This window comes from Rousettus aegyptiacus, unplaced genomic scaffold (assembly GCF_014176215.1).
Source record: "Rousettus aegyptiacus isolate mRouAeg1 unplaced genomic scaffold, mRouAeg1.p scaffold_m13_p_5, whole genome shotgun sequence".
NCBI classification, from domain to species: domain Eukaryota; kingdom Metazoa; phylum Chordata; class Mammalia; order Chiroptera; family Pteropodidae; genus Rousettus; species Rousettus aegyptiacus.
The window spans coordinates 19,281,294-19,525,086 of NW_023416308.1; the positions used below are offsets into that span (position 1 = coordinate 19,281,294).

General features: G+C 46.6%; 7 protein-coding genes, 1 long non-coding RNA gene and 1 pseudogene across 15 annotated transcripts; 5 read left to right on the forward strand and 4 right to left on the reverse strand.

The window, feature by feature from the left end:
• Positions 1-57,024: 57,024 nt before the first annotated feature.
• LOC118602909 lies at positions 57,025-71,321 on the reverse strand. 2 transcript variants are annotated; one of them, XR_004950977.1, is made up of 6 exons: positions 71,213-71,321; positions 70,921-71,094; positions 66,295-66,381; positions 63,572-64,794; positions 63,228-63,369; positions 57,025-62,806 (listed from the first exon to the last, which is right to left on the reverse strand). It is a non-coding gene; the product is annotated as an uncharacterized LOC118602909 (long non-coding RNA). The 2 variants fall into 2 exon arrangements; XR_004950976.1 differs by lacking the exon at positions 71,213-71,321 and having other exon boundaries at positions 70,921-71,141.
• Positions 71,322-85,256: 13,935 nt separating this feature from the next.
• CRYBA4 (crystallin beta A4) lies at positions 85,257-92,426 on the reverse strand. Its single transcript, XM_016129607.2, has 5 exons — positions 92,377-92,426; positions 91,554-91,672; positions 89,120-89,261; positions 87,343-87,485; positions 85,257-85,769 (listed from the first exon to the last, which is right to left on the reverse strand). Exons 1-5 carry the CDS (start codon positions 92,413-92,415, stop codon positions 85,622-85,624), a joined length of 591 nt encoding a protein of 196 aa, XP_015985093.1. The 5' UTR covers positions 92,416-92,426; the 3' UTR covers positions 85,257-85,621.
• Positions 92,427-98,073: 5,647 nt separating this feature from the next.
• CRYBB1 (crystallin beta B1) lies at positions 98,074-107,934 on the forward strand. The gene is made up of 5 exons (XM_016129608.2): positions 98,074-98,247; positions 99,965-100,083; positions 103,955-104,087; positions 106,349-106,491; positions 107,692-107,934. The coding sequence occupies exons 1-5, from the start codon at positions 98,074-98,076 to the stop codon at positions 107,873-107,875; spliced, it is 753 nt and encodes a 250-aa protein (XP_015985094.1). The 3' UTR covers positions 107,876-107,934.
• Positions 107,935-113,561: 5,627 nt separating this feature from the next.
• TPST2 (tyrosylprotein sulfotransferase 2) lies at positions 113,562-162,436 on the forward strand. Of its 2 annotated transcripts, XM_016129669.2 has the most exons (6): positions 113,562-113,656; positions 150,101-151,006; positions 154,044-154,242; positions 156,671-156,721; positions 159,634-159,682; positions 161,930-162,436. In XM_016129669.2, the coding sequence occupies exons 2-5, from the start codon at positions 150,165-150,167 to the stop codon at positions 159,673-159,675; spliced, it is 1,134 nt and encodes a 377-aa protein (XP_015985155.2). In that variant the 5' UTR covers positions 113,562-113,656; positions 150,101-150,164; the 3' UTR covers positions 159,676-159,682; positions 161,930-162,436. The 2 variants fall into 2 exon arrangements, with proteins under 2 accessions (XP_015985155.2, XP_036076650.1); XM_036220757.1 differs by lacking the exons at positions 113,562-113,656; positions 156,671-156,721; positions 159,634-159,682; positions 161,930-162,436 and adding an exon at positions 156,480-156,598.
• LOC118603619 lies at positions 153,177-153,295 on the forward strand (annotated as a pseudogene).
• Positions 162,437-169,237: 6,801 nt separating the features above from the next.
• Positions 169,238-184,523, forward strand: TFIP11 (tuftelin interacting protein 11). Its single transcript, XM_036220525.1, has 13 exons — positions 169,238-169,339; positions 171,251-171,468; positions 173,401-173,554; positions 173,871-174,027; positions 175,589-175,716; positions 177,270-177,422; positions 179,004-179,531; positions 179,654-179,760; positions 180,476-180,644; positions 181,125-181,368; positions 181,901-182,043; positions 182,482-182,647; positions 184,087-184,523. Exons 2-13 carry the CDS (start codon positions 171,260-171,262, stop codon positions 184,440-184,442), a joined length of 2,514 nt encoding a protein of 837 aa, XP_036076418.1. The 5' UTR covers positions 169,238-169,339; positions 171,251-171,259; the 3' UTR covers positions 184,443-184,523.
• Positions 182,168-196,314, reverse strand: SRRD (SRR1 domain containing). 2 transcript variants are annotated; one of them, XM_016129671.2, is made up of 7 exons: positions 196,033-196,308; positions 189,183-189,223; positions 187,815-188,074; positions 187,616-187,714; positions 185,914-186,068; positions 185,408-185,453; positions 182,168-185,015 (listed from the first exon to the last, which is right to left on the reverse strand). In XM_016129671.2, exons 1-7 carry the CDS (start codon positions 196,200-196,202, stop codon positions 184,794-184,796), a joined length of 993 nt encoding a protein of 330 aa, XP_015985157.2. In that variant the 5' UTR covers positions 196,203-196,308; the 3' UTR covers positions 182,168-184,793. The 2 variants fall into 2 exon arrangements, with proteins under 2 accessions (XP_015985157.2, XP_036076420.1); XM_036220527.1 differs by lacking the exon at positions 187,616-187,714 and having other exon boundaries at positions 196,033-196,314.
• Positions 196,216-222,715, forward strand: HPS4 (HPS4 biogenesis of lysosomal organelles complex 3 subunit 2). 4 transcript variants are annotated; one of them, XM_016129675.2, is made up of 15 exons: positions 196,249-196,337; positions 197,845-198,373; positions 200,022-200,112; positions 201,642-201,785; positions 205,481-205,588; positions 206,016-206,132; positions 207,748-207,842; positions 209,239-209,311; positions 211,132-211,168; positions 211,936-212,032; positions 212,634-213,534; positions 218,246-218,378; positions 218,886-218,994; positions 219,701-219,711; positions 221,413-221,517. In XM_016129675.2, the coding sequence occupies exons 2-14, from the start codon at positions 198,333-198,335 to the stop codon at positions 219,708-219,710; spliced, it is 1,956 nt and encodes a 651-aa protein (XP_015985161.2). In that variant the 5' UTR covers positions 196,249-196,337; positions 197,845-198,332; the 3' UTR covers position 219,711; positions 221,413-221,517. The 4 variants fall into 4 exon arrangements, with proteins under 4 accessions (XP_015985160.2, XP_015985161.2, XP_015985159.2 ...); XM_016129674.2 differs by lacking the exon at positions 219,701-219,711 and having other exon boundaries at positions 196,216-196,330; positions 221,413-222,715; XM_016129673.2 differs by lacking the exon at positions 219,701-219,711 and having other exon boundaries at positions 221,413-222,715.
• A 7,571-nt stretch (positions 222,716-230,286) lies between these two features.
• On the reverse strand, positions 230,287-242,801 carry ASPHD2 (aspartate beta-hydroxylase domain containing 2). 2 transcript variants are annotated; one of them, XM_016129678.2, is made up of 4 exons: positions 242,619-242,801; positions 237,854-238,962; positions 232,644-232,757; positions 230,287-232,110 (listed from the first exon to the last, which is right to left on the reverse strand). In XM_016129678.2, the coding sequence occupies exons 2-4, from the start codon at positions 238,659-238,661 to the stop codon at positions 232,001-232,003; spliced, it is 1,032 nt and encodes a 343-aa protein (XP_015985164.1). In that variant the 5' UTR covers positions 238,662-238,962; positions 242,619-242,801; the 3' UTR covers positions 230,287-232,000. The 2 variants fall into 2 exon arrangements, with proteins under 2 accessions (XP_015985164.1, XP_036077316.1); XM_036221423.1 differs by lacking the exon at positions 242,619-242,801 and adding an exon at positions 240,247-240,632.
• Between the last annotated feature and the right edge of the window lie 992 nt (positions 242,802-243,793).

Below are 243,793 nucleotides of genomic sequence, written 5' to 3' on the forward strand. Positions count from 1 at the left end.
GTAATTGGTGTTGCCGGACTCCAGCCCAGATTTGTGTAGCTCCAAAGCCCCTTGTCCTAATGAAGATCAAGGGAGGCGTATTGTGGACAGGCATCTTCCTGAGGTCCTGACCCCACCTGGAGAAGGTCCACTCTCCAAGGCATGTCCCAGGGCAATGCCTGAAGATTCTTGGGCCTGGAGGCAAGGAGCCCTTCCTCATCTTGCTTTTCAGGATGGAGCCGTGTGACCTCCATCAACGGGCTTCACCTCTCTGAGCTTCAGCCACCTCATCAGTAACTCGGGGGCGATGACACTTCCCTTTCTTTCATACTTGGGTCCTCAGCCACTTCTGAACTCCCTTGCAGAACCCAGAACAGACAAATGACTACAGTATCCAGAGGCGGTTCAGAGGAGGCTACGTCTAGACTGGAGCCACCGCTGCCCTCCGCCCGACAGTCTAAGGGTTCCTTCTGGTTAGCTCTGAAGCCCTCGCAGCTTTCGGCAGGTCAGAGGGTAACTATGCTTTGTGTTCAGGCTCCAGAGAAAAGTTTACGGGACAGAGACTCAAGAACTGTCTGCCGTGAGTCCTGACACCTGGCATCTGAGGACAGAGGCAGGTGTTGTCTTTGCGTCCAGAGCCCTGCACCATGCAGGGGGTGTGGAAAGCTGGGGACTTTCCTTGGAGAACCTAGAGGCCATTGTCATCCCAGCTTCATTCATTAAGCATATTCCTTGTGCTTTCACCCCATCATTTAATCTCACAGCAACCTCGAGGATAGGTGTGACTATTTCCACTATACGGATGAGTAAACCAAGGCTCTAAGATATTGAATGGCTTGTCCAAACCGCCAAGGAAAGCAACAGCCTTGCCAGGATTGGAATGCAAATTCGTTTGATTCCAGGGTCGCTGGTCTTCCCCACAGCTCCACACCCTCGCCACCTTTACGACCACCAAGTCCTGACGAGCTCCCTCCACAGTCCTTACGGGAGGTCGAGCACCCAACTCCTCAATGCAGCAAAAAGACCACCAACTTCACAATCAGACAGAGCTAGGTTCTTAGTCTTAAACCAACGCCCGAAGCACAAGTGACAAAAGTAAAAATAAAGACATTGGCCTTCCACCAAAATTTAAAACTTTCGTGCTGCAAACAATGCCATGAAGAAAGTGAAAAGATAACCCACAAAATGGGAGATAAGGCATCGTACCCAGAATATATAAAGAACGAGCCAATTTTTTTAATGGCCAAAGGACTTGAATAGATAGTTCTCCAAAGAAGGTATACAAACGTCCAATAAGCACCTGAAAAGATGTTCAACATCATTAGCCATCAAGGAAATGCAAATCAAACCCACAACGAAACACCACTTCACCTGACCTTGGGTAAACGGAATCAAAAAGTCAGAAAGTAAAAAGTGTTGGCTAGAATGTGGAAAAATCAAAACTTTTATACATTGCTGGCCGTAATGTAATGTAAAACACTGTAGCCTCTTTGAAAACAGTCCAGGACTTCCTCAAACTATTAAACATAGAGTTGCCATTTAACCTAGCATTTTCATTCCTAGGTAGAAACGCAAGGGAATTGAAAAAATACACACACACACACACACACACACACCCCTACATACATAAACATATACATACAAAAACTTCACAAATGTTCATAGCACTATTCTTCCTAATAGTCAAAAAGTGGAAACGACCCAAATGTCCATCATCAGATGTATGGATAAACAAAACGTATAGTACATCTATACAATGGAATATTATTCAGCAATAAAAAGGAATAAAGTACTAGCACATGCTAAAACAGGGATGAACCTTGAGAACTCTATGCTAAGTGAAAGAAGTCAGTCACAAACAAAAAGTCACATTATTGTATGATCCCATTCAGAAGAAATATCCAGAGTAAGTATATCTATAAAGACAGAAAGTAGAGGAGTGGTTGCCAGGAGCTAAGGAGGGGGACTTGAAAATGACTGCTAACAGGTAGGGAGATTCTTTCGAGGGTAATTAAAATGTTCTAAAATGAGATTGTGGCGATAGTTGCCCAACTCTGTGGCTATACTAAGAATCACTGAAATGTACTTTAAACGCGTGTGAATTTCATGGTATATGAATTCTATCTCAATAAAGCAGTAAGAAAAAACCCTTCTCTAGCAAACCCCAGAGTTGTGTGACCTTAGAATAAAGACTTTCCAGCTCTAACTCTCGGTTTCCTTCTCTGTGAAATGGGCTAATAAACCACACCGCCCTGCACAAAAATCAAAGAGATAGTGGCTGGGACCCAGCACACAGTAGGTGCTCACCTTACACAATGTTTTTTCCCCAGAGTGGGAGGTGAGGGTTAGCCCAGGCAGGGTACAACTCACCAAGGCCACGCCTGGCTCTGGCGGCAGGACGGACTGGACAGAGGAGGATGCTCATCGCCCATGACATAATTTAGATGGATGGCTGGGGCCATCCGTCAGGCTGGGAGCGGGCGGCCCGAGAAGAGGCCGTGGGGGAGCCTATTACCGTACACGTGTTAACAGCGCATCCTTTGTACCGACAGCCGCGCCGGCCCGGGCAAGGGCCGCTCCCCGCATTGTCTGCGCGATGCCGCCGCGCTGTGATGAATGGGCTGCTCGCGCCTGGTGGCACTGCCGCCACCCGGGTACCATGGGCAGAGAGCGACACCGCGTGGCTATGCTGGGAACTGCGGGCCACCTAACGCTGGGCAGGGCGTGCCCAGAACAGCAGGACTCAAAAGACATTGGCACATAATAGGTCCTCAAAAAATCCAGGTGATAATCGTCATTACGCTTTCTTTTTCAGGTAATGAAAAGACAAGTACAACCATGTTCGAAAAACTGGGAAGGGCTGCCAGATAAAATACAGGACACTGTTAAATTTGAATTTCAAAGAAACAGCAAATACTTTAGTTTAAGTATGTCCCAAACATTTCATGACACATACTTACACTTTTAAAAAATCATTCATTGTTTATGAAATTTATATTTAACTAGGCACCCTGTTTTGTTTTGTTTTGTTTTGTTTTGTTTTGTTTTGTTTTTGTAAATCTGGCAACCCTATAACTGGGTATCTTTGAAAACGGCACCTCACCTCCTTATGCTCCCATAAAATAAGGAAAGCGATAGGTGATTCTTATACCTATATAACAATACCAACAGATTCAAATGAGAGGATTTGTGGAAAGAATTTAAAGAGAATCAAGGTCGCAGCCAGGGGGGATTAAAGTTCTCACGTTCGCACCCTGTTTGCAGAGTTTAGGGAAGGAATGGCCAGTCGTAAAGGAGTCCAAGGGGCACCAAGTTTAATGTGAGCCAGGAAGGCCACTGCCTCCATGCCTGTGCATGTGCTGTGCCCTGCGCCTAGATCACCCGCCCGTCCTTGGCGAAGTCCCGTTCATCCTCCAGGACTCGGCCTGCTGACGGTTCTCTCCAGCTTGCTCTCTCCCCGTTCATAACCTCGCTCAGACGCTTCCTCAGAGTTCTCATTGTCCACTTCATTTCAGACTCCCTCCTCCCGGCCTATCTTTCACCTAAGGGGAAAGGCAGCATCTCGTTCCTCTTTACCTAGGCGAGCACATAGTAGGTGCCCAATTAATATGTGTTGAATGGGTAAAGGTATACACAGTAGCTCAAAACTCAGAAATTATTCTTTTATACCTTGTGGCACGGCAATACCAAAAGGTAAGTGCCTGGCGGGGCGGGGGGAGGGTGAGGTGGGGTCTGCTCTGCTCCCCTGCTATAGGCCCAGCATCCAGTAGGCAGCTAACAAGATTAGTTGATTTAATCTGAACCTCAAACATTACTGAGCATCGTGTGCACGGCCCTGTGCCTAACATTCCGGTTAAACTTTTTTCCAACTATTCACTCTTCAGAACAAGCCAGTGAGGTAAGTGTTAACACTATTCCCAATCTACAGATGAGGAAGACGAAATACAGAAAAGTGAAGCAACCCCTTTTGCCCAAAATGACACAGTTATACATAGAGGAACCAAACCTAAACCAGGGTGCTGGCTCCAGTGCCCACCTTCCGCTGTGGCTCCACTCAGGGCCTTCGGAGTGGGACAGACCTGGCCATGACCATCAGTTCCGACCTCCTCCAGTGAGTGACCTCAGTAAGCCTCTTCTCCTCTCTGAGTTTCCAATTCCTTCTCTTTATAAAGTGGAGAGAATGCGACTTCCCACCACGGAGGGTAGTGGGGAAAAGATGGAAACCATTCGTGAGAAATGTACGCAGCAGGTGCTCAATAATTGATTTCTCCCTGGTAGTCACCAAAGTATGGTAAATGGAGGAGAGAGCAGCCTCTTAGCGCTGCCTCCCCGCCCCATTTCTGGGGCAGAAGAGCCTTTCAAGGTAGGTAATTCCTCCTAGAGACAGAAGAATGGTTGGGGAGATTTCCATTAAGATTTTCCCCGGAAATCGGTGCTTCTCACAGGCTACAGGGCAGGTAAGGGACTAAGATGCCTGAAGCACCTGTAGAGGCTGGGAGACAGGAGACAGGAGTGAGACACGGAATTCTTCAGAGCCCCAGCCAAGCCTCCTCCCCATCTGGCCACGGGACCCCACACCAAAGTCAAAAGGGGCGGGATGGAGTGGGGAGTGCCGTGGGGTCTTCGAAGCACAGTGGAATGACATTCGGTCCGAATCAGAATCCTCTCTGCCCCAGATCCTGCCCCATCCACCAGCCAATATCTGCCAGTTTGCTCTTCCCACCAAAAGTCTCAGTGATTCCCTACTTCATTCATTTATTAAATAAATCTCTTTGGGGTATCTGCTACGTGTGCGCACCGTCTGTTCTTGGCACTAAGAATTCAGTGATGAACAAATATATGTGGTTCTTGCCCCTCATGAAGCTCACAGGTGTGGAATGAGGTGACAGATGATTAGAGCAGAGCGATGGGGAAAGCCAAGGGGACTGCGAGCACTCAGAAGAGGTATCTGACCCACCTGGGGGATCATGGAAGGCCCCCCAGAGGAGGTGATGTTGAAGGCCCATAGGAGGTGATATTTACGGTGAAACTGGAAGAATGAATGGAGTGAGTCATCAGGGGAGAGGGGCGGAATGCTCCAGAGAGAAACAATCATGAGAGGAAGGTCCCAGATGGAAACGGGACATCTGCGGGGGAGGAAGTGAGCATGTGCAAGCTCAGTGAGAGATGAGGCTACCGAGGGGAACGGGGCCAAAGCATGCATGACCTTGAAGGCCACGGTGAGAATTTACTGCTTTTTGCAAGGGTACTAGGGAACCATAGAGGGTCTTACGCAGGTGGAGTGGCAGGGTCAGATTTCCCATAGCACTGAATACAAACCCCTCCGTCCCACTCCTCCCCTAACCAGACCGATGAAAGGGCTGTCACTGTACAGTGGAAGGCATCTTTCTTCACCATGACCGCACCCTCCAGGTGGCCTAAGGACCAGGGCTAGTGGCGGGGTGAGGCTCCTCTCTGTTAGACCACTTGACCTTGGCAGAGGTGTCCCGCATTCCACCATTCTTACTTTCAGGAAGACAGGGCTCCCACTCTACCTCAACTATGTCTCCCGCTCAGACCTTGCTCATCTTCCTCCATCTCAGCAGCACAGGGCGGCCAGGAAGGTGGGCTGGCTCCTGGGCATGCGCAATGGAGGTGGGTTTGGGGACGGAAGGACGAGGGTATGCCCCGGGGCTCCAGGGGATGCCATGAACACAAAATGCAGAGAGCTGGGCAAAGTGGCTGCCCTGCTGCTGGTCACCTCTCCCAGGTCCCTCCCTCAAGCACACCTCAGACTCCTGCCCATCTCTGAGCCTCAGTCTCACCTACACAATGCTGACTCCTAATGCTCAACAAGAATGACGCTCCCACCCCCAACCTCAAGGTCAAGAACCTGGCAGGAACCTCAATAACACAGTTACCTGGAGCACTCACTTAGCTCCTAGCCTATTACATAGAAATGTCCCATCCTTATTTTACCGTAGTCACTTGCCTAAGGCCACATAGCCCATGAGAGGCAATTGATGACACTCCCCCGGTTCTAACAGTTAGCAGAGGCCCAGCATTGTTCACACTCTTAATATAAAGCAATCATCTCCTCGTCAGAGCCATCCTGTGGATTATCCCCATTTTAAAGGAGAGAGGATGGAGGTTCAGAGAGAGAGAGAGAGAGAGAGAGAGAGAGAGTAACTTGCACAGGGTCACACAGCAAGTGAGAAGAAGGGCTAAAACTTGAACCCAGTTCTCTGGGTGTTCTTGGACCGGCTGGAAGAATTTCTATAGAGGGCAAGGCATCTCACCCAGACCGGCCTCCATCGTGAAGCTTGAAAACTCCTTCCTTCACTTTTCCCAGAAGCCAGAAGCAAGTCATTCCTCCACTTTTAAAGGGGAATTTCCCCTCCAGCTCCTCCTCCTTCCCCAGCAGCTTCCTCCCTTCCCTCAGCCTCCTCCTTCCCCCTCTCTCTCCCACTCTCCAGCACAAAGAGTTGCCAAGGTAACCGCATCACCAATGACTTCCCTCTTTGTCTGGGGTTCTGAGAGGAAATTCATAAGCCAAGTCCCTGCTCACTGACCCCTGATGACCCCCACAGGGCAGCACAGCCCTGGACCACTCCTTCAAGGCCCCCTCAGCTCACCCCACCCACATCAGCAAATTATACCGTAGTGGCAATTCCTGGTCACAAACCTGGGTCCCAAGGTGCAAGAGACTGGGAGGTGATGGGGGGGGGATATTCTTTAGGAGATGCATTGCTAGCAACACTTCAGGAAGGGGCACAAGGAAAGAACATGCTCTGTTTTTGGCACTGGGGCAGGCATTGTGAATGGTACAAATAACAATACCTACACTGCCAAGTACCTTGAATGGCACTGAAAATAGCACCTACTAAGTGCTTAGGCCTTTGATAGAAGCCGAAGGGGCACAGAAGACAGCACTTTTCTATGTGTTCTCCTCTGTGCTAAGATGATGGAGAGGTGTTAGGCAATGAGGTAGGTCTGAGAACCCATCATGGGAGAGGCAGACATTTGAGCCTTTGAGCCAAGCACTGACATTTCAATTTGGACATAAACAAATAAGGGTTGGAGAAATCGGACAAGGGGAAAATTGCTACTCTCTGAGCTATAACTGTGTACCAGGCAGGTCCCTTGCTTTATGCAACAGAGTCAGGATTTGAAATCAGACTCATTTGATTCCATGTCCATTCCCTGTACTACAATATCTGATGGTGGTTCAGATGGTGAAGTCTTCGTCAGCCTGCATCTCTGAATGAGGGAGTCAGGAGCAGAGATCCCACCAACCTGAGGTGGACATGAAGCGTGGACAAGAAATCAACTTCTATTGTTTTGTGCCAATAAGATTTGAGCCTACCTAATTAAGATGTAGGAGCTATGTGTTACTGCAGCTTATCTTAACCCATTCTGGCTGTTACGCCAACAGTCCGTACCAAAATCCTGGGTCTGACTCTCATTGGCTAAATTGCGTCATGAGTCCCATCACTGAACCAATAACTGCAGGCGGCGATCCAGAGCGCTCTGGTTGGCTCGGGCCTGGTTCATGTGCCTGCCTCCAGACACGAGGGAGGGGTAGTCAGCCCCACTCAGACTGGTGGATTACTGGATATGGCCATAGACTCCTTAAGAAAAATGAGGTGCTTGTAAATTATATATACACATCTAATCACTATGTTATACACCTGAACCTAATATAAAATAATATTGAATGTCGACTGTAAATGAAAAACAAAAAATAATAAAAAAGAAAGAAAAATGGAGTGCTATTACTAGAAAAGGGAATAGATACTAAAGAGGTAAAAACAACAGATGCCCACTTCAGGGACCTCATGGCGGGACACTGTAGGAGGTTCCTGTGCTGAATGTGAGATGAGTCCCCAGGCTCCTTCCTGGGTGCAGACCTTTCAAGTCTCTGAAATTTGTCTGGAAGAAGATTCTACTGAGTTCTGCTGGCTGGGTGATGTTGCTTCTTTCCTAGGTCTCAGGAAGTCCTTTGATTGCTGAATGGGTATGCCGGCAAGTGGCCAGCTTTCCCCAGAAAGAGCATAGGGGACTAGGCTGGGGTAAGGGAGACCTGGGGGTGAAGGAATGGCCAGCCGCCTCCTAGCTGCCCAGGACGGTAGAGAGGGCTCCACACACTCAGAGCAGAAGTTGGAGGAGAGTGTGGGCAGTGCTCTGCACCTCTCTCCCTAAAGCCCAGCTCTTTTCCCATCGTGTCTCTCCTGAAGAACCTTACATAACACCCTAGCAATTAAAGTCAGCATTTACTGAATACCTACTGCAAACCAGGCACTGTACCAGGTGTTCCATAGACATCGCTGCATTTTTTTCTCCCTGAGAATTTCATGAGCAGATAATTAGAGTGTTACCCCATTATCAAAATCAGCAAGTTTGTACTCAGAAATGCATGGCCTACCAAGGTCATACAATTCGAAACACAGCTCCCAGTCTTTATCCATGCATTCAATACATCTTTTTAAAAATATATATATATATTTAAAAATCTGACAATACAAAAAGGTAAAAAAATAAAAGGAAATCCCCCTTGACTTGCCACACCCATTCCAACTTGTCTCCAGAGAAAGTGTTATTAACTCACTGTTGAATATCCATCTAAATGTCTTTCTATGCTCAGGTTGATGTTTGAGGATTTATTATGTGCTAAGAATGCACAAGGTTATTACAGGTGACTTTTTAGAAAGACGAGTTCTCAAGAATGTACAAATTGCAAAGCCATCTAATTTTTTATAATCTTAACTAGTCAGGGTATATAGACGAGAGACTAACAAGAAGTTAAAAGCCAAGTTAGTCTGGGTCTCTCTCCAACTCCGAACTTCCCCAACAACCCCGCCTCATCCAGAACAAAGCCAAAGGTCCGCCTGCCAGAAGCCCCGCCTGATCCGGCCCTTGGTCAGCTCTCCAACCTCGACCCCACCACTCATCACCACCGTGCGTACTCCCCTCCATCCATACCTCATCGTTTCTTCAACACCCGAGACATACTCTGCCTCAATATGCGTTCGCTGTTTCCTCTGTCTGGAACACTTCTCTCCCAGGTATCTGAAAGACTCAACTACTTTAAGTCTTTTCTTAAAGGTCCCTTTGCCTTAACTGAACTTGACTCATCGCACCCAAAACATTTCACATCTCTTTTATTTTTTTCATTTTACCTCACGGCATCTACTACCCTCCGACATATAATAAGAATTATAATTATCTTATCACCTTCTCTCACTAACTAGACTGTAGCTTAACATGAAATCAGGAAATGTGTGTCTCTTTGTCCATGGCTGAATCCCTAAGGGCCTTTGAACAATGCCTGGCACATAGTGGGCACTTAATAAAATTTGTTGAATGGATGCTTTCATGAAAGGTTACAGTTCAGTTCTTAACACGGCTCAGACATGCCTGAATATTTTTTTAGAACGTTTGAGCCTCTTACTTTGTGGAGCCAGCACTCAGCAGTATGAAATCTAAAATAAAAAAATACTTGAAGAGAGGTGGAGGGTTGAAGGGGGCTTTCCTTCAAAACCATTTTCTGCAGCTCAGCCAAGGGTTGTAAGGTGATGCTCCAATCAGAAGGCCCTCAAATCAGAAATCCTCAGCCCTTCCTCTAGCATCCTTTTGTCCCCTGGATCTATGAGAAGCAAGGGTCCCAGAAGCCAAAAGTAGGAGTCTCGCGGACCCAGCTTGCTGGGGTGGCTCAGTCTCATGCCGCTGCTGCTGCTGTCCCTGCAGGTTCAGATCCCCGGGTATGACTTATGCCTCTGACTGAACTTCATTTTCTACTTGTTGGATTCTGCTCTGGAATTTTTTTCTCCTTGTCCTTTTCCTGGGTCAATGCAATCCTGATATTTGATTTACTGTTAACAGTATTGACTGCATAAGATTGAGCCAAGAAATGGAGAAATTGCTTTTTCTTTCTTTCTATCTCCTGGTTGACAACCCAGTCTTAGCGCTGGGTTGGCCAAGTTCAGCAAATGCACTAAGCAGCCAAGGGAGAGGGGTTTTGTGCCTCCATGGCTGGAAGGTGACCCAGGGGAGGAAATGAGCAAAGGATCATCAATTAAAGTGGGTCCTGCCCCTGCCTCCCATCCAGGTTTTCCCTCCTAAATAAAATAAAAGCTTGGAGAGGAGAGGATGGGAGCATAGGATTCAGAGTCAACCAGCCTTGGATTGAAGCTCTGTGGCTTTAAGAAAGTCACGTAACCTCTCTGAGTCTCAGTTTCCACATTCATAAGTTGGAGGTGTTAATATCCTTCTCACAGGTGAACTCTAAAGTGATCAGGCATGAGAAACACTTTGAATTAAACCTATGTCATGGTGAAAGTATGATTTATTGTACTTATCACCATCATCTCCATCATCATCATAATCATTATTCTATTATTGTATAATCTCTGTTCTGTCCAAATTCAAAAGCCAGCACTCACTCTAGTCCACGAAAAGAATCTAAGAAGCTAGAGTGTTTTGACGATATTTATTTAGTGTGGTAAAATATACATATCATAAAATTCACCATTTTAATCATTTTAATATAGTTAGTTCAGTGTCGAGTCCATTCACATTCTTGTGCAACCAAAACTATCATACGTCTCCAGAAATTTTTGAAAAACGAAACTCTATACCTGTTAGGCACTAACTCCCCATTTCCCACTCCCTCAGCCCCTAGCAACCAACATCCTCCTTTCTGTCTCTATGAATTTGACTCCTCCAGGTACCTCATATGAGTAGGATCATACAGCGTTTGTCCTTTTATGACTGGCTTCTTTCACGTAGCATAATGTCTTCAAGGTTCATCTGTGTTGTAGCATGTGTCAGAATTTCCTTCCTCTTTATAGCTGAATAGTATTCCATCATATGAATATACCACATTTGTTTACCCATTCATCTGTGGATGGATCCTTGGGTTGCTTTCACCTTTTGACTATTGCGAATAATGCTGCTATGAACATGGATATAGCCTAGAGATTTTTAAGTGGTGATAACACTCTCTCTTCTCCAAATGAGGGTGTAGCTGCAACTATTCCTGAGCTCTCAGTAAACATTCAGAGTTCCTCTCCTGGACAACATACGGAGTCAGACCCAGGAAATACCCAAGCGAGAGAAACAGACACTTCCCTGTTCTCATGGAGCTCACAGCCTTATGGGGAACAAATAAATAAACACACAGCCAAGTAGAGACGTTGTTACAAGTGCTATGAAGGGCCAAAAGAGAGGGCTGTGAAAGAAAAGAGGAGAGAGCCTAGCTTTATCTGAACTGCAAGGATTCTCACACGAGGAACCTTCAGGGCAAGGTCATGCCAAGCAAAAGAAGAACAAAGGCCATTCGAACAACGGCAGGGAGCTTCTGCCAATCAACACCAAATGAGCAGGGAGGACATGCTTACAGCGACCTGTCACAGTGTCCCAGGGCCAGCTCGTACCAGCCCACAAGAGCCTACGGTTAAATTTTCAGGAAATTTGTAAGCCAGTTATAAAAAAAATGCAGTCATTATTAAAAATTAAATTATGTAAACTTACAATTAAATGAATTACATTAAAAATTACTCAAAACTCATTACTTCTGATGATTTGACCACATTTTATTGTTACCTATATTTTTGGAAATTATTATATCCTTTAGAGCTAAATGGTAGAAATATACATAATGGTATCTGCACGTCTCCCCAACTCTACTTTCAATGACATCATGTTCGCAGCTTGAACTCAGCTATGATAGTATTTATACCACAGATATTGGCAAGTGCTACAAACCATGGCTTGACTTATTATTGTTTTGTTGATTGTCTAGATTTAAGAAAATGATATAAAAGAGCCTTAATAAAACAAATTAAACGTAAAGGTATGATGTGTTTGTAGCCCTTCTATTGTTAATAGCACGAACAAGTTGAGGAAATATTTTTCCAGTATTTGAAGGCCATTATTCAATTCAGAAGTAAGTTGTTCACACCACTGATGAACAAATAAAGTCCCAACATTCTTCTTTGTTGTTTACTTTTCGTCTTATCAGTAATGTAAATAAAGTATCAACCAAGATTCATATCAGAGCTACACATGTTAAATGTCAAATGTGAACTGGCATGCCACTGAGTTGTATAGCACCTTCCAAATTAAAAATCAAGAACTGTGGCTGCAACGGATTTTTTTTTTCCTATCAGAACATGGGAAAAGCATTTAAGGAAAGGTGATTTGTCAGTTCAAATTAGTGAGCCATTCGGGTGGTTTGCGAGGACACCGGAACACAGTGTCTGAAATTGGGGCTGATCCAGAAAGACCTCAGGATCATCATTCTTAGAATAATAGTTTGATACATACCAAATGATTGATAGAAGAATGGATGGATCGACTGATTCCAGCTCCACGACTAAGTTTATGCATTAAGTTCAGGCAATGTTCTGAGTTTCCAGTTCCTCCTCTAGCAAAGGGGGTAAGATGTCTTCCTCGTCTTCATCCCAGGGAGGTACAGGAATCAGGCATGCCTGAGTGAATTGTGGTTCTTTTGAATGTAAACAATTGACACCCAGTATGAACTTGCTTAGTGGAAAAGGGAGAGATTCACTGGTTCTCAGCATTAGTTTGAATGCTGGGGTAGTTCAAAGGTTTAAAAGAAAAGCTGTTGTTTCTCCCTTTTTCTTCATCTCATGTGGCAGCTTTACTCTCTCCTTCTCTAGACAGACCTTCCACCTTCTCCATGTGGCTGCTACCAGCCCTACAAACCTCAGTGGAAAAGATGTTTTCTCCTACCAGGTCCATAGACCAATCCCATGGAAGGGCTCAGACTAGCCCTACTTGGGTCATGTGCTTGCCTCTTGCACCAATCACTGTCATCAGAGGGACTGGATGCTGTGATTGGTCAGATCTGGGCCATGGGACTATTTCTATGAACAGGGTAAGCAGAATCTGTTTCTAGAAGGAGAATGGGAAAGCTTTCTAGGTAGATAAAATTCAACACTCCACTCTAGGAGGTGAATGTGTGCTGGAAAGGTTAAAGCAACAATCAGGACTGATGAGAATAATTATTCTCAGAATAAAGAGACGAGGCTGTCTATTCTTACACACAGAATTAATTCATTTAAACAAACTATCTTTTCACAGTGCAAAACTTTATCCTGTAGCTTCAGGCTGGAACCCCTGCAAGGTGCTCATGATCTGGGTCCTGCCCACATCTCTGGGCTCAGTTTGGACCTTCTTCTCATCTCTCAGAGTACCCCAGCCCCCCTAGATTTCTCTATTTCATACTGCGTCGCTCTCCTTCCTTCCTTTCTCAAGATCTTTCACATATGTTTTCTCTGCCTAGAATATTCTTCCCTTAACTCCTTAACCCCAATCAATCTTTCTAATCTATTTCCCCCATAAGCACCATAGACAATAGAGACTAATTTGTCTTGCTCATACTACATCCCCATGGCTGAGCACAGCACATGGCTCAAAGCAGATAGTCAACAAAGACTTCTAAAATTAATATATAAATGAGTGTTTATTATCCCAAGGGTAAGGAGTCATGAATTCCCTGCCTTCTCCACACGGGTTCATTTATTCTTTCATTCTTGCCACACTGAACCAAGGGCTGGGAGTTATAACAGAAAAAAGGAAGCGTTCTTGCCCTCGAGGAGATCCTGGTTTTATGGAAGAAGGTGGCAGAGAGAGTCAAACACAGTTGGCACAGAGTGAATATGGCAGGGGCAGGCGTGGCGAGGGAGCCAAGAACACAATTTGGGAAGAAAGAGAACACTTCCTAGAGAAGATGAAGCCCAAGATAAGAGTGATAGATTATTAATAGAAATTAGTTACGTGAAGGAGACACACCTAGGGGGATGGTACTGGGGTGGGGTGGGGGTAATTCCAGGCAGCTGGAGGCTAAATGGAACAAATACTGTGTGTAGCTGAGAAAGACAGAGACAGAGAGAGGGAGAGAGAAAAAAAAATAAAGGGAGAGAGAGACAGTAGGGGAATGTGTATGAGGATTCAGGAGGCTGCCTTGGAAGAGAGAAAGCCACAAGGCAAACCCAGAACAGCTTTTAAAGCCATCGTAAGGAGACTGGACTTGATCCAAATGGGGCCACGAGACCTCACAGAAGTATATTAAGCAGGGGCATGACACAGTCCCATTGTGCATTAGACAGAAATCTTCTTCAGCTGGCCCATCACCTTGGGGGTCATAGGCTAAGAATTAATATCAGTTTAAGGGTTTCAATTTAGACAAATTAATGACTCCAAGAGGGGGACAGCTGGGCTGGTCTGCCAATTCCCCACCTTTTGAAGTCGATGTTTTAATCTCTGACTCTTAGAATCCTCTCACTCTAGGTTCTCAGAAGCAGACTCATAGAAATAGAGACGGACACCCTGCCTCACAGACCCAGGGAAAGGGAGGTATAGCACTCACTCTTGCAGAAGAACATCATCAGGTGGGACTATATAACCACAGTCTGGCAGAGGCCTGGAATCTCAGAAGTATAAGTTCTTCAATAGCACAGGGGGACTCAGGGGGGTTAGGCAGCCCAAGCCCTTAGGAAATGACAGGGATTTCCTTGGGGAAGTGGCCTTGGTTTCCCTAGACCTCCTTCAGTGGGCCGCTCATCTTCCTCCTGTGGGGCCTTCCTAGGGGTTCCCCACCCCATACCCTGGTCATGAAGCTGCTCCCAGCACCCCTCTGCCCTAGGACCCACTTCTTCCTGCCAAGAGCATGAGTATTTTCTTCGCTAGCGGTCCTTAAGGATAAATGCTGTTTTTCTTTCCCCGCCTCCCAGGGTGCCAGAGTTCAACTCAATTTTCTCAGATTAAATAAAATTTCAAAGTGTCAGTCCCTGGCAAACGACAAGTTGGAAGGTGGTTGATTTTCCTAACCCGATCGCCAGTCCAATTACAATTTTTAATCTATATGTAGATAATGGTGAACAAAGCCCCAAAGAAATGTCAAGAGTGAGGAGGTTATTAGCTTAGTTTTAATTACTGTCGATCATTCTGAGCAACTGGAGGGACCCAGCAAATTAGGAGAAGGCAGCATTCCTCCCGAAGAGTTCAGCCAGGCCCCTGGGCTGCTGTTGCAGGAAGCCACCCCCACAGGAGACCTTCCCTGGCCGAGTCAGGGCACGTCCCCCACCCGGCCCCGCCACCACTTCCTGCCGAGAGAGGCCTGCGGACTTGGACTTGGGCAGAATCAGTCCGCACCAGCTGATGCGATGTGACCGCAGACCTCGCTGCTCCGGCGTCGCCCAAGGCCAAGCTCTGCTGCCCGCTCTCCCACCCGCTTTGTGTCTACGACATACCTAGCGGTTATTCTTTTGTCTTGATGATACAAGTAACACATGCTCGTGGTAGGGGGAGATTCGGAAAATTTCAAAAGATGAAGCAAGGAAGGAAGAAAAAAAAAAACCGTCCTGGTCTTATCAAATAAAACGACTATTCATATTTTGGGTTCTTTCCATTCTTTTGAATGCGTGTGTGTATATATATATATGTACATATATACACACATACATACATATATGTACATATATTCACATATGAAATAAAACTATATGTATACATATACAAAAATATACATTTAATATTAAATTAATGTGATATCAATATAGTTTACAATATTTATATCATAACATAATATAATTATAATTAAATAATACTATATAATGTTATGATTATGTACACACACTGACAAATTGGAATTATACTACACGTGGATTCTTATATCCTGCTTTTTTTTATTACTTAACCTCATTTTAGAGCATGACTATTATCTGCAAATACCATTTTAGTTGGTACAGACTATTCTATAGCCTGGATACACCACACATGTCACTAACTCACTTATTTTTGCACACTCAAAGCCAATGCATATTTTAATAGAGATGCGACAACACTTTATGTTTAATATCGCACCTCGGTATTTTCACTTAATGATGAGTGGTTTTCAGCATCATTATAAACTCTGTGGCTATCATTTTTAATAAATCATTCTACCTCTAACAAGTATTTTTGAGGATCTAATCTGTGCCACTCACTGTGCTAAGTTGGAGATCTGAGGATTAGAATCCACTAAGCATTAGAAACTTCTAGAGTTCCTGACTTCATAACCCATAACTTTTATTAAACTGAAAATACATACTAAGCAAATTAGTCATTCTATTATTGAAGATTTGGGTAGATTAGTGTTTCTCATACTTGTCCAGAACAGTCTTTTATATTTTTGTATGTAAACTATTATCTCTATTCTGAAGTATTTCCTTCTTATGTATTCCCCAGAATACAATAATTGGTACTGAGGGTATTAATGTTTTTAAGGTTCTTATTGAGAAATCTGGTTTCTACTTTAGTGGAGTTTTAAGAATGAAACCAATCTGTGATTTTAAGCAAATACCAAAAAAGGGATGTCACACAAAATTGGAACCCCAGGAGCTCTATTTTAATTAATTAGTAACAGTGTAGTTTTTAATACCTCTAAAGTTGTCAGAAGGATATAATGAAAGAATAACAATACATCATATGTGGACAGAGATGTACAATTTTTTAAACTGCTCACAATTTGTGAAAAAATTTTGGAAACTATTAAATGGTATTGTCCAAAGAGTATACAACTAGTCATCGGCAAAGCGATTTTAGGTAGTAGAGACATGAACCTATTTTTAATTTTTCAGTGTTATATGTTTATGTTTTTGTATATTAGAAAAAATACAAGTAGAATGTCAAATCATGAGATTAATTTAAAACGGACCAAGGAAGGAATAAGAGAAATGGGTTAAAATTCAATCTGGAGAAAGATATTAAGCATGGAAGTATACAGGTGGCGTGAACAGCAACCACTAGGTGGTTGAGAGGGCCAGGGGAGATGCTGCGAGCATCAGTATGATCCAGGATGGTGGTGACAAGAGACTATTATCGAGCCTAAGCTGATGAGTACCAGAAAGTCCGTGATCTCAGATAACTTGCTATCTATTAAGTCTCCACATGTAGCAAGGCTCTGATGACCAAACTTGGGACGTTTCTCAGCTTAAGAGATTAAAAATGACATTTCTGGCTGCACATTATGCCCTGCTGGGGATAGTTTTTAAAAGCACCAATGTCTGGGTCCCTCTCTTAGAAATTCTGCATCCATAGCTCTGCGTGGGGCCTGGCATCAGTATTTTTAAGGTTTCCCCAATGGGTTTAACATGTAGCCAAGGTTGACAACTCCTGCTCAAGATCTTTCTGCGTGTAGTCCTGTCCACAAATAGGGGCTGGAGTCCACGTCCCCAGTGATCTCTCCCACCACCATTGGCATTCTAAAACTTCCCCAGCCGTCTGCTCAAAGGATAATGAGGCTAATGGCCAATCAAGTCCTAATGAGGATTGATTCATTTATTAAGCAGCAATTATGTGCCAGGTGCTTCCCACTCCCCAAGCTGAGCTGGAGACTCAAGGGCAAGCAGGATATGGCCTAGGGAAGGCTGGGGATGTGGGGACAGCATAAAGAAGACAGAGCAGCTGCATCTTCAGGAGTCCAAGGTGGACTTGGGGTCCAAGCACCAGAGGAATCTCAGTGACAGATCAAATAGATACACAACACTGAATGAGCCTGGCTAAACTCAAGTCTGGGTCATGTGCATGTGCGGGAATCCCATCAGAGCATGGACAATGAAGTTCTGGGCAGAGAGCATCCTGGAAAATGGGTGGAGCAGAGGCAGCTGTTCCGTCAGGGGGCGGGGGGGAAACTTGACCAGAAGGAGAGGGCACTAAATGAGGAAATCATGCTCAGTTTGGCAAACTATCAGGGTCCATCCAGAGACTCTATGCTTCTGGAAAAGCCCCCTCCTCCCAGTCCCAGGCCCACAAGAGAACTGGTGAGCAAATCAGGGAAATTGTCTTGAGCTTGTCTCAAGGATGAAGGTTAAGGGTTGGAAAGATATTTGATAACCAACTATCCACCCCTCTTCTTCTGCAGGAAGACCCTACGATATACCCCAAAACAATATCCAAATGGACAGTAAAGTCGTTCTTATCAATAACTGTACAACCATCTGATCCCCTGCCCTCTGGTCTCAGTGAAAAGCTAAGCTAAAGGATGCAGCAAGGAGGTGAGATCAGGCACTTTTCTCTCTCGCCAAAATCAGGGCTTATAGCAGATTCATCCTATTCAGGACTTGGCCTCCTGGAGGCACACTGTAAATATTTCTAGGCATGAAGAATGTAAATGGGATGAATAGGGATGACATTCAGTAGGATAGAATGGAAAGGAGTGAAACAGAAGGAATCATGTAAACAAACTAAAAAGGAATGCAGTAGAGTGGAGTGGAATGACATATTACAAAATGGAATAGGGTATAACGAGATAAGATGGGACGGAAAGGATGGAGGAGTGGGACAGGTGGGGTAGGGCGAAATGGAAAGGAATGAGATAGGATGGGCTGGGATGGCGTGGAGTGGAGTGGAGTGGAACAGAACAGAACGGAACAGAATGAAATGGAATGAAGTTAACGGAAATGGAATGGATGAAAATATAATAGAACATAATGGAAAAGAATGGAGTGGGATAAAATGAAAAGAATGGCGTGAGAGAGGATGGGATGGATGAAATGAGAGGAGAGGAGGGAATGGAATGGAATGGAATGGAATGGAATGGAATGGAATGGAATGGAATGGAATGGAGTGGAGTGGAGTGGAGTGGAGTGGAGTGGAGTGGAGTGGAGTGGAGTGGAGTAGAATGGAGTGGAGTGGAGTGGAGTAGGATAGAAGGAAATGAGACGTCATGGAGTGGAATTGGGTAGTACAGATGAGACAGGATAAATGGGGTGGAATGGAAAGGGGTCGAATAGAATAGACCAGAAGAAGATGCCCAGACACTTTGACGGGGCCAATAAGACAGAGGAGAGGGGTTTGGGGCCCTAGACCTGTGTCCACTCATAATAGGACCTTGAGTAAGCACCTTTCAATTGTTGGCCTCAATTTCCCCATCTATAAATTGCGTATTTGGACTAAGTTTTATCTAAGCATTCACCAGCTTGAAGACTCCAAGTCTTTACAGCAACCATGTAGTCATAATTTTTAAAATATTTGCTGTGCGCCCCTTTTATGTCAGGCCCCATGCCAGGTATTCACAGTCTAGTCATGGAGCCAGACCACCCCACCCAGAAAACACACGCAATTATAATGCTGGGTGATAGGTATGTTGGCTTCAAGTGTCAAGTCATTCCAAGGGGTGAATTTGAGATCAATGGAATGGATGCTAGGCTACCACCTCTGCTGACCTGAGGTCCCAGTGGGTGAAAACCCCAAGATGAAATTTACCAATAGCCCATCAAAGCTGGAAGAGACATCTGGTGGGCCTTGGGTTCAGGCACATGACTGGTATTTTGGCTACTTTTTTATAATAACAAGGAAATGCCAAAGCAGACAGGGGCTGGCCACTCTTTATTATCTGATCTCTGAACATAGGACTCCTCAGATAGTTTCCATTTGCTTGCGGTATCTTTATCAGAATGGTTTTTACATCCTCAGCCCCACCACCAGATAGAGACCTACTTGATCCTCCAGTAATCCGAAATGGAGTTCAGTTGAACTCTAGATCACCCACCATGGAGAGAAGCTAGACTACCTACCATGGCATTCAATTCTTGTGGGACCTGGTTCATGTCCGTCTTTCTAACCTCATTTGTTTATTCATTCATTCAATTACTCATTCAATACTGTGTACAAATGCTAACTGTGTACAGATGCTCATTCATGGAGATTCAACCATAAGCAAAACAGCACAACTACTGCCCTTACAAGCTCACAGCTCAGTGGGAGAAACAGACAGAATACTAATAATGCCAAAAGTAACCTAATATAGACAACTGTGTAGTCCTGGAGATAGAAATTAAGACACCTCTGAGCCTCATTCTCACTAGTCTCCACATCAAACGCAGTGTCCCTGTTAGATTGGTCTTCCTTCAGTTTCCTGAATAAGCTATTCTCTCTCTCACCCCAGGACCTTTGGACATGCTATTCCCCCTCTCTGGAGTCTCTCTCCACTCCACTGCCTCCTCTCCTGGATGTTTCTCCTGATCCTACAGGTGCAAGCGTGGAGGTCTCTTCCTTCAAGAGGCTATTCCAAAGGCCTCCCGTGCGATTGAGTACTCCCCTTCTATTCTCCTGTGTACCATGTGTTTAACTTCAAAGCAGCATTTATCACATTGGGTGGTGATTACCTTGTGCTTTTCTGGCTACTGCACTAGGCTGGGAATTTCACTGTGGCATCGGTAGGTTTTATTGAATGAATGAGTCAAATCTTTATCCTCATTTAAGTCCTATGCACTACTTGACAGACTCTAGGGTCCCTCAGCCCTCCATAAAAATAAATGCTTCCCCACTTTTTCCTTACCGTGCTGCCATTTCTCCTTGAAAGGAAAAACCATGAAACTGGAAATACTCAAAGCAGCTTTTCAGTTATATTTGCAGAGCTTCATGGTCCCTCTGATCCAGCTTCCTCATGGGCACTGGAAGCACAGAAGCCATCTGATGAGAGGAAGCGGGGAGGGGTGCAGGAGCCCTGAGTTCTGTCTTCTGCTCTCATCTCCACGATAGGCTGCCATCCTTGCCATCCTGAGCCAGCTTCAGTGGATGTCGCTGTGAGAGGCAGTCTTACCTGCCTCTCACAGCGACAGTAGGTAAGACTGGCTAAAATGAGGTCACTGCAATGTGGAAATTCCAAGTTCCCTTTTCATAGACAGAAAACGGCTCCTCCTAATGTCGATGTCCTAATTCCCAGAACTTTATGTGGCAAAAGGGAATTTGCAAGTTTGATGAAATTCACGGTATTAGGGTTGGAAGATTATCCTAAATTAGTTGAATGAGCCCAACATAACGAGAAGGAGGCAGGGAGGTCAAAGTCAGAGAAAAAGATGTCAGGATGGAAGCAAAGGTCAGAGAAAGAGAGAAGTTTGAAGAGGCTATTTTGCTGGTTTTGGAAATGAAAGAAAGAGACCACAAGCCAAGGAATTCTGGTAGCCTCTGGAAGCCGGAAAAGGCAAGGAAACCAATGCACTCCTAAAGCCTCTGGAAGGAATGCAGCTCTTCCAGCACGGTGATTAGAGCCTTGTAAAACTCATTTGGGGATTCTGACCTCCAGACTATAAGATAAATTTGTGCTGTGTTAAGCCAATAAGTTTGTGGTAATTTGTTACAGCAGCAATATGAAACTAATACACCCACCCACCATTCAAGCCGTGTCTCCTGAATGCTGAGATTCAGGTGGGGTAGGTTTCATGGGGGATCTAGAACCCTCTAGATCCAGAGGCAATGATTGTTCACACTCAGAACTGTTCTGGAAGGATCTCCAGAATCTGCCTAGTTCGACTTCTCTTCTGGTTCTGAGAGGCACTTCATTGATTCTCCCCTTTCTAGATAATCCATTTCATAAGGATGATACCTTCTTTCCCCTTCTCCTTGTCCTTCTCATGGCCCAACTGCTGTCCTCCAGCATTCGCGGGAATGGAAAGAAGCTGGAGAGTGACCATCATCATGAAAGCTCAGCGTGGGTAGGGACCGATGCCAAATGGCAGCACCTGTAGCTGTTTGCAGTGATGCGTCTCCCTCCTTTTCCCAAGATGGCTCTCTAGGCCCAACCCTCAAATGATATGAGCTCGGAGTCATGCGCGCCGTAGTAGGCTGAGTGGTCCTCACTCTTTCCTGCCGCCCTGGCCCAGACACTCCAAACGTGCTATCCTCGTTGGACGAATGAATGGATTTGTAGATAGATTACCTAATTAATTAGTTCTTAGGTTAGATCGGATCACCCTCCGCTACCATCTGTGAGCCATCCTAGACATTCCAGAATTCTATAGCTTTGGCGTCACGCCCTGGACAAAAAACAAAATAACATCCTAGGCCCTGAACCATCAGCCACTTTTCAAAGAAAGTCAAGACTCTGTCACATCTTTTTCTTCCCTCCCAAAATTAAAATGTGCCTCCAGTATAACTTGTTATCAAAAATAGAAGCATTTTATCTATTTTTATTGCAGAACAGAGATTACATGGAGACATTCAATTTGGAGTCAATTTAAATTTCAATTGTCTGTGAAATCTAAATCAATAGGGTATAGTTCAATGACGCTTTAATAAAACAGGACATAACAGAGAAATCATTAGGAATTACGTATGATAAGAGATTGGAGCAAAGCCTCTGTAATGGTGGAAGGGACATTAGAAAATTACCCCCAAGCATTCACAAGTAAACCAACTGCCTCCTTTCCCCCATGAGATGCCTGAGAAAGCTTAATTGTGCTGTGAGCCCTGGGAATCCATCTCTGTCAGCAGAGTGATTGGGGGACAATTTACAGTGAGTGACAAAGGCAGGGGGTTTGTCTCGCCTGCAATGTGCTGATCGCGTATCTCCATCCGGATATCTTCAACATGTGTTATGCCTTCTCCAATTCCAGAACTTACTCTCCTCTCTCCTCACCAGTGACCTCCTCTGTCCTGAGATTTTGCCCTCCAGGAGACCCTTCTGAGGGCCCACCCCAAGATACAATGCTCAGAGGCAGGGAGGAAGAAAGGCGGCTGGATATAGTGGATAAATGATCAGGCTGTAGAGAAAGACAATCCATGAATAAATTCCAGCTCCTCTCCTGTGACTTGGGCAAGTTGCTTCACCTCCCTGAGCTCCCATTTCCTCATCTGAAAAATGGAGATACAAATATCCGCCTCACAAGTGGGTTCTTCATTAATTCAGTAAATATTTGTTAAGGGCGAAGCGAGTGAGGCATTCACCCTGAGTGCAAAATGTAAGCGGGCACCAAAAATCTCAGTACCAAGATAAATAATGTTTCGATGCAATGTTTTTAAAAATCAAATTAATGCCAAAAACCTACAATGCATTATTTGACCTCTGGAGGGGCTGGAGACTGAATAGTTAAAGTCATTTACATAGGTGCTCCATGCTTATACGACCGATGCCCAATAAAAATGCCAGACACAAAGGCTCAAGTGAGCTTTCCTGGTTGGCAACACTCTGTGTTGTCACATGCCGTTGCTGGGAGAAAGAAGAACTGCTCACATGAGAGGACCGTGGTCTCTCCTGGACAGTGCTCTTTGTGCCTTTTCTCTTTGCTGATTTCAACCAGTGTCCTTTTACCATAATACCCCATAACCATGAGTCTAACAACTCTTCTGACTTCTGTGGGTCCTTCCAGGAAAAGATATGCAGGGATTCTATGCAACCCACTCACTGAACTTGAATGTAATTATAGCCACTAAACTATGTGATTAAAAATAGTTAAAATGACAGTTACCTTTATACGCTCAGCAACTAAATGTAGCATATGATAAGTAAAAGTCTTGAATATTGCTAGAAAGAGTTGGTTGGTTATTGGATGCATAGATACACAAATAACCAAAGGAATGAATACATGAAAGCTAGTGGTGAGTGAGTGAAGAGACCACAAGCTCTTTACCTTGGCCACCTGTTTAGAAACATGTCACAACAGGGACATGGGACACTGGGTCTCCCAGAATTAACTGTATCAGGAGCCCTCAGTCATACTGCCCTCTAGACTCCCTATGTTCCTTACTTTGTGTTCGCTTTGAACAATAATCCCCCCCACCTTGGCAAGGCTGCACCTGATCACCATCAGAACCCAAGCGAGATTAAACATCCTCAACAGTTGGTTTCTGGCCAAGATTAGAGGATATTGTAGGCCGAGGGGAGATGGTTGGAGGCAGACAGAGCTCCCCAGGAGAGGACCATGCAGTAGCGGTGAGTGCAAGCTCTGGAGCCACAATGCCCAGAATGGGTCCTGCCTATGCTTTTTCTCATCCGTGTGGACTCAGGCAAGGAGCATTGCTCCTCTAAGCCTCAATCCCCGCCCCCCACTACTCCATGGAGTAATAACAGCACCTTGTTCATGCAGTGATTGTGAGGATGACCAGGTGAGAAAATTAGCATGAAGTCTGTACAGAATGAGAGCTTTTTTTTTTTTTTTTTTTGAGGGGAGGGGTCATCTCTCAGAGTCCAGGGTCCTGGGCTGAGCCCCTGGTACACTCCTTCCCTAAGCCCTTTGTGTCTCTCTAGAGTCGCATATTTGGGGGAGCAGAGGGACAGTGTTAAGCAGCTCCTCAGTGGTATAAAGTCTCTGGATCCAGATGTTTGGGCTCACCTTGGATCTCCATTCTCTCTTCTCATTCCACCAACTCCAACTTCTTGAGCTAGATCCTGCTCGTTCCCAAGTTCACTTCTTAGGTGCCTTATGGGTCCCTGAGCTTGGCAGAGTCGACCTTCAGTAAAATAGAGCCAACGGTATCCCTCAGAGCCATCCGCTTCCCAACCTAACTGACATCCGCCACTTCCTTCATTAGGGGTTCTGATTCCCCTTCAAAGATGAGCAAAGAGCCATGCTATTAGGTCTCCTCTCAGCACCCCAAGACACCACCCATCCCTAAATAGAAAGAATTTCAGAGGGAACGTTCCCCCCAAGAGCCTACATTTTCTTCCTCACTCAGTGTTTCACTTGTTTAGATTTCTGGAATTTTCTGTGCAGAAGAGACCCTGCTTTTAACTTACCCATAACCCAGGTAAAGAAACCCGGGCTGGTGGGCCATTCATAGCAACTAACATTTATTGGGTGCTCGCCCTGTGCCACGAGCTGAGCTAGCTGACTTTGGAGCATCATCTCACTCAATCTTCATACAACCTGTAAGGTGGGGCCACTGCTGATCTCAAGGTCCTAGAGGAAACTGAGGCCAAGGGGGTGGAGCCACGCCCCCCTGTGGAAAAGCCCAGAGTTACACAACTGCAGGCAAAAATGCTGGGGTGAAACTCAGGCCTACCTAGGTCTAAAACAGCTAGTGAGCTCCCTGTCATTGGAGGTATACAAGAATCTGTATAATCACATAGCAGGAAGGTGGTAGAGGTAATTCAGGAAGGGGGTCACTCCAAGACCAAAGCCCCATGAAAAGGCTCCCTCTACAACAGGGCTTCTCATCCTCAACAACACCCACATTTTGGACTGGATGATTTTTTTTGGGGGGGGGGGGGAGCTGTCCTCTGCATAGTAGGATATCAAGCATCATCTTTCATCCCCAGTGCCCGTAGGAAACCCCTAATTGTGGCAACCGAAAATGTCTCCAGACATTGCCAACTATCCCTTAGGAGAATGGGCAGAGGGAGTGGGGGAGACCTCCCTTGTCTGAGAGCACTGCTCTATAAGAATTTTTGGAAAAGTTAATAGACATCCATGACGACCAACACTGACGATGAGGTGCAAAATTTTACACCACTGCAGAGCCTTCTTGGGAGACAGTTGTGCACTGCAGCAGCCCTTATATCACAGCAGAAATGCTGTGTCTCTGCTCCTACCGTCAGCATCCCAGAGGGGCAGGATGGATATCTCTGCACGTTTAGAAAATACAGAGAGAGAGAGAGAGAGAGAGAGAGAGAGAGAGAGAGAGAGAGAGAGAGAGAGAGAGAGAGAGAGACCAAAACCCCTTAAAAACTGGAGAGCTACTAATCCTAGCTTGTAAGTGTATTGTGGGGCAGGGGATGCTGACCATGAGTTCTGAACATCTTCCTTTTTCTTCCCTTCATCCTTATCTTGCAGCTCTCTGCCCAGAGGCTGACTAGTGTAGACTGCAGTAAATGCCTTGCCCCCTGCCTTAAGTTTGGATTCTGCCAATTTCTGGAAAGAAATCAAAGGGACGGGGAGATGGAGGTCAGATTATTTATGCCCCTGCTCCCACTTGCCAGGATCCAGGGTCTCCTAGGGCTGGCTGCCTCCCTTCACTCTTGCCCAAAGACCCCCTCCATTTAACCTTTAACATTCCCTCGTCACCTGTTCTGGTCCAGGAGCGATGATGGTGCCCTCTGTTATGAAACCTGAGTACTGCACTATCCTGTGTGGTTTTCCTACACCCTGCCCGCACCTTTGTCAACAATTCCTTTACTGAACTTTCCTTGAATTATCCTAATTTGTATGTGCGGTGTGTTTTCTGCTGTGGCTGTGACTGATGTCCCATGGGATTGTTTGAACAAAATCATATCCAAAAAGCCAGTACATATAACAGATCACAGCAGAGCTCTCCCATCCATTTAACGGATATTTGCCCAGTGTCCGTCCTCTGCCAGACACCGTGTGCTGGGGTCTAAAGAAACACTGCGGTGAGAGAGGAACGAGACTCTTGCCTACTGGAGTGTAGAGACCTGCAGGCGACAATGACAGGGCCAGTGGCCTGAGCGTCTCTGTTCCCAGTGCTGCTTCCGTAGGGCGCTAACAACCACAGAACGCAATGTAAACACCTGCCATCTGTCTCACCTAGTTTTACAGATAGGGAAACTGAGGCCCAGACAATGAAAGGCGCTTATCCCAATATTTAAGACAGTCCAGCCTTCTGGAAGTTGATTTTACAATTGGAATCCTGCTTCTTCATTTCTAGTAGTGACTAATATTTAGTGAATTGTTACTGTGTGCTGGACCGTTGGCTACATACATTTGTCATTTAATCCCCTAACAACAAACATGAGAGCTGGGAACAATGACTACCCCTTACTTTAAATATAAGGCTTGGAGAGATGAAGTGACTTGCCCAAAGTCACACAGCACACAAGGGCCATCACTTGGACTGGAACCCAGGAAGCATAGTGCTGAATCCCTGAACACCGCTCCCCACCTCTGCCTGCTTTGGAGAAGGGAAAGAGGCCATAAAAAATGTCATCCTCCAGAGAAGTGTCTGGGTGGGTGGTTTTAATCAGCTTGTGACCATCAGGAAACTTCTATGTGGCCTAATTACTTGCCTGAGACAGAACAGGAAGGGGGCTGAGAGAGGGGCACAGGCCTCCTGGATCCTCCAGGTATCAGCTCCGCTGCGGAACATTTTTGGCCAGAATGAAAACAAGGCAGGATCCAGGGTCATCCAGTTCATGTAGAGAGCTCAGAACTAACAGGAAATTCTCTAAAAGTGCCCCCCACCCACCCCAGCTTCAAACACCTCTTTCAACACCTGGCACTTACAATGGTGCCTGAAATTCCAACATTAGAGTCGCTTTGGTACAAAGCATGACACTCACCCACCCCCAAAGGAACACGGAGAATGGGCATAAATTAGCTGAATGCAGTGAAGCATTAGGGAAAGGAAGACAGGACTAACACTTCTGGAGCATACTCTATGTGCTTTTCCTCAGGAGGACTCAGTGAATATTCACTTAATATTACCTAGATCGTATTACTTACTCCTCACAAAAGGACAATAAGGTGGGCATCATGAGCTTCATGTTTACGAATGGGGAAACGGAGACTCGAACAGGATCAGGGACTTGCACAAGGCCACACAGCTGCCGTGTCGCAGAGCCAGGTCGGATCTCTGTCCTCGTGTCTCACCTGTCTCCTTTCCATCACACGTACTAACCCCTAAGCTTGGGGTCCCTACTTAAAGGCTAGGAAGAGAAGCCCAATGAGGTGGAGACAGAAATTGGAGACATTCGAGGGACAGTCCCACCCAGTCTTGGGATCTCCATGACATGAATTAACTGTGTGACTTTCCCCAAGCTAAACCCCAGTTCCTCTTCAAGAACAAAAAGGAGCTGGACTTGATCCCCGCCCCCCGCCCCCATCCTTAGGTTCCTGCCAGCTCTGGTATTCTGCAAACTGCCACTTCACCGGTGGAATTCAAGACTGGCTTATCCAAATCCACCTTGGTCCGTCCCACAGGTTTCAACCTAACTGAACGTTGTTAACAATACATATTTACAAAGAGAGGAAGTTATATGTGTGCAGAAGGGAGAGGCTCCCACCACCCATCTTCACCTGTCCCCTCACCTGTGTCTCAGAGCAGGACACATGGCTTGTGGGTCTTTTTTCTCAAGACGCAGAAGTGAGAAAATGCGCAAGACACAAACAACCCATTTCAGACTATGTTTTGGACCAGCTGTTTCTAGGTTCCATTTCCAGATACTTGTTCCATAGGGGGCATCACCAGGGCTGAGCTGAGCCCCAGTCCCTGTGTGGTGACCCTGCCTCTACCCAAGTAGAGATCTCAGGCCCTTCCCATCCTTATACGCATAGCAAGCTTACCCCAAGACTATTAGAAACCAAGGCTTATCTCTCTAAACAGATCAATTCCTGCTAAGATCCCTTTAATGGTCTAATTATTCTTGGCTCACTGGTCTATGTTACATAAGGAGACTAGTTGGTATTTCTGAAGAATTACAACATTCCTCCAGCCAGGTCTCACTAGTGAGGACGATGGTATTTCTTATTATACACTTTTAACCAAAATACCCTCACAATCCAAACCCAAACATGGTCAGTGTAACTTTGTTGTCTCCTATTCTGATAGACTGTCCTCAAACAGTGGTTGGTGGAAAACTCCCCAGAGGCCAGCTATCTGTGAGAGAATCACAAAAAGATATTTAAAAAAAAAAAAATTAACCCCCGTTATAGTATGAGCCAGTAACATGCAAAAAGGGATAAATCAGTCAAAGAAAGCGGTACAAAGAAAAAAAGAAATTTGGTCTGACCTTTAAACTATAGGTAGACTTTGGTAAGCAGGCGAAAGAAGGGAAGGCATGGCCGGAGAAGAAACAGCAAGAGCAAAGGTGTGGAGGTCGGATAGTGGTGGATGGAGTAAGAGGAAGAGGAGCCAGGCCCAGGGAGAAAGGATATGGACCACCAGTAAAGAAGTTAAGGAAAATAAGTTTTGATAGATGGAGTGGGGCTGGATAGCAAAGCTCTTGAGAGGCAGGCAGGTAGAGTTTGTATTTGTTATAGTAAGTGATAGGGAGCCTTCAAAGATATTTGAGCCAGGAAGCGAGACACGACACAGTAGATCCTCGCTGTTCAGATTTTGTATTTGCAAACTCGCCTGCTCGCTAAAACGTATTTGTTACCCCCAAATCAATATTCACAGTCATTCGTGAACATGTTCAGAGCAGCGAAAATAAAAAGCAAAATGAGTCGGCCATTCTGAATGTGCCCGGCTGAGGCCGAACGAAACGACACTCCGCCTTCTCATTGATGATTCGGCTGCTTTTGTTTGTTTGATTGGTCTTGCTGTTTACGATGCCCCGCAGGGGTAGAGCTGCTGTGCCGTCTCGTGTTCCTAAGAGCGAGAAGGCCGTGAGGAGCCTCATGGAGAAAACATGCGTGTTAGACAAGCCTTATTCAGACATGAGTCATGGCGCTATTGTCCATGAGTTCACGGTTAATGAATTGACAATGTACGTTAACTCAGGTGTCTTGAAACAGAAGCATTCATAAAGCAAGGGTATGTATTGATCGGCTGAGGAAAACATTGTGACCAGAGGCTTTCAGGAACCTAACCCTGTATGTCCCCTAGGAGCAATGGTTCAATATTCACTATAGAACACAACTAGTGAAAATAACGGGAATCAGCTGTACCAGCACTTCGAAGCTCGACAGAGGCCAAAAGATCATCAAGCGGAGCCACGTTTTAAGAGCATATGCTCTACAGCCAGTGCTTGGGTTCAAGTCCTGGCCCTGTCGCTTACTAGCTGTGCAGCGGTAGGCAAATTGCATTGCCTCCCTGTACCGCAGTTGCCCATCCATAAAACAGAGTCAACACCTATATCTTTGTCACAGAGTGGCTAGGAGAATTTAAATGTGTTAATATTTGCAAAGTATTTAGAAGACTACCTGGCAGATAATGAACACTCTTTCCATGTTACATGTATGTTAAATACATAAATTAAGAAAAAAAAGAAAAAAAAGAAAAAAGAAAAAGAGAAGCCATCTCATTTTATAGACAAGGAAGCTGAGTCAGGGAGAGACATGACTTGCCCACATTTGGATTATTGGCAGAGCTGGGCTTTTCCCAATGATGGCATAAGGTGGGGCTAACACCAGGGAATCCATTCAAAGCCTGTTGCAATGACTCAGATGTAGAATGACAGCAGATGACAGTGGCAGCAGCAGGCACAGGAGCAAACCCCCAGTGTGACAAGAGGAACCCACTAGGACCACTGTGGGAGCTGCTCCCCATGGCCCCTCCACCCACAAGCCCTTCACGTGCCACTTTAAGCCAAAACCAGTAGATTCCGGAGTGCTCTCAAGATATACCTCTCCATCGTGCCATTTAAGAATTACTAGTGACCTCCAGGCTGTGCAGTGGAGGAACAAGAAATACGGCCACGCCCGGGCAGAAACCTAATGAGAAACCGAACATGGCCAGACAGAAGCTTAACAAGAAATACTGGCCCAAGAAGAAGAGCGGGCTCGGGAGCCCAAGCAAGCAACCTTCCCTCTCTCCCCCACTATCGATCGGAGAAGTAGATAAACAGGAAGATATATGACAGGAGGGGCCCAGGGCTGATGAAAGGGGAAGGGAAGGCAGCTTAAATCAAGGGGCAAGTGCTGGGAGAGAGGGAAGATAACAGGATTTGTGTTTATGGTTAACAAGGAGAATCGGCGGAACGACCGGGGCCAGGGAGACGGGTGAGCACTCCGGGAGGAGGGAGAGGAGGGACCAGAGGAACAGTGTCCCGCGAGCCCAGTGAATCACTGACGAAAGACGGGCGGTGAGCATGAGACGCGAGCCAGGGACAAGTGCCTGAAGAGTCCGTCTCCCTGCTGGTCCATGTGGTGTGGCCCCGACTGCCTTTCGTCGTCTCCCTTTTGCTTCCTAACGTCACAGAGCACTCTAAGGAACGCCCACGTCTGCTGCCTCCTTCCCCCTTCAGGACAGGATTCAAAGCTCATGGCAAGACAACATGGACAACCCGAGTGCTCACTGGGAACTCCTTCTGTGCCCACGACTGTGCTAAGAGCTTCCAGTGTCTTATTCCAACCAATATCCACTCTAGGACTGAGGCACTGGGACTGTGCCCATTGTACAGATGAGGAAACTTAGACTCAGAAAGGCTAAGGAACTGCCCCCAACACTGTAGAATGGGGTCGGGATTCGAGTCCGGGCAGTCTGGCTCCAGACCCCACTTCCCTGACAATGATTCTGGACTGACTCGTTGCCGTTGGTTTCTCTTAGCATTTATACCTAATGACAGACTGTGTGTTCGCATCGCATCCTCTTGGCCCACCTCGGATTTCCATGTCTCTGTTTCACGCACAGTTCTACACATGCTGGCTTTGTCCCGTCTCAAGGGTAAGCCAGGTTACTGCCCCTCTTTTCTGCCTTGGGTCTTCTCCAAAGGTGCAGAAACAGCTCCGTTTTCCAGCACCTGCAATAGCGCCAGGGGAATGCTCCACCAGGAGATGGGAGCTGGAGGACGAATGCCGCCCCCATCTCGCAGAGAGACAATCCTGAGTCTCTCTTGGTACAGCACCTCAGAGCGTGTCTGGCAGGATCGAGCCCCATTGCCTGCAGCAATAACCAGCTCCGTAACTCCAGCTGTTGGCTCCCCCTCCTTTCTCGTCTCCTGCTCCCTCACTCCTGCTTCCTGCACCTCTTTCCACCAGCAGCACCCAAACCCTCATCTCGGTCTCTGCTTTGGGGGAATCCAGACTGAGACAGAACTCCATCTACTTTAAATACAGGAAAACACAAGAAGCAGGACCAGCTATGCCAAAACTAAGTTTGGGGGTTGTATAAGGAAAGTGGTTTCTCTTATTCTCTCTAATTTTACTCCTCGGCCCAGAAAATTATAACTTGTTTGCTAAATCGGACTGCCCTACCTGGGAACTTCTGACACCATTTGAAAACCGCTTTGTCTGTGGTTGTCTCAAGATACCTCCAGAAGGCTCATTTAGGAGAGGCCAGGGGCGTGAATGGTGTCTGCATACCAGTGAGGCCTCTACCACTCTGAAATGAAGCAAGAATGAGACAAACAGGACCCCAGAGCCCGCTGTGATGGATAGCCTCCCCTCTTTAGAGGTCACTTGATCCTTTTCAAAACACTCCCATGGCTATGACTGCAACATCCCTGGGAGACTGAGAGAGGAAAGGTTGTTCTTCCAGAAATAGGAACTGAAAAGGGTCAAAGTCCTGTTTTGTGTGGTGGCGGAGGATGCTTTTTCCTAGACTATGCTGGCTTGGCCATGTGGGAGCTACAGGCGGGAGACTGGGTAAGTGTGTGTGTGTGTGTGTGTGTGTGTGTGTGTGTGTGTGAGAGAGAGAGAGAGAGAGAGAGAGAGAGAGAGAGAGAGAGAGAGAGAGAGAGAGAATGAAAGCGAGCTCGCCTTCCTTGGCAAACACTGAGACTTATTGAGAACTAATATAGAGGACACATGAACATCTTGTCTGGAGGGGTGGTCATTTTCCTGGGGTCCTCAGCCAAGAAGCATGTCATCCATCCATCCATCCATCCATCCATCCATCCATCCATCCATTCATACAACAGATGTTTACTGAGCACCTATTACATGCCAGACCCTGTGCTAGTTGCTAGGATTGTAACCATGAATGGGACATTCATAGCCCTGCCCCCAAGGAGTTCACCATTTAATAGAGAAACCAGAGAAGAAAATAAACAACCAGATTAATAAATAAAATAGAATATGATGAGTTCTTTCGAAAATCCATTTATTATATGAGCCTTCTTTTATTATTAGATAAAATCTTTTTTTTTAAATCCCCTTCATTATTTCTGTCAGTAAAATTGAGCTCAGGAGCCAGCTTCTTTGTTAGAATGCCAAATAATTAAATTTAGAGCCTGGCCTTAATGATGCCAGTCTTCACAATTATCAGAGGATATCCCAGAAGAAGATGAAGGGGAAAGCTCTCCTCCCTGCAGCGACCAAGGCACTGCATTAGAAAATGAAGTTCAGAGAACCAGGTTTGGTCAGGTGTGGAATTGACAACATTCTTAGAAACACACGATCGCATTTTTCAGTGCAATATTTATAACCATTAAGGCTCATGTGAATATAACCGTTAACAACTTGTCTTGAAAGTACACTGTGAGCGAAGGGGTCTTGAAAAATTCTTAAGACTTTAGAAATGGTTGCCACATCCTATGGAAATAACTTCCAAAGAAAATCATGGCATTCCGATTATCTTACTTAATAGTGGGCTGCCCTGGTACTGATGTTGCATAGAAATCTCTGTGTTCCCGATAGAAGGAGGTGTAAGACCGCACCACCAAACCAGAAGTGAGATGTTGGCACTCTCCTCTTGTCCCTCAAGACTGATGGAGGGGAAGGCCTACGTCTCTGATACATTCTCTATTTCTAACAGAAGGACTAGAAGTCTAGTTCTATAAAGAAATCATTTTAATCTGGCGATTAGGAAAGATCATGTCTGAAGAGGCAGCAAAAATGTTGAAAGGCCAAGACCCAAAGTTAAGAAGTCCAGCCATAAAGGGCAGGAAGGAGAGTGTTCCAAGCAAAGAGATGGCAAGTGCAAAGGCCCTGGGGCAGGAGTGACCTTGGCCTGTTTGAGACGCGCAACAGAATCAGTGGAACTGGAACATAGAGAGGAAGTGGGTGCTCTCCGCTCGAAGGTTTGTAGAGTGTATATTTTAGTCTTCTGGCGCTGGGAGCCAATGAATGGCTTCGAGCAGGGGCGTGAGTTTTCAAAAGTTAGGCTCCGAATGTCCAGCACGGCTGGAAGATCAGGAGGGGAAATTGGTCACTGTTGCTGCTGACTTCTCCTTCTGCAGTTCACTGGACACATGAGTGTGAGGCTTTGGCCCACCGGCGTATTGTAGCTCAGCACAGATGAATTTGCTTTTAAACTTCTCATAAAATTGCCTGCACTCTGTAAGTAATCTGATTCCCCTGATCCAACAGAAGCAGAAAGAAAAGAATTTTCAAAGCCAAAAAAATAAAATTACCTGCTCACACCTGAAAGACTTAAGAGCTTATAGCTAGTCTTCTTCTTGGCCTGAGCCCAAGGGGCATGCTGTCTGCTGTCAGCAGAGTGGGAAACAGGGGAAAAAAAAAAAAAGGTGTTTAGTGTTGGCTTTCCATAAGGGGGTTTCACCGTTCCTTGAAACCGTCAAAGAAATCACCTGTATTTGGCAACTGTGATGCTGTTTGGATAATGCTGACACTCTAGGAGCCTGTATTCCCTCACCCTTCAAAGTTCAGCTTGCCCTTGCCCTCCCAGTTGAATGGATAACACACACACACACACGCACACACACGGACACCAAATGTTGGCAGGAATGGGAAGGATGGGGAGGAACTGGAATGCACACATATTGTGGATGGGAATACAAAATAGTATAGCCACTTTGGAAACTATTTAGCAGTTTCTTAAAATGTCAAACACATACTTATCATAAGACCAATTAATACCACTCCAAGGAATTTACCTAAAAGAAATGAACACATAGATGCTCAAAAAGTCTTATTCAAGAATGTTCATAGCAGCTTGGTTCACGATAGGCAAAACCCAGAAATACTTCAGATGTCCATAAACAGAAGAATGGATAAATAAACTGTGGTATATTCATATTATCCAGCAATGAAAAAGAAATGAGCTATTGACACAGACTACAGCATAGACGACTCTTAAAAGCATTCTGCTGAGTTTGAGAGAAACCAGACCAAAAGGGTTACTTCCCATATGATTCCATTTACAAGTTCTAGACTAGAAAATACTAAACTACAGTGATAGAAATCAGATGAATGCTTACTTCTGGGGCTGAGGGATTACCTGGGAAGGAGCACAGGGGAATTTTCTGGAGTGGTAGACATGTTCTCTCTCTTGATAGAGATGTACGTTACACAAATGCATACCTTTATCAAATTGACCTAACTATATACTTAAGATTGAGCATTTCACTGACTATAAAGTATATGTTTTTCTAACGTAAAAATAAAATTCACTTACTCTAGGCAGTCTTCCTTACCTCCTCCAGACTAGACAGGAGACTTCTTTTTATTTTAAACTGGGAGCTCCCAGAATCAGACCCAGAGTGAATATTTGCAGTTCATGCAGTAGGAGAGAAGGGAAGTAAGACAGGAAGGGAAGGTAGCCACTAAAGGATGTGTTAGCAAGCAGATTACCACCATGGGCAGCAGGACTCAATTCTGTCATCCAAAGGACACAGGGTGTCACTCTTATCCAGACAGGAGGGAGCTGGAGTATTTATACACCAATTCCTATTAATCATCGATTAGGGCATAATTCACCAGCCCTTCTGACCAACCAGAGTATGGGTGGAGAAAGTCCAGTGGAGGGAGAAAGCCCTTCTCGAGAAAGAAATGCAGAAATATGAAAGTCAGGCTGGCATGTACTGAAATGGCATGGCGTTGAGCGGATATAGCCAGACCCCAGCAGCACTTGCCACAGGCCTCATCTCTGCTCCCATAGCTTCCCGTATGAATATTTATCCCATAGTAATAGAAAGAATGATTAAAAACTCAGGTTATGGGAAGAAGCAGACTTAAACTAAAATTCCAGCTCCGTCACTTCCTACGTGACAAGTTAGGCAAATGGTTCTTCTTCCATAAAACTGGGGTCATGCATGGTTGAAGGAAAGCAACGAGATAACCCCAGCTCCATGATTAGCACAGTGCTTGACGCATTATAGGAGCTCCAATAAATACTAACAGCAGGAAGTAGTATTGTTACTAATACTAATAGTCCCCAGCTTTTGATGGTTGGACCTGGGATTCTTCAACTTAATATTTTTTGACTTTACGATGGTGTGAAAGAGATACGCATAATAAATTACATGAGATGGTCGACACTTTAGGGTAAAATAGGTTTTGTGTTAAATGATTTTGTTCAACCGTAAGCTAATATAATTGTTCTGAGCACGTTTAAGGTAGGCTAGGCTAAGCTATGATGCTCAATAGGTTAAATATAAATGCATTTTGACTTTCAATATTTTCAAACTATGATGGGGTTTTTTTAAGTAGAGTCTCTATAAAAAAACTCACGTTATTAATTTTTTTAAATTACAGCCGACATTCAGTATTATTTTATATTAGTTTCGGGTGTACGGCATAGTGGTTAGAGATTTATACAATTTACAAGCTGATTCCCCCATCAGTCTAGTACCCACCCCAGCAACGTACATAGTAGGTTTACTGCAACATAATGCCATGGCAAGTCAAGGAGCGTTTGTACATTCATTCTATTTGTCGAAGGGGACAAAGAAACAGTCCAAATTAACATTTTCCCATTAGAATTTTCCTCCCTTCAATTATTTTTAAAATTTAACTGTCAAAAGAGAATACATCTACATAGTTCAAAATCCAAAAAATATTAAAGGATGAACTGTTAAAATCCTCTCTCCTTTTATACCAGCCACCTGAGGGTCCTTCACACAACTAACCAAGATGATCAGCCTATTTGTGTATTTTTCCAAAGATATTTCATATAACATCCTAACATATTTTGGATTTGCTTCTGTTTTTCTATACTTAAACCTAGTATGTGACGGTGCTTGATTTGGCACAAAGAACATATACGTTTTTTAACTTTTTATTTTGAAATAATTTTAGGTTTACAAAAAAGTTGCAAAGGTAATACGGATGGTTCTGGTATATCTCACACAGCACCAACCCCCAGTGTTAACATCTTACGTGATCATATGGTATGTGGATCAAAACTAAGAACTTGACATTCATGCCATACTATTAACTATACTACAGATTTTATCCAGATTCCACCGGTTTTTCACTAAAGTGGGTTCAACCCAGGATAACATGTTGCATTTAGTCATCATGTCTCCTTGGTCTCATCCAATCTGTGACGGTTTCTACAGTTTCTATCTTTCTTCGTTTTCATGATCTTAGTACTTTTGAAAAATACTATGCGGTTATTTTAAATTTAATGAATCCATGCATTTTGCTGTCCCCAAAGGGCACCGGGACACCCTGATGCTCTGCATTTAGAATTGTTAGTGCAGGGATGTTGCGTCGAGCACTTCATTGCTGTCACTGTTACAGAAGGGCTGGAAAGTCAGATCTCCACCATCGATCGCTGTGTGACCTTGGGCAAGTCACATTCCCTCTCTGGGCTTCAGACTCACTTTCAGTACAACAAAGCAGTGAAATCGTGTCGGCATTTCTAAAATGGTGTGGTCAAAGCCGTGTATACACTCTAAGACCTCTTAGGGATCCCAATATACGTTAACATATTAAAGGCACTGAAGAGTCCTGCAATAAAGATACTTATTTTAATATTGTTTAACATATTTGCTCTCTAACACTTTAAACCTAGAGTCATAAGGTAATATGACCCAGCAATTCAACTGTGTGTGTGGTTATATACTCAAAAGAATTGAAAGCAGGTGTTCAAACAGATACTTGTAAACCAAATTTCATAGCAACATTATTCACAATGGTTAAAAGGTAGAAACATACCAAATAGCCATCAGTGAATGAATGGATAAACAAAATGTATTATGTCCATACAATGGAATATTATTCAACCATAAAAAGGAATGAGATATTGATGCACACTACAATGAACCTTACAACATCATACTGAATAAAAGAAACCAGACACATATTGCTCTGATGTATTCAGCTGGGGGAGCTATTGTTACCTTCCACCTATTAACGTCCATAGAAGACCCCTTGGGACATATGAGCTAGGTGATACATAACGCCAGTGAATGGAGCTTTAATTGGATGGGGGTGTAGGAGCTAGCACACTCCAAGAGGACGCTGGCCATGAAACCTGGGCTGGAAAGAGGAAGGCTGCGAGAAGGTTTGGAGGCAGACTCGCCCTCGGCTCCCCAGCCCTTCTGAGCCAGCCTAGACCCTGGGCATGGAGTTATCCATATACAAATTTATGTGGCAACCTCCTTGGAAGGTAACTTGGCAATATCCATCAAAACTGGAAATGCTTATGCCACTGAACTCATTGGTGCTGTGTCTAGACCTATCCACACCTGAACAGAGAAGTGTTTGTGTAGGTTAATTACTGCTTCGTTGCTTGAGGCTGAGAATGAAAGAAAAAGTCTAAGTGGTTGTATATACCCATGTGTGTACACACACATACTGTACAGTCCATCTCAAGAATGACAGTGTTATACTGGAAACGGTGGTTACTTCTGGATGGAGGAATTGAGTGGTCTTAAGCCAGAACTGGGAGAAATGGGCTTTTCACTGGCTTTCTTGAGTTTTGTACCTACGCAGCATTACTTACCTGATGAATTAAAATAACACTTTCCCAAAGAATGAAACACATTTTGATTTATCCATACAGTGGAATTTTATACTATATGCACTTGTTAGAAAGAAAGAAGGAAAGAAAAAAGGAAGGAAGGCAGGAAGGATGAAAAGGCAGAGGAAGGGAGGGATAGAGGGTAGGAGAAGCTGTTTATATACTAAAATGGAAATATCTAAAAAATACAGTGTTAAGTAAAAAAAAAAAAAGCAAGATGGAAAATGTATATATAGTGTATTATTCTTGAGTAAAAAAGAGGGGCAGAATAAGAATACAGATATATTTGCATATACATGTATAAAAACTCCAGAAGGATAGAAAAAAATAAGAATCATAGTTACTGGTGGGGGAGGGGGGACATAGAAGTTGGAGGGAGACTTTTCACTGTATTCCTTCAAATAGATTCGTATATATTATGCATACATATATTTAATGTATTTCATCATGCATATTTTAACAATGAATATTACCTTTTCAAACTTAAATATAGAAATATGAATGCAGGTGATCTATGTGGACATAATAATTTCCTATACAACTTGCAAGTTTATAGAACAGTGTGTATTGTAAAATTTCCATGCCAAAAACTGTATACGCATATGTGTGCATGTGTGCAAATATTGTGTGTATTGTGTATGTGTGTGTGCATGTGGGAATTGCATACTGCATGTGTATGTGTGTATGCACATACTTGGAAGTATGTACTACCTCTCTGGAAGATTCCAGAAGAAACTTCTGTCAAGTGGACCAGGAGACACACAGGAATTGTCTTCCCTGGGTAACCATTTGAAGGTTTACCATGCATGTGAAACATTTTTTAAAATGTTTTAAAGGCATCTGTGCCAGAGTGGTCACTGTAACAAGGTTTTTCAAGCAAAAATTCAGAAATAACTTAAGTGTTTCTTCCTTGGGATCAGTTTGTATAAATTTCAGCCTGTCTAAATACTGGACTATTCAGATATTAAAACACTTGAAAATGAAACATGCATTTATTTATATTGACCTAAAGAGATGTCCACAATATATCGCTAAGTGAAGAAAAGCTTCAGAACCAAAAAAATATGGTGTTATCCAATATTCATGGGAAAAAAATCTGTCTGCCTAAGTGTACACATGCATGTATGTTGTATTATGTGAACACACACATGGGACATTCAAATTCTGCCTCTCTCACTTTCTAGCTGTGTGATTTTGGACAAGCTACTTCAAATCATTGGGCCTTAGTTTCCTCATTCATAACATGGATACAACTATTCTACCAGCCTTGAATTAACATATTTGATTCTTCTAGTAACTTTGAGCATAATGCCCATCCCATAGCAAGCACCCTGTAGTTAGTAGTTGTCGCTATCACATATATGTTTTCAGTGCATCATAGAGACCACAGGGGCTAGTGATGATCACATCACGCTCTTCAATGGTTACTCTAGAATATGGGATTGGAGTGAGTCAAGAAGAACCATCACTTTCTACTATACTATAGTGTACATTTCTGTATTGTCCGAACCGTTTTTACAACAAGCATCCATTTTATTATAATTAAGAGGCAAGAAACAATAAAAATAAATAAATGAGTTAGGAGTGAGTGGGGAAAGTCCACGTGAGCCACAGTGAGGGAGAAAGGGGCAGCGTGCACATAAAGCAAAAAGACAGGACCCAAGCAGCTCCGTTGAATATCCTGCAGCTAAATCTGTCCACCTTCCTCCCGCTTATGAGACACAGGTGACCAGGCTCAGAAATTACATTCGAGATGTTCAGATTTGTGGTGACACCGCCCAGTCTCTCAGAGCACCAGGAAATTCAGCCCAGTGCCACAGTTTATCAAGAGCCTCAGAATGAGAAAGTCAGGGAAGGGAGGGATGTAAAGTCCGCAGCCCTGGCCGGCCTCTGCGGGCTGACCCAGAACTGGGTTCACTCACCTGTCTCTGGACCTGATCTTCCTGGAAGGATGCTGGGAGAAGCAGTGTTTCTTCAAGTGCCTTTGCAAAGAGCTTCAGTTAACAGTGGGTTTTGAAACATCAGCTATGAGATCCTTCCAGCAGCCCCTAATGAGAAGGTAACATCCTGAATAGAACAGTTTTTAAACCCATCACAGAATCCTAAATCTGAAAGGTTCGAACAGGCTCCTTCCAACAGGGCGCAGGCCTGTTCCAGAGATGAGCCCAGGAACTCTATCTAGATGACTTCGGCAAAGCCACACGGCCTCGTAGCAGCAGACCAGACAGCAATAGCCACAGGGAGACCTCTGGCTCCTTCGTATTATACTCACAGGCTCCCTGGATGGACCGACTATCTAATTTTCCCCTAAGCCTTCTCAAGAAGGACAAGGGTACAGAGGCCTGTTGCAGGCAGAATTTCAGGCTCACTGCAGGGTCTCTGAGTCTCTAACCCAGTAGGAGTAGGAGGTGAGGCAGGAGCTGGGCACTCACACTCCTCCCCAGAGAATTTCATCCCAGCTTCAGAACTCTCCACAAAGCTAACTGAGCATCTCCCGGGGAGTAATTTAGGTAACAGGACTCCAGGGAGCCTGCAGAGCAATTTTCAAGGAGGGCTGAGTCTGGTGGGAGAAGGGACTATTGGCTCTGCTCTCAGGAGGAAAGTCGATGGAGACAAGTCAGCAAGTGGGCTGCTCAAGGAAAGGAATATTTATTGTCCCTTGTCTGCTAAGAAAAGGACACTCCTGATGCCTAGGGATCCAGGCAGAGCCCCACTGGGAGTGGTGATAATGGCTCAATAACAATAAATCAATATGAAAAACTCTCACAACTCAAAAATAAAGACAACTCAATTTTTTAAAATGGACAAAGGATCTGAACAAGTATTTCTCCAAAGAAAGTATGTGAATAATCAAAAAGCACATGAAAAGATGCTCAATGTCATTAGTCAGCAAGAAAATGCCAATCAAAATGACAGTGAGATCCCACTTCATAGCCATATGAATGGCAAGAATCAAAAATATGAACTATAACGAGTGTTGTCAAGAATATAGAGAAATTGGGACCCTCATACGCTTCTGGTGAGATGTAACACAGTGAAGCTGCTGTGGAAAATAGTTTGGCTACAATCTTACAAGTTAAACCTAGAGCTACCATATGACCCAGCAATTCAACTGTGTGTGTGCACGCGCGCGCAGTTATATACCCAAAAGAATTAAAAACAGGTGTTCGGCAGACAGATACTTGTAAACCAAATTTCATAGCAACATTATTCACAATGATTAAAAAGTAGAAACATACCAAATATCCATCAATGAATGCATGGATAAACAAAATGTATTATGTCTATACAATGGAGCATTATTCAACCATTAAAAGGAATGAGATATTGATGCACATTACAACATGGATGAACCTTAAAACGCCATGCCGACTGAAAGAAATCAGAGACACATATTGCATGTAGTGTGTATTTTACCACAAATTTTTTAAAATCTTGATCAATCAATCAATCTTGACATTTCAGTGTCTAGAACCTTCCACTGACTCCTGATCACACCCAGAATAAAATTCAAGAAACTTGCTTTGACCTACAAGGCCCACATGATTTGCTTCCTTCTTGCTACCCCTCCAAACTCTCCTCCCGTCCCCCTCTCTCACTTGGCTCTTGACTGTTCTTAAACCCCAACAAGCAAGGTCCAACTTCAGGGCCTTTGCTGCTCTGGCAGATCAGATCTCCACCCGGCTGGCCCCATCGACTTCATACAGGCTGTGCCAGGCAGATACTAAGGTTGCCCCATGTTATCCCCACATCCCAGTTCTTATGCCCTTGGATAATCTCCTCCCGCTGCATTTGGTTCGTACTTGTGACTTGATTCTGACTAATAGAATACACTGAAAGTGACAGCAGAAGGCCACTTTTATGATCACATTATATCAGACAGACATGCCCATCTTTCTAGGAGATTCTCTTGCTGGCTTTCTAGGAGATTCTTTCTCTTGCCCATCTTTCTAGGAGATTCTCTTGCTGCCACATGTTAAAAAGGCCCATGTGGCAAGGAACTGAAGGTGGCCTCTGGCCAACACTGAGGCACTGAAGGCAGCTTCCATCTGACAGCCGGCAGGAGACTGAGGCCCTTGTCTTATAGCCCACAGGACACTGAATTGAATCCTAACATCAACCATGTGAGCTTAGAAGTAGGTCCTTTCCCAGCCGAGCCTCAGATAAGACCACAGCCCCAGCCAAAACCTTGAATCTCAGCTCTATTATCACTAGGTGTGTGATCCTAAGAAGGTACATGTGTTGAATATCTTCTGCTTTCCCTCCCAATCCACTCTTCATCTTCTATCCTACTCTTCGCCCTGGGAAATGGACAAGAGAATTGACCTCTCCTAACTGCATGAATAGGTTGGTTCCCTTGCCTTCCAGTTTCCTGTGCAGATCAGCCCATGGAGACCAATAACAAAAGATGAAAGAGAGAGAGGAGTGTGGGGCATTTATTCCCTAGATCCCTGCTAGTGTGGACTAGACTTGTAACTAGGATAAGATTTCACAATCTGATTCAGTTACTAATCAGTGGACTTCAAGTTCATCATAAGGAAGATTATCCTGAGTGAGCCTGACTTAATCGGCAATCCTTAAAAGAAGTTAGAGAGATTTAAAGTGCGAGAGGATGTCTTCTGCTGGCCTTAAAGAAGCAAACATTTGTGCCATGAGTTGCCTATGGAAGGAGATACATGTCAAGGACCTGAAGGTGGTCTCTAGGAGCTGAGAGCAGTCCCCAAAGAACAATCAGCAAGAAAACAGGGACTTCTGTCCTACGACCACAAGGAACTACATTCTCCCAACAACTTAAATGAACTTGAAAGAGAATCCTGAGCCTTAGATGAAATCACAGATGAAATCTGTGATTTCAACCTTTTGAGAGCCTGAGCAGAAAAATCTAATTACCCATGCCTGGACTACTGACTTATAGAACTACTGTGAACTAATAGATGGGTACTGTTTAAAGACATGACGTTTGTGACCATTCATTACGCAACAATAGAAAACAAATACGCTGTCCTTACCTCTGTAAATGGTACTTTTGCTAAACTCCTCTCAAGCTAGACTACTTTGAATGTGCCATCTATTTCCTGTGGGACCCTAATGGGTATATCGTTCAACTTCTCTGTGCCTCAGTTTCCTCACCTATAATAGGAGATAATGGTAACAAAGCTACTGTGAGGATGCGATGAGATCGTGCATTGAAAGTGCCGTGTACTTGCTAAGTGTTCACCACGTGGAGGGAGAGATGAATGGGCCGAGCTGACTTGACTCTGACCAGGCCTTCTTTCAACAACACCCAGCAGAATCCCCAGGGTCTCCAGTCTCCTGCCCTGTCATTGCACCACTCAAAATCAAAGCTCTGAATGTGGGTGGTCCAGTCTCTTCCTAACTTCCAGATGCCCAAGTGCCTTTGGGATGAATATGCCACCCTTCATGCTTTAATTGTTTTGACTGAAGATTAGTGGGATCTTAGTGCTCCTGGGGTGTAAAGAGCCATTGTGAATGGTTTATGCATGCTGAATTTAACCCAATTTCCAATACAAGAGCTCGCTCTGCAGAGAAGCCATTAAATAGCCTCAGCACAGCTCTCTTCAATCCCCTGGTGGCTGAAAGCAGAGGAATTGGAGAAATGGGACACTTCTCATCATAACCAAATTTCTCAGGAGGACTTGTACCTGGAAACCACGTTTGTTAAGAAACAAGTCTCAGAGCAGCAGTGGAAAAACAGCTCAGAAAAGGAGGAAATGGACTGCCAGCACCCAACCTCCACAGCTGTCAATTGAAGGCTGTTGTGTAGACTTCTCAACTTGACCAGCTATGGAATGAAAATCAGGAAATTCAAATCTGGGAAAATAAGGAGACATCACCATCTCTAAGATTTAAATCTCTTTCCCCAATATCAATGTTGCTGTCAGTGGGCAGAGGATTATGTCTCCTGTTCAGAGATAATTTTCAGAGACTTTCATTGACTCAGGCTCTGTTTGAGGGGATATTGTAACACAGACACTATCCTCACCCTCAGGAAGAGAACAGCCCAGTAGATTCAGTAAAATCATAGGAAAAGCACGAAATAATCCCTAAAGTTATGACATGCATGTAGAACGATTAAGAGAAAATGTCGATAGATGCTCTCTGAGCAGTGGACTTTGTAAAACCAAGTATTACACAAAAATAAAATAATGTGTATTAGTTACTTTGGTAAACTGGGTTCAATGAGATTAATGGGTGTCTTTATTATAGGATTTTTCAGTGTCTTTAATGCGATGCTGGGCCCTGACAATCTCCAAATCTGACTGATCGTCAGAATCCCCTGGGAAGCATCTCAAAAGAACCGATGCACCACAGGCCTATTAAATTAGAATCCCCAGAAGGGAAGCTCAGGAAACTGCCATGTTAAGGGCCTCTAGGTTGATTTTGGAGATTGGAAGTTGATCTAGAGATTGGAATTTTGAGGCTGTTATGGACTAAATGTTTTCATCCCCCAGAAATTCATATGTTGAAATCTAATCCCCGTTGCAATGGTATTTGTAGGCGAGGACTTTGAGGAGCAATTGGGTCATGAGAGTCGAGGCCTCACTAAGGGAATAGGTGCCTTTATAAGAAGTCTGAGAGCTAGCTCACTCTTTCCTCCATGTGAACTAAGTTAGCAGTCTGCTATCTAGAACTCGCTCTGTTGTTTAAGTAATACCCAGTCTGCGGTACTTTAGTATAGCAGCCCAGCCTGACTAAGTCTCTTTCTCTGTCTCTCTCTGTCTCTGTCTCTGTCTCTCTCTCTCTCTCTTTCTCTCTCTCTCTCCCTGTCTCTCTCTCTGTCTCTCTCTGTCTCTCTCTCTGTCTCTCTCTGTCTCTCTCTGTCTCTGTCTCTGTCTCTCTGTCCCTCTCCCTCTCTCCTCTCTCTCTCTCTCTCTCTCTCTCTCTCTCTCTCTCTCTCTTTCTCTCTCCAATGTAAAGATACACTAAGAAAAGTCTATCTGCGAACCAAGAGTAGGCTCTCACTAGATACCTGATCTGCCAGTGCCTTAATCTTGAACTTCTCAGCCTCCAGAACTGTGAGAAATACCAGTTTGCTGTCTAAGCCACTCAGTCTATGGTATTTTTGCCACAGCAGCCCATGCCGACTAAGACAAGGACTACAGGAATTTCCCAGTCTTCTTGGACTCCTGAATATCTGCTGAAGCACTCTAGATTTGTGGTGATAGCTATATTTATCTCCCTGTTGTCATCCATTCCCCATTAGGAAATCTGAGGCAGGAATCCCAGTCCTATCCAGAGACACATGATAAAGGGAGCGTGGCACACACTAACACAAAAATCACTGACTGTCCCAAAGCAGATTGTGCACCTTGGTCCACTAGGATCTCCCTTTGCAGCACCTCTTGGAGGATCTGGTTTTGCTCTTTTTCTAACATGCAGAAGTTGGGGCTGGAATAGCACTCGAGGAAGCCACCAACAAGACATCTCCAGAGGCTAGAGGTGGGCTATCTAGGTGGTTCCTCTGAGGGGTTCCTGAGGCAATCAGAGAGCAATGAGTGGGCTCTAGAAGGAGACAGTCTTTAAAGGTGTGAGGACATGGCCATGTCTGAACTCTTGGTTCTGTCTCACCTCTGCAAGATTTCCAGGGGCTGACCTCTAATCTGTTGGTTGATTTCTTCCCAGGGTCCACATTAGCCAACTCGCTATCTTCCAACAACCTCATCCTGGTATTCACAGCAAAGCAACACACTCTTTGGAAGAGGCAGCATGAGTTGCTAACTAATCATAGAATTAGTAAAAGTAATTTTCTAAAATCCCCACTTCTTCTCTGGGCAAGTTATTCAACATTTCTGAGCCTTAGGTTTTTCAACTGTAAATAAACAAAATAGAATAAAATCTACCACCCAGGATGGGAAAAATTAAACAGACGATATTCCAAAGCACCTAACACTAAATAGATCTTCAATAAATGTGAATTATTCCTTTGTCCTTGCTCCCTTCTTCCCCCAAAAGGCTTTGTATTAGAGAGCTGAGAGAAATAGGATGGTTCTGCTACCCAGCCTGCAGTGTGACTTTGGACATCTCTTGCACTCTGAATTTGCTGGGATGCCCTTGGTGTAAAGAAAAAGGCTCAGTCAAATTAACTCAAGCAGGGGAGGTAGGAATAGAAAATAATTCTAAAAATGCAGGAGTAACTCAGAGAACTCAAGTTGGAATGCAGCCAGTTCTCAGAAAAAAGGCTGGAAATAGGGGCTAGGACATGCTAGGAAGCCTAAGATGTCCCTTCTCTGCTCTCACCCTTTCTCCTCTCTCAGCATTGTTTTCATTTGTAACTACTTCTCAGTCCATAGAATACATAATGGCAGTGAACATTCCCCTGCATACCCAAGCTGAACCAGTGGAACCACTTCCTTAAAATTTAATTTCAAATTCCCAATGAAGGCTTTCATTGGCCCAGCTTGGGTTGAACCTTACCCCTGATCCAATCAACAGCATCCAGGGGTAAGACCATGAGGCCTGAGTTGATCCATCTTGAATTGGCCCTGACTTTTTATCCAATCAACAGTGTCCTTGGGTGGAGCCGTTGCACAAACATGGCCATTTCTGCTATAATGCTGTGGGTGGAGAGAGTAAGACACAGTCTCCAGAGAAGGGAAGTTGGATATGCCAGACAATAAGTGGCTCACTGAAATGAATGACGTATAATACCTGGCCTCAAAGAGTTCACAGTTTCAAGAGGGAGACAAACCCAGAGACAGATAAACTCCATTCCTACTTGGAAAAGGCTATTTCAGTCATGCGAGTCAGAGAGGACCACACGACCAGCATTTGGTGGCAGAAGTTCCCCGAAGCTATACCAACTTCCACCCCAAAGCCATCTTAGGACCTCACAAGCTAATTAATCACAATTATTATTTATGGCAGTGCCAATCCACCTGCTCGTGTCACAAGACATTAGCTATTGCCAGAAATGATGAGTCCCAGGATGTAGAACATGCTAAAAATATTAATCTACAAGTGAAAATGATTTTAATTGGATTTCGCCCTTGGGGTCGTGTCAGGGGCCTGCTTTCAATCAGACTTGTCCAGTCAGCAAAGCAGACCCCAGCCTTCCAAATTGAAACTGTGATTGGCTGGCAGAGGTTAATAGAAATGTTGGGAAATAAATAGGTTATTGATTGATCATAACAATCAGCTGGCTGCAGGCTTACCTTGCTGACCTCGCCCACCCAATTTTACGGCAAATTCAGTTAGCATCTAATTATAGATCACTTTTACAATACTATGTATTAATGAGAAGATTATACAGTGGGGGATAGGGGAATTCTTACTGGAGAACTTTCCCCGCGGCAGAAAAATGTGGTGAGACCTCATGTCCAACTTGGGGAGAAGATCCTACGAGGAATAAAGTTGCTCTCCCTACAACCCTGCTAAAACCTCCTTCCTTCACTCAGCACATATTTGTGGGGCATGAGCTCCACGCAGGGAACCTGGGGTCATGGCACAATATTAGCTGCAACCCCTCCGCTCAGGAGCTCACTCTATCATGCAGTCGCTCTAAAGCATCTGTGAGCATAGGAACTACTGGGCAGGCAGCTCTTTAACAAGGCAGATTTGGGGGCCCACCCTCTGAGGTTCTGATTCAGAGGGGTTTGCATCTTTCACAAGCCCCCCATCTTGGAAATTTCGAAGGACTTGGGGAACCTCAAGGCCTGATCATGTAGAAAGATCCACACAAGGAAATAAAAATCAGAGGTCTGCAAGCTGGTCCAGGGTCCAGTAGGACACAAGGAAAGTGAGGACAGCTGAAGCTGGAAGTTGTCACGGAGCACGTGTTACTGGCATTGAGCTGGAATTTTCTAGGTGAGCTTGAAGAACAGTGTGCTCCCATAAAAGGTCGCTTTTAGTGGGCACCAATGTTGCACATGGCACTTCCCACCAGGGAGACAATGGGCATCTCTCTTTGCCCTTCAAGGCATTAGCAACGTGGTTGGGACACCAAACGTACAAATAACTTTGGAATGCCTCATCGATTCCAAACGGAGTGCACCTCACAGTGCATAGACCTTCTACTGGCTGTCGTCTTGCTAAACCAACTGCAGCTCTGGCCTGGCCACTTTGAGCGCCTACAATGGGCTCTGAGACTCCGCCTTCCAAGAGCGTTACTCTTGCCCTTCGACCCTCATGTCCCCCCAGCCCCTTGCACCTCAGCCTTGTCTCTGTCCCTCCAGCGCACCAACTCTTTCCCACTTCTGGGCCTTTGCCCTTGCTGTTGCCCATGACTGATACTATCTTCCTCCTGATGCTGCATGGCTGACTCCATCTCCACAGCTCAAATGCCATCTCCTCCCCGCCTGATCTCACGCACCCCCAGGCCACGCTGCCCCATCGCCCTACTTTACTTCTTGCAGAACAACAAGCAGTGGTGGAAACAGCGAGCATGTTTGTTTCCCTGTTTAACACCTGTCTCCCCCACTGGCCGAAGGGGATGTTAAGCACAGACAGGAGGTGGTGGCCCGAGGGGCCTTATCCTGGGCTCATGTGAGGAACAAAGAGGTTTGGCCAGAAAGAGACAAATGAAGGTCGCAAACTGAGACCCAGGACTCGAAACAGATGAAATTGCCCGACTACAGTTTTCCTGTTCTTGATTTATATATCAAGATTCCTGTTCTGCATAAGAAATTGAGAGGCTAGTGAAGAAGCTGCCATGACTGTCTAAGACAGAGTGCTGGGGGCTTGGATGAGGACAGGAGAATAGGAAAAAAAAATAGACGGAATCAAGAGATATTTAGGAGGTAAAATGCTAGAACTCGGGCAAAGTTTGTAACAGAGGATGAGGAAAGAAGAAAGGATGCCTCCCAAATTTCTCTTTTGGGCAATCAGAGATGAGACAATGGGGATCTTCATTGAGATAAGAGATGTTAGTAGAGGACCAGGCTTGCAGGGGGGAAAGATCCTGCATTCAGTTGAGAAAAAAAAGCAAAAATGAACTATATTGGTTGTCTATTACTGCATAAGGAACCACTCCAAGACTCAGTGGCTTAAAATTAAAATCATTTCTTTTGTTCCTGAACCTGCCCTTTGGGCAGGGCTCAGTGTGAACAGTGTGTCTCTGCTCCAGGCAGCATCAGCTGGGGGGGCCCAATCAGAGCTGAAAGATCTGCCTTCAAGATGGTGCACTCACGTGATCCCCCAGTTGGTGTAGGATGTGGGTTGAGGGCTCAGCCAGGACCGCGGTCAGGGGGCCTCAGCTCCTCTCCATGCAGGCCTCTTCACAACAGCTTGGGCTTCCTCACAGCATGGTAGCTGGGTTTTGCCATAGTCATAAACTCACTGAGAGTCCAGGGGAAACAACATAGTTGACCTCTCCTTGGGAGGAGGGCCAAAGTCACATTCTAAGAAGAGTATGTGGAGAGGGAGATGTTGTTGCTGCCATTATAGCAAAATTCAACCAACTGCCATTAACAATATTAACATTTACTGCATACTTACTCTGCAACAGGGACATTGCATGCGTGGGGTCCTTTCGCCTTCACAATAATTGCAAGAAGGTCCTGTTATTACCCCATTTTGCATACGGGGACGCAAAGGCTCAGACAGGTGAGGTGACTGGTCTGAGATCTGAGGATCTGAGTCAAAATTTGAAACTGAATTTTCCTACTTCCAGGTGGCTCAGGGCAGAGCTCAGTCTGATTTCTCTCTATACCTCAGACCCTAGCATAGGGCTGGGCCCCAGGCCCCAGGGTGCTGGTGCTGGGCAAGAGGCTGAAATAAAAGACCATGTGAGCCCAGCAGGGGCTCTACCACTCCCAGCCTGAGAACCTGGGAAAAGTTCCAGGCGGTTGAGGCCTGACCCCAGTGCCAAAAGGTGATGTCTGGTATGAGTTCCCTGGTGGCCCAACGGGCCCTGAGACCAGTGGGAAAATGCCCCCACCAACCCGCGCTTCCAAGGCATTCTGGTCCTGGGGCCGGGTTGGAGGTTCCAGTGCATTCCTTACATTCCAGGGCTTTTCTCCAGGAGGAAGCCTCCTTCCCATAGGAGAGGCCTCTTGTGGGAGGATTGGGAAAGGATTTGTGTTTCAGCTGAACAGGGCTAGGTCTTATATGGGACTCTGTCCCTGCCCCCACCACATAACCCCAAGCCTTGCTAAGTGGCCTTGGCCCTGTTGTGGGCACTTCGCATAGGAGAATCTGTTTATCTGCCATGGGCCTGGCAAGAAATGCTGGCCACCATGACTGCAGCTCTTGGGTGCCCCATTCCGGTGGGTTCAGAAGCTAGCAGGATAGGAGGCCCGAGATCCAGCTGTGCTGCTTGCAATCGGCTTGAAGATTTGGTGCACTTGCTCCCCTGTCTGATCTCCAGGCCACTCTGCCTTCTTCCTGGCACCTGCCCAGGGCCAGGAGAAACCACAGGTGTATGAAAGGGGGCCCATTACCTGCTGATGCTTTGCCGCCGCCCTCATATTGAAGGTTTACAACCTCTCTGAGAGGGGGACTGTGTTGCCCTTATTTTACAGATGAAGAAACTGAGGCTCAGAAAGGTGAGGTCACCAGCCCTCACCAGCCATTGAGGGGTGGATCTGGCTGCTGTCAAGTCAGCTTGGGCACCCCACACATACAAGGCTCAACTCACTCCCTGTTTCATTCATTCAGCATAATCTTCTTGACCCCCCCAACTCTGTGGCAAGCATGGTGCTGGGTGGCTAGGGGACAGGCATAAAACAGGCAGATATCATCCCTACCCTTGTAGAGTTCACAGGGGATACATTAAACGAACAAAATAAATATGAAATTGCAAACTGTGCCCAGTTCTCCAAGGTCAAGTAATATCTTGCAGTGTGAAGGAGTAGTAACAGGAGTGAGAAATCAGCCAAGAGAGAGTGAGCATTGGATCTTACTGAGAAGCATTTGGGGCTGACACATCCCGCGGGCACAGCAGCCATATTGAAGCTGGGTTTCCCAATTCTCCAACTCTGTGCCTTTGGGCAAGTCTCTTCACTTCTCTGAGCTCCAGCATCCTCCTCTTATACAAATGAGGATAGCGAAACCTGCCCCTCAAACTATTGTGAGCACCTCACAAATCAACACTTACGTGCCATTTAATACAGCGCCTGGGCACACAGTAAGCACTCAGAAAATGGCAACGGACATTTTATGTCAACCAGGTTAGCTAAGGCAAGGGATGTGGAGGTGGAGTGAGGAGAAATAGCCTTGCCTACAGGCAGAGCCCATAGCATCAACTGATTCTTGGAATCGTCTGGACCTCAGGGTGAGGACACTGGGGGACATTGCATTGCCAGAATCACCAGTGTCATCAGACTAAAAAATATTCTTTGCCAAAAGAAGGATGGCAAAATGTAAGCCAAAATTATAGTGTGCCCATTTTGCAAGAGAAGAAATTGAAGCTCAGAGAGGGGAGGTTATTAGGCTTGGTGTGTTAAGAGCAGAAGCCCTCAGCAGAAACCAGCAGTGCTTTTCCAGAGATACTGTCCTCAGCTGCATTCTCTCTAGCCTCTTTCCTTCCCCCACCTATTCCAGGTCATACTCAATGCCCTAACACTCTGGGATCCAAAGAGTATCCCCAAAGAGCATCCCCAAATGCCTCCAGAGAGCAACCCAGTTTCCAAGAACAGGAGGCTTGAAGCAGTCTTGGTGTAACACCGCCATCTCCTGGCTATGCCGTAGAACTGCATCTTTGGCTTGGCCACTTTGAGCCTCTACTATGGGTTCTGGAGACCCCGCCTTCCAGGGAGCGTGCAATAAACAAGGAGACGACAATAAACGAGAATCAGACAAATAAGCGAGGTAATTTCAGACGGGCATAAGCTTTGAGCAAGAAATAAACAGGTCTTGTTATACAGCAGAGGTTTTCAAGATGTGGTCCGGAGATCTGGGAACCCAGAGTGACTTTTGTCTTTTTCATCTCATTTCCTCCCGAGTGTACAGTGGAGGTTTCCAAAAGCTGTATGACATGGGATACTGCAGCAGACTGAACACGGAAGCAGATATCAGAATCTAGTAGAATCTGTCTTCTATTAAGCCAAACATTAAAGCGATTTACAAAAAAAAAAAAAAAGTAAAATAATACTTCTCACTAAGTTTATCTTGTTTGGGAAATAGAGCTATTTTTCATAAAGAATGTTATTTGTGTTGGCGTGCAATGATTGTTATCATTATTGTTATTTTCCAATGAATTAATAAACAAGGCTTTTAAAAACATCTCAGTTCTAATTTGTAGTATGGTAGACACTGTCTGTGCCAATTCCACACTCCTGTTACTCCTTCTCCCTGCATGGCGTTCCCTTGGAGAGCTGGGCACCGTTTGTGATTTCATATCTACATGCTCATTGGCTGCCTCCCCTGGACTGTGAGTTCCACCAGGGCAGGAGTGATACATGCCTGCCTCATGCCTGTCCCCTGGGCACCCAGCACCGCACATGGCACAGAGCAGGAGTAAGAACGTGTTGTTGAATGAATGAAACAGGGAGCCAGGAGACTTTATGAGTGGGTGGTGCCCAAGCAGACTTGGGAGCAATAATTTACTATACGGTAAGAGCATAAAAGGGTCCTGAGACCAAAATGTTCCAGAACTGCAGTGATAGAGTAATTACGAATGGGGTGGTCAGGGGAGATGTTTCTGGGGAAACGGAAGTGATGTTCAGCTGAGATCTGCAGGCCACAAAGAAGTCAGCCATGTGAAAAAGCAGAGGGACATATATCCCAAGCAAAGGGAACAGTACAAAGATCCTCAAAAGAATAGGTGTGTTAGAGGAACAGAAAGGCTGGCATCCCAGAATCTATAACAGTGCCTGGGATGCAGGAAGGACTCAGTAGTTTCCGTGTGGGAAGAGAGAGAGAGAAAGGAAAAGAGAGAGAGAGAGAAGGGAAAAGTTGCTGTGAGGAGAGCAGAGGGTTTCTGAAAGTTGCCAGGAGTAGGAGGAAGTCATCCTTTAGTTAGGAATCTTCTAGTCTTTTGAGGGTGGAAGGGCCTTCATAGGTTCCCTCATGGATTTGCTTCTTTTACAGATGAGCCTGGAGCCCAGAGAGAAGAAGCAACTCCTCAAGGTCACCCAGACAGAACAGCATTCGAATCAAAGCCAGAAGCCAAGACTGCAGGCATAGGGACCGTGTCTTTTTGGGCTATAAGAAATCCAGGTAGTGTTGGGACCTGTATGTGTGTAGGTGTATGTGCCAGCTCAGCCCCTGAGTGCTGTCCTGGCCACCATTAGCCTGTTTTTGCTTCCCACTCCAGGTTCCTTTCCTCCCCATCTGTGTCCAGAGCTTCCCCGAGACCACTGACCTTTCTTCCTCATCCTTCTCTCGCCAAACAGGAGACACTTGCCTGCCTCTCCAGGCCTTCAAATTCTGCCAACCCTGGGTGATGCCCAATTCTTCTTATCACAACTTGAGTACCGCTGGGAAGGCCAGCTTCCACCTCTTACATCAGGCTGAAACCTCCTCTAGAGTGTCCACGCAGCCCTGCTCTACCACATGAGCATCTCCTATAAAAACTGATGAATCTTGGAGGAGCCATTCCAAGACACTCTGCTCTGCCACGGCTGTTTTATCTCAATTGACAGATTGTCCCCATCCTTCAAGGCTTCCCTCATGTGTCACTTCTTGCAGGAAACCTTCTCCTGCTGCCTCCCTCTCACCTCGCCTCCCCCTGACCTCTTCTCCAACAGTCCCCCCACCCCCACCCCCCAGCATCCGTCCCACCACCTGGTGCTAACTTAGAATGAGACTTAGGGAAAACACTCGTGAGGCATCAGGCTCCGTCTCAGCTCTATGGGAACACTCACTGGTGACCCCTCAACGGTCCTATCAGGTGAGAGAGCTGTCCCCATCTTACAGAGCAGGGAGAGGCTCAGAAAAGGGCAGTTACCCCCAAAATCTCACAGCAGGGAAGTGGCAATGCTGGGATTCAAACCGAGGTTTGTCAGGAATCTCCAACCTAGGACTGACTCCAAATTCTTAAAAATAGCCCAGCAGACTGGTCCTGCCTGCCTAGAACACTGTTCTAAAAAGATCCTGAAGATGCATTCATGTTCCCAAAGAGAGATAGGTGATCAACTACCAATGTCTACCATGGGTGCTGGATGGAAGAGTGGTAATGTGTGCGTGATATATTCACCTGCCCTTCATCACCACACACTAAATTCTACCCTTTTCTCTGTCACCAGAGAACTCTTTGCCTTCCCAATGAAGTATGAACTCCCTGACAAGAAGCGTTTCTTTGAAGCACTGTCCTACGCACAAAATAGTGGCTATGGTTACACGACAATGTGAATGTACTTCATGCCGCTGAATTGTACACTTAAAATTAAGATGGTAAGCTTTTATGTTATGAATATTTTCCCACAATTAAAAAATAAGAGTACCCAATTGTATTGACTTCTAAGGTCGCATTCTTGAGAAAAGGCTGACAAAGCCCACTCCTGCTCTTTGAAAATGCCACTGCTCCCCCCACGCCCCCCCAAACTATGCCTCCCTTTTGCCAACTAAGAAACAGTCAGTCATCCTTTGGGTGTGAATTGGTTTTTAATATCAAAATGGTATTTACATAGAAGAAGTGACATTCATGGGTGAAAACAAAAAGCCAAGTTTACACTCCATTCCTAGATCCATGTAGAAATCTGATGTTTAATCTACAGAATTTCTGTTCCCACATTCAACATTCCCAGGAGACAGTGACATGGAAAATGTCTTCTCTGGTCTCTTAAAATAAAATAGTGGGTTCCTGGAAACTCTTCCAGGAGGGCCTTTAGGATCCTTTGTTTGGATGGGATCAGTCTCCCACCTTGGGCATCCTCCCAGCTCAATATATCAGCATTTAAAACAGCACAGCCCTCAAGCAGGGTCCATAGTGGCCACTCCCTCCATGCTGCCTATAAAAGAATTAAGATGCTTCTGGGAGCCAATCCCCCAGCTCATGAAATCCTGCTCCAAACAAGCTTGATGCTCAGTGGAATCAAGGCCAGAGTGAACGTCAGCAGGCCTAAGTCAGGTGGTAAACACTGTGCCTACTTGGGCTCAACTTCCTCTGGTATTAAGTCAAGGACATACACACACATGCACAGACACACATAATTCAAGAATCTCGCCACCATCATCCATCTCAAAAGTGGCCTAGTCCCAAGCCTTCTGTCTCCAGGGACAGAAATTTCATTACCCACCAAGACACATTTTTTTCTCTCCCTTGGACCAGGATCAGCTTCTTGGAAGCTTACCCCTACACACTTGCAGGTCTCCTTTGCAGCCACCCAGGACAATTGGGCGCCCTCTCCAGCGAGATTCTCTCAGATTTGCAGCCCGTGACCACATCCCCTCAGATCCTCTCTGGGAGCCGTGTACTACCAGGGGCCTGGGATGACATGCTTTAGAGACTGCTCCTCTTCCAAGACGTCATTGTCACCTCAGCCAAGCACCTGCCTGGCATGAGCATGGCCTTCTTTGCTTTCTAAGAATTGCAGCACTGCCTCCAACTGGGGCAAGTGTTTATAGATCCTGTTTATCTCCGGACAGACCTAAAAATCCTACTAGGTTCAAGAACTTCTAATCAGTTATCTAAAAGTTGACCAGAACTCATTACAAGCACCTTAGAATTCCACCTGGGCTGAAACAGCCAAATTGTCAGCCTGAAACTCAAATCCAACATTTCTTCTCCTCAGATCATATCCATGGCTCCTCGTTGCCCTTCGGACAAAGCTCAAACTCTCTGACAACACAACCTGCATGTCCATTTCCTGTCTGTCTCCTGCTACATTCCCCATGAGCCTTCCAGAACCTCTTCCATCCTCTCTGATCCTCAGAACTTTGTGTCCACCATTCCTGATGCTTGGAACTCATCCCCGCTGTCTGGAACGCATCCTTATACTCTCTACCCAGGCAGGGCTCGGTTGAGATATCTTCCTCTTCAGAAATGCTACCCTGACTGCCCACACCCTACTCTACTCCACACCCACCCAACAAATTAGCATTAAGGCTCTAAAGGCTGGATGTTATTAATCACCACTCAGCCCAATGCCTGGCACTACATCTAACAAAGAACAGGTGTGTATCATCCTTGTCTGTCTCCCAGGTGTTTCCACATTCTCGACCATCCCTATCACGTCACCCATCTCACTGCATTACCCATTGATTTCTCCATCTCCCCCACTGAGCAATATAAGCACCTTAATGGAAGAGCTCGTGTGTGGATCCTAACACCCAGAGCAGTCCTTGGCACACAGTAGGTACTCAGCAGCATCAAATTTTTGTTTGGCTACAGAGGAGCTCCCCGGAATGGGAAATCTTTCCAAGCTTCCTGCTTTGAGTGAAATGGAGCAAGGAGACCACTAGAGGGCAGCAGGCACATGCTTCCCCAGTCTAGACTCTATTCCATCCCCATTGCTGCCAGCTGCCAATGCACCTTCTCCAAGCTCTTCCTGGTGCATTCTCTTCTTGTTCCCTTTGCAATTCAAGCCTCTGGATCACACACTCAGGACTCACTGCCAGAGCTCCACTAGGTTAGCTGAGCTCATGTCGGTCAGAGAGGCTCTCGATCCCAGACCCAATGACCCAAGCAAATTGCCTGCAGAGTTGACCCAACCCTTTGGGCCTTGCATGAGCTGCCCTCTCCCACAGACCATGACTACCAAACCGAGCCAACAAAAACTAGTCTCTCTTCCCATGTCCCCCATCAACCTGGTACCACCTCTTACCCTTACCCAGGAACCCCTGGCTTCCTAGGCTCCCTGTCTCTGTCCCCAAAGGACTCTCTCAGTTCTTCTGAACCTCTTTTCATGCAAACTCTCATCATCTAAGTGCAACTAAATTGCATAGAAATTAAAAAAGGAAGCTGAGCTAATTTACACTAAGGTGTAAATGGGTGGTGGATTTATAAACCTTCTGAATATTCCAATCTAAAGCTTTATGCCCTGGGGTTTCCAAAACTCTTAAGTCCCAAAATCAAGGATTCTAAGCCCTGGCCTGGTGATCAATGACGATTCCATACATAATGTCTGTCTGTACACACCAGAGAGGCATTTTGAGGGCTATAAGAGCTGCATGTACTCATATGGACTATTGCAGTTAAAAGGCTATTGTTTAAAAGAACCAAAACCCAAATGCAGATTGTGAGAGTTTAATAGGATACATCCAGTGGCCAGTACTTTGGAAGGCTATGTTTCTGATCCCATCCCAACAGACACCACTCCTCCATCAAGCCTGAGCCACACTCCAGCCCTGCACCTCCTTTAGAGTACCACAATCTTTACTGACTTCAGATGGCTCTGATCCAGAGCAGTCACCAAGTCCAATGCTACTAGCTATATCTCTCCCTGTGTTAGTCAAATGTCAAACCTGTGTTAGCCCCATCTCAGCCATGCCGACATCCAAGCTGTTAATAGTAATAAAGAGTGTTAGACCTGTTGTTAGTCAGAAGGAAATTCACAAGCCGTTAGTTTCTGCTGAAAGGAACAGACCAGGAGGGCAGAAGTTAGTTGAGGTAAAGGAGAGGTTAATTAAGAGGCGGTCAGAGCCAGGCCAAAAGCCTGGAGCCCCGCAGATGGGCAGGGTTGGCTGTTAGTGGTCAGCCCTTGGGGGCAGCCAGGGCAAGGCAGGGATTAGCTGGGTGACAGCAAGAGTTAGTGCAAGAGAGCCAGAAATTAGCCCAAAGAGACCAAGGAGCCTACTGGAGGTGAGGCATGAAATCACCCCCAGGTGTGGCCCTGGCTTAGCGGCTGGCGGGCTCTGGGGGAGGCAGGCTGGAGCCAGGGTGCGGATAGGAACAGGATAGGGAGCCAGAGATGCGTTCCTGGCTGGCCTGAGGGGCTGCAGGGCACCATGGGACCCTGGGGCTCGTTTATCGTTTCCCCGCTTTCTCCTCCTACAAACCCCAAACTCAGGGTAGGTCTACTTTTTTCCCAGCCTTCTCAAGTTTTCCGGTGTGAACAGTCCTTCTCAATGACTTCTTGCAGGAAAAATGGCCCGCATCTACTTCCGGTGTGGGAAATCCGGATCTCTCAACCTCAGGTATGCGAAGGGTCCTTCTAGCCAACTTCCGTTGTAGGAAAGACCCCTCTCACTGATCTCGGCTTCCTTCTCACTGCTTTGTGATAAGGCCAGAAATTCCCCCTCTCTCTTCCTTCCGGTGCAAGAAATTCCCTCCTTCCCATCCTCCCAATATGGAAAATGCCTTCTCTAACTGACTTTCTGTATTACATGCTCCAATCAGTGATTTCCAGTGTGGCAAGAGCATCCGATGCAGGGAAGTTTCCGCTTACTGGCTTCCAGTGTGGGATACATTCCTTGGCTGACTTCCGGTGCAGGACACGCCCCCGCCTCAACTTCCTGTGACCCAGCCGGCCACCTTCCCATGGGGAAAGTTGTACCCTCACTTCCCTTCTCTCTGATCCTTTGGCTGGGAAAAGCCCAGTGCTCCACACTCTAGACCCACAGGCCTCCACACGCACACCTGAGCGTTCCCTGGTCCCACCTACTCCCAGTGGCAACCAGACTTATGCACAGAAAAGAGACCCTCGTGCTCAGAGGCCAGCCTCCCATAGCCACGTGACCACCTCTTCCTCAGGGCCTCTGGTTCATTCAGTAGGGCTGTCCCCTGTCTCAAACCTGACCCAGTGGACTCTGAACTCACAGCCAATTGGGGCAGCCAAGTGGAGCATCTGTCTGCAAGGCCAGTCCCAGGACATCTGCTTGCCAAAAGGAGGGAGGACCAGCCCCCAGGGGGGCCCAGAGCTCGGCAGGGCTGGGGTTAGTAAGAAGAGAAAACAGGGTTAGTAGGGGCTGGGTTAGTAAGTCAGAGCACAGCACCAGCAGACAGGGGCACCTCAGCAGACACACACAGGAGTCACTAGGATAAAAGGAAGAACACACACAGGTCCATTAGTTTGTTAAGGGGCGGTCGAGGTGCACTTGAGGCACCCCCAGGTTAGACGGATTAGTAATCGAACAAAAGAGTTGCCTATGGAAAAGAAAGCTGAGGAGGAGGAAGAATGTGGGGAAGAGAAAGTTAGGGATTCGAAGCAAGTGTCTGGCCCCAGGCAGAAGGGTCTTTGTGCAGAACACCCAGAGGGACCAGGGTCTAGGCAGGGAACGTGATCAACCTGGTGTTCTGGGCCTCCCGCTCCCACCTTCACCCTTTTTATTTTATTTTATTTTATTTTATTTTATTTTATTTTATTTTATTTTATTTTATTTTATTTTATTTTAAGTATCTGCCACTTGTCAAAACCTTAACATTTAACAGGACTCTTCACTGCATCCTGGGAGGTAATGATCAGTACTCCCATACTACTGCGGAGGAAATGGTTTCAGAGAGGCAAAGTGACTTGTTCAAAGTCACCCAGCAGGAAGTGGCAGAACTGGTGAGTCCTATTTACATGCCCTGCTCTGGAATGTGGGTCTGCACAGAGATCCCAGGCTGTGGGCAGGGCCTTCTGGAGCTCCTCTGCCCCCACGTCCCAGCCCCTTGAAAGGCCCTTGAGCTGCAAGGTTAGTAGGGTCTGGCTGCAGGGAGTTAGTAGGGCATGCTCGGGCCTGGTTAGTGGGTTAGTCAGTTGGCAGAAGGCCAGGCACCTCGTCACACGCTGCAGCGTCCTGGCCGAGCCCTGGGTTAGTAGGTTAATCACACCATGCAACACTGCCCTGGCCCCTGAGCCGCAGCTCCAGAGGCCTCCTGTCCCCACCAGCCAGGGAGCCGGGCCTGACCAGGGCAGGGCGGTCTGCCTCCCGGCCCCTCGGCCCCACCAGAATCAGGCCTGCCCAGAAGCATTTTGCTTCCCAATTTCTTGACTGTGGGCCTCAGAGACCCTCGTGCCAAACACTTTGGTTTCCCTGAAAATAGACCCTGCTCGTCCTGGCTAGAAACCCCCTGCCTGGTTCTGGTCAGCCCATTTCCCAGAAGGCTGGATCTGGTCACACTCACGCACACACACACACACGCACATGTGCATCACAAGCATCTTCCAACGAGCATCTTCCCACAAAAGGTCTGATGCCCCAGAGCCACCGTGTCCAATGGACATATCTCAGACCACCAACAGCCAGGCCTCTGGCTGCTCCAACCACTAGCCTGTCTCCTCCTCATACCAACACAGCATAGAGCTTGCCTGACTCCTGGAACCAAGGTCAGAGTCCCCTGCCCCTCCTGGTCTGCCTTTCCAGCAGATGCTACAAAAGCACCTGTGTGTGCCCTTCTAGCATCTCCTATCATTGAGATAGTTTTCCCACAGAAACCCAGCCTAGCATCTCCCACAGTTCTATATGATGCTCTGTCAAAAAAAAAAAAAAAAAAAAAGGTTCTGTCCAGTGAAGTTTTGGAAGAAGACTTCATCCTCTGTCTGTCTTTGAGTATTCACAATTCCTACCAGCATTTTAAAGGCTCTGATAAGTCCTGCACTACAGAAACCTACCAAATTTGAACTCACTTTTTTTAAAAGAGCAATGATATCTAGAACTCACTTTGGGAATCTCTGTTCTAATGTCCTTCTGGAAGCTCTCAGCTAAGCCACATCTTTCTCATCCTTCAAGACCCTGATTGGATCGGCCTTGATGAGAAACCTGTCCAGGCTACTGCAGCCCACTCTGAAATCTTACTCTCACCCTCCAAGCTCTCAGAACCTCTGCCTCAGTAGACTGGTTCCTGCCCCGTTCTCCAGTTCTCTGTGGGCAGCTGGTTTTCTCTTGCTGGCATGGCTGTGAAATCCTGAAGGTTGGAACTACAACTAGATCTTCACCTGTATCTCCACCAAGCGGCCAACACAGGTAAGGGCCCAAAGTAGACGCTCCATTCTGCTGAGAGGAGTAGAATTTAAATACCCTTGGAAGCATTTGGAGCTGCTGCAGAGGCCATGAAATGCAGCCACTTCCCCAAGCTGCTTAGAAAGGGGTCTTAAGAAAACAGGAGGGGAAGGACTAGTCAGAAATGCCTCTGGATCTGCAAGTGCTGAGTTTACAGTCCAGAGCACTCAAAATAGATAAGCCCTAAATCTAAACTCCCAGGTGGATGGGAGTGTTTAGTGAGTACCTATTAAGAGGCAGGCACTGGACAAGCACATGATTTTGCTGAATCTCCCTGCGCCCCCCAGGGGAGCAGATGGCCTGTTTCAGAGCAGCATTTAGACTCACAGAGGTGAGGTAACCTGCCCAAGGTTGTACAGCAGAGTATGTACCCTCAACCCAAAGCCTAGGCTCTCCCAGGACACCCTTCTCCTGGGGGCTCCTTCTGGCTACCCTAAGTCCAGCTAGTTCTGTGTGTCCCCAAGGCACCCACGGCTGTCCTAGCACTGTACCCCTCACACTCAGTTACTATTTCCCACACTGCTGCTCCTCTCCTCCCTTTGAGGGCGGGGATTGTGAAGAGGAGACGGCTCCAGCTTTCTATGTTTATGGTGACCACCTGCTCTGGACTGAATTATGTTCCTCCTCAAATTCATAGGTTGAAGCTATAACCCTCAGTGTGACTGTATTTGGAGACAGGACCTTTAGGGAGGTAATTAAGGTTAAATGAAGTCATAATGGTGGGGACCTAATCTGATAAGAGTGGTGTCCTTATGAAAAATGAAAAAGATAGTCTCTCTCCCCACCCCCAGACCACACCACTCCCATGTGGGTGCAGAGAAAAAAAGGCCAAATGAAGATTTAGCAAGCCGAGGAGAGAGACTTCAGGAAAAAACAGCCCTGGTACCTCGATCTTGGACTTCCAGCCACCAGAACAGTGAGAAAATACATTTCTTCTGTTTGAGCTGCCCAGTCTGTGGTATTCTGTGATGGCAGCTTGAGCTAACTAATATAGAACCCCCTCCCCACCCTAGGAAAAGGACGTCCAGCTTTCAAACTTGTCTACGGACAGCCATGGTTGCTCTGTGCAAGCACTGGGACCAGGCCCTCTGGAAGGGGCTGGAACGAGTGGGTAATGGGTGCGTTAGTGAACCTGTGTGATGGAGGAAGCTGCACGTGCATGGGGCCAGCCCTTCCTGCCTTTGCCCCGCAAGGACAGAACTGAGGATCGGGTGCAAAAAGGAGTAGGGGTCAGAAATGGGGCTGGGTTTCCACTCAAGACTTGCTGCAAGGCTGGTTGGTTCCAGCTTGTTCCCTTCGGATGGTGGGAACAAGGCCCTGTGTCTGTCTCCTGGCGAAACCTCCAGCCTGGGTCTTCTCCTCTCTCTCTGAAAACCTCTCCTTTCAGCTTTCAGGATAGCACAGCCATTCCAGCTGGCGCTCCCAGAGAGCGACATGGGGGATGGCCAGGGCTCCTCCCAGATGCTGACCACCTTCTCCTGGTGACCACCAGGAAGAGGAGAAGCACAAAAAAGCCCCATCTGGGAAGCACCCCCAAAATGAGAATCACTTGCAATGGTGCAAGACAGACTCCAGCCCACAGCGCCTGCTGAGCTACGTCTACCCTCCCTCCCACCAGCAGCTCCTCCCAGTTCCCATCCTGTCCTGTAGGGTCTTTTGGGACCTGGACTTGGGGAGGATGTGGTCAGTGGGGCCTCCACCCAGGCCAAGCTCTGCCTGATCACCAGCATGGATGTGAGGAGAAACCAAGTCTGCAAAAGGTCAGGAAGTGGCCTCCGGGCTCAAACAGTAAGGCCCAGCAGACGAGGTCCAGGAGGATGCAGAAGGGACGTTGGGCTGCCAGCCGCCCTCACTGCCCTCAAGCTGGCCTCCGGAGCCACGTCCTGTCCTCAGCTGAGCACTGACCAGGAGGGCTCCATCCGCGCCAGGCTCCATCCCAGGAGTTGGGGAGAATAAGGTCTTGGGGAAGTTGTCCAGGTTTCCAGAAAACCACCGAAGGCTGCTCCCTGTGTCACTGTGGCCAGTGTCACCTGGTTTCTGAAGATGGGGCCAGGCCAGGAGTCCTTGAGATGCAGCAGGGCAGAGCCACCTGAGGGAAGCACAGTGAGTTAGGATAAGGACACCGTCTCCATCCCCAGCCCTCTACAACCCCACAACCTAACCCCACAAGTGGGCAAGGACACCTTGGGAGACACCCAGTCTTCTTCTTGTACTCCCAATGCCTAGACTGGGTGGGAGTGAAGGATCTGGACACTATTAACTTTTAGCAGAAGCTGAAGAAGAGAGAGGAAGCGATAGAAGCCATGAATGCCCCTCTTCGGCAGGGCTAGCTCAGAGGATGAAAAAGAAACAACAGGAGCCCAGGTCCAGTCCCACGAGCATCACAGCCAGAGTACAGGCAAGGGTTCAGGTGGGCGGAAAGCACCTCCACGGTCCTTGGGAGGCTTGGATTCCCTTTACATTCCTCTCTGTCCCATCCTCCCCCAATACACACATACCCACATGCATACCTCCCAGGACAGGGAGCTCACTCCCTTGCTGAAATGGTGATAAAGCACCTTCTTACATGAAGATCTTGAGAGGGCAGAACCACATCTCTGGCGTTCAGCTCTGGATCCTTAGGCTGGGAAGAGGGGCTTGTCCATGTTTGGGCTGAATGAAGGAACATGCTGAAATCTCTGCCGTCAACCCACCCCCACCAAGACCATGCAGAACAAGCCTTGCAGCCACCTGGCTCCCAGGCCTTCTTTTCATGAGCAAAAATGTCGGCCAAGTACCATAGGTGGGGAAACAATCTTGCCCCAGGAAACGAAGCTCAATGGAACCTCCCTCCCTGACACCTACCCAGGCTTACCTGGCAACACCCAGCCAACATGTTGGCAGCCTGGGCCCAGCCCCTGGCTCCTTCCCCCATATAGACCCCACAGGCCCATCCTGGAAGACAAAAGAGCCAACCACACTGCAGGAGAAAACGGCACCCAGGCCCCCTCCCCAGGCCCGGATCTAACAGGAACTCTCTGCTAACAAGAAGGCCTGGGAGCCAGGGAGGCTGGGCCCAGGCACACCTCCCTCCACCTCCCTTCCTCCCACCCCAGAATGTCCTTCACCCACCTCCCTGGTACCAGCAATAGCAGAAAAGAGAAACTGAGCAGAGTCAGGAATCAAGAGTCTTGATCCCAGCTCTGCTGTGCTTTGTAGCCCTGGAAATTTTATTCTTCCTCTGGGCCGTGGGACACTTCCAGCCCTGTCACTCACCCCAGGTGCACAGTAGTAACCCATAATTTGGGGCAGTGGGTGGGAAACAGGGGCCTTTGTGCTCAGCCAGTTATTCTTCTGCCCCCACTCAAATGCCCACTAATCCTGACCCGAACCATCTCTCAGGTTTTGCTTTCAGTGACAGCTAAGCTACCTCTATCGACTGGCAGACCTCGGCCAAGAGAGTCAGGGGTCCTCTCAGCATATTTTCAGAGCTTGCTGTCAGCACCTGGGACTTGGGGCTTGGGTCCAGGGCTGGAGATGTACTCAGATCCTTGCACTGAGAAGAATGTTCCATACAGGCACAGTGCTCAGGGCCCCACTCGACTGCTAGGTAAAGGAGCCCTGGCCAAGTTTTATAAATATGATGACAAAGGTGCCAGATCTGAGACAAGAAGGGCCAGCCCAAATCTCTAGGTGTCCCCAGCCTCCTACTTATACCAGCTCTACAAGGACTCAAGATTCAATAATTAAACTCAGCTCCTCAGAAGTTCCTGATGATGGAGTTTATAAAATACTAGTCTTGTTACCAAAAGTGGGGTGTGAAAATTACCCTCCGGGGCCCCATAAAGTGTGGACAAGCTCGCTCTTTGTGCCATGGAGGTAGAAAAGTGAATAAGCTGCATCACCAATTTCCCCTCCCACCTAGGAGTTCTGGAATACTACATTATCCTGCACAGATCGGGAGAGGACAGGCTGGTAGGCTGTGGGCTGGTAAGTTTGAATACTTATCTGCAAGGCTGCTTCCCAGTGTGATCTTGAACATCCAGAAGCACTTGGAAATTCCCTTCGTTGTCCTCTACCCCAGGAGCTTGCTGCACTCTGTAAAGAGACCCTGGGTTGCTCAGAGGAACATTGTTTGACCACAAAGATCCTTCCCCTTGGCCCTGCAGACCTGGAATCCCTGATGTTAATAAAGCAATGGAGGTTTCAAGGAAAATTTTAGTTCCTGGGTCAAGCTAACAGCTGTCTAGGCATGGGCTTTGAGGTCAGACAAATATGGGTGAAACTATGGCCCCAAGCCCATGTACCCAACATAAGACTCAAAGTTAATTATTCTCAAAGCTTAGCCAGTGCCTGGCACACAGTAAGTGTTCCAGAAATTATTTTCACCAGTTAATGATTTAAACTTCAAGTAAATTTTTGAGGAACACTGATGTCCCAGAAATACAGGCCATATTTATCCTACAGCATATATGTCTCCCAGGGCGAGGAGTGTATATACCCAGTTAGGAAGCACAGATCAGATCCGAATCCCCATCTTGGTGATTGGATAAACCAAGTGTAGAATACAGATATAATGAAATCTGCTCAGCAATAAAAAGGGACAAACTATTGATACACACTACAACAGAGACGAATCTCAAAAATATTATTCAGAGTGAAAGAAGCCAGGCACAAAAGACCACATGCTAGATAAGTCCACTTATATGAAATGTCCAGAAAAGGTAAATCATTAGTGACGGAAGTAGATTAGTGGTTGCTTGAGTTTGGGAGTGGGATGGAGATTAACAACAGTACATGGGTGTGAGGGGTCTTATTGGGGCAATGGAAATGTTCTAAACCTGATTTATGGTGATGGCTGCACAATTTGGTAGATTTACTAAAAATCATTGAATTGTGCTCCTGAAATGGGTGAGATATATGATATTTAAATGATGTTCCCATGAAGTTAGACCAAAAAAAAAAAAAAAGGATATAACTTCTGATACATGCAAAAACAAGTATGAACCTCAAAATCATTATGCTGAGCAAAAGAAGCCAAATACAAAAGATTCCATGTTAATGGAACTTTAGAAAAAAGCAAGCTTATCCATAGGTATAGAAAACAGATCAATGGTTTCCTGCAACTTGGCGGGGCGAGGATGGACAGAGGAACATTTTAGGGTGATAAAACGTTTTATATCTTGAATGTAGTGGTGGTTACACAGGTGTATACATCAAAATATGTTGAAATGAATGCTTTAAATGGGTGCATTTTATTGTATATAAATTACGCCTCAATAATTTTTCCAAAACTCATTTAGAGGACAAGAACCAGGAAGGGCCAAGTGAAAGGCCATACAGAGACCTGGTGGTAGGTCCCACAGCCCCAGCATCTCAGCTCCCACTAGCCTACATGAGCCACTCCCTCCCCTCTTCAAGCCAAGGACAGATGCCCCATCAAGGAAGCTTTGATTGAGGGACTGGATCCTAAAGGTCTCTCCCACCTCTGACATTCAGGAAGTCTCAGTCCAAATGGATTTTATGATGGACCTGAGTACACAGCATGATGCTGGTCTCTACCACCCCGAGGGTGCACAGAAGGAGAGGAAGGTTTACCTTGATTACTTCTGTGATGCTGTTAGGGTCGTGACAGCCATGTGAATGTGTCTGGAACCACATGGGTGGACAGGGAGATGCCTCCAGCTGTCATCAAGAGAGAAAGAGAGAGGGGTAGAGGAGTAAATATGTATCATGAACACAGTGGAGAATAGATGCCAGGATGCTGGTCTGAAATCACAGCATGCGCCAAAACTAGTCTCCTTAGATTCAGATCAGAAACAAAACAGGAAGTCAGGAGGTATCTGGGTGGAGCTGGTGCCAAACAAACATCCCAATACACTGGAAAAGACAGGGGATTCCATCTTATTCTGCCACCCTAAGCAAGTGCATCACCCCTCTGGACCCGGCTTATCCACGAAATGGGGACAATTACAGTGTCCACCTCCCAAGGCTGTTGTGAGAATTAATAAGAGGATAAATATTATCTATTTGCTTGCATTCTGTTATTTCTTACATTATTATTAATTACCACCCCAGTCCACACAGCTCATTAAACTATCCATGGGCTATTCATTTCCCCCACTAAACTCTGTGCGCTGTTCCTGGCAACAGCTGCCAGTGAAACATGCTTTCGGTTGCATTTTAAGATCCCTCTGGGTTTTGGGTTGTTTTTTTTTTTTTTTTTCCCTGACTCTGGAATAAAACAGCTGCCCGGAGAGCAGAGACATACGGGAGACATTGACCTAAATTGCTTCGGATGAGTGAGTGCTGAGAAATAAAGGAAGCTCCTGGGAATAACAAGATGTGCAGGGCGCCGTGCAGGAGACATGCTGAGGGAAACAGAGGCTTCTGCAGAGGACCAGAACGCACTGTTTCTGGACAAATCCAAACAATATACACAAAAGAGGAGCTTCAGAATTCAAATCTCCCTCAAAGGAGGGAAAGTCTGAGTTGCAGGGGGAGGGGAAAAAAATAAGAAGAAGGGAAAGAAAGGTAAACTAACATTTCCTGAGGACAGATACTATTAGGGGCACCTTTCCCTACCTGAGGAAACAAGAGTTGGGTTTTACTGTCCCCCATTTTACAGATAAGGGTAAAGTGACTTGCTTCAAGATCACCTAGATAGAAAATGGTGCAATTGAATTCTAAACAGGCCTGTTGGACCACAAAAGCACAGAAGACTATGTTCAAATACCAGGGTGAGGATTAAAGGAGAAAAGACCTGAGGAAGGTATGTGTGAATGGCAAACACTGTGGTCATCAGCAGAACTATTACTGTGAAGAAATCGGACTGTGATTGCTAAACTATCTCAGATGGGTTTATTCCAGTTGCTTCCATGGTTTTGAGGCAACTGATTAAGTTTGCTTTCAGGAGAGAAATGTAGTAGCTACCAACACATGTTTCAGAGTTATACTAGATCCAAGTTCGAATCCTGACTCTGCAACTAACTTGCTGTGTGACCCTGAGCTAGTCATTCCACCTCTCTGAGCCTCAGTTTCTCACCTGTAATGCCCTACTCCCGGCCTTATCGTGGGGTCTCCATGAGGCAGCACCCAGCAACAACCTTGAGAAATGGTTACCGAGTGGTAGCTGGAGTTGGTTACCACGAAGGATCTACTCCACACCCCTGAGCACACAATAGTTCAGCTCCTCTCTCTCTTCCGTGACTCATTCAGCAGCTTCCAGAGCGGCCCACCTGGCACCACAAGGCAAAAGAGGACACCTGCCTCATCTGATCCGATCAGCCTGCAGACAGCTGTCACCCTCAGCGAGCCTTTGCCTCGGCCCCTGAGTATCTCTGGCTATTGTTCCAAAGCTCCAGCTGACAGATGAGCAGGACTGCAGAGACAGGAGGAAGGACCTCCTGGGGACAAAGGACTCGCCTATAAGTTATTCACCAGCCCATTGAACCATCACAATGGACCCAGTGCTCCAGAAACACCCTGCTCAAACAGCCCAAGGATCACCCAGGAGAGGAACCAACAGCCCAACACAAATTACAGCAAATAACTAAGTATCTATACAAGATTCGAGGACCACATAAGTGAACCCGGCCTGTACACAGTGGATGCGCTGTAGCAGCAATGTCTTTATTAAGCACCTACTGGGTGCCAGGCATTTTGCATACATGGTTTATAGCCTCACAATATCCTTGTAAAGCAGAGACTATGATCCCCATTTTATAGATAAGGAGACCGAGGCTCAGAGAAAGGAAGTTACCTCCTTACTGAAGTTGACACAAAGAAAAGTAGTTGGGGGAAGGATTCGTACACAGATAGTGTAACTCCGAGTCCCTTCTCTTTCCACCACACTGCACTGCCCCAGGGAGCGATAAATTCAAAGAGCGTGATACTACCCTGGGCGGAAGCATGGATCAGGTCCAGAGAAAGAACCTTAAAAATGAAGACGTGAAAAAAATAATAATGAAATGGAAACTGGCGACTCCAACTCTAGCGAACTGAGTAAAGCATGTTTGTCTACTCCATGAAACACTAATCCTCTTGCACTGATTTCTTCAAAGGGCATAAAAACATGGAGAAACACATCCGATGTGGCCATTCAAAAGCAGTTTATGTATGGCACAATCTCAATTAGTATTTTCACTAGTATTTTCACGTACCAGAAAAAAAATACATAAAAATGGTAAATATGGTAGTTATTCTTCGTTGATGAAACTATGGAGCTTCTTTCCCCTCCCCCAAATCTTCTACCATTATCATGCATTTTATTAAACGTCTTAAATTCATTTTAAAAATCACCAAAAATTATAAAATTCTCATTTTTAAAGCAGGCATAGGGAAGCTCATGCGTGGTAAGGAGTTGTGTGAAGATTTTAGCTCTCTCCTCCATTAACGAGTGGACAGAAAGGTAAAAAAAAATGCAGTAAGAAGAATGTAGATTTCAAAATGTTTCTCAATGGCGAGAGTCATTAAATAACAAAATAGGTCGGCCTTGAGGGCATAGAGGACGTTACCCATAAAATTCCTTTAACATGAAATTGACCAAACTCGGTATGGGATGATGAGTTCAGTGCCACCCGAAGCTAGGCGCTGGCACAGTGTCTCTGAGAAAACTGTTTTGTCCAGCCTGCCCCACGGGTGAGGGAAGAGGTCGGGGCACTGTTCTCTCATCCAACGGTCTGACCACCTGCAAGAGGAGCGCGGGGTGGGGGGGCCCGGTATGAGTACACATCCCCATCCCAGCCCCACCCAGCCCTGCTGACTCATCCCCCGGCCACGTGGCCCGGACGTCTGCGTATTTGAAGCACCGCCCCTCAAGTCTAAGAACCACTGTCCTCAGGTTTCCCTGTCAGTCAAGTGGAATTACTCATCCCTACCCCACCCCCACCCCAGGCCAAGCGTTCGCGAAGGCCCCAGAAGCTCCTAAATGGGAATGTGTTTCAGAAAGTAAAGCTCTGCGCCTTTGGGCCGCGCTCAGTCCGAGGCTGGCACCGAGCAAAACAAAGCCGCTTCCAGCACGTTGTTTTGCCTTTCTCTCCCCTTCCCTGCCCGCACTACTGCTTCTCTCCCCACTTCCCCCAGCAGCAGGTGGGGGCATTTTCCCCGCCGCGGCACTGCAGTGTGGTAAGCGCGCCAGGAATCCCTGCGCACGGCAGCCACTGGTCTGGAGCCTGGGACGAGGGTGAGGAATCCTGGCTCCCGGGGCGTCCCGCTGCACAGTCTGAAAAACAATTTCTCTAGCCCAGAGACCTCCACTGAGGGAGAGGAGAGATCCGGTCCCCTTCCTTACCCAATCCCAGCTCTAGAGAGTGTATTGCAGAGGAGAGGTGGGAAGGCAGCTAGCTAGTGGTTTCTGGGGTCACCCAAGCCCCGTTTGGGGATGTAACATGGGCTTTAGAGTCCGACAAATCTAGATTTAAAATCACTGGCTGTGTGACCTTGGACGTGTACCTAACCCTCTCTGGATCTCAATTTCCTCATCTCTAAAATGGGGTTCTTACCACCTCGTGGGACTGTTGTGATAAAAAGCGCTGAGTATGTTGTTGGCACAGAGTCAATTCTCCATAAACTGATTATTATTATCATTATAAGTGTCATTATTCTTCTCAGCAAAGGGATTTCCCAGCGCTCTCCGCCCCTTTGGGGCCACACAGAACGCTGGACATCTGGAATTTGAGCACCAGAAGTGGGGCACAGGCAGGCGCTGGGGGTGCGGGGAGACAGGAGAGGAGGCCTGGGTATGAAGGAAGGGAGCTCCCGGACCCCGTTCCGCCTCCCCGCCCCCACCCCCAGTTCTAAGACCCTCTGGGCTCTGTCCAAGGCTTGGCTAGTTAATGTCTAACCTGGAGAGCCGAAAAGGTCCGGGGTCCCCTCAAGTCTGTCCGGTAACGAGGGGAAGGGAGGGTCTTTGTTTCCCCTCAGATCATGACCGCGAGACCCCTATCGGCGCTGGACTCCCAGCGCATCCTCCCCTTTCCCTTCCCCCTGCCCCACCCAAGCCCGAGTCTTGGCTAAATATGACAACTGAAAGCTGGCTCTTCATCCATCAAATGAGGGGCACTTCAGACAGCGTTTGCCATCCCCTGAACCCTGCCTGGGACCCTAGGACCCTGGGACCCTGGGACATACCCTCGACCCCAGTCTCGAGGAATTAAGCTGTTCCCAGAGCGGGGACAAGGATGCTTGGGGAGGGAGGGCTGTGGGGATGGGGCGGTGGCTTACCTCAGGTCCGCGGTCCTGCGGCACGGAGTGCAGAGGGCTCTTTGTGCCCGGGCTCACAGCGCAGAACTGGGGGAGCCCCTGCAAGCACCTCCCATCGCAAACTCCTCCCCGTACTCGTCCGCAGCCTCCCTCCCTCTGGTCCCCCGAGCGCAGCCGGCGTCGTCTTTGTAGCTGCTGCAGCGCCCATGAAATTTTAATGCGGGAGCGGCTGGCGGGCGGAGGCGCCCCCACCCCTGGGCCTCGCCTTGGCCCTCTCCCCTTCTCCCTGCGCCCTCGCCACCCCACATCTTACCACCTCCCCCATCTTGAGGCTTAGAGCCCGGTAGGCTGGGTGTGGCAGGGAGTGGGGAGAGAGCACCGCTGCCCCCACCGCACAAAGGGGCGAGCCCTGCGGCGAGCTCAGCCTCCAGCATCCCGGCCCCGCGGCGCTGCCATGGCAACGCTTGCAGGGCTGGACTCCGCGGCGGAGCGCGGAAGGATGGAGAGGCGCGCGTGCCGCGCACATCAAGAACCCCGGGAGCAGAAGCCTGGACCCTGGCGTACAAGGACCGAAGAGACTGGTCCTGGAGTACCAGCTGCTTAATCCGCACAGCTTCGGTGTATGCCTCTCAATTAACCCTGCTGGATGGGCACGTGCTTATGGTGGATTCAAAAGTTGAACCCATGTCTGAGTCTTCACGCCCATGTTCGTGCCACTAAATCACTTGGCTTAACAACTTTTATAAGTTTGGTCTTTTGTTTTTTTCTAACTGCCTGCTCCTTAGTACGTACTATTTTCTAAAGAAGAGATGCTAGAAAGTGGTCCTACACCAACCAGACCTACTGGATCAAAAACTCTGGGGGAGAGGCCAGAGATCTGTGTTTTAAGAAACCCTCCAGGATATTCTGATGCACATTCAAGCTTGAGGACCACTGCTCTAGACCATTCCAGTAGCTTCTATAACCAGACTGTCAGCTCAGCCTATGCCCCTTAGCAGATGATCTTAGGCAACCTTCGCAGGCTTCCTGACACACAGTTTCCTGGTCCATAAAGTAGAGATATTAGAATCCACGTCTTAGGGTTGCATGAGTTAAATGAGGAAATGCATGGGAGAGGGGTGCTTAGCACACTTCTTGGCATTTAATAAGGGCTCAAAGATATATGTTTATCATTGTAGTACTCTGTCTCCTTTAATTTTCACACTTCTGTGTATATTATTTATCATCTCCACTGCTCAGATAAGGACTTTAAGGCTCAGAGAGGCAATGAGAGCTGCCCACAAACACTCTAAGGGACCCAGGTGGGATTCAAACCCACCATTTCAGGTTCCAGATTAACAAGCTACCTTTTCTACTGCATGACACTGCCCCCTGCCCCACCAGCCTTGATCTTCGGAAAATCCAAACCCAATTCAACAAACCTTTAGTACATTTCCAATGAGCCCAGCCCAAGGCCATTGCAGGAACCCTGAAAGTTCCAGGAGGTCCCAGATCCAGCCTCCACCCTGGCCAAGCTAGTGGTTCTGATAGAAAAGTAAGACCCGTGGGGAACAGTTAGAGAAAGGGCAACAGCATTGCTGAGAGTACACAGCCAAACTGTTGTCCGTACCAGTCATGACTTTCTCCAGGATCACCAAACCATAAATTTAAAAAGGAAATGAGGTTCGAAGTGACATGTTCTAAATGAACACAGGAAATGATTAGAGATCATCCTTTCTTAAGTATTCCCAAGCCACCTGTTTCATAATCTGTTCCCAAATTCTCCTGAGTATCCGCCTACAATTTCCAATATCCATTTGGAAACAAATCAAGGCACTTGCCAGCTCCCAGTTTTCAACACTTCTTCTATTTCCTGGGGCTTCTCAAAGATGAACAATTATGAATCCATGGTCCTGTTGCCATGTATCTTGGTTTTAGGGATCTTCTTTCAAGGAGAGCAGCAGCAGGAAGAGGGGGACAAAAGAGGTGACTTTTGCATGTCCTGTGGGCTTACTGTAAAGAGATCATGTCTAATTCAGGTGGATTCAGGGGGAGCTTTAAACTGAGTAATGCAAGGAGGGGCCAGACCCCATGGCCAGCAGATACCAAAACGAGCACAGTCCTACCTGCTGTCTTCTGTGCCCAGTTCTCTAACATGACACATTTCTTTATCATCAGGTAGCCCAGATTGGCTGCCCTGGGGGATTCAGTTGTTTTTTTTTTTTGCCTTCCTTCCATTCATCCACTGAGTGCCTTTGTGATGAGCAAAACCTTCCCTAGCATCCTTCATTTTCCTTTATCTCCTTTAGGCTCTTGGCACTACCACTGCCTCCTTTGGGACTCATGTCTAGCTTGATGGCTAGAGCTGGCATCCTTCTTGTCTCCTCATCAACAACCCTCATCTTACACTGCAGGGAGATCCAGGACATTGCAGAACACACTCCAATGTGGTCAATGTCATCCTCACCACCATTTGCCAAGAGCTCCAGTCTTCCAGGTGACATTTACGGGGCTGACTTGGGCCCCTAAAACCCATGAGCAGATAAGTCTCAGATGGAGCCACAAAGAGAAGCATCAATGGTCTCGCTTCTGCTTCTCATGAAAATGGCCTGAGCCACTTCTTATGGAGTGTTGGTTGCCATGGCAAAGGAAGGAGGTACCATTACACCGAAGATCCACTTCAGAATAAAGCTTGCCTCTTTACGCTGGACTAGGCGGTCACCTCACCTATTTTCATGAGACATCACTATTTCAAGGATCTGCAAGCTAGATAGTCTTTGGTTCATGATACCACCCTGCAGCCCAAGATTTCTGGGTTTCTCTTTATCCCTAAAGCAGACCCTGGAAAAATGCAGGTGGCCCAAGAGGCCAGAGTTCCAGTTCAATTCTGTCATTAGCCTCTGGGTGCCACTGAGTACTCATGTTTTTGTTCGTTTGTTTTTTGAAGTGAACTTCACATAATATAAAACCACTGTAAAGCGAACAACTCAGCGGCACTTAGCACATTCACAAGGTTGTGTAACCACCACCTCTATCTCATTCCAAAACATTTTCATATCCCAAAATAATACCCCACACCCATTCTCTCCTCCCCTAGCCCCTGGCAACCACAAATCTACTTCCTGTCTCTACGGATTTACTTATTCTGATTATTTAATAAATATGAAATCATACAATATATGACCTTTTGCTTCTGGCTTATTTCACTCAGCATAATGTTTTGGAAGCTTATCCATCCCGTAACATGCATCAGTATTTCATTTCTTTTTATGGATGAATAATATTCCATCATATGGATGTAGCACTATTTGATTATCCAGTCATCCACCGATGGACATTTGGGTTGTTTCACCTTTGGCTACTGTGAATAATGCGGTTGTGAACATACATGTACAAAGATTTGTTTGTGTCTCTCTTTTCCATTTTGGGGGGCATATACCTCTCTGTACCTCATTTATTTTTATACTCCCCGCTGTACTTAGTTAGGGGGTTCTAGCATAGTGGGAGGGGAGGCTTTTTCTCCTTGTTACCTAAACTAGTCACGCAGACACACATCTCCCCAATGCCACCTGTCTGCCTGGCCACACCTGCCATACCACAGCCTCTGGGGAAGGACTCTAGGGAAAGCCAGCTTTCACCTGCCTACCAGCCATGCTATTAACAGAGACTGTGTACATCCACCAGGTGACAAGGGGGCCCCCCCTCTAACACCTGTTCCCTGAGAGAGTTTCATCCAGATGAAATTTCATTTTGACTGATTCAAGCAGCCACCCTTACCTGTGGTGAGTGTGGGGCTCCCTGAATTCAGAAGATGTCTGTAGAGCAGGGGAGAGTGGCATTTGGTGTCATCCAGAAAATATATGCCTTTTAACAATTCTATGTAGCTACAAAATTCCCCCTGCCCACCCCCACAATAACCACCTTCAGATGTAAGGAAGTTGACCCCTAGCCCACTTACTTGGCACCGTTCAGAGTACTTTACCCACATTCCCTCCCTGCTCCCCTGGGGACGTGTCTGTACCATCTTCATCTGACAGATAAGGAAAGTGTGGTTCAGAGAGGGGAAGTGACTTACCCAAGATCAACCAGCTAGAAAAGAGTGAAGCTGAACTTTAAATCCAGCATTATCTAATTTTTTTTTTTTTTTATGCCTACAGCACCTGGTCTTTCTAGGTGGTCTCCCATGCAAGTACTAACCAGGCCCGGCCTGCTTAGCTTCCAAGATCAGATATCAGGCTTGTTCAGGGTGGCATGGCCGTAGACCATGGACTATGGCTCCACTGGGATGTGAACCCAGGACCTTCTGCATGTAAGGCAGACAGCCTAACCGCTACACTATGCAACCACATCCAAAGCATTGTCTAATTTCAGAAGGTGAGCTCAGAAGCTCTAGAAACCTGTCTGCATTCATGCTCATTCCATCCTTCCCCTAGGAAGGATGTGCAGCCCCACAGCAGCTGCACAATGACCCTGCCACCTTGCCAGGGTCACTCTGGTGTCCGTTCAATCACCCTGCCCTGGGCATGCACAGTGACAGTTAATCTCTGCTTCAGTCTTGGAGGGACATCACTGGTTCAAGATCATGTCCATGGATGAGTAAAGTCCAGTGTTCACCAGAGTCTTATCTCTGTCCTGCCCCCAGTGGGTGCCTTAATGTGTGAAGGCCAGCAGTCTTGCTAGATAAGTCACAGACAGGAGTATTAGCCTCAATTATCTGAGTTGCAGACTCTGATACAAAGATTCAAGTGCAGGTAGTTTATTTGGGAAGTAATTTCAGGAAGCAAGTCAGAGTAGGAGCATTAATGTGTATATTGGCCTGCGAGAGTTGCCGTAACAAAATAACACAGATTGGGTCCCTCGAAGAACAGGAATTAATTTTCTCACAGTTTTGGAAGCTGAAAGTCCAAGATCAATGTGCCAGTAGGGTTGGTTTCTCCTGAGGCCTCTGTCCTTGACTTACAGAGGGCCATCTTCTTGCTGTGTCCCCACATGGTCTTCCCTCTGTGCATGAACCCCGGTGTCTCTTCCTCTTCTTATAAGGACACAGATCTTTTGAATTAGGGACCTACCCTATGACCCCACTTAATTTTAACAACTTCCAGAAAGGCCCTATCTCCACATGCAGGCACACTGGGGAGTTTGGGCTCTAGCGTATGAATTTCAGGACACAATTCCATCCCCAACAATGAGCAAGTTGTGTGATCAACTAGGATTCAGTCCTGCTGAGGCCCTCCGGGAGAATGTGTGAGATGCACCTGCATCATCTCACCTGAGGTCAGGTAAGCCGGGGGGACTTACACACCGACTCTTATATGTCATAATTGAAGGATGCTCTCCTTGCACACCAACCCCTCACCACCTCCATAATGCCTTGGGTCTACAGTACAAAGCCACTGGTGTACCTGGGCATGGTGAGTGTCATCTGCTGTAGGGGACAGTGGATCATTCATTCCCTCATTACCCTCCCACTGCCCAATCCCACCCTGAGCTCGAAACATCCAGGGACTCCCCAGTTTGAGAAGCTCCCACCACTACATGCCAATGTGGCATATGATGTTAAGCCACACAGAGAGAGCCCTGCTCACAGCCAAGTTGGGGAGAGAGTAGGAGTCACTATGATCAGTGCCATAATGAAGGAAGGGCTTTTGGGAATATATATTAGTGGAAAAACTAGCCTTTGAAGTCAAGAGACGGCCTACTAAATACCAGACACTGTACCAGGTACTTAGTATCAAAAAGTGTAAGAATAATTCTTTCAATCACTATTTTTTTTAAGCTCTTTTCAGTTTCGAGTGGCAGAAATAAGCCCAAGGCAGAATGGGTTCAGGCACAGCTGTATCCAGGTGTTCGAACATTGCCAGGCACCTGTCTTTCTCCAACTGTCTGCAGGTGAGTGGACAGGAACCCACCAGGGACTGCCAGACCTGCAGCTACCTGACTATCTTGTTTCCTTTCTCTACTTCCCTCTCAACCAGGGCCAACAGCCAAGATGTTTGAATCCCACCTCTGCCCTTTACTTACCACATGACTTCGGGCAAGTAACCACACCCCCCTGGGCCTCTGTGTCCTCTTCTGTAAAAAGCCCTCTCTTGCAGGGCTTTCAGAAGAATAAAGTAATCTGAATGTGGAAAACACGTGGCCCTATCGTAGGCTCAGTAAAATCTGGCTCTTTCTATCCCTACCTCTACCTCTATCTACCTCTGTCTCTATCTCTATCTCTATCTCTATCTCTATCTCTATCTCTATCTCTATCTCTATCTTTATCTCTATCTCTATCTCTATCTCTTTCTATAGGAAGGGTCATTAGAGACTCTCTAAGACCTGGAGTTCTTATTCCTGGGCAGTTATTATAAGGGATCTGCAGAGCATATAAATAACAAATCCTATCCACAGATATGCTTGGTCTTTTTCGCACGTGAGTCCTTGCTATTGGTTTGATTAAATACAGGTCAATGTCAACGTCACACCATATTCATGATTGCTTTCTTTATCATCAGGCCTCTTCTCCGTCCCAGGATGTAAAAGGATAGCCCTAACCTTGCAGAATCTATGATCTATTTTCCTTTGAGAAAAAGTCCAATGGAACTAGCAAGGTGTGGGGCCCGCTGGCGTCCCCTAACCTCTTCATTTGTGGTGCCCAGAGCAAGGCATAGAGAAAAGGAGGCCTCGCCCCAAGTTCCCCAGCGCCCGCTCCTGCGCTCCTTGCTTGCTCTTCGTGTGCCTGCCTCTGCCCGTCCCTCCTTTGTCTCCAGCATGTGTGTGTCGCGTGGGCATGCCTGCGTGCGGGCCATGGCCTGCATCCTGCTGCTTCTTTGTCTCGGCTTTTGTGTCCAGACAACAGCGAAGAGGAGCCGAGTGTGTGTCGCTCTCATCCATCTCGTCTCATTTTCCATCTGCATACAGACTCCCTCCAGACACCGTGCACCTGCTCCCAGGCCCTTCCGGCAGTCGCGGCAGGTGCTGCAGCCAGCCAGCCTCTCACTCGCTGCTGCTGCCTCGGGAGAGAAGGACAAGCTGCCTCCCCCACCCTCCCTGGCCCTCTTTTTTCCTCTCTCTTCCTGTACTGGCAGATGCCGGCAGAGCCAGAGAGGGGGCTGGAGGGAACTGAGGTGGGGAAGAGGAACCCAGCAGAAGACTTGACAAAGACCCCAGCATACAACCAGTTGAAGTCATCCCCCGACCCCGCTTCTCCCTCACCCCCGGATCCAATGCACCCTCAGCCCCATCGGTGTATTTGCTTGAATATTTCACTAATGTCACTTGAACTGATGTGTAACACTAATGTCACACATTTCACTTGAATATCCTCACCCCACCAACGGCCACCATAATTTTTGCCTCCATCAGCCCCTATTGGGACCACAAGCTTCCACTCCATCCCCCTCTAATCTATTCCCCTCACCCAAGGAGAAGATTCTCAAAATGCAAAACCGACCTTGTCATTCCCCTGCCCACAACCCTTCAGTGATGTCCCCCTGGTCTCAGAATGAAAAGCAAGCTCTTACCTTCACACGCAAGGCCCCGCCCTGGCTGCCCCTACTGGCAGCTCCACGTTCGCCCCTCACCAAGTTCCTGCTCCAGCTGCAGGCCGCCCAGCCCTGCCCGAGCCTCGTCATCTCTGGGAAACCTTCTCTGGCCTCCAGGTAAAAATCAAGTCCATTAAATTAAACACACTCCTTGATCGACCCATGCCCTCTCCTTCAGGGCTGACTTCAGTATGAGATTATATATTTATTTGCTTGTCTGTTGTACACACACACACACACACTCACTCTCTCTCTCTCTCTCTCTCTCTCTCTCTCTCTCTCTCTCTCTCCATCACCCACCTGTGAGATCCCTCAAAGGAGAAATCTGCCCTATTTTCCTACCTCAGGGTTCGATACACAGGAAGCCCTCAATGTCTGTTTGTCAAAAGAACCTTGAACCTTAAAATGCTGCAGCTCTGGAAGGCCCCTTAGAAATCATTTTATAGATGGACAGAGATCCAGAGAAGGAAAGTGACTTACCCAAGATCTCTGCTCCAATGTGGCCATGCTGATGGTGTCATCCCAGTGTTCCCAGGGTCCCCAGCTCCTTCTGCCTTCCAAAGGTCCCCCTCTCCTTTAGAAGCCAATCAAACACCTCAAGTACCCACCTTGAAATGCCTGCAGAAATGCCGTCCCTTTCAGGAACATGCCTGGCTCTTGCGAGTTGGTGATTGTGTCTTTGGCTCTTGCTCCGAACACCTGTTCCTGTTGCCTTGGGCACCACTACCTGTTTCCTGCCCCATTCCTGTAGCCTGAGGTCCTCTCCCCAGACACAAATACAGTCCTAACCCCACCCTCAGCACCCACCCCCACCCCACAGCAGAAACAACACAAGCTCTTGGGGAAGACACTAAGGAAGTTTGAGGCAAATAATAACACTTACTGAGCATTTACTGTTTTCCATATTCTGGGTTACATGCTATAAATGCAATGACTACAAAAGCCCAATGGCGCCAGGTATTGATATCATCCCCATTTGACAAATGAAGAAAAATGAGGCTAAAGGGACACGGCTAGAAAGCATCTGAACCAAGATTCGGCCCAACGATCTACACCCAGATCCTGACTTCATGGAGCCCTCTCCCCATCCTGGCCTTATACCTTCCCAGGTTCTCTCACTCTCTGCCTGACCAGCAGCCATGGTAAGGTCCTCTCTGGCTCCCATGGCTCCCGTCTAATCCAGCCTTCCACCCCCGTGCGGCCATGCTGCAGCCATCCTGCAGAGCGGTACATGCTTTATTTATGAGATGCATCTGAGCTCCCATCAAATCAGCCAGGAAAGCTGCAGTGCCTGCAGTCAGGAGGCGGAGGTTTGTGGAGACCAAGAGTCCTCCAGGAGCCAGGAGGAGGCTAGGCTCAGCACACCAGGCTCCAGCCGAGGCACCCAGTGGGCCTGCAGAACACAGAGTAGGCCTAGGAACAAAGTGATTTGTGCTGTGGATCCCCTTTGCATCCTAGGCTGCCCTGAACTAGTAGCTGAGAACTCGGGGGGTGGGGGGAGAGTTGGGAAATAGGGTGGGCGCTGATATTAACTGAGCATCTGCTGAAAGCCACACAAAACCCCGCAAGGCAGTGATGCATGTGCTCACATCACAGGAAACTGAGGCTTGCAGAAAGTTGGCAAACTCTTTCTGAATGTATAACCCTGATTTGTCCTGCCTTCCCCTGCAAAAGTTAGGGTGGTTTATAAAGATACCCTCAGCATAGCCAGAAAACTAAACACAAAATAAAGTAGAAAAATTGCGCCAGAGAAAGGAGTATGGAGTCAGAGATTAAGCTCCTCTTCCAAGTGCCTGCCACACGGTTCTATCCGGTTGCTAATAACATAGTAGAGATTGGTTCTGAGCATCCTGACAGCCAATGCAAAGAGGGAATGCAATTAGTTTAACAAGTTTCCAAGGTTCTACAAGGAGAAAAGAAACTAAATGTATCTGGTATTAATAACAGAGAAGGGATCTCAGGCCCTCTCATCCAATCTCAGATTCCTAATTTCCCAGAAAATAGCACATGGATCTCTGTCCCTATCCACCGCATTCCCTATTCCAGGGCCCCAGGACAGAACGATCTGACAGCACCTTGGAGGATGTGTTTTCCTACATCACCACAAGGTGGCAGTGCATTGCCCCTGAGCAGCTGGAGGTGGGAAGAGACAATAAGCCTGAGAAACCTCCGTGGGTTGATGATGAGCTTTTGGTTAAACATCAACAAAGAAGTCAGTATCATGCTCAGCAGAATAAACCACAGGGGGCTAAAAGGACAAACCCTAGACAGAGAGGAGTGCTGGGTTCAAATTCCAACTCTGTTTTTTGGTCTCTGTGCCAACTTGAGCACATCAACTTGCCTCTCTCAGCCTCAGCCTCAGCCTTCTCATTTGATCAAAGGGGTGAAGAATGCCTGTTGGGGGAGGAGACTGAGACGGGGATGGAGAATGATCATTGTCAGTAACGCCAAGAAGGACCCAGTGGTGAAGGACCCAGTGCTTCTGAGCTACAGGGGAGGAAAAAAAAAAAAAGAAGGCCTACCTTCTCAGAAAGAAAAGCCACCAGGGCCTCTAGTTAGGGACAGGAGGGGAAGTGGTGAGAGCTCTTTGCTTCCTCAGGTGGGTTTAGGGAAGTAAGAGTCAGGGCTTTTTCAAGTATAAATGACAGAAACCCATCCTAAAAGTCTTAAGCCAGAAAAAGCGGGGAGAGGGTTTTAGGTCCATGTGATAAAAAGTGCACAGTTGTCTGCATCATAGGATGGTTAGACTCATCTCTCTGTTTCTGGCCCCCGCTTTCCCCTACCCTGGTTTTGTCTCCAGGTTGCCTTGGATGGCTAGTTACAAGTTTACATCCTATCACTTCATAAGCCCAACACATACAGAGCTTCTCTTGCCAGACGGTTCCAATCAAAGTCCCAGAGCTAACTCTCATTGGTTCAGAGAGAGTCATATGCCCATCTCTGGTCCAATCATGGCGACTGTTATTGGCCAGACCTGGGTCATGTCCTTGCCTCGAAAATCAGGGAGCATCAACCCCATTGAATGTGCTGACTCAGAGAGGAGGGGGGAATGGTTCTTTAAACTGAAACTGGGACTCCCCCCGCCCCCCCTGCAGAAGCTGCTGAAGATCCCTGGAGGGTAAAAACCGCAGACTTCCACCTCTGGGAGGAAACTGTCATGACCCCCCTGGCCTGCACCCCTGACATTTCGTTTCAAGAGAAGATTTAGGAACACCTGGCAAGGAGAGGAAGGGCCTCCCCACCTGGCAGATATTTCCCCTTCATTAATCTTGTAAGTAAGGCAAATGTAAACAGTGGCCCAGGAAGTAGGGATGGGTGGGCATTCACCACCCACAGCTCAGGCGTGGGCAAGAGTTGCCCTCGAACCCCTGGGCCTGATGGAGGCCTCGCTTGCTCATTTCCTTGTTAGGGAGCAGCGAGGTGGTGGGCACTGACCTGCTCCTGGGCAGCTACAGGCTCAGACATAATGGATGGATGAGTGCCTGGCCCTGGGCCCAACACGAGTAGACACTCAATAGATGCTGCTTCTTTTCCCTTTACACGAAGGGCCGTGGTGATGAGCTGCGTTACCATAATCATCATTGCTTTCATCCTTGTTAGTAATAATAGGTGTTCTGTGCAGTGACTTCTGACTCCCTTTCAATTTAGGTGATTTCTTTCCTTTTCATTTGACTGTGTCCACCAAAGTCATTGTCACAGCTTCTGCGCTCCTGGGGGGAGTGACTCAGTGAGGCAGTAGTGAAAGGAGCATGTGGACAAGAGAAAGAACTGGACAGACCAGGCAGAGGGGAACAGAGAGGGAATAAGAGAAGAAAACCCTTCTATGATGTTGTATCTTATTCTTCACAGCGCCTTTTCAGGTATTCATTTCCTTCACCCTCACGATGGCCCGCCTCTTTAAAAAGTGAGGAAACTGAGGCTCAGAGAGGCAAAGTGCACCCCCCCCCACCCCAGAGCTCACCCTGTTGGAAAACTCAGGAGCCAGGATTCAGACCCAGGTGTGTGCAATTCCAAATGTGTTGTCATTCTCTGTGCCGTGCCGCCCCCTCTGGGTGCGAGCAGCTGGGGGACGAGGCTGGAAGGAGCAGCAACGTGGATCATGTTTGCCGTGTGGTCTTAGACCAGTCCCTTTCCCTCTATGGGCCAAGAAGACACTGGTTTGGGATTGGCCTCCCTGGACCCTGGGGTCAGTTCAGTTGTCTGAGTGTAGCGTTCTGGATGATGGGTGTTCTGCGCTTACCACTCATTTCTGAACAAATGCCATCAATAATTCAAGTACCCTTTCCTTTGTAACCTAGAAAAATTGGTCTCCTGGCAAGATAGAAAAAATAATTTCATGCTCACTTTCCTTCCCTCCTACAATCATCCCTGACAAATTGCCTCTTTATTGCCTATCACTCTGACCATCATCTCACATCTGGGATCCCATTTTTTATGGTTGCCAGGCTCAGTCTTGGCTCCAGCTGGGGCTGGTTTTTAAAAGGGTCACTATCAAATTCCAATGATACTCCCTTATTCATTCATTCATTCATTCATTCATTCAGCAAATATTGCCTGTTTTGTCTCCAGGGATCCAAGGCTTTCCTTTGAGAGATGAAAAGCTCCCGGTTGTTCATACTAAAATGTGAGGAGCTACTTTCTTAGCTCTTTTAAAGGAGGAGGTGAACCTAGCAACTTACTCTTTATAAATACCATTTTTTGCCCATTATCTCTTTAATGTCCCCAGAAAACCTTATACAACCCCTAGTGAGTTCAATGCTCTTAAGGGCAGGTGGCCTCAGACAAATTGCTTGACCTCTCTGAGCTTCAGGTCCCTGATGGATTTTAAAAGGATAATAATAATGTCAAGGAGAGATACATTATATCTCTCATGAAAGGGACCAACATGATATGTATCACCAATATTACCATCATCATTGTTATTATGAGAAAGACATGCCTAAGGTAAGGGGATTGGGGTGGCAATGGAAGGCTATCAAAACACCCAGTAAGCTACATTGTTTTAGCAAACACAGTAAAACACCTTGGCATGTTTAAGGAAGAGTCACTACAGGGCAGAGAGGCCATGAGGGAGGCAAATGACGGCCGGCCTCATAGGACTAGGACAAATATTGTTTTGTTTCTTGGCGAGAGACGGGAAGCATGGGAGGGTTTTTGAGCAGTAGAGTGACAAGGTCCACTTTACATTTTTTTGACAGGACCACTAGAGAACACATTGCACCTGTTCAAAGAGGGAAGCGGAGAGAGGAGATGGCATGGGCCAGTGTGGCAGCAACGGGGATGGCGACAGCAGTTGGATTCTGGTACAGTTTTGAAGGTACGGCCAGCAGGATTGGCCAGCGAATTGGAATGTGGGATGCGAGAGAAAGAGGAGAGTTATGGGTTGTTCTTCACGTTTGGCCAGAATAGCTGGAAAAGTATACTTTCAGTTTTGAGTGAATTCTGTTTGAGATGTGCATTTGTTGAGTAGGAAGTTTGTTGTCCAGAAACGGAGTTCAGAGGATAGGTCTGAGTGGAGATAAAGCACCAAGGAGAATCAGCCTTACCCCTCTCCTATCATCTGTCCCAGGCCCATTCTTATCTCTCCCAGCCCCGCAACTCCCACACTTCCCCCGGCACCACCCCATGCAGCTCCTATGGTAGGATACTGCAATCCGCTATAGACTCGTCTGCCTTCCCCACCCAGCTGGGTGAGAGAAAGAGCTTTCTGTATCTTGCTTACCATTTCTGTATCTTGCCTGGTGCACAGTAGGTCCCAGGCAGATGAATGGCATGGTATAATGAGTGGTTAAAAGTTACTAAAGTGCAAAATGTTCCCAAATACTTCCCTCCATCCCCTGAGCCAGATAATGTTATCTTTTCCAGCATGCCCTTCCGAACCCCACCCCTTCCTGTCTCTATGAGACTTATTTATGGCAGAGGAAGATAGTCTGGAACAAAAGCTGGATGGCTTATGATTAAGACAATCTATATGATAAAGAACCAGAAGAGAGTAAGGAGCGCAGTGGGTGGGGGTTGGGGGGAGAGGTGGAAGGGAGAGAAAATGAGTATGATCTTGCCATTCGGGCTGCAACTGAAATGGAAATGTATTTCTTTGTTTTAAAGACTTTCTTTGGAGGGTGGAGGATGTTAAATGAGAGACCCCAGGGTAGTGTGCGTGAGGGAGAAATGGGAAAAGAAAAAAATAAATAGAAGTTTTGCTAGGGGAGAGAACTGGGTCCCTCCGTGCATGGCTTTAAAAAAAAAAAAAAAAGCTAGAAACAATTTATCAGGAAGACAGGAATCATAAATATATGTGCATCAAATAACAGAGCATCAAATTCTTGAAGAAAAAAAATGGGAAGCAAAAATGGACAAAACTAAAGGGAGAAACAGATAAATCTAAATCATAGTAAGAGATATTAACAGACCTCTCTCAGTAATTAATTTTTAAAAAATCAGACAAGACATAGAAATATCTAACAAAACTATCAACCTCCTTGATCTAATCAACATTTACAGAACACTATACCCAACAACTGCATAATTTAAACAATATTTGAATTTATCAAAAATAGACCATATGCTGGACCATAAAAAAGTCTCCATTCATTCCAGAATATCGAAATCTTGAGTGTGTTCTCTGACCACAGTAGAGTGATATAACAAATCAAAAATACCTTTAAACAACCCATGGGTCAAAAAAAAAAAAAATCGCAAGGGAAACTAGAAAATATTAAACTGAATGATAATGAAAACACATCAAATTATAATATGTGAGAAGCAACTGATGCAGTATTCATAGGGAAATTTATAGTACTAAATGACTATACTGGGGTGGAAAAGGGGAGCCTAAAATTAATGACCCAGGAGTCTACCTTTACAAGCTAGAAAAATGAAGAATAAAGTAAACCCGTAGTAAATAGAAAGAAAAAAAAATACTAAAGATAAGAGCAAAAGTCAGTGAAATAAAACACAGACAAATGACAGAGGAACTCAACAAAGCTAAAACGTGGCTCTTTGAAAGAATTAATAAAATTGAAGCGCACAAGCTAACACTAGACCTTTTTTATTACTTTCAGTTTTTCGTGCTGACCGTGCGTGCATGGACTGGTTCATGTGGATGCTGCGTTCCCTTGGAGGCACAGGCGGAGGCAGAGGAGAGCGCGTGTAACAGCCTCCACGGCTCCTCTGTTCCAGACAAGCACATGTTCACCACTCAGCTCGGGTCCCCCTGCTCACTGCTGGATCCTGCGGACACTCTGCACCTGGAAGGTCTGGGCATGAGTGCCCCACTCCCGGAAATGCTTGTAGTCGCCCGAGTGGTGGTCGCACTCCAGCACATACTGAAAACCTCGGTAGCCAGGAAACTGGGAGCAAACCCAGCTGGGGAAGGGAAGAGGCAGACTGTTACCCTAGAGAGGCACCAGCATGGGACAAAAGGACCCATACTGCAAACACATTCCAGCCACTCTGGCCTCCGAAGGTGCCCAGAATGTACCCTGCTATTTCCACCATGATGCCTTGCATTATGCTGTTCCCTCTTCTAGGAACATCGTTCCAGACATTCTTTGCCTAGACAAGTTATATTTATCTTTCATGTCTGACCTCAAAATCATCACTTCATCGGAATAGCCTGAGCTTTTCCCTAGATTGGGCCACAGTCCCTTATAGTACCTTTGGAGCACTCGTGTAATTAGGTAATTAACAGGTTATTTGTAAAATGTCTCCCTCCTCGACCAGCAGTAAGCTTCTCGGTGTAGGAGTGTGTGTACCTGGTTCAGTGCCTAGCACGGTGCCTGGAGCAGAGTAGGTGCTCAATAAACGTTTGATGAATGAATGAATGAGTGGGGAATAAGTGGGGAGTCTTAGTCCTTCCTCTGCCATTCTTTACCCAGAAGCACTTTTAAAAAGGTGGGGGGTGGGCGATTGTTCTTTCACTTCATCGACACCTATGCTGTCCAGAACTGGACAAGAACTGGTATCTCAGCTTCTGAGCTCCCATTTCCCTTTCTGTAAGAGGGAAGTAGACTCAAGAATCACAAGAGGTTCATCTTACTCTGAAGCAACATAATTCTCTGGTGGCATCTGAAAAAATTTAAAAAACAAAATACCTACCTCACCTACTTCCCACTTTTGCCTGCACCTATCGGCAGCCAAAGGAAACTTCAGAAGGTGGCTCATGTCCTTCCTAAATGAGGACCTCATACCTCAACCTTCACCTGCCACTTCCTGGCTGAAAAGAGTGGGAAGGATCAGCCAGTCCTCGTCTTCAAACTGTATTCAGTCACCTACCTGCTGCCTGACTTGGAGAAAGTTACTTAATCCAAGCTGTGTTATAGCCAGCCATCCATTCTCTGCTTTTCTACTGCCAGACCCTGTCACCCCTCCTTCTCTCTGCCAATGTGGGAATATGCTCACTCTAGCAATGGGCCTATATCCAGCCCTAGCCAATCAGAGCACCCTATTCATAAAAACGTGCTGACTGGCTCAGAGTTGAACACATGACCTAAGCTGGACCAATGAGAGCCTTTCCTGGGAGCTTTGGTGGAATCACTAAGAAAGAGACACTCTTTCTCTGGAGCTGGCTGAAACAAGGATGAAGCTGTCATCTTGCCTTCACATGGGAAGAGCTTGCCTAAGAATATAACCACACTGAGACAGGCAGAGCAAGAGATGGAGAAAGACAGATCCCTGCTGAAGCACCTGGAACCAACTGTGCCTGAAGCTAATTACAGTGGCCATTAAATATCCTTTGGGCTTTATATCAGTTTGATCTGGGTGTCCATTGCTTACAATCCCAGAAATTCTGCCCGATACTTCCCTGTGCCTCAGCATCCTCCTCTGTAATGCGGGCATCAGAGCCCAAAAGTCCCCAGCACATTGCTTTCACAGGAGGCGTGTCTATCCCTCCCAACACCTTCTTTTCCCTGTCGGGCAGAGCCTTGGATCCACTTACGCCCCCGATTGGACATGGAAGGAGCCCACTTCATTGCCATCCCAGCCCATGGCCTGGAGGGAAGGATAGTCATCACTCAGCTCTCCTTTCCTGCCCAGGAAGTTCTCTTGCTCAAAGATGGTCAGCCTCGATTCACGATGGTTCTGCAAGCACAGGGAATAGGGTCAGACCATCAGGTGCCCAGTTGGAAACCCAAGAGCCTCTATTGGCCCCCATACCCCTGCCCTTGTCTCCCAAATCCATCTTCCTTGCAAATCTTCTGAAAGGGCAATAAGGCAATAGGCATCAGAAACCCTACAAGAGGTATACCATTTGTGCTTCCAGAAGTTTACAAATAAGCCTTGGTGCTAATACTTAAAAAAGAGAAGGAGAAGAGGTAGGGGAAGGGGTAAGGGAAGTGGGGTGTGGGGGTAGGGGGGAGGAGGAGGAGGAAGAGAAGAATGAGGAGGAGGAAGAGGAGGAGAAGGAGGAGTGAGGAAAAGACGGCTTTATATTTGGAGGACGCAGACTAAGAGAAAGAGGGAGGAAAGAGAGAGAGAAGGAGAGAAAGGGAAGGGGAGGGGAGGGCAGGGAAGGGAAGAGAAGGGTAGGGTGACTCAACTTAAATGTCCAACAAGAGGGATCAGGTGGTAAACTGGAGTATCGCGCTATGATTAAGAGAAGGATGCAGTGATTTAGGTTCAAATCATGCTCTCCACTTACCAGCTGACTTAAACATGTTACACAGCATTTCTGAGCCTGTTTCCATATATATAAAATAAAACTAACCGCATCTGTTTTCAAGATTGTTTGGAGGACTAAATTAAATCAGAAGTAGTAAACTGCATGAAAACAGGATTTGCATCTGTCAGAGTCCACCGTGAGTCCCCATACTGACACAAGGCTTGGGCTATTTATGGAACAAATGAACAAATAAAACTAGTCACAAAATGAAATGCTAGGGAGCTATGGAAATGATACTGTAAATGAGATTTAATCACCTGGGAGGCCGATGGTGATATATTTGCCCAGTGAGAAAAGCTGTTTTCCAAGCCTTTGGTTTATTATGATTTAATTTTATAACAAAATGATATGTCTATAGATATACAGATATAAAGATGGACATGATGTCAAGCGCTACAGGTGTAATTTGTGGATAGCAAACAAGACCAGCACTGTGAAGAGTGGGCTTCTGTCTCGGAGGGGCAGGTATGAGTGGTTTTTATTTTCCTATTCTGCTATATCAAGCTTTTCCCCTAAATTTTAGATGATAAATATGTGTGCCTTATGTGGTTTTAAATCAATAGAAGTTGTTTTTGAAGAAAAAACAGACAACTTCTCGAGCCTCAGTTTTTTCATCTGCAAGATAGGGATAATAATGGTCACCTCCACCCAAACTCCACAAACAGCAGCTAAAATATAAAGTCACGAACAAGAAACAGAATGCTTCCTTCATACCTCACTCTGCCCTCTCTGTCACCCAGCTTCTCCCAGTATCCCTGAGTCATAAAAAGCGGATGCAAAGCACACAGGCATCCTGCTCATATCATAACTAAGCTGCCATGGGCAGAATGTTTGTGGCGGGTTCTGTCTTGATGCTAAACATTCCTTTTCTCGACTACATAGGTACGATGGCCCCATTTCGAGATGAAGAAACTGAGCCTCTGAGAGGTGAGGGACTGCCGTGTCCCACAGCCTGAAGTAATGACTGAGAATTCGAGCTCTGGGACATCCAGTTCCCAAACCTCCAATGGAGAGGCTCAGGCCTCCCTGAGTGGAGGTGGCGCTAGGAACTCACAGCACAGGCCACAGGCCGGAAGGAGGTGAGCCTCTCAGCGGGGTAGGCCGTGTTGCCGCTCCAGGCATCCCAGCATGGGTACTCGCCCCGCTCCAGCACGTACTGCTGCCCTTGGAAGCCGGCATGCTCAAAGCCCACCCACCTGTGGATAGACAGTAGAGAATACAAGAGTTAAGAGACCCCTTACCCTGAGTTCTTAAACCAATGTTTATCATGCAGAGGTGACTTTGCCCCCCTGGGAGGAATTCCACCAAGTCTGGATGCATTTTTATTTGTCCTACTGGGAGGAGGGAGACGGGAGTGTTTACAAATGGCATTTTGTGAATAGAGGCCAGGATATTGCTAAACATCCTCCAATATACAGGACAATCTCCACGAAGACAAAGAATTATCCAGCTCCAAATGTCAATCGCGCGGAGGTGGAAAAACCCAGTTTAGACCTAGCAGCCCACTGATTTTCTGTGTGTTCCACAGGTAGCGGAACTGTTTGTGCAGCTGCCTGACAACTTTACATGTGTCCCTCTAAGCCAACAGTCCCCATCCTTTTTGGCATCAGGGACCCACCCGATGATCTGAGGTGGAGCTGAGGTGGTGATGCTAGCGCTGGGGAGCGGCTGCAAATACAGATGAAGCTTCGCTTGCTCCCTGCCGCTCACCTCCTGCTGTGCGGCCTGATTCCTAACAGGCCACTGACCGGTATGAGTCCACTCCCCAGGGGTTTAGGACCCATACTCTAGACCACACAAGCAAGATTCAACCCCAGGCTGACCTAAGCCTTGATGGCATCTGTCGCAATTCTCTAGGAAAATGAGGAGACAGGCAGTTTTGTGAGGAGCTGCCACAAGGCCATGTCTCATATACCGCCTTCTCTTAAAGGAGGCTTCCATGAGGCAACTGCTCATCCATCTCTCTGGTTCCCACGAAATATGGGACTTTGCACCTCATCACCCTGGAGGGTACAGCGCAAGCTATCGCTGAAGCACGGGGTGGCTCCCCAACAGCAGGGGGCCACCGCTCCTGCTGTCATCTGGCCCCTATGGGACACAAGATGCTGACACCGTGCTGACCTTGCACTCGCCGTCTATGTTAGCACAAGCCCTCACTTAACACTGTTGATAAAATCTTGAAACTGTGGTGAAACTACATATAATGAAAACAATTTTTACCATAGGATAATTAACATAAACAAGAGTTAAGTTCCTACGGCATCTCATCAACCTTGTAATGAAGGGACATTGAATGAAACAATGTTATTCGAAGACATGCACTGTCTGAATCTACCTGAGCTTGTTGACCCCTTACCGACCCAATCTATTGACCTGCTGTATATATCCGTGGACAGGTCACTGTCCCCACGTGAGCCCCAGTTCCTCACCTGTATGAAGCTAAAAGAGTGTTTACCCTGGTGTGAGATGCATAAATATCACCCAAGATGACCTTGGTGGCACCCACAGGCATATAGCATGAGGTGACTCTAAATCATCAGGAGAGAACATGGTTCTCCTTTTGATCTACTTTGCAATCTTCTAGAAACTTCTGTCCAATATTGCAGCCGCCGGCCACATGTTGCTAATGAAATTTAAGTTAAATTAAATGTAAAATTCAGTTCTTTAGTCACACTAGCTACATTTCAAGCCCTCAATGGTCATATGTGGTCACTGGTTTCAAAACGGACAGTGTAGATGTAGAATATTTTCCATCATTGCAGAAAGTTCTACTGAATGGTGCTGATCTAGAATGGGATCCCCAACCCCTGAGCTGTGGACCAGTATCAGTCCGTGGCCTGTTAGGACCCGGGCTGCACAGCATGAGGTGAACAGCGGGCCAGTGAGCACGCCTTCATCTGTATTTGCAGCCGCTCCCCAGCATTAGCATCACCACCTCAGCTCCACCTCAGATCATCAGGCATTAGATTCTCATAGGAGCACCGGTCCCTAGTGTCAAAAAGGTTGGAGGCCGCTGATCTAGAAAGTTTCACTATGGTATTGGTGTGTCCTTAACACCTCTCTACATTTTGTTACTCTGTCTTCTAAAAAACTAAAATACCTCATGCTCAGAGCTTCAATCTAGCAACAATGTTCGACTAGAGATTAATAGCATGATTTTTGACTATATTTTTATAGGTACCTTCTACTATTGACAAGTGATTTTGGCTTTCGATTTATGCCTAAGAGGGATATTTCAGACCCAGTACTAGATTCTAAACGTCTGTTCCTGCAGGATCTGCATGAATGACGCCCCCTACGTTTGGTCAGGGCATGACCTGCATAATAACCTCACACAGCTGCCCTACACACTCCCCGGCACTTCAGACCCATGGGAAGTGAGAGCCTGGGAAGATAGGGCCTCAAACATTTAAAAGTCTCTCAGCACCCCTCTCTAGATCCCCTCCTGTCTTCCCCACCCCCATTGAGATTCCACCCGCCGGACTCACGCTCCACTCAGCACTTTCAAAGATCGCACAGTCTCAAAGCCAAGATCCAGCACGCTGGGGCACTCAGCAGTGAACTCATGGCGCCGGCCCTGGAAGCCCTCCTCGTCCCACACCACAATCTATGACAGGAAGAAAAGGTGGAGACCTTCGTCAGAACCCTGTGGGATGTGAGGGATTAGGGGCTCAGCCCTGGACGCACGGTTAGGGGGCGGGGCAGGTCAAGCAGGGATGTCAAACTCGGATGCCTCCAGGGGCTGGGCAGGGTGAGGGCTGTGAGCAACTGGAGAGTCCCGGGCCGGTGTAAATGAGTACCTCTGCTCAGCGCCACCTATTGTTGTCATGTGGGAATGCTGGCCAACTTTCTGATTTCTTAAGACTGTCACTAAATCTGGAATTTTCTGTGGACCCGCCAGTTTTCAAAAGCTGATGATAAATTTAAGGGTTTAAACACACACACACACACACACACACACACACACACACACACACACACACACACACACACATGCTGCAGAGGAGGTCAAAGAAATCATGCCCAAAGACTGTGCAATCACCAGTTCACCGTCTCTGCCAGAGAGTGTGATGATTGAATTTGGGGACCAGAAGATCCAAGTTCAAATCGAGACCCCTGTGTGTGAACTTGGACAAACCTCTTCCCCTCTATGCGCTTCGATTGCATCCTCTATAAAATGGGCCCTCACAACCCCCTAGGGGTGAGGTGGGGATTCAGTAGAGGTGGGGTTTGGGAGGGGGCGGGGTCCCCTAGAGCTGGGTTTGACCCGTACACCCTCACTTCCGAGACAACCCCCATGCCTCTTCCTACCTTCCAGTGTCCCGCTGACTTGGTGCATTGCAAGGCCATGTTGCCCCCTTCCTACACAAGAGAAGAACATGATAACCTTAGCCCTGACTCTGCTCTCCCCCTTGACACTAAAGTCTGGTTTAGGCAGGGTCAGGATCCAGACAGGGTCCAGATGTGCCTGGGCTAGGGGCAAAGTGCAGCTGTAGCCTCTCCATTTCCTACCCTTTCCATCCGTGACCAATGCCATCTCTTTTGCTTCTTTCCTGTCACCATCTCAAAACTCACCTATTCCGGGTCTCATTGCCTCTGAGTCCCACTCTCTGCTGGTTTATCGGCTCACTATGGAAACTTGCCAGTGGGTGGATGTACCACCCTGGCAAGTGCCTAGGTGCTCAGCTTGAGAGAGAATCCCCAAAACAACACCTGACCCAAAGAGGTAATTCTAATGGTAGAAACTGAGGCAAAAGGACCTCAGGAATAATTTTGATTTTAAATGAGGGCAGCGAGTACCGTTCTTGGTATCCGGAGCCCGGCCTGGGTTAGGATGAAGATGACATTCAGGATGACACAGTGATGTCCCGATGATTGGGGGCCTGGGCTCCCTGCCTCCCGGGATGCTCACTCAGGGGTCAGATCCCACCCCTTCTCCCAGCTTGAGACTTACCACGACGGACCCAGAGAACATGCCAGACCTGGGTCCAGCCGAGGTTAGGCTCTTATAGGCATGGAGGGGAGCGGGCCTCTGGGAGACAAAGCCCCGACTCAGCAAGTGAGCAGCAGGAACAAAAGGCAGCCCCAGCTGAAGCCCCAATGGAGAGGTGTCAGCACCATTGGCTTCAGCTGAGAGGGAAAGGGGCACATGACCTCCCTCAGGGATCAGCCACGAAGGTGAGATGAGGAAAGTCTGCCATGATCAGCTCCATGGGACCCCTGACTGTAGCAGGAGAATGAGCACTGGACAAGGAGTCAAAAAAAAAAAAAAACCTGGTCCTTCTCTGCACTGTGATCTGAAGAAAGTCATTTCTCCTCAGTTTCTGCCTGTAAAATGGGACAAGAATAAACTCCATCCCCGGGATGTGATGATATTACATTACATGCCTGACAGTCAACAAATGTCTATGCTTTTCTCCTTTCTACACCCCCGCTTCTTCCAGCAGAGGAAATCAAGGTAGGCTTCCTGCTGGAGGTGGCATTTAAACTAGACTCTGAAGGGTGAGGAGGATTTGTACAAAGTGAGATGGAAGGAAAAGCTTTTACTAAGCAAAAGTGTGGAGATGAGAACTTGGGACACGTGTATGAGGAAGAGTGAGTAGCCCTACTGGGCTGGATCTCAGGGACCCCAAAGAGGAGCAGAGGGAGCCAGGCAGGAAAGGAGGGCTGGGCCAGGGCCTCCGGGTCCCACAAAGCCCACAGAGGATTCCAGATGGCTCTGTGGGGAGAATAAAGGAACTGGTGGGCGTGAATATGCTTCACAAATTGTAGCCAAGGTTTATAGAATTTGCTTTGTGCAGCCTCTTCCCACGCTCCCACCCTCTGATTTGACCTAAAATGGGGCTCTCATTGCACAGGAAAGAGCATGGCAGGAGACCAGATCTCTCTGGGTGAAATCCAGTCCTGTCTCTGAACAGCTGGGTGACCCAGAGGTTGTCTGATCTCAGCTCATGGCCTGTAAAGTGCCAATATTTATCCCACTGGGAGGGTCGAATGCAGCCCTATCAAATACGTGACTTTGATGAAGGGTCGCCCTGAAGATGAAGAGCTAAGAATGTAGCCTGGATTTACATCCCACTCCTGCTGGCTGGGTAACCTGGAGCATGTTACTTCACCTTTCTGAGCCTCAGTTTTCTCATGTGTAAAATGGGTACAACAAGGTAAATTGGATTTAGCCTAAGAGATAGGGGTATAGTGAGGGGAAATGTAAATTACATGTGAACGGCACCTGGCACTGCTCCTGGAACCTAAAAAAAACATGCACCTCCATCATCACCATTGTCATCATTGCAAATAAAAATGATTAGTATTCATATAAAAGCAGGAGTACATAGTTTTAGGTGCTTGGGTTCGGGAGTTAAAAAGATGTGACTTCCCAATTCCATTTTACAGATGAGGAAACAGGTTGAGAAAGGGTCAAGGGAGCTGCCTCAACTTTCTCGTCTGCAAACAGGATTAATCCCAGAGGTTCCTGTCATAGAGAGGAGTACAGGAGCCTAGTCAATAAAATGCTCAGAGTGGAGCCGCCCAGCATAGGGGGCCATCCCTTACCTCTGCCCCCACCTTTTGGCTGATTGCCACAAGGGACACAGAACTGTCCAAGACAGCCTGGCCTTGAAGCCAGGCCTGTGGGTGGCCCCCCACCACCCACCAAACACCAACCACTGTGTCTTGGTCCTGGTTCCCAAGGCTGCCCCATCCTGTGGTTCCCGCCCCCGTCCCAGGCCTTGGCCCAGAATGAAAGCTAAGGAGGAGATGGGAAGCGAGGGGGGTGCTAGGTGGGGCTGGAGGGGCAGGAGGCAGAGGTGGCCCCAGGCCACGGTGATCTCCAGGCAGAGCTGGGTTCCTTGGGATGTCGGGCTCCCTGGACCCCTGCGGAAGAGGCAGGAACCTGTGCAGAACCCCACCCCTACCCCCAAAGACTTCCTGGGGCTAGAGAGTCACACTGCAGGCTAACCTGGCTCTGCAGTTCCCCTGGGTCCTTCCAGCCTTGGGTCTACCGTGAGTTCACACTGTGTGACCTTGTTTAAGTCCCTTGTCTTACCTGGGCCTCGGTTTCTACATTTATGAAACGAGGGAACTAGGCAATATGACTTCTGGCATCTGTTGCCTTATTCTGAGTCTTTATTGCTCTATAGCATCTGTCTCTCTGGCTCTCCCTCTCTCTTGCCTTTGCTGTCCGGTCCCCTTCCTGACCCTTGTATTTCTGTCTCCTTCATCTCTTTCGCTGCCACTCTCCGCTTCTCCAAATCAGTGTCCCCATTTCTCTCTCTCCATCTCAGTTTCTCTATCTCCCCCTGTATCCCACCTTCCATTACAATCCACTGCTATGACCCTCAATTTAGTCCCTCAAAACTGATTAAGGGCCCAGGAGTGAACAAGTTGTGGTGACATTCGGGGCCTCCCAGAAGAAGCACTGAGAAGGGTAGATATATTCCTAGCCACCAGTTCCATCCTTGAGGTCAGATGCAGACAGACCAAGAAGAAATAGGGAGAGAATCTAGGCCCAACCTGGTCAGAGGAATAGAACCAAAGCCTTAAATATTCAACCCACTGAGCACAGGGAGCTCCCCCATCCCTATTCCTATATCTAGAAATAGGGAGTCAAGCCAGGGCCAAGGTAGGACCTTACTGGGCCCTAGCTTTGCTCATCTGTGAAGTGGATATAATGAAAGTACAAAAAACGTTGGGTTATCCTGGGGCTTGGCGGAGATGAGTAACCCATCTGGTGCTGTGCTTAGCACCCAGGAAGCACGCAGTAAGTAGGACTATGTATATTGTACCCACATCTGCCTTTACAAAGCATTTCCCATCTCCTGTGGTCCTCATCGCCATCTTTCCTGTGCAGCATCCAACAGGACACTTGTGCCTGCTCGTAACTGCAGTGGCAGAGGTCCTGAAGAATAGATACCTGCCAAAAGCCACCGAGCACGAAGTCTCCTAAGTCCAGGTCTCCCACCTCCTTGGGGCTCCCCTTTTTTTCTTCCCCAGAATTGGCAGCCAGCGGGGACCCCATGGGCCTACCCTGGCTAGGGTTTTAGAGAGAGGCATCATAGGAACCAGGTGAAGTCCCTGCTGATCAGGGTTTCTGCTGTGCATGCCAGGCTCACAATGGAAAATGCTGCTCTCTGCAGTAACCCAAGAGAGGTTGGGGCCTCAGGCCCCCAACCCCATGCCTGGGGCTTGCTGAGCCAGCTCCCTCTTTGTGACACAGAGCATAGGGCTTGGTGTCTGCCAGACTATAAAATGGGGGGTCGGCCCCTAATCACCCACAGCACTCACCCACCCGCCTGCTTATTCTCCAGCAGGAAGTAGCAGGTCCCCAGGTAAGAGACACCCCTCCATGCTGCTGAGAGCCAAAGGGGAGGGGAAAGGAGAGGGGAGCCAGAGAAAGGAGGAGGCAGAGAGAGTAGTTACAGAAGAGAGAGAGACAGGGCAATTAAAGATGGAGGAGTCAACGAGAGAAGGAAGAGAGAGAAGAAAAGAATAATAAAAAACAGATAGAAAGGATAAGCAGTGATATAAAGAGAGCAAGAGACTGGAGAAGGGGGTGGGAAGAAGAGAGAGGGAGGGGAGGGGAGAGAGAGAGAGAGAGAGAGAGAGACAGAGAGAGAGAGAGAGAGAGGGAGAGAGACAGAGAGAGACAGAGAATGAACAAACATCTCTCTAGGAAGGAATGAGTCCAACTACCAGCCTACAGCCTAGCCCAGGGGAGTGTTGATTCTCAGAATGACATAGGAGGGTAAGCAAGAGCTTGGAAGCCACAGATGTGGCCCAGATGTCTGGCCAATTGTGGGCCGTGCACCCCAGAGTGACAAAAGTCTTTCTCAAGGGAGGTAAGAGAGGGTGGAGATCTGCAATCCTCTTGACCATAGGGTCTATCTGTGTTGTCAGGGGCTTCTCAAATCTCTGGAAATTGTATCTAAAATTAACAGGGATATTTTTGTTCCTGGGGACAAGGACAGAGCATTCTCCAAACACTCAAAGGCGTCCGTGATCCCAAAGGAACAAGGAACCACTAAAACTGACCGAGCCCTCTCCACCCAACGCCTACACAGCCACAGACCTCATTTTAGAACCCCCAGAATGAGGGAACTGGACCATATGATTTCTGGCATCTGTTCTATTGTCTTTATTGTTCTATTGCAGCCTGCACTAAAGATGTCCTCTAGGCTCCTTCTTTCTGCCCCAGTCCCAGACTCGAATCTGCACCCACGCACTCATTCCCAGAGAATGCTGGAGGCAGCAGTTGGACTGGGAAATGAGACAGAAACTTGCATTCGTTCATTCATTCATTCTCTGAACAGATGTTAGATGAGGATCTAGTATGTGCCAGGGGCTAAGCCAAGTGCTGGGGATGGAGGGGTTAACGAATCAGAATAAGTAAACCATAGAACATTTCACAACCCAGTTGCCAGATCCATTTGCTTGAGCCGAAGTTGGAGTTGTACCATTTGGCAGCTGTGTGGGCTTGGGTAGGGTGCTTCCCCTCTCTGGGCCTCAGATCGTTCAGAAGTAATAAGACAGCATCTACCACTGCATGGGGTTAGAATGAAGAACAGATGAGTTTATTACTGCAAGGAACAGAGTCTGGCCTACCTGCAGCACCTCCTGAATGTGACTTCTTGTTCTTAACCTGGTGAGGCAGATTGAAGCTGCACAAGCAAAAAAGTGTAATAAGTGGTGTGGGAAACTACAGGGTGCAAAGGAAGGGCATGGCGGGGGAATAGGGGTTGAAGGGAGGGCATGGCTGGTGGCGGACCGGCCTGGTTAAAGGCCTGAAGGGAGGCAGGTCAGGGATGAGTGGTCTCCAGATGGGAACTTCTTGGCTGGGGAGGGAGGTCAGGCTAGACAACTTCCAGGCTTATGTTTCAGAAGGAGAAAAAGGGGAAATGAGCTGAAAGGAGCCTGAAAGCACAGGATGCAGGGGTGTGAGAGTGGGGAGGCAGCTCATAGGTGCCATCCACGAATTAACCTAGGCCAAAGGTTTCTTTGCAGGCGGGAACCATGTCTCAGGCTGCGAAGGCCTCAACCACAGCTGCGGTGAACCCAGGGCAGGACAGCAAAGGGAAGGGGGCCCCGCCCCCAGGCCCCGCCCCCGGCCCTGGCCCCGCCCTCGCCCCCGCATCAGTGCCCATGCCCACTGCCAAAGTGGGGGACCTGCCTCCTGGGAGCTACAGGGTAAGGACCTGGGGGTGCGCTAGCTGGGCTTAGCCTCTGTGCTTCCTCCTCCCTCTCCCCTCTCCTTGCTAGTGTCTGACCTGTACAAGCACATGTTTAGAGTTTGTGACGCAAGAAACAGAAGAAGAAAATAAAGGCTGGTGTGGTAGCAGGAACCACCTGTCCCAGGTGATTCTCTAGGGGAGCAGGATGGCCTCAGACCCTCCTGAAACTTGTCTCAAGCAGTGGGTTAGACTGCAAGGGTTCCTGGACAGCAAAAGCATCCAGTCCCTTGGGGTTGGGTTGGGTTTGGTTTCAACCTCAGGTGCACGGAACTGGGTCATTTCACCACCATTGGTTCGTGACACTCTCTCATGTGGTATAGGCATGGCCGGCTTTTATTATGTAATCACTCATTAAATTGTTAATTTTTATTCAATTTTTAATATGTACCTACGAACCCATATTAAATACTAGGACTTGGTAAAAATCCTCTTACTTTGTAATGTCTCCCATGAACCCATCACCCTCCTCCCTACCCAAGGCAACTGTCGTCCTCACCCCTGTCCATCCTCTGCTTGCTTGCTTTTTAATGCGTCTTTATGTATTATTCCTTTAAAAGTATATATTTATAATTTACGTATCTTTAACTTATCAAAATATGCAGTATATAATCATTCTTGGTTTTTCTCTTTTCCTTTCACTCACTCTGAGATCCCAGATAGTTACCCATATTGTCGTTCATTGCTGCGGGTCATTCGTTTTGGCCATTATATAATATTTCAGAGTGTGACTGTCAATCCTGAGGACCAATTACGTGGTTGCTAGCTTTGCTCTGGGGAACAGCGTGACCAGGATGTTCTTATTCATGTCTCCTGGGGGCACACATGCAGGATTCTCTTGGGCAGACAAGTGTAGACGTGCTAAGTCAAGGGTATGTGAACCTGCTCTTACGACTGGAGAAACTGAGGCTCAGAGAAAAACTACATTCGCCTCGGTTCACGTGAATGGCAAGGTTTTTCTACCTTTGCTTATTATCCATTTGTTGTGAGGCTTAGGGAGTGGATGGGATTGGCCAATGCTCACACAGGGGCCCCTTCGTTTAGGCCCCTCTGTTCTTGGCAGGTAGACTGACAAGTGTTTCCTGAGCATCGGCTCTGTGGCAGGTGGTGGGGCTAGAATAAGAGATAGAGAAATGGATCAATCCCACACCCTGCCTTGCAGGAGCCCTTGGTCTTTGGAGGGGTTGTGTAAAGGGGGAGAGGGGTGCTCAGAGAGAGACCCAGAAGCAAAGCAGTGTGACTATGTAGTGTGTTACTTGTACCATTGATGGTGTGAGCACAGTAGGAAGCACTTAATCAAGCCCACCTGGGTAAAGGGCATCAGGGAAGGCTTCCTGGAGGAGGTGATATCTGAGCCTAGAAAAGGACAGAGAACATGAGCTCCTCGACGGGGATGTGTTGTATAGAGAGCATTTCAGACAGAAAGAACAGCACAGATAAATACCTGGTACAAAGATCCATCAGTTTCTAATAATGGTGCAGGTATTAAGTTCAGAAATGAAGAGAAAGAATGACAGGGTCATTTCACAGACGCTGGCTCATGGCGCGCTCTCATGTGATCTGTGCACAGCCTGCTTTTATTTATATAGGAACTTAATGCCCTTTTTGACCCGGAGCCTCTCCAGTTTGGAGGCACTCCACCTTCCTCACTCTGCATGGGGGCTTCTCTCCTCCAGTTGGTGGTCTTCGAGCAGGAGAACTTCCAGGGCCGTCGGGTAGAATTCTCTGGGGAGTGCTTGAACCTGGGAGACCGTGGCTTTGACCGAGTACGCAGCCTCATCGTTACCTCTGGACCGTGAGTGTCGTGTGTCAGGGGCAAGGGAGGAACACTCCTGCAGACAGAATAAAATAATAACAAAATGGCAGTAGCTGCCATTTACCCGACACCTGCTTTGTGCCTGTTACCGTGCTAACAAAGACACGTGTATTATTTTCAGTCCTCATTTCAAACATAAGAAGGACAAAAGGGAACTATGATTCTCCTTCTTACTTTACAAATGAGGAAACTGAGGCTCAGCGAGGTGATTTCATTAGCGTGAGGTCACACTGACAGTAAGTCATCATTCTGGACTTCAGAGAAATGCTGCTTCTACTGTAAGAGCCCTGCCCATCACTGACAGTAGGAGGAGACCAAAGAGCCAAGTGTCCACTAGCTGTCCCCTCTCTGGGGCATCGAGCAGCCCTAAGAGTAATAATAAGCATCTGTGGTGCACCCACTAGGTGCCCAGCACCAACTGAGGGCTTTACCTAGATGTGTGGGGGAGGGGGTATTCTTTTGCCCACTTGACTGATGGAGAAACTGAAGCTTGGAGCAAGTAAGGCCCTGGCCAAAGCTTCCTCGTGTGGAAAGTATCAGAGTCTGGTTCAACTCAAATAGATCAATTTCATTCACAACGCTTTTATCACCTGCTTCACAGCCTGCTCCTGGCTCTGGGATTCTTTGGGCCTAGTGACCCCTGTTTAAAGCAGGAACAATTGTCCTTTGGACAATTGTCTCAGCTCCAGCCCGTATGAACTGAGGTCAGGGAACACAACAAGACCTACATGGCCCTTTTGCCTCTTGTCTTCTCAGCGCGAATATCCCCAAGGGGCATGCTCAGATTCCATGTCCAGCATCCTTAGACTTTTTGCAGTACAAAGAGCAGAGATGAGCTTTGAGCTCAGACAGACCTGGGTTCAAGTCCCAGCTCTCCCGGACCTTGCTCAGTCTCCAAGCCTCAGTTTTCTCATCTCCGATGTAGGGAGAATAGGTCCCCACCCACTACCCTCCATTGAATTATTCTGAGCCCTGAAGGAGATAATACATCATTGGCCTGGCACTTTGTGGGTGCCCAAACATGGCAAGTGACCATGGTGATTATTATCCCTCCCCATTGCCCTGTGAGTTTAGCTGAGTCACCTTGGTGAAGTGTCTAGGCCAGGGGGTATGAGTGTGGAGGGGGTGAGGGGAGTGGGAGAGGGAGGGGGCATATCTGCTTCCTAGAGCCCCCTCCCCCACCCCTGTGTGATCAACATAGCCTCAGCCCACTCCTCCACCCTCACCACCTTCACCTTCCGCCACACAGACCCAAAGCCCAGCTGGGAGCAGAAGCTGCCGGATGTGGCCAGTTTGGGTTTTTAGGCTTTTTTTCAGTGCCAGTGACTCAAACTCAAAGTATTTCTCCTGAAACAAAAATGCAGCTGGTCTTTGGTGTATGCCCTGGAGCTGCACCCAATGGAAAGAGACAAGAGCCTATGGTCCAGAGCCCTTGGTCTGTATCAGGGCCAGCAGGGATGTAGGGAAAATGGTGATGGAAAAAACGGTGGAGAGGATGAGGTGGGCAGGGGGAGGGGAAGAGAGGCATGACCTCAGCACAGGGATATACCTGCCTGAAACCTAGGAGACTTCAACCGGCCACCTGCTACCTGCCACCTGCCACCACTGGGTGACCTTAGAGAGGTGACTTAACACCCTTGAGCCTCAGTTTCCATATCTGTAAATTAAGTTTCCTGCCCTACCTCTCCTTATTCATAAAGCTCAGATGAGCCATAGGAGATGAGAAAGGCACTGAAATAAATATTCAAAATTTCTCACTCCTGTAACAGGTCCTTACTGGGCATCATGAAGGAGACAGGAATTTGAGGGGAAGGCGGGCACGATGGCAAGACCACATCAGTGTTCGTCTTTCCATAAGTTCAGACCTCCAGCAGCTTCCCCCGCGCCCTTCAATTATAAAATACGTTGTTTATTGTGCTTTCACTGTGCTGGGCTTGTTCCATGCATTCCTTTTTTATATCCTCATAACATCCTGACAAGGTAGGTATGGCCTCTTATTGAGGTTCGACAAGCTTAAGTTACTTGCCCAAATCACACAGAAAATAAATGACGAGCTGGGTTTAGAGCTGAGGTTTGTCTGTTTCCAGAGTCTGTGCTCTTAACTCCTACATGGCACCATCTTCCAAGAATCCTTTTCCTATTCATCCATCCACCCATCTGTAGATCCATTCATCCATCTATCCATCTATCTATCCATCTATCTATCCACTTATCTCCATCCATTCATTCGTCCACCTGCTTACCCTTCCCTCCATCCATTTTCCATCATGTATGTATGCATGCATCCATCCATCAATCCATTCATCCACAGATCCAGCCATCTACCTATCTATTCATCTACCCATCCATTCAACCATCAATTTGTCCATCCATCCATTCACCCATTCATTCTTCCATTCATTCTTCCATCCTTTTCTCATTTAATCCAGACCAGGCAGGGCTGAGGCCAATTCAGCTCTGTTCTGGGAAAGTAAGTCTGCATCTTTAATTGTCATTCCAGTGTGGACAAGACCTGAGGCTCCTGGGACACATTCCATTTCGGTCCATGGTGGTAGCTGTCCCACCCCCTACCCATCTCCCCTATCTCCTTCTTGGTAGAGGAAGGTCCCAGCAGCACCCAGGGAGATGCTAGTAATTTCAGTGTCTCCCTTTGTTCCAGAGAGCTCCTGAACACATAGAGCAAAGGTCAAGGGATCCCTTAGTCTCAGCCTTCTCATCTACAAAGTGGGGGATCATCCAGAATCCCACGCTCATCACCCATCCTCAATCAGGCTGCAATGAGAAAGCCAGGAAAAGCTCCCATTCAACTTCAAGTTTGTAATTCGTCTTTGAGAGGACTGAACACGATTGCATTTAATTCTCTTAAGTAGCTGAGAGGTATTATCTCCATCCATTCATTCATCCACCTGTTTACTCTCCCCTCCATCCATTTTCCATCATGTAAGTATGCATGCATCCGTTCATCAATCCATTCATCCACAGATCCAGCCATCTACCCATCTACCCATCTACCCACCTAACTATCCACCTACCCATCTATTCATCTACTCATCCATTCAACCATCAATTTGTCCATCCATCCATTTACTCATTCACTTATCTATCAATCCATTATTATCATTTCCCTCCTTCAGCCCACATTTCAATTGCTGAGTATCTCCTATATGCTAGCCAGTCCTTACCAAATGTATGATTTAATAATCTGTGTCAAATTTTTCCCTTAGCCTTGTATCTCTAGGACTATTTTTATTTAACATATTTCATTTAAAATGACCATGTTAACAGAAATAAATATATTTTAAAAGAACATTTATATCACTTTTACAAATGGAAAGCTAGTATCACTTGCTATAAGTAAAAGATATCCATAAAAAATTCATACAATGAACACAGAGCAGTGCTATCATGCTCAAGGCTCTGTGCTGGTGGCCTGTTCTTCTTACGAAAAGAGAGATCAGTAAGTCTAAAAGACACATAGAGACTTTCTCCTAGCTGTAATCAAGTTTAAAAGAGAACATCTTCTTATGTTATTTTACCCTAAGCCCTCCTAGTACTTAAATCATATGTAAATCCTACATCTGGGAAAAAATTTTTGCTCACGTAATTACACACATGATCTCATTTAATCCTTCATCAATTCTAATAGGTATATTCTATGAGGAAACCAAAGCTCAGAGAGGTGAAGCCACTTGCCTGTGGTCACAGCCAGTAAGTGGCATCAGCTGGAAAAACTCATTGGCCTTGGGGCCGCCTTCCAAGCGGAGACGGTGGGCTTCTGCTGACAATTTCTCTCCTTTCTACTTTTGTGCCTCCTGGACCTTTCCACCCTCCACCTCCCTCTCATCTCCAGCTGGGTCGCCTTTGAGCAGTCCAACTTCCGGGGGGAGATGTTCGTCCTGGAGAAGGGTGAATACCCACGCTGGGACACCTGGTCCAGCAGCTACCGCAGTGACCGGCTCATGTCCTTCCGGCCCATCAGGATGGTGAGTGGCTCCTGGACAGGGCCTGGGGGATGAGCAGGGAGGGTAGGGGCAAGTCTGAGGTCTGACCGCAATTAAGGAAATGGGGGTCGGCAGGGAGGCATGGCAACCTCTGAGTTGTCCAAAGGCAGTGGGCTCTTTTGCTCATTGATTCCTAAAGTGTCTCTGACATTCAAACAGTGTGCCCAGCCTCTGTTACGAGCCCTGGGCTCCTATCAAGAGTGGGCGCAAACCAACATTCCAGTTTTGGGAGCTAGAAATTTTAGCGTCCTCCTTGATTCTCTTTGGGGAATGTTTTTAATTCTTGTTGCACATTGGAACCTCTTGAGGAGCTTTGAAGACCCCAGAGCCCATCCAAAATATCCAACATGCAGGCCGAAGTTTGTGCAGTGGCTGAAAGACAGGTGCTGTGGAAAGGCACCTTGAATTTCTCGATGATAAGACAATATACTGAATTAGCCCCTTTATAATATTCAACTAAGTGAATATTATAACTCCACCAAGATAGGTGGAGTTATCCTCAAGCAATTCACAGTTTCTCCAGAAGTGTGTTGATTATGACTCACGAACCAACCACATCTTTACTCACCAGTGTGTGTCTCATGATAAACGATTTTTGCTTCCTGAATGAGAATTTTCCGGAAGAATTTTCATGGGTGTCCATTTGAGGCTATCAGGGACCAACAGGCAACTGTTTGGGCACCACCAGACATATCTTAATGAATTATCCATTACAATTATTTTCCTCAGAATTTGAGGCTGAATTGTCAGCCATTATAATGGGAGCTTTGTAAGAGTTCATAGGTGTGTCTCTTAATCATTGAGCAGTCCTTAAATGGCAATCTATGTCAAGGGAGCCTGTTTGGAAGAGCCATCGGCCGGGGCATTTTCGGTAGCTTTTAGAACTTTGCTGTTCAATACGGTCAGCAATAGTGATATGTGGCTGTTGAATACTTGAACTTTGGCTAGTCTGATTGGCTATATGCTATAAGTGTAACATACACACCAGGTTTTGAATACATAGGAAAAAAAAAAGCAAAAGAAGAATGTAAACTATCATTATATTAGTTACATATTGAAATTATAATATTTCGAATGTATTTGTTTAAATCAAATATATATTATTAGAAAAAAAAAAATCAATGCCTGGCCCTCTCCCCAGACCAATGAGATCTGAATCTCTGGAGCTTGGGAGCAGGTACTGATATCTTTTCTATGCCCCTCGGTAGACTCTGTGCAGCCAGTGCACAGGGCCACTGGTCTGGTCTAATCCATCCTATATCCCTGCCACCATCCTAGTGCGGACTATTTTATCTCATCCCTGCCCAGCTCCCATTCCCTCCCCTCTAGGTTCCTTGACTCCTTCCCAGTCTTCTATCCCGGAAAGTTAGAGGGATCTGTAACCTGACAATCTTCCATGTAGTCATGCTTTCCACCACTGTGGGTTGATCCGTTTCTGCCAGGCTCTGTTATTGGCTCTGGCTGCACAGCTCTGCACGGGACAGGCAAGGTCCCTGACCTCGTGCGAGGCAGCTATTGAAATCTAATCATGGAAATCAATCTATTATGGCAAACCGCTGTGGTATGTGCTGCACGGGCACCGTGCAGTGCGCTCAGAAAGTAGACGAGAGGAGCTGGGGCTCTGATGCTGGGGGATGGGAGCGGTCAGGGGGGTGGTCAGAGAAGACAGCACCTGAAGGATGAGGACTGAGTCAGCCCTGTGAAGAGCGGTGGAGAAGCCTCCCAGAGAATGGTGAGTGCAAAACTCCTGAAGTTGGGATAGCCTGGGTGTGAGCAAGAAACTCAAAAGTGGCCAGTGTGGCTGCAGCAGAGGATGTGAAGAGGACGGGAGTACCAAACGAAATGGGAGGAACGAAATGCTTCTCCGAAAGGGTCTGCCCCTCACTGGCTGTGTGACATTGATCCAGAACCTACCTCTCTGAGCCTCTGCATCCCTGACCATAATAGTAAAAATAACAAATAGAAATTTTTTGGGGGGGGGGCACTTAATGTATGCCAGGCATCATGCTAAGTGCTCTAAATGAATTAACTCATTTCATCCTCATGATGACTCCATGAAATAGAGGCTGAAAGCCTCTTTTCACAGATGAGGAGGGCTCTTCCAGGCTGGACAGCAATAATCCCAGCAGAGTCCCACCATGGTCTGAGCATTTTCATCTCTCTCTCTTCACAGGAGGCCCCTAAGTTACTTCTCTTTGCCTCATTCTTACTCCCCATGCCTCACGCAGTCTCTCCTTCCCCAGGATTCTCAGGAGCACAAGATCTGCCTGTTTGAAGGAGCCAACTTCAAGGGCAATACGATGGAGATTCAGGAGGATGACGTGCCCAGTCTCTGGGTCTATGGCTTCTGTGACCGTGTGGGCAGTGTGAGGGTCTCCAGTGGAACGTAAGCATGCTCCTGCCAGGCCCTCAGCCCCTGCTTCAAGCACAGACAGACTCAGAGGCTGCCCCCTTACAGGATATATCGTCAAATGCCTAAGAAGGCCACGCCCCCTCCCAAATTCCCCTACTGCTACTGGCTAGGATACCACCAACTCTTACTTTGACAAATAACATGTCAGTGTAAACACATCTGGCAATTTGTTCAAAAAAGCTGAAAGATGGAGAGAATAGGGGCTTCTAAGCCCATACTAAGATTGGAGGAATAATTAAGTAAAGGGGACAGAGCTGATGCAGATAAATAAGTCTAGTGGTGCCTAGGGAAAGAGCATATTCAGGGAAATCCATAGCCTCTGGGGAATGAGCAGAATGACCTCTAAGAGACAAGACTGTGTAAAGAAAGGGGCTTGACCCTGTCGCTGATGTGTTGTGGCGCCTGTGGAGCCTCATGTCCCTCTCTGTGTCTCAGTGTTGCCATCTGTATAATGGACACACCAGACTCTTTAATCTAACAGGTCCCTTTCTGCTCTAAACTCTAAAGATGTGAAATGTTCATAACAGTCTTGTGACCCCAAGTCTGTGAGAATATGGAGAAGGGCTAGATGCCCAAAGGGTATCACTTTTTCCATTCCCCTCCCCCAAACAGCTGTGATAGACACCCTGGTCTCCTCTAGGCAAATGTTAAGTCTTCTACCTCTCCGCCACAGACTCTTTCTGAGCTCCTGTGACACAGTCAGGGCCTTTTTCTTGCCCATATCCTCTTTCCTGACACTCGTATCCCTGCATTCAAACCATTAGAAATGTACTAAGCAGTGCCTGGGAGCCAGGCACTGTGTTAGGCACACTAAGCAGGTGGAGATGAATAAGGCTCGGTTCCTGTCTTCAGGGGGCTTAGTCAGCCAGGCAAGGAGACCCAAATATATCCGTGAGATGATACCCAACAATACTAAGAGGTGGTTCACATAGGAGTTCAAAGGCAGAAGGACAGTTTTTGGGATCTGTTTGTATCTGCTTGAGTGGAGGGCAGGTCAGAGGCTTCTCTGAGGAGGCTGGAACTTACATCAGACTTTGAAAGGTGATCACCCCCACTTTCTAGAAGACACATTGGCTGCAGAGAGACATGGAAAACTGACTGGTCTAGGCAGGGGTCTGGGTGCCAGGCTGTAAGACTGGCCATCTCCATGCTGTCCTTCTTGCTTCCCTCCAGCTGGGTCGGCTATCAGTATCCTGGCTACCGCGGGTACCAGTACCTCCTGGAGCCTGGTGACTTCCGGCACTGGAACGAGTGGGGGGCCTTCCAGCCGCAGATGCAGGCCGTGCGCCGCCTGCGTGATAGGCAGTGGCACCGTGAGGGCTGCTTCCCAGTCCTGGCCGCTGAACCCCCCAAATGAGTCCACACTCCCCTTTTTCTCCCTCCTCCTACCCCTTCCTCAGGCTCTATTTTCCTGTCTTTCTCATGCAAATAAAAGTTCCTAAAGTCAAAATGTCTCCTGGGTCTGTGAACAGATGTGTGCCTTGAGGTCCCCCATCATCGCTATCATGTGACTTCCTCAGTCCCTGCAAAGTTATTTGCATATGTTTTCTTAGTATATCTTCTGAAATACCGTAGAAGGCTGGTATTATAATCATTCCCCTTTAATAAGTGAGGATATCGAGGCTCAGAGAGGAAAACTTGCCTAAAGTCACACGGCTAGCAATTTGTGTTTGAGAACTGAACCCAGACAGTCTGGCTCCAGATCTATACTCCTAAACAAATTTGCATTTTCAAACTCCACTGTTCCACGCACCACTCTCATGATTTTTGCCCTCTGTGCTTACCACCAGCTTTGTTATTTACTTAATATTTTTGTTTGAACAGACTTGCTATTTGGTGCTTAAATGGATTTATTTATAAATAAGACTTCATAACACTATGGGAAGTAGACGATCAGCATCATATGCCATAGACAGAAAGCAATCTAATAAATAAATACCATTAAAGAAGGCCAAGTATAGAGATCTCAGCAGACACCATTGCCTGTGAAAGGCTCTAAGCCTGCAACCTGCACACTCTTTGACGAAATGGGTAATTAGTGAGTGTCAGAGGTATGAAAGACATGCTTGCACCAAATGGAAATATTTCTCCTTGATTTTAATCAAAGAAGCTGACAAGAGCATTATTTTCTTGTATCCAATTCAGTGTTATATAATCCTGAGTCCAACTTCCACTTAGAATCATCTCTCCTACTACAAACGGTGTATTTCCTGCTTTTTGGAAATCTCGACCAGGCAATATTGACTCTCATATCACCAGTGAGCATTGATTGATGTTATTAACCTTTCATCTATGCAGGAAGCCTGGTGGAGGTGTTGCCATGGTTATCTTCCTGGAGGAGGGGATATTTGAAGGAGGCCTTGAAGGATGGAGCTGGAGCTTGCTTAGTGGAGAAGGGAGAGAAGGAGGTCAGTCCAGGCAGAGCAAGCTCCCTACTAATGATAAAAAGATACCTTTTCCTCAAGACATTTCACTGCCATCTGCCAGAATTTATTGGTATGAGTCTGTAATGTCTACGATGAGAATGTGGCACCCTTGTGCTGTGCTCAACTTGCACAACTGCACTTGGCAGATCTGGAGCACTGTGGGCAAAGGCACAGAGGTTGAGAGAGCTTGTGGTGGGCTCAAGTGAAGCTTATTGAGGTGGGAGGAGTACGTTGGTGGCTGTGTGGGCAGAAGTAGGGGGTGGGAAGGAGATGCTGAGTGTGACAGAGGTGAAGTTGGAAAGGTGGGGCCTCATGACACTTACTCTGTGGTTTTGCTGAGCTTCAAACTTGAGGCACCACCTGATACAGAAGGGTTTACCCTCTGGAGCACGCACCCTCTCTCTTCCTCCTGTCCGCAGCTCTTTCAACATCCACCCTCCAATTTGCCCAGCATTTTCTGGTAGAAGATTGGCCTAAAAGATGAGATTCCTGGGCAGGAATCAGGAGACCCTGGTGTTAGCCCCACTGTACTGTTAGAAGCTGCAGTGTTGGGCAAATCACTTCTTTCCCTGGGATGCATTCTTCCCATCTGTGAGATGGCAGCTCTATCTCTAAGCTTCCAAGAATCTCAGATTCTAAACTCAAGCCACATAGATTCCCATCCTCAGTATCTAAGGTCTATGAGTGCAGCTCTAATATTCTCCTGCAGTGGAGTCAAGCCTTGCAATCATATGAGCCGCACAAACCCAACTTGCGTATCTCCTATGTGCCAAGATCTCACTGATGGCAAGAGGCACCATAATTTTATGATCCAAGTGTGAGTTCAATGAAACAATGAAAGGAAAACATAATAGAAATTCATCGATCGAGTTAGTCCTAAAACTTCTTTTCGTAGTCTAGATCTTCTGGATGGCTTTCACTTCAAAGGTGTCAATGTCCTTATTTTCTCACAGGCGTTATATGAAAAATAATGCACATATTAGCATCACTGAAACATGATTCATACACTTGGCAACACAAACAAAAACTGGAAGAAAATCACAAAAGTAATTATATTTAATGTGTTGCTTCATCAATACATTTATTTAAATTTTGCTAATGAATTTATTAATAACCAAATGTACTAAAAACAGAACAGATTAAAATTACAAACCAAAACAAAAAACAAAGATAAAAAGAAACAAGTAAAAGAAAATAAACACGAACGGGGCAGAAGTAAATGTGGCATAAGAGTTATAAACCTGTTGTTCCTTTTGTGGGTCCTGGTTTCAACATGCCTCACCAAATGTTAGCCTCTCACCACGTGGAACAGAATTTCAGAGCTTAAAGATAAGTTGCATTTTTTGCCTCAAAATCGAAACTTTGAGTTTTGACTTCATCAGCTGAAGAATGGTAGGTACAATGCTGGAGGTGACTCGTGGAGCTGGAGTTGGCAGAGTAGCCATGTTGCTCACAGCCTTCTCGGGGGGCTCCTCACTGCTGGTTTAGACTCTGCATGAGTTTTGCCCTAAACGAGGTCTTCAGAATGCAATACCTGGACAAGCTGGGACATCACTATGTTTTACTGCTAGATCCCAGCTCCTGAATCTTTGAGTCGCAGGCTTTTGGGAAGACAAAGCACCTTGGTTGTGGAAGATCATCTCCATCCATAGCAACAGGAGTCAACTCACAATCTTTTGGACATTGAGGCATGGACACAAAGTCAGCAGTGTGTGTACAAGGGGTGGGTGAGGGTAGGAGGACCACCCAGAGGTGTGATCATTTTGTGGCAGCACCACAGCAACTGAGTTTTGGGAAAAGGGTGTGGTGCCAGCGTGCCCTAAGGAGGGTCTAGAGAGGTGAGTGGCTCTTTAGAGCCATGTTGCCATGACAGCCAGTCACCTGGAACAGATACTAAAGATCAGAAAGCTCTGCAAAGCTTGGGTTCCCAGACAGGCATGGTAACCTCACCCTTCCAGCAGGGGAAGGGAACCTGCCCCTCTACCTTGGTTTCCTGCCCATTGCGGGGCCACCTGCTTCCACCACTGTACTGAGTTTGCATCTACTAGTTATTGCCCTAGGTCAAATCAAATTACTTGATGGAGCCTCCGTTTCCTCATCTGTAAAATGAAAGTAATAATTAAACCTGGGCAGGTTGTGGGGAGGGATAAATGATCAGCTTGAATATGATACTTACGAGGTGCTCAGAGCACAGCAAGCAGCGGCAGCAGCACCAGCAGCAGCAGCATCTTTTCGAATGTCAGAGCTGGAAAGAGTTTTAGAATCAAAATGTTTTATGCCACATTTATTCTTTCTGCTTCGGAAAAATATTGACTAAGGGCCTCCCAAGTGCCACATTTGTCTAGATCCTGGGGATACAGTTTGGGAGAGAAGACAGAGGAGGCCCTGCCTGGTCATTCATAGACTGGAGGAGGAGATAGGAATGAGCTATTTCATCTGTCTTCAAAGTCACACCAAATTCCCAGGCTTCATGGTCCATTGTCCATCCCATTAGGATGCTCTGGGAGGTGATGAGGCTACCTCAAAGAGGTAACAGCCAGCTTGAGACCTGAAGGTGTTTGCTGAGTTAAAAGACTGAGAGGAGAAGGCCCAACCCAGAAACTAGAAGATCATTCTAGTTCTCTTCTTTAGCCCTGCAAAAGATCTGCCAATTCTGTCTTGCAAACATCTCTGAAACTCAACACTTCATCCATGCCCCTGGTTCCACCCTAGGTTGGCCACCCTCCCCTGGAGTATTTCAGCAGCCTCATATTGGTCTCCTTGCCTATACTCCTTCATGCAGCAGCCAAACGGACCCCTACAGGAAGCAAAGCTAACCATGTCCTCCCTCTGCTGAATATCTTCCATGTCTCTCCATCACTGCAAGATGAAGTCCCGACTTCTTCCCATAGCCCACAAAGCCCTGCAGCATCCAGCCCCTGCAGACCCCTCTGGCCTTCTCTCACCTGTCCCTACACATCCTGTCCACCTTGCACTTCATGCAGACCTCACCACAAAGGATCTACCTGGGTGCTGCACCTTTGCACCTGTGGGTCCTTGTGACTGGTCATACTCTTGTATGTACCCTCACCTATGCTCAGGTCTCAGTATAAAGACACGGTATAAATACCTTGGCCCTCTTCCTTCCTGGGCCAGGTTAATCTCCCCTGTTCCCAACTCCTCAATGCTTGTTGGAGAGTCCAGCTTCCCTCACTTGGACACAGGGCCCTAGTTCTCCCTTTACTTGCTGACTCCCGGCACCCAGCACGGGGAGCTCAGGAAATGCTGTACCTAGAATGTTATTAAACACATGCCTTCTTCAGACCTCTTCCCTTGATCTTCATTTCTCCATCCACAAAGGGACATTATAAAAACACTCATCAGGGTTGCTATGCAGTTTGTCATAAAAAACCTCTAATATGTATACGGTAAACACTGTTCTATTGCTTCCAGACCAGTAACAGCAGCTCCATGAAGGCAGAGGATTTAACTTTGTCAGTTCCAGCACTTTCTGTATGGCATGCACTATTTATTGGATATATAAATGAATTAATGAGTGAGCTATGAAGGAACAAATGGCTGGCCATAGACAAATTACTTAATATCCGTGTGCCTTGGTTTCCTTATCTGTATGATGGGGATGATAACAGACCTATCATAAGGCTATTAAAGATTTAAATGTGTAAATATAAAGTGTTTAAAGCAATGCCTGGAACTTAGCAGGTAATTTTATATATAGACACAAAATGTTTGCTGTTATGGTTGTAACTGTTAAAGAAATTTATTTTAAACAAGTAATATACACATATGGGAAAAATTAAAATATTCAAACAGAACAAATAACAAAGGTTCACAGTGAAAAGTAAGCCCATATCCCTTCCTCTCCTTCCTTCAAGTATTCAGTGCATATGCAATAGCATAGATATGTCTATTATATACCCATTTTATAGAATAAGAAACAGGCACAGAGAGCTTAAATATCTTAGACTGAGCCGAGATCTACCAGCCCGAAATTTATTTTATTCATGTGTGTCTGGGTTTCTGAACCACAGCACAATTGACAATTGTGGCTGGATGGGTCTTTGTTGGTGGTGGTGGTGGGGGAGGGGGGGTGTTGGTGGGGCGTTGTCCTGTTCATAGTAGGATGTTTAGCAGCTTCCTAGGTGCCAGTAGTACAACCTCCGCCCCACAATGTGACAACCGAAAATGTCTTTAGACATTGTCAAATGTACCTGGGATGGGGGCCCTCCTTTGAGAACCACTGACATATATGAATGTGAATAGTCTCTCCTTCTTTTTTTCGTTTTACACACTATTTCATAAATGCACCCTGCTCAGGGTCTAGTTTTCTTCCCTTGCACCACTTCTTAGCGATCGTGCTCATAGACTCACTGCTTATAGACAGAAGAGACTCACTTAAACAAGCTAGCTGTCCCGGGAGTTAAGAGTGAGGAGCTGCTGGTACTGGGAGTAAGCCAGCGAACAGAGTACGGTTTCCGGGGCAGGGGGTCAGCTCCCAGGGCCAACGCTTCACACAGCGCGGCTGGAACTAGGGCCAGCGGGGGCGGGGAGCGACCGTGGGCGTGGCCGTATCTGGGGCCTGCCCCGCGTGACGTCACGGCGCCGCGGCCACGCCCTCCGCGCAGGTACCTCCTCCTCCCCCGGCCGGGGCGGCTGGCGAGCCCGGAGTCGCTCGTTGGTCGCGCGGGGCGGCCTCTCCGCGCCTCCGCAAGGTAGGTATCTCCAGGGCGGCGCGGGGGGCCTGAGCTGCAGCCACCAGCAGGGGGCCGCCTGCGGGTCGGCCTCGGGCCCCGGAGCCCTCGGCCCTCGCGGCTTCCTCCCGGGCCCGGCGCAGCTGCCGGGGCTCCGGGGCTGAGAGCTGGGAGGGAGGCGGTGCGGGCAGTTCGAGGATCTGCACCCGCCCGGCGCTCCAATTGCTTTCCGCGGGGTGCGGCAGAGACCCATTCCCAATACCGCGCTTCCCGCTTCGGACCCTGCGACCCGGCGGCGCGCAGTGTCTGTGTTGCGGGAAGCAGGGGGTTGGGAGAGCGCTGCGTGTCACCATCGTTCGAGTCCCCGACCCCTCCCCGGCTCGCGGACACCCCCCCACCCACCCAGGCGGGTGCCGGGACGCACGAGGGGCGCGTGGAAGTTAACTTGCTGCCGCGGCGGAGTTGCGAGGCGTATCAGAAGTGAAGGCAGTGGGAGGCGAAAATCGCTGGTTGGGGATGGGGGCGCCGAGAGCATGGGGAAGACCTCATGAACTTGGGGGTTACCCAGGAGGAGGGGGGCGAAGTTTGGCCAGAGGATCCCACTGCCAGTCAATCTCCCCCTCTGTGTGAGCTGGACGGAACGCGCCTCATAAAGGTGGGTCTAGGAGTGGCAATGAGGGAAAGGGGCATGGTCACCACCGAGGCTGCTTGGCGAGTCTTTATTATGTGGGGCAGAAATCGAAGTCTGACTTTTCCATCCAGAAGCGCTTCTACTCAAAAGGAGGGGTGAGAACCATCCGATTCAGTGCAGTCCTAAGAAGGCACTGTGCCTATCACCTTGCCTCTTCCTTTTTTGTAGATGGAGAAACTGAGGCTCGGAGAGGTCAAGTGCCCATGCCCTAGATCCCACAGCAGGCATGTGGTAGGTCTGAATCTCACCTTCAGACCTCCTGACTTCAGGTGTATAGGGATATTGGGGTAGGGGCTGGCCAACTCCTACCCACCTTCAGGAGCTTCCTGGGGTTAGCACACTCTCCTGGAAGTCTCTACCACTTCCCAGGCATTGTTGGGTGCTTCCTGTTTTGAACCCCAGGGAGGCAGCTGGCTCTTAACCTCACTTACCAACCTCCTTGCAGATCTGTCTTCCACACTGGACTGTGGACATCTCTTGCATTCCCATCTCATATCCTTTCATTACAGCCGGGTTAGCCTAATGGTCAGGCGAAGCTTCTGAATTTGAACAGATATAGGTGTGACTCACTCTGCTTTAGTAGTGATGTGTAGGCGAGTCATTCTTCCTCACCCAGCCTCAGTTTCCATGACTGTAATTAATATTGGGTTTGTTGCATCATTTATGAACCATTTTACCCCATCAGACCCCACTCGTACTATTGTTTACTTCATATGTATGTTTATATGACCTCATTTTTTAAAACTTCATGTAATTTGTTTTATAGCAGCGTTATTGAGATAGAATTCATATACTATATAATTCATGTATTTAAAGTACTCAATTCACTGGTTTTTGGGACAGTCACAGGGTTGTACAATCATCTAATTCTAGAACATTTTCATCTAATTCAAGAACATTTTCACTCAAAAAGAAACCCTAGGCCTATATCAGCAGTCACTCCTCAATCCTTCCTTCCCCATCTCCTGGCAACCACTAATCTACTTTCTGTTTCTATGGATTTGCCTATGCTGGACATTTTAGGTAAACGGAATCATACACTGCGTGGCCTTTTGTGACTGGTGTTTTTCAGTTAGAATAATGTTACCAAAGTTCATCCACGTGGTAGCATCAGTACTGCCCTCCCCTTTTTTAAAAGTATTTCATTACTTTTTATAGCCGAATAATATTCCATTGTATAGCTGAACCACATTTTATTTATCATTTATCAATTGATAGATACTTGGGTTATTTCCACTTTGAGGTTATTATGAATAATGCTGCTACGAACATTCATGTACAAGTCTTCGTAGGGACATAACGTTTTCAATTCTCTAGGCGTGGAATTGCTGGGTCAGATGCTAATGCTATGTTTAACCTTTTGAGGAATTGCCTAAGCAGCTGCGCCATTTTACATTCCCACCAGCAGCATATAAAGATTCTGATAAGCTTATATAAATTCAGTTTTTTCTTAAGCAGTTATAATCTTTGAAATCACTGGCTGTGATGTGCTAGTTATAAATTATTTTCTAATGTGCATTAAATTAAGCACCTCGTTAGCAAAATAAGGAGTGTCCTGCAGGTCACCAGCGATATCTCTAGGACAATCAGCTAGATAAACAGATCAAGCCTTTCAGAGCTTAGCCTGAGGTATGTGTGCACTTTGTTCCTCCTGTAATGGTGACAAATACTTGCTGAGGGAATTCTACCAGGCCCTGTGTGGGACAAGGAACCCAGAGGCTCACAGCACTCACCCCAGCACCTGGCACACAGCCTGGTAGTGCCTGTTAAGAACCTAGGGGCAGGCGAAGGAAAGGTGGAAACTGCTCAGACCTTCATACCCCAGGCCAGCAGGGGCTCCTCTTGACATCTGAGGATCCAAAGTGGCTAGAGAGACCCTTGGGTTTCCTGGACTGCAGCTGAAAGGGAAGGCCTGTCCATCGGCCCCAAAAGGAAGTCTGGTCCTGCCCATGCTCCACACTGGCCCTCCATGTTCATTCTGCAGGTGAACTCCCCTGGTGGCCACACGAGTATCCTAAGTGAACTACTTGAGACCAGGCATTCTGGTGGCTGTATCCAGCCTCCTGCTTTTATTCATTTGTGCATACTCACTTTTCCTTGCCCTTTAGAAACCCTGAATTCCTGGCAGCCTGGGGAAATGGAAACAGGGCTGAAGAGGTTAGGCAAGGAACTGCCTCTCTCTGGGCCTCAGTGTGCCCTGCTGGGGAATAGGCTTGGGCCAACCCAGAATAATAGCACCTTATGATTGGTAAGGCTGCCCTACCAAGTTATAAATGTGATTTTCTGTATCTATTTGTAGCAAAACTGGCAGGTCACATGTGGCCGGTATTGGTGATATGAAAGCCTGAGTGTGATGTGAAATCAGCCATGCCATGTGGAAACTTGTCTGGGTAGCTGCAAATGCTGGCCTCCCCCACTTTTTCCTACTGACTTCAAGTCCTCTTGCTTTCTGCAGACACATCTGTCCTGTCTGGGGCCTCCCCAGAGAAGGTTCTGTGATGCCTGCCCCTTCCCATGCCCCTTTTTGGGTCTCTTCCACCCCAGGCTGTGGCCTGAGGAGGATTTGTGGGAATGATTCATTCAGAGCATCCCTAGAGCTAGGCCAAGCCCCAGAAGTCACAGAGAAGAACCTTGAAGGGCAGCGCCCATGTGCCCTGTGGAATGTCTGGGGCTTTGCCTGGGGAGGAGCTTCATGTTATCCTGCATGCTCCCAGGGTGGGCACCAAGGGGAGGGCAGCTGGCCCTTCGCCAAGTGAATTCTTGCATCAACCAGACCTTTGACCCAGGCTGCTGTGGCCAAAAAGCGGGCAGGTGGCCAGAAAGTGGGCTCGGCAGTAGCATGCTCAAGGACTTAGGTCTGTGTTACATTCCCACTGCTCTACTTAGGGGCTGTGTCTGGAGCCATTGGCTGCCTTTCCTGTGCATCAGTTTTCTCATCTGCAGGATAGCGGAGCAAGTAGAACCTACTTTCTGATGTTGTTGGCAGTGCCTACCCTGCCACTAGGCAAATGTGGGCCCGCAGGTCACACAGGCTCTTTGGACTCTTGAGCATGTCCCTTTGTGAACCATCTGTCAAAGGGCAATCATTATAAATGCATCTCATTTAATTCTCCTAACAGCCCTATGAGATGAACAAACAGGCACAGAGAGTAAGTAATTTGCACAGGGTCACCCAGCCAGGAAGTAGGAGAGACAGAATTTGAATCCAGAATCCACAGTCTTCATTACCATCCTACCCCCTGTCAATATTCTATCTCAATGCTCAGCACATAGAAAACACTCAGAAAATGTCAGCTCTTATTACACTATTATATAATTATTATATATTATATTGTTATATATTAATAACAGACATCCATCCCTGTACCTTCCCCTTTGTCTTCACTCCTTCTGGGTGGACAGAACGAGCAGCCTCTTGGCTTGTGAAGTCTGGATTCCCGCCTCCCAGTTCCCCGCTACTCCCACATACTTCTCATATTCTCATGAGCAGTCCGGCGGGGGGAGGGGGGGGCAAGAGCTTAGATGTGACTGAGTCCCAGCTCTGCCTCCAAATCACTGTGTGACACTGGGCAAGGTGCTTCCCCTCTTTGAGTCTCAGTTTCTCTACCTGTGATACGGGCATTTTGCCCTGTAATAGAAGCTGCCAGTCCGTGGCTTGGACACGCAGGATGGTTTTTAACTTCTGTGGTGTTTTATTTTAAATCAAGCCAACAGTCAAATATTTTTAGAGAATAAATCCAATTTCTCACTTCTCTTGGAAACTCAGGAGCTTGGGCCAAACTGGAGTGGCCTGAAGCTGCGCCTTAGATAGCTTGAGCTCTCCTGGTCAGCACATTCTCCACCACTCCTCATCATCACATGTATGCGCTGCCTGGCCTCAAGGGCCCTCTGGCCCCGTGTAGTCTTCAGGGCTCTGACGATACCACAGACTTGCCTGGGTGTCACTTGAACAACCACTTCCATTGCTTTAAGAACATATTTTTTATTTAACCACTGGTTTCAGTGCTCTCCAAGAATCCTGCCAGCTCTGTGTTCCTAAGATATCAAAGGCTGTCTGAGGCCTCCTGATGCCTTTTCTGCTGCTTTAAACCCTCAGTGCTGTTAATACAACAGAAGCTTGTCCCCATTCTACACTCCCCAGATGAGGAGCTTCTGTCTCTGGGCCCCAGGGTCCCTCCTTACCTGGTCCAGGCCCCCGACTGACCCTCAGTGAGATATTTGGGGCCGGCTGCGGTCCCTCTACTATGAGTACTAGCGAGTGTGTGCACGTGTCCCGGCACATCTGCACCGCCTGCACAGGTGTGGGACCCCATCGCACATCCTTCCTCTGTCCTCACAAGGCACCAGGGAGGCATTTATTTGTTACTGACTGCTCCAGTTCTCAGAAACTGAGCCTCGAGACAGTCGAGTCACTTTCCCAAGGTCACACAGGCCTGATGGGACAGCACCAGGATCCAAACCCAGGTCTTCCCAACTCCAGAGGCTGCCCATAGGAGTCATCCATCCATCCTGTCACTGCGTGGACATCTACTCAGTAACACCCTCCATTAGTGTCTATAGTCATTGCATGTCCCTGGCACCTGGCACTCTGCCTGCCTGGGCCACACTGGACATTCGGTACCTACTTGATGAATCGGGACATGTGGTAGATTCTCAGCTAGATGCTGGGGATCAGGATTTAACAGGCTTCCGGGTCCAGTTTTCCTGGAGTTTACCTTCTGGTGAAGGTATCAGATGAGAAATAGAGTGAACCACATCTCTGGTAGGAAGTACTGAGCTAGGAAGTTGGGTACAGAACCTCTCAAATTTTAATGCTTACACAAATCCCCTGGGGACCTTGTTAAAGTGCAGATTCTGATTCAGCAGGTTTGCGGCAGGGCCTGTGACATTTCTAACCAGTTCCCACAGGACCCTAGTGCTGCTTGTCTAAAGGCCACACTTGGAGCACTGAGGGCACAGATCATAGGTCAGCAAACTACATGGGCCAAGTTTGGCCCACTGCTTATTTTTATAAATAAAGTTTTATTGGAACACAGCTATGCTCATTTATTTACATTGTGTCTTTGGCTGTACTATCTACAACTGCAGAATTGTGTAGTTTCAACAGAGACCGTATGATCCACAAACTAAAATGTTTATTGGGACCTCTACAGAATGTCAGGCCACCCCTGATATAATCAATTCTTGGGTCCCGTCAAGTGATAATATTTTGTGGTTCGGTGAATGTAAGGTGATAATAAAAATGATATTTGAGTGCCCCCTAGATACTCAGCTCAACTCTCATAGCTAACACTACTGTCTTCATTTTATAGGTGAGAAAACCGAGGTTCACAGGGGCTGAGTCACTGACTCGAGAGTCTGTGGGCTGGAGCGTAGGTGAGGCCATGGGACCCAGGTCATCTCATTTTCGTTTTACAGGAGCTTCTATATGGAATTTTTTTTACAGAGCATAGAGAGGGTTTTGTTTTGATTTCGACCTGTACAAGGGCATCTGGGTGCCTCGTTTCTTCGTTTGTCTGTTCTCCCATTCAGTTGACATATCTGCAGCCAGTGCTGGGAGTTGGGCACCTTGCTGAGTCCTAAGAGGATGTGGGGAGTGCGTAGCCCCGTGTGTTCAAGAGACGGGTGGTTGGATGGTGGGATTCAGAACCCACCACAAGGTGCAAAGTGCTTTGGTAGACACTGGTGCAGGGATGGGAGGCAGTCAGGGAAAGCTTCCTGGAGGAGGGGGTGCAGATTGTGTCAGTAGAAGTTAGCTAAGTAGAGGAGGGCAGGAAAGGTTTTCTAAGGGGAGGAAACCACAGGTGCAAAGTTTGGCGACAGGCGATGCTGTGGCCTCGTATGTTTGGTAGAGTTCACGACATAGAGACTTTAGTGTGTTTGTGTGCATCCATTGGGGGTGGGAGGTGAGGGGTTAACACTGGAAGTCAGTGGGAGTCAAGTCACAACAGAGCCTCAAGTGGCATGCCAGAGAACCTGGATTTCACCCTGAAGAATGAAAGAGTTTTCCTCTCCAAGCCTCCCTCCACTCTGATGACTTCCAGGAGAAAGGCTCCACTTGGTGCTAACTTAATGCCTTTCTCCAGACTCTTGTCCTTAACAAAGACAGACCCCTGCTGGGGTCCCCATGAGCCCCTTGCCAGCTAGAAGCTCTAAGAATTGCTTCCTTTGCATTTATTTTTGTAGGTACTTTTTAATTAGGGCGTGTTTTTAATTCAAGCCAGTGGGTTACAACTTCCTTTAAAAATACATTTTAACAATATTGAATCCATCTAACAAAAATTTTAAGTAAGCGAAAGTAAAGGCAGTTCTGGATATAGCCAACATAGGGAAGGTGGGAATCTGGGGAGTCAGTGACAGGAGGTAGAGGACTTAAAAGGGACCATGCCAGGCCAGCAGTGACCTTGTTCTTAAAGTTATGCTCCTTCTTTGAAGCATCAGGAGTCTCCACTGAGAGGCGGAGCATCACTCTGTGGGTGCTGGATGCTGCTGCAGAGCTGAGGTTCCTGTTCCAGGCTGCTCCTGCCCTGTGCATCTCTCTTGGTCTCTATTTTTGTCTTTCCCAGTCTCCTTTCCATCCTTGTCTCCCTGTTTATGACTCTTTCTCTGCCTCTGCCTCCCCCATCTCTGTTTCTCATTGTTTCTGTCTTTCCCCATCACTGTCTCTCTGTCTACCTCTGCCTGGCTGGCTTGCTTCAGCTCTGTCTATCTGTCTGTCTTCCTCCCCCACCTCCTGCACTACTTCCCCTTCCTCCCCACCACCCCCACCCCACTCCTACCCCCCGTCATGTACAGGCCAGCAAGCACAGATCTTCCTGTCTCTTATTAGAAACTGCCCCACTTCCTTTGGCTATGACATCCTGCCTCAGAACCATCGAAACCCTCACAGAGCCTGGGGACTAGGCTGAGCACCCCGGAGACATGGGAGATGGTGGTATGCCACTTCCCTGTGAAGAGGTGGAAGCCCAGGGAAGTCGGGAGCCTGAGGAGGCCATACTGCACAGCTGGGGTTCTGAATCCCACCATCCGACCACCCACCAGCCCCTTGCCCTGCCCTGTTGGCCCCAGGGCCATGGGAGAGGTAGGGGAAGAGGGAACCTGGGTTGGTAGCAAGAGGGCAGGATGCTACTTGATGTTCGATTTGATTTCTGGCTCTCAGCAAGGCTCTGTCACTTGGGGTTGGGGGTGTTGGTTACCATGCCTTTGGGGGACCTGCAAGCAGTGATAGTCGCCCTCCCCCCACTCCCCGCCCCCTATACCTGCCTCTTCCACACTGTGTTAGCCACCTTTCTGGAGCACACCTCAGGCCAGCATTACGTAGCTGTTGACTAAGAGTTTTGGGGAGAATAGCAGATTAGAAATTGAGTCCAGCCTCTTCCTTTCACAGATGGGGTTAACTGAGGCCTAGAGAGTTAAGATGACTTGCCCAGGGTCATGCAAGCAGTTTTGGAGTACAGAACTGAGTGTGAGAAGCAGTGTAGGGAAAGTGTGTAGCTGGCAGTTGTGGGTGCTCTGATGGGCCCCCTGTGGGTGTCATGCGAAAACCCCCTCCTAAGAGGTGAGAGACTCATGTTTGAGGCTAGCTTGTCCTTACCTATGTGCTGGGGGCCTCTGGACAAACTCTTCTTCCTTTGAGGTCCCTCGGGCCTCTCTGTACCTTCCTGGTGATGATATGTACAGTCCTGAGGATTGCAGAGGGGTTGAGTCTGCGGTAACTGTGGCTGCCCCAGCCTTGGGAACCTCAGTCCTCTGGTTATATGTTGCCTTGGTCTGTGCTGGATCACAAGGATACTGTTATATCACAGGGCAAATTAGCTGGAAAAACCCAGAAGGAGGCGATGTGGCTCCCAGCCTCAAAGGACTAGGGGGAGCTCCATATCAGGGCACTTGAGCCCGGAGATCTGGCCCCTGCCCTCCTCTCCTGCCTCCCCTCCTCTTCCGAGAAAGCATGTAGGAGTGTAGCACCTTTGAACAAGCAAAGTCCCCTGGGTGGCTTTTTCAGCACAGCTTGCTACTGCCAGTGCCCAGAGTTCCTCATTCAGCAGGTCTGGAAGGGACCTGAGCATTTGCATTTCTAACAAGTTCTCAGGTGCTGCGGATGCTGCCGGTCTGGGAACCCACTTTGAAAACTGCTGTAGTAGAGACAGAGCACACTCTAAAACCAGACAGCGCGGGTTCAAGACTGTGCTCTGCCACATACTTACTGTGACCTCTCTTCCTCGGCTTCCTCATCTATAAAATGGGGTAATAACAGCACTGTTTTCACAGATTGGTTGTGAGGATTGAATGTGCTGATATACGTAAGGTGCAGTAAAGTGCGTAGAACGGTGCCTGAGCGTGGAGTAAGCAGTGCACGTGTGTTTGCTGCCGTTGCTATTGTTGTTATTTTTATTACCGTCATTATTCCCCCCCAGCCCAAGACCGTTCTCTGTATACTGGATCCTTTTCCATTCCCCTCATTTCACACCTCTGGGCCTCTCTGCTCCAGCTCCTCCCTCCTCCTGGGATGTTTCCCCTGACCTCTGCACCTGTTAAAATGCTGGCCATCCTCTTAGACTCAGCTCAGATTCCTGCCTCCCACTCCCCCACCCTGTCCCGGCTGGAATCCACAGCCCCTTCCTCAGACCTCTCTGATCACATGACTTATTTATTCCCCTAATCTAGCTCACATTTCATTCTGCCAATTATCCAGTTACTTATTGAGATACTTGGCTGTCAGTCTCCTGTGCTGACCCACAAGCTCCTTCATGGGGCTTTTCTGGCACTAGGAAAGTCCCCTGGGGACGTTAACCCCAAAGTACAGCGTTGATGTGTTGCGAGAAGGCCAGGCCCCAGAGTAGCGGTCTGGCGAAGCCCATCTGGAATGTGGGATGCAGTGGGGGACGGGGACGGAGCATCCAAAAGCCCCAGGTTCAAATCTTGGTTTTACCATTTAGTGCTGTGTGGCCTTTGGTAATTTTCTTAATTATTTGTGCCCTTTGCATCTTCATTTTCAAATGGTGCTATCATCACTTAACATCAGTGGGTTCTCATGAGGATTCAGTGGAGTCTCATTTATGCAGCAAATATCGAGCACCTTCTGTATGCCAGACTTCATGCTAGGCACCAGGATCCAGCTGTGAGCACGACAGACCATCTCTGTCCTTGGAGAGCTACCGTTTTAGGGGACAAGGTGGATATGAAGGGAGATGTTTGAAGGTTCTCCAGGGAAAAAGTCAATAGGATATACATAGATACCTATCAGAGGAGATCTCTTATACGAATTGGCTCACTCAATTATGGAGCCTGAGAAGCCCTCATGACCTGCCACATGCAAGCCGGAGACCCAGGAAAGCTGGTGGTGTAATTTGGTCTGAGTCGGAAGGCCCAAGGACCAGGAGCGCCAGTGTTCAAGGGCTCAAGCAAATAACTGAGCAGACCTGCCCTTCCTCCACCTTTGGGCTTCTTCAGGCCCTCAGTGAATTAGGTAGTGCCCACCCACATTGGTAAGGGTATTTACTCAGTCTGCCAATTTCAATGTTAATCTTTTCCAGAAATGCCATCACAGACACACCCAGCTCTCTGGGTGTCCCTTAGCCCAGTCAGGTTGACAGTTAGCCATCACAGAAGCACATAAATGATAGTGTCATTGTTCTGGGAGGATGTGCTAGGAAGGGGATGGGCCATGTGAAGTGCTGTGTGCAGTCTTGCAAATAAGAGGCCCTCAGCGTTCATAGCTACGATTATTACCATTATTGTTATCATTACTGTGGTTATTAGGCGAAAAGGGAAGGGAGGTGTTGTAGGAAGAAAGAATAGTATCAGTCATAGTACAGGGACAGGAAGGCATTTGGTATCAAAGTCATAATAATCAGAGCCAGTGCTCTGATGTCGTAGTGTGGGGTAAATCCTTGAACTTCTCTGAGTCTCAGTTTCCTCATCTGTAAAATGGATCAACAACATAATCTAGTCAGGTTCATCTTGACTAAGGGCCTCTTAGGTACAAACCATACCACTTTCCAGGGAGGTGCTTTTAATATCCCCATTTTCAGATGAGAATAGTGGAGCACAGAGGAATTGGACCCCTTGTCTGGGGAAGCAGAGGAGTGGGATTAGAACCTAGCCCTCCATCTGAGGGGGAGAGGGCGTGACTGAGGGCTCCGATAGATGAGCGATGGGAGGGGAGGGGTGTGGCCAAGGCCAGGCAGGGAGGGCTTGAGTTTTGCCTTGAACTCGAGGTTGTGGAGCATGTCCTCCTGCTGGAGTCCCTGGGTGGTCCTGGGTGTACAGGGTGGGAGGTTCACAGCACATCGTCTCGTCATATGGTCCAGAAAAACCGGTATAGCCTGAAGTCCCAAAAGAGTGGGCGGGAAAGGATGGCTCCCCTCTGGCTGCCTTCTGATAGTGTCAGCTGGTGAGTGGCAAGTTCCTGGTGGGGCTGAGGTTGTGGTGGGAAGAGATGGGCACAGCCTGACCCCTCGTTGGGAGCTGACATTCTGGAGGGTGAGGACACCCAGGTATGTGCTTCTTCATTGAAAGGAAGAGATTGCCCACTGTCACCTTTTCCCAACTCTGCTCTCTGGGACCTTCTCCTCTTAGGACCAGAGACAGAGAGAGCCCACATAAAGCTGGTAATGAGGACTCCAGGGACTTGTGTCTGTCTCCAGCCATTCATTCCTCAAATACCTGACTACCTATGGCTTGCCGGTTTCAGAGCAAACAAACACATCTTTACCTTTTCGTGTGTGATGTCATAGAAACCGCAGAATGACCCAGAAGGCAGACATTGAGAGGAGCCCTGATGTGGGGGAAAGATGTGGCCTGCTGAGTCAGACACACTTAGGTTGGAATGTCAGTGAGCTTGTACACAAGCTGTGAGACCTTGGGCCAGTTACGTCCCTTCTCTAGGCCTCAGTTTCCTCACCTGTAAAATGGGGATCATAGTAGTGATCATCTCTTGGGTTGCTATGATGGTTATCGATAAGATTATGTGGTGCCTGATGCAGAGACGTGCTCAGTAATTCACAGCAACAAGAATTGTGTTCACTCATTTTACAGATAAGGAAACTGGGGCTCAGAATTCAGAGACTCTCCGCACAGCATTTTGGCCCTTGACCTTGTTCCTGGCATTGTCTAGGCAAATCTGCAGATGTAAACACTTCGTAACAAGGCTCCAGGCCAAACCATTTTTCTTTGGAAAAGTCTCGTGGAAGGATTAGGCCCGTGGAAGACAGCGAACCTTAAGGAGATAACCCTTCTTCCTCATGAGTTTCTCCCTTCGATTTTTTTAAGTGTTCTTGTTCTGAGCACCTCTTGAAGCCTTTGAAATTCCTCCTCTTCTGTCTGTTTCAGGAGCGAGGGAGCAAGAGGAGGGTCTCCCAGTCCTGGGCTGCAGCTTTTCCAAGAGGGAGGTAGAGGGGCAAGCCAGGGCCTTGGGAAACTAGATTCCTAGCTATGTGCCACCTTCAGAACCAGGCCTGTCAACTGTGCCCTTACAAGGCCCACGTGTATTCCACCCCCATCCCTCCCTCATGCCGGGTCAACAGGATGCCTCCTGGTTGAACCACAAAAGAAGGTTGGGACTGTCTTATCTGGGAACACTATATCCGGCAAGTACTTATTACTTGCTTGCTTTGTTCTTGGTTAAGCCTTTCTACCTGTTGGCCCACAGCCATTTCAAAACCTCCACAACAAAGAAGTGGAAGGTAATGCAATCAAAAAGAAGAAGCCATAAACTACAATTTGGGGGAACGGGAAGGGGAAGTTAGCCAAGAACATTCTTAGAAAAAAGTATTGGAACAACCCTCTGGCCTTTGTGTAAAGGCGTTCTGCCGCTCGGCTTCCCAAGTAGGAAACTCAAACTCACACCCTTGGAACAGAAGTGAGAATGGTTAGCTGGCTCCAGCCATTACCCTGAGCCTTCAAGTAAGACTTTGAAAATGAATTTTGCTTAGTTTTGTCAGAACCTTCTTCTTCTTCTTCTTCTTCTTTTTTTTTTTGATCATGCTGGGGCCTGAAAAAAAGAGCCAATTTTGTGTATCAATTGGCTGTGAGTGGTAGAATCCTATTTACCTAAGGTGGCAAATGAAGGAATTTATTGGTTCAGGTAAATGGAAAAAGGCTTATTGCCTTCAGGTACTGCTGTATCCAGGTGCTCCCGTGTCAGAGCACTGTCTCTCTTGCTCTGTCCCTTAGATGGGCTTTCTTCCATGTTGGCTTCATTCGCAGGCATTCCTTTCCCAATAACACATCGAAGCGTACATCCTGTTAACTTAGCGATCCTGGCTCTAAGAGGGCCATTTCTTTGTTAAAAGGTGGTGAGTGTTAAGGAAAAAGAAAAATCATGCAGCGTAAGGTGGTCTGGAATGATGTGTTGGTGGGTCAGGTTACGGAATGAAATGGGTGATGGGGAGAGAGACGCAAGTAAGGGCAGGAAGGCCTGGTGCTGTCTGGGGAGAGGGCGGCCAGGCAGCAGAGACAGCGGCGGTGAAGGCTCTGAAGTGGGACCGAGTTCACGTATGAGGAACAGCAAGGGAGCTTGTTGCTGGAAGAGAGCGAGGTGGGCGTTGTGAAGGATGAGGCAGGAAAGGTAAGGGGCGGGGTGCAACTGTAAGGCCTGCGGGCGGTGTGGGGACTGGCTTTTCCCGAGTGAAGTGGGAGCCGTGTCAGGATGCAGGGCAGAGGAGGGCCGCGACCTGATTTCTTTTTTCGGAGGATCACTGGCCGCTCATTGAAAATGGGCTGAGGAGACAAGGGCAGAATCGGGGAGGTCAGTCAGGAGTGATGCAGGCAAGAGACCAGGGAGTCTTGGACCAGGCAGTGAGAAGTGGATGCACGAAACACACACACGCCCCACACGTGTGAGGGGTGTGCAGTGGGCAGGTTCCGGCTCTGGCGTTTTGTTTTTAATTGCATTCAAATTCATATAACGAAATTTATCGTCTTAACAATTTTTAAGTGTACAGTTCAGTGCGTTACATTCACATTGCTGTGCTACCATCACCACCATCGGTCACCTATTAAATAGCTCTCCGTGCTCCCCTCCCCGCAGCTCCTGGCAACCACCCCTCTATTGTCCCCATGATTTTGAGCACTCTAGGGACCTCATATAAGTGCAAGCATACAGTCTTTGTCCTTTCGTGACCGGCTTATTGCACTCGAGTTTCCTGCATGTTGTAACATGTGTCAGAATTTCCTTCCTTTTTAAGGCTGAGTAACATTTCATTGCATGTATATACCACATTTTGCTTATCCATTTATCCATTGATGGACATGGGTTGCTCCCATGTTTTAGCTATCGTAATGTTGCTCTAAACTTGAATGTATAAATATCACTTTGAGACCCCGCTTTTTGTTCTTTCGGGTATATATACCTAGAAGTGGAATTGCTGGGTTCTATGATGATTCTACTTTTAATTTTTTAATGAGGTACCAAACTTTTTCATAGCAGCTGCACCATTTTCTGTTCCCACCAAAAGCGTACGAGGGTTCCAGTTTCTCCACATCCTCGCCAACACTTGTTTTCCGTTTTATCATAGTGGTCATCCTAATGAGCATGGTGGTATTTTAATTTTCATTTCCCTGGTGATTAGCGCTGTCGAGTATCTTTTCAGGTGCTTATTGGCCTCATGTGTCTTCTTTAGAGGAATGTCTATTCAAGTCCTTTGCCCATTTTTTAAATTGGGTTGTTTTTGTTGAGTTTTAGGATTTTCCTGTTTATTCTGGATAGTTATCCCTTATCAAATGTATGATTTGCAAATATTTTCTCCCATTCTATGTTTCCTTTTTCCTCTGTGGGTAGTATCTTTTGATGCACAAAATGTTTTAATTTTCATGAAGTCCATTTTGTCTGCTTTTTCTTTGGTCACTTGTGCCTTTGGTGTCATATCCAGGAAGTCATTGCATGGCTCTCTTTCGAAGACACTGTTGACAGGATATGCTATTGGGTTGGCTTGGGATGGGAGAGTGAGAGAGAGAGAGGAGTCAGGCTTTGGGCTGCCTTCGAGGCTCTCAGCCTAATCAGAATGTACTGCCACCGACTGCTGGAGCCATGAGTTAGGAAAAACCAGGAGATCTACGTTGGGTGCCTTAAGTTTGAGGTACCAGCTCAATGCCCAAGTGTAGGTGACAAGGAGACAGCTGACACCTGAGTCTGGTGTTGAGAGATGACAGTCCAGGAGTCATCAGACTACAAGAGAAGGGGAGAGTCTGGCGGGAAGGGAAGGTAGGTGGTGGCAGAGACAAGTAGCAAAGTATGCAGCTCCTGCTCTCTGTGCCAGAACGGCCAGGTTTGGCCCAGCTTAAGGAAAAACTCTGAAAATCATCACACACCAAGGGGTGGTAGGGAGAAAGAGAGGAAGACAAACAGACATCACTTCCTTGGCCTCTGACCAAAAGCTACCTTGGCTTGGTCACTCATTTACTGAGTGTGGGTTTTGGGTATGTGTGCCAGGAACTGGGGTGTGGGTGGCGTGATTGGAGGCCACGGCTCAATTCACCTTTATGTTCCCTGCACTTGGCACGAGGCCTGGCCCTGGAAGAGTGCCTGCCAGTGAGTGTTGAACGATGGAATGGGGTCTTGTGTGCTCCTCTGTAGCAGACAGGAAAGGTATGAGGATGGGAGGACACCTGGCCAGCAACGCCATCCCTGCCTCGGCATTTGACAAAGCGTGGTTCTTTAAGACTATTTTTGTTGAAGTCTGTCATACTTAGCGAAAGGTGCGCACATCCTAAGTAGGCAGCTCAGCAGATTTTCAAAAGATGAACGTGTCTGTATGATCGGTACCCAGATCAAGAAATAGCATATACCTAGCACCACCCAAGATGCCTCGTGCCCCCTCCAGTCATGCTGCCCCTGAAGGGAACCACCATCCTGAAGTCTCCTGTGGGATATTAATTTTTCCCGTCTTTGTACTTTATATATACACATAAACTACAAAGTATTTTACATACATAAAAACATATATATGTTCTCTTTTGTATTTGCTTTTTCTGCTCAGCGTAATTATTTGTGAACTTCATCCATATTATTGTGTGAAGTTCTGGCCTGTTCTCTCTCCTTACTGTTTAGTTTATATGTATTTATTTGTATTACTTATCCATCCTCTTGTTAATGAGCATTTGTGTTTCTGGTTGGGGGCTACCACTATAGCGCCGCTGGGAACCTTTCCGTCTGTGCCCCTTGGTGAACAGTTAGATGCTTTACTGATGGATGTGTACTGAGCGGTGGAACGGCTAGATCGTAGGAAAGGAAAGGTTCATGTTGAGCTTCCATCTCTGTTATGCAAAGAATTTTCCCAAGAGTTCATGCCAGCTTACTCTCCCACCAGAGGAGCATGAAAGTTCTGGTTGTCACATCCTTGCCAATACTTGGTATTATCTTCTTTTTTTAGTCTTTCGGATGTAACAGCGGTTCCATGTTGTGCTTTTAATTTGCATTTATTTCCTTAATGTGTAATGAAATTGAACACCCATTCGTATTCTTACTGACTCTTTAGATAATCTCTTCCATGAAGTATCTCTTCATACTTGCCCAGTTTTTTCTCAAGTTGCCTGTCCTGTTCCTATTGATTTCATAGAGCTCTTTATATATTCTGGACACAAATGTCTTCTTTGATATATATCATAAACACCTTCCATGTGTTTAACTTCTTTTAATCAATCATAAGAGGAACCAGGATTTTGTTGATTCGAACGCAGGGCCAGTCCTTTACATGCCTGAGCCTCATTTTCCCTCCCTAATCCCAGAGAGTATTTAGCCCAGAGCTTGGTGTATAAACACAGACATGACTATTATTAGCACCTTTGCTGGGGCTTTACAGCCGAAGTCATTCCTGTTTCTCAGGTCAGTTCTATAAGTATCTATTAAGCAGCAGTGAACAAACTCCAGTTGCTACCTTTGGAGGGGTTGCATCGCAGGTGGGCTCAGAGTGCTGTGGGAGCCCAAGGGAAGCACTAACCATGCTAGGGCGTCATGGAAGCCTTCTTGGAGGAGGCAAGCTTCACAGTAGAGTATCCTAGGATAAGCTTCTCTTGTTCAGATGCGGGCTTGGGTGCTTTCTGCCAGGCACTGGTTCCCAGCCTGGAATGATTGTGCCCCCCAGAGACACTTAGCAATGCCTGGAGAAATTTTTGGTTGTCACAAATTGGGGAGGGCATGCTACTGGTATCTAGTGGATAGAGGCTAGGGATGCAGCTCAACATCCTTCAGTACAAAAGATAGGGCCCCCACCCCAGGGGTTGTCTGGCCCAACTGCCTCGAAATGGATATAGATACAATACTATGTGATGTTAAGGACTGAGCAGAGGGACTGGCAATGTTATCCCATCCAGAGGCTGTCAGAGGAGGCTTCCCAGAAGGAGGGACCTGGAACTCAGTCTTGAAGAAATGAGTGGGAGTTGCCAGGAATTGGGGACGTTGAGCAAGGGCACACAGATAACATCGGTGAAACTTAGAGATGGGAAACTCCGTGCGTGTGGGGAGGTTTCACCCTCTGTCTAGGACAAGCCTAGAAAGGAGGTATGGGAGGGTCATGATGACCAGACAGTTAAGGACTTAATCAACCTGTGTGTCCATTCTGGGAGCCACATACCACATGTGGCTGTGGAGCCCTTGAAATGTGGCTAATGTGCCTGAGGAACTGAATTTTTTATTTTAATATATTTTAAGTGTAGATTTTAAAACAAATACTCGATTTCATTCTTGGAAAGCTTCTAAATATGTGTGAAACTGTTCGGGGCTGTGATTGTGCCTTTTCAACTGTAAGTTTTATAAACTCTCAATACAGATCAGACGTGTCCACTGAAAATTTATGATCCAAATTGAGATGTGCTAAAAGTAGAAGATACACCCTGTATTTTAAAGGTTTAGTACTAAAGAGAAAAAAAGAAAGTAAAATGTTACATTAATTTTAATTTTTATATTGAATTTTATTTTGTTTAGTTTAATTTTCATATTGATTAATGATAACATTTTGGATATATTGGGTGAAATAAAATCTTATTGCATTTCTTTTAAAATTTTTCAATTATAGGTGACAAGCAATATTATATTAGTTTCAGTACAACATAGTGATTAGACATTCATATAACTTACAGAGTGATCCCTCTGATTAGTACCTATATGACACCATACATAGTTATCACAATATTATTGACGGTATTCGCTATGCTGTACTTTACGTTCCTTGACTGTTTTTAAAACTAGCAGTTTGTACTTCTTAATCCTTTTTTCTTTTTCACCCATCCCCCCAACCCCCTTTTATCTGGCAACCATCATTTTGTTCTCTGCACCTATGAGTTTGCTTCCGTTTTGTTCATTCAGTTATTTTGTTTCTAAGATTCCACATATAAGTGAAATCTTAGGGTATTTGTCTTTCTGTGTCTTATTCCACCATGTTGTCGTAAAAGGTTAAGATTTCATTTTTTATGGTTGATATTTCATTGTATGTACATGCCACATGTTTATCCATTTGTCTGTCAGTGGACAGTTCAGTTGCTTCCATATCTTGGCCATTGTAAATAATACTACAGTGCCTATATCTTTTCAAATTAGTGTTTTGGATTTCTTCAGATATATGCCCAAAAGTGAACTTGCTGGGTCATGGGGTAGTTCTATTTTTAATTTTTTGAGGAACCTTCATACTGTTTTCCACAGTGGCCGCTCCAGTTTTACTTTTGCACCAGCAGTGCGTGAGGGCTCCCTTTTCTCCACGTCCTCCCCAACATTTGTTTGTTGACTTATTGATGATAGCCATTCTGACAAGGGTGAGGTGATAACTCATTGCGGTTTCATTTCACCTTTTTACTTCTTAATGTGGCTACTGGAAAACTGAATTCCACATGATCGCATTGGATGTCTATGAGATGTCCCTGTTACAAACAATAGGTAGGAGCTGGAATGTCATGCTGAGGCTGAGGGCTCCCGGAAGGGTTTAAGCCGGGGTAGTGTGTTCAGGTGATGGTGGTAGTTATACCCTGTGGCCACAGTGGTGTGAGCAGATTCCAAAAGATGGGAAAGTCTGGCCTTAGGGAGATTGCATAGCCTAGGAGACCTGAGCTGTGATCGCAGAGAGAAGCCCTGATGCCCAGATAAGAAGTGCCCGCTGTCCCTGGGCAGGCGACTAGGCTGGACCCAGAGAGAGGAGGAGCCTTTAGGGAAAGGTGGACAAATCCGAGACTGGCCAGCCCTTCAAAAGGCTTCCCAGCTAAGAGCCAGCAGGAGAGACCTTGGCCACTGCAGGTCTGCCTGACCCTGGTAGTCACCACTCCAGACACCTGCTAGCCTCATCCTGGCCCTCACTCGCAACCTGGCTGCTGCCTGCACCCCACCCAGGTTTGATACCCTACCTCTTGCTGCCGGGCCCTGCTTGCCACTGCTTATCAGCTTTGTGATCTTAGGCAAGTAGCTTTTCCGCTCTGGAGTCTGCTGGCTTTGCGTGACCTTACCCACATCACACCTAGAGCTCGGGAGAGATAAAAGATGCCTGCGGATGACAGGTTTTCCTGGGCTGGGTCTCTTGGGGGTGACAATATGGAGTCCTGAGTTACTCTCCAGTTTGCAGGATGGCTTCCCATCTCTGAACTCTGTGTGGTGTTCCTATTTCACTGCTGAGAAAGTTGAGACTCAGAGAGATGAGGTGGCTTGCCCACGGTAACACAGTTCAACAGAGGCAGAATGCAGATGAGGAATGCTGAACTTGTAGGTCCAAGGCCGCTGCTCCCATGGCCATATCTCAGTGCGCGTGCAATCAAGGGCAGAACATTGCATCTCTCTGAGCCTCAATTTCTTCATCTGTCAAGCGGGGAGACAGCAAAGCTGACCACAGCTGGTCGTATGAGGGTGTAGTAAGTTGAGTATAGCAGCACAGCTCCAGCCCAAAGCAGGCTCTAGATGGCAGCTACTGAGTCTTCCAGCAGCTCACTGTAGTGATTAGTCTGAGCCTGTTTTTCAGGAGAGGAGACAGGCCGCGAAGTGTAGCTGGTGAGAGCAAAGCTGGGGTCTCCAACCAGCCCTTTCCCCCTACTTCATGGCCCCCACCCTCACTTCACCCTGGAGCCCTGGCATTACCTGCTGTGCTTTATAAGGGTAGGTTTGCCCTGTGCCCCCTCTTGGTCCTCCGTCCTGGATGACTGACCATGAAAGGACATAGGGCAGCCTCTGGGGCAGTGCTCACAGATGCCCAGCCCACAGAGTCCGCTCCCTCCCTCGGGAACTCTCCTTCCTTTGCTGGACTGTAACTTTTCTGCCTTCCTACTCTTAGCCACTTTCTGACAGCCAAAGTCGTTAGGCAGGAAGCTGGCATGGAACATGCCCAGGACGTGGCCAGATTCTAAAAACCAGAGCTGAGAGAGGCCTTAGAAGTTGTCGACTCAGGCCCTGGTTGTCTAGATACCTCATTTGACCTCAGTCTCTACCTCTGGAAATTGGGAGGAATTGTCAGCTCGGCATAAACAGGAATGTCTGACAGTACAAAGTAGAACTTGCAGACTGCTGGCAGGAGGGTCTTTTGGAGGCACTTTGGCAGTTTCTGCTAAAACAGAAAGGATGCACGGCTCCTGAGTTAGCCAACCCCCTTTAGGTACCTACCTGGAACTGCACTTCTCAAAGTTTAATGTGCAGGGGAATGCCTGAGGTCTAGTCAAAATGCAGACTCTGGTTCAGTACCTCTGGGATGCAGGCTTCCAGGAGACCCTGCTAATGCACCTGTCACGTGTGTTTCTTTATGATGGGGCCCATGCATCAACGATGAAAACAGCTTAAATGGCCATCAGGAAGGCCTTGGCCAAAGGCATGATGGGCCATTTCTGCCGGGGATGCTCTGGATCAATTAAAGGAGGGAGAGAGGTCCATTGGGGTCTTGCAAATTGATGTGTCTTCTCTTCCCTGAGGATGGAGCACCTCCTGAGTGCTGGGGCTTCTGACTTTATCATTAACCGATGTGACCCCATGCTGGAACAGGGTCTGGCACACAGTAGGTACTCAGGCAGTGTTTACTGAATGATGAAACAAATATGCCGGTATGGAAAGGGCTCCACGATCTAGTTTGGAGGGAACCAAGCAAGATTCAGAAGGATGCGTGTCATCTGGAGCCCTTGGCATTACTGACATTTGGGCCAAATGATTCTTTGCAGTAGAAGCCGACCTGGCCTTTGTAGGCTGTTGTTGAGCAGATGACCCCTAGTTATGACAACCAAAACTCTCCAGACATTGCCAGTGTTTCCATGAGGGGAAAAATGGGCCTCAGTCAAGAACCACTGGTGTGATATGCTAGCATGTGGATGGAAAGCGGGAGGGTTGGGTGTTGGGGAAGGCAGGAGAGAGACCCTGTGTGATTTCCATTGAGATAGGTATTTGGCTGTAACCTCAGAAAGCCGGTGTGGGTGGCTCCTCCCCAAACTGATCGACAGTCGTTACCTCTTAGAAAAGATGGACGAGGACAAAATTGGAGATTTTCCTCCAAAGAGACTTAAGTCTCCTCTATTTTTTAATTTTTATTATTATTATTTTTTATGCTTACAGCACCTGGGCTAGTCTTCCTAGGTGGTCTCCTATCCAAGTATTAACCAGGCCCGACCCTGCTTAGCTTCTGAGATCAGACATCGAGCTTGTTCAGGGTGGTGTGGCATGGCCCGTAGACCATGGACCATGGCTCCACTGGGGTTTGAACCCAGGACCTTCCATGTGTAAAGCAGACATGCTAACCGCTACACTATGAAACCATGTCCTCTATTTTAAATATGGAGATTGTGCTTGCGACTTGAGTAAGTAACTTTTAAAAACAGGAATAGAACAAAGACCCACTTCTAGAGCTGTGAGGATTTAATGGGAGTATACACCTGAAGTGCTCGGCACGGTGCCTGGCACATAGTGGGAGCACAGCCTAAAGAATCATTGTTTTATTGTGTTGCATCCCTCTGGCAGCCCCTAAGCCTAGGGAAGCTGTTAAGATCCTCTTTGCACCTGGACCAACTGGAACTCAGAGAAGGGGAAGGACTTTCTCAAGGTCACACAGCAAGGTAGGAGGAAACCAGTTTTCATAGCTCTGAAGTAGGGGCCATATCACCTCTGCCACGCCGTGGCCTCTGCCATGCATCTGGGCCTCCTGGTCATCACACCTGTGGACTGAGCCTGTGTGGGCTACATCAAGTCCCCCAGCTTGTGGATTGCTTGACGTCCACCAGCCCAGCCGGCACCCAGGAAGTGGTCAAGGCTGGCAGTGGCAGGGGTGTAGCCTGCAGAAGCTGTGCTGTGTTTTGGCCCAGCAGCTCTGGGAAGACTGACAAAGATGTGGAGCTCGGGATGGAGGCCCTGGGCAGTGACAATCCCTGTAGGTAGGCACTGACTACCAGCCCCGGACAGCTTCAGAATGCATCTTTCCTGCTCCAACGCCTGCCGTGGCTGCCTAGTACTGAAGTCTAAATTTTCTTTCTGTGCTTGCTGGATTAGCATTCAATGTCCTACAAAAGAGTCTCCATTGATATACCTAGATTCCAAATGCTAATGATGATGATGATGATGATGATAATAATAATAATATTAGAATACCTACTGTTTGCTAGGCATTGTACTAAGTGCTTTACATGCATTATCTTACTTAATTCTTACAAAAGCCATATGACACTGCTATAGGTCTGATTCTTATTTTACAAATAGCCATAGCCCAGCCAAGATCTGCAACCTGACTCCAGAGCCAGACTTTTAGCCAGGAGGCCAGTCTACCTAATCTTACTGGGAGAATGAACTAGCATGTTGCCAGTAGAGAAGAGCCCAGGTCTGAGTGTCTGGAGAGCCGAGCCAGGCCTGGTTGCTCCATGACCTTTCTGTGTGACCTTGGCCAGACTCTCTTCTCTGGGCTTGCACCAGGCTTTCTCCAAGGCTGGCTCTGTATTCCAGGACTCAAGGTCTCAAAATTATGTAAGAAACCTATAAATCACCTTGATTTTATTTTTCTATTTCATTATTTTGCATCACACCATTGGTATATGTTCAATATAAAATAGAGAATTCAGGGTGGGGGAGGGAATAAATGAAGCTCCAGTTAGCCTTTTAGGGCGTATCTTTCTGGAGTATTTTTCCTACATAAATATTTACCAGAAGGGGATCAGGTAACCCTATTTCACCTAACATGTCTCTCAGTAGTGAATATTTTTTACAGTCTTATCCAGGTCTGTTATGGTTGTACTACGGATATTAAATGAGAACATCTAATTAGAGATGATGGTAAATAAATACCTGGCATTTACTGAAATCCACCCCCTGCCGAGTCCTGCCCTGAGCACTTGACTTGGCAGCCATCCCAGCAACCTTCTGAGGCAGGCAGTTCAGCCCCATTTTACAGATGAGGAAACAGGCCGGTCCCAGGACTCATGGCTTGTCATTGGCAGAGTTGAATGTGGACGCATGCCCAGCCCCTCCTGAGCCCTCCGCCCATGGGTTTACCCATTGGCCACCCTGCCATGTGCCTTACCTTGCATGTTCTCATGAGGCCCTGTGTCTTGGAGGCGGATTAGCGAGCTGGGTGCTGACCAATGAAGGAAGACCAATTAGGAGAAACCACCATAGTCTGTGGTAGCTGGGTGTGCAGCCTTGGACAAAGAAAGGGTGAGTGTTCCTGCTGGAAACAGCCCCTTCTCCTGGGCAGGAGAGGCACCTGCCTGCTAGAGTTTGCCAGAGCCTGTGCGGGATGAAATCTAGACTCTTAGCCAGACGGTTTCGCTAGCCTTCCAGAGTGTGGGTGGCTGAATCTTCTCCTTTTGGATCCTGGGGGACCTTGGATACAGTGCCTTTTATTCCTTAAGAGTTTCCAGGGTGCCAGGCGCCAGGCTACCCACTGTGGTTACCCTGAACTGTTGAGCCCTCTCAATAGCCTATAAAGTAGATCCCCTCTTCAGGGGGGGACGCTGAGGCTCAGAGAGGATAAGAGCCTTGTCCAAGGTCGTCTTCGCAGCTAATGTCTCAGAGTTGGGAGTGTTGGGGCATCCTGGGTCACATATGTTGGAGACTTAGCATGCGTCCAGGGCCTCTCTAAATATTTCGGATGTATTATTACCTTCGCAGCCTGAGTAGGTGGGTGCTATAATCGTCCTCATTTTACGGAAGAGGAAACTGAAACCTTTTGTATTTTTATAAATGTTAACCACAAACTCCTCTTTTAGGTGAAATCCTACACAGGGTGCCAAGTCAGGTGTCAAATCAAAGAAAGTTCTAGATATTGAAGTTGAGTGTGGGGCAGGGGAGGGAGGTAGAGAGTTCAGCCTCTCTCCGGAAGTCAGTGGTGTGGAAACTGAGGCCCGAGAGGAAAGAGACGTGTTCTGCTTGCACTGTGCTTTGGTAGCAACAAGGATTGGAACCCACTTTCCCCTTTTCCTGGGCTGGCCGGCCCCTCCCTCCCCTCAAAGGCCGCAGACTTGGCGACTAAACTTTATGTGGAAGAGATGTGTGGTTTGGATGAAGATAGGACTGGGGTATGCCCACTGGTTTTCAGGACAGCCAGGGGGAAGCCTGGAGGTTCCCAGAGGTGAGCTTTTGTGCCCCCTGGGGAGCTATTCACGTGTATCGTGCTCCTTTAAGCCCATAGGGACCCATAGCGAAGTCTTTGAGTGGAAGAGCCTGTCACATAACAAGACAGATGAAGCCAGCTCCACTTTAGACCCTGCGTTTTAGAGTTAGACCTCAATATGAACCCTGGCCTGGCTCCTGCCAGTTTCTCTGAGCCTCTGATTCCTCATCTGTAAAATGGGACATCATGTACCTTCCTCTCAGGGCAACTGAGAGCATTAGATGGTGCCATGCTCACAAGGTTTTTAGCTTTGTGCCAGCTGAGAGCGAGTGAGCATTCGCCTATATCGTTAAGTGACAATTCCCCAAGGGGACTGTTAACAGCCCGTGAGAAGGGCTCCCCATATGTTCCATTTAACAGATGAGGAAACCAAGGCCCAGAGAGGCTGAGTGTCTAGACCAGAGCTGCCCAGACAGGGAGCAGCAGAGATGATTCATGCCCCCTGACTCCTGTCCCCTGCCTTTCCCCCAGCCTTGGTGCCTGCTTCGGTGGCTATGCCTTGACTGAGGAAAAGGAATGAAGTGACTGGGAGGTAAATACAGCTAGAGCTCAATAAATGCCCACTTCAAAGCAGAAGTTGCAGTTCCGGGGGTTCCCGAGCTCCCTGGATCCTGGGTATTGGTGTGAACAGAACCATGTATTGATTTGTAGTTTGTAGAAACCCGGATTTGGCCTAGAGGGGCCCTAGGCAGCAGGGCCAAGATTAGGGTTCCTGAGGTGCAAAATTTAAGGGAGCACCAAAAAGCTCAGTAATCAATATAAATAACATAATACAAATTTAAAAATAATCAAAACCAATGTATGAACTTTGAAAACATGCTAAATGAAAAAAGCTAGTCCATTTATATGAAATAATCAGAAGAGCCAAATCCATAGAGACAAAGTAGATTAGTGGTTGTCAGGGGTGGGGAGGGGTGGGAATGAGGAGATTGGGGGTGATGGCTAAAGGTCTTGGTTTCTCATTGGGGGTGATGAAAACATTTTAAACATGATTATGATGGTGCATATACTAAAAACTGTTGAAATGTACACTTTAGGCGAATTGTGTGATGTGTGAATTATATCTCAATAAAGCTATTACCAAAAAGAAATCTAAATCAATGCAAAAATATCCATGATGAACAATATAGCAAAATTTTAAATAAGGACAGGACCAGTATTACTGATTTTTCCTTCTGCCTCAGGCCCAATGCAGCTTGGCACAGCACCGTTATTTATCCCATCTATTTAAAAATTTATTTTTTCATTCATTGTAGTTTTTTGGCATTCATTTAAAAATACTGTCTTAAAACATCGTTGATCCCGATTACTGAGTTTTTTGGGTATCCCCTAAAATTCTGCACTCAAGGACAGAGCCTTACTTCTTCACTCTGGTCCCCCAGGCAAACCCCTTGCTCTCCATGGGGCGGCTAAGCTCTGCCTGCCACTCCTTTCCTTCCTTCTCACAGCAGCATCTCCCCATTTGACAGATGAGGCCAGCGAGACCCACCCGAGAAAGGCTGTGAGTTGTTCACCGGGCATGAAGATCAGGTGGGAGTCTCTCTCCATGTCACCTTCTCCTCCAGCCCGAACATTCGGCTCCTTTGCCTTTCTCCCTTCTCCCCTGCCATCCCCTCTCCTTTGAGGTGGCTCCCTGGATCCTCCAGCAGCTCTCACTGAGCCCCCAGCTGCTCTCATCTTCTAAGTTGTCCTACACCAGAAAGAGCCTGTGTCCCCTCCCAGGCCCCAACCCATTCACAATGTCCCACTGCCCCCAGGATAACCCCAGGCTCCTGACTTAGCTTTCAGAGCCCGGCACAGCCTGCCACCTGTGGACCTTCCTTCCTTGTCCTATTGCCCACTGTTGCTGACTTCTAACTAGCAGATTTGGATCAGACACATATTTCTCGAATCTCTGCAATGCGTCAGCCACAGCCACGGCCCTTTCTCAGTTAAGCCTCCATCTCACTTAATCCTCTCAGTACCCTTACTAGGAAGAATTGTTGGCCCCATTTGACAGATGGAGAAACTGAGGCCCACAGAGAGGAGAGGACACTGCTAGGGGTCTGGAGCACAGGCGGGTGCACACCCAAGCTGGCTGACTGCACCAAACATTTTCTCGTCCACTGCTGGTGACCGAGATGCAGCGCCTTGTTCTGCTTCCTTTGTGGCCATGTGTACAGTACCTGGGGCCAAGGTCACTCCGCTCCAGTCCCTAATGTCCTCCACCCACTCTGACTTGAGTTCATGTCCAGGGTCATGTCCTGGCATGTTATGTCAATGTGAATGGACATCTTGATTCTTTCATAATGGTTCTATTATCTCTTGCTTTTATTTTCTTAAATAAAATCAGAACACACATATCATGCTCCAGAATATGCCATCAAACTTTCCCTGGTATAAACCCCTGGCACTCTTGTCTTCGATGATGGAGAGAGAGAATGGGCAGGCATGGGGGCCCAGGCCCCTCCTGAGGCGGGAGTACAGCTCCTTGGGTCCCTGGAGCCATAGTCTGTGGATAGCCCTCCAGAGCCCAGGAATTAGAACAGGAAAAAATGACATCCGATTTAATGGCCCAATTTAATACTTCTTATAGGGGTCAATGTAGGTGACAGATTGCAGCAGCTGGGCTCCGGTCACCAAGAGAAACCACATATATCTTTATATCATATTTCAGCTGCTACAGATTTCTCATCACTACATGCAAATTGCAGTCATTATGATGCTCGCCCCTCATCTTGTTATTTATTGCTCTAATAAAGGAACATATGGGTTACTATATCACAGCATTTTTTATCAGTGTCGTTAGCCAGATTTTACTATAATTGGTATCCTTTTAATCTTCCACATTTTATACCACTTAAAAACGCTCTTCTGGGAAGGGGCCCACAGGTTTCACCAGATGGCCGAAGGGTTCCCCAGCATAAGAAGGGAAGAACCAATTAGGCTTGGGGTCGAGTCCTGACGCCTCCCTCCACTGCTGTGAGTGTGGGCAGCCGCCTCCCCTGTCTGTTTCCTATTGCGGCCTGGTCCGAGGGCAGCTTTCTGCCTCATGATTGTTTAGGGAGGTCAGCAATGGTGCTGGATGCTTTCTGCAGTGATATTCATCTGGCCATTAGGTGTGGCGCTGAGCTGCTCTATCATGCCCTACAGGTAGGTGGGTGCTCCCACAGCCACCTGCACATCCGCCATCCCAGCATCCATCCCTCCTCTCTGTGGCTTGTCCGCCTCTCCTGTGTCTGTTGCCGTGACACTCCATACAGGCAGGCCTGAGTCACCTAAGGAATAACAGTATGTAATTGTAGCTAGTGTCACCCTGTGCCAGCCTCACAACAACTAGCCAGGTAGGTGCTGTTTTGCATTTTTATTCCGGAGATGAGGCGAATGAGGCTGAGAGAGAAGTCCCTGGCTCAAGGTCACACACAGCTGGAGAGTGGAGGAGGCCCAGATTGCCTCTGAGTTTGTCCAGCTCTTGACCCCAACACTCTATGAGCATTGCATTCCCCATGCCTGGTCTGGGTGGTTGCCCTGGAAATAGTCCTTGAATGCTGAAATCAGTGCCCCAGGCAGTATTTCCCATAGCAGGAGAGGAGGAGACCACACTTATTCATGTAGATCCCTGGGCTTCATCTCATGACTTCCAAACTGGACTATCTGGGGCCAGGATCCTGGAATATGTCTTTTAACAATTTCAGGAGATTCTGATGCCCTGGGAAGTTCAAGAACATCCTAAAGGGAAGAAAGAACATTGATACAGTAACAAAGCTCTGTTCCGAGTGCTGCGTATCAGTTCATCTAGTTAATCCTCACTACTGCTGTTCGCATTCCCATTTCACAGACAAGGAAACTGAGGCACAGAGAAGTAGGTGACACCTCCCTTCTTCCCCCAGGGCTGTATTGCCAGCTATCAGCAGAAGCAGGACTGGAAGATAGATTTGTGGACTCCTACTCCGGTGCTCATTTCCTCATGTTTGGCAGTTTCTTGGCAGAGGAATGGAGACAGAGTCCTGTGTGGGGGGTGGGGTGCTGCAGGTGCAGGAAGCCCCAACTCCCAAAAGGTCACTCTGGGCCTTTCCTGTTTAATTGTTTAACCCAGCAGGAGCCCCAGGTGTTCTCAAGCAGGAAGCCCAAAGCAGGGGCTGTGCCAGGTGCTAGGGGCAAGGCTGGGAGACAGATTCCTGGAGTTAGAGCTGGTTACTGCCCTGAGCAGCTACATAACCTTGGACAAATAGCATCCCCATCTGTGTATTAGGAAGGGTAAGGATTTGGGGGCTTGGTTAAGAGCTTGGGTTCTGGTACCAGACAGACCTAGCTTCTACTTCAGGCTCAGCCAGCTGTGTGACCTCGGGCTAAGCACTTCACCTCTCTGAGCCTCAGCTGTCAAATGGAGCTAATAATAGTGTCTGCCACCTAGGGTTGTTGTTAGAGGCAAAACGTACATTACAGTGCCAGGCCCACACAAGTCTCTTTCTTTAAGTCTTTATTTGATCGTAGACCAGACATGGATGCTGCTTTTTTTAAGAAAAAAAAATCAACTATTGATTTTTTTCCCGAGTTGTATATTTTTCTCTCAACCACCAAAGGCTGGACACGAATCCTTCTACTGGCCCTTCTAAGATGGGGCCCAGAACCCAAATATATGCTGGGCTTCACCACAGCTCACTGTATTTGCATTTCATGGACTTGTCTTTTCATCACACAGGCCAGGGGGTTTGGCAGACTATGGCCTGCAGGACAATAGGTAGTAGCAGCCTTTTCTTGGAACTTGGCCACACGCATTTGTACGTGTGTCGCTTAGGGCTGCTCTCATGCTACAAAGGCAGAGTGGAATAACTGCACCGGAGACCGCTGACCACAAGACAAAGTCACGGGCTTTCTGGCCCTGTATAGAAGTAATGTGCCGATGCACCTCACCAGGCCACTCGTTTCTCAGGTCGTGTGCCCCTCCAGTGTCCATCCCTGTGCTGTGATGACAGTGATCGTAATACTCGGTGCCAACATTTTTGCAGGTCGACTCCGTGCCAGGCCCGATGGAAGTTATGGAGTTCCACATGATTCTTTCCTCCAGGTGTTATTCTCATTTCTCAGATGAGAACACGAAAGCAGAGAGAGCTGTCCCAGACTGACCCGGGACGCACAGACTCTGAGTGGGGGAGCTGGGATGTAACCCTGGGCCTCATTACCTGCCACCCTCAACTTGTGCCTAACAGTGCTGAGCTGGACTTCTGAGCAGGAGGTGGGGCAGGCAGCATGGGGGGCAGGTGCTGCCTTGGTTGGTTTAGGTAAAAAATGCAAAGCAAGTCAGAAGAGAGAGATCCTGGATCTAGGAGCATGGGCTACAGAGAGAGAGGCGGAGAAAGACTCAGATTTTCCTCCTGGCTTCCTACTTACCAGCTGTGTGGCCTTGGGCAGGTGATCTCACCTCTTTGAGCCTCAATAAATGGATAGTTAATTAAGGGAGAGTGAAATAGGGTAATGGCGGGGGCAGGGGGCAGTGTGAAGACAAAATTCAATGACGTGTACAAAATCCTTAGCTCAGTACCTCACATATAATAGTGCTCAATAAATCAGACCTCATTTTTAAGGCAGTGTGCTGGCCTGACTTCTCTTCATCCCTCCTGAACTACTCCATGCACTTTAATGCTCAAGCCACCTCCAGAACAGCGGAATTATTTTTCTCTTGCCCTATGGACTCTGGCAGGCTTTTCTTGGCTGGCTTCCTGCTGGAATGGGTCAGAGGCATCTGTTCCCCAGGGGCCCTTCCAGAGAGAGCCTTGGTCTCCCCAACTCAGCACTGGAGGGTTGGGGCTAGGGTTGGTGAGGTCAGCAGGGGGCCATGGCGACGGAATGTTTGGGAGCTGGTTCTCACTAGAAGGGCTCGCAGGGCTGATGGCTGAGCTCCAGCACATGGGCACTGGGCACCCCTCCAAGGCCACTCTGTAAGTGCAGTGACCTGCCACCTTAGCTGGCAGTGTGTCCTCCAGCACCCCTCCCTTTTCTTGGGAACCTCTTGATCTACTACTGAGCGTGGAGAAATGCTGAGTTAGAAAGTTCAAACGAATTTGAACCCAAATCAATGTGGTCTCAGTGTAAAGGTGACCTCTTTCTATGACCCGCACTGGCACAGTTCTCCATCCCACCATGGGCATTTCCTCCCAAGCATCTATGACAGATGTACTTACTGTGTCATATGCTGATTTCCTTGCTCCATGAGGGCGGGGGCCTGTGTCTGCTATCCCTGGTGTGTCAGAGCATCTCGATCAGTACCGAGCACACAGTAGGCGCTCAGTAAACATTTGCAGAATGAATGAATCTGGGTCTAAAGAGATCTCAAAGACTGATCAGCCCTCCCCCCAACCCCTTGCTTCCAGCGGTCATTCAGAGCAGCCAGCTGGGCAATGGAAGGAACGAGCAAAGCCTCCTCCCATCCCCTCCTGCTGCCCCCATTTCATGAGCCGCCATGCAATGCGCGGGACATCATCTTGGGGCAGAGCCAGGTTTGGAACCTGGCTTTTCTTCTTACTAGTTGTGGACTTCTGATAACTACTTCAACCCTCAGAGCTTCAATCTCCATATTATCAGATGGAGATAAACATCTCCACCTTAAAAGTTTCTACTGAGGATGAAATTAGAAAACGAAAGCCAACATGTAAATAGCACTCACTGTGCGCCAGGTGCTATTCTAACATGCTCTGACTTATTGGCACCTTCCAGTGCTTCTGTGAGGCTAGGTCCTTGTTCACAATGGCCACATTTCAAGGGCGCAGGTGCCACATGTGCGCTTTCTATGAGGCAGTGTTAATCATCCCCATTTTATAGACAAGGAAACTGAGGCTCAGAGAGAGTAAGTGACTTGTTAAGGTCACACAGCCGGTAGCCAATAGAGCTAGGATTTGAGCCCAAGCAGCCTAGCTCCCTACTATCCCTGCCATATAAAATTTTTTTAAAAATACTAGTTTGATGATTACATAGAAAGACAATACAATGATACCACGAAAGTATGTTTTCAGGAGAAAAATGTTATCACCTGCCACCAGAATACCACCCCCGGTGGCATTTTGAGTCTTTTTCCTTCTTGTCTTTTTTCTTTCTTTTTTTTTAACCTGTGGTATGCACTTGCTGGTTGGTTCGGTTGATTTGGTGTTCACTTTTTTGACAAAGTTATGCTTACCTGGCACCCACATGGGTCCATATCATCCATAAATTGGAGAGCCAGGGCCCTCACTCACCCTCTTACCAGAGGATAAAACGAGGTAGGGCATGGAAAGCCCTTGGCCTGGTGTTGAACACACAGTGGTGAATAATAAATGCTGATATTCCTCCTATAAGGAAAGGAGGGCTCTCTCATCCCCACCCCCATGCTTCTCATTTGTCTTCTAAGTCAGCGCCGTCCAACAGAACTATGTACAAATGATGGGACCGTTCTAGGCCAGGAGTCCGCAAACTGTAAATGTCCAGAGAGTAAATATTGCAGGTTTTGTGCAGCACATAGGGTTTGTGTTGATGCTTTTCTTCCCTTTCTCTCCCCCTTCTTCTCCCCTCCCTCTCGTTCTCCTCTCTTTATCTTAAAAAAATATTTAAAAGCCATTCTCATCTGGCAGGCCAGACAAAAACAGGCCAAGGGCCAGTTCGCCCACCGCATTCAGATCTGCACTGTTAGTACAGTAGCTACTGGCCACCATATGACTGGACACTTGAAACGTGGCCAGTGCAAGTGAGGGGGTGAATTTTAAATTTTCGTTAATTTTACTTTAAATTTAAATACCTACGAGTGGCTAGTGCTTCACTTTGGATGCAAAGTCCTAAGTGACTAAAGGCTCTGACAGCCTTGTGCCTTTGGCCTGAAAGGCCGAGCTCTCTGGCATTTCAAGGGCCGCTCAAGGGAAGCTGGGCTCAAGCCATCTTGCCTCTGGAAGAGCTTCAAGTGCCTGGTCCTTAATTGTTCTTATTTATTCCAAGAGGCAAGTCTCCCATCATTGGCCACCCATGTCCCAGGAGTGCCAGGCCTATGTATTCTGTAGTTTGGAGGCGGGGCAGGGGCCTGGTTGCTTTGGTAACACCTGGAAACCCTTTACCATCTGGATTTAGATGTACTAATTGAGCTGGTGTTTCAGGGATCAAAAAAAAAAAAAAAAACTAGGTAGAAGCAAGGAGTCAGGGACTAGGAAAGAAGAGAGGACAGGGAAATGTAGCAACAGCCTATACCTAGCTCATTTTCATTGTGGAACAAATAAAATAATAGCTGAGGTTTTCGAGTACTTGCTATTATCTTGTCAAAACTTTTCAACAGCCCATTTTATAGAATGGGAAAACTGAGGCTCAGAGGAGTGACAGTCTATGTAGTCAGCAGGTCATCCAAGAACTGTGTTCTTAACCAGCCTGCCTCCTGGAATGGGACCAAGAGGGGGCACGCTGAGCCTCAGACTCAAAATGTGATTCCGTGAAGTGAGTTCCCCTCAGCCTCAATTGCCCCATCAGTAAAATGTGCTGGCAGAGACCCAAGGGCTCCACAGTGCCTTCGCTCAGATCTCAGCTCATGCTTCTCTGCCTGAGACCATTTGCGTTCAGACCCCAGCTGTGACATCATGGGCTGAGATGGTCTCCCCCTGTAGTACAGCTTGTCTTCCAGAGTACTCGCTCCCAAAAACACTATTTTTTGCCCTTGGGGAGCCTGACATCCCCCTCTGCCTATCTGAAGGGGCCCAGCCCCTCTACAGCACCTACCCATCTCCTCTGCTCTACAGAGGTCAGTCAGTGGACAGCCTTGGCAAGTGGTCACTAGGGGTGGAGCCCAGAGATGAGAGTGCCCAGTGAAGTTAAGTGCAGCCCAAAGAGCCCCAGAGGCCTGGCTCCTTCTGAGACAGCCCTAGGCACAGCCACCTGCACACGCCGAGTCTCCATTATTGGGCAGCCAAGCAAACCCCCCACCTGTCCCACCTTCCCCGCCCCCCCCCCCCACCACCCCGCTCCATGCAGCATTCTGTCTGTTAGAAATCTGGTGCTAGACAAAGCTGGATCTCAGCAGCATGGGGAGGGCAGGCCTGTGCTCCTCCATGTCTCTTAGGAAGCTGATTCTCCTGGTGATAGAATAAAGAAGGCCGAGTCCCAGAGCGGGCAGGGTCTCTTACCCCAGAGTTCCCAAGCAGATTCAAGGCCAGAATCCAAACCGTCTGCGTCCCATTTTACCAGTGCTAGTGTTTTTGGTGTGCTCTCTCTGCTCACTCAGCACTTCACACACAAGTTCCTGAACCTTATAATAGCTCTCTGAGAAAAGGTTATTATTATCCCTTTTTTATTTTCGGAGGAGAAAATAGAAACTCCGAATGGTGAAGTCCCTTGTCCAGATCACCAGCTGGCAAGTGTCAAAGGCAGTATTTGAACCTGGGCTTTAAGGGCTCCAAGTCCAAGGCTCTTACCCAGCCTTCTCACTGCCAGGATGTCAGGACATCTCCCTTGACAGGGTCCAACAGGGTAGTGGGATGGAGGGCAGGCCCGGGTTCCTGGGCTGGGCTCTCTGGCCCCTCCTAGAATAGCTCTGGGTCCCTGGCTCTGGGTGGCCAGGAAGCTGCCTTCTGCTTTGCGGGTTCTCAGCTGCCAAGTCGCCCTGCTTTTGCTTCTCAAGCCAGCCTTCAGATCTTGCCAGCAGCCAGCTTATGAGGAGAGGTTCTCTAGCTATTTTCCCCCGTTCAGAGAGGCCAAACTCCATCTGTCCCAGAAGACTCATCTTTGCCAGTCACTTCTAGAACCCTCCCAGCAGCCCTTTGAGGTCAGTGGACCCACCTTTCTTTGCAGCTGAGGAAACTGTGGCTTAGCTGGAGGAAGTGACTCTCCCAAAGCCACATGGCCAGGAAATGCCATGGCCCCTCAGCAGTTTCAACCCCAGGCCCGAGACTGTTGTGTTCCCTTGGCTCTGGTGTTTATTTTCCATTTGCTGCTGACTAAGGAGCCCTGGGGAGCCCAGGCCCTTACGGGTGGATTGGTCCAGCTGCAAACCAGGTCCTTTGGTGGTTTTGGCTGCACCACATGTCTGAAGAGGAATACCGTCTTCACACTTCCTTCCCTCCAGGCCCTTCACTCTTCCCTAGGCTGCTGGCTGTTCCCTTTGCCAGGAACACCTTCCTCTCTCCTCCACCTGGCTGTTCCAAACTCCATCTGTCCACTGTTCAGAACTCGGGACGAGGGCTGCCTCCTGTAGGAAGCCTTCCCTCACCTACTCAGTAGAACCCATCACTCCCTCGCAGGTGTGGACTCACGGTGTGCATGGACGTGGGGGCTGAGGCTATATCTTTTAGCTCCATAGTCCAACTCCCAGAAACAGTAGGTGCTCAGTAAATGTTAGAATAAATGAATAGCCAGTAATCATGGTTGAAATCTTTCAAATGCTCCCGACCTTCCAGGTGCATTCTTAAGTTCTTAAGAGGGTCATTTAATATTCATGATTAACTTTTGACATTGACACTCATAAGCCCATTTTACAGATGGGGCTCAGAGAAGTGAAGTCTGTTGCCCAAGCTCACACAGCCACACAGGAAGTGGCAGAGTTGGGATTCAAACCAAGCCTGCCTTACTCTCTGAAGGCCCAGAGACCTCGGGCCCTCACTTTGATTCTGGAAGGAGATGGGAGAGGAAGCAAAGTCTCAGAAACAGAGCAACAGCAAGGCAGAGAAGGCCTGGGGTGATTAGAGGTTGGCTGAGTGTCCGTCCAGTGTCTGAGGCTGCATTTTCTGTACTGGACAGCAGTTGTAAAATCGAAGAACCTTAAGGATAAACTAGGGAGGAGATCTGTCATTTGAGGTGACCAGAGAAAGGGGTAGCTGGGCTGGGTGGGCCCTACTTTTCAAACAAGTTCCTATCTATAGACTTATCACTAAAGTCTAATCATCTTTATTAGCGGTGCCTGGGAGGGTTGAGAACATAGGCTCAGGGTCATAATCATGTCCTGAGTCATCCTTTCCGTTGGTTCCAGTGTCACCCCCATAGTCTCAGTATCCCTGAGGTTTCCTGGGACACCAGCAGGAGCCTCCAGGCTGACCTGCCTACCTCTATGCTCGCCTACAGGACCTTTCCCCAGGGGCTGCCCCTAGAGTAAGTCCGTATCCTTCCCCTGTCCCCTTGCCTTGCAGCTACCTCCTGTCTTCCCGCTCCCTCCCCTCCAGCCCCAGCAGTCTCCTCTCAGGTTCCTGAACACCCCACACTCTCCTCCATCTCGAATCGTTGCGCTCTCTGTGCCCTCTGCCTGGAGCACCCTTCCTACACATCTTCACATGGCCAGCTCCTCCTCATTTAGGTCTTGGCTCGAATGTCACCTCCTCCGAGAGGCCCTCTCTGCTTGGTCCCTCTCATAGCGTTCAGCTCATTTCTTTGCAGGTTGTTACCACAGCCTGCCGTAGCATGTATACCGTTTACATCCTCGACTAGGACATAAGCTCCCTGAGGCCAGAGGCCTGGCTGTCTCATGTCCCCAGCCCTGAGCACAGTGTCTGGCACCTTTTCGTGTTTCATAAGTATTTAATGAATGAAGATGGGATGAATGGGTGGGGATTTGAGAAGAAACCCAGACCAGGATATTCTGCACCTTCTCCTGAAAAACAGCTCCTACAGCTGCAGAGTGTGGTCATTTAGAGCAGACTCCAGAGCTGGCTGGCCGTGATCTGTCTGAATCTCAGACTCTGGCTTGACTACTTTCCAGTTAGGTGCCTGTGAGCAACCTTGCCATACCTCAGTTTCCTCCTCTCTCATAGCACTAACTCTGTACCAGGCCCTGCTCATTCAGCCAAGACATAGTCCATAAATATTTATTGAGCACCTAGCAGGTACCAGGCACTGTGCTAGGAGCTGGGGAGACAGCCGTGAGCAAAACAAGCAAAATCCGTGTCCTTGTGAAATGACGTGCTGCTGGAGTCTGACATTATTATTGTCCACATTTTGATAATCAGTTTAAAAGTAATTACTACTCTGTCCATTGATAAGATGAGGCAACTGAGGCATTGAGAGATGAAGGAACTGAGCAAGATCCCACAGCTAGGAAATGGCGAAAAGAGATTTGAACCTAGGCCGTCTGGCTCCAGCATCCTCTGGGGTGAGAATAGCACCTACCCCGAGGGTGGTTGGAAGATCTCATGTGTTAAGATAGATGAAGTGCCCGGTTTGGTGAGCGAGTGCTCTGCTGTGACTGTCCGCATCCTCACGTTTGCTGTCATTGGGGTCTGTATGGCAAAGGGCTCCCTGACCACGTGTACCCTTCTCTTTCCTCAGATGTGAGTCCGGCGGGCCTCCCATTGACCTGTCGCTGAAGCAGGCCCCCCACCCCAGGCCCACTATGCGCCTGTCGGTGCGGAGGGCGCTGCTGGCAGCCGGCTGTGCCCTGGCCCTGGTACTGGCGGTTCACCTGGGGCAGCAGGTGCTGGAGTGCCGGGCAGTGCTGGAGGGTCCGCGGAGCCCCCGGTGGGCCATGCGACCAGAGCAGGAGGACTTGGTGATGACGGGCATGGACCACGTGGAGTACCGTTATGGCAAGGCCATGCCGCTCATCTTCGTGGGTGGCGTGCCCCGCAGCGGCACCACACTGATGCGTGCCATGCTGGATGCCCACCCCGAGGTGCGCTGTGGGGAGGAGACCCGCATCATCCCCCGCGTGCTGGCTATGCGCCAGGCCTGGTCCAAGTCGGGCCGTGAGAAGCTGCGTCTGGACGAGGCCGGCGTGACAGATGAGGTGCTGGACGCCGCCATGCAGGCCTTCATCCTGGAGGTGATCGCCAAGCACGGAGAGCCTGCCCGTGTGCTCTGCAACAAGGACCCCTTCACCCTCAAGTCCTCGGTCTACCTGTCGCGCCTATTCCCTAACTCCAAGTTCCTGCTGATGGTACGGGACGGCCGGGCCTCTGTGCACTCTATGATCACGCGCAAGGTCACCATTGCAGGCTTCGACCTCAGCAGCTACCGTGACTGCCTCACCAAGTGGAACAAGGCCATCGAGGTGATGTACGCCCAGTGCATGGAGGTGGGCAAGGACAAGTGCCTGCCTGTGTACTACGAGCAGCTGGTGCTGCACCCCAGGCGTTCCCTCAAGCTCATTCTCGACTTCCTTGGCATCGCCTGGAGCGATGCTGTCCTGCACCATGAGGACCTCATTGGCAAGCCTGGTGGCGTCTCCTTATCCAAGTGAGTGGAGCCCCCGATGCTCCACCTAGACCCCTAGTCCTGGAGCCAGAGGCACTAGGTGGGAAGATGGTCTCTGCCTCTCCGAGCTGTGTGGCCTTGGGCAAGTCACTGTGCCTCTCTGAGTCTCAGCTGCCTCTGTTGTAGTGGAGAAGATCTGAGAAGAGGGCTGGTCAGGAACAGGGCCTTGAACCGGATCTCCCAACTCATAATTCTGTGGCGTTGAGCAAATCACTGTACCTCTCTGTGGCTCATCTTCATTATCCAAAAAAAGGGGGGCAGTCGCTTTTCTCTTTTCTGACAAAATCAGCAAACTTTGAATATGCTTCGTAGTAAGGCTGTAGTGGGTAAAGGTTAAGAACATGAATTCTGGAACCAGGCTGTCTGGATTCAAATCCCATCTCTGCGACTTCCTAGCTGTGTGACCTTGAGCAACTGGCTGAACCCCTCAGTGCCTCCATTTCCTTATCTGTAACATGGGGCTATGATCCATCTACCTTATAGATAGATACCTATCAGCATCAAATAGGGTAATACATGTTAGGGGCTACTATCAGTTATTATTGTTATCATTGTTAGTGTTGATATTGCTTTTATTGGAATACTCGTCATCCGCAACCTCACTACCATTTAATGAGTGCCTGCTATGTGGCAAGCACTGAGTTAAGCCCCCAACAAACATCATTCCTTTAATCACCACAGCAACTGGAAGACACAGGAACTTCACTTATCCTATTTTATTGATGAAGAAACTGAATCTGAGAGAGGAGTTACTGGCCCTGGGGCCACACAGCTGGCAAAGCGTGGTGCCGAGACTTAAGCCCAGGTGTGAAGGACTCCAGAGCCTGTCCTCTCTCATGCTCTCCATGTCCAGAACTTCCCCTCCTCCCATTCTCCTTCTGTCCCTTGTTCTCTTCCTTCCTCCTTTGGGAAGAAAGCGCAGGGTCAAAGTGTGCTATCTCTGTGCCAGGTTGGAGCATCCTGGAGATCCTAGAGAAAGAGCAGTCCTTCCCAGGATGCGCCTCCCCATTTTCTTCACGGCTGGACCCTGTCAGGCTCCATTCCCAAAAGCTCCTGAGTGGAGCTGGGGGGTTACAGCAGCTCTTTCTGAGCAGTGAGTGAAGTGCCCATGTGCTGAGTACCCTAGCCGGTTGGTGCTGGAGCTGGGGTTTTGTAAATTCTCATGGCAAAACACCATATTGCCAAAGGAATACATCTTTATTGCAGGGAAGTGGGAAAACACAGTAAACAAGAAAAGAAAACAATCCATAATTCCATGACTCAGATTTTGACATACGGCCTGTTGGACCTTTATCAGGGAACACTGATAAAACATTTTCCTCTGTAACCTTTTTCCACTTTGTATTTGGGACCACTTGCCCATGGCCCCCAACACTTCTCTGTGATGTCATTTTGGATGGCTGCATAATAATCCACTACACAGATCACCATGTTTAATATCCCCTATTTTTAGACACTGTGGTTATTTCTAGTTTTATTGACTCATATCAAGCTTTTCTCACATTCATGTTCTGGGTTGTGTCTGTGTTATTTCTATCCACAAAGCCCCGGAAATAGAAGGGTTGTAGCAAAGGCCAAGTACATATTTAAGATCTTTGACACACCGACTGGAGTTGAGACTTAAATCCAGGTCTGCAGACTTCAAATCCATGCTCTTCCCACCAGTCCACACCCCTTCACCCTCCCCTGCTCTCTCCCCATCCTGTCTGTCTTTTGCTACATCTTTTTGTATCTGTTCTTCTCCAAGTTACCTCTTATTGGGATGGAAGCATCTGGAAATAGACCCTCCAGCCTAGGAATTCCCCACCCTCCATCATGGAAGGCCCGCAAACTGGTAGAATCTCCACGATTCTGATGGCTGAATAAGCCTGTTATAGGGGAATGTAAGGAACTGTGTTTAAGATGATGGCGTTTCATTGTAACAGCAAAAATTTGAAAACAACAGAAGTGTCTGTCTTTAGGAGAATTGAAAAATAAGCAACAGAAGAATACTACACAGCTGGAAAAAGAAGGCAGTGTTGAGTAGAAAAAAATAGTTTCCAATAAATAGAGCATATAGTTTCTGTTTTAGAACTACAGACAAAACCACAGACTTTCTGTGTGTATGTTTGTGGGAGAGGGAGAGAGAAAAAGGTAACACTAAGACATAACAGGCTACGGCCATGCCACCCTGAACATGCCTGATCCCATCTGATCTCAGAAGCTAAGCAGGGTCAACCCTGGTTAGGACTTGGATGGGAGACCAATTAGGAAGACCAGGTGCTGTAGGTATAAAAAATAAAAAATAAGGGATTGTTAGCTAACAAGGTCCTTGCAATCTGTGAGGTCAACCAAGGGTTGCCTCACCTAAAAAAAAAAAAAAGGGGGGCCTTACAATGTACCATATACTCTTCTATTATTAACTCATTCACTTGCCAGAACAGCCCAATGAGGTGGGTGCTGTCATTATTCCCATTAATAGATGAGAAAACTGAGGCTCAGAGAGGTACAGTAACTCTCCCAAGGCCACACAGCTGGTGTTGGTACAGCTGCTGTTTGAACCCAGACAGACTGGCTCCTGAGTCTGCTCTTAGCCACTCTAATTTAAAGCATAGATAAAGGATTTAAAGGATGCGCTCCAGAATGCAAAGACTGGGTCCCTATAGGGAGCTGACAGACAGGGAGTTGTGACCACAGGGACTCTTAGCTTACAAGTAGCGTTTTCTAATTATTGCTCAAGAAAAAATTATTCATCTTAGTCACATAAATAAAAACTTAGTTTTAAAAAGTAAGAGATGATAGGGAAGTAGAATTTAAGCCCAATTGTGTGTCCTGCCTAATACTTTCTTCTGGCTTCCCACCACATGCTCCAATCCCTATTGTACAGAGGTAAGATGAGGCCAAATGACCCGCCCGTAGTCTCCCAGTTGATGGGGGCATAGCTGGCTGAGGGCCAGGTCTCTCCAACCTTTCCTGTTGCCCCAGAGTGACTGAGTAGGGAGTCTGCCTGGGCCCCATCCAACCTGTCCTCTCTCTCTAGGATTGAGCGATCCACAGACCAGGTCATCAAGCCTGTGAACCTGGAAGCACTCTCCAAGTGGACCGGTCACATCCCTGGGGACGTGGTGAGGGACATGGCCCAGATTGCTCCCATGCTGGCTCGGCTCGGCTATGACCCCTATGCAAACCCACCCAACTACGGCAACCCTGACCCCATCGTTGTCAACAACACACACCGGGTGAGTGCATGGGCACATGTGGAGGCATGCCCTTAGGCGATGGCAGGGATGCAAGCTCCTGCTGAGAAAACAGTCTCTAGATTGCTAAGCAGCTGGTTTGTTTCTATCTTATGGACATAGGGGATCCTATGACTGCTTGTATTTCCATTTTTGCTTGGGCCACAAGGAAGCTCAGAGCCAACTGGTAGCCTCTCTCTCCCTAGCATCTAATAGCAGGCCTATTTGCACACTAATTTCATTTAATTTCTCTACTCTTATTTACCATTTCCCCCCTGTTTCCCCAGCTGTTTGATGTTTATAAAGCCTTTCAACTCTATGTTGAGACTGGGTACAAATCAACCATTGGTCCCTTTAATGCTTGCATAAGATTCACTGTTGATTTCTCAGTCACTTATGAGTTATGGGCAATTTAAGTTACTTTTTAAGTTCTCCTTAGTTAGGGTAGTCAAGGGAAATCTTGACAAGATGTTTTGAAATCATAAAAGGCTAATTCATGGTCTTATTTACATGTTACTGTAACAGCTTTGAGTTTACTTTGGGTGCTGTGTTCTCACTTCCCTAGAGACACTAAGTTAATGAAATATTTGAAAAAGGGACCCAGGTCTGAGGAAGGGCCTTTTAGTTCTTACACTATTAAAACCCAGAGTCTTAATTTAAGCCAAGCTCAGCATTTTAATTACGGTGCCGATTATAGAAAGTACACAGTTCCTTTTATTGAACCACAAAGAAAAAGAAAGTTATTCCTTTCTCAAGTCTCCTCTAATCCTTCATTGACTCCAGGAGAAAGACTCCGTTTGGTGCTAACAAGTCGTTTACACCTCTCCGACATGTGCAGGCTGTCTTTTTAACAGAGAATTTACAAACATTGAGCTTTGGGGGCCCTGCCCTTGTGATTGAGCTATAAGCCCATCTGTGAGTCTCATCACTTCCTCTTCCCATGACATCAGTGGACTTTACAAACATCTATTTATGAGAATCTGCAGAGAGCCCGTGTAGATGCCCAGACCACACTGACAGTGTGGATGTTGGCAAACTGGATGTGGTTTATTTTTATCCGTTTATTATTTCTATTATAAATATTGTCATTTATTAATTTTTATTATTTAACTCTAGTTATTCTTTATACTTATGCGTTTTGTCTCCTTTTCTGTATGCACGTTATGTTTCACAATAAAAAATTAATTAACTGGATTAGAAAGAAGAACTCTCCTTGAAATGATCTTGAAATCCATCCTCCCATGTGCCTCTCATGAACAGCAATGGGAGCGGGATGAAAACCACAGCACCACCAGGCGGGGCTCTCCTTACCCCACGTTCTCAGCCAGGGGCTCAGCAGCAGCTCCCTGAAGTTTCTTTACAGAGGCCCCTGGCTTACCCCAGACTGTGGGTCAGAAGCTCCTGGAGCAAGGCCCGATTTTGTGTGTGGTATAAAAAATTCCGAAGAGCACGGATGATTAAAATCAACTCTCTGGAGCTCTGTTGTGTGTTTAAAATGGAAGATGTCTCTAGTTTTCTTCCAAAGAGGTGCCCTCCCTGAGGGTTCCACAAGTCTTGGCAAGTGTCAAAGGCTTGTCACTTGTTTAGTCTTCATAGTGGTATTGCTATTACTACAAAGATAAGTCCCCTCATTGAAAGCTGTGTGTGTGTGTGTGTGTGTGTGTGTGTGTGTGTGTGTGTCTGTCTGTCTGTCTCTGTATTCTGTAGACACTCATTGTTCCTGTAATAAACCCTGGGGTACAGTAAACTCTGAAAGGACCCCAGTGTTAATGAAATTGTTTACACTCTCCACCTGCACCATCCATTATGGCCACTAGCCACTAACTTTGCGATGTGGGCATTGAGCTGTGACCAGTGAAATGTGACTAGTCTGAATTCAGAGGTGCTGCATGTGTGAAATACTGGATTTTGAAGTCGTAGTACACAAAGATGTATGAACAATTTCTCATTAATCATTTTTATATTGATTACATGTTACAGTAATATCTTAGCTATGCCAGGTTAAATAAAAGGTGCTACTAGAATTAATTTTACCTGATTCACTTTTTTTTAAATGTGGCTACTGGAAAATTTTTGAGTTATACAGATGGTTTGCAGGTTAGCCTGGCGAGTTTTCCTTGTCATTGAAGTCTCAGTTCGAAGATCACCTGTTCCAAGACTTTTTTTTTTTTTAATCATACACTCAAAAGAAGCCCTCTGGGCACCCCTGATCACATCCTTTTGTTTTACTTTCTTTGTAGCACTTCCTGTGGTTGATATGTTCTTGCTTACTCGTCTTTATTATTGTGGATCATCTGGACGGACGGACGGACGGACGGATGGATGGATAGATGGGAGGGAGGGAGGGTAAGTGGATGTGGAGGTAATGGACTAAATTTTATTTTTTGATCATTTTCATGATAATCATTGATATTTCTTTTCTGTTTCCTAGGTTTTGAAAGGAGACTATAAAACACCAGCCAATCTGAAAGGATATTTTCAGGTTAGAAACCCCACAGGAATTTCCGAGTTTTGTTTATCTGGTCATACCACTAGCTTGCCGCAAGCCCTCAGACACTTCACTTCTCTAATATGGATGATAGTTTCCCTGTCAGAAAATTGAGTGGAGATGGGAGTTGGGCCAGAGACTCTATAAGTGTCTGATCTAGCTGGGGCCAAGTCTCAGCAGCTCTTCTGCCTGAGCCCCTTCCTTCAACTATCTCCTTGCTCGAGGGCCTTGGTGGGAATTTTCTGTCTTTAGCCCTAAATTCAGTTTTATTTAAAGCAGCAATTCTCAAACATGACCCAGCATAACATTTTCTTCAGTCTACCAAAAAATGAAACACGAGGGCCATGTGATGTAGGTATATGTGCAGATGCAGACGTGATACCCTTTAGCATCCCTGTGCACACACCCATGGCTGTGCTGCTCACGCATCCTGGGTATGTCCCTTATCTCTGGGAGGCGATCCATGGAGCATGTCAAGAAGAACTACCCCTTCATCAGCATTACAGCTGTCCTCCTCTTACTGTTAAAGCACTCCCTTTTAAGCGAAGTGGTAGTGTTAAAATTAGTAGTTTTAATGGGCGTGTGTGTGTTATTTAATTTGGCAAATAAAGGGCAGGCCACCCAGTGCCAATCCCCATTTTAATTCTCAAATTCATGAAGTCCGATTGCCTGGGGAACACAGTTTTTGTGCACATCTCTGTTCTTTGGGGCGAGGTTCACACTCCCTTTGTGAGACCAGAGACCTATCCTTAGCCACTGTGGAAAAATGTCGCCAGAATTAGGAGTAATTTATCATCTCTTTTAACCAAAGAGATGATGTAACAAGAACGACAGAAGTGGAGATGAGAAGAATTATCCACGATTCGAAGCTCTTTTCATTTTTGCATATTGCCTTTTTGCCCACCCAGATGAGCATTTTTGCTTTCATGGCAATTCCAATGTATGAGCTGCTTTGTTTGCTTTCTTAATGTTTTTCCATCTTGTGGTTTCACTATTGCCATTTTGGATAGCCAGCTACGCGGTATTCTCTGGAACACATTATTTTCATGTGCCGCCATTTGACTGTTGCCCTAAGATCATTTTCTGCTTTTGGAAATACCCCAAATGATGTCATGTGCACATCATCACCCTGATTTTGACTTTCCTCTGTGGGGCGAAGGTGGGAGGGCTCCATTGAATCATTTCCTTAAAATACATTTTTAAGAAGTAAGATCAGTGGGTAGAATGGTTCAGATCTTTTTTAAGACTTTTCGAACTACAAGGCTAAAATTGTTTCACAAAAGCTTTGGACCCGTTGACAGTCCCCTGCAGTGTAGGGCGTGTTCAAGACATCCAGCTGGCCTGAGGCAGATTTTTTGCTGTGTAAGAAACAAAATTCAAAGGAATGGCATGTTCTCTGCCATCATGGGCACTCCCACCCTCTGACGAGCTGCCCTGCACGCCAGACCCCAGCTTTCCCCTCCCCCACCCCCTCCACTGTCCTCCACTGTGCTCAGGATATTGCAAAAACTGGAAACCATCTTAGGTTAACAGTTAACAGTTTAGTAAATGATGGCACACACATTCTACAGAAGCCTTTATAGCCATCCAAGATGGTAATTATGAAACCCGAAATATGGAGAAATATTAAGCCAGCAGAACAAAGCAGCTCACACGTTAGAATGACGACTAATGCAAAGCAGGCTCCAAACACCCTTCCCCTTCCAGGTCATTGCTGTTCCCCCTTTGGGGATGCTCTTCCACCCAGATCTTTGCATGTCGGGCCTCGTTTTCATCTTTTAGATTTTGGTTTATGGGGGATTTTCCAACACCAACAACCAATTCTCTGACTCTCTGGACACCAGCTGGGCGTCAAATAAAAGAATTCAGTTCAATTCTGACGCTGACTCCCAGAGATAGCATCAGACTCTGCAGGTTAAGGGCACATTCCCACAAGGCTGCCCGCACTTCAGATGCCAGCTCCAGTGGGGTGCCCACGCTACCCACACTTCTGCCCAGCCATCTGCACATTTGGGGGTTCCCATGACCTCCATGCCCCAGGTTTGATAATTCGCTGGAACAGCTTACAAGACTCAAGTAAACACTTTATTTCCCAGGTCACCAGGTTATTATAAAGGGTACAATTTAGGAACAGCTAAATGGAAGAGATGCATTGGGTGAGGTATGGGGGAAGGGGCGGGGCTCCCGTGCTCTGGGTGCATGAACCTCCCCTTCCCCCACCCCCCGCCTCTCCCCACAGCACTTCGATGTGTTCACCAGCTCGGAAATTCTCCAAACCTGTCACTTAGCAGTTTTTATGGAGGTTTCATGAAGTAAGCATGATGGATTCAATCGTTTGGCCATTGGTTACTCATTCAATCCTCAGCCTCTCTCCCTTCCCCAGAGGCTGAGGGGTGTGGGGTCGAAATTTCCAGCCCTTTAATCATGCCTTGGTTTTTCTGGTAACCAGCTGCCGCCATGCTGAAGCTTTCTAGTGGCACCCTGCCGCCAGTGATCCCATTAGCATACAGAAGCTGCTTGGAGATCCCACATGTTTTAAGAACTGTGTTCCAGGAACCCAGGACATTGCACTGCAGCTTAAATGTCATCCCTAACCACCCTATGTGAAGTAGTCCCAACAGTCACACACGTCAATCAACTGTGTTGCCCGGAGTTGATATTATCTTGCCTATGTGTTTAACAGTCTCTCACTGTATTGGAATGTGAACTGCATGAGAATAGGACTGGATCTGTCATGTTCACATATCCCCAGCACCTGGCACATAGTGGGTGTGCAGTAAATATTCAACGAGCGAGTGCACGAGTGTGCCCGATGCACTGATGCTGAGGGATAAACATCAGAGCAGCGAGACCCTAGCACCCACACTTGGTCATAACCCCTTTCTTTGTATATTGTCTTTTTCCAGGTGAACCAGAACAGCACCTCCTCCCACTTGGGAAGCTCATGATTTCCAGGTAGGCCTGCAGACTTCGCTGGGGGCGCCCGCCACTTCTGAGCCCAGAATCCACTTTTCGAAAAGCTTGTCTTTCCAGAGCCTCCCTGGGGAAGAGTGTCCATCAAGGTGGGCTGACCCAGCCCTCTGGGAGGTTTCCATGGTGATTGGCTGGGGAGCTATTTATAGAATCAAGGCTTAGTCTCCTAGCTCTGGACAGGGGTGGGGGCAGGGGATGAAGGTTTATCTGGTATGAGAGAGGGGGCTCAGAGGACCAGTATGTTGAGGGATTCTAGAACCATTTTTGCATGGAATGCTGTCAGTTCAGTAAACAACATCGGGTTTGGCCCAGAGCAATTAATGTTCTAACAATAGCCACAAGCAGTTCTGGTCTAAGAATAAGCCCCTGTGGCATTGGGCCCAGTGCTCCTCCTGTGTTTCTCATTTAACTCTCAGCATCCCTAGGAAGCAGGTGACCTGATTGTCCCATTTTATGGAAGAGAAAACCAAAGCCCAGCGAAGGGCTTTGACTCGCCCAAGACCACAGAGCCACCCAATGGCAGAATTCCCCCAAAAGTCATCTCCCCCCAGAATTTGCTTTTAAGGAACAATTTTAAGTGTATATTTATCCATCCATATTTTGGCTAAGGGATAGAACAGCTTCTGAACTTGAAGTCAAAGATGTAAGAACTGGCTTTGGGTTTGACTCATCTCAGCCTCCATTTTCCACATCTGGAGAATGGGGCTTCTCCAGTGTCACCAACAAGGGTGGCCTTGAGAGGAAGTGAGCTGGCCCATGTGGGAGTGCTGGGTCCATTTTGTGGTCGCAGGCGCTGGAGTTAAGGGTCCAGTGAGTGAGCTCACTTCCTTATGCCCCCCCCCACCCTTATCAGGCACAAGGAAATTTGGGCTTACAGAGGGGTCAGAACCAACTTACATTGGTATTTTCCCTAGTATTTTAGACAGGAACAGAGCTTCTAGCCGAGACTTTATTTTTAGTCTCCTTATTTTTAAATAATCAGCATGTTTTTTTCATTTTTCTTGAAATCCACTTGGCACCAACCTACAAGGCTGGTGACACTCAGCCCCTGTCATTTTCAGCCTTCCCATCTTGAGTCTTGCTGAGATCCTGAAGTTCTATTTAATTCCGGGGGGGGGGGGGAACCTCACATGGAAACAAGTGTTCTCCATGTTTCTCCTTTACTCTATTCCCCTTGCTCTACCTACAAATCCGTTAGTAGAATCTTGAATATTCTTGCTGACAAAAGCCAGATATACCTCTCGGTTCACTGTTTAAACCCCATTTGAACAAGAAACCATATACAGGGAGCTTTAGCTGATCCCTGGTGATGCAGGACAGGGCTCCACCTGAGTTTGGGGGGAGCTCAAGCCCTGCACTGAGATCCTAAAGGGTTCTTTGCTGAGCGCAAGAAAGAATTCAAACTCCCTCCAAAGTTAGTCAAAAGAAACATTTATTAGAGAAGGGGAAAAGCAAAGACAGAACACCAGGACAAGAACGAAAGCCCTGAGTGTCTGGGGAATCCGGTTCATTTGTCATTCTTAGTTTCTGTGAATTATAGTTTAAAGACTTTGTTTACCCATTTTCCTATAACATGGGCATACAGTGAGAAAAGATAAGAGTATGTAGCAGACAAAAGGTAAGAATATGTAGCATGAAAGGCCTGCTGGGGATTCCCAGCCTTTGATCCATAAGTTCTCCATGATTTTAGCCATAGGGAATGAAGGATTTTATTTTGTGTAGAGCACCACTTAAAGATTCTGTTTTTCTGTTTTCCCTTCAGTGTGGGGAAATGGTTTGTTAGCAATCCCAGCAGAAATCTCCTTTGTTCTGCAGGTTTCCTCGTGATCTGGCTGTAGGGCTGATCAGTCTCTGAAAATAGCTCCATTTAACATTTTAGTTATCTTGCCTCCTCCCTACATTGCTGGTATAGGATTGGCCTTGAACAAATGCTAAGTCTTCCCTCGCCCCCAGATATTCATTGGCATTTATCATGCAATCATTGCCGTTTGCCCTTCATAAATAAGAAAAGTGTATCTTTGAGATCAGGTGTATGCAGGTTGAGACATGAGGAAGAACCCAAGGAATGGGATTTAAATTCTCTCTGGCCATCTGGGATGCATATAGATAACCTCACATCTTATGCGAATGCATGAAGCCCATAAGTTCTGCAATCACACATATAAATATAAAAGATCTATTTCAGAATTGTTCCTCTGGGCCTAACGTTGTTTCCTTCCTGACTTTCAGGTCTCTGCAAGTGGCTTTGTTGCCAAGAAGAGAAGAAACTTTGCATTCGAGTGGAAATCGGACCTCTAATCCAAGCATATTGCTTGCTATTAATTGTCAAAAAAAAGGACTGCTAATGAGGAGTGTATTTGCATATGTTTGCAAGCCTGAATCATTGAAAATTTTTCTTGAAACTCTATCTTCGGACACGCTGGGGTAGCGAACGAAGAGAATGAAGAGTGTGGAAGTAGTCCGGCTTTTGAAACTTAGGTATTTTTTATTTTTCCCCTCAAGAACTTTTTTTAAGAAATGAATTTGCCACCCTCCTTCATTTGCAGGACTGCCTTGGTGGCTTTGTTTGCTGGACAAGGCCCACAACCTGTGCCTCTCCTATTGACCCTCACTTTTGAATTCCAAGAATCTATTTAAAAATTTAATATATGAGGCTTACTTTGATTCTTCCTTGGTTCTACTCAGTTTCACAAAGAAAAAAAATATTATTATTTGAATAAAGTGAACAAGAACTCATTTGTCTGTGCCTTACTTTACAGAGCGAATAGATTTTTGTTTCTCCATATTGAGTTTTGTCAGTTTGATTGATGACGAGAAAAGGCTGGAGAATAAGTCCATTCAAGGCACAGCTGAACTCCTGTGTCAGGGGACCCCAAGGCCACCCTAAGGTTCAGCGATTTGCTAGAATCATTCACAGAATTCAGAAAACCTGTTAGACTCATGGTTATGGTTTATTACCACAAAAGGATACAGATTAAAATCGGCAAAGGAAAAAGACACATCGAGCAGAGTCCCGGAGAGACCAAGTGTGGGCTTCTAGTCGTCCCTTCCTTGTGAAATCTTAGGGATGTGCGTCATTCTGACAACACTGTGCGACAACACGTGTGCAGTACTGCCACCCAGGAAGGTTCACTTGAGCTTTGGCGTCCAGCACTCTTTATCGGGCAGCAGTCACATAGGCGTAGGGCAGCCATGACTCACCCTAGTCTCCAGTTACTTAGTCTTCAGCCCTTCCAGGGGTCAAATGATACAGCACGACTCACCGTCCCCATCATAAGTCATGTTGTTGGCATAGACTAACTGGCCTAGTGTGGCCCAGGATCACTCTTATTAGACAATATTCCAAGGGTTTATTTAAGAGGTGATATTCCAGGAGCTGGTCAAGGGCCCAGTCCTTTCTTTGGTATGTGTGCAGTTTGAATTCTCCAAGCCTACTGATTAACTTTTTACTCCACAGCCCCCAAATGCTGAGAGATTAGCTGGGCTCAGAAGAGTTTCGAATTTTTAAAGATGTTAATAGTGAGGCTTTGGGAAGGAAGTGACTCACAGTGGTTTGGGGTATGGATTTTTGGAATCAGGCCAAAAGTGGCTTGAGCCTGCATTTCTTTATCTGTAGAATGGGGAAGTTAAACTTCCCAGGTTTATTAGGAGGAGCCGGTGGGTACCATGGGCAGGATGTGATGAAACCACAGTGTAAAACAATTTTTGTATCTGCTTGTCTTGAGACTGCAGTGGGATGGGCAGTGGATGGAGTTACAAACACAGGAAGCCCATGGTCAACACTCACTGGGAAGCAGCAGACATCCAGCCTCATTCATTGTCCCACTCATCTATTGCTGCAAAATCAACCACCCCTGAACAGAGGGACCTAAAACAAATTACTGTAAAATCTCTCAGCTCTGGGAGTTAACTAGAGTGAGCAGGGTGGTTCTTACAGTCAGACCGTGACTGGCGCTTCTGTCATCTGAAAGCTACTTCATTGACATGTATGGTGCCTGGGCTGGGATGACTGGAGCATGTAGAGGCCTTTAGGGGGTATCTCTGTCATGTAGCCTCTCCACACAAATAACCTGGGCTTCCTCACAGCATGGCAGTCTCAGGATAGTCTTAAATATATGGCAGCTGGCCTTTCCCTAGAGCAAGTGTTGCAAGAGGCTGGAAGCAGCACAACTTCTAATCAGTTGCACCAATCCCTATCCTTTTTGGCCCCGGGAACTGGTTCCATGAGAATCTAATGCCTGATGATCTGAGGTGGAGCTGAGGCCATGATGTTAGTGCTGGGGAGCGGCTGCAAATACAGGTGAAGCTTCACCAGCCTGCCTGCCGCTTCCTGGTGTGCAGCCCAGTCGGTTCCCAACAGGCTATAGACTGGTACTGGTCTGTGGCCCGGGGGTTGGTGACCCCTGAGTTAAGAGTATGCCTGGGACTGGCCCAGTGTCACTTCCACATAGTCCATCAAAGCAGTCATAGGGCCCTCCTACATCCAAGGGAGTAGAGAAATAGACTCCGTTTGCTGGTGGAATGGCAAGGTCACAATGCAGAAAAGCATGTGGGGTGACAGGCGTTGTGGCCATCTCTGAAAAAGAGAATCAACCATAGTCATCATAAAAAACCAATTTATTGGCCTCACTTGCAGGTCATCACATAATGTATGAATTCATCAAATGTTCCCTCTCATCAAATTGTACCCTCAATTAGGGTACAAAATAAAGACATACCTTTCCTTTATATTGATTTTAGTATATTGAAATAGTGATTCCAGGCCCCCAGAAGGCTAGCCTATCCCAAACCCCAGACTTCTTGGGGGGTTTCCCTAGCTTCCACCTTGGGGCCAAGGGCAGTTTTTCCCACTGATGGAGCTCCTCCAGACATCCCCAAGCCAAAATCTGGGCCTAGAACCAGGAAGACATCTACTGCCCTGCCTCTCTCTGTTAAACAAACACTTCTCAGGATCATTAACAAAGAGAATGCCATTCCTACAGGTGGAAGCTCTAGCTCCACTTACCCGATGTGCTCTTGACCAAGTGGCCCTATTCTGACTTAAGCCCCTTCCACAAGTCTGGATTATTCTGATCTAACCTTGTTTCCACTATAATAGCTGGATTTTTTTTTTAAATGGGTCATTGGTTAACTTTTTATTTTGAACTAATTGTAGATTGACACGAAGTTGCAAGAGTAGTACAAAGAGTCCTTTCTGGCAGTTTCCCCAGTACTGACATGTTACACAACTGCAGTCAACATCCAAATGAATACAAAGCTATGGGCTACAGACCACAGACCTTATTCGGTTTTCACCATTTTTTGCATGTATTTCTTTGTGTGTATGTGTATTTTCAGGATTTTGTTTCCTTCTTCTAGAGGCAGAACCTTCCATAGACTGACCCCACCCAACATACACACACACACAGAGTCACATGTGAAAGCTCATTCTACAAATGATGACCCCCTCCTTGTCCCAAGCTCCAGCTACTTCTTTTTGAACCACTGTACCAAAGTCGAGATTTTGCCTTTATTTGCTTGGTGACTTGATTCAAGTTGGTCTTACTAGACTGTAAACTATGAGTTTGAGAACCATTGTTTTTCTTTGCTCATCACTTACCTGCATATGCCTAGCTTCCAGGGTGGCCCCAAGTAGTTCTTTCCTCCTGGTATTCACACCCCTTTGTATGTCATCCTTTCCATACTGAGTAGAGATAGAGTTCCGGATTAATACAAGCTAGATGGTTAAACTTAAATTTCAGATAAAACAATAACTTCTTAGTATTTCACAATATTTCATGGGACATACACTAAAATCTCATTTGTTGTTTATCTGAAATTCACATTGAACTGGGCAGCCTGTATTTTTATTTGCTAAATCTGGTAACTCTGTTAAATAGGGCTGACCGTGCAACTAATCAGATATTGGGGAAATGACAGTGTATGACTTCTGAGACTAGATCATAAAAAAACTAGTGTTTCTGTCCTTCTCTCTTGATTCAACTCATCCTCAGGGAAGCCAGTCACTATGTCATGAGGACACTCAACAGTCCTAGGTAGAAGTTCACATAGCAAGAAACTGAGGCCTCCTGCCCACAACCAGCACCGGCCTGCCCGCCATGTGAGTGAGTCACCTAGAACTCACTCCAGTTCCAGTCTGGCTTACAGATGACTGCAGTCCCAGCTGACATCTTGACTGCAGTCCCAAGGAAGACCCCAAGTCAGAACAAGCCAGCTGATCTGCTCTTGAATTCCTGCCCCAAAAAATTGTGTGATAATGTTCACAGTTGTTTCCAGCTCTCAATTTGAAGGTAATTGTTAAACTGCAATAGATGATACATAGGAACTTACTAAATATGTGTGACTCACTGAGTGAATGAATGAATGATGAAGGCTGTGGTTCCTCACCTCACCTGTGTGTTTTGAGAATGCTTGTCTCAGGCCTATGGAACCTCATGTCCCACTTTTCTATATAAGGATAGTGTTCACAAGGTCTTGAAAGGATAGAAACCATCTATAAGAAACATTTAAAGAGAAACAAAACTTGTTAATCTCAGTTGATCCAGATTTTCAATTCAGGACATGATATATATATATATATATATATATATATATATATATATATATATATAGTGGCAAGATCCAAAATAAGAATAAGCCATGTAGAACTGTATAATGTCACTGTCCTAGAAAAGGTACTTGTGCTAGACTTAAAATATATCAGCTTTGAAATACCACTTACAGATTGTTTCTATGGTATCAATCTATTTAAAGTTGTAACTGAGCAAGAATTTTCCCCCAAAATCTTTTGAAGGCAATGTGGGAACAGAGTTATATAGCACAGGCTGCAAAAAGGTGTAATTAGGACTGTGGACTTAGGTGATAATAGAAATGACCTCAGAAGGTTGAGGAGTCTAAGAAATGATGTGTTCAGAGAGTTTGTTTTTGTGACTCAGCAGATACGAATCACTCTAGAAGTATTAGCTCAAATAAGTAGGCAGTGATGATGTGCGGACCCCATATGTGATACAGCAGAGAAAGCATTGCCCTGGAAATCTAAAGTTCTGGGTTCCAGGCCTAGCTGTGTCCTTAACCCTGTGTAACCCTGGGCACATTCCTTGTGACATGGCCTCCTCCATTGCCTCAGCTGTAAAAAGGGAGGAATGGACTGATGAGTGTCCAAGAGCCCTGCTAGGCTCCTGCTGAGGAGACTTGTTGCCTGGCAACCTCTTCTGGGAAGGCTACATGTCTGAGTACCTCATTGGGAATCTCAACACGGGCCTGGATATCCCTGAGTCCCAAAGCAAGGGTTTTTTCTGGACAGTGACAGGAGACCAGGATGGATATGAAATCCTGAATCTAAACTTCTGGCTGCTTCTCTCCTTGCTTTCTCTGAGTCTGGGCATTAGAACCCAGAAATCCTGAAAAACCACTAACATTTGAGGCTGAGAGACCCTCCATGCAAATATATGAGCTTGGGTCACAACCATGTACGAAGCTCTTACTATGCCGGGATTTACATGCATTAATTAGTCCCCTACCTCTGACTTTTTTTTTGGGGGGGGGTGTCTTGAAAACAACCCTTTTATAGCAGTACTGTTATTATCCTCACTTTACAGATGAAAAACTGAGGTCCCAAACCTAGGAAGCAGCAAAATAGAGATCGGTATTCTTGAAGTTTTATTCCAGAAACTTCATTTAAAAAAAATTCTAAGTACATAAACATTTTTTTTCTTAATCATTTAAGATTGTTTCCTGTTGATGCCCTACCATCCCAAAATACTTTAGTATTTCCAAAAAGCACATTCTCCAATGTAATCACAGGACAACTATCAAAATCAGGAAATTAACATGGATACATAACTACCATGGAAACCTCAGATCCCATTTAAATTTTACCAGTTGTTTCAAAAACTTCCTTTACAGCAAAAAGATCCAGCTCAGAATCATATGATTGCATTTAATTGCCATGCTTCTTACTCTTCTTCATTCTGGAACAACTGCAGAGTCTTTGATGTCCACGATCTTGGCACTTTTAAAGAGTACAGACTAGTTGTTTTGTAGAATGTCCCTTTATTTGGGTTTGTCTGATTTGATTCAGGGTGTGCAGGAATATCACAGAAGCAAAGCTGCGATCTGCTCAGGGTATCCCATCAAGTGGTACATACATGATTTCTATTTGTTCCATTTTTAAGAATACACTCTGATCACTTGATCATAGCCTACATTCTTAATGACTCCACAACAGTCCACTAAGTTCTCTTCTCCAGAAGCCACATGATGGGGTTCATTTGGTGAAGCAAATGAACCATCAGTCCCTCATGATAAAAATAACTGCAGCTCTACAAAGTTGGCTGTAAAGCTGTAGACAGAGCTACAGAGAAGCCAAGCTAAGCTTGCTTATATTTTTGGCTTTGGGTCATAAACAGATGCATATACATTTTCAGGCCCAGACTCAAGTGCTTTATGTCATCTTGTTTCCATCACTCTGCCCCTTGATGGAACTTTTAGTCTGTCAAACTCTCTCCCCGTGGCCTTCTCTACTAAAACCTCACTTTTTGGTTTCTTTCTTGAAAGCATACTTTGTGTTAGGCACAGTGACACTACATGTCACTGGGGATACAGAGCCCATTCCAATAATTGTCTCTTGGATCTTTCTATCGTAGGGAGGAGAAAAAGAGAGAACATAAGCAAACATTAGCAGCTAACACTTTCTATGCACTTACTGTGCATTGGGTTCAGTTTTAATAGCTTACATATTTTATCTCATTGGATCTTCAACTATTTTGCAGAAAACTAAGGCTTAGAGAGATGTAGTGACTTACTTAAGGTCCACAGATGATAAGTGGTAGAGCTAAGATTGGAACTCCAGGGCCCTTGTACCTACACAGAATTCAGAGCTGGTGAGGGATTCCCTGGGAGAGCCGGCATTTGTTTTGTTCATTGCGTGCTTTGAACCTAGTGCAGTGTAGGTACTCAGTACATTTTTATTAGGTTAGTGAATGAATGAAATTTATTTACAACATGTTGGAAATAAAGAGAATGGAAAGGTTTCCTGGAGGGAATACTTCGGACCTCTGGAATTTGCCCATTCATTCCTTCAGTCCCTAAGACACCTAGATAAGGCAACTGCTCTGGGCCTACACGATACTTATACTGAGACTCCAAAGACTCAGGATATGATGTTGGCCATCATTATTCTAAGAATGCCACATCCTAGCCCCCTTAATGTCTCTCACGATTCTTCAGAACTATTTTATGAGCTAGTCCTATATCATATACCCATTTTACAGATTTAGAATTCCACCGCTGACAAAGGAGCCTGCAGAGGTGACTCGGCAACGTCCACACTAGTCATTACAAGCTAGGCGTCGCCATGAAGGGGGCTCGGCAGGGAGGCCGACAGGGCCAGGATATCACCCCCACAGCCATTCAGGGTCCTGAATACCCGCGTACCCTTTCAAGCATCTCCGTCCGCTGCTTTAGGAGCAGAACCGCTCAAGCGTTCCATTGCTCCCACGGCAACCAGCGCACATTTCCGCTGTTGAAAAACGTCATTTCCGGCGCGCCGTTCCCGGCGCATCCGGGGTCCGATCGCTTGAGCGGCGCGTCTTTCGCACTGAGTGGGACCCTGCCTTTAGGACGCTGGACGCGGGCGAGGTGAGCCGGCGCAGGGGAGTGGAAGGGGCCGGGGAAACAGTACCAGGGGGAGTGGGTGCGAGGGCCACGGGAGGCAGGGCTTCCGTTTCGCAGACAGCTCTGCCGAGGCAGAGGGAGAGGCGGGCCCGCTCGGGGTTACCAAGGAGTGGGGGGCCTAGGTTGAGTTGGGAACTGAATCCTGGACAGCAGGTAAAGAGACTCTCGAATTCTGGCTTCAGGCTTACCTGGTGTCAAGCCCTGCTAGATGTGGATAGGGCAAATTGTTTAACTTCTCGGAGCCTCATTTTTCTCGTCTGAAGTTAATAGTACCAACCTCGTAGAAGTGTCTTGATGCTTACGTTAATGATGATCTGCCTGGTCATCCAGCAAGTACTTAGCATCACCTGAAATTTCTATAACTCGAGACAACTCTGTGATTATTACCAGGCCCTGTGCCCAAGAAGGCAGTGGTATTATTGAGTCTTATGTATCTGGGACTCTGTAGAACATTTCCCTCCTTTGCACTCTTGCATGGGTTGGGTCCAGCAGCACCCAACCAGTGCACCAGTGAGTAGAACAAGTGGGGAAAACTATGTAACAGCCGATCAGAGTTTGGCACTGCCTGTGGAGGTAGTAAACAAACTCCGTGTCTGTGAGGCAGCTTGCAGCAACTGATACACCAAAATCACAATTGCTCTCATAAATTGCCCTGATGGTATATTACCATGTGGTGGTGTGTACTTGGAACTAACTTAGTGTGCCTTTAGTTCTCATACACTGAGTACCTGGTAGAGTGAGGATTTAAATTAGAGCTGTGATTTTAGCAGCTGATTTCACAATCACTTTGCTAAGTTCACTCCCTAGTCCAGTAATAGTAATGTGGATGAACCTAATCGTGCGACTACAGTAACAGCTGTTGTTCCTTGAACACTTATTCTGAGTTAAATGTTTTTTGAGTGCCATCTCATTAACTCTGCCTTGCAAGTATTCTTTAAGACTGATGTGGTAGTTAATGCAGTTAAGAAAGAGACAGCTGAATCTCATCACCCGGCTTACGGGTAAATGCGTGACACGCCGAGAGAAGTTTAACAGCAAGCCTTTATTGGGAGAGTGCTCCCGGGTGAGGTTCTCAGGTCCAGAGAGGAGAGGGGCCAGAGATGTCACACCCTGGGACAGGAGGGCCCAGTTTATATAGGGTTATGTGGGGGTAGGGTATAGAATGGGGAATGTCAGCTGAGCATCCAGATTAGGGTTGTGATGGATTAGGGGGGTGGCACCAAGACTTTAGGGTGGGCCCTTGTCCAGATTCAATGTCAAGCTGGGAAGCCTCCAGGCAAGCCCCCAACGACCAAACAAGCAGGAGCTGAATTTTCTATTCTATTCAATAAATGTTTAACTGTTAGGTAGTGTTGATAATCACTACTGTCTTCCAGCCATCAGAAGAGGTTTGCATTTGGGGAGGAAAACTAAGTCTTAAGGCCTCATCAAGTAATGTGTTTCAGAAAGCATATTCTAAAGAAATCACTTCCTGGGACTGCCAAGGGTCCAGATATAACTTCTCTCAACAATAGAAAAAAAGTAATAAAATGTGGAATCTGGGATGATGTCTACACAATTTCTGAGGCAATAATATATAGAATAACTTATTTTTTGTGGTTTGTCTGTGCGAGAGGTTTTATGACACTGATAGAGCAAGGAAATACATACTTAAGAATCACATAGACTGTAGGGACTAATCATTTGTTCCACCTGTTTTTGTACTGGTGTCCAAAAATATTTTTTTAATGGCTCCTTTTTTGAATTATAACTGATTTGAATGGACTTTGAGTTTGGAGGAAGTTCCAAAGGTAGCAAAGAGTAGGAACTCACAAGGAAGCCTTCTTGCCACTCTCAAGACTCATCACAGACTGCCTTTTTTGTCTCTTCCTTTAGTAACTGGCCATGTCACTGTCCCACCTGTACCGGGACGGGGAAGGACACATGGATGATGACGAGGATGAGCGGGAGAACTTTGAGATCACTGACTGGGATCTGCAGAATGAGTTCAACCCCAACCGGCAGCGCCACTGGCAGACAAAGGAAGAGGCCACCTATGGAGTGTGGGCAGAACGAGACTCAGATGAAGAGAGGCCCAGCTTTGGAGGCAAACGGTACTGGCTTGCATGGAGTGGCTTCTCCTGGCTTTTGGGAATGGGTTGGGGTAGATGGAGAGGGGTTGGGGAGATACCCCACTAAATATACTTCTCTCTAGCCTCACTGAGTCCTTTGGCTGTGACATCAGTTAGGGAGTACCAGTTTCCTCTTTAGGCTAAAGTGTTCTTTCACTAATTCGATCGTCAGTTGTGTTTATTGAGCAGTTATATAGGGCCTTATGTAGACCCAATCCTTGCCAAGAGCCCAGTCCCTAGTGGATGGAGATAGGCATTAATCAACAGTTCACACAATGGAAGTTTATAACTGTGATTTAGGATCTGAGGGAGAGCTCATTTCAGTGTATTTGACCTATTCTGGAGATTAGGGAAGATTTCTTTGGAGAAGTACCCCTTGAGCTGATATGAAAATAGAAGGTAACTAAGGTGGTAGGAGAGGCATGAGTATGCAAAGGCCCTTGATGAGAGGCAATAGGGTATCCATCAGGATCTGAATGATTTTGCAGGCTGGTGTGGGGAGAGGGAGGGGAGCAGAGCATAGTTTGAGAAGAGGCCCATGGCTGTATATGGAGAGCGTATGACTTGGGGCAGGGTTACATTCGGAGAAGACCTTTTTGCTGTTGTGCAGAGTCAGCATGGAGCCACTGGACAGGGAGCTCTGTGGGAAGGCCAAGGCTGCAGTCCCTGCAGAGGTGATGGAGGCCTGGGCTAGGTTGGTAGCAGGGAGGTGAGGATTGAGGCCGAAAGCTCCTCAGTATGAAGTTTTGTGTGTGTGGGCTGCAACCTGCTTCTCCAGAGTGTGTAGCAGGTTTGGGTTTGTCTCCCTGTCCCCATCCGTGGCTAGTGGGCCCGTTGAAATTGTGCTTTTTTCACAAAGGAGGCTGAGAAGAAGAGTGTAGTTCAATCTCTTCTCATCTGGCAAGGAACTCTAAAAGTGGATGATAAATAGATCAGGGTCAAGAACTGCATAATCATGAGCTAATAAGAGCATCCGTCATCTATTGGCTGCTTACTTGTTCTGGGTTTTTCACATGCCTGTTCTCATTTGCCTTATGAGAAAGGTACCATTATTTTCATCACATACCTATTAAGAAAGTACGGCCAAAGGCCACACAGCTAGGCTTTAAGAACCCTGGCCTATCCAACTCTAGAGTTTTAGGCTCTTAACCAATAAGTTATATTACATCTTTTAGGAAAGAGTTCCCTCAATTTTATTGCTGCCATGAGGATGTTTAATTACTAGTTTTGTCATTTTATAAAGCATCACTTTTTTTTGCAGTATTCCCAGGGTTTTTCACTGGAATCTTTTCTCTGTGTTCCTTTAACCACACAATACAAAGTTTTTGGCTTCAGTTTATACAAAAGGGTACTGTGGTTATTTACTTAATTACACTCCTGAGGCAATCAGTTAAAATCAGTACTTTTCATCTTACAGAATTAATTTCTTAGGTATTTTAGTTTTTATATACAAATTAATGGACATGAACTTTTTCTTAGAGTTTGATATAATCGTCTGTATACTTGCCATTCATGTAACCTCTCTTAATGTGTATGATTCTTATCAGAATTTCTTTTCTTGTTTGATTTTTGTACTTGAAATGGTGTCTGAAAGAAATGCTTTTTGAATTAAGCTAATTTTAAAAAATGGTAAAAGGAAAGTGGGATTATCGTTACATACTTTGAATTTTTAATCGACTCTACACTGATACTGATAGCTCTTCAGCCATGGAGCTGACTCCAACACATAGGTAAAAAAGTTAAATGTGATGCCAGATTTGAGGCCCTTTTAATCTAAGTAAATGTGTTGTTTTTTTAAAATGGATCCCATGATGGCCACTCTAAGAAGTTCTCTGGCCAGCAAAGTTTCTACAGGGGATGGCTGCAGAAGAGTTCTGTATGGACCACCCCGTGGGGCATTGTGTTTACCTGCAGGGCCCGTGACTACTCTGCTCCAGTCAACTTCATCAGTGCTGGGCTCAAGAAAGGGGCAGCAGAGGAGGCAGAGCTGGAAGATTCTGATGACGAAGAGAAACCTGCTAAGCAGGATGAATTTCCTAAGGATTTCGGTCCAAAGAAGTTAAAAACGGTAACATCTTTATCAAAGGACTGTGATCTTAGTGATATCCTTAGAAGGTCATTGTGGCCAAGTATCTCCTATCAAGTGGGAGTCTCAGCTGGAGGCCAGCTGTGTGGGTTGCTCCTTGTGGTGACTGATTTCTGCAAGATGTGAAGTGTGTGATGCAGTCTCTTTTCTTTCCTAACACATCATGGACATATTTTGGGTTTATATGAAACTCTTCATAGTGCTATGTGACTGCCCGGCCATTTTCCCATCAGCCAAGCTGTCTTTCTTAAAATTTTCTTCTTTTTCCAATCAACTATGCTTTGATTTTTCTTTTTAGGGTGGCAATTTTAAACCCAGCCAGAAAGGTTTTGCAGGAGGAACCAAATCTTTCATGGATTTCGGCAGCTGGGAAAGACATACAAAAGGAATTGGGCAGAAGCTTCTTCAGAAGATGGGCTATGTTCCTGGAAGGGGCCTCGGGAAGAACGCACAAGGTAACGGCACCATCACCCTTGCGTCTTGAGCAAGGGAGGCAAGGCAGAGGAAGGAGTGGTTTGGCCAGTGGTCTGCTTTTTCTTCTTTGAAAGTACGTAAACTCTGCAGCCTGCTCTGCCAACACAAGACTAGTTGTGTTCCTAAGCTACCTTGCTTTATCAAACTGAGATATAATACTTGTTTGAGCAGGAAGAAGAGGGTTAGGATCTAGAACAGGATGTAAGCTCATAGGTTGAAGACAAGCTTCTTTTGGGCCCGTCCATGATTCTAAAAAATTTGAATTCATGGCCAGTATTTAAAAGCTAGACAACCTCAGCTAAAACTCTAGACCTGCCTGGCAGTAATTGGTTCAGCTGAATCAGAGTGGCCCCAGGGCAGTGCACATGGTCTCCTCAAAGTGGTCCCCACTCCCTGTCGTCCTTTGCCTCAATGCACTTGTTTACATTAATTTTCCTGGGCCCTGAAGGCATGAGAGTTTATAGTTCCTACTCACAAGGGTTTCAGTTTTGCAAAAACAGCTATCTGTCCTTCAGGAATTTCAATGAAGTGTCGTGTGTAGCTTTTTAAAATAGCTAGAGACATTTAGCTATAAATTTGGCCAAGCAAATTCTGTGTTGGTTGCCTTCACCTTTGCTCAGTAGCACTGTCTCCTCTTGTCCTCTCTCCCCCAGCCCCGTGGAGACACAGCTCCTCTTACACATTACCTTCTCAGTACCAGAGCCACTCACTCCAAGCAGTTATATTCCTCCTGCAGGAAAGTGTTGTCCTGGTTTTTGAGTTATTGCCCATGAGCAGTCACCAACTGGGTGTAATCATAGTATTCTCTATAAATCACATTCCACTCCCTAAATAGTTAAGGTTAAATCCAGGTTATGTGTTCAAAACATAAGCTGTTTGAAAAAAAAACAACCATGAACTGGAGGGGGGATAGAAATGGTGACCAGGAACGAGAAAGGGGAATATTCTAATTTGAGATTTCAGCAGTACTAACTAGAAGTGGAAGAATGTGAAAAGTTTGGGGTAAGGGAAATCTTCATTAAAATGTTGTCGTCTTATTCGTAAACTCTTTTATAAGAACATTTATTTCCAAGACTTAACCATGTTATAAAACAGGCATAGGTGGTATAAATGTAAACTAGATCAAGTCTCAGTTCGCTTCAGTTAGAATCAATAGATTATCTGAATTACTGTACTTTCCATGTTAAAGGCTTCCAAATGAGCGAAGCCTCAAATTTAATGTGCCTGGGTTCCTAGTAATAAATTAACTAGTCTCTTTTCTTCCTGTCCATAACTTAAAAATAAATCCAAGTAGAAACAGAAATCTGTCTTTAGGACATAAGTAACCTAATGTTAGCAAACTGTTCTGTGGCCGCATAAATGCTCTGAAGTTTCACATCACGCAGGAAAATCCTGAACAGTTCTGAGGGCAGAGAAGAGGTCTCTTTGCTGGGTCATGTGTTATTGTATGTAATGTCCAAGGAAGTGGGATTTCACTGAGTGGTTTATTCAGGTACAAGAATTGCTGTGATCTGAATCTCTTTTTTTGCTGAAATTTGACAGGTATCATTAACCCAATTGAAGCCAAACAGAGAAAGGGAAAAGGCGCCGTGGGAGCTTATGGCTCAGAGCGGACCACTCAGTCCTTGCAAGACTTCCCCGTGGTTGACTCCGAAGAAGAAGCCGAAGAGGTAACCAAAAGTTAGGAGGCTGGGTGGTGGTGTCTGTGCCACTTCAGTTAGTTTGTAACTTTGTTCATTCATTCATGTCAGTCTTCAGGTGGTTATGGCATATCCTGTGCCAGACACTGCTGGAGGCTGGGTGTACCACGACGGAGGGCTTAGAGCCTGGTGGACAGAGACAGGCGGTAAACAGGCAACTACGATGTAATTAGAGTAGTGCTAAGAAGTGCCAAGGTAGAAAATAAGGTTGGGTGTGCATGTGTGTGGCAGGGCAGGCGGGAGGTGACATGCTTTTAATAAATAGGATGGTCAGGGAAGACCTCTTGGAAAGGAGATATTTCACTTGACATTGGGCAGAAGAGAAGGCATCAGCTATAGGGAGGGTCAGGAGGCCACAGCATACTGAGGGAAAAGCTGTGAGCTTGATGGTGGAGACATTAAGAAGACAAGGCAGGACCGTAGTACAGCCAAGCAGGGAAGAAAAGGAAGCACCTTGAGAGGTGGGCAGGCCACACTACCTAGTCTCGAAGGCTATTTTAGATGCTAGGGTCTCATCATCCCAAGTGCACCAGAGAGCTGTTTGCTATCAGCTGTGTATCTCTCTGCTCCAGTGACAGAAGGGGCCAGCTCTCTTGATTGAAATGTTTCTTTCTTTCTTTGCACTCATGAGGGAAAGCAGGATGCTGCAAAGACACATGTTACTATTCTTGGCAACAACCCTCTCTTTCACTGGGGAAAGAGACATTCGATAATGTGGGGTTGACTGTTGAGTCAGGCTCTCAGACTTAGACGCTAACAAGGGCCAGATATGTAATGTAAGTGAGGAAGGCAAGCCTGGGGTGAGGCAGCAAGGAGTGGTGGGGCCTGCGGCAGACAGGTGGGAGCATACCCCATCTAAACGGGTAGTTTCTATTCAGCACTAGGTGATTATTGCCCTATAGAATGTGGGCTCAACATCGCCTGATTTTCTCCTTTACCCAAAGAAGTCCAGATTTTATTTATTTTTTTGAGAAAAAATTTGAAGTTTTAAATAAAGGTAAGAAAAACAAAATGGCAACCACAAAACCACATCTGGGCCAGAATCTACCAACATCTAACAGTTCCCTCCTTTACTTTAGATCTTCCGTTGGAAAAATTTTGCAAACCTGACTGTAAAAGATCTGTGCTTTGAAACTTAGGGGGTCTGCTTATTTACCTCCCTTTTAAATTAGAGCCAGGGTTTTGTGTACTTAAAAAAATCCTATATGTTGCATTTCTAAGTTACACATGAGGTAAATTTAAAACTAATTTAGTGCCTGACATAGTAGGTGCTCAGTAAATACTGCCTTTACCTTTGTTTCTTTTTCTAGTTTGGTATACCTGTCTTTTGAACCTCAGTATTTGTAAGAGGGGAATGGGTGTCAAGGAGTATCTTTAGATGGTTTTAGTGTCCCTCAGACACAATCCTTAGCAGAGAACTTTGTGAAAATCTAAGCAGCTAGTGAATGTTTGTTAATGGTGTCAGTGGCCCCACCTGCTGTAAAAAGTGGGCTTTCTTGTGATAGACTATCCCTCTGGTTCAGGAGTTTCAGAAGGAGCTGAGCCAGTGGAGGAAAGACCCCAGCGGAAGCAAGAAGAAGCCCAAGTACTCTTACAAGACTGTGGAAGAGTTGAAGGCCAAGGGTAGAATTAGCAAGAAGCTCACCACTCCCCAGAGGGAGCTTTCCCAGGTCAAGGTATGTGGGCCCTTGGACACCTTGTCCAGGATGGGGTGTTGCAAAACACTAAAATGTAATCCTACACCCTGGAGTCAATCACAAAACATTTTCTGAGGTCCTTTGGGGCTTCTAGCCAGGCTTTTCTCGTTTGATAACAGAATGTTCCCATTCACTGCACTCACATTTTCAGTAAGTTACTGCATTCCCACTGTGTGCCAGGCACTCTTCACGGGGCTACTGTGGTAAACAATGCGCCCTTCTTTCTGGAGCTGGGAGCCAGTGAATTTAATAATATTCGCGTTATTGAAAACTCCATGCGAACATTGTCTTTAATAAGTGTGTAACCTGAGAGCGGCTGCACTGTTACAAATTCCCACCTCTCTTGCTAAATCTTTAACTTGTTTCTGGTTTGGTTTGGGTTTTTGGCAGGCTAGTTTTTACATAACATATTTGTTTCATTTTTTAAGGATAGATTCTTAGAAATACAATCACCAGGTGAAAAACAGGAAGGTCTCAAAGACCCTTAAATCTAGAAAGGGTACATGAACTTACTCTCTGACCAGGAGTGCAGAGAGTCCTCAGGGCATGCCAGCACTGAGTATTTTCTTTCTTAAGACTAGATTACACTTTCAGACAGTTATGCGCAGTCTTAGGGTTTCCTTTAATCTGGTAGCCAAAGAACAGTGGTGACTGTTGTCTGTTGAAGTTTGGTGTAGGATGGTGTGCGTGTGTCACAAAACTCAGAGTCCTGAGTGGGGTTCTCAATATCGGGGTGCCATACATCAGATTATTGAGGGGCCAGTAAGAAATGCAGATGTCCAGGTCCCACCCAGTGGCTTTGAGTCAGTAGATCTAGACTGGGCCCGAGGACTCCAAGTTTATTTCTCTCTGGGTGATTTTAGATGTTTCTTGAATCACACTCGTAAAGTGATGATAAGTAATTGTTTCATTGCAGGCCATATTTAGATTTCTTCAGTTTTCTTGAAACATTGGAATTAGCTCATTTTTTAGGTTGCCTTTCTCTAATAACTGTGGGTTTTTTGTATGTCGTGTTTTGTTTTCAAAGTGAAAACAGCTTTTTTAGTAGGGCAGTGTGTAGTACATTTTAGACAGGAAATACAGAAGCAAAAATATAAAAATATGTTATTTTCCTTCCTTCCCAGGTTTTAACACCTTAATATGTCCATCCTTTCAGAGATTTGCCTAAGTATCCACTTTTTAAACCAAAGGGTTTATTTTAATTGTACGCTTTATTACCTGCATTGATTAGTACAGCCTCTACTTTTCCACAAAAATAGATTTCTATCTTAGCTAAATAGTCTATTTTCAAATTTAATCAGTTTTCCTAAAAACTCCTATCTGCTTTGTCCAAAGGGACCCGATCTGGGACTGTTGGGGCATATGATTGTCTTGTCCCCGAGCCACCTCTAACCTAGTGTATCACAGAGCCCCCTTTGAGAAACACCGCCCTTCTCCAGTTCTGCCAAATAGTGTGCTTTTACACATTTCCACTATCATTGTGCCTTTCCCAGCCTTCAGTGTGTTTCAGAGGGCAGCAATAGTGTGGGTTAACCTGTGTTCCCTCTGCTATTCTCCAAGGTCATAGACATGACAGGCAGGGAGCAGAAGGTCTACTATAGCTACAGCCAGATCAGCCACAAACACAACATCCCCGACGACGGGCTCCCGCTGCAGTCACAGCAGCTGCCACAGCCGGGCAGGGAGGCCAAAGCCCCAGGCTTCGCGCTGCCCGAGCTGGAGCACAACCTGCAGCTGCTCATCGACCTCACGGAGCAGGAGATCATCCAGAATGACCGGCAGCTGCAGTATGAGCGAGACATGGTGGTCAACCTCTCCCATGAACTGGAGAAGATGTCAGAGGTCTTAGACCACGAGGAACGGGTCATCTCCAACCTCAGCAAGGTCCTAGAGATGGTGGAGGAGTGTGAGCGGCGTATGCAGCCCAACTGCAGCCACCCCCTCACCCTGGACGAGTGTGCCCACATCTTCGAAACCCTGCAAGACAAGTACTACGAGGAGTACCGGATGTCCGACCGCGTGGACCTCGCCGTGGCCATCGTCTATCCACTCATGAAAGAGTACTTCAAGGAGTGGGATCCCCTCAAAGTGAGTTGTTGGGGAAATCAGCCTCCATGTCTGATTTGGGTCATGCCGTGGCTGGAAGAGATTGTCCATGGGCAAGGAGGGCTGATATGGCGCTGCCCTTCAGCTGCTGTGTTTCTCCTCAGGACTGTACTTATGGCACCGAGATCATCTCCAAGTGGAAAAGTCTCCTGGAGAATGACCAGCTCCTGTCTCATGGTGGGCAGGACCTCTCAGCAGACGCCTTTCACAGGTACTGAGCCCAGGGCAACGTGCAGCCGCCTTCCCCCTGGAAGACTGCGAAGGACTACTGTTGGCTGGGGAAGGTTGAGGTGCTGGCCTTTATTAGCCTTCTGCTACTTGCTGGCACTACTCTGGGAATTTCACTTCTTATTCATGAGTTCACCCTACATTTGTCAAATGTCTGTTGAGGATCACATATGTGCTGGGCTTACCCTGGGAGTAAAGCAGACAGCCTGTGTCTACAGTAAGTGGAAAAGGCAGATGGCGAATAAGGAAGTGGATAGATAAGCACAGGGTGAAAACTGGGCACATAATGCACCTATTTCAGGGAGGTTTGAAGCAGAGGTCTCTCGGAGGTGACATTAAAGCCATGACTCAGAGGGTGAGGCATCAGTTTTGCAGAGCTCCGTTGGGAAAGCATATGACACCTGGAGAGAGGGGCCCTCATGTAGGGGCCATGAGCCTGTATGACGCCACAACAACCCTCCCAGGCAGGCAGGTACTGCTGAGAATGAGGCCCCAAGGTTGGGTGGGCAGCCAGGAAAGCAGGGAAGAGGCAAGCACAGGTCTGGCCAGTGTGGGGACTTGGCCTGGTGGTTTTCTGACTGGAGTTCCATGCTATTGCCCTTTTCTCATTGTAGAAGCGGGTAGTGGGGTACTTTGTATACTGTGAAACCAGTCGGTGCAGTTAGCCAGCCTGCCCTCTGCCTTTCTCCTTCCTATAGGCTGATATGGGAAGTCTGGATGCCTTTTGTTCGAAATATTGTTACCCAGTGGCAACCAAGGAACTGTGAGCCGATGGTGGACTTCTTGGACAGCTGGGTACACATTATCCCTGTGTGGATCTTGGATAACATACTGGACCAGCTCATCTTCCCCAAGCTGCAGAAGGAGGTAGGCCCAGAGTCTGGGAACGAGCTCTCATCAGTAACCATGGGGACTCATTTAGCATTTCTCTTTATGTCAGTGCTGCTAAAATACCTGCAACTAACAATTTATCAGCACAGCTGTTGTCATATATTAACTCTAGCCCTTTTCTCTCCAAAGCTCCCATTAATATGGAATTCATTTTCTTGGTTTATTAAAATTAGAATTGTGCCATTTGTAAGATGTAATACAATTGCATAGATTTATTCATTTGTGGGTCTGTTTTGGGGAAATGTAAGGTAAAAGGCCTACCAAGCACCTTGGCTGCCTCTGACCTAACCTGGCCTCCATAACGTGGAGACCATGTCTCCCACACGTGTGCAGAGGACTGGACCTTGGCCAGCAGAACATGTGGCCTCCTTGCCATTAACTACACAGAGCATCGTGTAACTGCCCCACAGGCTTTATGAACTGATGCTTCCCTCCCCCACCCCACTCCTGCTACAGGTGGAAAACTGGAACCCGCTGACAGACACAGTCCCCATCCACTCTTGGATCCACCCGTGGCTGCCCCTGATGCAGGCGCGCCTAGAGCCACTGTACTCCCCCATCCGCAGCAAGCTGTCCAGTGCCCTGCAGAAGTGGCACCCCAGTGACTCTTCTGCCAAGCTCATCCTCCAGCCCTGGAAAGATGTCTTCACCCCGGGCTCCTGGGAGGCATTCATGGTCAAGAACATAGTGCCCAAGCTGGGTAAGGAAATGGGGAGAACGTAGCATCCAAGTCCAGCAGTTTCAGTGCCTTGGTTTCTGTGGTCAGTGGCAAGGATCATGTCTAAACTCTGGCCTTTGAGCTGTATGACAGAGCTTAGCACAGGACACTGCTTACTGTAAAAGAGGTGCCATTTTATGTGCTGAGGCTGAATATAAAAGAAACCAGGGTCCTTGAGGCAGTGACTGAGAGGCTATAGTGACCGTGTTAGACTCAGCTTGCTTCCTGGTTCCTGACTGGCCTGGTTTGGGCTTCTGGTAATAGGATAGTCAGTTATTGGTGTTCTGAAATTTTCACGGTATTTGATTCTAAATGTGAGAGTTATTTCTGGGTTAGAGAAGAAAACGATTTTTAAGAATTGCCACGTCAAGAGTTTAAGGTTGACCTTTAAAAACAGACCAAAGACAAAAAAACAAAAACAAAAAACAAAAAATACAAAGACAAACACTGTCTGCTTAAGATTTTGCTCTTTGAGCTTCTGGGCTTGGTCTTAGAGCCTGGGTTTCTCTTCCAGGGATGTGTCTTGGAGAGTTGGTCATTAACCCTCATCAGCAGCACATGGATGCTTTTTATTGGGTCATCGACTGGGAAGGGATGATCTCTGTCTCCAGCTTGGTGGGGCTCCTTGAAAAGCACTTCTTCCCCAAGTGGCTTCAGGTACGCTTTGTTTTGTTGGGGCTGGGATGGAGGCAGGGAGGATTCACTTCATTCTTGGATAACTGTGCAGTGACAGCGCTCTAATTATGTAGCAGAAAAATACATTACACAGGATACGAATCGGTAAAGTGTAACATGACCACATTTATTGGACATTTGCCATTTGCCAGATGTTGTTCCAAGTACCTGATTTGCATTACTTGGGGATAGGGACCGTGGTATTCCCTATTGTATAAATAGGAGGCCGAGGCTCATATGTGTAAGGGCACTTAGCTATCAAGCTGACTCCAGATCCCAAGACCTTAAGTGCCAGTCTGATCCCTATATGGCCCTACAAGGGTCATCAGCTTGTAGGACCAGAAACAGGGGCCTTTTGCTGATTTGTTCCCATTCGTTGCCATAGTGGATGCAAGTTTCTTATTTGTTCCTTTTTGGCAGGTACTGTGCTCCTGGCTCAGTAACAGCCCAAATTATGAAGAGATCACCAAGTGGTACCTGGGCTGGAAGTCCATGTTCTCAGACCAGGTGTTGGCACACCCATCTGTCAAGGACAAATTTAATGAAGCACTTGATATCATGAACAGGGCGGTGTCTTCCAACGTTGGTGAGTGGGGATTCTGTTTTTGATGTCCTGCCCCTGAGCTCCACGTTTCTGAATATATAAATAACAGACTCATTTTTCAGGTACCTGTGGGCTGCCTATGCGTAGCTCACCCTCCACTCCAACAGACCCTGACTTACCCACCGGACTGGGTTATATAATGCACTGTCAGCTCTCCTCTGACTGGGAGGGGCATCTTTCCCTGAATGGAGAGTGACTTAAGCTGGATTCACACTTTGCGAGCCTACCTCCATGACCTATCTTCATAACCACTGTGCTGTGTGGCTTTTTAGGGATCTGTACGTCCATTCAGCCAGCCTTGAGTGTGCTACCCAAGTGTAACAAACTACTCACAGCATGGGGTTGGGGCATACAGTCTAACTCTTACTAGTTGCTTAAACTCTCTCAGACCATTTAATACCTTCTAGGTTTTATTAAAAAAAACCTAGAGCGACTAAGTTAGTTTGTATATAGCACTGAATAGGGTGGTGTCTTTGTTGTGTCAGAAGTAGGCAGTTGACTGTTCGTTTAATACCTATTCCCCAGACTACTCAGTTCTAGGTGAGTCACTGCCTAGATCAGGAGTTTTGGGAGCCTCCTTAACAAATCCTGTATTATACAGTGTGTTCACCTCTCAAAGGTACTGGAGCATCTTTAATCTTGTTTCACAGATGAGCTCAAGAAAGCCAAGAACTTGTTCAAGGTCACAGCTAAAGAGTGGCGGCTGTGATTGGAATTTCCATTTCCTGAGCCTTTAATTCTTTCTACTTAAGCCTATTACATGAAAACAGAATTTGTAGATTATACAATTATATATTTAATGAGGCAAATATACTTCTGTGTGCTCTACTTATCCATCAGTGTACCACCTCCATCTCCATTTTTCATACTCTCATCTAAACTCTCCCTCTGCCTCTCTGGCCCCAAGCTCCTAGACCTGCTCTCCATATATACCCCTAGGTTAGCACTGGTCATTTGTGGTCCTATATTATCCATCCTTCAACATTTGTGTTTCATTTTTCCATCTACATTTTAAGTGCTTTCAGGGCCAGGGGCCTGTATGGGTAAGTTAAAAATGTTAGTAGTATAGGCCATGTTTTCAAAGTTCTACAAGCTGCCTGTTTGGCAATGAGGAGTGAAAACTACCCAGTGAGATGGGAATGGAACAGTAGCTAATGACTGCATGTCTCTCAAGGTTTCCAGCCCTGAAAGGGTAAATCCTTTGAGAATATTTCATTTTATGTTGAATATTTTATAATCTCTGTGGTTACTAGATATTAACCACAAATATTAAGAACAATTTTTATGTGATTCAAGTCAGTATAGGTACTTGATCGTCTAGTGCTTTGTGTCTGAGGCTCAGGTGCTTCTCAGTCACAAGTAGGTTTTATAGAGGTGGCACCTGTGACATGACCAGACCCTCCTCATCCCGTGTCTTCCAGGTGCCTACATGCAGCCCGGGGCACGGGAGAACATCGCCTACCTCACCCACACAGAGCGGAGGAAAGATTTCCAGTACGAGGCAATGCAGGAGCGGCGGGAGGCTGAGAACATGGCCCAGAGGGGCATTGGTGTGGCTGCCAGCTCTGTGCCTATGAACTTTAAGGACCTCATTGAGACCAAGGCTGAGGAGCACAATATTGTCTTCATGCCTGTCATAGGGAAGCGACACGAGGGGAAGCAGCTCTACACCTTCGGCCGTATTGTCATCTACATCGATAGGGGAGTGGTGTTCGTCCAGGGCGAGAAGACGTGGGTGCCCACCTCCCTGCAGAGCCTGATTGACATGGCCAAGTAGACTGCGGCAGGCCCGCAGCAGGCTGGACACCTGGACCTGAGGGGGATGTATTTGTGAATAAACGACATTTTAAACCATCTTTGAAAAAGTAGCTTCTCTATTCAGGAGATATGCCCTATCAGGCCAGGTCACCAGGGAAGGGCATAACATGATAATGCTATTTCAGAAGTGCGTAAAACTTTACCAGGTCCTTTTGCTGGCATATCATCCTATAACAAGAGGGCCAACTTGAGGGATTTGCTGTTCTCTTCAAAATTTGGCTCACTGCAAAAAACGTTCTCAGTAGTCCATGGCAATCTCCCCTTTAGTGTCTAGTAGCAACTGCTGCTTTCTCAGCCAGTGTCAAATATGTTACAGCAGGTTCGAGTCAGTAGTTGAAGAGTCTTTTGTCTTGTTCCTGATGATTTCAAGGTACTCACAGTCCTGATAATCTGGTTCTTCCCGAAATGTCCAGGTGTCCACGGAGAGTTGGTTTAGCCTTTGGACAGGGAACCAGTGGATGGAGGTGTCGTTAAATACATCCATGTACTGTGAAGTCTGAGGAAACTCATGTTCCTCCAGTCCTTTTAAAATCTGAGCAGAAAAATTCAAAGCATAAACTTGATAGTCACAGTAAACCCTACTCTCTTAGGTTATATTTCCATTTTACTGGTCACCCTCTCCCCATGTTAAAAAAAAAATAGGATATTTTAACGGCTTTTGTGCAATATGCTAGAAGCTTCAAGGGCAGTGAATATGTTGGAATGTGATACTAAGATTAAAGGAAATTAGGAAAAATGCACTAAAATGTTACAGCTTTCTGGAACATGGACCCATCAAGAGAGCTCAAAGACATAGTAACTTTACTCTGCCTTCAGTTAGACCTTAATGAGCTTCTGCCTATGCATGTAAAGGCAGAATTTCTCACCGCGATAAATAGGATTTCACACCCTTTTCTATCCCAGCCCCTTCATTCAGATATATACCTTTGCAATGTAGCCATAATTTTTATGCAGAATCCTTGTCAACAACCTAGAAATAAAAAATTTAAAGCATGATTAGGAAGAACATTTTTTTTTCAACCTAAGACATACGGAAAGGCAAGGTGATTTAAATATAGGAATTTTAAAAATTAGAGATGTACAGCAGGTTAAATATTCAGTAGAAAATGTGAATGCCCTAGCGACTGCACCCATTTCATCAAGGGAGATGACAGCAGACACCTAGGCATCCTGAAACAAGGCCAGTAGCTGTGAAAAGCATATTTTTCCCATCAACAAAATTCCTGTCCATCATAGGGGAAGGGAGGAATTATTAGCAAAAAGACTCTGTAACCTGCTTTGCAGCTTGACTCAGGGCTGACATCTCTCCAGCCCTCTGTCCACTTTCCTGGGCAAAGCATCTCCAAGGACCAGTCATGGAAATGTTTCTGCTTACTCTGAGGAATGGGTTTCACCTCAGGGCCCGACAATCTCAGCGTTCTCAGGCTTACCTTTCCTCTAGTCCTTTGAAACTGTTCCCAATGATGATCATCTTGGAAAGGGCATCTACTGACCAGTTACTCCATAAAAGATTGTTGTACAGGGCTGTCCCACAATGGAGCATGTAAAAGATGGTGTGCTCACCACAGACACTCCGTTTTCCTTCCTGGGGGTACAATATGCATAGATGTAAACACACTTCTTGCAGGAAGGTGAGGGAAAGGTAAGGACAGATTAATATTGAGCTGAGAGTTCTCACTACAGGAAAAAAAATGTAATTATGTGAAGTGACAGGTGTGTTAACTAACATTATTGTAATTATTTGCAATATGTATCAAATCACGTTGTACATCTTAAACTTATACAATGCTGTATGTTAATTATATCAGCATAGCTCAGGGAAAAAGTGAGCTGAGGAAAGCAAACTGAAGAATGAGGGAGAAAAAAAAATGGAAAAGTTACATTAGTAGTGTGTATGAAATCTATAAAATTATATGGGACCAAAAGTCAGGAAATCATGATGTCCAGAAAAAGCTCATGTTTATTTAACAAAGGTGTGTCCCACGAACACAGAAAGCTCTGGATCAATGAAGGGACTTCTTGGGTCTGTGATAGCATGGGGCAGGAGGTTTGGCGATAGTACTGTCCCTCACTGGCTCTCCCTTTGCTGTCTGGTCCCTGCTGCCTCTGGGCCTCTCCTCTCTATATTCTCCTTGCAGCTTCCCTTCCGTTAATAACCAGCAGTGGTTTCTGAACAGCCAGCACAGGCTGCTTGCAACCCTGGTCCTGTCCCTCTAGCGAACTCCTAGTCAACCTTCGAATCCCAGCTGAGAGCCAGGAAACCTTCCTCCATCACCACAAACAGCACAGGTTTCTTTCCCATTCCGGTTCCTAGTACGTGGCTCTATTTCACTGTTTGATTTATCAATTACTTATTTACAGGCCACATGCCTTGATGTGACCTGAAGACAGGGACTGGCTCTTATTTATCTTGGGCTCCCCAAAGCTCCTTGCCTAAAGCAGAGCAGGGATTCAGAATACATGATCTGAATTAAATGGCAGTGTTTTAGGAGCTTGCCAACACTGGCAAATGATTCTCATCTCAGCTGGGACTGATTTTCGTGTTTCATAATAAGCAATGAGATGGCAGTTTTTAAGAACATGGAGGAATCAAATGATTATTTTATAATCCCCAAGATAAACAAAACTAAAATCAGATGTATTTGCTTACACTGGCTTCAGTCCTCTGCTTGTAAAATGATTTTTTTCTCCCCGTTCTCCAGAAATTTTGAATCTCAATTATTTTAGTGGATGCAAGGGTGGGCAGAGGATCCATCTATAACTCAGCCAGGTGCTGTGGGTGTGATTGACTACAGCTTCAAAGAGGGAAGAAGTTCTGTCCCCTTTCATTATTTCCCCGTTGCAATATTTTAATACCGTAAGTAAATACCAATTTTGCATAATTTCTGGACATCGAAACTTCATAAAAATTTTGTAAACCTAACGTGTTCTGGGTCATGCCATTGGTGTAATTAATTTTCCTCTGACAGGCACAACAGTCCAAAACGTGGGGAACTGGTCACATATAGGCACTGGAAAAGCAAGTAAGCAGTGAAAAGGAGTAACTGTTGTTTCAAAGAAAGTGCCCACGGGATAGAGCCTGGGGTCACTAGGTCAGCAGCCCTCCCCTCTCCCCTTTCCTAAATCACTCACTTCATTCTCACTGAGGACAATCACCCTGAGGCTGTTGAGAACTGCAATTTCGAGTTGGCTAAATAGAGGGTCATACACCCAGCAGTGACTTCTGGGAATCTGCAGAAGGGAAGAAGGTTTTGTTTATTTCAGCCCCAATACCTGTGTGAACACTATATGTAAGACCAAGGGAGGGGTAAGAAAGAGTCAAAAAATATACCTGGCACTTTTCCAGGAAGAGAAGCAAAAATGTTAGCTGGTTTCTAGCTATGACACAGGTGGAAAAGTTCCCAATGCCGTAACACACACATTTCCAGTGGCAGGTTCCCGTGGCCAGGGTCTCTCCTGGGCTGGAGCCGGGGGCCACACTGGACTCATCTGGTGGGGAATCAAGGTGCAGGTTTCCAAGGGCTCCTGAAAGAGGCTCTATGGGGGTTTTCGGTTGTTCCAGGTGTTTCGTAAGACATCCGTTGATGGTTTCTGAAAGAGCAGGCCCCAAATACAGTCAGAGGGCATGCCATGCCCTGGCCCTACGAACCAAATCAGCTACCAAAGCAGCCCACAGAGCCAGGGAAAAGAGGAGCGGGGCAGTAATGGCTTCAACTCTCCAGAGAAAAGGGCTGCTGGCCCACTTCTAAACACGCCTGGGACATGCAACAGCGTCCACCAAAACATGGCAGGTTGTCCTGGTCCCTGTATACCCATGGCCTACAACCTCAGAGAATGTTTCAAGCAAAAATGGTTGCATTTATGGGGAGAGCTTCCATGTAAAACTCTAATGTGACCTCATTCTAGTATAATGAGAGGTATGAGGTAAATGCAGGTTATGGTCTGAAGCAGCAACTTTTTTCACTATTAGCAAAGATATCTTTATATAAGACCCCAGCCAGGAAAGGTTGCAGGAAGAACTGGCTCTTTTCGTCCTTGCTGGCAAAACAATTGGTAAAAGATCTTTGGAGAACTTGATAATGGATATCAAATTGATCACCGCCCTTCACTGAATAATTTCTCTTCTGTAAATATATCCTAAGAAGATTATCTTAAATTTGGTAAAAGCTTTATGAATAAAGGTGCTCAATGCAAAGTGGTAATAACTAAAAAACAAAGTAAACAAACTTAAACACCCCTTGATAAAAATTATAACTATGGTGTGTTTACTCTATGTATTTACTCTATGTACCAAGATTATTTAAGAAGAGACTATAATTGCATTGAGGGAAAAGTCTATATTGTAATCTCAAGGAAAAAAAGCAGAATAATTAAAAATTTCAATAATAATGACAATAACATTCACTGTCCCTGTGCAGCAGGCAAGTACTGTTCTAAGCACTTACCTACGCAGCCTCATTTAATACTCAAAATTATACAACAGGGTAAGTACATTATCATCTCCATTTCACAGATAAAGAAACGGAGGGTCAGAATTAGTCAAGTGCCAAAAACACACAGTTGTAGGGGGGAAGTCAGAATTAGAACCCAGTATATACACTGCTCCATGAAGCAAGATGAAGGTGGGATTCTGTGTTTTGCCCACATTCAGTCCTTCCTCCCACCCCACGCACCCTGAGCCTCGGTGAGGTGGACTCACCTAGTGCCGAACTCCAGAAATCAGAAAGAAGCAGGTCCTCCCTGTTGAAGAAAATGGCATAGTCATCTCTCATCCATATCAGGGCTGCCCTAACAGTGACCCTCCTCCTGAATCTGAGCTGGGTGTGTGGAGCATAAAAGGTGTCTTCAGACGCAGAGCCCACCCCTGAGTGACAGGAAGAGGATACGTGACGAATACATCCAGATGTCCAGACTCAGAGCACATAAGAAAGGGCAGCAGGGGCTGTGGAGAGGGCTTCCTGGAGGAGGCCCCTGATCCCTGGGAACAGGTCTCGGCCTGTTCTGTATCCTTGGTCCACAATAGAGCCTGGCTCCATAAATAGCTGTTAATGTACAAATTTAGCCTCTCTGAGCTTCGGTTTCCTCATCTCTAAAACGCGGATAAGAATGGTACCTACTACAGGAGAAATTAAATGTGTGAACACTCCGCATAGTGCCTGGCACAGAGCAGGTACTCTAATAAACAGCCTTTGTTACAAATAATTCCAAGTGAAAGACGAGACAAACTGGGCTTTCCTTATTCAAGTCAACTGGTTTCTACAAATCCAGCACTATAGTCAGTGCTGAATTAAAATGGACTGGATGAATTCTCCAATCAGACACAGAGTGGCTGAATGAATAAAAACACAAACTTCGGATGTAAGGACAGACACAGTCTGAAAGTGGAAGAATGGAAAAAAATGTTCCGTGTAAATGGAAACCAAAAGAAAGCAGACGTATCTATACTTATACCAGACAAACTTTAAAACAAGGAGATACCAACATTCATGGGATGCAGCAAGAGCAGTTCTAAGATGGAAGTTCATAACAATAAATGCTTACCTCAAGAAACAAGAAAAGTCTCAAACAACCTAACTTTTCATCTCAAGGAACTAGAAATATTACAAAAAGCCAAGCCCAAAGTTAGGAAGAGGAAGTAAATAACAGATTAGAGTGGAAATAAATGAAATGACACTGAAAAAGCAAAGATCAATGAAAGTAAGACCCAGATCTTTGAAAAGATAAAATTGACAAACTTTCAGTAGACTCATCAAGAAAAAAAGGAGTGGACTCAAATAAATAAATCAGAAATGAAAGAAGAGATATTAAAACAGATACCACAGAAATACAAAGAATCATAAGTTACTACTATGACCAATTAATTATGTTAACAAATTGGACAAACTATAAGATACAGATAAATTTCTAGAAACATACCATCAAAGACTGAATCACGAAAAAAGAGAAAATCTGAATAAACTAATTACTAGTAAGAAGACTGACTCAATAATCCAAAACCTTGCAACAAACAAAAGTCCAGCACCAGATGGCTTCACTGGTGAATTCTGCCAAACATTCAAAAAAAGAATGAATACCAATCCTTCTCAAGCTCTTCCTAAATACAAAAGAGGAAGGAACTCTTTCAAACTCATTTTAGGAGGCTAGCATTACACTGATACCAAGACCAGACAAGGACGCCAGAAGAAAATTAAAAATTTTTGCATCTGATGAATATAGATGCAAAAATCCTCAATTAAACATTAAAACAAACCAAGTTTCACAATACAGCTGACCCTTGAACAACACTGGTTTAAACTGTGAAAGATTACTTTCACCCAAATTTTTTTCAATAAATATACTGAAAAAATTTTTTAGAGATTTGTGACAATTTGAAAAAATTCACGAACAAACCACATAGGCTAGAAATGTCAAAAAAAAAAATTACAAAGGCTCCTCTGCTCAATGCAAACACACCAAAGAGATCTACACATCGGTACATCAGAAGGTGAGCGGGTTGGAATGCACAGAGGTGAGGCAAGAGGAGAACAGGGACAGTGTCCACAAATGCAGTTTGGCAGCCACCATGGCCCAAGCTAACACGACAGGGGTGGAAGAACTGAGGTGCAGCCTTCACACCGTGGCTCAGCAGAGACTCAAATTAATGGGGTGGGAGATATGCTGCAAGCATTTGGCACTCAGAGAAAAGAGAGTGTAGCCATACTTGTATCAGAGAAAACAAATTTCAAGACCGAAAAGGTAACAAGAGACAAAGATGGACATTTTATAACAGATCTAAAGGAAGAAATACACAGTTTTACAATAACAGTAGGAGACTTTACTATCCCACTTTTGCCAATGGATAATTCATCCCCACATAAGTCAACAAGGAAACATTAGCCTTAAATGACACATCAAACCAGATGGACTTAGTATTTTGAGAACCTTTCATTCCCAAACAACAGAATACACATTCTTCTCAAGTAGACATAGACATTCTCAAGGATAGACCATATGTTGGGAAACAAAACAAGTCTCAATAAATTTAAGAAGATTTAAATCATACCACGCATCTTTTCAGACCACAACAGTATGAAACTAGAAATCAACTATAAGAAGAAAGCTGGAATATCACACATATGTGGAGATTAATAATATGTTACTGAACAACTATTGGGTCTAGGAGAAATAAAAGAAGAACTCAAAAGATACACAGAAACAAATTAAAATAAAAACATGACGTCAAAATTTTTTGGATATGACAAAATCAGTACTAAGAGGGAAGTTCATAGCAGTACAGACCTAGCTCAAGAAACAAGAAAAATCTCGAACAATCTAACATTACTCCTTAAGGAACTAGAAAAGGAAAAACAAAGCCCAAAGTCAGGAGAAGGAGAAATCGAGCATTAATGAAAAATTAATGAAACAAAGGGCTGGTTCCTTGAAGAGACAAAACAAAACTGACAAATTTTTTATCTAGACTCACTAAGGAAAAAAGAGAGACGACTAGAATAAAATTAAAAATGAAAAAAATTACAATAAATACCACAGAAATACAAAACGTTATACGAGAATACCATGAAAAGCTATGTGCCGCCAAATTGGACAATCCAGATGAAATGGACAAATTCTTAGAAAATATAACCTTCCTGGACAATAACACAAAGAACTGAAAAACCTGAATAGACCACTCACTCACAATGAATTTGAAACAGTAATCAAAAACCTCCCTCAAAACCAAAGTCCAGGACCAGACGGCTTTCCTGGTGAAGGAATGACTGACTCTCTCTGTCTCTCTTCCCCTGCCCCCTCTTCCAGGCCAGTATCTCTAAAGAACACATATGCAAAAATCCTAAACAAAATACTAACAAATTGAGTATGATGATACACAAAAAGGATCATACACCATGATTGTGTAGGATTCATTCCAGGATGTAAGTAAGGATGGTTCAGTATAGGCAAATCAACCAACCTAATACACCACATTAACAAAATATAAGATAAAAATCATACAGTCATCAAAATAGATGCAGAAGAAGTATGTGACAAGATACAATATGCATTTATAATAAAAATTCTCAATAAAATGGCTATAGAAAAGTATCTCAACATTAATAAGGCCATATATGACAAACCCCCATCTAGAATCATACTCAATGGTGAAACGCCTAAAGAAAGCTTTTCCTCTCAGATCAGGAACAAGACGAGGATGCTCACTCTTGCCACTGTTATTCAACATAGTACTGGAAGTCCTAGCCAGAGCAATTAAGCAAGAAAAATAAAAAACATCATGCCACTATTTGCAGATGGCATGATATTATATATAGAGAACCCTAGAGACTTCACTCAAAACTTAGAATAAACAAATTCAGTAACATTGCAAGATACAAAATCAACTTTAAAAAATCTGTTTCTATATACCAACAACTATCAGAAAGAGAAATGAAAAAACACCCCACTCACAATCGCAATAAAAAGAATAAATACCTAAGAATAAACTTAACAAAGGAGCTGAAGGACCTGTACACTGGAAACTATAGACATTGTTGAAAGAAATTGAAAACAATGCAAAAAAATAAATAAATAAATAGAAGGAACATTCCATGTTCACAGACTGGAAGAATTAACATTGTTAAAATGTCCCTATTATGTAAAGCAATCTACGAATTTGATGCAATCCTTATCAAAATCCCAATGGAATTTTTCACAGAAGTAGAATAATCCTAAAATTTGTATGGAACCACTAAAGACCCTGAATAGACAAAGCAATTCTGTGAAAGAAGAACAATGCTGGAGGCACCATGCTTCCTGATTTCAAACAATATTACAAATATATAGTAATCACAACAGTATGGTATTGGCATAAAAACAGAAACAAAGGTCAATGGAACAGAAGAGGGGGGCCAGAAATAAATCTACACATACATGGTTAATCAATTTATGACAAAGGAGCCAAGAATATATAGTGTGGAAAGGACAGTCTCTTCAGTAAATGGTGTTGGGAAAACTGGACAGCCACATGCAAAAGAATGAAACTGGACCACTATCTTACACCATACACAAAAATTAACCTAAATAGATTAAAAGTTTGAATATGAGACCTGAAACCATAAGATTCTTAGAAGAAAACATGGAGGAAAAGCTCCTTGACATTGGTCTTGGCAATAATTTTTTTGGATCTGACTCCAAAAGCAAAGGAAACAAAAGAAAAAACAAACAAGTGAGACTACATGGAACTAAACAGCTTCTGCACAGCAAAGGAAATAATCAACAAATGAAAAGGCAACCTACTGAATGGAAGAAAATATTTGCAAATCGTGTATCTGATAAGGGGTCAATATTCAAATATATAAAGAATGTATACAACTCAATAGTAAAAACTGGTCTGATTAAAAAATGAGCAGGGGATTTGAATAGACATTTTTCTAAAAAAGATATACAAATGGCCATAGAAAGATGAGTAGCATCATTAATCAAATGCAAATCAAACTCACAATGATATATCACCTTCACACCTGTCAAAATGACTACTAACAAAAGGCAAGAAATAAGGTGTTGACAAGAATGTGGACAAAAGGAACCCTTGTATATTATTCATATGAATGTAAATTGGTGCAGCCACTATGGAAAACAGTATGGTGGTTCCTCAAAAAATTAAAAATAGAACTACCATATGATCCAGCAATTCCAATTCTGGGTATTTATCAAAACAAACAAACAAAAAGCAAAAAAACACTCATTTGAAAAGATATCTGCACCGTCATGTTCACTTCAGCATTACTTATAAAGCTAAAATATGGAAACAACTATCGATGGAAAAATAAAGATGTGGAACATATATATAATGTAATGCTATTCAATCACAAAAAATGAAATACTATCCAACCATGAAAAGAATGAAATCACTTATGATAAGTAAAATGAGTCATAGAAATACAAATACTGTATGATCCCATTTATACGTGGAATCTAAACAAAAATGCAAAAAAAAAAACAGTTCAGAAATACAGTGAACAGACTGGTGGTGTCAGGAGAAGGGGTTTGGGCAAAATGAGTAAAGGGAGTCAAAAGGTCTAAACTTCCAGTTATAAAATAAATAAGTCATGGAAACGTAATGAACAGCATGGCAACTATAGTTAATAATACTGTATTCCATATCTGAAAGTTGATAAGAGGTCTTAAAAGTTCTCATCACAAGAAAAAAAAAATTGTTTTAAAAAAAACTGGATTTGAACCAACAAATCATAAGCCATTGCTCAGAGACTCTGAATATATTAGACCTCAGAGTAGAGGCTGCTCTAATATTCCTCACCAAGAGTAAAGGAGAGTTCTAACCTATAGGGACTGCTCTGTAACCTGGTTTGTGCACAGGAGAACAGCACGTAAAGTGCTGGGCTCCTCTCACTAGGGCACTGGGGATTGCACAACATTTGGGGGTACAGGTGAAAGTAGGGAGCTCCTAGGTGAACAGTGAAGTTGAGAAGGCATAACAACATCAAGGTGTATGGAAAATGCCTTAAGAATTTTCTGAATTCATGGGCACACTCATTCTCATTGGCATCTTCTGAGATCCTAGAGAAAAAAATCACTGCTACTTTTTTCTCAGGCTCAGTCAGGTGGTCTGCCAATTTCTTTCTATTCAGTAGCGACCTCTGAGTCATTTCTGCCTCTTGACCCTAATTCTGGGGAAGAGGAGCACATAAAATTAGTCTAATTTCTTTCAGTTGTGATAATCCTTCAGCTGTTGGTCTAAAGTTCTAACAAAAGCTGTTATTAATTGAGCCCTTAAAGGACTGCAAATAAATAAAGGCAATAATACAAAATAACAAATATAGTAACATTTACTGGGTGCTTCCTTCGTGTTAGGCACTGTTCTAAGTCCAATTAAGGTACATAGCAAGGCATGGAAGGACGGGAGACAGTATAACACAGAATAACGGAGAGCCTTGAAGCACAGGTTTTGGAGTCGCAAAGACATAGGTTTAAAATCTAGTTTCATACATTATCTATGTATCTTTAAGACTTGGCACCACCAGCATCCTAGTGTGGCTAAGATGTTCATTGATAAAATGTGTAGAATGCGCAAGCCGATCGGTGCCAGGCACATAGCAGCTCAATTAACTAGTAATGAGTCATGAAGATGACAATCACGTGTTCGTATTGCTTCCTTAATATTAGTAATAACAATAATAACCAATAGTGGCATAATACTAATACCGAACATTGGAACTGGGCTTACTATGACCCAGGCACTGTTCCAAATGTTTACAGTTCACTGAATCCTCAAAACGAGCCTATTTGGGTACTAATTTCATGCCCACCACACAGATGAGAAAACTGAGGCACAAAGATTACATTAACTTGCTCAAGGTCACGCGGTTGTAATTGTAGTAAAAGGAATGGCAAACTTTGTTGAGCGTTTACTATAATCCAGTCTGCAATGAGCTCGTTACTTTCCTTAAATCTTCACAATAACCCCTTAGAAAGTTTGCGGTTATTCCCACTTTATGGGTTGAAAGACTGAGGTTCCGACAGGCGTGAAGATTCGGACCCAAGGCCGACCGCGCGCTCACCCGGCCTTCTGGATGCGACGAAGCAGAACCCCGCTGTCCACCTCAGGCTCTGCCTCCCGGCCCGGGGCCGCCGCCGCCGCCGCCGCCTCTGTGGGCTGCGGACGCCGAGCCGCGGAGCGCCTTTTCCGCGGAGCCGCAGCCTGCCAGGGTTCCAGCGCTACCGCCGCCATTGGCCCCTGGCGTCACGGCCGCGCGACTCGCTTGTACTACGTCATCGCCGCGCGCCAGCTCTACGGAAACTAAGAGGCCGGAGGTGCGGGCGGCCCGTGATACAGGGGTCTCTCAGAGGCGCGCGCAGGTACCAGGTGGGACTCGCTGCGCCCCGCTGCTGCCCACACTCGGGATCTGGAAGCCTGACCCCCGGGCTGCCTGGCTACTGTGGCGGGTGGACGGTGCGGGGACGCCGAGGGGCGGGACCGCGACCGAGAGCGCCTCATCGCGGCTTTTCCGCGACGTGACCGGACCCAGATTGACCCCAGCGCCTTTGTTCACCAATTCTCCATCAATTCCCAGCCTCTGGAGCTGAGGCCAGACACTTCCCAGTACCCTAGACGGTTACCAAGCGCTTTTTGGCCCTTCGCAGTCGTTAGCGCCCTTTTTTGCCTGTCTCGCTAATACACTGAGGCCACGTTCTACACCTCTCGCCCCCGCCCAGGCCATTGCCGACCAATCTTGACTCCCTAGGGTCGTTACTGCCACTTCACAGGCTGCCAGAGCCTTCTCTGGTGGCATCCCAATAGCTGCCCTACCCCAGGGCCATTACCAGCCTCTTCAGGACCTTTCAGAGATAAGAGACTGGACCTGGGCAGTGTAGGGCCCAGTCCTTTGGAAACAAGGGTGTAGGCGCTATCAGGCCGCTGTCCTTTGTTTCAAGAGCTTAGAGCCTCTCCACGGGCATCCAGATATGCTTAAAAGAATACCATGAGTGTGACCCTTTGGAGGCCCACCTCAAGGTGTCTAGAACTGAGAACAGATAGAGTTTGTACAGGCCATCAGAGATTCAGTGGATTCCTCTCTGGAGACTTCTCTCTACCAAATAAATTAAGCTTTAAAAAACTCTGTTGTATTCTCAGGAGGATGACAGATGATGAGCAAGCATTTGAAATGTCGCTGGGGACGTTAATCTTGGAGAAAGTGACAGTAGGTCCACAGTTTTGAAGGGACCAAAGGATTGTCTTTTGGAAAGATTAGACTTTGTTTCATTTTCCTGTAGAGTATTATGCAGTCCGTGAGTGCTATTGGAAGGACAGTTTTAGCTTGGTGGAAGAATAAATTTAACACTGTGAACTATCTATCTCTGGAGGGAGTAAGCCAGAAAACTCAAGTAACTTTTGAAGATGATTTTTAAGAGATAAGGAGTGGAGTAAATGATGCCAGGGTCGCCTTCGGAATTCGAAATTCCATGATAGTCTGAGCTGTTTTTCCTCTCGTGGGAGTCTGAAAGCCACTTGTTAAATTCTTTGTTTTTTTTGGAAATTTGCCCATCTCCAGAGTTCTTCAGATAACTTCAGAGCTGCCAAGGTGACAGTTCCTCAATTTAAGTATCATTATTACTACAGCAGTTATCTTATTTGTATAGCTGTCCTCGCACCCGGAGCTTCACCCTACTTATTTAATTTTAATCTTCTGTGGGGCATCATTGTTGAAGAAACTAAGGGATTTTCTCTGAAGTCCTGTTACCCTCTCTTTTATTTTGAAACAATTTTTGACTTTCTAGAAAACTCTTTTGAAGTACACCACTTGCTTAACCCTGCTGGGTCACATGCTCTCTTGTGGGTTTCTGAAATAATCTATTCCTTGTGTTTATTTTAGGGCAAGACACTGATATCGGAACAGGAAGCTTCAAAACTTCTAAAAGAACCTCCAGAATGGTTTTGGACCAGACAAGCTAGAAATCACCCCAGAACTCCATCTTCAGCATGTACCTCCCCTTTTGGGTTTTCCTGGCAAGGAGTTTTTTGAAGAGGTTATTCTGCAGAGAGCCAGAGAGCTGATGCTCACAGAACCAGATTAGTGGATCTGACTTTTCTGGTAGAATTCTCTTGTTTTATTATATTTGCTCCCAGAGTTCTAAGAGGTGTGGAGGTATTCATGGAACTGAAGGACCTGCAAGGAGGGAAGTAGAACTTTCATGCTGAATAAAAACTAAGCAAGTGACAGTTGTGACTGAAAATACTTAAACCTCTCACATCCGGGTTTATTGGATTGGGGACACAGAAGAACGGTCACTACTGGGGAGAAAGAACCCATAACTGGACAAGAAAACCCAATTAAAGAGAATGAAGGTGACCAGAAAGTAAATGGCCACCTCCACCTCAAGAGAGACGAAGTCAGCCTCCTGGTGAGTAGCAAGGCCTGACATGGTTTAGTTTCTGGCAGGCTCCTGGATGGATGTTTTGGGTTAACTGAAAATCCCCAGCGAGACTGTCTTGATTTGATTAAGGAAGAAAGTGTCATTTTCCTAAAACCGCTGAATCAAGTGTGTGAGCCATTTCTCACTAGCGCTGTGTTGTAAACTTGCAAGCCTCTTGCAGTGTTCACATGAGTCCAGCCTTGCTGGTAGATTGTAGAGAAGATAACCATGTTTGGATCATGCATGTCTGATAATATCGTGGGCGTTGGAGTCTTTAATTTTGAAAGACCAGAAATGGTTGACTGCAGAATTACACCATGAGAAGATGTTTGGCCAGTCTTCAGGTTATCTCTTGATGGGTGTTACACAACATCTGCCTGCAACTCCATTGCCGTCTCAACCCCAAATGGGTTAAGCTTCTCTCATAGTTTGGTTCAGCAAACATTAATCAAGGAGATGAGCATGAAAAGCATGGTTTAAGTAGAAAGAGCAGGGTTTAGTGACTGATACATATGTGTGGAAGTCAAAAAGATGGAGCATTTCAAAATTTCTGCTTTTTTTCTTGTGTGTGCTTGGAAGAGCTGGGGGTGCTTTCAACCATAGGACATAAGGAAAGGGTAGAATGGAGCCCGCCAGTGGGGTTTCTGAATTGAGTTTAAAACATTTTTGAGGCTTTTTGATCTGGACTTGCCCTGAAACCAGTTGCTGGGAACTGAAGAAAGGAGACTGAACAAGAAACTGAGTTAGTGCTTGTCATCAGGAAGATAAGGTGGGAACCAGAGAGGGTGGTGGGGATCCAGGGAAGAGAAGAGCACGGGTGACAGAGTGGTCACAGCTCCTCCTTAGGTTCTGGGTTTAGAAGTAAAGCTCAGGTCCAGCCTTTGTGGAGTTTGCTTTATGATCTTAAAGATATAATTATACTGCAGAGTAGACAATAAGACTTTAGGGAAGAACACAGGGTTGTGGAAATTGAGAAGAGATTCCTCTGGGGATCGGAGGGATCGTGTTCGAGTTATCCTCGTAAAGTTTTGGCAGGCAGAGAGGGGTTTGTGCTTCTCTGATCTCTCAAAGGCCCCTGTTTTTCCCATTGTAGATTCACTGTCCTGTATTGAAACATGCACTTTATCGCCATGGCCCCAGGGCCAGCAAAGGCAGCACACACTACAGGCCCTGAATAGTGTTTGTTAAATGAATCTGTAAATTCCTGGTAGAAAAGATATTTCAGTAGATCATTGTGCCCAGCAGTTGTGAGGAGTGCATCTAAGACATCCCTAATTATTTTGTTATCAGAGCCTTAAAAGAATTTACCAGACCATGTGGTTATATAGTTAAGGTTCAGTGTCTTAAATTAGAGGCATCATTGTGGGCTCTCAGTCTTTCCTTAGCTACTTGTCTGTCTTTCACACAGATGGTTTGACAGCTGGATAGGGCATATTTTTAGTTTGACTTAACTGCACTTATGAAATGGTTTTTATCTATTTGTAGCCACTGGGTTCTTTCTCCTCCGGGGCCACCAGAAGGCTTTTCAAACACTGAGTAATGAGCTCTTCTTGGGCTGGGAAATAGGAAGCTGTGTTTTCAAATGCCCTGATCACTGGATGAAAGGAAACATGGCTCCATTCTGTTCTCTTGCCAGGTGGAATTATTTTTTTCTTTATGATGGTTCAAAGGTAAAGGAAGAAGGAGATCCAACAAGAGCTGGCATTTGTTATTTTTATCCTTCCCAGGTAAGCCACATATATATTAGTGTTCTGTGGGGATCTCACTGCCTCAAAGCAATGACTTTTCAAAAGTATGAAGTTTACATTAGGACAGTTTTTTTTTTATATATAAATAATCTAGGAAATTGACATTTCTGCTCTCTTATTCTTAGTTGTACTATTTTTTGTTGTTCTGGCCTTCAAACTCCCAGGCAGCTGGGTACTTCTTCTGTCTTCTCTAGCTCTCTGTTACCATCATAATTTTCTGTCTGCCCTCATTCCTCCAAATTTTTGATTGGCTTGTTTTAAAAAAAAAAAAAATGAAACTTTTATTCAAATATATACAAAAGTATTACAAACCCTCATATGGCTGTCACCAGCTTCAACAATTTATCAACACTGCCAATTTTATATGATCTATCCTAACCTCTCCCCCTCCTTTTTTTTTTTCTGGAGTACATTGAAGCAAATTTTAAACATGGTGTCATCTCACAAGTAGCAAGTAACATCTCTAAATGAAAAGGACTTTTTTAAACATCATACCTAACAATTACAATAAGTAGTAACAGTAATTCCTTAATATCATCTGATAGTGTCTGTATTCAAATTTTGCCTTATTATTGTAGATGTTACTTAGACTTACCTTCCTTTCTTCTTTCCTTCTGACTCCCTTTCTCTTTCTTTTTCCTAATCAGGATCCAAACAAGTTCCACATATTCCATTTGGTTATTTTGTGTTCGAAGTCCTTTTTACTGTATGGCACTCCTCACCCACTCATCCTTTTCCCCCCTTTGCCATTGAATTACTAAAGAAATCAGGTCATTTGTGTAGTAGAATGTGAGAATGTCCCATGCTCTGTATTTGGCTGATAACTTTCTCACGGTAGTGTCATTTAGTGTCTTTTATCTGCTCTATTTCCTTTAAATTAGTAGTAAGATCTAGACTCCCTTCAGTAGATTCAAATTTGGTTCCTTTAGGCCAGAATTCTTTATATATTTTCTGTTCATCACATAATGTCTGGCTGCCCCACAGCTGAGTTGATGCTAAGACTGATTAGGAGGTCTGTTTATTCACTCATGTGATTACTCTCTGACTTGGATAATTGGGATTAATCTAGGCTGCTTTGGCCACTCGGCAGGGGCTTTGAATAGGGATGAAAGGTTCATGCTTCTGCCCATGCACATGGGTTAAATTATATTATAGGATATAATCCTGGGAACAAAAATGTAGTTCTGTGCAGTCATCTTATGTGTTCATTGTGAGTATTCTGTGATGGTTTAATCATCTAGGCAGGTGTTGGCAAACTGTCTAAAAAGAGCCAGAGTGAATATTTAGGCTTTACAAGCTATGTAAGGTCTCCATCACATATTCTTTGTTGTTGTTTTGACAGCCCTTAAGAAACATAAAAACCATCCTTAGCTGATGGCCCATATGAAAACAGGTGACCCACTAGATCTGGCCTGCAAGCTATATAGTGTGCCAACCACTGCTCTAAGGAATGACACAAGAGTTCAGCAATTTCAACTTCCTGTCTGGAATTTGCTCCTTTCCCATAGACCCTGCTTGATCAACAGGAGTTGCTTTGTGGACAGATTGCTGGAGCTGTCCACTGTATTTCTGACATCTCTGGCTCTCCTCCCACTCTCATTCGTCTGCGGAAACTCAAGTTCGCCATAACGGTTGATGGGGATTACCTTTGGGTAAGTTGAACAGGCAAAACTAGTGCTGACAGGGTCACCTTTACCATGAGTCATATATCTTTGTGATAAGAATTGTGATACGGTTTAGAAAGTAATCCTCTCCATAGCTCTCAAGCCAGGATCTCCTCTCCTATCCCCATGTGCTGTGTCCAGTATTGTTCATGATTCCTGTGTCACTCTCTACAGGTGCCCATCATACCTGAGTGCTCTCCAAAACGTTTCTGACATATCCTGCATAGCACATGGCTAATTTCTCCTCTCCTTTGAAAGACTTAAGCCAACCTTCGGAAATTCTCTTTACTCTGTTTTCTTCTGTATACTTTATACTTCCTTAAACTCTCTGCACTTACTGGGTAAGTGACCCAGAAACTCTTAAGACATTGATGCATATATATTAGGTTTTAAAAAACCATTAAAAAAATAAATAAAAACCATTTCTTTATAGCTTGTAGTGTCCTGTACTGTAAAGTGCTATTTTCCTATGCCTACACTTATTTTAAACTGTTCCCGAGGTGAATGGATGTTTAAGTGTGAGGAAGTATATTCAGCTTTGCAGGTATTATTTCCAATATTTTATTATGAAAATTTCTTAGCATACCGAACAGTTGAAAGAGTTTTACAGTGAATATTCATACAGTAGGCCCTTGAACAACATAGGTTTGAACTATGTGGGTCTACCTATATGTGGATTTTCTCAATAAATATTATAAATGTATTTTTTCTCATGATTTTCTTAACATTTTCTCTAGCTTACTTTATTGTAAGAATACAGTATTTAATACATGTAACAAACAAATTATGTGTTAATCTACTGTTTATGTTAATCAGCAAGGCTCCTGGTCAATAGTAGGCTATTAGTGATTAAGTTTTTTGGGAGCAAAAAGTTACATGTGGATTTTTGACTGTTTGAGCTGATCTGTGCCCCAACCCACATGTTGTTCAAGGGTCAGCTGTACCTCCTAGATTCTGCAATGCACATTTCATTGTAGTTGCTTTATTACTTATCTGTTCATCCCTTTATCTTCCTATCGATTCAGTTTTTAATGTTAATGCTTTTCAGAGTTGCACACGTTAGTATATTCCTCCCCAACCTCTAGCCCCAAATACTTCATCATGCATAATATTAAATAAAGCTCAGTATTTATTTGTGGTCCTTTTTTCCTTTTGATGCAAGATTTATGTATGATGAAACACACAAATCCTGAGTATACCATTTGATGCATTTGGACAAATGCTGCACCTTATAACATAAATTCCTATCAAGATACAGAATATTAGCACCACTCTCAAAAGTTCTCTATGTCCTTCCCCAGTTAATTATAATCCACCCACCTCCATCCCACACAACCATTGTTGTGAATTTCTTCTGCCATAGATTAGTTCTCCTTGTTCTAGAGCATCATATGAGTGAAATCATACATGTAGCATTCCTCTTTACAGGCCCTGTCATGCCGCTTAGTGTTTCTGAGAACCAGCCATGTTAGCGCATGTATCAGCAGTGCATCTTTTTGATCATTGAATAGTATTTCATTGTCTGAATATATCACAGTCTACTTTCCAGTCTTTTTCTGGATACATGAACTGTGTCTGGTTTGGGGCAATTAAGAATGTGGTTCTGAGGAACATTCCTATACAAGTCTTTTTGTGGACATACGTTTTCATTTCTCATGGGTGTATATCTAGGCATAGAATTACTGGGTCATGGGGTAGGTGTGTGTTGATTTTATAAGAAACTGCCATCCCTTTTCCCAAAGTGATTGTACTATTTTACATTCCCACCAACAATATACCAGAATTCCGTGTCCTCATCAGCATTGATGGTGTCAGTCTGTGTAATTTTAGTCATTCTGCTGGATGTGTAGTATCTCATTGTGGTTTTAATTTGTTTCCCTGACGACTTAATGATATTAATGCTTTTTCGTGTGCTGAATGGCCACTTGTATATCTTCCTTCAAGTAGTGTCTTTACAAAGCTTTTATCCATTTTTAAAATTGAGTTGTTCTTTTTTATTGAGTCGTAAGAGTTCTTTATGTATCCTATATACCAGTTCTTTGTCAGATATATATTTTAAAGATATTTTCTCCCAATTTGTAGTGTGCATATTAATTTTCTTAATGATGTCTTTTGATTAACAGACATTTTTACTTTTAATGAAGTCTAATTTATCACTTTTATGGTTATTGCTTTCTGTATCCTGTCTAAAACCATTGCCTACCTCATTGGAGAAGATGTTCTCCAATTTTTTTGTAAGTTTTATAGTGTAAGCTTTTAAATTTAGGTATTTAATCCATCTTGGATTGATATTTGTGTGTGATGTAAAGTAGAGGTTGAGTCCTTTTTTTCCATGTGGATATCCAGTAATTCCTGCACCGTTGTTGCAAAACTTTCCTTTCCCTAGTGGATTCTTTCCTTTGGCTCTTTCATTGAAGGTTGGATGACATTTAAGTATAGATCTATTTCTGGACTGGCTGTTCTTTTCTATCGATCTATTTGAAGAGCCTGTAGGAGTACTATACTGCCTTGAAGTCAGGTCATATAAGTCCTCCAACATTTTTTTTTCCAAGATAGGTTTGGACATTTTAGATTCTTTGCATTTCTACTATAGAATCAGTTGGTCAAGTTTCTAAAAAAAAAAAAAAAAAAAAGCTGATGGGATTATGATTAGAATTGCATTCAGTCTAGGTCAGTTGGGGAAGAAGTAAGCACTCACTCTGTGCCAGACTTGTAAACTCTTAGGTTATATCAGTGAAGAACACAAAGGTCTTTGTCCCAATGGAGCTTACATTCAAAAGGAATTTTTAAATTTATTTTCTTTCAGGTTGTTTAAGTTTTTGATGATTCCTTTAGCCCTTTTCCTGTTTAGAAAAAAAAGTACAGCTTGCATAGAAATGCTACATTTTCTAGGATTTGACATTTTAGCGATCGAACTACTAAAAACAGAATGTTTTAGATAAAATGATGTCATTAGTTTTCAAAGACTATCGCTATACTAGAGTGATGCGAACATCATAATAAAAGCGAGATATTTCATGGCAAACTTTGAGGGTAAGGCTAGGACTGTAATCTGCAAGTTATCTTGGAGCAAATGGGAAAAGGGTTAGGAAAAAGTCCTTGAGGTAAAATTACTGAGTCAAAGAACATGAACTTTGTTCAGGCTCTTGAAACATATAGCTAGATTACTTTCTAACTGAACAAGTATTTATCTTCCATAGAAGTAAACACTGCACTCAGCATTTTGAACTTCTAGAACTGTGTGATGGTTCAGTCAGTTTCTGTGCTCAAAGTACTTCAACCTTTAATGGCTATCCGTGAAATAATTTGAGCCCAGTGTTTGCAGTGAAACCCCTGTTAAGCATCCAATGTTCAAATACAGTCCTAACACTACATGGGGTCCAAAAAGAGGTAAGCATGGGCTAGAGTAATTAGAACTGGCACCATGGAAGTGCTAGAATCTGTGGTGGGCACCGAAGGGGATTGGCAAATGAATAGGAAGGAGTGTATTTCAAGTTAGGCAACAGAAGTACAATACTGTTTATGGAGGCCAGCTTAGCTGGAGTGGAGGGTGTAGGGCCAGGCCGCGGATCCATTTTAATGGGTCGTGAAATCTGGCTGTAGTGAGGCCTGGATGGCCAGGATTCTGGCCCTGGTCTCAGAGTACAGGAAAATGCCTTTGTTACTGATTTCCTTCTTTACAGGTGCTGGGCTGTTCTCTGGAGCTCCCTGATATCAGCTGCCAGCAATTTTTAGATCAGCTGATTGGATTCTTTAATTTTTACAATGGACCTGTTTCTCTGGCTTACAAGGTATGAGGATAGTGTTAAAAAGACTTATGTGGGGCCTCTTCAGCAAAACTGATATTCCAAAAACACAGCACTTAGCTCTGAGGTCTGTTATACCTTACATAAATATACTGTGTCCAGCAACAAGGTCAAGGACTCCTGGAGCCCCTCTTGAATGCCTTTGTTTCTCAGTGGTGTTGGTCACATTCATTCCAGGTATTTATTTCCATCTCCTCTCCCTGGGATAGTTGCCATCTTTCCCCCGCAGGCGCACTGGGTCTGTGTTAGGTAGGGGTAGGAGGTGAGATCTCGTGTGTGTAGGAATGCAAAACGGGTCCTTCCTCTGGCCAGTTTACTGTATCAAGAATAATTTCTACAGTAGTTGGGATCCTTACCAACAAGTGTGTCTCTCAGAATCTTAGATACTGATTTCAGGCTGTTTCTGTTTTAGAACTGCTCTCAGGAAGACCTGAGCGCCGAATGGGACACCTTCATTGAACAAATTCTGAAAAACACCAGTGATCTGCATAAGATATTCACTTCCCTCTGGAACTTGGACCGAACTAAAGTAACATTCTCATCCCCTTTATTTGTTCCATGTATAGGAGTAGAGCTTCTGGACACTCTTTTATTTCCCCCTTTAAATGAACTATGTATCGAGACAGGTGACTAGAGTGTGTCATTTTGTAGTAAAGGTGATCGTTAATATCTGCACTCAGATTTTGTGATGCTCGTCACTAGCTGTCTGAACTTGGACAAGTCATGTCCCCTCTCAGAACCTCACTTTCCTTATCCATAAAATGGTATCATAACACCTGCCTCCCAGAACTGTATTGATGGTGAAATGAGATCATACCTAAGTGACACAAAGTAAATAATTAATAAGGGTATTATTATTTCGCTAATTCCCCAAAATGTTGAACTCAATGATCTGAAGGTCCCCTTTTCTCTCAATATTAATGTTATATGAGTTAATTATACTCAACATCAAAAATGCCTAGTGCTAACATTTTAAAAACAGAGTCACCATATCTGGGAGAGGGTGGTTGGGAAGTGTTTTGTCTCTTTGAGCCATTCCATTTGCCACTGGCACTCAGTGAAATATAGGCTGCCTGTGTGTCTGACCTGACTGCCTGTGCTACCAGTAGCTCTGTGTCTTTGATCGTGTTGAACACCACATCTTCAGATGTTCAAAGGGAGGTGCAAAGCCATACTCTCTGAAGAACCGACCACCTGAGTGAGGAGATGAGACCTATTCTGTGATACCAGCCTTCCGTTATGTGTGGGCTGGGTCTCAGGGCTGTCACTAGTGGTGCCCATTTAACAGAGGTGTGACACTGTGACTGCTAGCAATGGGGATGGATTTTCCCTGCTCTTGTTTGGGCTTCTGGAAGTTGGCCCCCTCTTCCAGCTTTACAGAATGGCTGCCTGGGATTGGGCTCTGTCTTGAGGCCATGAAAGAATAAACTCAGCCTCTTCACGTGGCAGCAGCTGCTGAGCTTGGCTCTGCTAACTCTCAGTTCTAACTCTCAGTTCTAACAGCTAACGGGTACTTGCAGGTTCTAGCTGCCAAGCAGGAAATAGAAAGAGACTTTTAGCTATTTCTGGTCATTCTTGACCAGGTTCAGATCCTTTTTTTGGTATTTTTAGGTACTTTAGGCAGCTGACTCCTTACAAGGAGTGTGGAACTGAGACATATTTCCCCAAGTGAAAAAGTTCGTGATGTTTTCACTGTATGTTATGGAATAGAATTTTGGAAACGTCAAGCCAGACATCAAGCCAGCTGTGTCGCAGTGGTGCTCGTGCTTCAGAGGGAGGGGAGAGAGTGGGGGTGGGGGTGGGAGGTGGGCTTCACCTGGCACCATGACTTGCATTTGAGACTTTCACTTCTCCTTTCCTGCTGCCTCTTGGTCTCAGCATTGATAGTCAGGGTTTCCTAGTGAGTCTACTTTGTCCCCTGTGAATAGGCGTATGCCCTAGTCACTGTACTTTTCAGCTTTTAAGGAGCCTCCTGGTTCCAAGAATTTGGCATTTCATGGTGTCAGCAGTTCTGGGTATAGTGAGGACACAGATTTTACTGTGTGACAGTCTCCTTTTTCTGGGCTTTAGGTCTGTTCTACAAGGCCCTTTCCTTGCTGCTTGCAAGCTTGTTAATTTGTGGGCATGCTTCTTACTCTGCACAGGTGGAACCCCTGCTCTTGCTGAAGGCGGCCCTCATCTTACAGACCTGCCAGCGCTCCCCTCACATTCTAGCTGGCTGCATCCTCTATAAAGGACTGTGAGTAACACCAGACCTCTCTCCACCGCCCTATTTCCCTGCTGCTGACGTGATCATCCCAGTTGTGGCCACCTCCAGATCACAGGCAGGAGCTTGATCTCGGGCCAGTTTCAAGTGGGCTGGCTTGGCAAATATCAAATAGTTTAGATTTGATTTAGGGCAAAGCAGCCTTACCGCTTCCACTCAAGCTCCTGCTGGCCTCTTGGCTGGGTCTGTCTCTTGGTTGCCCTCTAAGATCTCTTGACACCTCCTTATGTGGTTGGAGGGCCTCTTCATGAGCCACTCCATGCATCTTCCAAGGCCATCGTCCTCGTAGAGGGTTTGTTCTCAGCCCAGGGGCAGGCAGGGCCCGTGCTATGTGCCCAGAGATTTCTGACAACCAGATGAATGTGCAACTGGAGAAGCTCTCCAGGTTGCGAGGGTTGGAGGCCTGACAGGCTGGGTTATCAGGCCTGGCTTCTCTCCTTCCTAGCCATGTGACCTTGGACAAGTTGCTTGATATCTCTTTTCTCTACTGAAAATAGAAATACTTTGTGGAGAATGAAGTGGGATGACAGAGAAGGACCACGCATAGTCTCCCGTTCACAATGGCTTCCAACATATTAGACCCCTCGTTTCTTTCCCCTGTTTTCATTATGGTTGTTCTGAATCAGCTTGTGGTGCCTCCAGGCTCAGTGGTGACAGGGTCATTAAAGATGGAATTTATTTCCTTTTCATATTTTGTATTTCTTATTTGTTTTTAAATTATACACCTAATACATGAACACATTCTCATTATAAAAAATGAACCCAGAGAGAAACACACAGAGTACAATTGAAAAGTTCCCCTTCACTCTCCCTCACTCTCAGCCCATCCCCACAGTTAGCATTCGGAGGGCACCCTTTTTTTGTCCTTGCTGTGCGTTTTCACACACCTGTACATCTCTGTAATATGTATTTTTTTGATTTCGTTTATTTTTGCTTTATATGTAAATGGGATTGTGTGGTTCCTTAACTTAATGTGCAGAACCGAGATTTCTTTCTCAGTCCATATTGGTCTACCTCATAGTAGCTGCACATTTCATGGTGGTAGACTCGTGCCATGATTGATTTAACTACTCTCTTTTTGGTGGAAATTTAAATTGTTTACCCATTTTTTTAATGACTTTACCATTTTTCCCTGTGGTGAATATTCTCATGCATACTTCTTGGTATGAGCCAGATCAAAGGGTTTGGACATTGAAAATTCTGATGGAGATCGTTCGGGTGCCCTCCATAAGAACTGTAATAGTTGGGACTGTCACCAGCTGTGTCTGCACAATCCTGGCCAACATGGGGAGTCAGGAATCTTTTCAATTCAGAGTCTTGCAGTCTATTTCTTCTTATGGTGTCCTTGTTCCTGTGTTTGACCTTCTAGGATTGTTAGCACCCAGCTTCCACCCTCCCTTACAGCCAAGGTCCTGCTTCATCGAGCTGCACCTCAGGACCAGGTATTGTAAAGTCTACCTACCTGGCTGGGATGCTTCTGCACCCAGGTGGCAGCTGGCAAGGCTGAGCCCATGCTAGACGGGTGGGGGTGGCTCTGGGGGAGGTTGTTTCCCTTAATCTTGTTAGGTTCCTGGGTCAGTCAGTGTGATTTTCCTCAAGGGTGAAGTCTTATCAAGGCTGAAAGAAAGTGTTTCTTTCCTCATGATAAATTTGGACAGTGGTTTTTCTTCAATCCAAGTGGAACTGAATTCGACTTCTCTCAAGGATGGGCTTTATGTCAGAAAGATGCTAGATTTTAGAGATAGACTTTAAAAGATAACTTAAGAAATCAGAAACTCTTAAAACTCCTTCCATCTTACAGTTATTTATTTTTTTAATGGAAAAAAATACACATTCATTGGAATAAAATTTTCAAAATTAGACTGTGCAGGGATAGTCACTGCTCGCATCTGGCATACCTCCTTTCTGTCCTTTTTTCTTTAGTTTCACTTATTTACTCTTAGCATCTGAAGCTATAGGTTTAAATGTGTAGTAAGGCTAGCTCTTCGCACTTATAAAATCGGACATTTAAAATGATGGTGCGGAGAACATTTAAGATCTTGCTCCCCACACATGTCCTCAGTTTGGCTCACATAAGCGCTAATAAAAACTTGAAAACGACAACAACAAAAAACGATGGCAGGGCTCTCGTCAAGCTCCTTCCCCACTGGTGGTGGAGGTGTCATTGGAACAGCCTTTCTGGTAAACTATTTGATGAGTGGGTTAAGGATGCCATTTCCTTTTTTCCTAATAATTCAGCTTCTAGGATTTGATCCTCAGGAAATCATCTACCAGCTGAAAAAGGTTTATACTCAAAATTTTATCACAATAGGGTTGATGAAAGTGAAAAGTCAGATATAACTTAAGTGTCTGAGGTGGGAATTGGCAGAGTATGGCCTGTGGGTCAGTTGCCTACAGAGTTTTATTGGACAGCTTTTGAGTTATGACTGCAAATTGAGTAGTTGCGACAGGGAGCATATGGCCCACAAAGTCGAAAATTTCCTGTCTTACCCTCTACAGAAAAAGTTTACCTATTGCTGGTCTAAAGTAGAGACGTGATTAATTTACCTACACCACTTTAAACTGCATAAAATTGTAGTCAGCTGTTTAAAATGGCCAAAGATATTTTAGCGACAGGATGCGTATGTTATTCTTTAAGCAGAAAATAGGAGTGAAAGTCACTTCATAGGAAAGTTATTTTGGCTAGAAGAGCAGTTTTTGTTTTTGTTTTATTGTGGTGGGCCCTTTTGGAACCTTTGGGTTGAGAAGGCTGGAAAGCTCTTTTGAGCATATTCTCAGGTTTCCCCCCTTGATTATGAACCAAAATAAACTTAGATCTGGCATAGCATTTTGTTTAGATCAAATCCATTATCATGAGGGTCACAGGACCTTCACACTGTCATAATGGAATTTGTGTGCATTCTGTGTTAGGGCTATTCTAGGAGATAAGTTCTCTGAAAGTATAAATGAGAACACGAATCCTCACTTTTATTCCCAGAGGAGAGAAACTGAGACATCAGAATGTAAAGCCTGATGTGCGTTGGGTGGAGCTGCTGCCCTGTAGCCTGTATGGGCCCAGGTTCACACCTGCCTCCAGCCTTGGTGGTGAGCAGGCAGTTTGGGGGAACCTCTCTTCCACTTGCTTTGCTCTTGGCATGTGCTGGGGACAAGCGTTCTGGGTCTGGCTAAGTTTTATGAGCAGCAGATGGCATAGCACAGTCCTGATGGTCAAGTCAGGAGGAGGGTGTGTCCAGCGCCAACTCCTGTATTTGTTTATTTTCAGAGAATACCTCCAGGAGGGGATGCCCTGCAGGAACGTGGTAAGTAGCGAGGTGCATCGTTGCATCTTGAGAATGCAGTCTTTTATGCCGCCTGTCCCTGTACAAATTCTGTGGAAGGCCGAGTAGTCCCACGTGGTTATTTCATCTGCTCATAAGATTAGGAAAGTAGAGCTTCAACTATAAAGTTACCCGTTAAATTCATAATTGTAAAGCTCGTGATTTTAGGTACACCTTTTTTTGATTAAAGATATTGGGGTGACATTGGTTAATAACATTATGTAAGTTTCAAGTGTATAGTTCCATAATGTATACTGCATTGTGTAGGCACACCATTTAAATCCCCGTTTTCAGAGCCTCCTTAACTCACTCTAATGAGACTGCTCAAAACAAGTTCCAGAGGGTCCTCACTAGGAGAAGGCGTGATAAATGGCAACTGCCAGAAAGACCTTTTGCGGGATGTAGGGGCATCCCCCAGAGGGCTATTTTGTATTCTTTTGAAGTATAAGTTGGGGCACATCCCTTTTGTCAGTTGGAAGTACTTTTTTCCAACTTTTGTCTTTTTTTAAAGTGCCACTAAATTCTTCCCCACCAGTCGTCTCCACAGTAAAGATGCCCACCTGGGTTCTTCTTTGCTGATCACAGGAATTGTGGCAGTTTTATGTTTTTGTTCTGGGCTGAGGGATGCATCACAGCTCTGCTCTCTGAGCTGGCGTGTAGGTTTTATGCATCACCCCAAGAACCGTTACTGCCCCCCTGTCTTCTCTGGCCCAGGGATGGGCCCTCTCCTTGTTGCTTTGTGATTCTAGGAGTAGCGCTCCCCCCAAATGTCCACATCATGCCTGTTTTCGTGACGGAAGAGGAAGCCATCAGTCTCCATGAGTTCCCAGGGGAGCAGATGACTAGGTAAGGGCGCACAGGGGTTTCATCTTAAACCATGCTTTAGGGACGCCCTTACATGAGTTTATCCAAACAAATGTCCCATCCTTCCTTAACTCTGTCTTTTCCGTGCTCTGACCTGGAAGGGGCTTCTGGAATTTCAGCACAGAGATAAAAGGCAGCCGGCATAGTGACATGAGGGTGGGTTTCAAATCCCAGATCCATTGCTTATCCTCAACTGTGTGACCTTGGGCAAGTACATTTCCTACCTGCGTCTCAACTTTTTTATCTGTAAATTGTACCAAGTAACATCTGCTTCATGGGTTCATTGTGAAAGTTGGAAATAGCGTATGCGTAGCACCCATTACAGGGTCTGGCACACAGTAGTCCTCCAAATGTGTGCTCTGCCGTTTTCAGTAGATGATCCTGCCATCACTGTGTGAAGCCCTGAGAGCCAGACATGGCCTTATTTTTATTCCTGTGTTTTGACCATGATGGCCTCTTGGGCTCTGTGGTGTCACCAGTAGCCCTGCTTTTTAAGGAAGCAGTGCTTTAGTCTCCCCCCGGGCAGGGCGGTGGCCCTGCATTCACTCAGTGTGTCCCTCCTCACGTGTTCCTTGTTTGCCAGCTCTCCTGCATCTCCGGCCCGACACCCTCCAAAGGGTGCACTGGAAGAAGACACCAGCAGGCATGAAGAATCCATGGCTAGGACGTGGGCGACCACCCCTGAGTCCAGGCCCCCTGACAGAGGTCGGCCAGATGGCAGTGGAGAGAATGGACCCTTTTCTGGTTGTGATCTGGAGAGCATCCAGCCTGCAAAACTGCACAGCACTGCCAGCGATGAGGGTCCTGGTCTCGGCTCCTCCCAGGTGAAGGAACCTGGTTTACCCAGTGGGAAAGAGGAACTGGACTTGTTTGAAATTCACATTCCGGAAGCTCAGGAAACGGGAATGTCCCCAGGTTATTTTGCCTTCCCAAGTGTGCATGTCCCAGATGGCGGTGGTCCTCGTTGCAAGGAATCTGTCAGCGACTCTGGCAACCCGGAGCCCAAGCTGTCTGAGGCCTCACCTGTGGGCACAGCCATTGGAGGCAGCCTCTCTCCCTCCACTCCTGACATGCTCACCCAGAATGGAGCGCTAGAGCAGCGAGGAGACCTTCCTGGGGATAGCAGCCAAGCCTCCATTTCCAGGGAAGACCTCCTCCCCAGTAGGACGAGTGGACCATTGTCACCGCCTCGCCTAGGTTCGAAGCAAAGAGGAACTAAGCTTCTCATGAGGGAACAAGGCGTGGACCAGTGTGTGGATGAGGCTCATGAGAACCGCTCAGCCCTTGGCCCAGAATGCCACTTAGGCTCCGCAGACTCTCTGGGCCACGGCCTCCGTGCAGACAGCACTGACTCCAGGTTGACCCCAGCATCCTGTGGAGGACTCGTGCGCATGAACCTCTACACTCACAGTGTCAAAGGACTGGTGCTGTCCCTGCTGGCCGAGGACCCACTGCTGGGAGATAGTGCAGCTATCGAGGAGGTGGTGAGTTTGCTCGGACCTGCGCCAGTCCCTCTGGAGCCCACTCCTCCCTCTTGGGAACATGGACAGGCAGGGAAGATGCTCTCCTAGGGGACAAGGGCCTTGCCATGTGACCATGTGCAAAAGGCCTTGTTAATACTGTGGGGATGGTGTTAGTACCTACCTCCCTGGCTTTGTGAAGGTGAGATGAGGTGAAGAGCTTGTCTTGGGCTTTTGTATTCTTCCAGTTTCTTGGAGCATAGGCCTCGGGCAGGGGAAGATGAGTTGGAGTCTTGGTTCTGGGCATGTGACTGTGCACACAGGCCTTTTTCCCTGAGCCTCTGGTTCCTCTTCAGTTGTGTAGGCCTGGTGACAAGTGCTGCCCTTCCAGACACAGTGTAATCACACAGGCAGTGACCAGACGCACAGGATTATTATGTTGTCACCACCACTAATGGCCTCTCTTCTGAGCCTGGACAGCTCTAGGATCTGTGTCAGCTACAGTCTGTACTCTGTATGTGTGACAGCCAGGGCTGGGAGTTCTCTGGGGAGCGCCCTCCCCCTCGCCCCCAACCTGCTTCCCTCCACAGCCCCTCCACTGTACCAGGGTGATCTGGAGCTCCTTCCTAGAGGGCCTGAGACATCTGAAATCCTAACTAGCTCCAGAAGCCTCCTCTTAACCCATTCCAGCCTCTTCCCCACTTCTAGTGGTACCTTCTCTAGAGATGTGGTTGCTATAGTAACAGCCTTGCTGTAGTTGGCAGAAAAGTGGTAGCAGTAAGAACAGCAGGTTGAAATTGCTGCAGGGCGAATGGTTTCCTGGGGCTTGCCTTGTTTTTTGTTCTTAAATCTACTTTATTCTAAGCCTGTGTCATTAGCATGCAAGGCTTGTGACCCTCCATAAATGAGCTAGTCACCTTGGAGCTTAGAGGAGGAGGGATGGCAGTATCCTTTGCTCAGAGCCCAGAGCCAGAGACTGCTTCTCTCTAGATCTGCCTTGCTTATTTCTCTCTTTTCCACAAGCCAGTGTCACATGTCACCAAGTGGTGGCTTGTTTACTTCCCTACCCTCCTTCACCAGAGCTCTGAGTGACTTCTCTACTTTCTTCTTATAACAACACAGGGACCCAGGATTGCAGCTTTACGTCTTTTCTACCTCCCTAGGCATTGGTTTTCATGGTCTCTTCTGCTTAGTGCTGAGTTGTAGACATGATATTTTGAAGGCCCATTGTTTGGATGCAAAAAAGTAAATATAATATCTTTCTTTTACCTTCCTCCCAAAAAGAAAAAGAAAAAATAATTCAGGCTGCATTGGAGAAGGAAGCAAATTAAAATATATTCTGTACATCACTATACACTATCTACTTTATATCTTATTTTAGCCACCCCTTAGAACAGTTCTGGAGGTAGGCGTTGTAACTCCTGTTTTACCAGCAAGAAAACTGGGCCTCGTTGAGATAAAGACCTAAAGCAAGTGATAGTTCCAGAATTCTGCTTGTTTCTCATCCTCCTTCTCCAGCCTCTCTATCCCCACTGATCTGATCTCGAAATGGTAGGGGGGAAGGTGGAGAAAAGGGGAAATGCCCTGCCTTCCGTGGCTCTTGATATGGATCTGTCACGTGGTCTGTCACAGCCTATCCATCTTGACAATGGCTACCATGGGTTTTCATGTAGGGTAGGGTTTGGTCTTGTGTAGGACTCAGGAAAGAGAATGCAGCTTAATGGAAGAACTCATCTTTTCTAAAGAGAGTAGGGACTAACTAATTTTGATCAGCTTGCTGGTGTGAGAGTGAGGATAGTTGACCAGACCCGAAGGCTGTCTGTTTTATAATTCGGAGAGACCATTTGTTGCCTTTTTGTCCCAGATCTGATTTCCTTCCCAGCCCTCTGCTACTCTCTAGGAAGGCAAGTCCCCTGCAGAATGGTAAACTACAGCTCAGATGTGACAGTGAGCATACCCCCCTTAAAAGGGCTTCCTGTTGAAGTTACATACTACCAAGGCACCCTGGTGTCATTTTACCATCTTGTCTTTCATGGATCAACTGCCACCTCTTTATGTTTGCCCAGGTTGTGGGGTCAAACAGGGGATGAACAGGGAGCCGCCAGAAGAGATCGGAATTAGAATAGGCTCAGAGGGAACAGAATAAGCTCACACCAGGGGGCAGCATAGAGCCACTGACAGTTTCCTGCTCAAAACCCAAGGTAATCTCACTGACCTTCAAATACAGTGATCACGTCAGTTATTAATGGTATGATAGGACATTGAGCTATCTCTTTACAGTAGATGAGTTTGAGTTCAGTTCGAGTGCTAAAATAAAATATGAAAATGCACTCCTCCCTCATGAAACGGGTGCTTCCAAGTGAATGTATGTTACTGCATTGTTTCTTCTGCACCTTATGGCACAACTTTGACATCTGAGCCACTTGCTTTGCTATGGACTAGAAGCCGGAAGATCCAGGAATTAGCTCCAGCTCCATGTCTCATAGGGCTGTGGTGAGGGTTGAAGACATAGTAATATATACCAGGGGTTGGCAAATTTTTAATATAAAGGAACACATAGTGGGTATTTTCCACTTTGCAAGTACTTATCTCTTCTGTTATAATACAGAACCATAGATAACATGTAAATAAATGGTGCGGCTATGTTCCAATAATACATTATTAATGGGCACAGAAATTGGAACTTAATATAATTTTCACATGTCAAAAAATTATTCTTTTAAGTTTTTTTCCTAACCATATAAAAATACAAAAACCCTTCTTAACTCTCAGGCTAAGGACTGAATTTAGCCCACAGGCCATAGTTTGCTGACCCCCGGTATATATGAAAGCACCTGGTTTCCAGTAAAATATTGTCCACATTATCTGTTATAATATTTTGTGACTGTATATTTATGTCAAAGTGATTGTTATCTTGAGTACAAGTTAGGCAGAAGATCCTAGAAGCAGAGTTCAGCGCCAACAGAGAAAACTCGAGTTTTGGCGTATCTCGTTCTCCGTTCCCACCTTCCCTTACTGTGGGCACTGGCTGAGGATAGGGAGAATGTCTGTTACCAGGTTCCCCAGGTCCAGAAGCTTCCAGTGAAGCCGTGGGTAGACTTTATGGTGAATGCCATGGAGGCGTGTACACGCACGCATCTGTCACGCTCCGTGCTGGTGAGGCTATACCAGCGACCTGAACAGGGGATCCTGTGCATTTCTTTCCTGTGTGTCCTTGATTTGACCATGCACCTCAGTTTAAACCAGATAGCTCAGAAGTTGAATGCGCTCGCCATGGGATCTGCTCCTTTATCTGTTCGTTTAATAGATATTCCTTGAGCACCTACTAGGAGCCTGACACTCTGCTAGGCATTGGGGTACAAAGATGAGTCCATAAAATAAAACCTTGTATGTCAGACCTATTGCTTTTGAATGCCATTTCTAAGACATTCAGATAGAAAAAGTAACGTAGGCCCAGTACACTATCAAAAATCACAGTTAAGCTTCATGACAGTCACCTCAGAAACATTCCATTTGCATCTTTGTACTTTTTATGTGCACTTATTTTATTTACAAAGCTTTTGAAAAAGTTTTCAGTCCACAAAGTCATATATGCTTATTAAAGAGATAGCACTTCTTTTTTCTTGACTTTATAAAAATGCCCTTCCCTTAGGGTAGCACTTCAGAGTTTAGAAAGGATTTTTATATATGCAATTTCACTTAATTCACTTGGCAGCCATGTAGTATCCCCATTTTGCAGATGAAAAAATAAAAGAGAGAAAGGTACAAAAAATTCTGTAACTTGCCCCTGGTCATCTGGCTAAGACTAGGCTGTGAGACAGGATGTCCTTCATCTGGGGGCCGTCTGCTGTCTGGAAACAGTGGCCTTCTTATGGCTGAAGCACCCCCAGGGGAGCTGCAGGAGGCCCCATTGCAGCATGAGTCCATCAGGATGTGACCTGTGTACTTGGTCAAGCCCAGAGTGGAGCTAAAGAATACCGCAAAGCCATTAGAGGATGACCTTGCAGGAGAATAGTTCAAGGATGAAGAAAGTAATGCATGCTCTATCATTAGGTTATGAAACTAGTGTCAGTCTTTATTTATGGTTTGATCCTATTTTTATTTTATAAGAAAGCATCATACTAAATGGTATAGTCCAGTGTTCCTAGCTATACCTGCACATGACTCTTCCCTGGGAGGGTTTTAAAACGCACTGCTGAAGCCTCACCTCCCAGACAGTCTTCTCAACTAGGTTCCTCCTCAGAACCACAGAACACAGAAAACCATTTGACTGACGTGTCTCAGACCTTTCGAGCATGGTACATGGCTGGTATCATCCTAGCTGCACAGTAGAGAACTTCTTGGCCCAGTTGAGAAGCATGAGGGAAGGTGGGGGACCTGGTCGGTTGTGCCGTAAAAAACATGTGGCCTGGGCGGGAAAGTCATGGCTTAAAGGAGAGGTACCAAGAGACTAACAGTAGCTATTTCTGGATGGTGAGATCATGGGCCATCTCTCTGTTTTTTTCCTTAAGTTTATCTTTCTGCTCACCACTATTTTCTGAGTTTTCTACAATTTAAAAACGTGTTAGAACATAAGGGCAGAAGTTAGTACTTATCCATTAACAGGTAAAAACACTGGTCCTAGTCCTTTTTGCAAAGTCAGGTAGCCACGCAGATAACCTTAGGATTATTTGCTAAGTCTGTGGCCTACTGAGTTTAATTTGCAGCCATGCCCCTCTCTTGGCCCCTTCTGCAGTACCACAGTAGCCTGGCATCCCTGAACGGGCTGGAGGTCCACCTGAAGGAGACGCTGCCCAAAGACGAGGCTGCCTCCTCCGGCAGAACGTACAACTTCATGCATTATGACCGCATTCAGAATGTGCTGACAGGTAAGGAGCCGGCACTGTGCACAGAAGGGTGGGCCCAGGGCACCTGAGCAGAGGTTAGAACTGGGGTCTGCCACACCATGGAAGTTGGTGTTCTCCTCAGAGCTGTCTGACATGCAGTTAGTTAGGATGTTGCTTTCTCACTTGGAGCCCAGCTCCCACTGCGTCTAAAATTTGCTTGGCAAACACTTTCTTGCTCATTTGTGATTTTTTTGGCTGTTTCTCCAACGTTTTGAGAGAAGTACACACATGTTCAAATATCTGTGATAAGGTCTGCCTTAAAATTTTGATACTCATGCGCAAACCCGGTGATGCTCATTTCTGCGGACGGTGTGTACTCTGCTGCGTGGTGGCAGTTGTCAGGGCCCACCCTGGGCAGGCCTTTGTCTCCCCCTCAGCACCCACACTCATGGCTGTGAGCCATGTTCTGTCACAGCTGACAGTGCTGAATTGGGGTGTGGGGGTGAGGTAAGGAGTCTGCTACTCATAACTTCTGTCCTCTTCTGGAAGCAAACCTGCCACAGGTGGCTACGCACCAGGACCGCCGCTTCCTCCAGGCTGTCAGCCTGATGCATTCTGACTTTGCCCAGCTGCCCTCGCTGTACGAGATGACTGTCAGGTAAGGTTTCCTCTGAGACCCTCGCAGTCCCTGTACCAGGAACCAGCTTCCCAGGGATCTGGGGAAGAGACCTGTTCATAACTCAATGAGAAACGTTGCAGTTAAAGAAGATGTTATTCACTCCTTGGCTGCCATTATCTACTCTCATTCTTTCCTGTACTGTGTATTTTCTGGGTCCCATTCTGGGGCTCAGACCTGCTTTAGACAGTGAGGTACAACAATGAGGAAACCGAAGTTCCTCACACTCAGAGCTTTCATCCATTACTGGGGAAGGATGGTTTCTGTCTCCTTGTCATAAATGATACTGAAGTGACCAGTCATGAGTGCTCATTATAAAAACATTCAGATTTCTCCCAGATCTATAAAATAAAACATTTCCTCCCTGACCTATCAACACCTGAAAGATACCCACAGTTAAAAGTTTGGAGTATATTACTCCAGGTTTTATTTTTTTGGGTTTTCATTTCTTGTATATGAAACAGATTATTAGTATTTTTATTTTAATTATTTTAATAGTCTTCTAGAAAAAAGAATCATACTATTGTATTGTTTTACACGTTCTTTTTTTTTTTTACTCAATTGCGTATATTGACTGTCTCCATGCCAGTAGATGTAGATCTGCTAATTATTATTATTATTTACATTCATTATTTAACCAAATGAATTCTACTTTTTCTCTCTACATGCTTCTCTATGAAACCAGTAGCAGAAAATAAGGCAAGTTAGAGGGTCAGAGGGGAGTGCCTGCTATGTGTATATTATCCCCATTTAGTCCTTGGAACAATTTGGGCAAGTGCATTGTTTATCTTCATTTTACAGATTGAGGAAATTGAAGCACAAATAAGATAAGTGACTTGCCCTAGGGTCATATTCTTATTAAGCGGCAGAGTCCAATCACTCTGACTCTATAAATGCATGTTCTTCCCACACGTTTCTGGTTTCAGGAGGGCAGTGTGGTCAAGAGGGAGGGGTGTGGGCTCTGGACTCACATAGATGCACCCTGGAACCCGGGCTCGCATGGCGACAAGGTTCTGATGCCTGCTGCCTGCCACACCGGAGTGCCAGGCATCTCAGCATCTCTAGTGCCAGGCACTAGAGCATCAACTCTAGCCAACATTTCAATGTCTTTCCACAATAATGTGTCTTCTCTGGCTTTAAGTCAGAGCTATCCCAGGCCAGCAACCTAGACGTGGTTTGCAGAGAACTGGTTGTGTTGGGGGTGGGGTATGTATTTTGTGATGGATGGAAATAAGTGAAATGGCCCTGCAGTATTTCACCTTCCTGGGAGCTGAGAATGTTTTAGCACTGGGACATCTAGCTTATTTTAATAGTAATAGAAACAACGGCTATGATTTCTAAACTACTCACTGTGTGCTATGCAATTTATATGTATTTTTACATATTCCTTTTCATTTAATATCTTAAATCATCTCATTGAGGGGATATACTGTTGTCAGATCCACTTTACAGATGAGGAAGCTGGGGATCAGAAAGGCCAAGTGATTTAGCCAAGGACACAGAGCAGGGCTGGGATTAGCTTGTAGCCACCGGGCTGCAGTCCCACCTCTCCATGGCTGTACTGACTTGTCCATGACTTGTCCTGCTGGATAGTGAGTTGCATAAAAAACTTAATACTGGTGGGCCCGTGCTGCTCCTTGAGGCCCCAGAAGGAGAAGCTGGAGAAGGATGGAATTCCCCTCCTGCCTTGTCTGAAAGGAGAGACCTGGGTGAGGGGAGTTTTAGTGGTTCTTGACTCTACCTTCTTATACTAGATTTGGGGACACTGAGGCCCAATGAGGAAATAGTTAGAGACAGGCAGGATTGAGGAGCCATCTGGTTACCTGGCCCCACAGTTGGTTCCTCCCAAGTGGGCCCTTCTTTGAACCAGACCCTCATCCCCTCCCTCTGCTGTCCCCTCGCTCCCTTCACTGTTCTAAATGCCCTGGTACGTGTAGTGGACTAGACCCCTTCCTTAGATACTGTCGGTGCTCGTCAGAGGCCTGACAGCATTATCCACCTCTGGGCCTCAGGGTCCTCATCCATCATTTGGGATAACACTACTACTGCATAACGCCGTGTGAGGAGTCAGCCAGGCTGTGTGGAAAGTGTCTTGCACGGCTGCTGTTATATCAATAAAATGTGTACCCATCATTTCATCTGTTCAGTTGTAACTTCAGGCCCTGTGGCTGTGGCCGCATGGACAGTCCCAGGATCCAGTAAGTTGAAAGGAAGGGAAGGGAACATGGTTATTGGCATTGAACCTGGAATTCAGTTGAATAAGTAGAACCTGGAGCCATGACAGCTGCATGCACAGCATCTGACATGCAGGGCCAACCTCAGGTGCCTCTCGAGGTCTCTATGTGGTCTGAGATTTGCATAGCCATCATCGGACTGTTGTCTTTCCTCCTCCTCCCACAGAAATGCCTCCACAGCTGTGTATGCCTGTTGCAACCCTGTCCAGGAAACCTATTTCCAGCAGCTGGCATCGGCCACGCGGAGCTCTGGCTTCCCAAGTCCCCAGGATAGTGCCTTCAGCCTCCCGGGCAAAGCCAAGCAGAAGCTGCTGAAGCACGGGGTGAACTTACTTTGAACTGGGCTGCAGTGGGAAGGTCATCAGCCCTGGAGATGACTATCAAGTCGAACACCAGCAAAGGAAGCTCTGTCGTTTTTAAATGGGAAAAGCCCCTCTATTTTATTTTCCTGGGAATATTCTCTCTTTTAGGAACGTAATGGTGTTTGAGTGTTTGGTACACCCTTTGCAGATTGTGGGGTGTGAGGGGGCAGTTCTTCAGGTCCATAGACCTAGAGTGTGTAATAAAGACTTTTGTGACACTGGCAGCGTTGGGGCAGGACGGGCATTCTGGCTCCTTCCACCGAAGGGGTACAAGGCCAGTTAGTTTCCTGAGGCACCTGACAACTCCAGCTGCTGTCGCATCCTAGCCTTACCTCGTACCATGCAAATTCACGTTGGCGTTTTTTGTAGAACCTAATTATCTCTAGTCTAGTGTTTGTGCAGCCCTGTCTCCAGGAGGAGGTACGAGGTGTGACTGTGCAGTGAGGAGACGGGCTTGTTAGCTAGCAGACTGGAACACCCACTCTCAGGTTGTCGTCAGAATGGGTCTTCTGGGTGGGCTGGATACTTAATGCCAGGAATAGTCAGGGAGGCTGGAACCACCTTGTTAGGATTCTGAAGCTGGATTTAACACTAGGGACCGATTCTTTGGAATACCCTCAGTGGGAGCAAATCTTGAAAACATGGAAGTGAGTCTGGAGTTTAGTGATCACCAAAAGCCCTGGAGCATTGCGGGGTAACGGGCCAGGCTGTGTGCCCTTGGTTAGAACTGGGCTACGCAGCTGGTTTCTCTTGAGTGCGTGTCCCCGAATGGAAGTTTCCGAAATGTTTTGGGGGAAAGGCAGAACTGTGTTTTTCAGCAGTAGCTGTGTGCAAGGGAACCACATTCCTTTGTGTGTTTCTGGGCTGGCGTAGTTACACCAGTTCTATCACATTACAGTCAGACATGTCACGATAATACGGTACGGATCACAGGATGAAAATATTTACCAAAATCTTAACTGAATGTTTTACAGCAAGTACTGAGATTTCATTTGAATACCACAATGTTAATAATTCAATTTCAGTGAACAAATATGTTTATGACATGGTCTTTTTCTTGAAAAAAGTTTCCAAGGACTAAAATAAAATAGCCAAAAATGCTACTGAGTTCTGAGTAATTAGTGACATCTCTAGTGACAAAGTTAAGGTTGGGTTGAGATATTTTATATAGAAACATGTATGTGTATACATATTTTGCATGAACATATTTCCCTTTTCTTACCTGATCCAGTGAGGCCAGGTGAGGAAGAACGCGCTTCACAATGCTCTCTGAGAAGGTGACAGTTTGCAGCCACTGCTCCAAAGAGCACCAGCTTCAGCATGGCTGGCCCAGCACACCAGGCCAATCACCCTTTTTTACCCTCCTGCCACTGGCTGGCCTAAAAGAGTGATTTTTCCCATGTCCTACTTCTCTGGTAAATTCTCTAAGAAAAAATTCATTACAAGTCTCCATGCCGGCCTCTCAAAGAACCTTCATGACTGACCAACGCAACACATTCCTTTGCTCTCGTGGAGTATTTTTAAGCAGCCAAACTTTTGCTCACTGGTGGTCCAGAATTGCAAGGTCCCCAGAGTCTTGAGCTCAATGAAATCACAGCCTGTTATCTGTTGAAACAAGGACAGCGTTTGGAGCACAGAACCCATTTTCATTCACCCACCAGTAGCTCAGCTAACTGCCTGTGCTCAAGAACCCTTCCACACCAGCTCCATTTCACAAGAAGATTGCTTGGCTGTCGCTGGGCCTTCCTGAGATGTTGGCCATTGGTAGATCTTCATCTTGTTTGTTTTGTTTTCAGAAACCTCCCTTCTCATCTCATTTCTCAGGACTGTCTTTGAGTCCAATAACACTTTTAATACAAAATGCTTTTGTTTCTGAGAATCAGTGCTCCAGGCAGCCAGGTGCTTCCCTTCGAATCTTAACAATCAAATAAAGAGCTTGTAATTAGCACAGCAGAATGAAGACCCACATGTGATAGTCACTTTAAAATAGGTCCACAAATTCTTTCCCACAAATTATGGACTGAATTCCCCTCCCTTGAGCGTGGGCTCTACTTAGTGACTCGTTTCTAATGAATTGAATATGGTGAAAATGACTGACTTCTGAGAGTAGGTTAGAAAACACATTACAGCTTCCATCTCTTTGTTCAGCTGATACGGGGGAAGCATGTTCAAGAAGCCCTCGTGGCGAGGTCCGCTGACCTCCACGTGAGTGAACCTTCTTGGAAGCAGGTTCTGTAGGCCCAGTCAAGCCTTTAGATGACTGTAGCCTTTTGAAAATTAAGCTAGAATCATCAAGTTAAGCCACTTCAAATTCCTAGCCCTCAGAGTGTGAGATAATAAATGTATTTAAGCTTCGCTTTTGGGGTAATTTGTTACACAGAAATAGATAATACTTGCATGCTATTATTACCGTTGGAGCGATCAGAGTTCTGGTAACACACACCTCTAAGTCCTTTTCACTGCCAAAGTAATGAATTTCAACTCAGTGAATATGAGAAATATTTGTTTATTAAAAGCACATTATGGGGTAGAAGATGGGTCAAGCCTGAAACTGGCTAACGAGGGAAACAAGGTCACATGCCCCTGGGGGATGTACGGGTTACAGCCAGGGAAGATAGAGAGCTGTAACCCTGGGGGAGGGAGTGGTCTGCATTATATTTGGGGCAGTGATGGGTGGTGACAAAGGAGTTCTTAGGTGATTGGCATTTTGATTGACACTTGGCTGCTATATAATTCTTTGCCTAGTGCGCATGTGCGTACCCAGAATTCAGTCTGTTACAATTAGATTTATGAACTTACAGGCATAAACATAGTGTTATAATGAAGCTTACATTGTAGGCAAAATGCCTTCTGCACAGGCGTCTGTAGCTGGATTAGGCCAGCTAAGACTATGACCCTCCTTTGTCTCTGGGGCTGCAGGAGGAATTCTCTAATTACCGATAGGGTGTTCTTTGGGCATTTTCTAGGCTGGCTCCCTATTCCTTTGTTCCCCCTGTCACTTGTGTCTGACTAGCTACCTAACACTATATCCTGTCCCCAAACTAGGTTCCTTGCAGGTTTGGCATAAGGACCCTTTGGCCAAATGCTAGACAAAGCATTGGTCTTGGATTCCAGCTACTTCCTTTCCCATCTTGGAGAACTGGGCTGGACGGTTAAGGAAGATGTTGTGAGCACCTCTCACCTTCCTATGAGTTCCAGAGCCTGGTGTTAATAGCCAGCTGGATCCCCACTTCCTATCTGGGCCCTGCCCTGGCCCCTCTTTATTGTCCAGTGTCCCACCTGCCTCCAAGCAGGGCACCCTTATCTGGGTGTGGACTCTATCCACATAGGCCCCAAGCCCCAGCCTTCCTGGCTTCCCAGCCAGCTTCTGCAGGAGGGATGTGATGGAATCCCCGGGGGGCAGTGAGACGACTCTGCATTTTGACAACACTCAGCAGGTTGAGCTGGAGGACACAACATGGTGGAAGAAATGGGGGAGGGGCAACTCGAGGGAGATCATTCCTTGGAGCTAGGATGTGTCTGTTGGGGCTGAGGAGGAGGGGGGGGACAAAGTCACGCCGCCCCCCCCCCCACTCCTCTACCTATTTTCTTGTCAAATAGCTGGGTCAACTTAGAGAGTGGCTCCCTGCAGTGTGGGTTCCCACTGTTCTGAAGCCTCCGGAAACACTCACTAGTCTAGCCCTCCAGGCTTAGTTGTGGCTGCTTTGGCACATTGCCCTCTGGCTCCAACCGGTGTCCCCCTGGATCAGACCAAAGAAGACAGCTTTATAATGCATTCAGGCTGCGAACTCTCTTCTCTCCATTGAGCTATAACCCTGCATGGGAAGGGCCTTTCCTCCTCTGGGTGGAGTCTCATCCACCCAGCATTAATTCAGAACTAACACCCGGAGATGAGACGTGTACAGGCACACGTCTTCCTTTTGCTTCTCAGGTCCCATTTAGTTTTCTGTAGTGGAGCTTGGCTTAGTCCCCCGTGGCCGCAGCCCTGATTGTGACTAGCCCAGAGGCTGCCGGAACAGGGATGCTCAATCCCTTGTCTTCCTATTCAATATTTCAAAGGTTTAGGAGGCATTCAGGACATCGTTTAATCACAGCCCCAGACCTATACCCTCAAAATTAGACTCTAAATGTGAGGCACCCCAGAGCTGCTGGATCGAGCCCCATGCTCTCATGGTGATGCTCCCCGAGAAAGGCGGCATTTGCAAGACAGCCTGTCCTGCCTTGGTTTACAGTTGACACCAGAGTGCCACTGTCATCAAGGACAACAGCCTCCTTCAGGCAGAGAGCACAGAGGAGGTAGAAGAAGTGAGAGGTTCTGTTTTCGGCCATCCCTGCCCTGCTGCTTAGCAGAATCTGCCTCCTGTGAACAATAAGGACTACTTACCCGTGGAGTGATTAATAGTGGCAAGTAGATTCCTACTGGGAAAAGATCTCTGTTCCCTAGAGCAGCAGTCCTCAATCTTTTTGGCATCGGGGTTCGATGCTCCTATGAGAATCTAATGCCCAATGATCTGAGGTGGAGCTGAGGCAGTGTTGCTAGCTCTGGGGTGTGGCTGCAAATACGGATGAAGCTTCTTTTGCTCGCTGCTCACCTCCTATTTGTGCAGTGTGGTTCCTAACAGGCCACGAATCAGTACGGGTCTGCAGCCTAGAGGCTGTGGACTCATGCCCTAGAGGGATATTTGAACTAATCACATCGATTTAGGTCCAGTGAACTGATTTTGGACTTCTGAACTCCAGAAATATGAGAGAATAAAGTTCTATTGTTTTAAGCCACCAAGTTTATGGTAGTTACAGCAGCCACAGGAAACTAATACGCCCACCCTGAAAACAGGATATATTTGTCCTTCTGGTGAGTCCAAGCTCCCTGTCTTTTGACAGTGCAGTGCTAGAGCAAGTGAGGATTGCCAGGATAGCTGGGCTGCACCACATGGGGCCTTGCCAGGATGCCAAGGTGCAGGCGAAGGAGAGCCTTGGAATGCGAGTGGCTCGATCTGGTTCTCATTAGAAAGATCAGAGGCTCCTGAATGGCTGGCTGATAAGCAAGGCAGGAGCAGAAACCATTAGGACGCTGTGATTATCTGGGTTAGTGGCCTGGTGCAGGAGGTGGCTAGATAATCGAGAGAAACAAGCAGATTTGAGGAATACTTAGGAGATAAGAAATGCCCACACTGGGGTATGGATTAGGTTTGTGGGAAAGTAGAGGGGCATGCCTACTTTATGACAGGCACTGCCTTCAGATAAGGAAGCGACCAGGAGGGTGGCCTGTTCTCAAGGAGTCCTAGAGGGAGTGAGTGGGGACCATGGCGGGGCAGGGTCTCTCAGACTGTGTGCAGTAGTGTATGTCCATCCCTGCCAATCACTCCGCCCCTTCCCCTCCCCTCAACTTTGGTTCCTACCCTTAGCTGTTGACTTGTCTTGGGAAACGAGCAGTAGGAGGGGACCGCTCTCCTGTCCCCTGGCTTGGGACTCCTCCATGAAGCGACTGTGGAGGGCAGGGTGTGTGAGATCAACACTAGCTTAGGAAAAATAAAGATACTCTGGATCTTTTTCCCACATATTGGTTGAATTTGGGAAGCTTAAGGTGAAGGTTCTGAAGTCTTCAAGGTTAAAAAAGGACACCTCTCTGTTTATTTTAAATGTCCTAACCTAAAATCAGCTGTATTCCTCCTGGGAATAAAACCCAGTGTGCCTTTTGAATCCTGTCAAGAGCCACAAAGAGGCCATTTCGTGATTGTCCCTGTCCAAGCTGACTGCCAGCCCTTCTCTCCTGCCCAGCCTTCCTCATCAGCTGGGCCCAGCGCTCCCAGGGAAGGGCCTGGGGCCCTGACCACGGGTCCCAGCAAGGCCCCCTTGGTTAGGGGGAGGGTGAGACAAGCCACCTCCTGTGTATGCCGATAAAAAGGCACTTTAATCTGAATGTACGCCCTTGACCTCTAAGCAGCCCACGCGATGGTTCCTGTGGCGGTAGAAGCACGTGGGCTTTGGTGTCCGAGCCCTGGGTTCCAATCGTAGCTCTGTGACTTATTTCTGTGAACCTCAGTGTCATTTTCTTTAAATTGGGGAGGAAAATGTAATGTATGTAAAAGGCACGGCATACTGCAGACCGTCTGAAAATGGAGATCGGTGTGTCTTGAGAAGGCAGAGAGCCTCCCAGGGGCCCCAGTGCAGGGAGCCCCTCTGCAAGCCTCGGAGAGTGGGGCCTGATGTAGGTCTAGAGTTCAAAAGACTGCTGAGCTTTGAGCTTGGACACCTGGCTCCTGATTCCAGCTCATCCTCCAGCAGGCTCGCCACGTGACCTTGTTCACATCAGCTGCCCACTTTGAGCTTGTCTGCTCCTGTTAAATGTGCACAACTGCCCCTACTTACCCCAGTTTGGCTGCAAGTATTAGTGGACTAATAATGCATGTGAAGGCATCTCCTAGAGTGCATAGTGCATTCCGTGTACTCAAGGAGGAAACACCCTCCCCTAGACTTGGGGGTGGCTGAGATGCTGGAGTGGGGAAACACAGGGAAGGTAGGTAATCAGAAATTAGGACCAGTGTGTGTGCGTGGGAAGAGGGCAGAAAGTAAATCAATCTGTGTGTGTGTGGCCTCCTGCCACCTAATGTTACAATCTGCTTGAGTATTTTCACTGCCATCTGTCAGCTGCTCTAAAATATATGGCCTTATTCTGTCCTGTTCCCTGTGTTTACATCTGGTTAGCAAGATTCAGCTGGGGAGGTAAATGTTACGAGTGTGCTGGCAGCAGGGCATGATGGTCCTTAAAAACAGTATTTGTACTTAGCCTTTGCTTCTCATATTTATGGGAGCTTATTGGCTCATGTAACTGAAAAGTCTAGAGGTAGAGCTGGTTCCAGGAAAAGCTATACTTAGGATTCAGAAAATCTCCACAGGGTGGGATCTACCTTTCTCTGTGAGTTTCACTCTCAGATTTTCCTGACAATAGATCCCCACCTCCACCCCAAGAAAAGCTGCCTCTTTCTTAATGGTCTCAGCAAAAGAACTTGGATCATGTACCCAGCCCTGACTCAATCTTTGAGTGGCCAGGAGTTTGGAAGGCTCTGATTGGTCAGGTCTGGATCATGAGCTCAGCCTTGACCCAATCCCTGAGTGGCCAGGAGTTTGGAAGGCTCTGATTGGTCAGGTCTGGATCACAAGCTCGGTGTGCCTTCAGGTATTAGTGGACTAATAATGCCCTGTTGGGTCAGGTTCTGGAAACCCAAGGACTGAGAATAGGGATGTTAGTCTTACAAAAGGCTCATCAGGACACTGTTGAAGTGTGTTAAAACACTGTCTCCCAGGGACCAAAGTTAGGTGCCCTGACCCCATTACACAGGGGCACAGCCCAGACTCTAACCTTGAGCTGGCTGGTGTCAAAGGCCTTGCCATTTCTTGCTACCCAGGGCAGCGACCCTCAGTTCTAGCTACACATTAGAATCGGCAGGAAAGGGGTTAAAACAAACACCAGGACCACTGTCCCACCCTCTGAACATAGAAATGAGATGCTTTGGGGGTGGGACATGGGCATCAGTATTTCTCCAAAACTCCCCAGGTAATTGTATTGTGCAGCCAAAGTCAAGAACCAGTGGATTAGGATTACCCTTCCCCTCCCCCACTATAGGTTGTAGGGCACTCGATGTTACGAGTGGAGTTACTGCCACTAAAGGGCTCAGAACCCAGACAACTTAGGCAAGTTTGAGGGATGCTGAGCAGGTGCCTGGGAGACCTGGGATGTGACCTGGCGCAAATCGACCTTATGCAATCTGGCCTTGAAGCTCATGCCGGCTGTCTCGGGTGGAAGGCTGGGCTTCTCATTTGTTGCTGGGCGGGCATGGCTGGCTCCCCTTTGTCACCTCGAGCATCCCTAGCTGTAGCATGTAAATTACTTTAGCAATTGCCTAGTTGGAAACACACACATTAGGAGAGTGAGAAAATTGCAGCCCCAGGTGAGTAGTGCTCTTCCCGTTTCCACGGCAGCAGGGCTGCCAACGGGAAGCAGGCTTGCGTGGGAAAACAGCCTGCAGCCGGGCTGCTCCTAGGGTACCAGGCTGCCAGCGGTCACCTGTCCCTCTTCTAACACAAAGGGAAAAATTGAAAATGTAGCTATTGAGATATCTGCTTCTCCCCCTGTAGTTAGCCACAGGCAAAGAAAAGGAGCCAGTGGCACCCCTGGCCACTACCATCCCTGATCAAATGTGTTTGTTCATCCATCTCTTCCTTACCTGTCCTTCCTCCTCACCTGCTTCTCTGTAACTGATTAGAACCACTGGTACAGCAGAAAGGGAACCGACATCGTTGCTTCATGTGCCAGGCACCATCTCTACAGTGGAGCAGGCTGAGGCTCCCAGAGGCTCTGTAACCTGCCCCAGGTCGTGTGAGAATGAACTCCTGGCACTGAGTCTCCAACCCTCAGCTTTCCTGAAGCCGAAGTCCTTGTTCTTTGCCCAGTGTGACATCCTCAGTTCCTAAACACTACAAAAATCTGCTGTCTCCCCAACCCGATACCTGTTATTTGAGAACTACATTTGCTTCATTCATTATACGGGATCACTTTTAGGGTCCCACCTGTTGCTGTGAAATGATCTGAAAGCCAAGAGCCTCAAACTCATACACTTGCCCCTCTCAGAACTGCAGCCCAAATCGCATCTTCCCTACAGACAACTTTACCACTTCACTCAGGTTTTCAGCAAGATCCTTTATTTATCTCCTGTTCCCCAACCACGTCACATGAGTACAGGCAGCCAGGTACCTGTGTGAGCTGTTGGCTTTGTAAACGTAGAGCAGTTGGTATGTACAGAAATCATGCACCTCAGTGATTCTTCAACAAATACTTAATGAATAAAAAGACTTCAGGTGTTTTGAAATGTCTGCTGTTTTCTTCATTCTAATCACTGAAAAATATCTGGTAGAAACTTTACTCAACTGTAGAAACGTTTTCTTTGCACACTTGCTAGTAACTGCCTAGTGCTTTTCAGATCATGTTTACTTCTGGTGGTTATTCCTCACAGAAGCTTCTGGTTTCCATTTGGATAGAAACACTGAAGCTGTACATATGACAAGTTGTGCACTCCAAACCGCTCCGTGGCTTTATCAACCTGACACTGCCGTAATATGTTATTTAAAAATGGCATCTCTAGCATGGCTGGAGGCTGCCCTTTCACACGTCGGCCACGCAGGAGGCTGTTCTCTAGACTGAGTGCCCCGAACTGGCCAAAAAGCCAGCGTCGTGACTGTGGGTCATTCGGGTTTGTGGTCTTCCCAGTGTCCTCGCTCACACGTTGGCTTAGGTTGCCATCACTTAGTGCACACCTTGTGCAAAGACAAGACACAGGGCTGACTCTTTCACTATTCCTGAGTCCAGAGCTTGAACATTTACATACAAATAAATGAAAAATCATAAGCAACAGAACTCCGGAACAAAACAGACACTTTGGTCGGATCTGCGACTCCAGTTTTGCCAGAAAAAGGCTCTCCAGAATGCTCCTGGATGAGTGAGGTCTTATCCCGCCACAGCTCCTATCAGCCAACCTGGTGGTCTCAAAGTTCGTCATCGAAACAGCTAAAACAGGAAGTGTTTTAGGCCCGTTTGGCAGTGGGGCTTCTGTAGGCAGTGAGGTAAGTGAGTTACTCGTTCTGTGGCTGATGCGTGGGAGCCCCACCTGGGCTCTTGAGGACACCAGCCTCAGCCTTGAAGGACAGTAATATTACAGAAAAGCCTCCAGTCCCACCAGCTAAATGCTCTGTACCAGGGACCTGAAAGGGCTTGGGGTGGGATGAACAGATGGTGACATTTCCCCAGGCCGTGACACAGTGCACTGCCCCTACCCGTGTCCACCCTGCCAATGAAGCCAGCTGGGTCCCGGGAATGCAGACTCTCCCCATGCCCTGGGGGTGCTGAAGGGTCCCTTGTGTGACTGGACAGCAGCAGAGGCCAAGTTCTCCAGTATTCTGGTTTGCAGTGTTTATGTTTCTGTTTTTTTCTTTTAAGGTGACCACAAGAAGTGTTACGTTGTTACATTCAGACAAATAACCATTTGATTACTCTGTTTCAGAGGACTGAAAAAATCAAGTAGCAATGAGACACAGACAACAGGGGCACGGAGCCTCTGGTCACAGAGCAAAGTAACACTCCATTAGACAGAACGGAAGTGCAGAAGCAAATGATTGGAAGGAAAAAAAAAAATCTAAAGAAATATAGGCTGAAAATTCCCCATTTACATTAACCGAAGGAAAGAGGGACCCAACATGATATAAAAATCCCGAATAAGACCTTTCTGTTGAGGCAGGTTTCTGAGCATGGAATCCGGACGCGGTGGCCGCTGGACTGCACCACAGCCTGCCCAGGCCGACCTCCGGCCACTCTTGCCGACCCCCGCACGGGAAATGTTCTCATCGCCCTGGAGCAAAGATGAAATCCAGGGCCTGCCGCTCGGCTGCTGCGACATTTGGATGCCACAAATCCACCATGAAAACCACCCGTGGGCCATCCTCTGCTGAACCTGGGGCGGGGGCGAGAGAGGAGAGGTTCGGTTCACGCAGCCCTGCAGCCAGGACCCGTGCGGAGCTGGAGCCCACCCGGTTAGCTTTCAGGCGCAGATCAGAGGATGTCTCTGGTCAAGAATATGATCATGGCTTCCTAAGATTCTGAGCAGAGTACATGAAGGAAATGGGTGGTGGGCGGGGGAGAATTTGTGGTAGGTGGAGCATGGAGGATGCTTAGGGCAGTGAAGCTATTCCGTAAGATCTGTCATGGCGGATATATGTCATTATACGTTTGTCAAAACCCATAAAATGTCCAACACAGAGTGAACCCTAATATAAACTATCGACTATAGTTAAGAATAATGTATCAATATGGGCTCATCAATTTACAACAAATGTACCATACTTAATGGAAGATGTTAATAAAAGGGGAAATTAGTATGGGAGTGATTATGTACTTTCTGCTCAGTTTTTCTGAAAGCCTATAAACTGCACTAAAAGAATAAAGTCAATTTAAAAAAACAGCAACAGTGGGAGAGGCAGAACCTACCTTCGTGGAATGCGGTATGCAGGAAAGAGTCGTCAAAGAGGAGGCAGCGGCCTTCTGCCCAGCACTGGGGCTCTCCCCCAACCACCAGCTCACAGCCACTGGGAGTTTTCAGACCTTGGGAGAAAAAGCAGAGGAGAGAGAATGAAGGCCGGCAGGATCAGGGTTGCCGGAAGTTGGGGGGGGGGCAGGGTGGCTGCTCTGGGGAGAGCTCTCAGCTTCCCAAGCACTCAGTCTTCACCCGCGCCCTGTTTGGGGTGGAGGGTAGTTCAACAGGGCAAATACAGGCTGTGCACCTGGATCCCTGTCACACTCCTTGGAGAAACTCATTCCTTCTGTTGTTGGTTATGGGTTCCTCTGATTAAAGCCAGGAACCAAGGCTTGCTCTACACCTTTAAGATTCCTGAAGCCCAACCACGGGCCCCCAGACATTGAGGGACCCAGGTTCAGGCCCTCACCTTTCAATAATTGTGTTTCCTATAATCTCATCTCTAGGGCTGTTTTAGGTGAGATTAAAGAGGCAAAGGCTCACACGGCGCCTTCCTCTCTGGGTTCCAACCTTTAAACCAGGCCCGAGATGGCACGCTCTTAGTCAAAGTTTCCTGGCCTCGTTCTGGAAAACTGGAGGATACCTCTAAGGAAATGCCTGAGTTTTAAGAGAAGGAGACACTTGGTAAGGAGCCATATGCTTCAAACACTAGCGGCGAGTCCCAAGCTTGAGTGTCTAACACCCTGGAGAGGGGGAACTGGCTGAGACCTGCCGTGCGCGTGCTTTCGCGCCCCCAGCTCCAATCCTAGGGACACGCTGGGCCCCCGTCACTAATGCATTCAGGAGAGCTTGGGTCAGCCCGGTGACTCTCAGGAAGGACTGACCCAGGAGAAAGTGGGGCCCTAGTGGAGGGGCTCAAACTGTGGTGTTCTCATCTGTCCTCAGTGACCCGCTGTGACAACCATGACTCTGGGCCAGCTGGCGCTCCCCCCTGTGACCAAATGCCCCTTCAGACAAATCTGAAACAGCTTTCTAACAGGCAGGGTATTTTAATGCACAATTTGAACCAGAAATGGATGACTCCAGGAAGCATATATGCACTAAGAGTTCTAACAGAGGTCACATGGAGCAGTGGGAAGGACAGAGGACCTGGAGTCAGAGACTGCCTCTGACTCTTATGTGCTGTGTGACGTTGGGCAAACACTCAACCTCTCTGAGCCATAGCTTCCTTGTCTGTAAAGGGGAGACATTAGCATATTTACTTTCCAGGGCTACATGTCCTTGCTACCAGTAACTACAGGCTGTGAGCAGGTCTGTGTTACACACTTTACAAACATCACTTCACCCACTTTCCAGATGGAGCACCTGAGATTCAGAGAAGTTAAATGACCTGCTGGAATTCACTATTTAGTTTTCGCAGGAGCTGAGATTTGATTCCAAATCTGTCTGGTTCCAATGAATAGGCTCTTATAACACTGAACGGTATGATATAAATGCTAGTTTTTAGATTAGTAGCAGTGATAACAAAGTGATCGCTGATTTTCCCAGTCAACATGTTTCAGCCATCAATAGTACATTTGATTGAATCAGCTGAAACTGTCCATTCTGACTCTGAAATCACGATCTCCCGCTGCTGTTAACTGCTGCAGGGGTGAGGGGTCAAGGGATCCAGCTGGCTCACTGGCCCAGAAGAAGAGAGCCCTCAGGCCACGCCCTCTTTACACATATGCTCTCACTTGTTGGTTCAGGTGGAGAAAGGCTACCCCAGGGTTTCAGAAAGAAGTGCCCCCTTTTCTGAGCCACTAAATGATTCACTGCCATGCACCACGGTACAACAGGACAATGGCCTGGCTTGCTGGCTTGCCAGCCCCACACTTACTCTCCTCTACCTCCCCTGACACCCTGCCCAGCCTTCCGGTAGCCTACCATTCCTGCTTCCAGTTTAGTGGGCATAAGTAATCAATATCCCCCCAAATGAAGAATTCAGGTGGCTCCTGGGGATAGAGACGGGCCCCGCACATGGCTTCGGCCAGTCCCAGGTGCCCGGGCCCCTCTCTGGCTTAGAGTATGCTGCTCCATCCCCGCCAACCAGTGAAGGAGGTGGGAGAAGGGTGGAGAAAGGTCCCTGTCCACCAGCAGCCCCCACTCAGGAGGCTGGCGGCTGGCACTCAGGGTGGGCGAGGCAAACATCAGCTGATTTGCTGTTACCACACAGCTAGGCAGCCCAGAAATCCAACAGAATATGCATGGAAGGAAAATGAGAGTTCAATTGTGCTTATTTAGCAAGCATTTTCTGAAGACGCTCATGCTTTTTCATCTACCCTTTCCAGAGGGTTGGGCATTCGGATGGATATCTGCCTCCCCGGGAACACCTGCCTGGACAATGTCAGAGGTCGCTTCCCAGGGGTTTGTCGCCGCACGTTCAGGACATCCCGGCCCCATACACTACGCCTGGTGACATCTGGGCTAGAGCTGTCCCGGGGTTCCACATGGAGTGGAGACTGAGTGACGCCGCCCCTAGAGGGCTCCGCGACTGTGTACCACACACACCGACTGGACAAACAGCAGTGGCTGGGGCTGCAGTCGTCCGGAGGGGCAGTCCCACCAACTGTAGCTCGGATGGGAGGCAGAAAAGGAGGACAAGGGTTGGCATTTCAAGAGCACAGTTCTAGAACCACAAGTGCTTCCTCTACCTTCAGCCAAGTAATTGGTAGAGTTATGTATCAAGCATGTATCAAGCTTGAACTCCTTCTGAGTTCATTCTCTCTAGACTCCTTTTCTGTCAACACACGAGGTCACATGAATCAGACACACCTGTTTCCTTCCTAGGTGGATATGAATGTGTGCCTGAAAAAAGGAAACGCTGAGCGAACCCAAGCATAGAGCTCGCCCTGGCCATGAGGACTAGCCATGTTGTCCAAGGTTTCCTCCTGTCAGAGAAATGTGAAGCAACCCATTTTTTCTGGTGGCCAGTAACTGGCCGGGCGGAGAAGAGAATGACATGTAAGAAAGCAGGCTCATACACTGCACAGATGCACAAAAGGCATTAATACAGCGGAAGCCAATCTTTGGTTTTCTTGCCACCAGCCTTCCTGTTCAGCACACCTGCCTGGAATTCCATCTGCAAATGTCCTTCCCTACAACATTCTGAAGCTTTTAAAAAAACATAAAAGGAAAACCTTAAAAAAACACAAAACAGTATTTTCCCCATTGCCCACAGCCTCAATCCTCCATGGATTTGAGCACGGCAGAGGGGACCCTCTGTGATTTGCTCCCACACAAACTCTCCAACCTTAGCATCCACCATTGGTCTCCTGAGCAAGCCCACACACAGCTCCCCTAAACCCCAAGGGGAAGGCTTCTCCACTGTTCCACCCTGGCGGTCCCAGCGATCCTGCAACGTCAGATCACCTCCCCTGAGCAGCCCACCTGCAGCTCTCGCAACCTCTGAGTGAACCCTGGCGTCTTGCACAGCGGTCTCACTAATCATGATCATCACTTAGATGATCACCTCACTTCTTAATCAGAGCTCCTTTCATTGACACATAGCACTTCTGATCCTGCAACCAACCTCCAGGTAGGTATCATTACTTCCATTTGAGAGAGGAAAAAAAGGGGGCTCAAAGAGTTTCCAGGCCCTGCCCGAGGCCACTCGACAAATGGGGCTCACAGATCTGAGTCCAGGTGTTTTTGCTGCCAAAGCCTATTCATTTCCCACTGTTTCCTGGCAGCACAGACCATGTCTCGTGGACTCTTTCTCACACTGTCCAACATGGTGTTTGACCCTAAGAGCGACCAGCTTATCAAATGCTGTCACGCGCCAGGCACCACGTCAAGTAGCTACAGAGGATATTACTTTATTTCATCAATGATCCTGTGAGTTAAGTACTTATCTCCTCACTTTACAGATGGGGAAACTGAGGCATAAAGAGATTCAGTTCCTTGCCCAAAGTCACACAGCTGACCACCAAGCCAGGGCACCTCCTTCAGAGCCTCAACCTTGTCCTGCCTTTCTCCTTGAAATATAGTGTCAATTGCTCGAATCTAGTTCCTTTCATTTGTTAAAGCTGTGAAGCCCTCTGTCTAAGCCACATCTTACTCAGAATCCCGAGAGAGAGCAAGAGAAGCCGAGGGCCTGGGGCATCCTGCTCAAGTCCCCCCAGGCAGCCCCAAGGCCTCGCTGAAGTAATTATGAACTCCTGCTCCGCCCACACAGGGATCCTCGTGTTTTTCCTGCCTCCGACCTGAGGCCAAGGCAGCACTGCAAACTCCCAAAGCTGGGCCTTGCTGAGGCTCCCAGCATGCTCCTCTAACTTGGGATGCTAACTGGAGGTGCCATCACCCCCCACCCCCACCGTAACAAGCCATTATCACCACTCACCAGGAACTAACATCCATATTTACCGAGTTGTTTTCAAGTCTACTTTTACTAAGTACCAACCCTCTATCAGACTCTGTGTGAACAAACGTTTTATAATACACATTTTATTACCAGATCCTCAGAGTAACTCTGCTAAATATGATCTTTTTACCTCCACCTTCCAAATGAGGACACTGAGACTCAAAAAGGTGAAGTGACTTTCCAAAAGTAACAGAGCTAGCATGAGGTGGGGCAAGGACTCAACGAAGGCAACTCAACTCCAACCTTGTTCTCAAAACCACTGCTACACACAGTACACGTATCACCGATTTGCCTAGAATCTGAGTAAAATCACCATTAAGCATCATTTTGCCCTTGAAGATTCAGAAGGCACTTTCTCAGCCTCCCGGTGTCATTACGAACCTCAAAATCATGACAATCTTTGGCTCTAGAGGTCTGCTGTCCAATACAGTAGCCACTAGCCATATGTGGCCACTTAAATTCCGATTCAGGTAACGATTAAGTTCCTAAGTCACACTAGCCACACTGCAAGCACTCAGTAGTCACAGGTGGCTACTGGCTACCATATTGGATAGTACAGATGGAGATCATTTCCATCATTGCAGAAAGCTCCTTTGGACAGAGCTTATGTCAGAAATGAGGTTTATACTGATCATGAGTTTCTTTTTTGACCCAATCTCTGCTATTACAATTGTTTATAGGTGATTCATCGATTTGTGATAGAAATACAATAAAGAATGTGAAAAGCACAATTCTGGCTATTGAGCTTTTGTGATGTCTGGATTCCCGTAAGTCTGTACTTAGAAGGGCGAATGCTAGGAGACACCTGGCCCGGTGACATACCTAAATGGCATCGGATGCGGATGTTGGTGGGTCCGTAGTGCTCCGTTATCACAGTCCCAGGGCTCAGCACGGAGATGCATGCGTTCCCAAAAACATTGTTCCCAATACAGGTCCGAAGGCTTCCGAGCAAGCGGTACGTCCGTGGGCACTTCCTGCAGTTCCTGGGAACGCAAACCCCCTGATTGACCAAGTAAAAGGTGACCCACTCCCCGCTGGGGGTGCTGTTCATTTTCCAGCCCTGTGGGAGGCTGCAGTTTGAAAAAGCTTTGTAGAGGGACTCGAACTCGCACAGGATGGTCTGGAAGTTCCGTTCCAGCACCTCCACATCATGCTTCTGGGCGTCCCGGGAGAAATATGGCGTGGTGGGGAGGTCGGGCAGGAAGAAGACCTCTGGCTTCTGGATGGAGGGCCGGCTATTGAGGTAGCGGCCCTGCTCGCGGATGCCCTTGTGGATGCGGCCCATGCCGGACCAGGAGTAGCGCTTGGCGTACTCCTGCAGGTTGTGGTAGAGTTTCTGGTTGAGGCCCTCGTTGTGGGTGCAGCGCACGCACTCGGGGGACTGGCAATACACGTACCCGTTCTGCAGCCCGTTGGCATCTGTGCCCTGCATGAGGGAGTTGACAGAGACGTAGGGCCGGGGCTGCTCCCGGCCCACATGGTAACAGTACCACACAAACAGGACCAACAGGCAGGCCACGGTGACAACAGCGGTGGTGTCGCAGTCCCTTACGGACTGGATGCCCGTGGCGATGCAGTCCCGCAGGCCATCCAATGACCAGCTCCAGGCCACCAGCCACTCAAGTGACATCTTGAGGGAGTTGTTGTTGAAGGTGTGAGGCAGGGTCAGAGAGTCAGGCCTCTGGGGTCCCAAGGGCACCCGCACCGTGCAGGTTAGCGCGGGGGGGAAGGGGCAGCTGGGGTAGGGGGAGGCATGGCTGCCACTGTTCCTCAGATCCTGCCAAGGGCAGCATGGATAAACAACAAGGCCACCTGTGCCCACCACTCCGCTCTGGGCAAAAGTCACTGTGGGCAGAGTAGAAGGAGCTGCTTTATGTCACATTAGCAAGTGGGGTTGGTACTGTGAAATGATTTTCTTAAGAAGTCCAAGCCTGGGATAAAAAAAAAAAAAAAAAAAAAAGAATAAATTTTCTACCTGGAAAAGTCCTCGACTAAAATGTAAAGTCTCAGATCATTCTGTGAGCTCCTTGTTAATAGGGGATACACTTTTCAATCTTGTGTACTCTCTCTCCCCATTTTACCATCGGCCTCATTTCCCAAAAGACCAGCAGTTTCATCTGCATGAAGTACTGTTTGAAAATCACAGTAGTTCCATCTATTTTAAGCCATCATTAGGAGGTGCTATTATTCCCATTTTTACTAATGAGGAAACTGAGATTCAGAGAAGTCCTATAACTTCCCCAAGTTTGTGTAGCCACAGCAGGAACACAACCCCGTCTGACTTCAAAGCAATGGCTATCCATTTTGCTATACTCTTTCTAGTAGGTATTTAATAAATGCTTATTGCTCCTTAAATCTTTGTGCCTCTAATTAAAGAGACATCTGGATTAAAAAGCATCTTAAAAATGACAAGAAACTTTAAAACTGGATGTTTTCCATTTTATTTTTTCTTTTCATAGCACTTCATTGGTCTCATTTAATCTCTTTTGCTCTTCTGACAAGGGTTGGGCCTAAATCAAACTGGAAAAGGAAGTAGGCTCTCTGGGGTCGCAGCCATGGCAGACACAGGGCATTTCTGTCTACTTGCTTGGGACACTACCTACTGGCCTCATCCATGGGATTACAAAAGTGATGTGATGGGATAGAATGGAAACAGAAGCCTTTTCAGGTCTCTGTCTCCAAAACAGACAGAAGTACTTTGCCACGTATCTTGCCAATGGTTAGTACCAGTGTCTAGAACCCTGATTATCTTAATAACCTTAAAGTATGATCAGCTGTCAGATTTCCTGTGTCTATAAAACCTCTAACATGTTTCCAGATGAAACCCTCTGTCCATCTTGCATTTTCTAATCTGATGTGAACAGCCAGGTCTATGTTCTACAAGTCTAATATATTCCCTCATCTTGAGGAGCAAAATAATTCAGACAATTCGTTTTGTACTCTGCCTGCTCTCTTCTCTTTCAGGAATATGAGAAGACAACTAAAAAAAGTGGGAAAGCTGTACTCTCTCTTTTCTCTGGGGACTCAACTTGGCCTGAAAATTCTTGCAATGTAGCAGTGAAATTAAGAATCCAAACTGAAGGTGGGCGGGCTGGATCGAGTATTAATCCCAACCCTTGATAGGTCCCATCTCTAAGTCTCAGTTTCCTTATCTATAACATGAGGTAATGCTCATCTCGCTGCATGAAGGTGAATGACAGATATAAAGCACTTACATCATAGCAAGCATTCAATATGTGCTGGTGACTGCTCTGACGTGTGGCATCCTATTTTGATTAGCCAGCAAACCAAAAGTGGGGCATCAGGGAACGATATCTCAGGACTGAGAATTCCAACAGCTGAAGGTAGATTCTGGACACCTTGTTGCCGCACATTTCAAGCGATTTTTTTTTTTTTGGTCCCCAAACTTGCAAAGCCCGAAATGAAAGGGAAACCTTAGGTGTTCATTAACTGCCTCATTGCATCTTCCCAGCTTAGGGTAATAAAGAATCACTTGATTAAAATGTTGAATAGTCCAAAACACATATGCTGAACATTCATGTATATTTTTTATGTTTCTAGAAAAAAATACAAGAGTGGGGAAGCTAAATTTTTTTTCTCACACTTTCTCAATTTCTTCATGGATTTGAGAGAAGAGAAAAAGGTTGGGCCCCACTGGATGGCAACAGATCCCTCTGTGCCCTGGTTCTCTCTTAGTACTACCATAACTGGCGGCTGTTTCCTCTGGAGGAGAAGGGAAAGAAAATCTGGATGAAAGGTGTTTCGTTTGCCAGCCATTTCCGAAACAGAATCCCAGGATTCCTGAAATTCAGTGTGAAACTATTATCAGTGTGCCAAACACCCCACTACTGAGCTAAACCTCTAATTGGAACTTTTAAACTCCCTCTCTCAGGAGGAGAGGTGTTCTTAAATGTTCTAAGAGTGAGATGGTGATAATTTGACAAACACCTGTTAAGAGTTAGCTCCCATCAGCTCTGCTAACCTCTGGAGTTTAAGTCAATCAAAATGAAGACACAGAAGACAGCGTACACAATGAAGGCACTGCTCCACTGACATCCCCGCTGCTTACCCCTCCACCCTTGGGGAAGGCTCATTCTGTACAATGCCAGCCAAGAGCGCTCCCTAAACTGAACTATAAACAAAAGGCAACAAAAGATCCTGATGCCTGAGCCCCAGCTTCTGACCCTGCTCACAAGATTATAAATAGCACTGGGAGTTGAAGTTAGGGCTTTTCAGACCTGTCAGTTACTTTTAGCAAAATATGCAGGCAGGCCCCTGACCCCAGAGGTGGATCAGCAAGCTCACAGTTGAAACGTGACACTAAAAGAAACCTTTATATTTGCAGGGTGATTGGCAGTTTATTAAGTACTCACTGGTTCAAGCATTTGACCCTCAGAGCACCCAGTGACAACTCTCCATCTCCCCAGATGGATTCTCCCTCTTCCTCAGCTCCTGTCTCAGTGACCACAGTAACTTCTAGCTTCTTTCACACATCTGTTCATTTTCATCTATTTCATTTCTGTACTCATTAGGGATGGGGACATCTCATTGCAGTTCTGCATAGTAATAATATGCAACTCCAGATCTCAAATGTTAGTCAGCTCTGGGGAACAGGGTCCAAATTCATGGCCAACTGGTGAGCAAGTCCAATCAAATATAATTTCTAATACAGTGAACGAACATCTGGGAGACAGACTCATAGCTCTGACCTGGTTAATCCAGTTTCATTACCAGTCCAAGAGATTTCCCAGTTCCAAAGAGCTTCTGGTCAGGCACTCTCAGGGTGCCATCCGACCACCCCAGGACCCCCTCAGGGAGTAGGCAGAGCTGGGCAAGGTGTGTGATCCACATCGCCCTCTCCACCTAGGGGCCAGGAGCTGCCCTGGGGCCAGCCCTCTCGGGCGGGGACCTGAGGACCTTTTCTCCTATCTTGGCCAGCTTTTTCAGCATCCACTCACTCTGGAGAGTTGAGGGTAAAGGGGTGGGCAGAGGATGGGTTAACACAGATGGTGACCACTAGGAGGTCAGATGAGGAGGGGGATGGGACTGGGTAAAGGTGAATACTGACAGGAAAAGTGGGCAATCGACTGAAGAATACGGAATGAGGCTTATGGTAATCAACTCAGGAGATGGGGGAGGAGGGTCACCACGGGAAATATGGGAAGTGGGTTTTGCTCAGGGCTGGGGGAGGGAGAGAGCAAGCAAGGAAAGGGACCAAGCAGGGTCATCTGGAGGAGGGTGATGGCGGTGTGTGTGTGTGGTGGTGGTGGGGGGGAGGTAGTTAACAAGAGGGAGGGTACCGCGATGGGGCACAGCGGAGGGGGAGGGTGATGCCCGGCTCCGGCGGCGAACACAGCAGAGGCGGTGCGCTCAGCACGTAGCGAGCATCGGTTGGCAGGGCCCCGTGGCCGGGCCGGGATGCGGGGCGCAGGCAGGCGCCCGCGTTTCACAGCACCCTCAGCGGCCGCAGCGCCGGACGTGGGAACCGCGGGCCTGCAGCCGCCAGGTCCCCGTCTCCTCCCGGTGTCGCGAGGTCGTCCCGGCCGCGCCGCCCTCCTGTCCCGCAGCCCCCAGAGACACCGCTTACCTGTGCCACGGCGCGCGGTTGGCGGGGGTGGCCGCTGAGGCCCGAGCGACTCAGCCGCCCGAGGGCGCGGACGCGCGGACGCCCCCTGCCCGCGCTACTGAGCCAGCGCCCGGCCGCTGCCCGGCCCACGCCGCGGGAGCCCGAGCCGGAGCCTCGCCGGTGCCTCACCGGTGCCGACGCCGCTCTGCGCTCCGCGGGGCCGCGAGGACCACAACTCCCACAATGCCGCGCGCGGCCGGGCGGGCGGGGCCGACGCGGGGGCGGCGGGCGGGCGGGCTGGGACCCCGACCCCCAAAGCGGATCTGTCTTAGTTGTGCCCTGGGTGACGGGTAACCTGACTCGTGCCGCCCACTCGGGTGGCTTTTGCTATAGCGGCCGCGACCCTTTGCAGTAAGACGCACCACCCGCCCAGTCCGAATTCAGTTAATATACTAAGTCCAGCTTGCATTAATTTATTCGTTCCTCGTTTCTCCCTCTGTTTCTCTCTTGGTCTCCCTCCCTTGGTCTCTCTTTCCTTCTCTCCGCCTCTGTACCTCTCTCTGGCGCTCTGAGATTCCCCCACCTACATTTCCTTCTTTCATTCTCTTTCACTTTCCATCTCTCATTTTTCCCCCTTCACTTCCTCCTGCCTAACATCCTTCATCCTTTATTGATTGATTCTGCATACACTTATAAGGCCTCTTGGGCACTTGGAATGAAACCGCAAATCAAACAGGACCCTTAGTCTCTCGGAAAACTCCTTCGTTTAATACAAATGATCGAACGAATCATTTCAATGATTGGGCAACCTCTCTGTGCATGGCCCTGTGCTCCGTGGTCAGGGGTTCAGACAAGGCTCCTGGGGCTAGGGGGGTCACAGTCCAACCAGAAGTAGACCAGAAGATGCCCGAGTAAATCTACAATCACCCGCCCTTCAGAGTAGTACCAGACTGGATGAGAGTGTGTAAGGAATGGGTGGGGTGGGGGACTTCATGAGGGAGTGGAGGCCCCAGGGAAGCCTCAGAAGTAACGTTTGAGATAAGGCTCGTGGGAGAAAAATAAGCTAACAGTGGCCATGGGACAGCTGTTAAGAGCCTCAGGGCATGGGTAGGTTCTGACAACACTGAGTGGGGCAGCCCGCCCACAATCCATCTGTTCCTGTCCCTTAACCTACTTGTCGCTGTCCCAGAATCCAC

Bases quoted from the DNA above. Each gene is read 5' to 3' on its own strand.
- CRYBA4 (XM_016129607.2), bottom strand. From the start codon at position 92,415: ATGGCCTTGCAATGCACCAAGTCAGCGGGACACTGGAAG. The intron at 89,262-91,553 runs GTGAGTCCGGCG...GTCTATCCACAG, and splicing joins TTGAAAGTGCTGAGTGGAGC to GTGGGTGGGCTTTGAGCATG. The intron at 85,770-87,342 runs GTAAGTGGATCC...TCCCTTCCCCAG, and splicing joins TTCCATGTCCAATCGGGGGC to CTGGGTTTGCTCCCAGTTTC.
- CRYBB1 (XM_016129608.2), top strand. From the start codon at position 98,074: ATGTCTCAGGCTGCGAAGGCCTCAACCACAGCTGCGGTGAACCCAGGG. The intron at 100,084-103,954 runs GTGAGTGTCGTG...TCTCATCTCCAG, and splicing joins CTCATCGTTACCTCTGGACC to CTGGGTCGCCTTTGAGCAGT. The intron at 106,492-107,691 runs GTAAGCATGCTC...GCTTCCCTCCAG, and splicing joins GTGAGGGTCTCCAGTGGAAC to CTGGGTCGGCTATCAGTATC.
- TFIP11 (XM_036220525.1), top strand. From the start codon at position 171,260: ATGTCACTGTCCCACCTGTACCGGGACGGGGAAGGACACATGGATGAT. The intron at 171,469-173,400 runs GTACTGGCTTGC...GTTTACCTGCAG, and splicing joins CCCAGCTTTGGAGGCAAACG to GGCCCGTGACTACTCTGCTC. The intron at 179,761-180,475 runs GTACTGAGCCCA...TCCTTCCTATAG, and splicing joins TCAGCAGACGCCTTTCACAG to GCTGATATGGGAAGTCTGGA.
- TPST2 (XM_016129669.2), top strand. From the start codon at position 150,165: ATGCGCCTGTCGGTGCGGAGGGCGCTGCTGGCAGCCGGCTGTGCCCTG. The intron at 151,007-154,043 runs GTGAGTGGAGCC...CTCTCTCTCTAG, and splicing joins GGTGGCGTCTCCTTATCCAA to GATTGAGCGATCCACAGACC. The intron at 154,243-156,670 runs GTGAGTGCATGG...TCTGTTTCCTAG, and splicing joins TTGTCAACAACACACACCGG to GTTTTGAAAGGAGACTATAA.
- SRRD (XM_016129671.2), bottom strand. From the start codon at position 196,202: ATGGCGGCGGTAGCGCTGGAACCCTGGCAGGCTGCGGCTCCGCGGAAA. The intron at 186,069-187,615 runs GTGAGTGATTTA...TTGTACCCCCAG, and splicing joins TTGTCCTCAGTGAGAATGAA to GAAGGAAAACGGAGTGTCTG. The intron at 185,454-185,913 runs GTAAGCCTGAGA...TTTTATTTCTAG, and splicing joins TTCAAAGGACTAGAGGAAAG to GTTGTTGACAAGGATTCTGC.
- HPS4 (XM_016129674.2), top strand. From the start codon at position 198,333: ATGGCCACCTCCACCTCAAGAGAGACGAAGTCAGCCTCCTG. The intron at 207,843-209,238 runs GTGAGTAACACC...TTGACCTTCTAG, and splicing joins TGCATCCTCTATAAAGGACT to GATTGTTAGCACCCAGCTTC. The intron at 212,033-212,633 runs GTAAGGGCGCAC...CTTGTTTGCCAG, and splicing joins CCAGGGGAGCAGATGACTAG to CTCTCCTGCATCTCCGGCCC.
- ASPHD2 (XM_016129678.2), bottom strand. From the start codon at position 238,661: ATGTCACTTGAGTGGCTGGTGGCCTGGAGCTGGTCATTGGATGGCCTG. The intron at 232,758-237,853 runs GTATGTCACCGG...TTTTCTCCCAAG, and splicing joins CCGCATCCGATGCCATTTAG to GTCTGAAAACTCCCAGTGGC. The intron at 232,111-232,643 runs GTAGGTTCTGCC...CCCCCGCCCCAG, and splicing joins GCATACCGCATTCCACGAAG to GTTCAGCAGAGGATGGCCCA.